Source organism: Globicephala melas, chromosome 15, assembly GCF_963455315.2.
Source record: "Globicephala melas chromosome 15, mGloMel1.2, whole genome shotgun sequence".
Classification (NCBI taxonomy): Eukaryota; Metazoa; Chordata; class Mammalia; order Artiodactyla; family Delphinidae; genus Globicephala; species Globicephala melas.
Genome location: NC_083328.1, coordinates 3,388,432 through 3,670,920, shown reverse-complemented (window position 1 = coordinate 3,670,920; position 282,489 = coordinate 3,388,432). Strand labels below are relative to the sequence as shown.

The 282,489-nt window shown below is 53.5% G+C and overlaps 5 protein-coding genes, 1 long non-coding RNA gene and 1 other non-coding gene across 42 annotated transcripts; 3 read left to right on the top strand and 4 right to left on the bottom strand.

Annotated features, from left to right (window-relative positions):
- Positions 1-4,324: 4,324 nt before the first annotated feature.
- On the bottom strand, positions 4,325-38,966 carry WIPI2 (WD repeat domain, phosphoinositide interacting 2). 2 transcript variants are annotated; one of them, XM_030846628.2, is made up of 12 exons: positions 38,709-38,966; positions 32,042-32,124; positions 19,431-19,600; positions 18,060-18,156; positions 17,570-17,667; positions 17,080-17,172; positions 13,973-14,043; positions 12,210-12,317; positions 11,223-11,387; positions 10,071-10,178; positions 9,126-9,256; positions 4,325-8,304 (listed from the first exon to the last, which is right to left on the bottom strand). In XM_030846628.2, the coding sequence occupies exons 1-12, from the start codon at positions 38,780-38,782 to the stop codon at positions 8,192-8,194; spliced, it is 1,311 nt and encodes a 436-aa protein (XP_030702488.1). In that variant the 5' UTR covers positions 38,783-38,966; the 3' UTR covers positions 4,325-8,191. The 2 variants fall into 2 exon arrangements, with proteins under 2 accessions (XP_030702488.1, XP_030702490.1); XM_030846630.3 differs by lacking the exons at positions 32,042-32,124; positions 38,709-38,966 and having other exon boundaries at positions 19,435-19,574.
- A 22,208-nt stretch (positions 38,967-61,174) lies between these two features.
- LOC132593550 (uncharacterized) lies at positions 61,175-62,246 on the bottom strand. The gene is made up of 3 exons (XR_009559198.1): positions 62,091-62,246; positions 61,477-61,577; positions 61,175-61,354 (listed from the first exon to the last, which is right to left on the bottom strand). It is a non-coding gene; the product is annotated as an uncharacterized lncRNA (long non-coding RNA).
- An 852-nt stretch (positions 62,247-63,098) lies between these two features.
- On the top strand, positions 63,099-189,196 carry LOC115847107 (monocyte to macrophage differentiation factor 2). Of its 19 annotated transcripts, none has more exons than XM_060285659.1 (17): positions 63,099-63,252; positions 95,981-96,062; positions 98,163-98,323; positions 132,247-132,845; positions 164,300-164,547; positions 165,557-166,189; positions 168,104-168,141; positions 174,366-174,526; positions 178,262-178,374; positions 178,994-179,231; positions 179,921-180,093; positions 185,007-185,157; positions 186,141-186,331; positions 186,447-186,798; positions 187,762-187,901; positions 188,251-188,390; positions 188,855-189,196. In XM_060285659.1, exons 1-17 carry the CDS (start codon positions 63,206-63,208, stop codon positions 188,958-188,960), a joined length of 3,573 nt encoding a protein of 1,190 aa, XP_060141642.1. In that variant the 5' UTR covers positions 63,099-63,205; the 3' UTR covers positions 188,961-189,196. The 19 variants fall into 19 exon arrangements, with proteins under 19 accessions (XP_060141642.1, XP_060141653.1, XP_060141646.1 ...); XM_060285663.1 differs by having other exon boundaries at positions 63,115-63,252; positions 98,192-98,323; XM_060285669.1 differs by lacking the exons at positions 95,981-96,062; positions 98,163-98,323 and adding exons at positions 107,047-107,148; positions 107,963-108,032 and having other exon boundaries at positions 63,231-63,252.
- PAPOLB (poly(A) polymerase beta) lies at positions 141,647-146,069 on the top strand. The gene is given in 2 exon segments (XM_030846614.2): positions 141,647-143,696; positions 143,698-146,069. Coding segments are annotated over 2 exon segments (1,905 nt in total). The 5' UTR covers positions 141,647-141,827; the 3' UTR covers positions 143,734-146,069.
- Positions 160,604-160,710, top strand: LOC115847121 (U6 spliceosomal RNA). The gene has a single exon (XR_004037191.1). It is a non-coding gene; the product is annotated as a U6 spliceosomal RNA (small nuclear RNA).
- On the bottom strand, positions 189,078-212,796 carry AP5Z1 (adaptor related protein complex 5 subunit zeta 1). Of its 17 annotated transcripts, XM_060285688.2 has the most exons (17): positions 211,723-212,788; positions 199,297-199,530; positions 199,024-199,210; positions 198,612-198,753; positions 198,361-198,473; positions 197,805-197,973; positions 197,357-197,497; positions 197,131-197,168; positions 196,894-197,056; positions 196,251-196,429; positions 195,335-195,477; positions 194,821-194,961; positions 194,242-194,353; positions 193,875-193,972; positions 193,330-193,453; positions 193,035-193,249; positions 190,826-192,778 (listed from the first exon to the last, which is right to left on the bottom strand). In XM_060285688.2, exons 1-17 carry the CDS (start codon positions 211,950-211,952, stop codon positions 192,508-192,510), a joined length of 2,700 nt encoding a protein of 899 aa, XP_060141671.1. In that variant the 5' UTR covers positions 211,953-212,788; the 3' UTR covers positions 190,826-192,507. The 17 variants fall into 17 exon arrangements, 13 of the variants coding, with proteins under 13 accessions (XP_060141668.1, XP_060141665.1, XP_060141660.1 ...); XM_060285685.1 differs by lacking the exon at positions 190,826-192,778 and adding an exon at positions 189,078-190,799 and having other exon boundaries at positions 197,805-198,473; positions 211,723-212,796; XM_060285686.2 differs by having other exon boundaries at positions 197,805-198,473; positions 211,723-212,793.
- A 7,490-nt stretch (positions 212,797-220,286) lies between these two features.
- Positions 220,287-281,619, bottom strand: FOXK1 (forkhead box K1). The gene is made up of 9 exons (XM_030846616.2): positions 281,099-281,619; positions 239,052-239,237; positions 228,466-228,622; positions 227,863-228,009; positions 227,134-227,327; positions 225,734-225,900; positions 225,342-225,626; positions 224,281-224,505; positions 220,287-223,587 (listed from the first exon to the last, which is right to left on the bottom strand). Exons 1-9 carry the CDS (start codon positions 281,617-281,619, stop codon positions 223,319-223,321), a joined length of 2,151 nt encoding a protein of 716 aa, XP_030702476.2. The 3' UTR covers positions 220,287-223,318.
- Positions 281,620-282,489: the final 870 nt, after the last annotated feature.

The following is a 282,489-nucleotide window of genomic DNA, read 5'->3' as shown; positions in this document are numbered from 1 at the left end:
CTTGCTGGGGTGGTCGGGGCAGTGGCTCTGCGAAGGGCAGGGCGGGTCCTGGGTCTCACAGCCGGGCTGGGCTGCAGGGGCCTCTGCGTTCAGGGTGGGGCAGCCCACACCCCCAGCCCAGGCTGTCTGGGGAGCTCCTGACGGCGGGCCTGGGGGCCCGCCCGCCTGCCAGCTGGGTTGACTCAGCTTCGAGGCGCACGCACGCGAGCCCCTGGCCCCCGGCCGGCTCTCCGCGTTCCCATCCTCTCTGTGCTCCTGGGGCAGGTGGGGCTGGTCATCAGATCAGCCCTGAAGCAGGTGGGTGGAGACGCCCACACCCAAATTCCTCCCAAGGAGGCCAAATTCTCATGGGCCTCTGGGATAGAAATGATCCAACTATCGTGTCAAAAACGGCGTCATCATCTCCCCCAGGAGCCTGGTGGCTTTTACAGATTGAGGAACATTTCCTCCACCCCCGCCAAGCCCTCCCTCTATGTGTGGGACCCCAGAACCTGGGAACTCATCCCGCCTGCTGGAGATGGGAGCGAGGGGGCTGATCGCACACTCTGATCATGGGCAAAAGGAGCAGGAACTAACCTACGCTAACCAGAACTGAGCTGTGTAAAAGAAAATGAACCAGGAGAGACTCCCCACACCCCTCGAGCAATGGGACTTGGAACAAAGCAAAGTTTCTCCCCTCAATGGGCGAGGCCCCGGCTCGCCCTGCGACAGGTCGCACCTCAAGAGCTGGCAGGATGGAATGGAGCTTCCCAGGATGCAATGGAGCTTCCCAGGATGCACCTGCTCATGGAACCCAAGATGTAAATGACCACCGAGCTGGCGAGAAGCCAGGATGCAGGGCTGGCGTCAGCCTCCGTGTGACCAAGCTGTCTCCTGGGGGCCTCTCAGCACAGGGCTGGCTGGGAGGGGGAGCCTGGACCTCGGCCACGCTGGGGCCTCACCCTGGGAGAGACCCTGGGCTGCGGGTCCCCAGGGGGTGGGTAAGCTGGGCTGGGGGCAGACGGCAGAGGCTCTGCATCCTGTAAGGGGCTCAGGGAAGCCCGAGTGGGTGGGGAGTGGGGAGGGTGCCTCAACTAAGGCTCTGGCCTCCTTCTCCAGACACCGCACCCCACTTTCCCAGGGTGCCCGGCCCCCCAGAACAGCAGCAGGGGAGCAGCAGTGATGGAGCCCCAGAGGGAGGCCCCCTGCAGGGGACACTTCACACAGCATTTCCTGGGGGGTTTGCACAGGGCAGGGGGTGTGCCGTCTGCCGCCAGTCTGAGGTCACAGCAGCCAGCTATGGTGACAATTGGAAGTGTCCTCCTTCATCTGAAGATCTGGGACCCACGCACCACGTTGCATTTTTAAGTGGCAACAGATCAGGTCCTCTCTTGGGAAGGGCACACCTCTCTTGTGAGGGCCGCCACAAGCTTCCACGTGGCCCCTGCCAGCTGCAGGGACAAGGGCGGGGGCGGGGCAACAGCCAGCGGAATGAAGTGACCCTCTCTCAGCCCCACCGGGGAGGGGAGAGCCGCCCTCAGGAGCACAGTGATGCCCAGGTGGCAAGGAGAACAAAACCGGGCACCTCCCGTGTCTCCCACTGTGAGTTCTCCCAACCAGGCACCCCGCCCAGTGCGCCACCCCAGGCAGCCCCACAGATGGGCCACCCCGTGTCCCGCAGCCTGGGGGCCGAGAGGAGGAGGAAGGTGGCGAGGTGGCCTCCCCCTGAGCGTCTCGCTTCTCGTGTTGGGATCTGCGCCGCGGAGGATGTAAGGGCACGCGGCTGGGAGACAGCATCGGGCCCAGCCTCACCGAGGGGCTGGGGGTCCACGGGGTGCCAGGGGCGGTGGCTTCTGTTGCAGCCACTGCCCAGAGGAAAAACCTTACCCTGAATTCCAAGGAAGAGCCCTTAACTGTAGCCTAACTGTGAACCAGAAGATTTTCATAGTTTCAAATATATTCACACTTTTTATTTGGAAAAGAGCACAGCGACCGCAGAACTAGGGAACTCTGCACACTGCCCTCGCAGGTGAACGGAGCGGGCCGAGGGGGGAACTGCGAGGCTGCGGGACCCCTAAACACACGGGGGCACAGCCGAGCCCCAAACACGCAGGATAAGGACACGCGTTTCTCCTCCTGTGACGCTGCCCGGGCCTGGCGGAAGGGAAGGGATGCAGAAGCAGGTTCCCTTGGAAAGCACAGGTGGCGGGGACCTGCCCACAGCAGCATCGCTCCTTTTGCTTCCCGCACTGGCTGCTTCCCCCGAGAGGTCACAGCCTCCAGATCCCCGCGCCCTCGCCGAACCCAGCTGGTGACAACGCCCACCCGTCCTCGCACCACCTCCCGGGAGGCCACGCGATGAGCGCGATGAGCGCGAATGAGGTGGGAGAAGACGGTGACCAGCATCACCCGGGGCTGCACATGGGCGGAAGCGCGGCTGTTTGAGAGCCGTCCGGTTGTTATTCCCCGTTGCCGCAGGGACAGCGGTGATGACACGGGCAGGGGACGCGCCAAGGGCTTCTGGTTTAAAACTCACTTGATTTTACTGAAGGGCTTGTTCTAGAGCTCTGTCTCTGAAAAGCTGGTTTGAACAGAGCATCCCAAGGGCACCATCTCAAAAGACAGGTGGTTGGAGTTTATAACACCCTCTGCTTAGGACGCACTTCGCCTTGTTATGCCAGGTGCTCTATTCCCTACAGGCCCAGCTCCCAGCCGTGTGCAGATGGCAGTGTGACCCCCCCCCGCAGCCCGAGCCCGCGGGGATGAGGCGCTAACTCCATCGGGGAAGGTGGACAGTGGGGGCAACGGGACCTCCCCCAGGGAGGAAAAGGGCGCCCTTCTCCCCCCACCCCCCCGTCATCCGCCTTCGCACTCATTTGAGGAAAACACCTGGCTGTTCTAAAGGAACTCGGGTGCCTCTTTGTGTTTCGCCTCTAAAAAACGTAATTTAATACAGTAGGAAGAAAATCACAAATGCTCTCACTTCGACAGGAACCAAAATCAGCACATAAGGAAATCAGGAAAGACTCACGGAGTCTCGTAAGAAGTAGAAGGCTGCCCCAGGTGTCTCCTCCAAGAGGATGGCGGCCACGAGGGGGCCGGCCTCAAAGATCTCAGGCACGGACGCAACTCCAGCAGCTACGAGCAGCTGGCCTTTCAACCTCCCCGGCTGGTGTCACTCATGCCTTATTCAGTAGCACAGACACAACACGTTTCTTGGTTTTGATATAAAAGGAATGGATTCTCCAACCCGGAGGGAGATTTGTGACACAGCAATTCCGTGACAGAAGGATCTGCTCCAGGGACTTCCCTGGTGGTCCAGTGGTCAGGACTCCGTGCTTCCACTGCCAGGGCCCGGGCTCAACCCCTGGTCGGGGAACTAAGCTCCTGCAAGCCACACAGCACGGCCACAATAAAAAAAAAAAAGAAGGATGTACTCCTAAAGGAAGCCACCAAACCAGCCCTTTTAATCAGAACAGACGTGAGCAGAGCGGGTTCACCTTGTCTCCGCCCCATCACTCACAGGCTAATGATCTCCACCAACAGTCACGCTGCCTCAGGGACACCAGGAGCACATACCTGCTTAATCCCACCATCCTGTGAGACTCGGTTTTTTTTCTCTCATCTTTCAGATAAGGCCAAGAATTCCAGTAGAAAGAAGCATATAACCTATTTCGCAAAGGACGAAAATCAATTCTGGACGCACAGCTTTGTAAGATCTCAGTTGGGCTGCAGGACTCTGCTACTTCGCTGTAATATTCTAAGTAGAGTGACAGTGCATTTAAACATGGTACAAATGAGCCGTATGGCCTGTGAGTAGGCAATGAATCGATGAAAACAAACAACACAGGTTTTTTTTTTTTTTTTTGAAAGCCAAGAATGACAGTCAAGTCATTCTTGCCTTTTTTAAAAAAAATATTTATTTATTTATTTATTTGGTCGTACCGGGTCTTAGTTGCGGCATGCGAACTCTTAGTTATGGCATGCATATGGGATCTCAAGTTTCCTGAGCAGGGATTGAACCCGGTCCCCCTGCATTGGGAGCGCGGGGTCTTAACCACTGTGCCACCAGGGGAGTCCTAGGTTTTAATTTCTTAATGCAGTTATAAAATGCTACCAGCATTAATGGGGCTTCTGGTCCAATGTGGTATGGAATGTTACCAGTAAGCACAACCACGGCTTAGACACGTACAATCACACACATACAAACACACCCCCCCCCATACATACTGGCAGTGCAGACGACAGGCTCACCGATAAGGGAAACGTAAGAAGGAATAATTCAATTACATCTCAGTAAAGAAGGAAAATACAGGGCTGAGGAATCAAAACAGTCTCTTTAAACTCGGAGCTTCAAAAAGATTTAATTCTCCCAAATTAAAGACTTTTCTGGTCAGATACCTTAGGGAAGGCTAAGGGCTAGTCACGCCTCCAAATCCAATGTTTTTTGTGCTTCACAAAATCCACAGAATAAAAAGGTACAACACGGGCCAAGGATGTTGACCTGGGTAAGAACTAAAATACACAGCAGTGAAATCTGTCTGCTTGGCTATTAGCAATCATTACATATTTTCAGTAAGAAATAAGTTACTCACGAAGAGAATCCCGTGTAAAGCGTCCCCCCAAACCAAATGCCAATGGCTGGCGTGCACTTTGTTTTCACATTTCTGACACCCACACCCGAGCCCAAGTTCTCAGCCCACCCACCTGGAGTTTAAGAATGATTAAGTACACTTGTAAAATAACGTATTTGGATTCTCAGCTGTGCTAGCTACGGTTTCACATGTACATTTAAAACCAGAGATCCCGTCATTCCCTGCATGCAAAAGAGGACCTACAGAGATTTTTTTGGGGGGTTGGGGGACAAACACCACCCCCGAGCATGGCTCACGGGCAGCCCCGCACCAGCGCATCACTGGAACTGCAGCTGCCGGCTGGCCACAGGCCGGGAAGATGACCCCATTGCTGGCCGTCCTGTGCTCCTTTGCTAAGCAGGGACCTGGGCACTTCTCGTCTCTTCAGCACGTGGTCACTGTTGGCCGTGGGGGAGACGAGATTCTCTCTCTTCTCTCCTCCCCAAACGAACCCGTGAACAGGCAGAGCTCGGTCGCCCACTCCTGGGCTGCGAGCCCTGACAGAGGGCAGGGCTGGATGCTCCAGGCGACACCAGGAAGGCAGGAGTTCATGTCCTGTCTTGGCCGGAAGGGGGTTTGTGCTGGGACGAGAGCGCAGGCCCCAGGGTCTGGTGGTGAACTGTAGCCACATGGGTGGTGCTGGCGTCCGAGACGCGGCAAGTCTCCAGACCGATGCCCATGTCCACCCACTGCTCTGGGCGTCCAGGGGATGAAAGGGAACCACACAGAACCTGGTGTGCGTAAGTGGTTTATACCGATTCCCACCGGCTTTGTGCTCAGGAACCAGAGCTGAAGGAAAACGATGCGTTCGGTTCCGTAAGACGGGTTTCTGTTTCAATGCTGGCTGGGCGCCCACTTCGAGTTACACGTCGCGAGAGCCGTGAGGCAGGGACGGCTCCCGCTGTCCAGTCCAGAGCCCGAGGCTCCAGGTGCCACCGCCAGCAGTGGTAGAATCGGGGGCTGAATTCAGTCCTTAACTCCAGGTTCAAGCTGACGCTTGGCCCCATCATTTAGAAAGTACAAAAGAGCTGGTCCCGATGCACGCCAAGTCCATCAAGTTTCCCGGCAGTGACAAGTAATCTTAAGTTTGGAAAACTATGACATAAAAAATTAACACTGGTGTGTAGTTTGGGGGTTCAGCCACCCAGGACACGTGCTCTGCTGGGTCTGGCTGAGTCCCCCCTCATCCTGGCAGAGTCCTGCTGTCGACCAGTCAGCGGCCTCTGGCCTTCCTGTCCAAGTCTCCTGCAGGGGCCTCAGGCTGGTGACGCTGGGACTCAGACCCACGTGGAGCAGAGGAAGGGATATGCTTGGGCAACGGAAAAGGCAAAGGGAAGTGCAGGGGCGCTCACCCCTCCAGAAGCTGGTCAGCAAACACCCACCCATCCTTTCAGTTCTTCTCAACCAAGAATCCTCGGACCCCCTCTCGGGGGTGCGCAGGTCACAGTGACCCGGGCGAGCAAAGAGCTCTCATGTCTGAGAAGACAGTGCCTGGGCCAGCTGGGCCCCACGGCGGGGGGAACTGACGCTGACCCCGTCTGCTGGGATGACTGACCCCAAAGAACGACGAAACCACGTGCCTTTCACAAGAGAAACCTGGCGAAGCAGATCTGATTCCCCCAATCACCCCAAGCGTGGAGTCGACCAGCAGGGCCGGGACCAGTTGACAGGGAGGCTGCTCTCTTCCTGGGCAACACAGCAGCCACGGACACCCCGACACTAAGGAGCTGGACGCCGAGCCTGCTTCAAGAGACAGAGAGGGAGGGAGCTCCAGGCACGGCCGGGTGGACGGGGCCGCCGGGCCCCTCTGTCCTCGCTCAGGGCTCAGCAGGGGCCCAGGTGCCAGACCCATCGCCGGGGCTTCCTGTTTAGTCAGGGATCCAGGACAGACGCACAGAGGCTCTGGGGAAAAGCTGACTGTGTTCCCACCTTCTCCTCTAACGTAGCACTTCACATCGCTGCCACAACGAGCGTTTCTGCAATTCTGCTGCGGTCACATGCGCCCCGGGCACCCCTGCCACCGGGCCAACCACTCGACAAGCAGCCTGACGCTCGGGGACTGACCTTGGAGCTGGGCACTGGACGGGGGCAGTCAGTTTGACAACTGCTTCCCCGTCACGAGCCACTCGACCGCCACAACCCAGGTACACACACAACCCGGAACAGACACCGCAGACCCTTCCTCTGTTCAAAGAGGGAAGGCAGACACTGTCGCTTTTCCGCTTCCAGCCTTAACCGTCACCGTCCCCAAGAAGCCAGAACCCACTTTTATGCCGCCAACTCCTCTTAAAATCCCTCAAAACTTTAACTACTACGTGTCTTGGTTTGGAATGCAGAGTTCGAGGTATTTGAGGTTGTTTAAATTCTATGAGAATGAGAAGGGAAGCCAGGCAAACACTGAGCTTGTGACCACAATCTCTCATCACTTTTGCTGATCAATTTTGAGACGAAAACAGATAGGCCCAGGTCACCCTGTAAGCAAGATGTCTCCAGCCAGCTTCCTCTCACCTCCTCCTGACACAGGTAGGAAGGACCCCCCCCAGACAATGGAGCTCGAGCTAAGAGCACAATTCAGGTGCCTATCACATTTGAATTCTGTGCTTTATGGGCAAAGAAGCAGCTACAAACGTTCCTTAAAAAAACAAACACAAAAACACACACACGGGGCTTCCCTGGTGGCGCAGTGGTTGAGAGTCCACCTGCCGATGCAGGGGACACGGGTTCGTGCCCCGGTCTGGGAGGATCGCACATGCCATGGAGCGGCTGGGCCCGTGAACCATGGCCGCTGAGGCTGCGCGTCCGGAGGCTGTGCTCCGCTACGGGAGAGGCCACAACAGTGAGAGGCCCGCGTACCGCAAAAAACAAAACAAAACAAAAAAACACACACACAGTTGTCCAACAGGAAGATCACAGCAAAGACCAGATGATTTACCTACGTGGCCTTCCCTCACTCTGTTGCTCCTTGGCGGTCTTTCAAGCTCACGTGCTATCAGAGAAAAAGGTTTTCAATGTTGGGAAGAACCTCTCTCTTCTAACACCCACGTGGAAAACAAGACCAGAAACAAAAATCCACCGCAGAAGAAACCCCAGAAAAATCCAATTTGGAAAGAATTTAATTAACAAAATAAAACGGGGAAAACGGTCCCGGAGGGGCTCTAGGGAGAGGGGACCCCCTCCAGGTCGCCACCCGGCCCCGCCTGACCCGCTCCGGTCGCTGCTGCCTTCTCGGGGCCGCTCCTCAGTCTGTACAGATTGAAAACCCAAACGCCTGCAGGTGGTTAGGAAGTGGCTCTCCCAGGCTGGATCGGCACATTAATACATGCAAAGCAAGGCGGTTTCAAGGGCTTCACCAAACAGTTAATTTTGGCAAAATGAGAAAACCAACAAAAAGCTGAAATTCATAAGCAGGATTAAAAGCCACGGAAGTGAAACCAATGTATTTCTCGACAGTATGGAGCGAGACTACAGCTACAATCTTTTTTTTCCTCTTGAAGTCTCTGCCATTCTCTCCCCCAACTCAGGTCAAAGTTCATAGCAGCATGACGCAAGTCCTCTGTCAGCGTTCTCACAGGTCACGGTCAGTCTGTCCGGAGGATCATGGGAGGCTGCTCGCTGTCGTCCTCCAGCCGCAGGGCGCGGGCCTCGTCCTCCAGGCCTGCGCCGCCCACCGCGCCCAGCTCGTCTGCGTAGGCTGCGGAGAGAGCGGGCGCTTCAGGCCGGGCCACGGGTGGGAGACCTCGAGGCCACACCCGAGGCGGGACCTGGGCCAGCGGGGAGCTCAGAGCCCACGGGGCTTGGAATTCTCGCCTCTCCCCTGACCAGCAAGCTCCCTGCAGCCTCAGGCACCTCAAGAGGAAGTCGCTGACCTTCCAAGACCCACGAAGGCCAGAAAGGGGCGGGCATGGTAACAGGGCCCTGGTGCACAGGCTGCAAACCAGCCTTGGTGAGCGGCGGGACGCTGAGGACAGCGACAGGGACACAGCCTCCCCTAACCGTAAGAGGCCTTCATCTCTAAGAGTAAAACAGTGAGCAAGGACGTCGCAGCGTGAGCAACCACAGCACCATCCGGGTGAGGTCCCGGTGGGCCTGGGGGGAGACGGCTCACAGGGCGCCCCGGTCTCCGCTGTGCGTGTCTGCCCGAGGGCCTCCCTGCTCCATCCTGCCCGCCTCCCAGCAGGGCCTGCTTGCTGAGTGATTCCGCAGCCGGGAGGGTAAAGACTGAGGGTGCAGGGCAGCTTTCCAGCTGAGGGGCGGCAAGCAGGGAACAATCCATGTGCACCCAAAACCACGAGGACTGCCGCTTCTTCAAAGATGGAGAAAACGAACTCAGCCTCGCGAGGCCTTGACAACCGCACTTTACAACAGCTGGCCTGTCTCAGCGCCCCTGCCCCCGCCCCTGCCCTGTCCCCGCGGCAAGAGGCAGGCGGGCAGCCCTGGTGAGAGCGAGAGCAGGAAGCACGAGACCCACGGGCCTGGCCTGATCTGCCTTCCAGGCCCGTCCGCAGCCCTTACCCAGTGCCGTTGGGGACGAAGGCACGTGAGGACCCTTGGCCACGGCCGTGCTGTACGTCTGCGTCACCAAGGGGCAGTCGTGGGATGTGGAGTCTAGGATCTCGTTGGTCGTCTCCATGCTGCCGTCCAACCTGGAAGGGGAGAGACAAAATGACAGCAGGGACAGTCAGGGGCACGAGGACAACACAGCCCGTGGGCCAGCTGGGATAGACCTGCAGCCACAAGGCAAAGGCCCCTCGTGGGAGGAACACGCATGCGCTCGTCACACTGCGCTGACCGTGGAGTGACCCCCGCGAGTCTGTTCACGGGCATTTCTACACGCTGAGTCTGATGAAAAAAGCTGTACCTAGGAAGGCAATCTCATCGCATTTTTAAAGACTGAACATAAACAAAATGCACTATGGAAAAAACAAAATCACCCCCACGTTCACCCTGACTGTAAGGGTATTACAGTATCACTGTTTAAGAAAAAAAGCAAAAACAGAAAATCCAACTGCACTACCTTCCAACTGACTAATATTAACTCCTTCTTTTCAAAGAGAAAAGCTGCATCTCAGTGAGCCAGCAGGCTCTCAGAGAACGTGCCCTGCGTTGTGGACGCACCCTGGGGCCATCCCTGCTGTGCGCAACGCTGAGCTGCATCCCTAGTGGATACGGTTCCAAGGAAGAGGCCCACAGGCCCCTCCACAGGGAGGACAGTGCGCACCGGCCGCTCCTGTCTCTGCCTGGCTACTGAGCCGGAAGTGGGCAGAGGCGTGGAGAGCGGGCTCCGTACCCCCGTGGAATTCCGTCTGGCAGAGTGAAGCTCCCACGCAGCACAGGCGGCTGCGCTGGGACACGTCCCTGTGCATCCCCGGCTTCTGGGGAAATGAGCAAACCCCCAACAGGCGCCCAGCAGCAGCCTGACCACTTGGAGGAGGTGTGGCCGCGGTGTAGCCAACTCACTTGTGCTGCTTCATCAAGGTGCACTCTCCCCCCTCCTGGGGGTCCAGGTTGTACATGTATAAGTACCCGTCCGAGGCTCCCACCAGCAGTCGGGGGATCTTCTGGATTCTAGCGAGAATAAAAAGCAACCGAATTCTAAGCCTGAAACTTTCACAAAGTTCTCATTAAACTAGCAGCTTTTAGCCTGGCCAGGGAAGAACCCCCCTGCCCAAAACGAGCAGATTTAGCTTCATGAACTCAACATACTGTCCACGTGTAAGAGAATAAGGACCGCTTCTGCTGTGCTACCTGAGGCCGTAACACCAAGGCCAGGGGGAACTTGGTGTGAATAAACACTGAGGCCCACAGGAGAACAGGTGGAAACAAAATCAGTTTCATGGTTTCTGCGATTACTAACGGTAGATATTTTCATAAACATTTCAGCGATGCAAAGTGGATAAAAAGGATGTAGATGAATGTTTCTGAGATCCATGGAATCGTGCAGATGTGCTCTCACTGTATTTTCAAGACAATCTTTTTTTTTTTTTTTGTGGTACGCGGGCCTCTCACTGCTGTGGTCTCTCCCGTTGCGGAGCACAGCCTCCGGACGCGCAGGCTCAGCGGCCATGGCTCACGGGCCCAGCCGCTCCGCAGTATGTGGGATCCTCCCAGACCGGAGCACGAACCCGTGTCCCCTGCATCGGCAGGCGGACTCTCAACCACTGCGCCACCAGGGAAGCCCCAGTCTTTTCTTGCGTGGCTGTACTGGGACTATCACAGTGAGGCTCAGAGAGGCCCTGTGCGGCCTGCAGCTGACTCGGCTACACGGGGGCCTTGAACCTCGTGAGGCGCTGGCGCTGGAGGACCAAGGGTTAAATACCGGCGCTCTCACGTGGTCCTGACCTAATGATGTTTTTCTAAACGTTCTCAACAAGAACAGAAAGAGGAAGATGTGAGGATCAGACACCGCAGAGACAGCACCAGGGTCCACAAACAGCACAGGCCCACCTCACGATCCCCCCCCCGCTCCTGTGACTCTTGCCTAAATCCAAGGTCTAGGTTTGCAGGTTATCCTGGCGCCACACCGCCACAGTCCCCGGTGCCCCGCGATCTGTCCCAGCTGGATGCGCGGGGGATGGGGGTGGGCCCAGAGGCGGCGCCCACTCTACTCACGTGGCCAGCGCACAGATGTTCTTGTGGCCACAGAAAGGCAGGCGGACTGTGGCAAAGGCTCTGCCCTGGTTGAACATTTCTGTCACTTGGGAGGGCAAGTAGCTGGTGGACGCCATGAGCACCTTCCCGAAGTAGCCGGTCCAGGTGGTGGGCTCCTCCTGAGGCCTGGAAGGAGGAGACGCTGTCAGGCATACAAGGCTGGGCCCTTCACTGAGAACGACCACGTCCCAGTCTCACCGAGGCAAGGATCAGCCCCCAAACTCAAGAGAAATTTCCCAGACTTCAGGGAAGAGGGGGCACAGGAAGCGATGACCTCTCGGGACCCTGGGGACATTACAGAGCGTGTCCCCCGAGGGGCCCTGAGGCCCCGCCCTAGTGGCCACCTTAGATGATGGCAAACGATTAACTGCCTGCTCTGCAGCCTATGTGAGGACACGAGGGCCAAATCCAGAATCCCCGCCCCAATCTGTCTAACGGGGAGTCTCCAAAAACCTCAGCCGCACAAACCCCAACCGCTACTTTCCCGTAGCCCACCTCTGCTGTTATCCACCTTGTATGTATGCTTGTAAGTCATCCTAAACGTTCCTTAGGGTAAGACACACTAGAAACAAACAACACTGATCCTACTGCACGGTCATCAAGTGTAAGAGAAAAGGTAAGGACCACGCCCGCTGCCGCGCACGGCCACTGCGGCAATGCGTAATTCAAACCAGCCGCTTCACAGATGGGAACGGCCTCTGTGCAGCAGGGCGCAAGCACCCCTCCCAGGGCAGCCCTCTCAGAAGGGCTGTGGGAAGAGGCGCTGAGGGGACCGCCCTCGGGGCCTCACGGGCCGCCCACCACGCACTCCATACTCCACCTGCCCCGCTGCTGAGCCGGGACGTGGCGCTGCTCAACCCGGAGCCAGCAGGAGAGCGCTCACGTGTCCACCCAGTCGGCGGACGAACCGCTCTGCGTTACCTGAACAAATGCACCTCTGAGACTCACTTTTCTTTCACAGTCTCGAGCTTGAAGATGTGCACAGTCTCCGTGTTGCTGGAGGTGGACAGGAACACGCCGTCCGTGCTGAAGGCCAGGGAGCAGATGCTCACACACCTGGGGCGAGGGAGGCCCGAGTCACACTGTTTTCTGGGCACAGAGTGCAACCAGCAGTGCCCCCGGGGACTTCACGAAAGTCACAGCGAAGGAAGGGCCCCGTGACAGGCACATGTGGGGCTACTGGTATCTTTCTTATTCCTTTCTAGTCACCCCCTCAAAACATGTGTTCAAAGAAGCAGAATGTCTGAAAGGTGACATCAAGTACGAGTAACCCTTTAATAGATCCTTATGTGGTTAACTCTTTGAGATTTCACGTACCTAAGGGAATCAGGACTTCACTAAACCATTTTTAGCTGAATGAGGCTGGCTTTATAGCACTAAGCTTAGTAAAAGAACCCAATAATTGAGATATAGCAACTCTTAACACGGAAGAGGGTAAACTGGCAATGTTGATAATGTTTAAAAGCAAACTTTCGATAAACTAAGACTCTACAGTTTACCTGTTAAAATCCCAAAGCCACCAAACAAACCTACATTTCCTCGTAACCCTAGAAATGCAAGATGTATTCAGCCCTGTCAACAGTCAAGGGGCTTTATTCAATACATATTTACGAGAGCTCACGACGCACCCGGCGTTGTGCTAAGGCTCAGGATATGATTTTTGCCTCAGTGGAGCCTGGAGGGAGGTGTGAGCAGGAACTCAATTCACCGCAAGCAGGGGACTGAGAAGTTTAGTGGAAGGTGCTACAGGAGCTCGGAGGGAAATGCTATTTCCGCGGGAGGTCGGGAAAGGCCTCCCCAGGGACACTCAACAGACCCAGAGGTTAAGGAGTCGGCAGGTCACAGCCTTGACCTCCATGGAGACGGAAGTTCCTCTCCTGAGGAGCTGGGAGCGACGGGGAAGGGAAACCAACCACAGCTGGAAAGGAAGGATGCTGGGAGGCCTTGAAATCCAAGGCCTTTTGGGGTCTGGAGCCAATCCCAGGGGCAAGAAGACGACCCTGAGAGGCTCCAAACAGCTCCCACGATACTCCCATCTTCAAAGAACGACAGGCGGGGCTCAAGTCTGAAGGATGGAGCCCAGGGACAAGAGCAGAGCCCAAGGCGAGCGCGAGGCTGGATGGTGACCCGGGTGGGGCCGCACGGGGAGAGGCCGGCCCTGCTGTGTGTGGCACTGAAGGCCAAGCATCGCCGGTGGGAGGGACCCGGAGAAGGGTGGTCCCCGGTCTGAGGAGACCGGTACTGCAGATGGGGAAGCGGACGGAGCGCCACGCGGTGACTGTGGCTTGGTGTTTCTTTAGAAAGAAGGAAACTACTATAAGGGCCAAAGCTATCTGCCGGAGTGCTGGGGAGCCGGGGGCGCTGGTTACAGGTTTCCGAGCAGAGCCTGAGGGGAGGAGAGCTGCTGACCAGGTCAGGAGCCCCCGGCTGCTCGCCCCACCCGCCTGGGCGAGCTCATCCTTCCCCAACCCCGGGCCATCCGGCCACCGCTCTGTGTTCGGGGGAATCACGGACAAACAAAACCCAGTTTGCTCTGATAAAAATGTCCCTCTAACCTCCCACAACAAGACTTCCAAACGCCACCTGACCACTCAGCTGGGCTGAAGCGGCTGGTCACTGAACTGGGACCCCAGTGTTTGAGTTTCCACGAGAGCATAAGAGTGAAATCTGAGCTGAAGCTCCAGAATCCGTTTCGGATTTATGCACTTTACCTCTTCACTCCTCTCCGGAACTCGAAGAGTTTTTGTCCTTCTGGAATGGAAAATACCCTAATCACGGTCCCCTGTGATAGGGAAAGAAGGAAAGAAAAAGGCATTTTAGCTGGGTAGCATCAGGTTTGTATTTCCTGCACACCAGACCTTAGTGGACGGAGTGATGACAGCTGCCCTGGGCCAGGGGGCCTCGGGGGCCCCTGCACCCCCTTCACACTTGACAGGCCCTCACCAGAGCACGCCCTGCTCCACTGTTCACGTGATAATATGACGTCAACCCACTTTAACTCACTACTTCTTCTAAACACTAAGGGCCTTGAAGTCAAAGCTGGAATACAATAGTTCTATTTTCCCTAAGCCATCTGAGGTTTAAACTATTAAAAATCCACCCTGGGAATTCCCTGGCAGTCCAGCAGTTAAGACTCAGAGCTTTCACTGCCGTGGACCTGAGTTCGAGCCCTGGTCAGGGAACTAAGATCCCACAAGCTGCGTGGTGTGGCCAAAAAAACCCCCCAAAAACAAAAACAAAAACACCCTTAAGCATTACTTGGAGGCCCCTCTTTTTTTTTTTTTTTTTTTTTTTGCGGTACGCGGGCCTCTCACTGTTGTGGCCTCTCCCGTTGCGGAGCACAGCCTCCGGACGCGCAGGCTCAGCGGCCATGGCTCACGGGCCCAGCCGCTCCGCGGCACATGGGGTCCTCCCGGACCGGGGCACGAACCCGTGTCCCCTGCATCGGCAGGTGGACTCTCAACCACTGCGCCACCAGGGAAGCCTGGAGGCCCCTCTTTTAAGTGGAGCCACTGATCAAGCGCTGATTAGCAACTGAATACCTGGAAATGTTACTTAATTGCCTAAAAAGGAATGAAGCCAAACTTACAAAATGGAAGACCTACACCAAGAAAAGGTCTACAACCAGGACAGAAGAAAATCTGACTAAACGGGGAGCTGCAGCACATCACATCGGGCAGGGGAATGAAATGCTGTTAACATGCAGATCTCCCCACCCCTCCCCCCAAATTCCCAGGGCTTGTGTGGATGCGGGCAGGACCTGGGCATCTGGGTGAGTTGGTGAGACAGGACAGCCAAGTACGTGAAAATGAGTGGTACTTTCAACATCTAAATATTAAAAGAAAACTACAAGCTACAGTAACAGACTAACACAGAGACAGTCTGACAGAGCAGAATGGAAACACCTTAAAACAGGCAGCATCTTGAATCTCTGGGGTAGGAGAGTTATTAGACGTTTAACCTCATACTGTACAAATTTTAGAAGGTTCGAGCTGTTAAATTTAAGAAGCACTGAGATTATCTGACATGTTTATAAACAGGAAAACAAAAACCCCAACCTATAACCAACCCAAATGTACAGCACCAGGAACTGTTCAATAAATTGTGGTAAATTCATGTAACAGGACACTACGCAGCCATTAGAAATCAAGCCGGAGATAAAATGGGTCCCTTTTGGAAAATATTAATAAAGACAATGATTCTCTGGACAGAAGGACGCCAAGTTTGTACTTTTGGTTATCCAAAAATAACCATGGCAAAGGTTTTGTCCTTTGCAGCCTAAACTTTTAGATTTAGCTATGTTCTTAACGGCATACCTACTGTGTAAGACTAATTAAGAGCTGTGGGTCACAGCCTGACTGCAGTTCCTCGAAAACAGGATTAAGCCCCACACCTCGGCGAAGCCCCGGCACCTAGTACACAGCAGTGCCGAGAAGGCCACTGGTGGTCTAAGGTCACAAACTGAAATCTGTGAAATTAAGCATTTGCTCTTTAAATCCCAGAAAAAAAATGTTCTATTTTTACTAGCCTTGAAATCCCATGAAGTGCTTTAAGGCCTCTTAATACCTAATAAAAGGTCATAAAGATTAAGACTGATTAATCAAGGGATAACAGAGTTTCGTGGCTGTCGTGATCCTCCCAGGGGAGAAGAAAAGGACAAGGTGACGCTGTGATTACCCAGCACAGTGTTCAAAACAGTCAGGCTTGGAGTCCAGTTCCTTTGTCGCTGCCCAGCTGGGTGACCCTGGACCGACGACTTAACCTCTCTGAGCCCTCAATATGAAGTAGGGAAAGGTTTACCTTACCGAGGGGGTCAATGAGGTAAATGAACATCAAGGGTCTAGTGAGTGGCCCATAAACAGTAGCATCGTTATCACAGAAAGTGGGTGTGAGGGTCCAGACCCACGCGGGAAAGGTAGAGAAGCGAGCCGACGTTTATGTACCTCATTTGGGTGGCTGGTTCCAGGGGAGAGGTGACTTAGGAGGGGGCTCCTTTAGGTTTTCAGTGAGAAAGCATCAAAGTAAACTAGGCAGTGGGCACTGAGAAGAGAGCAATGAGCCAGGAGAACGTCGAGCAGGCAGAGAAGGGAGAAGACACAGCAGCTGAGCTGGGAGAGGACAAAGGCCCACCAGGGTCACGAGGCCAAGAGAAGGGGGCAAACAGAAGGGATGCCCAAGCCATTTTGTCCTCCGTGCAGGGAGCTTAAAAAGGGCCACGTCCCCTTACCCCAAAATCCTTCTCACTGGAAACTCATGTTAATGTTTAGAGGTGACCATGAAAAGTTTATACGTAAGACTTACATACTCTATCTATGTTCAAATTACTACTATAGGGCTTCCCTGGTGGCGCAGTGGTTGAGAGTCCGCCTGCCAATGCAGGGGACGCGGGTTCGTGCCCCGGTCTGGGAAGATCCCACATGCCGCGGAGCGGCTGGGCCCGTGAGCCATGGCCGCTGGGCCTGCGCGTCCGGAGCCTGTGCTCCACAACGGGAGAGGCCACAGCAGTGAGAGGCCCGCGTACCGCAAAAAAAAAAATACTACTATAAATATATATTAATACAGCTGAAATACTGGAAACACTAAACCATCCTAGAAGGATGGCTAAGTAAATGACAGCTGAACACGTACAGCCGTGACACGTGCTCCACCGAGGCGAGTGCGGCCGTGGAGCCCTGCCTTGTCTCTCCCCGCACCTGCCCTCCGGGCCGTGGACTGTGCCTGGATGTGAGCTAGCTGGTACAAAACTGCTTTGCTGGTTAGCAAACTAACTGTGTGAACAGAGGTGACACAGTTTTCCACAGGGCTGCAGCAGCCTTACCTTCTCGGAAGCAGTGGCGAGCTTGGTTCCGCTGGCGTCGAAGGCCAGTGCGGCTAAAGGGCTGTCGTGAGCCGGGATCATGTTTGCAGCTCTCTGGAAGGAAGGGTAAAGTGACACCATGACCGCCGTGCCCTGCGCTGCCCACCGGCTGTTACTACCAGCACGGTTAACACAGACGCCAAATCCCCCTGATTAACCAGGGGTGAGGGGTCCAAGGAAATGCTGCTCAAAACCTTTTAAAAATAAGCAAAGCAACGTCTCCGTGGAGTTTTACGGTTTTCTCCACTGCTTCTAGCACTTGTGCCGCTAGGCGTGCAGCACCGCGGGGACAGGAACACGTCCGGAGGCAGGATGACTCGGACCTGCTCGGCGACGGAGAGGGTGGCAGTGGAAACGATGCCCAGGAAACGAGGAGGGCAGAGGTCCCTTGGCCCTCCTCTTAGGAAGCAGGGGTGCTGTAAAGAGCTCTCCAAGGACCAAAGACCCTCACCAGGTTGATGGTGTCGAAGACCTGCACCTCCCCGATGGTCGCGCTGCCTGGATACGCCAGGTAACAGTTGTCGTTGTTGATCGACAGCGCACACAGGCCTGCGAGCAACACACGAGGAACAAACGCGGGTCAGATCCTCCAAGTGTCACCAGAACTCGTCACTTAGCAAGAACACAGAAATCAAGGGGAGCTCTGATGCAACCTTGGTCGTCGTATCACTGGGTTTTTAGTTCCACACGCCCCAAACTGCCACCGTAGGTGACAGCAGGACTGTAAAAACAGACTAAAGCCCTTTGGGTGGAACTGGTTAGAAACCTCAAAATTGGAGGCTGACCGAACCAACAATTTATGTGGTCACAAGACCAGAGCCAGAAGGACGGTAGCTTGCTTTAAGATCAATACTTTTAAAATCTGTGGAACCTAAAGAGAAGAAAATCCCTCTCACTGACAGCTCTTAGAAAGGCAGACTGTCTGGTCCCCACGCGCTCACCTGCGGGGTTCGGGGGCGTCTCCCGGATGGTGTGCAGCACCTTCATGTCCCGGATGTTGTGTATATACAGAGACTCCTCCAGGCACACGATCAGCCTCTGGAAAAGACACAACGAAACACGGAAAACCAAACGTAAGGCAGAGCCGGTACGACGCTCGCTCCCGACCTCCAGTTAGCGGACTCCTGCACCAAGACGCCGTGTCCCTTCCGGAACCCTTGCCCTGGGTGCTCATGGCACAGTCCCCGCTCGCCCAGGGTGGCGTCTGTAACCACAACTGCTTCCGCCGGCTCTACCAGGACTTCTAACTGTACGATTTAATTCAACCTTATAGAAACTAGTCTCCAGCTAAGAAAAACATGGTTTGCTTTTGTTGCGCTCTTGGCCCTCCCCTCACGAAAACCAGGTCTAGAGCCTGGGACAGGTCTGGTGAAGGTTTCCAAAACCGATGCTGAATGAGGCACGGCAGGATGAAAGTAAAAACTAGGGCTTTTAAAAAAGTGTAAAATTCTCCACCCAGACTATTTTGCAGGTGTCGAAGTTCTCGCTCCATTTTAAGAAGATGGATGTGGAGCTGACGCACCGAGGGGATGAGTCCAACGTGTTCACTTTGTAATTTACCATTTTAACCAACCTTCTGTCAACAGACCCAGCTTCAGCCACGTCAGGGGTGTCCACTTTAGTCACGCATGGGCCACCCGAGGCCACGTAACAAGCATTCCCTGCACAGAACAACTGGTTGTTGACAGAACGTGGTGACAGCCCTTAAGGACAAGGCTGTACTTTGTAAGCCAAAGCCATGTGACCATCTCATGGAATAAACTCAAGAGCCAGCCACCAGGTCTACACTCTGGGCCAGACATTCTTGTGGGTTTTGGGAGAGACACAAAAAAGTAATAAATCCTTCATCTTAAAAGTTAAATTAACAGTTAAAGGGATCGGGAATTCCCTGGCCGTCCAGTGGTTAGGACATGGTGCTTTCAACTGCCAGGGCCCGGGTTCAGTCCCTGGTCAGGGGAACTAAGATCCTGCAAGCCATAAGAGGTGGGGAAAAAAAAAAAAAGATAAAGATGCTCACAGATTTTTTAAAAAAGTAACATTTATAAAAAGCAAAAGAAGGTTCATGTCTTGAGGGATGAGTAAAGCAAACGGCAGAGGCCAGGGAATCGTCAGGAATGGGGCTATCTGAGCAAAATTGCTGAGACGAGAAAACAGAGTTGAGTCCAGGTGGGGGGTCAGGTGAGCAGAAGCATGGCCAGAGGGACCAGAAATGCCGCCTGGGGACGGTCGGCTGTGTCCGAGGGGCGCCACTGAGAACTCGGAGACACAGGCCAGAGGCCCCGGCAGCTGAGTGGGGTGAGAGCGCGGCCCACCTGCCTGTTCAGCTTCACAGCCAGGATGGTGTTGGAGTAGCTGTAGTTGCAGATCTCGGTCCCCTTCTTAAAGTGGCAAACCTTCAGCTTCCGGGGGGCTTTGAGGCTGACGATGGCCACTAAGCTGCTTGAGAACAATCTTTCCACGATGCACACATCTTCAGTGTCAGCTGAAAGGAGGAAAAAACCCCACATCTGTGTGTATCCCTGTCAACAGGCACAACGCGCTCGTGTGCGCAAACACGTGTCTACGGGCGGGCTCCCCACTGCAAGCTCTGGGGCCAAGAGAGCGGGTCAAGCTCGCTGCTTATGAGGCCTGGACAAGCCGCCGGCAGGTCGCCCTGCACTCCGCAAGGAGGACCCACTCCTCAGAGGCCCCCCCATTCCACACGTGGCACCCTGTCACTGCCCCCCCGGGGGGTCACCCAGAACCACCTTCATCTGCTCCCTGGCTCACTGGAATGTGAGCCCCGCCCAGACGGAGGCCTCATTTTCGGGCTCACAGCTGTAACCCCGGCACTTACAACTGTACCTGACATATGACGGGCCCCCAAGCGTTCCCTGAATGACTGCGTCTCTGGAGAGCTTGCTTTCCTGCCTGTAAACGGGGCTCACGGCCACCCTGGTGTGAGGAGGGACTTACAGACTCCAGCACGCAGGCAGCCCTCGACCCCTTCGCTCCCTGCTCCCCACCCCCGCTCAGAAGACGGTGGGTAATGAGCTGTGTGCACAGCAGCCCACACAGACAAGAACAGACACGGTGGACCTGCGCGGCTCTTACTTCACCCCCATCTCCTGGGAGGCCCCCATACCCGCACTCTCTCCTTACTCTCCCCTTGGTTTCATTGGCAATTGCCTGGGGCAAGTTCAGACGGAGGGGCAAAGAGAATTCTGGAATGCAGGAAGAGCTCAGAGCCAAGAATCTAGATGACTTTCATGCGCAGCCTGTCTCGACCTGAGCTCCGGGAAGTACCGCCGAGCCGGGGTTAAGCACAGACCTGTTCACCACCCTAACAATGATCTGCGGCCACACTCTGTCTGGAGCTGAGCGGAGCACAGAGAACAGAGACACCCAGATGGATCAGAGCCCAGGGGACCTGGGAGGCCGGACTAGCCGGAGCCTCGAGAGCAGCTCCACCGTGAACAGGAACGCTCCTGTGCAAGTCCGCACACCAGACCAAGTGCATGGCTACTCGGAAGGCTTCCTTCCACTCAGCTGTCGCTGACCTTAATGGTGTAACTTAAAAACACACGTAGGTTAGTTTCAAAACCAAACTACTACAGTGAGCAAGTGAGCTCTACAGGTCCCCGTAGAAAGACACAAACTGTTCTAGGAAAGCGCGTGGTATCAGTCATCTCAATGTGGGTCTGGCAGCCCTATGTGCTCAGCACAGGGCCCAGCTACTGGGTGTCAGCCAAGAGTTATATCCAAAGTGGCGCAACTCATATTTGTGGAAAAAAATTAAGATACCGCCATTACATAGACAGAATAGGCAATGAGATCAAGTGCGTGATTCCGAGCTCCTCACAGTAATTTAATCACAGCTGCTTTCACACAAATGAGAATCACTTCTCTTGCCTGCAGCTACAAACTAACCTCCCTTCAAAAAGAACCACGCAAGCCTGAAGCTTGTCTGCCCCGCAGCATCTCAGGGGAGCTGCCAACCCCTTCCAGGATCTGACCCTGGACTGAAGGGCACAATCACGCGTGACCTCCAGCACAGGGGACGCGGCCTCGGCCTGTTTTCATCGGCTGACTCGAGGCCAGCACCTGCACAGGCAGTGTTCCAACATCAGGCCGACACGACTCGGGAGAGACCAACCGCCACCCAGAACAGCAATGATGTGCAGTAAAGATAACCTCCCTCGGGCTCCTCACCTTCTCCCGTGCAGGGCCCGTGGCAGGGAGGGGCTGGGCCCATGGCTGGGAGGGGCAGGGCCCGTGGGCTGGGAGGGGCTGGGCCCGTGGCTGGGAGGGGCTGGGCCCGTGGGCTGGGAGGGGCTGGGCCCGTGGGCAGGGAGGGGCTGGGCCCATGGCTGGGAGGGGCAGGGCCCGTGGGCTGGGAGGGGCTGGGCCCGTGGCAGGAAGGGGCTGGGTCCATGGCTGGGAAGGGCAGGGAGGGCCATCTCCACAGCCACGCTTGCTCCCACGAGGCTCAGGCCCATCCTGCCCGGCGTCTCACCCTTCAGGCTCCCACCTCCGAGTCACCTCACTCTCTCCTCAAGATCTGAAGACGGTTTGGAGGCACACGGCCCTGATGGATCGCACCCTGCACTTCTCACGCAGCGCTGTCCTGTCATCCCTGGGAACCCGGAGGCCGGCTCAGCAGGGTGACCCTCCCACCCCCGCCCAGGCCCAGTTTCCAAGGGCAGGAGTGTGTCTGCCTGGGCACACTGCCCCCTATCGGGTCTGACGCTGGCTGGCACACTGAATGTGGTAACACGGACGCCATCCGGAGACCCCGACAGATTCTGATGGGGAGGCAGAACAAAATGTGAAAGGGAGGTGAGCGGGGAAGTGGACAGAGAACTCTGGCAGCTGACAGCAGGAGCTGTGCAACGAGGCGATGCAGAGACGGGGGAGGGATGGATGGTCACGTGCGGGACACATATGGCCAAAGAAAGTGCCCGTCTTGAGATAAATGAGCAACTAGAGGCACCGATGGAGAGACAGACAATGCAGTAGAGACAGGATGACGTCTGAGAAACCGGAAGGTGTGAGACCCAGCGGGACTGGTTTCAACAGACAGGTACCCCCCTCTTCCCCATTTGAAAGGAGGGAGATGATAAGATGGCACAGATCGGGGTGAGGGGGGTGGTCCTCTGAGGGAGGAAGTACCAGGGAGTTCCACGCTGAAAGCAGCCGTTTCTCCTTGAGGCATGCGAGCAGCTATCAGCTCTGAGGGGCACAGAGGTGGGAGGTTTAATGAGGGAGGACAGCATGAACAATCACCTCCCAGGGTAAAAGCAAACAGTTATTAGAAAAAGGTCGGATCATCAGCAGGCACTGCCAGTCTCCCGCTGAGGCCGCGGTAATCAATTAAAATTCAAGCAGAGGAAAATCGTATCAATGCAAGAGATGCAGAAGCAGCACGAGAAAACTCACTGCCTGTTCACAGTAAAAACTCAGAAACCTAAGGATCAGAGGAAACTTCTTCCATCATAAAGGACTTCTGTGAAAAATGTCACAGCTAGCACCACACTTCATCGTGGACTTAATACTGAACTCTTTTCCTTTTAAGACCGTAAACAGGGCAGGGCAGCCCCCCTCCTCACTCTGGACTGGAAGCTGACAGAAGGCCACAGGCAAGAAGAAGACATCAAAGGCACAAGGACCAGAAAGGAAGACAGCAAACTACTACTCTGCAAGCTCATGGACTCTGCTAAGCACCTATTAAAAGTAATGAATGAATTTAGCAAAGTCACAGGACACAAGGTTAGAATACAAGAATCAACCATATTTTTATACACTCTTAGCCAACAACTGGGAAGGAAAACGAAGAAATTCCATTTACAACACTCTCAAAAACCAAAACGTGAGGACGAAATTTAACAAAAGATGTAAGACCTCCATACCCAAACCCACAGAGTATTGCTAAGAGAAATTAAAGAAGATCTTCATAAATGGAGAGCTATACCACGTTCACAGACTGGAGTACTCAACATTATATGTTAAGATACCAATTCTCACCCAGCTGACATCTGGGTCCAATGCAACCCCAATCACAAGCCCAGCAGACTTCTTTTGTAGCCACTGACAAGCTGATTTTAAAGTCAGAAAGGCAAAGGATCTAGAATACCCGAGGCTGTCTTGGAAAAGAACAAAGTTGAAGGGCTCACACATCATGTGACTTTAAACCTCAGTATACAAACAAAGTGACAGGAAACAAGACAGTATGTTTCCGACATAAAGGCTAATAAACAGACCAACAAAAGAGAATAAAGAGCAGGAACAGACACACACTTGTAGGACTGTTTTTAGGCACCAAAGCAATTCAGTGATGGAAGAAAAATCTTTCCGACAAATGGTGGAGCAGGAATTCCTAGGGAGAAGCTTAAGGTGACTCATAGCTCATACCACACACCAGAATTAGTCTGAGAAGGAACCACTGAGCTAAACATAAAAGCTGAAACTATAAAGCTTTCAAAGAAAACATAGGAAAAGATCTTCATGATTTGACAGTAGGCAAAGGTTTCTTGGAAAGGACAGAAAAGGCAAAAATCATAAATGAAAAAAATAAATCAGACTTCATCAAAATTCAAAATATTTGCTCAAAAGACAAGTCAAGCCACAGACTGGGAAAAAATATTTACAAAACGTATGTGACAGAGGTCTGGTATCCAGAATATCTAAAGAACTCTGACAACTTGACAATAAAAAGGCAAAACAATCAAATTTTAAAAGGGACGAAAGATCTGAACAGATATTTCACAAAAGATACACAGAGGGCCAACAAAGACATCAATGTGTCCAACATCATTAGCCATCGGGGAATTTAAACTAAAACCACAAGGAGATATTATTAGACACACATCAGAACGCCCAAGATGAAAAAGCCCGATACCGCCAAATGCTGGTGAGAATGCAGAGCCACCAGACTGTCACAAGCACTGGTGGCAGCGCACAACGGACAGCCACTAGGAGGACCTGAGAGCTTCCTGTAAAACGTAACACAGGTTCCACTCCTATTTACCTAAGACAAATGAAAACATGTGTCCACAAAAAGATTTCTACAAGAATGTTCACAGCAGCTTTATTCGTAATAAATAATAGCTAAAAACTGGAAAAAGCCCAGACTCCCCTCAATAGGAGAATGAATATACAGTCAGCAGTATATCCATATATTGGACAACGGAGATGCAACAATATGGACAAACCTCAAAAACATGCCTCTGAGCAAAAGAAACCTTACTAAGAGGGCATATGCTGCATTTATATGATGCAGAACAGGCCAAACTAACTCCTTGCCTCTTGGCAGGTGGAAGGGAGCTGCGAGCGATGGGGGAAGCGGTATGAGGGAACTTTCTGGAGTGATGGTGAACCCTGATAGTTCAGGTTACACAGACATCTGTGCATTTGTCAGAACACAGAATGTTGACTTAAGATCTGTGCATTCCACTGCATGTAAATATTACCTCAAAAGGAAAAAATGAAAACAACGCTCGTAACTAATATTCATGGTATGGTATTTCAGGGAGTGTGTACTGATGTCTGCAAGGTACTCAGAAACGCAGACACAAAAAATAGGATGGATGGATAGATGGACGGATGGACGGAGAGATGGGTAAGTATGGTAAAGTGCTGACAGCAGACTAAATGCTGGGTACATGGGTACTGGCTGTAAAATACTTTCAACTTTTCTGGGTGTTTGAAAATGTCCATTAATAAAATGGTGGAAAAAGAAAAGGGATGTATCGTTCATTTGGTTAAACCAGGTGTAGAGAAAGTAAAGAAAATGGGTTTAGGGTGTTGCCATCCAACTATAAGTTTGAAATTTCTTTTTTTAAACTTTAATGAAAACAAGCAGAAGAGACTCCTTTTAGAATTTTAACAACAGGGGAAGTGTGGTGCGGAGGCAGCAAAGCTGTTTTTAGCTGCAAACATTCATAGAAGAGAACATTATAATGAATCTCCACAGACCTGCATCACCTGGATTTCACAAATGTTATCTTTCTACCATTCAGCTTCAGCTGTCTTTTTCTTTGCTGAAGTTTCAAAGAGAGGCTCATCATCTTGACATTTCACCCCTAAATACTTCAGTAACCCCTCTAAATAGATCAAGACATAGGAAAAATGTCTTTTCCAGCTCATGAGTGAAGTGGAAAATTTCTTACATCAAAATCAATTGCAAGTAGACGAGTATTTAACGTAAAACACAAACCCAAAGAACCAGAAGATGACGTGAGAGACTATTCATGCACCCCCGGAACAGGAGGAGCCTTCCTAGTACGCAGAACCCTTACGAGCAGAGACGGATGCATCTGAATACACAGGAAGTCAAGACGTCAGAATGGCAAGGAGACCACGAGCAAGGTTAGAGAGCAAACAACCCGGAAGAAATATGAGCAACCCACAGCCACTGGCTAATGTGCTTTAAGTCTGTAAGAGACAAATAATCCAACAGAAGGGCAGGCAAAGGGGGAAAAAAGCAAATCAAGAAAAGAACCGCAAATGACTACCAGCAATTCCACTCCTACAGTATCTATCTACTCAAAGAGAAATGAAAACACACGTCCACACGATCACACAAACGTGCACAGAAGCACTATTTACGACAGCCAAAAAGGGGAAACAACCCAAGTGTCCACTGACAACACATGGAATGTCCACACCCTGTAATACCAATGAGCAACAAAAAGAAAGGAAGTGCCCATCCATGCTCCAACACGGGTGAACCCTGAGAACACTCCAGGTGAAGGAAGCCGGTCACCTGTGACTCCATTTATCTGAAACGTCCAGAGCAGCGAATGGACAGTGGGAGAAAGGAGGTTAGTGGTGGCCAAGGGCTGAGTGGGTGGGGGTGGGATGCAGTCGCCCTGCTAATGGACTGAGGGGCTCTCAAATGTTTTAAAATTAGCTTAAGGTAGGCTGCACAACTCAGTAAATATACTGGAACCCACTGAATTGTACACTTTAAACAGCTGATTTTTACGGCGTCCAAATTACATCTCAAAAAAGCTATTAAAAAAAAATAACCCACTCAGGCAGACAACTGAATAAACTTGAATTCTGGCCACTACATTGAGATCTGCTGTATGAAGGACAGGGCAGCAGGGCCCTGAAACATCAAGCTGTGCTCCTATGAGCTCGTGAGTGATAGAGGGCCCTTCACCGGGATCCCCTCCACGACCACGCGGCCCTGGACCCGGGGGCACACACAGGCTTCCAGGGTTCTCTCAAACTGCCAGAATCATACACTAAACATTGGGTTTTCTCTGGGAAATACCTGCACCTTCCATCAGATGTCCAAAGGAGGCAGGAACCAGAAAACGGCGGAGGCTGCCTGCAGAAGGCAGGTGAACTGCCGGTCACCCCGGAGTCACCGCAGTTTTGTCATTACTTAAGTAAAAAACAACCAACGGGATTCACCTCAGAGACCCTTTAAGCCCTAGGAAGCAACGTGCTTAGGTCTTTTCAGGAATACACCTTCATAAAGCAACCTACTTTGACACGTTGCCAGTGGTTCCGGTTTGTTATTCTTCTGCTGCATCGTCTCCGGCTCTTTAACGTTGTTACGTTACACCTCGCTCCCCAGAGAACTTTTACAAACAAGCACCCACAGAACCCACAGACCCAGAGCGGTCAGTTTGCACTGAACTGAGGCACGCACAGCTCAGCCCTCCCATGAAATACCAGCGCACAGCAATCAGGCTGATAACTGAGGAGCAGGGTGCCCAAATGAAAAGACGCAGGGCGGTCGGCACGCAGGGCGACCACGAAGAAAGCCTGAGCGCAAACCCCAGTGGCCTCCAGTGTCTAAGGCCTTTGCTTCCACGGCCCTTCGATGTGGCCTTGGCCACAGTTTCTGCCACACTTTCTTCCTAGAGAGTGCCTATCCAAAATTTAAGAAACTACTTCATTTAGGAAAGAATGTTGTTGGGACTTCCCTGGTGGCGCAGTGGTTAAGAATCCGCCTGCCAATGCAGGGCACACGGGTTCCAGCCCCAGTCCGGGAAGATCCCACATGCAACTAAGCCCGTGCACCACAACTATAGCCTGCGCTCTAGAGCCCACGAGCCACAACTACCGAGCCTGTGTGCCACAACTACTGAAGCCCGCACGCCTAGAGCCCGTGTTGTGCAACAAGAGAGGTCACCGCAATGAGAAGCCCATGCACCACTGCGAAGAGCAGCCCCCGCTCGCTGCAACTAGAGAAAGCCCGCACGCAGCAACGAAGACCCAACACAGCCAAAAATAAAAAAAAAAGAATGTTGTTTTGCTTCTGCTGGTGCTGTTCAGAGCCGGCGATGATAAAACTTCCCGTGGTGGGAAGAGGGGAGGGACAAAGCCATGAACTAACACAGCACACTCCGCAACCAGGCGTGTCGGTGGATGCCTGGGGCTCCGAAGAGACGCACGTGTACAGTCCACCCGATCTTTCATTACAACAGGCTCAAGAAGAGAGGCTACTGGATTTCTCCCCTGGAAGATCCTTTAGTGTAAATCTCACTGAGGTGAATGTTCCAGCCAGTGCAAGGTCTGCCGAATCAGAACCTAGTCGGCCAGCCTGCTTATGCTGAGTTTCAGAACTAATGCTTTGTGAGGTATGATTTCCTAGCTCAGAAGCATAAAATGCAAAGACGACACACGATGTAGAATCTGAAAGGCCAACTTTTCCTTCTGAACTTCTGTGATATTTTACAAGTAATAAAACTACAACCTTTATTTATATTGCCTAACAGGGTAGGATTTTGTTTCAGGGAAGAGAGACCACATATTTGCACTTTACATACCTTCAAATAAACTTAAAAGGACACACAGAGAGGGAAAGAGAATGCAGGGCACACACGGGGCGAAGCACACATGGGAGCTCCTGCTACTTCCCTTAAGTTTGAAACTATAATACAGAGAGTTGGAAAACAAAAACCTTCCAGTGCTGCTGGGCAAAGGTTTTTTGTTTAAGTAAACGAAACAGAACAAATAGCTGTCCATCTTGCTTCTCCCAAGACCAGCTCTGGCTCATTCTTTCTGTACCGGCAGCGAAGACCTGACGTTACAAGGGACAGTCAGGAGGCACGAGGGGGCGAGCCCACTGAGCCGGGCTGAGCGTGGAGGCGTTAAGTTCTACTCTGCCAGAATCTCCATGTACGAAAATACCGGAAGGTGATCTTAACTCAGCAGCTAGCCTGTTTTCTAAGAGACGTTCTTCTATCTGCTTAACGATGTTCTAGGGGCAAGAGAATTTCGCAGCTTCAGTGTCACGTGCTCACCCTGAAAGAGCTCTCTGTCCATTCCCACCTATTTTAAGGGCTGAAGCTCACTAAGAACAACAAAGAAATCTATATACCACCTCAACATGCTGGTCAGTAAACACCCACTCTTTCATGATGCTATCAAGGCATCACATTGTGTCCCATCAAAAACTTCTGAAGGGCTTCCCTGGTGGCGCAGTGGTTGAGAGTCCGCCTGCCGATGCAGGGGACACGGGTTCGTGCCCCGGTCTGGGAGGATCCCACATGCCGCGGAGCGGCTGGGCCCGTGAGCCATGGCTGCTGGGCCTGCGCGTCCGGAGCCTGTGCTCCGCAACGGGAGAGGCCACAGCAGCGAGAGGCCTGCGTACCACAAAAAAAAAAAAAAAAAAAAAAAAAAACTTCTGAAAAATGAGGCACCAAAACCCACTTGATAAACTTCAAGGAAACAAATTAGTCACTGAACTGATTCAAACTGAGAAGGTGTCAAGACAAGGTTTTGGTATTCTGATACCCCATCTAAGCACTGGGTCTCCATTCTGTGGTTGTCAAACCAGTCGACCCTAATCGCGACAGCAACAATTTAACAGCACGATTCAGGCGCTCATGGGCATGTAGATTTAATAAATGTTTCAGTCATTCATAAAAGCCCGATGGAATCCTGTTTCCAGGGATCAGGCAACCCTTTGAAGGAATTCCCTACAGGAAACAATCCTACCAGTGATCAAGAGAAGGCTGCCAATCTGGGGATTCCAGAAGCGCCTCCTGAGATAAGCGAGCACAAGCACTCCAGTTCAGAGAGACTTTATCACCCCGATCACGCCTTCCAGCTACACACTAGGAGAAAGGCTTTTTCAGAAGATTTAGTAAGCACCAGGAGGCAAGTTTGAGGACAAAAAAGGAGTAAAACCTAAGGCAGGAGCCGTGAGTTAGGGACACTTACTGTAAGAATCCTGCTTCCAGCCATCTCCCCGTAAAGGGCCCGGGTGCTGGCCTTCAGGGGCACCAACAAACAGGGGGCTTGTTGGGGAATGTCAGACACCATCTGCTGATGGAGGTGAGGGACACCAGAGGGCGGACTTGGAGAGGGGAGGCCAAGGCCTGGAGGGAGTCTGGCGAGCCTCTGAGCCCCAGTGGGCCACAAGAACTCTGCAACTGCAAGTACTGGGCACAAAGAAAGGACGTTTCTCCTGGGTCCTCACCTTATGTTAATGCAGGAAGGGTGGGGGGCGGTATTTACATGTGTGTTCGCTCCACACTGTGTCCCCAGCCTAACATCCGACACAAATGTATTTCCTTGTTCTTTGTCTGCCTCCATTGAAACATAAGTGTCATGAGAGCAGAAACTTTGTCACCATTGTGTCTCCACAGCCAGAACAGGGCTGGCACATAGCAGGTCCTCAACGAACGTTTACGGAGTGAGTGGAACCAGAAATGAATATGAGATGTCTCTTCATATCAACTCGCTGAAACTTCCCCTTCTTAAGAGATATTAACAGGCAAAGGAGAATTCCAAAATGGAACACCAAACCACAGTGAAAGCAAAGTTGATAAGAGTGGAACATTCAGGAAGGAGATGCTGGCACCATTAATAAGGAGAAAACTCAATTCCCCCAAACTGCATGCTCACGTAGATAATTAAAATGATAAATATTAAATCTCTCCTTGAATCCATAACCCAGCGTGACTAATTACAATAATACTGACCTCCTCAATCCTCCGTAACAAGAATTCTTAATTAGATCACGCCACGGGCAGGCTTCAGGGCTACCATTATGTACAGAGAAAATACTTACAAACCACGCATACGACAAAGGACTAGTATCTAGAACATATAAAGAACTTTCAAAACTCAACATTAAAAAACTCCAAGTAATCCAATTAAAAAGTGGGCCAAAACATGAACAGACATTTCACTGAAGAGAATGGCAAACAAGCACATGAAAAACTGTTCAACATCATTAGCCATTAGGGAATTACAAAGTAAAACCGCGAGCTAGCGCTGCACGCAGCCATGAGAACGGCTAAAGGAAAAAACACTGGTAACACCAAATGCTGGCAAGGATTCTGAGGAACTGGCTCACTCACACATTACTGGTGGGGATGTAAAATGGTACAGCCACCCTGTAAAACAGTTCAGCACTTAAAAAAGACAAAGACAGGGCTTCCCTGGTGGTGCAGTGGTTAAGAGTCCACCTGCCGATGCAGGGGACATGGGTTCGTGCCCCGGTCCGGGAAGATCCCACATGCCGCGGAGCGGCTGGGCCCGTAAGCCATGGCTGCTGAGCCTGCGCGTCCAGAGCCTGTGCTCCGCAACGCGAGAGGCCACAACAGTGAGAGGCCTGCGTACTGCAAAAAAAAAAAAAAAAAAAAAAAAGACGAAGACAAAACACCACACATACAACCCAGCAATCACACTTAGACATTAATCCCAGAAGTGGAAAGTTACATCCACCCAAAACCCCATACACAGCAGCTATATTTTTAACAGCCCAAATCTAGAATCAGCCCAGATGTACTTTGCCGGGTGAGGGTCAAACAGCTGGGCTGCGTCCGCACGTGGAACCAGCTTTAGCAACAGAAAAGACGGCGCTACTGACACCCGGCAACTTGGGTGAACTTCCAGGGAAAGATGCTGAGCGAAAACAGCCAATCTCAAAAGGTTACATACTTCCATTTATGTAACATTTGCGAAAAGACAATATTCTGGTACCAGAGAGCAGATCAGTGGCTGCCAGGGATTAGGGACAGTGGGGTGGCAGTGGGGGAGGGGAGGCAGGTGTGGGTACAAGGGCAACAGGAAGGACCCTGCGGTGTCAGACGGCCCAGTGTCTTCATTGTGGTGGACACAGGAAGCTAGATGGGTGTTCGGACTGTACAGAACTTCACACACACAGGCTGGACTATATCCATGTAGCCTTCCCGGCTGTGATACTGTACTGCACTTCTGCGAAACGTTACCACTGGGGGAAACTAGGAGAAGGGTGCAGGGATCTGTACTGCTTCTTACAACTACAGCAATGAAAAAAAAAGATGTATGTGCAGAGAGTCAAAGCTTTCCATCCTATTCTCACTGGGGGAGGGTCTGTACCTACTACTTACTATTTATTCAGCAAGTACTCTCTCTCTCTCTCTCTCACATACACACACACACACACACACACACACACACGAAAAACAAAGAAACTGAGGTCCATGAAGCGATCTATGTAAAGTCACACTAGGTGACTTAGCAAGGTATCGAAGCTCATGGCCCTCCTGCAACCCCACAGGTATCTGACACACAGCCACTCAAACACCATAAAATGCCAAATGGAGAAAATAAATCACTCCTAGGGGGATGTAAACTTTTCAAATTCTGGAAGCCCTCTATGACAGAAATCTAAGTGGTTTAAATGGCATTTAAAAAGGGGAGAAATTATAGAATAATGCATTTAGTATGGTATCATGTATTGGAAATGGCAACCCATAAAGTATTTCTACATGTACATTTATAAGTATGCAAATGCACAGAAAAAGATCTGGGAGGACACATAATTGTTCAGTCATAGCCATCACCTCTCAGTAACACTAAGGTGAAAGAAGATTATTGGTCAAGGGGTATTTGGATTTTAACCATAATGTGTGAATTTAAGAATGCAACCTAATTCAAGTATAACTTGTCTATTTTAAGAAGGGGGAAAAATAAAGCAAACACTTACTGCATTCATAGATCTGTTCCAGTTTATCCACAGAAGAAAGGGAGAAAAATTTATAACCGGATTTACTACCAACAGCTAGAGACCTGCAAAAAAGCCAAATTCAGAAATAAGAGCTGATACGTGTAGGCAGATAACGCACAAACTAGCTCCACGTTACCAAACAGTCACCAGCATCTACCCATAATCAGCACAAATAAGGTCATGTAGTTTGTACCAGGCGAGTGGCGGCAGAGCAGAAAAGAGAGCGGCGTGGAAGACGCCACACCTCACAGCCAGGAAAAGGGGAATGTCAGTAAAATAAAGATAGACAACGTTCTTATTGAAAATCTATAAAACTTTAAAGATAAGTTTGACATACAAATAAAAGTAATCAGCCCTAAATTAATGATCCCCTCAAAACACAGTGCGGTTTCTCAGGTGATCTGATATACATGCCTGGTGTATGGGAGAGTCCAAGTTAGGATAACATTGTAAATATTAAACAAAGATATTTACAACTTTGGTGGATGATGGTGTCTTTCTGCACTGCAGTTAAGGCCATAACAAATGCAGCTCAGTCACTTACGTTAGGCTATGGCTCTGCAGTAGGATGGAAAGAGCTAACTCAGAGCCTGGAATGGCAAGACTACGTGACACAGTTGGCCTGTGTGTAAGATTCCATATTCATCACCCAACACTGCTGCTTTTGCTAAGAGGCTTGGAGGGAACCCTGAGCTCTCCAGATCCCTAGTGCAGGAGAGCTGTGCCGCTAAATGAAGTGTTTCCTCATAGAAGATTACCACTGTCCAGAACGTAACTGACCGAGAGGGGGAGTAAAAGGACAAGCAGGGCTTTCAGAAACAGAGAGGATAGAGAACAAAGCAAGAAGTGGTGGGATGTGAAGGATCAGATCCTGGGATCATTCTGGTATTTAATGTCTGGGAGAACAAGTGGAAACAGCAGGTAAACCAGAAGCCTAGAAATAATGAAGACTGACGTCTCGTATGACGAGTGTGTGTATGCCGAGATAGAAATCAGGGCTCGTTTAACGACCATTTCACCTATCAGAAACTCGAGCTTTCCAACCTCTTTCACACTTAGGCAGAGGAAATACATTCCAAGAACAGAGCTGCTGTAAGCACCACTAAACACTGAAATTGCAACTGGTTCATCCTGAAGTATAAACAGAAATGGAACTCCTACCAGTTTATATAACTTTTCTCTACAAAAATGCTTCACTGTATTGAATTAATCACATCAATGAGGTAACTAGGCATTGTTACCTGTACATTTTTTGAAAAGCAATAAGGGGCCAACAAAAACACAAGAATATCCAAGAAAGCTAAAAATAAAACAAAATCTCAATAATTCATAACTTCTGGAAAACTGATGTTCAGGAAAATGTTTTCCAGATAACTAAGGGCTGCTATTTTAAGCACCAAAACCTTATATCCCACCATTTCTGATTTAAATAAAAGTCGTCCTCATACAGTTTTCTGTATGGGACGGCAAGTCCTCACCATTTGACTGGACTCACATCATGAAACAACTTTACTATCATGACAAAGTGACCCTCTCAGGCCCTAACAAGGAGCTGAGGGTCTTGCGTGCCTGCATCGAGCAGCAGTCTGTTGGGCTGGGTAATAAAATGCCCTCTACCTTTTGTTTCGCTGACAGTTGTCACTGCTCCCCAAGCATCCTACTAGCATTAACAGCCCCTCCCTCTTTCAAATTTGTTGACTTGGAAACCAAGTCACCAAGCTCATTAGTTTCATATATAAAATAAGCTTAGAGAGGGCTTTTTCTACAGGTAAAATTAATGAGCTTGAATTAATTAATGAGGACCTGGATTTTGATACACTCAGGATTTTGGCTGTGCTCCAAATGGGCAGAATTTGTTAAAACTGATCAAATATTAGCTCTCTGATGTTCTTCCAGATATTCAGAAACTGATTTTGGATATTAAATACCTTTGCTAGAGTTTTAATCGCATGGCTTCCTACCTGCACACCCCAGTCAGTAGGAAATGTAAGCAAAAATACACCAAGTACTTTTTGATATGTACATGTGGTACAGAGTGAGCATATACTTTATCAATAAAGGCAGACATTTTTTTTTTCTTGCGGTACGCAGGCCTCTCACTGTTGTGGCCTCTCCCATCGCGGAGCACAGGCTCCGGACGCGCAGGCTCAGCGGCCACGGCTCATGGGCCCAGCCGCTCCGCGGCATGTGGGATCTTCCCGGACCGGGGCACGAACCCGTGTCCGCTGCATCGGGCAGGCGGACTCTCAACCACTGCGCCACCAGGGAAGCCAAGGCAGACATTTTTAAAGGATGATATGAAATACAAATAGGTTTGATATTTACATCTCGAATATCAATGGTCAGGTTCACACACCCCTCTTCGGAGATTCTGCTTTTAATAACATCTCATGATTTGCCTGACCATATGATACATTAATGGGAGAAGTACAGTAACATATAAGCATGAGATTCCCCTAATAAATAATCTCACTCCCCACTAAGTGTTTACAATGGTAAGGTTTGTTTTTTTTGTTTTTTAAGGTAAGAGATCTTTTATTGACAAAGGGAAAACCCAGCAATAACAAAAAAGAGCATATATTTACTTAATCCCCCACTTCACTACCATACCCCTGCCTTCAACTGTGCGTGGTGTCAAAACCCAGAGACCCTGCTGTACCCTCTGGAGACAAGGCCCAAGTCCTTCACCAGGCAGGAACAGTGACTGCTTCTGCAACACACTCTGGGCCAGCCTTCTCGATCTTCGCCACACGCAACTCCGCTCCACTGCAGAGCTCCTGAGACCGCCCATCCTGAGCCTTTGGGGGATTCCGTGGTTTCCAGTAGGTTGGTTCTCTGCTTTCCCCACTAGCAATGGAGGATCCACTTCCCTTTACCACTTGCTGGCTTCCAAAATTTTGTTGCTAGTGTCTCCTCGTTCTATGGGTTTAAGCTTTTTAAAGTACCTTTTTGATATTTCACTGACTGTGACATTTTATTAGGGTTCTGAGAAGGAGGGCCAAAATAAATGCTTGTGTTTAACCCACCATCTTTAACTGCAAGTCTCTGTCACTGAATTTAAACTTGACTGCTCAGTATTTAAAAGACAGTGATTTCCATTAAAAAACAAAAAAAAATTTTTAAGAAAACATTTTATAAATGTTAAAAACATTTTAAAAGAAAAAAAATCATTTTCTTAATTCCCTTTTTTTTACCCACTTACGCATGATCAGCCCATTAATGTTTTCCCTTTTCATCATCTTCGTCAGAGAGCCATACTCGAGGACAGGGTGAAGTGGAAACAGTGACACCCATAAAAAGGAAGCCACCTGAACTGCTGCTGAGACCTGGCCGGCCCCGGGGCCCTACTCAGCAAGCTCGTGGCCATCCCAGACCTCCACCTGGACATCCCTAAGGCCTTTCAAACTCAGTAATATCCAAAGCGGAGTTCATTTTTCTCCCTAAACTGAATCCCCCTCTGATCTTTCTCCCATAATGTGCTGTCACTGCTCGTCTAGAATCTAGGCTGGAGACTTGGGAGTCACCTTAACTTCTCCCTTAAGTGCAGCATGCACGTCCCACGGGTCACACGAAATCCTGATGGCTCACCAGTCTCCTTTCTACTGGCCACGGCCGCTGGACAATACCCTCCCCAGTGACTGCCCTGCTTCCTCAAAACACATCCTCCACACGGCAGGCAGAACCACCTAGAACTTTAAGGTGGAAGAATCCTTACTTCCAAGTCCCTCGATTTACTGATGAGGGAAAAGGAGAGAAGTGACCTTCCAGGACAGTTGCTGTAACCTTAGAAGAAACCTGGTTCAAGAAAGCAATCAATTCAGACCAATGCCTTACTACCTCTATGCCCATAACTTTTAGACACTAACAACATCAATGCTACAAACAGAAGACTTCGGAAGTCAAGTCCCTGTCCTTATTCTATTTCTTTTAGAAATGTAGTTTCTAAATGATGTAGACGTTGCCCAATCAATGACTTCCACAAGCTGCGTGGGGTCCCCTGCAAGTACTTAGCCCCTGATATTTCCGTTGAAGAGCCAAGTGATACCCTGCACTTCTATTAGTTTCTTAACTTCGATATCAAAGCACCAAAAATTCCTCAAGATAAGCCTTCCAAAGTGTTACTTTCAGAAACCAGGATTGGAACTAACCAGCCAAGAAGAAGACGACGATGGGGACCAGCTTTTCTTGATGCCTTTTTCCCAATTCTAGTTAAACAAACAAAAACAAATGGTAAAAACAAAACAAAAAAACCCCAAATAAAACGTTCACACTTTTAGAATAAGAATCACAGAAAAAAATATTACAGTATTTGAAACCATATTACCAGGAAAAACAGAAAGGACAGATATAGTTTGTTATGAAAGGAACACTGTTGTTCAAGCATTACTGTATAACGTAGAATACATATTCTATTAAGTGAAACGGCTTCCAGGTTTCCTCACTGAATACCGTGAATGTGAATCTAATATCCTTTGCTTTGTGAAAAACTGTGTTCCTCTATCAAAGTAAATGCTGGAGATGGACAAGGGAGGGAAAGGAGTGAACTGTCAAGCCTCTCCCCAGAACTTCTGTATTTCTTTCAGGTATAGATTTAAAACAAATTAGTCACTTTCATCAATAAACTTTTAGTATAATCCTAACTTACTATTCCTTACAATTTATGCTCACACTGTATCAAGGTCTCTTTAGCAAATCAAAATTATGACACACAAATCTTGTCTTAAGGGGCTTCCCTGGTGGTGCAGTGGTTGAGAGTCCGCCTGCCGATGCAGGGGACACGGGTTCGTGCCCCGGTCCGGGAGGATCCCACATGCCGCGGAGCGGCTGGGCCCATGAGCCATGTCCACTGGGCCTGCGCGTCCGGAGCCTGTGCTCCGCAACGGGAGAGGCCACAACAGTGAGAGGCCCGCGTACCGCAAAAAAAAAATCTTGTCTTAAACTAATAACTTCAGGACTCACGGAAGAGTGCGAAAGCACGATTTCCAAGTCCAAAAAGACCTTATTTCAGGCCAGAGTGACATTCTTCTCTTATATAGGGAAAGTGGTATTTGAATGCCATTTAAAATAAGAACAAAAGAGAATGTTTTCTCATATTTGATTTCCTTTCAATATAAATGATGAGCAATGAAAAACTTAAAGAATGGTAGAAAATGTTTTGGAAATTCTCTAATTTATACAAGACATAAAAATCCATAAAGCTACCATTCTTACTGGTCTCAAAATACTAAGGCCTTAAAAACGGAATCACAGTTGGTTTGAAATGTCCTCTTCCCCACTTGGATTGGTATAACATAGTCCATCTCAGTTACAACCTCCTGCAACAGGTGGTCCAAACTGTTTTTGTTGGATTGGCTTTTGGTCATACAGAACACTAGTATTCGGCAGTTTTCACCTTTAAAGATTGCTATGGGCTGCTTTCTACATTCACTGTCCTCCAGATCCTACTCTGTAGGTAGAAACAACAGCATGGTAGATTGGAAAGGACACTGGAAGACAATTCAGGAAAGCTGCCCCCACTCCACTGTCAAATGAGGGTAAGATCCAGGCTCTGCTCTGAACCTTCCTCAACTTCGGTTTCCTCTCCCTGTAGTTGGAGGAGGTGATCTGCTCCCTTCCAAGTCCCAACAGAGGCCCACTGTGGGGCTGTCTGCGCTACTTCCCCAACTTTGGAAGGTGCTACCGAGCGCCCACTGCACGCCACTGACTTGGGGGCTTGCCGTTCTACAACTGACTTTTAGTTTTTTAAAAGATGTCATGTTCTACTTTGCTGATTCCATTCAGCCAGGAACAACTCAACCGACTACTTTGGTACGAAGCCAATGACCCACTCCTCCTCCCCTCTTACATCACTTCCTCTTACTCACTTCCCAAGATGGCTTTCCTCCCTTCCAGTCCTACAACTTATCCTTCCTTCTCCAAAAACTTCATCTAGTAACTATCCTCACACGTCACTGGAGACAGCCTCCGAAGAATCGGCTTCAAACCCATATGGGCTGGGACAAACAAGGGCTGGCATCACGGGCCTCGCTTCCCCTGTAAGGATGGCCCATGCCCCGAAGCACCAAGACCTCTGGGGGGGGGAGGGGTTCTCTGTCACATCCCCCTTGGCTCAGTTTCTCCCCAGGTCAGAGACCACGTTTACTGCTAAGTTTGTTTCTTGCTCGAGGAGGACATCAAAGTTACCTGTCAAAAAGAACAGCGAGACGGGAAGAAAAGGAAATCAAAGGGACCCTAAGATGATGAAGAGATGAGGAGAAGGGGCTGAAGAGGGGAAAAACTGGAGCAAGAGAGCTGAGGTACAAGAGGGAGGCGGGTTATAAGGGAGAAACCCACCCCCACCGCTCCAGAGGCGGCCGAGACAAGTCAGGCCACAAAGTTCTACCCCGACTTTGTGAGAAGTGAGGTCCGAAAAGACAAAGCCTTCCCGTGCTGGGTAAAATACGTCCCCTACCTCCATCGCTTTCCCGGCTCAGAGATCGCAGCTCCAGGGCAGAGCCTGGAGGGTCCCCAGAGAGGGCGCCCCTCCCTCCCAGCACGCGCCGGGCCCGCCCCGAGGATGCCTCTGCCCTCCCCGGCCCCAGGCCCCCAGGCTCCGGCCCCCGCCCCGCGGCCCCCGGCTCCGACCCCGGCCCACGCCCGTCCTTACGTGACGTCTTGGTTGAAGTTGGCGAAGAGTAGCTGGCTGGCGCCAGCCTCGCCACTCTGACTCGCCAGGTTCATGGTGGGCGCGCGGCGGGTGGGCCCGGCCCGGAGCTCGCGCGCGGAAGGGCAGGTCGGGGTGAGCTCAGGGTCGGCGCCGAGCCCCGCTCGCCGCCACTCGCCGCGCGGACATCAACAGCCGCCTCATCCCGACCCCGCTCTTGTTTATGCTCCAGAGCCGGGCCGCCAGGCGCGCCTGCGCGGCCCCGCCTCCTCGGCGCACGGCCTCCCACGGCGCAGGCGTACTGCGGAGGTCCGCCCCTTCACCTCCGGCCTGGCCCCAGGTTCCGGTCGAACACGCGCGCGCGTGGGGACGCGCGGGGGGGCGATGGGCTGGCCTTGCGGGCGGGTCACGGGCCGCGCATGCGCGTTGTAAAGAGTAGGCGTTCCGTGTCCCCCGCCCCCATCTTTTTATTAATATTAAAAGGGCCTGCCGCGTGCTAGTCATTGTGCCAGATACGTGCGTTCTTATTTGGTGCTTATAGCAATGCTTTGTAGGGAATGTTGCATTCTCATTTTATGAATTTGAGAACTGAGGCTCAGAAATATTAACTTATTTGCTAAGTGTTAGATCTGAGAATGGAACCCCCGTTGTTTCTCCAAGGCCCACGCGTTTTGGGTCCCTGGGGAGGATTCTGTTTTACACGTATTCATTCATTCAGTAATATTTAGAGAGTGCCTTCCATGTGAGCTAAACAGGCCTCCTCCTTTTCTTCAGCGAAGTTACAGTGGGAGAGGTAAACACAATTACAAAGCCGGGGTGCAATGAAAGCACGTAATGAGGTCGCTTAACCTAGACTTAAGGGACAGGGACTGTGCAGCCGGGAAGGCTTCCTGGAGGAGATGAGGCCTGACGTTTGAGTAGCAGGTAACCGACCTCAGGAATGGAAGCGTTCTGTATGGCAAAAGTCCACGGATGACAGTGTGACCTGGACAAAGAACTCTATGGTGTGTGTCTGAGCTTGGAGTGGGATGGTACACATGACACAAGATTTGGCTTGAGAAACAGGAGGTGTCCGGATTAGTCTGGGTGTTAAGGTAAGGGACTTCCCTGGTGGTCCAATGACTAAGGCTTCACCTTCCAGTGCAGGGGGTGCTGGTTCCATCCCTGGCGGGAGAGCTAAGATCCCACGTGCCTCCTGACCAAAAAACCAAAAAAAAAAAAAACAACAACAAAAAAAAAACCAAGAGAAGCAGTATTGTAACAAATTCAATAAAGACTTTAAAAATGGTCAACCCTCCCCCCCCAAAAAAATCTTAAAAAAAAAAGGTACGTTAGGGAAGAGACTGGTCTTTGTACCAAGAGCAATATGCCACCATTGAAAATACAGAATGGTGTGATCAAGTTTGTTAATTCTAGCCATGGAGTCAAGAATGCATTGAAAATCACTGAGGAAAGTAGATCAACTATACTTCAATTTAAAACAAAAAACAAAACAACAAAAAAACCTTGGACTGAAAAAGAATTTTTTTAATCCAAAAAAAAAGAAAAAAAAAAAGAAAAAATCATTGAGGAAAGAATGGTCTTTTCCATAAAATATGCAGACCCTCCTACCACATACGGTACTCAAGCATTCATTTGAGATGGATTGTAGACCTAAATGTTGAAAGGTAAAACAATAAATCTGCTAGAAGAAAGCACAGGAGAATGCCTTAATGTCTCTGGTGTAAACAAAGTCATCTAAACAGGTACTTTAAAAGTACTAATCACAGGGCTTCCCTGGTGGCACAGTGGTTAAGAATCTGCCTGCCAACGCAGGGGACACAGGTTCGAGCCCTGGTGCGGGAAGATACCACGTGCCCCGGAGCAACTACACGTGTTCACCACAACAACTGATCCTGCGTTCGAGAGCCCGCAAGCCACAATTACTGAACCCACATGCCACAACTACTGAAGCCCACATACCTAGAGTCCATGCTCCACAACAAGAGAAGCCACCGCAATGAGAAGTCCTCGCACCTCAATGAAGAGGAGCCCCCACTCACCTCAACTAGAGAAAGCCTGCACACAGCAATGAAGACCCAATGCAGCCAAAAATAAATAAAATTAAAAAAAAAATTTTAAGTACTAACCACAAAATAAAAGATTGGTCTTCATCAAAATTAAGAACATCTGCCCATCAAAAGAGACCATTAAGAGAGGTTGGAATGGGATACATATATTTGCAATACATATTTTTTGACAAAGGACTTATTTCCAGAATATTTGAAGAACTTGTACAAATCAATGAGGAAAATACTGACAACTCATTTTTTTAGTGGATAAAATACTTGAGCACAGACACTTCACAGAAGAGGATATCAAAATGGTGAATGAGCACAGGCAAAAGTGGCCATCATCAATACTCATCAAGGAAATGCAAATTAAGAGCAAACAAGATACTACCAAGCATCTGCTAAGTTGGATAAAATTAAAACGACTGACAGTACCAAGTGCAGGCAACAACGTGGAGCAACTGGAACTCTGATACACTGTGAGTAGAAGTCTAAATTGTTAAAACCACTTTGGCAAAGTGTTTGACGGTATCTACTAGTGTTAAACTAGCATGTTCCCTATGACTCAGCCATTTCACTTCTGTGTATATACTCAAAGAAATGAGTGCATATTATCCCCAAAAGACAGGTGTAAAAATATTCATAGCTGCTTTATTCATAACCCCAAACTGGAAATAACCCAAACATTCATCTACAACAGAATGAATAAGTAAATTGTGGTACATTCATATAAAAGAATACTATGCAGCAATGAAAAAGACATACACCCGTGGATAATCTCACAGATGTAATATTGAGTGAAAAAAGGTAGGCACAAAAGAATATAGACCATATGAGTCCATTTATATGAAGTCAAAACAGGCAGCATAGTGATTACTTCTGGTGGGGAATTGTTTGCGAGGGGACATGAGGGGGCTGGAGCTATTTTAGGGGTTGGCTGTATGGGCATATACGTATGTAAATGTATAAATATATGTATATGTGAATGCCTCTCAAGATATAGGCCAGGAGCAATGTCTTTAAGTGGTTCTGTATTAGTTGGCACAGTTTCCTTTGGACCATTATTATTGAACAAAGGCAATAGAGGGGTCCCCAAGTGAATCCCCTGGGCTCTGGACACAGTCCTTGACTTCATTTTGAAATGCCACCCAGTTTCCCCTTCAGTCTGTCAGAATCTATCTGTCCATTCAGGATAGTATCTCCTTCTCTCTCTACTGGTTCAGCAAGTGAAGATCCCTGAATGGCCAGGGATTTGACTGTTTCCAATTTACCAGAACCATGACTCTATTCCCTGGAGTAATAGGTGACTGGATCTCAAAATCTAGTGAACATAGGGTTGTGTGGATGGAAACAAAAATTTCTTAAGTGAATAATTAGATGTAATACGCGAGAAAACACTACCCCTTCCACTCCTGGTTTGCAGCCATGTACTGCGTATTGTAGAATGACACCCTGACCTCACAGGGTGTGGTCTCTTAGCTGGTACCACAACTGAACATTCAGTAAGCCATTCCATCGTCTACTGAGTAATAGGGCTCGTGATAAGGGTGATGAATTCCAAGGGCAAGAGCTCATTGTCAAGCTTCCTTCACCTGTATGTAAATGACTTGGTCAGAAGACATGTGGTATGGACACCTGAATATCCTTGAAAACACTAACCTCCGCCCTTCTACACATTCCTCATCTCTTTCCTTGCGTTATATTTCTGTATAGCACGTATCACATCCAATGTGTCATATAATGCCCCCTCCCAATTAGAACCTAAGCTCCATGAAGGCAGAATTTTTGTCAGTGTTGTTCACTCTGTGTTCCCAGAGAACTAAATTCTAGGCCCCCATTCCTTTTATAAAAAAATTTTTATTGGAGTGTAGTTGATTTACAATATTGTGTTAGTTTCTGCTGTGCAGCAAAGTGAATCAGTTATACATATACCCACTCTTTTTTTTTAACAATTAGGTGTTAGATTTTATTTTATTTATTTACTTTGGCTGCACTGCACGGCATGCAGGATCTTAGTTCCCCGACCGGGGATTGAACCTGTGCTCCCTCCAGTGAAAGCTCAGAGTCTTAACCACCAGACCACCAGGGAACTCCCCTATCCACTCTTCTTTGGATTCTTTTCGCATATACGTCATTACAGAGTATTGAGTAGGGTTCCCTGTGCTCTACAGTAGGTCCTTATCAGTTATCTATTTTATATATAGTAGAGTGTATACGTCAATCCCGTCTCCCAATTTATCGCTCCCCTCCCCCCACCCCAGGCCTCCATTCCTGACGACTGGGATGGGCTGGAGCTGAGGGCTGCTGCCCACTCACTCAGTTTTTGTTTCACTGCTTTATTATCTGCTTGGTATTGGGAAACACTGACAAATGTTGTTGGAGAGCAGGCTGGATTTGTGCCAGAGAGCTTGACCTGTGTGTGACTCAGTCATACACCCTCGTGTTCCAGCTCATCTTGAGACAGTATGGGCTGACACTTCTGATGGCATGTAGGGCAGGAAGGATGCTAAGGAGTTTCTATCATCACTTCAGCATTCCTCTAGGTGACTGGCCTGATGCCAATCCCAGGGAGAGGAGCTTCCCTTCCTCTTATCAACCATAGAACAGAACCGTCATCTGCAAGTGCTTAGAACATTCCTCAAGTATTCTTCTTATGTGCAACATTGAGAGATCAGCAGTCCTCCCACAAGCAAGTTCCTAAACAAACTTGTAGGATAAACACCTGGCATGGAGGAGGGAGCAAAGGGCTGGAGTGCAAGGATGGTGGAGTGCACGTTGCACGAGGTGAGGCGATGGGAGAGAGGTGAGGATGTACGGAACACTGAAATCAGGCAATGGCTCAGATTCTTACCAGGTATATGTCCTTAGGTAAGTCACCTAATCTCTCTGAGCATCAGTTTCCTCAATAATCACAAGGACTAAAATAACTCACCTCCTGAGAATGCTATGAAGAAAGATTGAATGGATGGGAGAAGCACTTCCAGAATAGTGGAGCGAGAATCTCTGAAAACGATTCCTCCATAAAAGCAAAGAGAACACTGACAAAAATTGTCAAAAATCAACTTTTTCAGAACTCTGGATATTAACTTAAGGCTTGAAACAAGCTAAGAAGCATTGATTCAAGTAACACAACTGAATGTCAGTAAAAAAGAGTAAGCTGGGACTTCCCTGGTGGTGCAGTGGTTAAGAATCCGCCTGCCAATGCAGGGGACACAGGTTCGAGCCCTTGTCTGGGAAGATCCCACATGCTGCGGAGCAACTAAGCCCGTGTGCCAAAATTACCTGAGCCTGTGCTCTAGGGTTCACATGCCACAACTACTGAGCCCGTGAGCCACAACTACTGAAGCCCACACACCCAGAGCCCATGCTCTGCAACAAGAGAAGTTACCACATTGAGAAGCCCGCGCACCACAACGAGGAGTAGCCCCCATTCTCCACAACTAGAGAAAGCCCGTGTGCAGCAACAAAGACCCAACACAGCCAAAAACAAACAAACAAAAAAAAAACACCAGTAAACTTTGTGGCATTGTGATTTAGCCTAACCTCCTCTGTCTTTCCTAGATCCACAGTAGCCTTGAAAACCATCAGCCATGCAACTATGATAGATGTGAAAACAAACATCTGCTGCTGGAGGGGGCAGGATGGGCTTGGGGCTCCCCCACATCCCCATCCCCAGAGAATGGTCACTATCTAACCTGTCTGGCAGTTTGGAAGAACTCAATTCTCAAAGCTTGTGTTTATTTCATTTGAGTAAGAGTTTACCAGTACCTGTGTGGATAGCTTGATTTGCAAGATACTTGTCTAAAACCATCAGTGGGGATTGTTTAATAATTACAACTGCCTGAGGTAGTGTTACAAACTGGGGCTAAAAAGAGACACCCCCCCCCAAAAAAAGAAAAACAACAACAACAATTTAAAGGAATAACTGGGAAATGAGATATGCATAGGAGACTTTGAAAGGCTCCTGGAATATTCCTGAGAATCTAGAGGGTTATGTGTATGTGCAGGACTGTGCACATGCCCAAGAAAGACCTGAGAAGGTCCTAGAATCTCACCTATGGCTGGTCTTGAGACCCTGCACAAGTAGGAAGTGAAGGCTAAGGCCGAATTGTAAAATGCCTGCAGGAGTGTTGAAGGCGTACCCCCAACATGCACACAGAGCCCCTTGGCAAAGGCTGGGAGACATATTGATTCAAGGCACTTAAAGAAATCTCCATTCAATTGTTATCTGACCACTAAGAGAAACGAGCAGAGACTTCACTGGTTGCACACAACAAAGAACACAGACTTTACCGAATTAGTACAGAAAAGTCACTAAACAAACAAACAAAAGCAAGAACCTGAAACCTTAGGTTGGGAAGGGGCATCTGATTTCCAGAGTTGCTGTATTATTTTAAATGTCTAATTTTCAGCAAAAAAAACTATGACACACAAATAAACAGGAAAATATGGCCCCCAAACAGGGAAAAGCAATTGCCTATGAAGGGGCCCACATGATGTGTTTAGTGGACAAGGACTTAACAGCATTTATTACAGATACATTCAAAGAACTAAAGGAGACCATACCTACAGAATTAAAGGAAGGGTATGATGACGATGCCTCACCAAAGAGAGAACCTCATTAAAGAGGCAGGAATCAAGAAAAGAGCCTAACAGAAAGCTGGAGTTGAAAATTACAAAAACCAAAAGGAAAAATTCACTAGAGGGGCTCAACAGCAGATTTGAGCTGGTAGAGAAAGAATCAGCAAACTTAATGATGATTCAACTGAGAAAAATCTAGTTTGAGGAACAGAAAGAAAAAAGATGGAAGAAAAATGAACAGATCCTCAGAGAACTGTGGGACGCTATAAAAAATACAAACTTAGGGACTCCTCTGGTAGCGCAGTGGTTGGAATCCACCTGCCAATGCAGGGGACATGGGTTCAAGCCCTGGTCTGGGAAGATCCCACATGCTGCAGAGCAACTAAGCCTGTCTGCCACAACTACTGAGCCTGTGTGCTGCAACTACTGAAGCCCATGTGCCTAGAGCCCGTGCTCCACAATGAGAGAGGCCACCGCAGTGAGAAGCTCATGCGCCACAATGAGGAGTGACCCCTGCTTGCTGCAACTAGAGAAAGCCCGTGAGCAGCAATGAGGACCTAACGCAGCCAGATAAATAAATAAATAAATATATTAAAAAGAAAAAAAACGAACTTAGAGGACTTCCCTGGTGGTCCAGTGGCTAAGGCTCTGCGCTCCCAATGCAGGGGTCTGGGTTCTATCCCTGGTTAGGGAACTAGATCCCACATGTCTCAACTAAAGATCCTGCATGCTGCAACAAAGATCCCATACATGGCAACTGAGACCCAGCACAGCCAAATAATAAATTAATTAATTAATAATAATTTTTTTAATAGAAAAATATAAAAACCTGAACTTATGCATAATGAGATTCCCAGGAGGATAAGACAGAGAAAATGGGGTGGAAAAAATAATTGAAGAAGTAAAGCATGTAAATTTCCCAAATTTGATGAGAGACATTAACCTGTACATCCAAGAAGTTCAATGACTGCCAAGTAGAATAAACTCAAAATGATCTGCAACTAAACACATCATAGTCAAACTGTTAAAAGTCAACGATAAAGAGGGAATCATGAGGGCTGCAAGAATAAAAGGGACTCATCACAAATAAGGGATTTCAATAAAATTAGCAACTGAATTCTCGTTGGAAAGATGGTCACCAGATGGCAGTGGGATGACATATTCAAAGTGCTGGGGAGGTGGGGGGAGGACTATCAAGATTTCTACATCCAGCAGAATTATTCTTCAAAAAAAGAAGGAGAGGGACTTCCCTAGTGGCCCAGTGGGTAAGACTCCATGGTCCCAATGCAGGGGGCCCAGTTTTGATCCCTGGTCGGGGAACTAGGTCCTGCATGCTTGCTGCAACTAAGAAGCCCACGTGCTGCAACTAAGACCCGGCACAGCCTAAATAAATAAACAAATAAATATTAAAAAAAAAATAAAAAGGAGAAATTAAGAATTGACAAAGATGGGCTTCCCTGGTGGCGCAGTGGTTGGGAGTCCGCCTGCCGATGCAGGGGACGCGGGTTCGTTCCCCGGCCCGGGAGGATCCCACATGCCGCAGAGCGGCTGGGCCCGTGAGCCATGGCCGCTGAGCCTGCACGTCTGGAGCCTGTGCTCCGCAACGGGAGAGGCCACAGCAGTGAGAGGCCCGTGTACCGCAAAAAAAAAAAAAAAAAGAATTGACAAAGAAACACAAACTGAGAGGATCTGTCCCTAGCAGACCTGTTCAAAAAATACTAAAGGCCATCAGGCTAAAATGAAATGACAGAAGACAGTAACTCGAATCCCTATGAAGAAATAAAGAACCCAAGAAAATCTACTGCATAGGCAAATATAAAGATAGGATAAATGTATTTTTGGTAACTCTTTTCTTCTATCTGATTTAGAAAACAATTGCATAAAAAGTAATAATAAAACTGTGTAGACAGGCTTATAATGTAAAAGATGTAATGTGTGTGACAATGATTGTGCACAGGTCTTAAATTTCTTTTGACAGTGTTTTATAGTTTTCAGTATGCAAGTCTTGCAGTTGTTTTGCTGAATTTATTACTAAGTATTTTATTCTTTTTGATGCTACTGTAAATGGAATTTTCTTAGTTTCATTTCAAATTGTTCATTGCTAGTGCAGAGAAAAACAATTGATTTTTGTGTATTGATCTTGTATTGTGCAACCTTGCTAAACTTGTGTGTTACTTCAACAGTTTTATTTTAACAGATTCCTTATACAAGAGCACATTATCTGCAAATAAAGATAGTTTTACTTCTTCCTTTCTAATCTGGGTGCCTTTTATTTATTTTTTTACTTGATCAATTGCCCTACATAAAACTTCAGTACAATGTTAAATAAAAGTGGCAAGAGCAGACATCTTTGTCTTATTCCTTATCTTAGAGGGAAAGAAAGCACTAAGCTTCTCACTGTTAAGTGTGAGGTTAGTTGTGGGTTTATTGTGGATGTCCTTTATCATGTTGATGAAGTTCCCTTCTATTCCTAGTTTGTTGAGTGTCTTATCATGAAAGGATGTTGGATTTTCTTATAAGTGTTTCTGTATCTATTGGACTATCACGTATTTTGTTCTTTGTTTTATTAACATAGTGTATTACATTGATTGATTTTCTTATGTTGCATTCCTGGGATAAATTCCGTTTGGTCATGGAATATAATTTTTTAAAATAAGCTGTCAGATTCAGTTTGCAAGTGTTTTTTGTTTTGTTTTGTTTGTTTGAGGATTTTGTATTGGTAAGAAATATTGGTCTGTAGTTTTGTTTGTTTATTTGCCTTTTGGTGTCTTTCTCTGGCTTTAGGATCAGGGTAATGCTGGCCTCATAGAATGAGTTAGAAATGTTCCCTGCCTTTCTATTTTTTGGAAGAGTTTGAGAAGAATTGGTGTTAATTCTTCTTTAAATGTTTGGTAGAATTTTTCAGGGAAGCCTGTGTGTGGGTTATGCTATCCTGTCTCTTCGCACATCTCATGAGTTCTCTGGAAAACTGGACATTTTATATAATATATTGTAGCAATTTTGGCTACTAATCCTCCCCCCACCCCCACCGCTACCCCCTGGGTCGTTGTCATTGCTGTTCGCTGGGTCGTTTGCTTATTTGTTCAGTGACTTGGCTGAACTAAGTCTGAGAAGTCACTTCCACCCCCCATCCCCCAATCCCACAGTGTGAAACCTCCGACGTCCCTGCTCAGATGTTTTCCTCTTATTTTTGTCTTTTAACCTGGCGACCTAGGGTCGCCCCTGGGTCAGCCTAAGCCACTTACAGGTCAAAGGTTGTGCGTAACCCTCTTGGCCAGTGAGATGTTTGCCCTTTACTGTTGTGTGTGCGGCGTGGAAGCTGCCACCACCGTTGGGAGAGTTTCCTTGTTTCTGCCCTACGTTCAGCCAGACAGTAGTAGCTTGGGGTTCTCGCTACGATCTCTGCCGGGAGGGCGCGGCCCTGGCACAGGATCTGTCTTCCAGGTGGCCGGGGCTGACCAGGCTGTCATGTTACAGCCTGGCTTCCAAGAACAGCCACTGAGTGGGAGTAGCTTGCGGTCCGGTGGCTGTAGGTCAGGAGCTCTGGCGAGCCCCCCGGGCCAAGGAGGCTTCCACCTGTCTGGATGGGGCTGGATGCGCGTGGGGGTTGCTTTCAAGTTGACCTCGCCTGTTGCTCTGCATGCTCCTGAGTGGGTACAGTCTTCCCGCCCCCAGGGTTGTCTATGATCCCAGGAGGGCTTTTCTTGGTTGTCTTTCCCTCTGGCTCGCTCTCTTAAACGTCGAGATGTTCTGCACATCTCCACCAAGACGTTCAAGATCTCCCTTTAGGTGGGGCATGTTCAGCTCAGGGTTCCCAGTAGAGCCAGTCCCCTCCGCCATAGCAGCCGAGCTCCTCACCCTCAAGTCTTGCCTCTTTCTCCGTGCAGATCCCCGGACCAGCCTTTCTTGGAGTGACACGCGCGTCACTCCAAGCTCTTCAAGGGAGCACAGGAGGGGGCCGGTGGCAGCCCCTGGTTTCCTCCACATGCACCTCTAGGGGTGGAGAGTGGACCGGGGTTGGGGCCGAGGGCGCCTCAGTGTTCTCAGCGATGCCATACACGCAGCTCCCACCTGGGGAGGACTGGGTGGAGAAGAGAGATGGAGTCCTCTAGGCTGGTCACATCGGCCGGGACCGGAGCTTCAGCAGCATGGGGTGATGAGGAACGCTGGCAGTCCTCCCCTCCCAGGGTGAAACCATAGCCCCAGACTGAGCTGGAAGGAGAAGGAGCCGGTTTTCTTGACGCCACCAGCCTTCGGTAGAGCCTCTGTAACGTGGTGCTGGGGGTAGGTGATAGAGGGGCTCCTGGCTCAAAAGCCACAGACGGCTGCTTTTCCATAGATTTCGTAGATTTTCTTGAAAGAATGTTGCTCTATTTGCTGCATGCCCTGAGGACCGGAAACAATGTTGCTCTATTTGCTGCATGCCCTGAGGACTGTTCCCAGAGATGCTGAATGATGGATCTGGAATATTTTCACAGTTAAATTGTTGCTTTCCTGGAGAAGGGGTCTGCTGAGTTCCCTACTCCATCACTGTGGAAATACCACCTCTACCTCTGGCTTTTCCGCTTAACCATGTACCCTGGGGACATTTCCGGGCCACTTCAGTTTGAAGGCATTCTCTTCTACAAGTTGCTCCGGATTCCACTCTACGGCTGTCCTACCACGTTTAACACAGCAATGCCGAGTTGATGGGTGTCTAGGACGTTTCCAGTTTTTCACTATTTCAGGATATGTCATCCCTTCTCTCGTACCATCCTATGTTTGACTCCCAGATTTATTCCTCCTGCCCTGACCTCTTCCCCGGGCTCTAAAATGTTGCAGCCAACTCTTCCCCTGACAGGGACTCCACATGGAACATCTCCGACTTAAAAACTCAAAGCACGTTCTGGGTTTCCCTGAAGCCATTCCTCCCCTAGGCCTTCACCACCTCAGTCAGTGGCCCCTGTCTCTCTCTCACACCTGTGGGAGTGAACAAACACCACCCAAATGAGAACAATCAGAGGCTATTTATTCTGCACTTGCTATAGCAAGAGAGTTGCCCACCATCACTTGGGTTTGGCAGAGACTCAAAGGCAGGCAGAGGCAGGGAAGCTTCATGGTAAAAAAAGAGATGGTTCCAGGTAGGTCCTGCCTGGAGACCATCACCTGGCGAGGCTGGAGATGGGCTCACTGGAAGTGGGGCATCCCACGTCACTGGTTAGGGGAGTGTATTTGGTTTTCTCTGGTTGGTCCTAAGTTGGAAGTGGGGACAAAACTGAGGGCAGTTGTCAGTGATTGATCAAGTCCCAGTGTTTGGGGCTGATGGCTGCAGGGGGGTTGTTTGGGGTCTTGGACTTACTGGTCTGGCGATTGTATGTTTGTATATCCAGTCTGCCACACCCTCAGGAAATAGGGCAGTTCCTACTTCCAAAGTACAGTTAGAAACTAACCGCTTCTCCCTGTCCACCCCTATCAATGTCCTGGGTACCATCATCTCTCACCTTGGGGTGAGAAAAGGCTTCCAACTGGTTTCCACATTTCCACCCTCACCTCATTTCAAACTATCGGAAGCATCACTCAGAGGAATCCTAAAAGGCAACGGCATCATAGACACTCTCCCCACCCTACCTCCCAAAAAAATCCAATTCCTCACCATGGTCTACAAGGGCCTGTTCTGGACAGTCTCTGCTTACCTCTTCCATCTCACCTGGGACTATTTGCCTTCTCCCACCACTCTCCAGCCCCATCATTCTTCTTCCAAACCCTTTTTTCTCCCTTTCCCACCTTGAAGACTTTCCCTTTGCCTTGAATCTGCCCCACCCCCAACTCCCATCTTTCAAGTCTTGGCTTAAATGGGACCCCTTGGGCCAAGGCCAACCAACCTCCCTGACTGTAACTGAGCAGAACCCTATGAGGACTTCCAGAACAGGTCCGGCCCCCCATCCCCCCAACCCCGTCCTCCGCCTGCCTCTTGTCTGTAGAAAAACTTTAGCTTCCTAGGCCTTCCCTGAGTTCCAAAGAATAAATCTAATCAGAGAAGTGAGAAAATGCAGAAAGAAAACTGTCACATAAGACAAAATAATATTAGTGTAGCCGTTAAACAAAGTCAAGGACCTTTCCTTCTTCCTCAAGGGCTGTAGATACTGTTCTGAGCCTCGTCCTTGGAGCTGTTTTGCAGACTGAAGCCCCCAGCAGGTGGAAGATGTGAACTGCATGCTGCCCACAAGCACGTAGACCCCAGAGCAGCTGGAACCAGAAGGTTGATGATGTTGACCTCAAATTACCTCACCACCAACCAATCGGAAGAATGTCCACGAGCTGATCACACGCCCCACAACCCATCTCCCTCAGCTGGTCTTCAAAAACGTTTCCCTGAAAGCCATTGGGGAGTTCAGGCCTTTGAGCGTTTAGCTACCTGGACTCCTTGCTTGGCACCCTGCAATAAATGCTGCACTTTCCTTCACCGTGACCGAGTGTCAATAGATGGGCTTTACTGTGTGCGCGTGAGCAGACCCAAGTTTGGTTTCGTAACATGACCCCGTCCAGCTGTCTTCTCTGTTCCCCTTTCATTTATTTATTTATTTAGGCGGCACCACACGGCTTATGGAATCTTAGTTCCCTGACCAGGGATGGAACCTGGGCCCTCGGCAGTGAAAGCATGGAGTCCTAACCACTGGACCACCAGGGAATTCCTCTGTTCCCCTTTAAGCGCTTAATTTTTTTAAAAAATTATGGATATCTTCACATACACCAGAAGCAGAGAGGAAAGCACAACTCATTTCCACACACCCGTAACCCAGCTTCGATGACGATCGACACTTCACCCCCGTTTCAACTACACTCCCTGACATCTGGTAGAAATACTTGAGAAGTAAATCCCAGGCATGATTTCATTTCACCCATAGGCGCCTCAGTATACACCTCAGAAAACCCCTTTTTTTCTTTAACATGGCCATAAAACCATTGTCTCACCTCACGAAATGAATGCTTATTCCTTAATGTCATCAAGCACGCTGTCCGGGCTCCATCTCTCCTGACTGTCTCACAAAAGCCTTTTTTACAGTGGTTTCCTTAGAACCAGGATCCAAACAACGGCTCTGCACTACATTCATGATGAGCCTGGAAGTCTCATTTTCATCAAAAGAATCTTCCCCCTCCCCGTTTTTATGCCAGGGATTTGTTGAAGAGACAGGATCACTTTTCTTGCAGGCACCCCACGTTCTGGGTTCTGTGGTTTCTTTTTTCTTCTTTTTTTTTTTTTTTGCAGTACGCAGGCCTCTCACTGTTATGGCCTCTCCCGTTGCAGAGCACAGGCTCCGGACGTGCAGGCTCAGCGGCCATGGCTCACGGGCCCAGCCGTTCCGCAGCATGGGGGATCCTCCCGGACCGGGGCATGAACCCGTGTCCCCCGCATCGGCAGGCAGACTCTCAACCACTGTGCCACCAGGGAAGCCCCCTTTTAACTTTTTACTGGGAACCAGAGGAAGTATATTTCGGCAAGAAAATATCATCGTTGATTCCCAGAGCTGGGGTCAATGGGTCGAAGAGTCTTCGCATTTCAAATTTCAAGATGTACCGCTGAGAAGGTTTTCTCAAGTTACACTCCCCCCGCACGCCCCTCACGCCCACTCTCTACCCCAGCCCCAATCAGAGTCAACTCCCAGACTGTCATACTTTTTAACGTGTGATAATTCTACTGGCCACAAGAGGGCAGCAAGGCCCAGATTTTGGACCCAAGGGACCCTCCAAGTCTGGATCCTGGGCTTTGGATCCTCTTGAGGGGCCTGGGATCAGGGATGTCCAGTGACCAGGAGGTGGGTAAGTGGGGTGGATGGGGCAGGTATGGATGAGGGGCTAAGCATGTCAGAGAGGCCTGGATGAGAGAAGGGCTGACCTGACCGTCAGGGCTAGTGGCCAGCTCCTGGGAATTTGAGCACTGAACATTTCCATGGTTAAAAATGCATGTAGGGCTTCCCTGGTGGTGCAGTGGTTGAGAGTCCGCCTGCCGATGCAGGGGACGCGGGTTCGTGCCCCGGTCCGGGAAGATCCCACATGCCGCGGAGCGGCTGGGCCCGTGAGCCATGGCCGCTGAGCCTGCGCGTCCGGAGCCTGTGCTCCGCAACGGGAGAGGCCACAGCAGTGAGAGGCCCGCGTACCGCAAAAAAACAAAACAAAACAGAACAAAAAAAAAAAACGCATGTAAGTTAAAGTTGATAACCATCAATTACAGCAGCAAATGGGTGCAAGAACACCACATATTTGCTCTCTACCTTCCACACACACACACACACACACACACACACACACACACACACAACAGGTACAAAGATGTGTCTTTTTCCCCCTGTACCATTACATGTATTTTAAGTCTTTTCAGTCTAATTACTGTATAATTTACACACAGCAAAATTCACTTGCATGAAGTGTTCAGTTCTATGAGTTTTGACAGATTTATACAGTTGTGTAACCACCCTCACAAGTGAGATATAGAACCGTTCCATTGCCCCCCAAAATTCCCTTGTGTCCCTTGGTCATCAACTTTGGCTACCCTTGCCCCCCAGCCCCTGGAAACCACTGACGCCTATGAGTTAATTTCTGTATACGATGTGAGATATGGAAGCAACACTTTTCTTTGCATATGGATGTTCTATTTTTCCCAGCGCCATTTGTTGAAGAGACTATCCTGTGTATCCATTAAATTGCCTTGACATCTTTGTTAAAAATCGAAGGGTCTGTTTTATCCCATTGATCTGTATGTTTGTTCTTTCCTTGTATTCATGTCTTTTAAAAAATATTTATTTATTTATTTTTGGCTGCGTTGGGTCTTCGTTGCTGTGTGTGGGCTTTCTCTAGTTGAGGCGAGCGGGGGCTACTCTTCATTGTGGTGTGTGCGGGCTTCTCACTGCGGTGGCTTCTCTTGTTGCGGAGCACAGGCTCTAGGCGCACGGGCTTCAGTAGTTGTGGCGCGTGGGCTTCAGTAGTTGTGGCTCGCGGGCTCTAGAGCACAGGCTCAGTAGTTGTGGCGCACAGGCTTAGTTGCTCCGCTGCCTATGGGATCTTCCCGGACCAGGGATTGAACCCGTGTCCCCTGCGTTGGCAGGTGGATTCTTAACCACTGCGCCACCAGGGAAGTCCTCTTAATGTTTTGATTACTGTAGCTTTACAGTAAATGGAAATCACATAGTATGATTACTCCAATTTTGCTCTTCTTTTGCTGTTGCTATATTTTAATTTTACAGTTTTAGAGCTGAAATACCTTCTCCCCCTCCCCCTCCTCCATCTAAGCCCCCAGGTCATTGGAGAACATAGGTCTGAATTTGGCTTCATCCTCTCAGGAGGTCTCTCCAGCCCTAGTGCCCTCTTTGAAAATGAGACCGGTTTCACTTGAATTAGTGCCCTTGTGCACTTTGCAAACTGAGATGTAACACTACCGAGTCTCTCCTCCTACAGGATTTGGGCAGTAACTCCTGGGCACAGGTACACTGTGCAGAGACAGCAGGTGTCTGGAGGACAAAGACCAGACCCATGATGGGATCCACACCCACGCACCTCCTCCTGTCCTGGTCTCTGCTGCTTGGGAAGTTTGGGGTTTGGATTCCCAGCTAAGTCAGGAGTGGAGCAGATGTGTTTGGAGGAGGTGGGAGGCTGGGAAGAGAGGCTCCAGGCTGTTGGCCCTCCGAGGTTGTCTCGCCCACCCCTGCCCCTTCCTGCAGCTGCATCCGATGACTGACGGATAGGGTGTAAAGGCCCAACTCCCTCATTCCTGGAGGGTCTCCCCAGCTCCAGAACTCGCCTGAGATCTGTGGAAGCCAGTGTCAAGAGTGCCCTGCGAGAAAGTGAGAGAGTGGCATGGACATATATACACTACCAAATGAAAAACTGATAGCTGGTGGGAAGCAGCCGCATAGCACAGGGAGATCAGCTCGGTGCTTTGTGACCACCTAGAGGGGTGGGATAGGGAGGGTGAGAGGGAGACGCAAGAGGGAGAGGATATGGGGATATATGTATACGTCTAGCTGATTCACTTTGCTATACAGCAGAAACTAACACACCATTGTAAAGCAATTATACTCCAATAAAGATGTTAAAAAAAAATAGACTGAGATGCAAAAAAAAAAAAAGAAAAAGAGTGCCCTGCAGCCCAGCCGCTCACTCCACCCCTTCCTGCCTCTTCCCCCTGCCTCTGCTGCCCACCCCAAAAATAGTCCCTTACTAAATCCCCTCAGGCTAATCTCATCTCAGAGCCTGCTTCCGGGGGACCCAACCGGGGTGGAGCTGGCTCCTGGGAGCTGCTCTTTTCCTTTCTGGGAAGATCTGAAGCTGGCTGGTGGGGGAAGGGAGTCAAGGGTGTAAAGGAGGAAGACTCCCCCCCACCCCCCCCCCCCCCCGGCCCCTGCCCCTGGCTTCCCTGGCCCAGCAGTTCCATCAGGCTCGGGGCCCTGGCACGTGGTAGCCTGAACAAGGAATGAATGGTCGGGGTCCCAGCTGTGGGCGATGACAGAGGACGGAGGAGCCTGGTTAGACTAATACTCCAGTAGTTACATACACACGTATAAAATAAAACATGGAACATGTACATGGTAAAATCTGCAATACATTATAAAATCTGAGAGATATATGTATATAGAAACCATTTTATATAGTTTCATCCATATACATACACGCGTATATATACACATACATGTATATACGCACACACACACTTATATACATATACACATACGTGTATACATACACATGTATACACACATACACACACATACATGTATACACACACACACACACACACACACACACATATATAGAGATAAGATATGCGTGGCTCAAAGGTGGCACAAAAGGAAGAAGAAGCTATTTTCCCAAAAGCTCTGGCAGAGCCCTTTGCTCTCGGTCTAAATCTAGAAAAGCAAATAGAGGCCTGCCAGGTGGAAAGGCATTCCAGGCGGGGAACAGCATCTGCATACTCACAGAGTGGGAGAAAGCACGAGTGTTTGGGGGGGTTTAGAGTCATCAACCATTATGATGGTGGGTGAGGCCCTTTCATCCTGATTCCACCCTGAGGGCAATGGGGAGAGTATCTTGATCAGGTTTGCATTTTAGAGAGACTGCTCTGGTAGGGAGGGGGTGGACGGGAGGAAGGGGTCGTGGCCTGGCAGGGACTTTGCTGGGCCCTTGAAGCCCTGGTGGGGGAGGGACAGGTCCCGGGCCCCCTGTTCTTACCCCGTCTCTGCTCCTGGGGCGCTGGGATGGGCCTGTGAATTCTGCCTCAGGAGGCTTCGGAGTCTTCCCTCCACTCTAGGGCCCGCCTGGCCCACCTGGGGGTCTATAGCAGCCCTCACCAGGCCTGGATCTCTGCAGGGCCCTGAGGAAACAAGTGGTCAGCAGTGGTGCCCTCTTGGGGTAGGACCCAGGCACACTAGGCAGCCCCACTCTCGCCTCCAGGGCGGCTGGCACAGAAGTTAAGCCCTGGACCCATCCTCCCCGGATTTGGCTCCTGATTCCAGCTCTGTTTGCTGTTTGCCTTTAGGCATGTGATTTAACCTCTTTCTGCCTCAGTTTCCCCCTTTGTAAAACGGGGGAGAAACCTACCGAGGGATGCTGGAAGGATGAAATGAGCGAATACGTGCAGAGCCCACACCTTGCAGGTAATAAATGCTCAATTCCCAGTGGCTCGAGCTGCAGTTCCCATCTTAGCCCTGAAATCAGGATGTGTCTTAACATTTGATGACCTCTTAGCGGCGGTAACAGCCCAACACTGGAAACAGCCCAGGCGTCAATCAACAGTGGAATGGCTGCACTAACCCTGGTACGCCCACACGCTGGGGAACGACTCAGTGATGAAAGGAATGAGTTACTGACCCACGAAACCACTTGGATGGATCTCAAAGACATTATGCTGAGGATCAAAGGATATCAAAAGACATCCAAGGCATTATGCTGAATACAGACTGTATGATTCCATTTATAGAAAGTTCTAGAACAGGCAAAACTAACCAGAAGAGTGGTATTCTCTGGGAGTGGGGCTGGGGGTTGACCGGCACAGGGCATGAAGGAACCTTCTGGGGTTCTACAACTTTATAGGATTTTGCTTACATATGTGTATGCATTTGTCAAATGTCAGTGAATGTGTTTCTTTTTTTTTTTTTTTTGAAGTATAGTTGATTTACAATGTTGTGTTAATTTTTGCTGTACAGCAGTGACGCAATTATACACATATATACATTCTTTTTAATATTCTTTTCCAGGGAACTTCCCTGCTGGTCACGTGGTTAAGACTCCACACTTCCACTGCATGGGGCACGGGTTTAATATCTGGTTGGGGAACTAAGATCCCGCATGCCGCGTAGCGTGGCCAAAAAAATAAGTTAAAAAAGAATTCTTTTCCCTTATGGTTTATCCCAGGATATTGAATAAGTTTCCTGTGCTATACAGTAGGGCCTTGTTGTTTATCCATTCTGTATATAAAAGCTTACATCTGCTAACCTCAGCCCCTCACGTCATCTGTCTCCCAACCCTCTCCCCCTTGGCAACCACAAGTCCGTTCTCTATGTCTGTGAGTCTGTTTCTGTTTGGTAGATAGGTTCATTTGTGTCATATTTGAGATTCCACATATGGTATTTTTCTTTCTTTTTCGAGTTACTTCACTTAGTATATCAGTGAATATTTGCTCAAGACTTGTATTTCACTCTTTGATTTCCTCCTAAAAAGAGGACCGTGATAGATAAGTATGCTAGCGTTTATTATGATGTCGCCAAGCTACTTTGAAATGCACTCAAAAAAAAAGAAGGTGGAATGATGGATGGATCAAGGCATAGATTCGTGATAGGACCAAATGTTAGCAGTAGATTCCGGGTGGTGTTTATATGCGTGTTCACCGTACAATTCTCTGAACTGCTCTGTGTGCTTGAAAAAGTTCACAATACCGTGTCGGCAGAATTAATTGCTAGCGATGTATCTTTCTGAGTGGTACACAAGAGTGCACCTTACCTGGATGCTGTCTTAGATTTGATGAAATGTGGTATTGTCATTGAGAAGCTGGGCCCCAGCTTGGAATTGGGGGGCCACTCCAATGCCTTCCTTCCCCCCATTTCCACTTGAAGACATGTAGATTCTGTCTCCCAGCATCTCTAGTCTCTGCTCCCTCAGCTCAGCTGGGTGTCTCTGCTCCTGCCCTAAATGGCAGCCCATCTTCCACGAGCATCAGAGCTTCTGTAGCATGGAGAGTGCCGCTCGCCTACCCCCTTGCTTAAAATGCTTTGCTTCTCCAATGCCTAGAGGGTAGAGTCCAGACCCCTCACTCAGGCTGCTCCGTGCCACTGAGCCTTTGCAGATGCTGTTCCCTCTGCCTGGAAGACGCTTCCTCCGCTGGCTGCCCCTCGTCCTCCTGGCTACCTTCCAGCCATCGTACAGCCTCAGCTGAGAAAGCTTCCCCAACTTCCTCCCAGCCCTGAGCCCCCAGGCAAAGTTGCTCCCCCTCCTTGGTCCCCAACCCCCCAAGACTTTGTCTGCCCCCGGGTTGTTGCTTTCACCAGGCCTGCCCCCCATTCACCTGTGTGTCCCAAGCAGGGAGGCTGGGATGCTGAAAGAGAAATTCTGGAAACAAGCAGGGGGTTTGCTGTGAGGTCAGCCTGGGTTTGAAACCCGGCTCCACCCTTCCTACCTGCCACCAGCCACCTCTTCAAGCCTTAGTCGGTCAGCGGAATGGGAATCCTTGTCTCGCTATTGAAAGGATTCATGAGGTGATGTACGTGAAAAATCAGGCAGGTGCCATTTACTCAAATTCACCGACTGAGCGAATGAACAGATGGTTTGCAATTGTGCCACGTCCCTTCTGTCACACCAGACCCCAAGCTCTAGGCGGCCAGGACTGTGGCTCCCTCTAGCTCCCACACCCTGCTAGGCGCACAGTAGGTGCCCTTTTCACACCTACTGTTGGAGATCAACGTCAGCAAGAGGGAGGAGGCTGAGGACCAGGTCGGGGCTTGCTGCGGGGCAGGGAGAGCCTGGTGAGGTGCTCAGGGCTCCAGGGAAGGGGACAGAGGCATGGGTGGTTGGGCAGCCTTTATCTCACCCACCTACTTCCCGCTCTGCACCTCCGAAGAGCCAGGAATATGGTAAGTGCATAATCAACGTCTGTTCAATAGTGCAGGGGCTTAAGGCTTAGACAGCCCCGGGTCTGATTTTCAATCTAGCCGTGTGGCTTGCTGCGTGGCTTAACCTGGCTGAGCCCGTGTCCTCACCTGTATATTAGCAATGCCAACGCCTGCCACGTAGAGTTACAGAGAGGATTAAAGGGGAAGCAAACTTTCCATAATCATGTCAGCCCCAGGCCACCTTTGCTCCTCGCCGATCTTGCAAGGTGGGTGCTGTTACCCCGATTTTACAAGTGACGGGACGGAGGCTTGAGTGCTAGCACCTCGCCTTGAGTCCCAGGGAGGCCACTTCAGAGCTTCCCAACCCCTGTCCAACTTGGCCCAGTGGGGTGATGCTGGTACCACCTCTGGGAGATAGGGGACCAGAGGAGGAACAGCAGAGAGGGAGGGGGGAATCGCGAGTGGGGTTTCGGCCAGGTGAGGTCGAGGATCTGATCTCCTCTGCCCGAGAGTTGCCACTGTGGCAGGGCCGCAGGTGGAGATGGGGCATGTCACCCAGTCCCAGGATTGGTGAAGTAAGGCTCTGGGAGCAAGGCTGGGCCGAGTCTGGGACCACAGCGCTAGTAGGAGGTGGGCTTGCACCAAAGGGAGAAGATGTTAGAACCACCTGCCATGGTGAGGTGGGTCAGCAGCGAGCAGGGCCAGACTTCCGATCGGGGGGGCGGTGGGGCAGACCTGGACCCCAGGCAGGCCCCAAGGTCAGGGGCCTCAGGCTTGTCCCCCAGTCCCTGCTGCCCCCGGAGCCCACCTGTCTTCTCCGTCACACGCAGTCCAACCCTGACTCCCGTGCAGGAGTCAGGCCCTCGGTTGCTATAACAACTGGATCCCAGCCGTAAAAATAGTAACTTGTTTTTTATTCAACTTCTATTGCTCTGGGAGGAAAAGAAAATCCATTTCTAGGCTTGTGTTTCCTTTCGGGGGTCTCCTCCGGGGCCCTGCTGAGCCCACAGCCAAGAGCTGCTTGAAGGTCGACCGCAGGTGGGGGCCGGGAGGAGGCCAGTGGACCAGGAGCTGAGGGAGGCCCAGGAGCTGGGGAGGCCCAGGAGCCGGGGAGGCCCAGGAACCCGGGGGAGGCCCAGGAGCTGGGGAGGCCCAGGAGCTGGGGAGGCCCAGGAACCCGGGGGAGGCCCAGGCCACCTCTCTGTGTGTCTCTACTCGGCCTCTGGGGAGCTGTGGTTACCGGCAGGCCCCCTGAGCCTGGCCTGGCCACCCCAGAAAGTGTGGGGCTCTCAGCTTTGAAAAGCCAGCAGGGCCCTTTTTCTGGAAGTTGGGGTTGAGGGCTTTGGAGGGGGTCTGGCTTGTGTCTGGGGACAGGTGTGTCCTGGTGCGGCTGACAGTGAGGCTGGGGGCAGAGTTTGGGGGTCAGAGCAATGGTGTTGGAGGTCAAGGTCAGGAAAGAAGCCATGATATGCAGGGCTCAGCCTTACCTGACTCAGTTTGACTTTGGGCTCCTGGAGATCTAAGAACTCATTAGAACAGGGGTTTTGTGGCGGGCAGTGAGCTCAGAGCCTGCAGAGCTGGGTTCTGGGGCAGGTCCTGCTCCTCAGGCTGTGCGACCTTGGGAGGGTGCCCTGGCCCCTCTCAGCCTCCCTTTCCCTCCTCTATATGAGGGGACAGGAGGTGCTATAGCCACCACATCTGTGAGCCTCGCCCTCCTTTTTTTTTTTTGCGGTACGCGGGCCTCTCACTGCTGTGGCCTCTCCCGTTGCGGAGCACAGGCTCCGGACGCGCAGGCTCAGCGGCCACGGATCACAGGCCCAGCCGCTCCGCGACATGTGGGATCTTCCCGGACCGGGGCATGAACCTGCGTCCCCTGCATCAGCAGGCGGACTCTCAACCACTGCGCCACCAGGGAAGCCCTCCTCGTCCTTCTTAACCATGACTCCTAGTAAGAAATAGATCTTCCATCGCAACCAGGACCCAGATGTATACAAACAGAAGTTTCTTGAACGTGACGTGTTCTCATTGCATCTTTTCTATTTCACTTTGTTTTTAAATGCTGCTCACCATGCCCTAGGTTGACTCCACGATCTTCTGGTGTCGTGCTGTCCCGTGGAACTTTCCATGATGCTGGCAATGGTCCAATAAGGTAGCCCCTTGAAATACGGCTAGTAACCAGGGCAATGAATTTTCAATTTTATTTCGATTAACTCAACGTAGACGTAAGTAGTTGCACGAGGCTGGTGGTTATTGTACTGGAAGTCACAGCGCTAGCAAGTCCAGAGAGCAATTCGAAACCCACGGCGCTAAGGGATCTGTCCAGCTTGACCCTCCCAGCCCCTCCTCACCGGCTGGGCTGGGACCCTGCCAGACCCTCTGGCCCACATGTCCATCCCTTGGCCTTCCACCCATGCCGACCTTGACCTCAAGCTCACCTGGCCAAAACCCGACTCATGATCTCCCCTACTCCTGTCACCGCCCCCCTCCCTAGGTAACACCAGTACCCACCCAGCAGGGCCAGCCAGAATTCCAGGCGTCACCCCCCACTTCTAGTCCTCCATCAACAGGGTCTGGTGGATTTTTACCTCCTAAGCATCCCTGGATCGCTTCTCTTGACCATCCCACCCTCAGCCCTGCAGTGGCCTCTGAACGCATCTACCTGCAACCCTTCTGGTCCTCACCAATTTCAGGTGTGTGTGCCCACCGTGTGCCCAGCATCTGGAGTGCAGAAATGAATTTGATGGAGTCCTTTTGTCTTTCTCCTTCATCTTGTTCTAGCTACCTTGGGGCAGAGGACGTGGGTGGGATTATTTTCTGACTGTGTAGTAGGATCTCAAATAAATCTTGTTATAAAAAGTAGCAGGGAGCTGGGGCTTGGGAAGGGAAGGGAGGAGAGGGAAGGAGGGGGAGGTGTGTGGGTGGGAAGGAGGGACCTGATCTTCTACCTGGGGACCTGTCTTTCCACATCAAAGGCCGTCCTGCCTTCCAGCAGCCCCCAGGGTGTCACCTCTTCCAGTAGGTGGTTTCACATAGCCCTTCGCCCAGGCCAAGGTCCCCTAAAGGAGAAAGCTGAATTTTGTAAAGATGAGGGGCAGGGTTTGGGGGCTGGGGTGGTGGTGGGCACATCCTGGGTACCTGGCGACCAAATGCCCATATGCGTGTGCCCCTGTCTCAGGGTCGTGAGGGTCCCCAGAGTCACAGCCTCTGGGAATTAGGGGGTTCCCCAGAGCCTGCGCCATCCTCTTGGGGCCGTCGCACCTCGCAGGGACGCAAGGCGGGGGCGGAGGGGGGAGTGTGAGCTACAGGTGCGCTCTGGGGCCGGCCACGAGAGGGGTCGCAGGGCGGGCACGCGGGCAGGGTCCGCCCCCCCTGGCGTCCCGGCCCCCGCCGCGGGGGACAGCGGGGCTCCGTCTAACAGGCAGTCTTCTCGCAGGAAAAACTACGGGACGAGGGGGCCGGGGGAGCAAGGAAGAAGGGGCTGCTTTCGGAAGCTCCCCCTAGGCCTCCACCCCTCCCCCAGGGTTCCCTTCCCGCAGCGAGGCTGGGAGGGGTCGGCCCCGCGCGGGGAGGGGGCCGGGGCTGCGGGGACTCAGGCGATTGGCCCGGAGCCCCCCCGCCCCGCCCGCCACCAGCTGCTCGGGATTTGGCGTCGGCGGCTCCGGGCTCGGCTCCAGCTCGGCTCCGCGCGCCCTCGGCCGCCCCCGCCCCGCGGCCGCCGACCTGCTGCTCCGGCGCCGCGGCCTCTTCAAGTTGCCGCGGTCGGAGCCCCGGGCTGGAGGCTGATGGAACCGCCGCGATGTTCGCTCCGCGGCTCCTGGATTTCCAGAAGACGAAGTACGCGAGGTGAGCGGGGGTGGGGAGCGCGGGCGGCGGGTCCGGCTTCCTGCGCCGCCAGCGCGCTCCCCCCGCCGCCCCGAGAATTCAGGGTGATAAATGGACCCTGTCCCCGGCCGGAAGAAACCGGACACGAGACGTCGTTGTCTTTGTGAGTCTCCGCGCGCGGCTCTGCGCCCTGGACCCGGGAGGAGCGCGGGTTCCCCGCGCCTCCGACTTAGCGTGGTGCCCTGGGGCGAGTCGCTTCACCTCTCTGAACCTCAACTTCCAGGTCTCAAAGGCGGGGATAATGAGAGTCCCCACCCCTGGGGTCCCCGCGAGGATTACGTGAGATGATCCCTTCAAAGCACTTTGCACGGGCTCAATCGCTATTCAGCGCTTTTGCTAATGATAAAAGGCGTTGGCCCGCACCGCCCCAGCGAACCCCCGACCACCCCGTCCCCCGCACCACCCCTGAGCACCCTCCTAGCAAGCAGGAGGAATGGGTAAGGAAACGGAGGCACAGGACCAGGACCTATACATCTTGGCTTTTTCATAGTGGGAAGTCTGTGGTCCCACCTGAACCTCAGTTTCTTCTTCTAAAGTGATTTCACATCGCCGAGTGGAAGCCAAGGTCTTGTCGCTTTGATTCCCAATTAAGGGGCTGGGGGGAGGGGAGGGAATATTAAGTTCCTCAAAGATTTTGGCGGGGTGGGCTTGCCTGGAAGCTGGATGAAAACCCTTTTCTAGGATTGCCCCTTCGCCCCTAGGAGTCTTGCGGGAGGACCCACTGCTCTGGGTGTGCAGCCCTAGGCGTCGGCCTCCTGCCCCGGGGAGCCCGCCTTCACCTGCTCTTACCCTCCCGCCAGGCCTCCTGCCTCCGTGGGTGGAGTGGGCAGGTGGTGAGTTGAGCTGGGTTGGCATCCTTTTTGCTGTCACACCTACACAGCTCATTGTCTCCTGGCAATTGTTGAGGGTCCCTGGTCCCATGAAGTCTCCACAAGTTGCTGTCAGATGGAGCACAGCTTGACCCCAGAGGCCGGGCTGAGCTCGGCTTCAGGGCGGGAAAGTGCGGAGGCAGGACTGGGTCCTTTCCCTCTCAGTCTCATCTCTGTTTCCTCTGGTGTGGGGGGGCGTTGTGTCTCCTTCATGAAGTTGGGGAGTCCCGCTGGAAAGGGGTTGCTGGTGGGAAGGCCCGGAGGAACTCCTGTGGTGTTTCTCTTGGCGGGAAGGTGGGAGGGGCTGGCTGCACAGATCTGCGAGGCGGTCTCGTCTGGCGTGGGAACTTGGACTTTCAGAGGATTGTTCTCGAGGGTCCTGTGTGCTGGTGTGAGATGTAAGTTGGTGGAGTGTTCACTCGAAGGGAAGGGAGAAACCCGGGGCTGGAGACTTCAGAGGCGGGGAAGGAGCTCTGTCCCACACCTGCTGTGTGACCTTGGGTAGGCGTCTCAACCTCTCTGGACCTCTACTGGTTAATCCGTTAGACAGGAGGGTTGGTCTAAATGATCTCTAGATTTTGACACTGGTGCTGCTCCCACTGTAACTGGAATAGAGCTCTCCAGCTGGGCTGAGGGCTGGACCATGAACCATTTCTTTCATGCTTGGGCTGATGACGCTTCTACAGGTGACGAGTCCAGTGAGGAAATGGAATGCATTGATTAGAACTATTTCTGTTCCCTTCTTCCTTGTGCGGCCCTTACTACCATCCAGTCCACATATTAGGTCCTTAATCAAGGCTTTGTGATTGAGTGAATTTAATAGTATGACCCAGACCTGTCCAATAGAAATAGCATACAAGCCACGGAGGTAGTTTTAAATTTTCTCATAGCCGTTCAGTTTAATGTGTGGCTAATTTCCCATCTCACTGTCATAAGAAGGCGAAAAGAAACAGGTGAAATTAATTATGAGAATATATTTTAGTTACCACTTTATATCCAAAGGATATTCAATATGTAATCAATATAAACAAATTATTCATAAGATATTTTACAGTTTATTTTCAACCACAAGTCTTTAAAATCTGGTGTGTTTTATACGCACAGCCCATCCCAGTTTGAACTAGCTATATTTCAAGTGCTCAATAAACACATGTGGTCAGTGGTTGTCATACTGAACAGGACAGGAATGTCCTCCAGGGTGAGAGATGGGTGTTGGTCTTAGTTCTTTCAGGCTGCCGGAACAAAGTACCGTAGACTGGGTGCCTTATACACAGCAGAAAAGTATTTCTCACCGTTCTAGAGGCTGGAGGTCTGAGATCAGGGTACCAGCAAGGTCGGGTTCTGGTGAGGGCCCTCTTCCAGGTTACAGACTGCCGACTTCTTGTATCCTCATAGGTCAGAAAGAGACAGCGCTAGCTCTTTGGCTTCTTCGTATAAGGGCAGTAATTCCATTCATGAGGGCTTCACCCTTATGACCTAATTATGCCCAAGGGTTCTACCTCCAAATGTCATCACACTGAGGGTTAGATTTCAACATGCGAATTTTTTTTTGGAGGGGGGACACAAACATTCCGCTCTTAACACTGCTCCTGTGTGACGTTGCAAAAGATGCTTTCCGTCTCTGAGCCTCTGTTTCTCAGTGGGTGGTTGTACCAGCTGATCTTTAAGGTTCTAATCTCGAGTCCTTGAATGGTTTATCTACATCCAGGAACATACTTATCATCAAGCTCTAGGAATTAAAGACTGTAGTGTTGGTTCAGGGCTAGGCAAACTGACCGATGGAACAGAACAGAGAGGCCAGAAACAGATTCATGTATATAAAGGCATTTGACTTTTGACAAAGGTTGCCTTGCTGATGAACCCAGTTAAGGATGGTCTATTGAATAAATGGTACTGAGACAATAATCTAGATGGAAACAACGAAACTAGAGTCCTACCTCACACCATACAGAAAAAGCATTTCTAGATGGATTAAAGATTTGCAAGTGAAATTTAAAAAAAAATTGAAAACTTTTTGAAAATTTGAAACAATATCTTTTGGCTATCATGCTAGGTAAAGATTTCTGAAGGCACAAAAAGTTCAAACCATAAAAGATTGATAAACTCAACTACATTAAAAATTATGAATTTTTATTTACCACAAAATGCCAGGAAGACAGGAGAAGACAAGCCATGAACTTGAAGGACATATTTGCATTTGCAACATATTTAACCAACAAGTAATTAATATCCAGAATCGGGAACTCCCTGGAGGTCCAGTGGTTAGGACTCAGCGCTTTCATTGCAGGGGGCACGGATTCAGTCCCTAGTTGGGGGGCTAAGATCCCAAAAACTGCACGGCACGGCCAAAAAAAAAATTAAGTAAATAATAATATCCAGAATCTATAGAGAACCACAATAAGGAAAAGACAGCCCAATAGAAAATGTAAAAAGAGAGTCATTTCAGGAAGGGAGGACACAGATGAGCCATAAGCATGTGAACAGCTGCTCGCTGGCATTGGTGATCGAGGAAATGCGAAATAAAGAGTCCATGGGACGCCATTCTTGTATTCAGTATATAAGAGGTCTGACAATACTATTATAACTACTTTGGAAAACAGAAATTACCATGTAAACTTGGACACAGCCACTCTCTTCTGGGTGTCTGTGCTAGAGAAATTCTGCACATGTATGCCGGGGGAGGTGGCCCAGGATCTTCTCAGCAGCACTGTTCAAGGTAAGCAAGAGCAGGAATCAGCCCAGAGGTCCACGTTGATGGAACCGTAGGTATCCATGCAATGGAGCAGTAATCCTGCAAGGAAAACAAGTCCAGTCCCAGGCAACGTATGGATGAATCTCACAGACGTGTTTGAACAGTAGCAAAACACGGAAGAAAGCATGACTCCAATCATGTAACACTCAAATCCCAGTAAACTGTGTCGTTTAGGAATGCAGAGAAAAGTACGTGAAAAGTGAGACGACGATGATTCCAAAATCAGGTTAGTGGCTACCTGTAAGGGAGGGAGGGAAAGATACACCGGGGGCTTGTGGGTCCTTGTAGTTCTTAACTTGAGAAGAAAAATAAACTGGGTTCCGCGTGTCCTAGAAGGCAGCGAGGTCTCACGTTTCCTGGGTGAGCCCCACGTGGCTCCACCTCCCTGCAAGGAAGCTGGGAAGTGTAGTCCACCTGTCTGTCTGTGCCCCCTGCTGCTTCCGTGTCCAGAACGGCACCTGAGCAGTTACCAATCAAAATCTGTTGCGTAATACTGGCTGTGTGACTTAGGATGAGCGAATTGACCTCCGAAGACATAGGTACCCTCTTTCGCTTAATGCAATGTGACCTTAAACGTGGGCCACTGTAAACTAACATTATGGTTATAAATGTAACACATGCTCCTTGGAGAAAAGTTTTTCAATTATGGGAAGTAGGTGTAAAGACGAAAGCAGCAGACCTTTGATCCCATGGTCTGGAGATCATCACTGTTAGATGTGTTGACTTTTCTTCCAGGCTTTTTCTGTAGGTACTCTATAGCTAGCATTGTATTCTAATTTTTGAAAGTTGACCTGCCGTAATCCCGTCTCCTTTGTCTTTCATAATTGCTTTGCAACCTCAGCCTAAGGGGGGCTTTTGCTTAATATTCCATGTCGTCATCACACCCTGCTTTATTTTATTATTTCCCACTTTTGGACACTCAGGTTGCTTTCTGGATTCCGCTTCTGTGCACACGCTGCAGGAGCATCTCTGCAGCACATACCTGATCCATTGTCAGTTCTGGGTGTTGGCCTGGTGCCGAGGCTCACCGACGGCCCAGACTATAATGACTTGGTTGGGGACCTGCCCTGCCCCCCCAGCGCAGTTCCTGCCGTGGTGTTTGGAGTTGCTCCTAAGGCCAAAGATCGGGCCCCTTGGGCTTCTCTGGTGGCGCAAGTGGTTGAGAGTCCGCCTGCCGATGCAGGGGGCGCGGGTTCGTGCCCCGGTCCGGGAGGATCCCACGTCCCGCGGAGCGGCTGGGCCCGTGAGCCATGGCCGCTGAGCCTGCGCGTCCGGAGCCCGTGTACCGCAAAAAAAAAAAAAAAAAAAGATCGGGTCCCACTCCTTCCATGGCGGGGTCCTTGGGAAACATAGAAGGAGCCAGGAGCCTGTGCTGTGATTCCACCCTCCTCTTTGTCGTCTTCTCTTGTGCAGGGGACTTTTCCCCTGAGCCTTGCTTTCCTCCTTGTAAGTGAGGTTCACAGGTGGGATGGTGGCAGTGGCCCTGGGAGGCCTTCTGTAGGTTTAGTCCCCGTCCTTCTATCTGAGGTCCCTTCACAGCCACTTAGGACCAGTCCTGCACCAGCCGGGACTCTGAAATTCTGAAGGTCACGGGCTTCGTAAACGTTTGTGCTTCTTGAGGTGATGAAGATGAGGTATGTGAAGCTTCTGGCGAGGTCCTTGGTCTACAGCCGGTGCTCCAGAGCGGTGGCTGTTTATGTCGTTGTTATTGTTATCCAGTCTGTCTCTTTCCAGAGAGGACTCGAGGCAGTTTGTAACAAGCAAGTTTCTCAACATCCACGGGGCTGTCGGAGGAACCCTTCCACCCTGGCAGGGCTTTCTCCGACGTCAGCAGGTGTCTGCCTGGCTGGAGAAGGGGCTCAGGGGTGCTTCTGCCTTGCCGGGCTGCCTGGGGCACGGTCGGCCCAGGGCTTCATGGAGGAGGGGGAGATAGATGACCCACACTTCCTGTACATCGTCTCCTCTGATCCTTGGCCGTCCTGGGAGTAGCGGCAGTTTCTAGTCCTGTTTGGTTCGCCCGAGGCCGTAGAGCAGTTGGTAGGATTCACACCTGGGTTTGTCTGGGCCCTGCTTGTCTGCATCCCCCCCCCCCCCAACACGACCCTGGGGAATAATCATCATCATCACCCGCAGCTGCAGGGCACGTGTCTCACACGCTGAGTCTCTACTCCCCACTGGACGCGGGGATTAGAATTCCGACCCCTCCCTGCTGCCTGCACCCTCGCCGGGACTGGAAGGGCTCTGAGAACACACTGTCTGTGCGCCGGCCACCTTTGTTCATTCACTGACAGCCCCGCCCCAAACGCAGTCGGGCCAGAGCAATGTCCCCGCGGAAGCCCACCTGCCGTATGTCTGGTTATTTCAAGTAAAACAACCAAGCTAACGAGCTTCTCAACAAAATGGGTTCTGTCCTCCTTCCGACAACTATACTTCTGTGGTGACAACATTGAGCCCTCTGTAAAACGGTGGCCGTCATCTGATTGAAGACTGGCTGGCATCAAAGACAATTGAGGGGGCTTCCCTGGCGGTCCAGTGGTTAAGACTCCACGCTTCTGCTGCAGGGGGCACGGGTTCGATTCCTGGTCGGGGAGCTAAGATCCCACATGCCGAGTGGCGAGGCCAAAAAAATAAATAAATAAATAGAAAGGCAGCTGAGTGTAGTTAATTTTTACACGCGTCTTTGGCATTCGTTGCTGGGCAGCCTTGCTTGGATGAGTAATAAAGACATAGTTTATTAATTATTATGTATGTCATATGATTTATTTGATTGACTTCACTGCAGCAAAATCATTATCTATAGTCAAGATTTTCACTTATATTTGGGTTCTGTTAACAGTAATCATCTAAAGGCGTTCTGTCGGGAACTGTAGCCCTTGCCACGTGTGGCTATTTAAAGTAAATCTTGGACCTTCCCTGGAGGTCCAGTGGTTAAGACTCTGTGCTCCCAATGCAGGGGGCATGGGTTTGATCCCTGGACGGGGAACTAAGGGCCCATATGCCATGCGGCCAAAAAAAAAAAAAAGTAAACCTAAATTTATTAAAATAAAATTAAAAATCTAGTTCCTCAGTCACACCAGCCACATTTCAAGTTCTCTATAGTCACATGTGGCCAGCGCTGCTGTATGGGACAACACAGACATTTAACGTTTCCATCATTGCAGAAATTTCTCTGGAAGAGCACTAGTGTAAGGGATTCAAATGAAAAATGTAATTTAAAAAACCCCACAAATGTAAATTAAAGCAAATGTCAGAAACTGAAAAAAGTTAAATGATGTTTAATTCTAAAATATTCAAAAACTTCTATTAAATTGAAAAGGCAAAATACAGATTAAGATGAATAAGTGTAACATTTTAAAGTCAAACAGTATTTAAGTAAAGCTGAAATATTTTATTTGATGTTTTTTGAAAATGTGATTGAAACCTATCATATGGAAATGAAACTGCTCACATCTGGAGTTCAGTGTCCACCTCATTGCCAACATAAAGAATAGGTAGGGAAAAAAAAAAGCATAGGTAGAGAGCAGGCTTATGACTGCCAAAGGGTTGGGGGGAGGGAGAGGGGTGGACTGAGAGTTCGGGGTTGGTAGATGCAAACTATCAACATTTAGAATGGGTGAACAGCAAGGTCCTACTGTATAGTGCAGGGAGCTATATCCCGTGTCCTGGGCTAAACCATAATGGAAAAAGATTTTGAAAAAAGAATGTCTGTATGTGTAAAACTGAGTCACTTTGCTGTACAGCAGAGACTGGCACACATTGTAAGTCAACTATACTGTACTTCAATTAAAAAGAAAAGAACAGGAGTTATGTCTAATGCAAGTTACCTCTAGTCCTGCACATATACAAGTTCAGGAGTGATATGAATTCATTAATGTTTCACATGCTTCTCAGCTGCCATGTGCCCGTACTGGGAATTCCAAGGCAATTCATGAGTGTCTTTGAAACCTGGAAATGAAACAGGAAGAGAAACGAATGGATGCTTGAGGTTACTGGGCTGTGACTCTTTCTTGGGCATCAGCCTATGGCGTTCATGCTGTCTTCAGAGTAAGGCTTTCGCGGATGAATGGCAGTCGTCCCTCCGTACCCGCGGGGGCGGGGAGCGGGGATAAGGGAGCGATTTAGTTCCAGGACTCCCGCGAATGCTGGCGTGTCCGCGGATGCTCAGATCTCTTGCGGGTGTTCCTCCGTATTCGCGGGTTCTGCATTCGTGGATTCAACCATCCACGGATTCAATCAGCCGCGGATCGCGTAGTAGTTTCCATCCCCGGCTGGTTGAATCCCTGGGATGTGTAACCCACGGACGGGGAGCGTGACTGTGGTTTGTCTTCTCTCTTACCCAAGCCTGCCTGCTGCTCACATCTTTCTGGCTGCCAATGCCAGCAGTGGCATCACCCACAAACCTTCACAGCATTTGGATGCAGTCAGTTTTTTAAAAATTATGGTAAAATATGCCCAATGTAAAATGTACTATTTTGACCAGTTTTCAGTGTACACTTCGGCGGCATTAAGTACATTCACCTTGCTGTGCAGCCGTCACCACCATCCATCTCCCAGAGTTTTTCATCTTCACAAACCGAGACTCTGTCCCCGTTAAACACTAACTCCGCCGTCCCCCTCCTCCAGCCCTTGACCCACACCCTTCTACTTTCTGTCCCTATGGATATGATTGCTCTAGGGACCTCGTGTGAGTGGAATCCTACAATACTTGTCCTTTTTACGTCTGGCTCCTTTCACTCAGCATAAGGTTCATCCATGTTGGAGCAAGTGTCAGAATTTTCTTCCTCTTTTAAAAAAAATTAATTTTATTGAAGTATTGTTGATTTACAATGTTGTGTTAATTTCTGCTGTACAGCAAAGTGATTCAGTTATACATATATATATATATACACACATTCTTTTCCGTTATAGTTTATCACAGGACATTGAATATAGTTCCATGTGCTATACAGTAGGACCTTGTCGTTTATCCATTTTATATGTAATAGTTTGCATCTGCTAATCTCAAATTCCCAAGCCATCCCTCCCCCACCCACTCTCCCCCTTGGCAACCACAAGTCTGTTCTTTATGTCTGTGAGTCTGTTTCTGTTTTGTAGATACGTTCACTTGTGTCATATTTTAGATTCCACATATGAGTGATATCATATGGTAAATGATAGGGCCTTTCTCTTTCTTTTCTGTTACTTCACTTAGTATGATAATCTGTAGGTCCCTCCGTGTTGCTGCAAATGGCATTATTTCATTCTTTTTAATGACTGAGTAATATTCCATTGTATATATATGCCACATCTTTATCCATTCATCTGTCGATGGACATTTAGGTTGTTTCCATGTCTTGGCTATTGTAAATAGTGCTGCTGTGAACATAGGGGTGCATGTATCTCTTTGAATTATAGTTTTGTCCAGATATGCCAAGGGGTGGGACTGCTGGATCATATGGTAACTGTATTTTTCCTTTTTTTGAGGAACCTCCATACTGTTTTCCATGGTGGCTGCGCCAACTTAAATTCCCACCCACAGTGTAGGAGGGTTCTCTTTTTTCCGTGTCCTCTCCAGCGTCTGTTATTTGTAGACTTTTTAATGGTGGCCGTTCTGACCGGTGTGAGGTGATACCTCATTGTAGTACCTTCCTTTTTAAGGCTGAGTGATGTTCCATTGTATAGATTTGCACCCACCTTTTGTTCCAAGGACACAGGACAGGAGATGTGAAGCAGTACTGGTCCTGCCCGTGTTATTCACAAAGTGAACGTCCAGGATGACAGCTCACACTGCCAGCGATGAGTGCTGGATCCCCCGTGACCAAGGTGCTCAAAGTCTCCCTAACAAGTTAGTCTGAGTTTGTGAGAGCAGGACCTCTAAACCCTGATCCACACATGCTCCACAGATCTATAGCATTGGCATCAGCTAGCACTTGTTAGAAATGCAGAATCTTGGGCTCCACCCCAGACCTATGGAATCAGAATATTTATTTTCATAAGATCCTTCAGTGATTCATGTGTGCGTGAAAGTTGGAGAAGTAATGGATCTAACGGCACAGGCTTAGGGACAGAGTCCCTCTTGTTTAAGGGTAGTACTGCCTGAACATTAATAGGATTATTAGGGTAGGATACATAGCACACCTACTGTCAGCCTTCCCTTGTACCCAGGGCAGACATCACTAATCGATCATGGGATTCAAAATCACTCTTCCCATTGAGCAGAGGGAGCCTCTGATGCCTCAACCCGGGACTCCTGGCCAACAGAGAAGCAAATCAAGAACACGGCCAGGTAGGTGCAATAAGAAGTGTGGATCGAGATTTGGGCGGACTAATTGTCAGTGTCTCAGACTGCTTCTCTGCCACTAATTTTTTCTTGTTAATTGCCACCACAATAATGACATACACCATTTCCTGAGCATTTTGTATGTTCCAGGCTTTGCGCTAGTTGCCGTGTGCATTGATTCTAATCCATTCTGTACCCTGCCAGATAAGTGTTATTGGCCCCATGGTACAGATGAGGCTGACAGGGAGGCTGGTCTGATGGCAGGTGAGAGGGACAGCTAGCTCTAAACTCAGATCTGTCTGACCTACAGTCTGAGTTTTTGCCGATTCCTCCCTGCAGGGAACCCAGCCCTCCCTGCAAGGATCCCCGTGCTGTCAGAGCTCCCAGGCTGAGGTCCAGACCTCTTCACACCCCTCCCTGGCAGCCCCGGGGATCCGTAGCCAGATGAGTGGAAGGGCCACTGGAGTTGACCACGGAGTGCTGGCTCAGCTCACAGAAAGTGTGAGTGTGGACAGTGCTCACCGTGACTAAGTGAAGTCGTTTCTTAAACAGCAGGGCACCTGAGCTTGTTACAGAGTTTAGTGCGTTTAGGGCTCCAAGGGAGCCGGAGCCGGAGGCCAGGTGCCCCCATAGATGCCTCAGTGACTCTCTGGGTGTTTACCCTATTCTCCGCGTTCACCGTCACCTTTCCTTTCCTCACCCTTGTCTCTGTTGGTTTCCTTTGCCTCCTAGTTTCTGCCTTCTCATAACCTCAGTTCCTTCACCTCTGTTGCTTGCTGTCTCCATCTTGCCCCACATTTGAATTGCTCCCTTGGCTGTCTCCCCACGAACCTGGGGCAGTGGAGAGAGCAGGTATGTCCTCTCCACGTTACCTGGGAGTGGATGGCACATAGTAAATACAGTAAGTCCCCTACAGAAGAATGAGTCCCGCCCCGAGAGTGTGTTTGTAAGTCCAATTTGTTCATAAGTCCAACAAAGTTAGCCTAGGTACCCAGCTAACAATCGGCTACATAGTACCGTACTGTAATAGGTTTATAATACTTTTCACACAAATAGTACATAAAAAAGAAACACAACAAATAAAGAAAACTTTTACAAATATTTATTTATTTGGTTGTGCTGGGTCTTAGTTGCAGCAGGCGGGCTCCTTAGTTGTGGCATGGAGATTCTTAGTTGCGGCATGCGTGTGGGATCTCGTTTCCTGAGCAGGGATCGAACCCAGGCCCCCTGCATTGGGAGCACGGAGTCTTATCCACGGCGCCACCAGGAAAGTCCCAAGAGAACATTTTAAATCTTACAGTACAGTACCTTGGCAAGTACAGCAGCGCAGCACAACAGCTGGCACACAGGGGCTGGCATCGAGGGAACAGGCAAGAAGAGGTACTGACTGCAGTGGGGAGAGGAGGTGGGAGATGGCAGAGCTGAAGGGTCGTCAGCAGTAGGAGACGGAGGGCGAGCTGCAATGTCACTCTCGCCTGACGTTGGTGGCACAGGTTCTGGTTCCTTGCTGGATTCAATGCTATCTACCCCCTTGAAAACACGATCCAGTGATGTCTGGATAGTAGCACATTCGCATCTTTGGAAGGCAACTTGAAGGTTCGTGTGTAGGGGACTTACGTACTTGAGAATTGGAAAGTGGAATTTCACCACAGGTGACTTCTGTTGTCGGACCGCCTGGGTCTGCCTCGGGGCCCCTCCCCCTAATGGCTGTGTGATCTCGGGCATGTTACATGGCCTCTCTGTGCCTTGGCTTCCTCTTCTGAAAGACGGGAAATAATAGTAGTACTAATCTCACAGGGTTGATTGAGTCTCTGACCTTCCGTTTCCTCATCTGTAAAACGGACAAAATAATTGACCCTCATCAGAGAGTTGGAGAACTAAATGCCGAGCATGGCAAGTGCTTGGCCCAGAGCCCAGCATGGACTGAGTGTTCTGACGGTGTACCGTTCGTCTTGGTCCCTTCACTCACCCACCGGGCACCCTTGGGCTGGTCACTTAGCTTCCCTGGGACTCAGGTCCTCCATTGCTGCAGGAGGGGTGGCCCAGGTGCATACACGTGTCAGGGTGTGGGGTGTGTCCCTCTGGCCGCAGAATGGACAGTGAATAACTCTGAGTGAAGCAGAGTCATTAGGGTTACACTAAGAGAAAGTCTCGTCTTGGGACCAGGTCCCTGCACCTTCAGTCCTGCTTTTTAGGGAAGCAGGAGCTGCCAGATGGTGAAGGTCAGACCTGCGGGGTGTGGTCTGCCCTTGAGCTCCCATCTTCCACCCGATGATGAAGTTCCCCCTCCTCCGCAAATGTCCAGCTGAAGGAGTCACCAAGGGCACAAGGGCATCTGGGCTGGGGCTGTCTGGAAGTCGCCACGACCCTGCCATGTGGGCGGATCTCACCAACCAGAAGGCGGAAGTACTGGAGGCCAAGAGGGGGCTTGAAGGGAGCAGGAGCCCTGGGGCTTGTGAGGCCCCGATTTTAATAATTACCGCTTGGGTGGAGGTCTGTAGTTGGAGGTGGGGCAGGAGAGGGAGGGGAGGGAGCTTGGGTCTGTAGTGTGGTGTTGGGCCACGGTGAGGCCAGCCAGGAGCACGTGCCCCGCCCTTGCCGTGGACACCTGGCTGCACCGCATGGAAATCTGTTTCATTTGTTCGTTGATTAAGCAATAATTGCCGCGTGCTGTGGTGCGCTGGGTGCTGTCCCCGGTGCTGGGGATACAGGGCTGACCCTGTCCTCGTGGAGCTCACATTCTGGTGTGAGAAACAGACAACAGACAGATAACCGTATGCTAGAATTCCAGGTGGTGACGCGGCCAGGAGGGGGTGTGAGGGGCAGGGTCGGGTGACACGGGGATGATGATGCTTCCCTCACAGGACAGTTTGGAGGAAATGCACGTGAACTGGCACACGGTGGGTGCCGATTACATGACAGCTTGGTGCCGCGGGACTGGGGTGCCAGCAGCTGTGCTGGGCTCCCAGGGGAGCTGTCCTTTCAGCACCAGCAGATCTCAGTTCATTGCCCTGTGCCTGGACTGCAAACCTAAGCTGACAGATGTGCAGGGAGACTTAGGAAGTGGCAATTGTCCAGAGACCCCACGCCCGCAGCAGTGCAGGCACGCACCTTCAGATTCATCCAGACACAGCGCACCCCCCCCGGGTTTGTCCTAAGTCCCCGTCTCAAGCAGGGGAGAGTCCGGCAGGCCCCGTGTCATTGATCGCCCTTCCGCAGCCAGACTGCAAGCTGCTTGGAGCAGGCGTGGGCTGGGGGCTGTTCAGACACCCTGTGTCCCCTGAGGGGCCAGCGTGGTCTGGCATGTGGTGGGCATGCCTGACTTGTCCACTGGTTGGGCACCCACAGTTGGTTAGGTGGTTCACTGATTCATTCAGAAACCTTGGTGAGGGACTTCCCTGGTGGTGCAGTGGTTAAGAATCCACCTGCAAATACAGGGGAAGCAGGTTCGAGCCCTGGTCCGGGAATATCCCACTTGCTGTGGAGCAACTAAGCCCGTGTGACACAACTACTGAGCCTGCGCTCTAGAGCCCGCGAGCCACAACTGCTGAGCCTGTGTGCCACAACTACTGAAGCCCGCGTGCCTAGAGCCCGTGCTTTGCAACAAGAGAAGCCACCGCAATGAGAAGGCTGCACACTGCAACGAAGGGTAGCCCCCGCTCACCGCAGCTAGAGAAAGCCCGCATGCGGCAATGAAGACCCAATGCAGCCAAAAATGAATAAATTAATAAATTAATAAATTAATAAACCAACAACAACCTTGTTGAGAGCCAGGGCTGGGGCACCAAAATGAGTCCTATGCAAAGCTTACCCCCTCCCCTCCAGAAGCTCATCGTTTAGGGGAGGACTCGGTCTGCTAATAATATGTGAACAAGTGCATAATTGAGATATTGATAAATATGCTGGAAATGTCAGTATGGTTTCTGCTTGAATGCCTGGGTAAGAAAGGGTTTGAGGGTGACATTGACACTTTCAGTTATAAGTAACGAAGCCTCAGTTTGAACTGGCTTAAAGCAAAGAGAGAGAAGGAGAAAGAGGAGGAAGGGGCAGTGGGGGAGTGAAAAGAAGAGAAAAAAGGTTGGTACTCAGAAGTGAAAAGCATGTGCGTTCAGGTACAGCTGGATCCAGGGTCTCAAAGACGACCAGGCTGCCTCTCTCCATCTCTGGGCTCTGTTTCCTCTGGTGGCTCCATTCTCTGGACCGCCCACAGTGCTTACAAATGGAGAGTTTCCTGCGGAATCCTTCGGAATCACCATGGCCCTGGAGTCGAGTGTTCTTGTCCTGGCTTGGATCTCATGCCCATTCTCGGACCTGCTGCTGAGGTCGGGGGAAAGGCTATGCCAGAGCTAGGTCACAGCCTCGCTTTTGGAGCTTGGAGACGAGGAGTCAGGCATGACTTGGGGTCGAGGTGGGGTGCAGCTCCACCTGAGCCTGATGGAGTGCTAGCGGGGAAGGGACGGCCCCAGACGGAAGTGGGGCCATTGACTGCATGAGGGATAGATGCTAGACAGGCAGAAGCCACCCGCACCCACCGTAGGGCAGGAGAGGCTGCAGAGAGGTTGGGGCATTTGGGTGGACCCTTCAGGATGAATAGTTCTCCAGGGAGGCAGAGGAGGTGATGGAGGGGGAGGCCATTCCTGGAAGAGGGCAGAGCATGGAGGGGAAGGTTCAGGGACACCAGGGGAGAGTTGGTGAGGCTGGCCCTCAGGCCATGGGGTGGGGAGGCTGCCAGCTCTGGTCCCCAAGACCCTGGGGTGCGCCCAGCAGCTGGCCTTTCTCCAGCGGGCTCCATGGCACCGTTGAGGCTGATTTATGCTGAGAGTGTCATGACTTGGGTTCCGGAAGGGGAAGAATTCAAGGGAGGGAGGCTACTTCAGAGACTGCTGTGGCGATGAAAGTGGGGAGCTTCCTGGGATTCCCAAGGGACTGGGCTGCCGGAGCTTACTGGGGAGGGCTGCTCATCTCATGTCCTGGCTACAGGCGGGTTGCTCGCCCATATGCCCCTTTACCCCAAAGCCTTGAGTGCCTATTTCCTCAGTCCCAGGGTACTCGCTTATGGAATGAGGTTAAAAAATGAAATCTAACCTTAAAAAGGAAGGGCATTCTTTCCTTTTAACATTTACTTATTTATTTTATTTTTGGCTGCATTGGGTCTTCGTTGCTGCGCACGGGCTTTCTCTAGTGGTGAGCGGGGGCTGCTCTTCGTTGCGGTGCGCGGGCTTCTCATTGCGGTGGCTTCTCTTGTTGCGGAGCACGGGCTCTAGGTGCACGGGCTTCAGTAGTTGTGGCACGTGGGCTCAGTAGTTGTGGCACGCCAGCTCAGTAACTGTGGCGCACGGGCTTAGTTTCTCCGCGGCATGTGGGATCTTCCCGGACCAGGGCTCGAACCTGTGTCCCCTGCATGGGCAGGCGGATTCTTAACCGCTGCGCCACCAGGGAGGTCTCGGGAAGGGCATTCTGATACAGGCTGTAACATGAATGAACCTTGAGGACGTTATGCTAGTGAGCATAACAAAGAAAATGCTATTACTGCCTTCTGCTAATAAGCTAACAAACAAAAGGACAAACCTTGTGTCATTCCATTTACATGAGGTCCCTGGAGTCAATTTCATGGAGGCGGATGGCAGGGTCTGGGGGAGGGGGCTGGGGAGTCAGAGTTTAATGGGGACAGAGCCTCAGCTGGGGGAGATGGAAAGGTTCTGGAGATGGAATGTGGTGATGTTTGCCCAGCAGCGTGAATGTGCTTAATGCCACAAAAAGACACCCTTAAAAATGGTTAAAATGGTAAATTTTATGTTATGAGTATTTTACCACAATTAGAAAATTTGTGAAAAATAAAAGCTAGTTGAAAATGGTGGGCTTGGGACTTCCCTGGTGGCTCAGTGGTTAGGAATCCGCCTGCCCATGCAGGAGACACGGGTTCGAGCCCTGGTCCAGGAAGATCCCACATGCCATGGAGCAGCTAAGCCCATGCGCCACAACTGCTGAGTCTGCGCTCTAGAGCCCACGACCCACAACTACTGAGCCCGTGCGCCTAGAGCTCGTGCTCTGCAACAAGAGAAGCCACAGCAATGAGAGGCCTGCGCACCACAATAAAGAGTAGCCCCTGCTCTCCGCAGCTAGAGAAAGCCCGCGCACAGCAACGAAGACCCAAGCAGCCAGAAATAGATAAATAAATTAATTAATTAAAAAAAAAGAAAATGGTGACATAAGCAGGTCATTTATTCAGTGTAAGAGGAAACAAAAATATAAAGGAACGTTAGCATTGATGCAGTCTTACTTAATAAGTGTCCTGCAGACTTTACCGGTTGCCGTATCACTGTTTCAGTGGCCGCTTCCCGGCAGCAGGATGACCGTCCTGTCACTGTGGTGTTTTAACCTTGACCCTTGGTTCAGTTGGTATCCACCACGTTGCTCTCTGTAAAGTTACCATTCCTTTTGGTGATGAAGAGCATTGCGGGAAGGGGAGTGTTTTGAGATCATGCAAATATTGCATTCCTCCTATTATGAAAACTTCCATTCAAAAAGTAGAGAGACTAGTATAATGTAATAACCTCATAGCCTAACAATGACTAACAATTTCTAAGTAACATTTATGACCATTTTGCCACACTTGCTTCATCTCTTTGCTTTTTCTCTGCCGACAGTTGAAGACAAATCCCAGATGATGTGTCAGTCCACGTCTCTAACTGGTGAGGATTAATTCTTCCGTAACCACCAGACCCCATCACACCTGACGACATGGGCAAAACTTCCTAGCGCTGTCGAGCGCTTGCTATGTGGCTGGCGTGGCTGAGGAACTGAATTGTGCATTTTATTTAGTTTTAGTGAGTTTCCATTGACTTAGCCGCATATGGCCGGTGACTGCCAGGGTACCCTGCACAGCTGCAGAGCCTTGTCACACTCAGGGTGACGACCTTGGCAAGAGAGGCAAGAAACTTCGCACTGCATCTCCCCAGGAGGCAGGAGACATCTGACTGTCCCATTTCTGGTGATGCTGAGGTTGATCTTGGGGCCAAGAAAGTGATGCTGGGTTCCCCGGATTTGACCACCCTGTCGCTCATCAGCCTCTCACCAGCCTTCTCCGCATCCGTTGGTTACCCTTGTCTGAATCAATGATTTCATTAGTGGTTATAGTTTTGTGATTTTCAGGAGCCGCTCTTAAGGAAAGAGATCGTCCCCCCAAGCACCTCTGCACTTGGTGGACCAAAGTGGTGGGATCTTCATTATTATCTAAGACAAAACCAGGGGGTTCATTTCTTACAAAGAAAGGCCTTGGGGGAAGGAATGGGTCAGTCCCTGTTCGTAGTGGAGGCATTCTTAGCATGTGCGGACGGTATTTCAGGGTTGTGTGCGCAATGTATGGGCGTGTGGGTGCGTGTGCGTGCACCTGCGTGCATTCTGCTCCAGAAACGTGTGCGTCTCGGGGGGAATCTGTTTCTACCTGAAGGCAGCTGCCTTGCTGCCTGCTCACGGGAGTCCGGGTCACGGGAGGTGGAGTTGGGCTGGGGCCCAGCTCTGGGGGACCCCAGGACCCGCTGCTTGGGAATTGGGCTCAAACCTGCCCTGTGATGGTACCCTGGACGCTCGGCCACGGGCAGGGCTGGGCTGTGCCAGGCTGTGTGTGGCGCTGTGTCGGCGGGGATGGGACGTTCCCAGGCCTCTTGCACGTTCCACGAGCCCTCGAGCGGCCCCTCCTTTCACGGGGAATAGTACTGGCGTGGAGAGAATGATTTCCCGTGAGAGGATCCGCCATCGCAGCGTGCCCTGTCGTGCCGGCGGGCGGAGGGAACGGCTCATCTGTTGGCGGGTGGTCGCCCTCGTCTCTGGAGTTAGAGCTGCTTTGGGCTCCGTACGGCGAGCCAAGGGCTGAAGGTCCCTTGGGAGCGGTGGGGGTGGGTAGGGGGAGGTATTTGCTGAGTTTCTTAAAGTTCCTCCTGGTGGATTCGGGTTCGGGGCGTGTCTCCTAGAAGGCGTGTGGCCCCTGTGGGATGAGGAAGGTGGTTGTAACCCCATCCTGGCCTCAGGGAGGGGAAAGCTGCAGATCCCCTAAATCCCCCTGGTTTAGGGGGTCGTGGGTGGACGGGACAGTGGCCCGTCCCTTTCAGAGGCGGTGGAAGCCGGCGGGTGTGCGTGAGCCTTGCAATCTGTGAAGTGCTGTGCAGATGAGCCTCCTGGGGTCAGCAGCGGCCTCAGCTGGGACTGGGATCGTTCAGAGGCAATATTGTTTCTTGCCCAGAGCGCTTGTGGCTGGTACCTTTGGGGTTTTACTCTTAGCTGCCGAGAATCTGCCTTCGTGTGGGTTTCCCCAGAATCAGACCCGGGGACGAGGATGCAGGGACAAGGGGTGTATCTGGGAGCTGACCCCAAGATACGGCAATAGCGGAGTGCGGAAGTGAGCACAGGGCAGGGCACGCAGCCGCTAAAGGGTTTGTAAGAAGCGGTTGCACTGTAGGCACTCGGAGCTTAGTTAGTTCTGCTTGGGAGACACGGGGGGACGTGGCTTGGAGTCGTCTCCGCTGAGGGCAGGGGAGCTTGGCATCCGTCAGCTCCCCCCGAGTCACTGGTGGAGGCTGATTTCTCGGAGCGCTAGCTCCCAGGCTCCTGCAGCTGCAGCACAGATCCCCCAGGTCAGAGCTCTCGGGCTTGGGGTCTGCACGCCGGGGAGGGGGATGGGCATTCACAGCACGGAGGCAGTGGGTCGACCACCGGGCTTGCATCAGCCCCTGGTTACAAGGACTGTGGAGATGGAGGCCCACCCCGGGCTTCTGGGTTCCCATGGCATCTCCTCATCTTGTTATCTTCTGGAAGCTTCCTGGTGAGGCAGGCAGGATGGGGTGGCCCCTGCTTCAGAGGCGTGGACCCTCATTATGCCAGAGGGGAAGAGATTCCCCAGGGAGCCCTGGGGAGGGTGCAGGGCTAGGGGTGTCTGGCCCCAGCTGTGTTGGGTCAGTACCACCAGGCACGCACCCCCAGGGGGCGCCATTCACGTGGAATGCCACGTGTTCTCTGCTCCCGACCTGCCAGAGACCCTGGCCCTTTCCCCTCCTTCCTTGGCTTCCCCTCCTGTTCCCCTCCTGTCTCCCCTCTGGGATTTTGATCTCACCACAATTCTGAGCTGGCCCCAGCCCATGGACTGTTTCTCTCCGACTCTGTTTCCCAAAGACGGAGCCAAGATGCTGTCTGCCGTCCAAGAGGAGCTGTGAATTCATGAACGGACACAAAGAAGTAGCCCGGGACCAAGCTGGAGAAAGGGAGAGGCTCAGAGGGCCCGGGGCCAGCTCTGCCCTGGGCTGCCCTTGCTTCTGTGGGACGGACAGACCCCCGCTTTGTCTCCTGGACAAATCTCTTTAGTCCTTTGTCCTGGGGCTTCAGGGCTGCCACTGCCAGGCACTGGCCCAGCCCGGAAGGGGCGGCCGCAGCGGTTTTCCTGAGCCTGGGCTCATTTGGGAGAGCGGGCCTGCTTCTCTCTGGGGGCTGTGCACCCCAGGCTGGCCCAGGCCAGAAGGGGAGGGAGAAATTGCAGAAGCTCTGAGCCTGGCCTGGCTGCTCCGGACTGCAAGCCGGGGAGCAGGACGGCAGAGGAGCATCTGGGGTGCGCTCGGCTTGGAGGGAGGCCCAGGTGGTGGGGACAGGGCAGGGGGTCAGCGAGCTTGGGCCGTGCCTGGGGCTGCCCATAGGGGCCCCGGGGGGGGGTGTCGGAAGCACACCTTTTACAGACCCCTCCCAGACCTGGCTGGTAGGGGCCTGGGGCTACTCCATCTTTTCGCCTTTTATCTAAGTGTAATTACAGGAAAGTGTGTGCCTTTCCGTTATGGCTGGGAAACCGAACACACTCCTGGCACCAGCACCCACAGCAAATCACTCAGTGTCGCAAGTTGCCAGGAACCCCGTCACGCCCCCTGGTCACTGCCTCCCCGCTTCCAAGGGTAACCACTGTCCTGGCTTTTATCCTCAAAGACTCCTGGTGCTGGTTCTTGAAGTTTATAGAAATGGAGTCAGAGAGCCTGTCCTGTTTGGCACCATGACTGCGATGCACCCTTGTCTCTGAGTGCAGGGCGTTCGCCGCTTCTCTCTGCAGTCTGGTTCCATGTGGGACCCTCCGCAGTGTGTTTGCATCCTGCCCTGGACGGGCAGTTGGGTGGTTACCGGAACTCTCTTTGGGAACAGCCTCTCCCCTCTCGCAACTCGAATGCTGTAGGTTGGGGAACGTTTGGTCTCGAATATTGATTTCAGACACAGACCTGCATATTTAAAACGTTTTGTTTTATTAGATTTTAACAAAATTATTGAAGTAGTAAATGAACATTGTAGCCAGTGAGGCAGCCCAGAAATAGAAAGAAAAGAAATAATATTTCCCCCCTTCTCCCCAGGCTCTCCAGTGGGGTTTCCATTCATACCTCCTGCTTTTCTAAAGCAGCAAACTGGCCCTGCCCCTGGAATCGTGTGACCTTGAGTGGCCAGGGTCCTGGCTGGATTAACCCATGTCTCTGGAGTCTGTCTATTCCAAAAATTCTGAAGGTTTTAAAAGACTGGAACTGTTCCCAACTTGTTACCTCGAGTCTAAACAACTTCGTAAATGCTCGGAGATGATTGATCATAAGGTTGTTTGCCGAGCGTCACCTGTTGTGTGCAGGCTCTGCCTTGGGTCCAGGAAGATGAAGCGGAATCAGGGCCAGTCCCCTGGTTTGCAGTCTCGGGGCCGAGGCAGACCCAGAGCACCCAAATATGTATAATTGTGCTACAGTAGGGGTCGCACAGGCAGCTCTGGGCGTCCAAAGGGGAGAGCCACTCTCTCTGCCTAGGAATGCTCCAGGAAGAGAAAAGAGGGAAGGAGATTCCAAACAGGCAACTTAAGCAGTGGCGTTGAGGTGAGAGAAGGCAGTTTACAACCCAGCCTGGATGGGGTGTGAAGGTAGGGATCAAGGAAGAATTTTCAGGGGAAGGGCCTTTTGACCTGGACTCTGAAGGCTGAATAGGAGTTTACCACCTGGAGAAGAGGGAAAGGGGCTTTTATGTAGAAGGAACAATATGTGGAAGGCCCAGAGGTGTGATGACTGTGGGCCACAGGGAGAGCTTTCCTGGGGTGAGGAGAAACTGAAGGGAGTGAGTCAGGGATAGGAAACAAAGGAAGCAGATCCCCCTGGAACACAGGGTCTTTTAGCCCATGCAGAAGCTGCCTGGCATTTCTGTTCTTGGCCTTGGCACAGGCGTTTATGCTCTGGGTCCGCCAGGGCTTTGCCTTGATCATTGGGATCTGGGAGTCTTGGTGTGGACTGTCCAGCATGGGAGGGATTGACAAAGCCAGGGTTCAGGGGGACTGGGGTCACGGGTAACTTGTGGCCAGGGCTGCTCTAACCACTGGCCAATGAGGTGTGGGTTTCAGGAGCTGGGAAAGGGCCCTGTCCCTTCTCTTCCTTCGCCTCCAGCTCCACAGCCATTCCTCCATCCTGGAGAGGATGGTCAGATACTTTACACTACAACGTGAAAGACTAATGGCAGAACCTTTCCTATCAGAACCATGGACAGGGCTGAAACGGGAAGTGAGTGGACGGTCTCAACAAGGAGTCAGAAGGTCTCGGTTGCCATCTTAGCTGCACCACTTCTAACTAGTGGCTTCACTTCTCCGAATCCCTGTATAAAATGACAAGCATCATCTCGGCTCTGCTCAGTTTCCAGCGTCCTTGTGAGGCTCCGAGAGGAGGAGGGAGTGAAAGCATTTGGGTAACTCTTACACCAGGGAATGGCTGCCTCTCGCCTGCCTGGTACCCGTGGCAGACATTGCTAATTCATCATCTAGATTCGTTCATGGCAGACATTGCTAATTCATCATCTAGATTCGTTCGCAGAATCCTTTTAGCACAGCACTCCAGGCAGCCTCTTATCAGTGGACCAGAATTGCCGTGTGAGTTGAAGCCCGTTTGCTGCCCCTGCTGAGCCCGGTGTTCATTTTGTGGTCCTGGGGTCCAGGAACATTCCCGTTGTGTAGCACCTGGCACCATCTGGGGGGGCCCATCATCCCCTCCCTGCTGGGCTCTTCCCCCCAGCCCACTGCTTCTCAGGCTTGCCTGTCCACTGGAATCGCGTGGGAAGTTTAAAAAATACCAATTCCTGGACACCACTCCCCACACCGTGATTCTGTTTTAATTGTCAGGGATGTGGCCTGGGCATTGGGATTTTTCAGATCTCCCCGGTGATTCTTTTTTTTTTTTAATTTTATAAATTTATTTATTTATTCATTTTTGGCTGCGTTGGGTCTTCGTTGCTGCGCACGGGTTTTCTCTAGTTGCGGCGAACGGGGGCTACTCTTTGTTGCGGTGCACGGGCTTCTCATTGCGGTGGCTTCTCTTGTTGCAGAGCACGGGCTCTAGGTGCACTGGCTTCAGTAGTTGTGGCTCGTGGGCTCTAGAGCTCAGGCTCCATAGCTGTGGCGCACGGGCTTAGTTGCTCCGCGGCATGTGAGATCTTCCCCAACCAGGGCTCGAACCCGTGTCCCCCGCATTGGCAGGCGGATTGTTAACCACTGCGCCACCAGGGAAGTCCCTCCCCGGTGATTCTGTGCAGTAACGTTTGCTCTGGCCCCTTTCTCCACCCTGCTAGGTCCTGGGCAGCGCAGGATTCTGGGGCGAGAGTAACGACGGCACAACCTGAAACTCAGCTCGTGTCACTTTTTGCTGACATGTTAACAGAGGGTCTTCGTATGCACACAGCTTTGCCTGTGGCCTGAATTTTTCTTTTTTTTTTTGTAAACTATACATAACATAAAACTTACTCTTTGAACCATTTTTAAGTGTGCAAATCAGTGGGATTAAGCACGTTCACATTGTTGTGCAACTGTCACCACTATCATCTCCAGAACTTTTTCTTTTTCCCAAACTAAAGCTCTGTCCCCATCAAACACTAACACGCCCTCCCCCTCCCCCAGCCCCTGGCAGCTGCCCTGCTACTTCCTGTCTCTATGACTCTAACTCCTCCAAGGACCTCGTACTAGTGGAATCCTACAGTGTTTGTCTTTTTGTGACTGGCTTATTTCACTCAGCATCATGTCCTCGAGGTTCGTCCATGTCATCGTATGTGTCGGAATTGCATTTCTTTTTAAGGCTGAGTCATATTCCATTGTGTGGACGAACCACATTCTGTTTATCTGCTCAGCTGTCAGCGGACACTTGGGTGACTTCCACCTTTTGGCTGCTGTGAGTAACGCTGCTCTGAAAATGGGTGTGCAAGAATCTCTTCAAATCTCTGCTTCCAGTTCTTTGTTGGGTGTAGAACCAGGCGTGGAATTGCCGGTCATTCTATGTTCAGGTTTTTGAGGAACCTCCATACTGTTTTCCACAGCAGCTGCACCGTTTTACAGTCTTATCAGCGGTGCACAGGGGTTCCCACTTCTCCACATGTGTTTTCTGTTTGTTTCTTTTAAAATAATAGCCACCCTAATGGGTGTGCAGTGATGAGGCCTGATTTTTAAAGCAAAGCTTCTTCTTTCCTTACTTAGACACGTCATAGCATCTCTTCCAGAGGTGATGGAGGAGGCAGAGAGTGATCAACATGTACAGGTGCCTACTGTGCGTGGGGCACTTGGCACATCATGTCTTCTCCTCTGCGAGGCAGGTGTTACTACCTCCCTGGAGCCCAGGTCTCAAGCTTGGACAATCCCGGGCCTAAATCCTGGCTCCATCCTTTCCTAGCTGTCATGTGTTAGGCAGGTGATTTGGTTTTTCAGGACCTCAGTTTTTTCAGCTGTCAAATGGGTTCAATAATAGGATGGAGGATTTATAGTAACAGAATCATCAATTTCGGTCATGTGTCAACACGTGCTGAGTGCTGTGCACAGATTAACCCATTCCATCCTTTTAGAATCCCCCTGGGTGGAGGCTGATAACATCCCCATTGCTCAGATAAGAAAACTGAGGCCCGAAAAGCTTGGGTAACTTGTCCCTGGACACGCGGCTGGTAAGGAGTGGAGCTGGGATTGAAGGAGTGGAGACTGGGAGGGTCTTGAAGTTCGTGCCAGAAAAAGCCGAGAAGGGACTTTTAAAGGTGATTCTGGTGTGGACTCAGCAAAAGAGGAGAGTGGTAGAGAAAGCTTTCATCTTCTTGGAGAATTCGTAACAATCGGTAACAGAATGTTAGCAGAAATATGGACCGTAAAGGCCAGTGTGGTGTGATCTCAGGTGGAAATGAGGAGCATGTTACTGGACAATGGAGAGAATATCCTTGGTATAGCGCAGCCGAGAACTTGCCCGAGTTGTGTTCATGTTCCGGGGAAGGTAAGACTTGCGCGTGGTGGGATTGGGTGATGCGTTGAGAAGGTTGCCTAAGCCCGGTATTGATGGAGTGGCTTGGTCCTCCCAGCTGCTCACAGTGAGATGCGGGAGGAGAGAAATGAATCGAAGAAGGAATTATCAAGCAAAAAGGAACCGGAATGTAAAGATTTGGAGAATTCTCAGCCTATCTATAGTGTAAAAACGAGCACGTGTTCAGAAGGGAGCATCACGGGTGTGGCCCACAGACCATTCATACAGAGATTAGTGCTGATGCGGACCGTGGGCCGAGTCAGCCTCCCTCTGAAGCCGGGACCAAAGGAATGGAGGAGGGCTGCACACATGTGCTGTTTCCCTGGAAGAGGGAAGGATGATGATGAACGCGGTTTCTAGATCTCAGGGCGGGGCTGGCTGCTTCTGGTTCAAAGGGTGGGGCCCTGCCCAGTGTCTCAGAGGTGGGGTGACCTGCCGAGCTGTGGAGGTTATGCTGTCACCCCAGGGGGCCTGGAGGGCGGGGCATCGGATCAAAGAGGACTATTCTTGAGCCTTAAGATCTCAAGGAACTTGCCTTGCTACGTTTTGGACTTCATTGGGGCCCATCACCCCTTCCGTCTTTTTGGTATATTTTCTTTTTTTTTTTTTTTGGAATGGGAATGTCTGTATGTCTGTCCTGTGCCTGTCCCACCATTGTATTTTGGAAGCACATAATTTATTTGGTTTCCCAGGCTCACAGCTGGAGAGGAATTTTGCCTCAGAATAAATTGTACCTTGAGTCTCACGCATGTCTGATTTAGATGATGTTTAGATGGGACTTGGAATTTTGGACTTTAGAGGTAATACTGGGTTGAGCTGAGACTTTTGGGCTTGCTGGGATGGAATGAATGCATTTTACATTCAAGAAGTACATAAGTTTGAGGGACCAGTGGTGGCATGCTGTGGACAGAATGTGTTTCCCTAAAATCCGTATGTTGAAGTCCCAACCCCCAATGTGGTGGTATTTGGAAGTGGGGCCTTTGGGAAGTAATTAGGGTTAGATCAGGTCATGAGGGTGGGACCCTCATGATGGGATTAGTGCCCTTACAGGAAGAGGAAGAGACATCAGAGCTATCTTTCCACTTTGTGAGGACACAGCAACAAGGCTGCTGTCTGCACCAGACACTGAATCTGCTGGCACCTTGATCTTGGACTTCTGAGCCTCCAGAACTCTTAGAAATAAATGTATCTTATTTAAGCCACCCAATCTATGGTATCTTGTTATAGCACCCCAAATGACTGACACCTGCACTCATCTCGCCAGTCTTCCATCCTCCACCCATCCTTCCATCCACCCCAACATCCCCCACCCCTGATCCATCCATCCATCCATCCTTCCTTGCTTCCTTCTATCCATCCATCCATCCATCCAGACATCTATCCAACTATCCACTTGTTTGTCTAGAAAGCTATTTGCCTGCCTTCTCTCTACTTACCTACCCCACCTACCCATCCATCTAGTGGCACCATCAGTAAATTGGAAGCATATTGGAAAGTATGGCTGTTGTCCTGCGGCCAATGGGAGAGCCGATGAAAAAGCTTAATTGATCATGAAAAGTAGAAAATAAAGTCGTATTATTTTCTGCTTTTCATGATCCATTAAGAAAGTTCAAACTGTGGGATCTGTAAAACCAAGGTACATCAATGATGTCTTCAGGGAGTTATGGGCATAAGCTTGAAGTTCCCCTGCTGCCAGAAAGCTCGACAGTCCTACTGTACTTGGGTGACGGTAGGAAGACAGCCTACCTCCAGATGTTTTCCTCCGGCGACTTCCTTTATTCTGGGCATCCGTGTGCCAAGTTAAAGGTCAGCGTTCCCAGGGAAGGAGGGGAGAATGGGTGCTGGGAGATGACTGTCCCCCTGCCCCCTCTGGAAAGCTGGAACCTTGGGATATAGGAACTGGTGTTGCTTTGTGACCCCCTGCCGCTTCCCCAGCTCCCACTCCAGCCTCGTGGGTTCCCTCCCAGCCTCGAAACATGCCTCCTCCTTCCAGCCACCAAGCTTTTCCTGATGCCCTTCTGGTTTCCAGAAGTTTCCTCTCTGGTCTTCAGTGCCTCTGACCATCATGTCTCTGGGACGCCCCGTACCCCTTCCTTCTTGCCTTTTCTGGCAACAGTCGTGTGCGATTAAATCTTTATATTGTAAAAGCATTAGCATAATGACAGGAAAAGAATTCCACCCCCAACATTTTATTTTGAAAAATTTCAAACTAACATAGAAAGGTTGCGAGAAAAGTTCAGTGAACATCTAGGTGCCAGTCATTCACTTAGTCACCAGATGTTAACATTTTGCAATGTTGGCTTTGCTGCTTTCCCTTCTTTTTGAACCTTTTGAGGATAAGTTGCAGACATCTGGACACTTCATCCTTAAACACGGCAGCGTGTATTTCCTAAAGCAAAGACGTTCTCCCGTGTAACCGCAGTATTACTTCTCCCAGAAATTCAGCCCTTGATACGGTACTGTGATCTGATAGGCAGTCCACCTTTATCTCCCGTCAACTCCCTTAAAAGAATTTTTAAAAAGAAGAAGTATGTCATCAAAAATGAATTCTACTAAAAAAAAAAAAAAAGAATCCTACTGCCTCACCACAAATCTGTATTTCATTTATGTGTGTTTTCTTCCATCCACAACATAGTTTGACCTTATTATAATCATAACGAATTACAGATTCTCTCTTTCTCGCTTCGTATTATATGGCAAACATTTCCCATGTCATTATACAGTTTTTTTCTTTTTTCTTTCAGTTTTCTTTTTTTCCCATTTTTCTTCATAATACAGTTTTAAAAACTTATTTTCAGTTATGCAAGGAAAATTTGAATATAATCTCATAAAAAGTCAAACAATACAGGTCAAATTATCTTCTACCTCATCCTGGAAATTAAAATATGAGGGAAGTCCTCTGTGACCAGCACCCCCAAATCCACCCATCTCTCCTTTATCTTTCAGGCCTCTTTTTCTGCATTTACCTCTCACCTGTTAAACATTCGGGTTAATTCCTGTTACTAGTTTCTGTCCAGGTCTGTGTAACTTTTAGTCATAGGCCAGTTTAGCATCTTGGGTTTTTAATGAACCTACCTCAGCGGTTCTCAGCCTGGGAATTTTATTTATTTTTAAATGTTTATTCATTTATTTGGCCGCTCCGGGTCTTAGTTTCGGCACACGGGATCTCTTTTGTGGCATGCGGACTCTCAGCTGCCGCATGCGGGATCTAGTTCCCTGACCAGGGATGGAACCTGCGCCCCCTGCATTGGGAGCTCGGCGCCTTAGCCACTGGACCACCAGGGAAGTCCCACCCTGGGAGCTTTAGAAATATCCCTGCCTGGGTTCCAGCCCCAGAGATTGCAGCCTCTCTGGTCTGGGGTATAGCCTGGGCATTGGCATAGTTAAAAGCTTCCCAAGTGATTCGTTTTCTTAGCTTTTAAAAGCATCGAGGTAGAATTGACACGACATACAACGAACCGTTTAAAAGTGAACAGTTCAGTGGCATGCATACATTCACAGGGCTGTACAACCAACATCTCCATCACCCCCAAAGGACCCCCTGTACCCATTAAACAGTTTCTCCCCCTGCCCCCAGCCCTTGGTAACCACTGACCTGCTGTCTGTCTCTATGGATTTGCCTGGCTGGATATTTCATATAAATGGGGCCACGCAATGTGGAACCTTCTGTGTCTGGCTTCTTCCGCTGAGCGTCGTGTGTTTGAGGTTTACCCTCATTGTAGCAGGTGTGATGGCTGAATAATATTCTGTTGTGTGGCTGGACTGCGTTTTGTTTATCCACCCATCCCTTTCCCGGATGATTCTTAACGTGTGGCCAAGACTGAGAAACGCTGGTCTGACCTCTTCTCTTCAGATTGGAATAATAGTAACTACTTTGCAAGGATGTTGTGGGCTTTAATGGGGCGCTCTTTCTGAAGTACCAGGATGGGTCCAGTAAGAAAACGGTGCCTGGGCTCCGTAGGGGAGCTCCCCAGGGAGAGGGGAAAAGAACATTTATTCTCCGAGCACCGCTGTATGTCAGACATCCCCGTATGGGCTCTTGAACCGTATCATTTCATGGTACCTGCAGGCTAGGTACTATTATCTCCTTTAACACACAAGGAAGTTGCAGCCCAGAGACGTTAAGACATTTCCCCTATGTCACACAGCAGCTAAGTGATCATACAGGGACTTTCCACCCAGCTGTGCCTGGCTCCGAAGCCCTGCCCTCTCCAGCTCAGGGTGGAAGGCAACCTTCGGTCCTTGTCTCCCTGCCAGCTCAGTTTGGGAGCCCTCCACGTGGAGTTGCCCTCCCCACCCCCATCAAATGCAGTGGCCACGTGGTTATCTAAGTGGCAAGGGTTGGCCACAGAATGGGGCTTCTGTTCTCCAGAAAGCAGGCCGAAGGCCCATTTCCCTCTTTTCGTTGAACCAGCGGCAGTTTGCTAGAAATGTCGACTCTTTGAAATTTCCCACAATCTTGAAGGCTGCCTAGCTGACTGCCAGCTCTGTTCCAGATAGTCTAAACGTTATCTCTGAATTGCAGCTGTTCAAAATGACTCCCTTGTCCCTCTGCTGGGCAACGGATAAACAAGTCATTACACATCCTTACGATGGAATAGTTCTCAACGATAAAAAGGAAGGAACCTTTGACCCAGGCAACAGCATGGATGAATCTCACCTGCCTTAAGCTGAGTGAGAAAAGCCAAACTCAAAAGGCTGTGCTGGGGCGGGGGGGTGGGGGGAAGCCTGGAAGGGTTGAGATGACAGCCAAGAATAGTAATGTTAGGCGGGTTCATCATTTTCTTCTCACAGAAAACAAGAGCTAATAACTAAGTCCCTGTTCGGCATTCAAAGCACAGTTTCTTTTCACCTAAGAATACACTTGATTTTATGCAATCAGTTCTCTTTAGACATTAAAAAAAAGGTCTGTAGAGCTTCTATATGATCCCGTTTATATGATGTTCTGGAAAGGGCAAAGCTATGGGGACAGAGAACAGAGCAGTGGTTACTGGGCTGCGGGGAGGGTTAGGGTACCAGGGGGCAGGAGGGCAAATGGGGGGGCGGTGATGGACCTTATATTTATCTTGATTATGGTGGCAATTATACAACTCTCTCCATTTGTCAAAACTCATAAAAATGTGTAGCAAAAAGGGAAATTTTACTGAATATAAATTAAAAGGAAAATTAAAAACGTAAACAGTGAATTAATTGTCCTCTTCAAACGTCTGTCTAGAGGTTTAGGAAGAAAGAAATTAGGCTACAAGGAGTGAAAGAAAAAGTTCTCCTTTCTTGAGGGCTGTGGGAACTCCGTTTCTTGGGCGTTTGCCCCTGGCCCTGGGGCCCTGGCCCCCGACCCCTGTCTCTCTCTCTCTCTCTCTCTCTCATTCAATAGCTGCAGTGCTGGGTGAGAGACAAGGAAAGTTTTGTGGAACCCAGAAATAAATAAATAACTGCCCATCCAGGTCGCCACGGCAACCATGACGTCACCCTCAGATCCGAGGGGCTGGTACCACGGGTGGCTTGTTGCTGTTTGTTAAAGGAGCAGGGGAGAGGGCAGCCCAGTAACAGGTGGAGGAGGCGTGGTTTCCCGCTGGGAAGAAAGGCATCCATTGCACCCCCTTCACGGTTGGCCTCAGACCCCCACCCCCCCAGCCCTAGTGGAGGGAGCGTAAATTAGCACCGCCTCTTTGGGGGGCTTTTGGGCAGAATCTATCAAAGCTAACACTGTGTGTACCTGTGTTAGTGTCTCCGGGGTTGTGGTAACAAACGAACACACACTTAGTGGCTTAAAATAACGGAAATCTGGTCTCTCTCCATTCTGGAGGCCGGAAGTCCGAAGTCAAGATGTCTGCAGGGTTGGTTCCTCCTGGAGACTTGAGGGAGAGTCTGCTCCAGGCCTCCCTCCCAGCTCCTGGCGGCTGCCAGCATCCGTGGCCTGAAGCTGCATCACTCCAGTCTCTGCCGTTTGTTTTCATTCTGTGTCTCTCCTCTTCTTATATTGACACCTGTCATATTGGATTAGGGGCTCAGCCCCCCGCTCCAGTATGACCTCATCTTAACTAATTACATCTGCAACGACTCTTTTCAAATAAGTCCCACATTCTCGGGTCCTCGGGGCTAGGACTTCAGCATAGGAATTTTGGGAGGACACAGTTCAACCCATAACCCTATTTTTGTTGTTATTGTATTTGCTTTATTGGCATAGATCCAGCATACAGAAGGTACTCAAGAAATGCTAAGTGGACGGCCCCTAGCACGGACACAGCATACAGTGGGCACTCCATAATTGCTCTGTGCACTGTACTGCATGGTGCCCTTTGTTCTGAACCATACACCCAGTTCTCATTTGTGTAGGTCTTTATAGTAATAATCGGGTTCCTGGGGTGTGGGGGGAAGTTTTATTTGTGTTTTAGTGGAGTTTAACCCCAGCTGGTGGTTGATTCTTGGCAAAGTCCAAGGTGAACTGTCCACTTACCTGACTCTGAGCTGGCGTGGTCCTGCCTGCCGCCCGAGAGCCAGGTGTTTGCAGATCTCATCTCCCCCACCGCCAGCCTGACCTGAAGACCCCTGCAGAGAGTTTGGTCAGCCAGGTGTGGCCATGTCCCATCCCACCTGGGTGATGTCACTTCCTAACTCTGCCCTGGAGCTTCCCCTCCATAAACCCGGCATGGTGGTGACTCTGTGGCTCCATGGTAGCCTGCAGGGACCAGGAGCTCCCGTGAGGATCAGGTGAGAGAATGGGGCGGAGGCAGTGGATGGGGCTTGGAAGATTCCAAGACACCAGGGCATCAGGAATGCTTATTGTTGGGACTTCCCTGGTAGTCCAGTGGTTAGGACTCCATGCTTCCACTGCAAGGGGCATGGGTTCGATCCCTGGTCTGGGAACAAAGTTCCCTCAGGCTGCATGGTGCAGCCAGAAAAGAAAAAAAAAGTTAAGAAAAAAAAGGAATGTTCATTGTCAAGATAGAGTCACGTGGCCGTTCCACACGTCTCCGCCCAGCGGAAATGAATGCATATGTTCACTACAGTGAACGCTCGTGGCAGAGTTACCATAACAGCTCCAGGCTGGAACGTCCGCCTCCAGGAGATGGGATAGATAACTTGTGGTTCCCTCACCGGGTGGAATACTCTACTGCAACGAAAACAGCCAATTACTGAGGCTGGCAAAAGTCATGCTGAGCCCAAGGAGCTAGACCCAGAGGGTGTGTGCTGTGTGATCCCACTGATGGGAAGTTCAAGAATAGGCAAAACTAGTCTATGGTGGCAGTGTCAGGGGGGGTGTCCTTGGCGGGCAGTACCCCTGGGAAGGGGTATAAAGGTGAAATGGAGCAGGACGCTATGGTCCTTGCCCCTCCCCCCTCAATGTCCTCCGCCTGCCTTTTGTCTGTGGAAAAAATTTAGCCAAAGAATAAGTTTAATCAGAGAAGTGAGAAAATGCAGTAACAGAGGAACACAGTCAAAGGAGACCAAATAATAATAGTTCAGTCATTAAGCAAAGTCAAGGACCTTTAGTTCCTCCTCAAGGGCTAGAGATAATATTCTGAGCCATATCCCGTGAGCTGTCTTATAGGTACTGAAACACCACCAGGTGGAAGAAGTTAACTACATGATGGCCAGGCTGTAGCCATGACATAAGCTGCCACAATTCCAAGAATTGGCCCAAAGAAATGGAAACAAACCGACCCTGGAACTGAAGATTAACTGTACCTAAAATAATCGCGATGACGCTGGTCAGACCACTGATGACCAATTTCAAGACGACTGTCGGAGCTGCCTGTGCTGTTCCTGCCTGTAGCCCCCTCCCTCTGTCTGTGAAAGCTCTTGCCCCCTGATTGTCGGCGGGGGGTGGAGTCGGCCTTCGGACAGGCGTCCGCCCTCCCCGCCGATGGCCGGCCTCCATAATAAAGCAACCTGTCCTTTCCTACCAACACTTGTCTCTCGAGAACTGGCTTTCGAGCGGCGAGCGGCCGGACCTGGGTTCGGTAACAAAGCCGCTTTCTTGGGTGTGCAAAAGAGGCTCTGGTGGTCACGTGGGCACGTGTCTACGTCGCAGTCCATCCAGCCGTACCTTGGGGAGCTATATTGTATGTCTGTTGTGCTTAAAGCAAATTAAAAGTAAGAAATGAAGAGGATGCTGCAACCCAATATTTATTTATTTATTTTGGCTGTGCCGCGCAGCTTCCCTGACCAGGGATCGAACCCAGACCACAGCAGTGAAAGCACCGAGTCTTAACCGCTGGGCCGCCAGGGAATTCCCTGCAACCCGATATTCAGCAAACACCACTTTGGGGATTAAGCACAAAATGTTGGATAGTGCAAAGAAAGTGTAGTGGAAAGAGAGAGGGAGGGAGGGAGGGAGGGGAGCGTGAGGGGGAGGGGAGAAGAGGAGGGAAAGGGGACGGCAGGGGAGGGGAGGCGGACCCTCTTCCCACCAGCAGGGGCCGAGGTCCTCAGGCCTCCTGGGAATTCTGTGACCGGGCCGCTCCCGGCTTCCCAGCCAAGCTTCCGGGAACTGTGTGTCTCCTTGCAGGTTCATGAACCACCGAGTCCCTGCCCACAGGAGGTACCAGCCCACGGAGTACGAGCATGCCGCCAACTGCGCCACCCATGCTGTGAGTCTTGGGGGGCTGAGAGCTGAAGAGGGGTCTGGGGACGCAGCCTCTTTGCCCTTGGAGAGATTGTGTTTCCGTTCCACGGCCATGTCCCGAGCGGCCTGTTCTCAAGTCTTCCATGGCCCTTGGAAGAGCGTGTGGGATCTCGGGGGAAGGTCATTTGGGGAAATTGGAGGCGTTGAGCGTGCCTCTCTTTTACCTTAAGAACCTTCAGTGGTTCCCTAGTACTTGTACAGCATCCAGGCTCGGTAGCAAGCTCCCAGATAGGTCTTAGCCTTTGTGTTATGTTGGCCCACCTTCCACTGCCACGATCTTGTCCCCAGGCTCCAGCGCTCTGAGACACCTGCTGTTTCCAAAATAGAAGGCATGACCCCGTGCCTTTGCACATGCTGTTCCCTCTGCCTGGAATACTTGCCCTCTCCCCCCACCCCAGCCTTGTGTAAGAAATCCTTCTCTGGGCAGTGGTCCTTAACCCTTTGGCTCATGGGCCCCTTTGAGGATTTAATGAAGCTCTAGACCTACGCTGTCCAGCTTGGTAGCCACTGGCCTCATACAACTGAAATGTAGCTTGTCTGAATTGACATGTGCTGTGAGTATAAAATACACACCAGCTTTTAAAGACCTAGCATGGAAAGAAAAGAATGTAAGGTATCTTCTTAATACTTTTCATATTAATTACACATTGAAATGAAATTTTGGATATATTGGACTAAGCAAAATATTAAAATTAATTTCACCTATAAGTAATTTCCTTTTCAACATGTGGTGACTACAAAATCTAAAATCACCTGCGCCACCCACGTTAGAGTTCTGCTGGCTGGGGCTGCTGGAGAATCTCTCTCCAGAAAAAGGGCTCCTAACACACGAAATTGGGCAAACCCTTGCCGGGACCCTGGACCCCCAGTGCTTCGGAGAGTTCCGAGACTTCTCAGAGGGAACGATGGATAAACCAGGATTCGAAGAGTGAGGAGTTTTCCAGGTGGACATGATAGGGAGGGATGCCTTCTTCACAGAGAACCACAGGTGCAACAGCACAGAGGCATGAAGCGGGGTGCCCTGACCGGGAGGCTGGGGTATCCGTGGACCCAGCGGGTCGGGGGCAGTGGCCAGAGATGCTTCTTGCAGAGAGGAGATCTTGGCTTCCTGTTTTACCACGATATTCTGTAGAGTTACGCTGTCCAGTAGGGTAGCCTCTGGCCTCGTGTAGCTGTTGGAATTGAAATTGAAACCAATTAAAATGAAAACGTCAAGTCCTCAGTGGTACAAGTCACATTTCAAGTGCTCAGTAGCGGCGTGTGCCTAGTGGCTCCCATACTGGACAGTGCCAATCTAGAATGTTTGCACCATCGTAGGAAGTTCTGTTGGGCAGTCCAGAGTCTAGAGGCTTCCCTCCATCATAGAATTTCTGTTGGACAGTGAAGGTCTAGAACCTTCCCACCATCGCAGGAAGTTCTGGATGGTGCAGGTCTAGAACCTTCCCTCCATCAGGTGAAGGTCTAGAACCTTCCCACCATCACAGGAAGTTCTGGATGGTGCAGGTCTAGAACCTTCCCTCCATCATGGGAAGTTCTGTTGGGCAGTCCAGAGTCTAGACGCTTCCCTCCATCATAGAATTTCTGTTGGACAGTGAAGGTCTAGAACCTTCCCACCATCACAGGAAGTTCTGGATGGTGCAGGTCTAGAACCTTCCCTCCATCATGGGAAGTTCTGTTGGACAGTGAAGGTCTAGAACCTTCCCACCATCACAGGAAGTTCTCCTGGATGGTGCAGGTTTAGAACCTTCCCTCCATCACAGGAAGTTCTGGATGGTGCAGGTCTAGAACCTTCCCTCTGTCGTGGGAAGTTCTGCTGGACAGCGCAGGTCTAGAACCTTCCCACCATCACAGGAAGTTCTGGATGGTGCAGGTCTAGAACCTTCCCTCCGTCGTGGGAAGTTCTGTTGGACAGCGCAGGTCTGGAGAAAAGGCTCGGGTTGCTCAGGGGCTCTGTATCTGCCTGGACCCCGCTCCGAAGGCTGGCCCTGCAGCACCTCCCTCCACATCTGCCTGGACCCCACCCCAAAGTCTGGCCCTGCAGCACCTCCCTCCACCCTGCTTCCAGCTCTGGATCATTCCCAGCATTCTCGGCAGCTCCAACCTCTACTTCCTGTCGGACGATGACTGGGAGACCATCTCTGCCTGGATCTACGGCCTCGGCCTCTGTGGGCTCTTCGTGGTGTCCACCGTGTTCCACACGATCTCCTGGAAGAAGAGCCACCTCAGGTGCCTGCTGCCTAGCCCATGGGAGGGGGCGAGCTCCTGGAGGGGTGACCAGGGCTGGGACCCACGGTGGGCTGAGGGGTGAGGCAGGATGCCTCGGGCCACGCTTGGCTGAGCCAGGAGGGGCCCTGGATGGAAGGCCTTGTGCCGTCTTGGCCTCGGGCCGGCGGGGTTGACTGCCACGTGGGCGGACCACCTCACCCTCATTTGCCTCGTTTGCTCACTTCTGCGAGTCCGGAAGAACAAGCCCCTCGCTCCCAGGGTCATTGTGAGGGACCCTCATCATCGTCATGATAATCGCCCCCTTCTGGGCGCCCCCTAGGTTCCAGGCATTCTGCAGATGTCCCTCTGCATCTTTCCAATAATTCTGCAATGTAGGCATTAGAATCCTGGATTTTAATTTTGATTTGTTTTGTTCTTAATTTTTTAAAAATTGTGATAAATACACAGGACATAAAATTTACCATCGTAACCATTTTAAGTGTACAGTTCGGTAGTGTTAACTGCATTCACATTGCTGTGCAGCTATCACCAGCATCATCTCCAGAACTTTTTCATCTTCCCAAATTGAAACTCTGTCGCCATTAAACACTAACTCCCCATTCCCCCTTCCCCCGCCCCTGGCACCCACCCTTCTACTTTCTGTCTCTATGAATTTGACTGCTCTGTGTACCCCATGTAAGTGGAATCGTATAATATTTATCCTTTCGTGAGCCCAGTGTCCTCAGGGTTCATCCGTGTTGTAGCAGGTGTCAGAATCGCCTTCCTTTTCAAGGCTGAATCATATGCCACTGTCTGGGTGGACCACACGTTGTTTATCGCTTCATCTGTTGATGGACCTTGAGACGCTTCTGCCTTTTGTGACTGGCTTCTTTCACTGACCGTGATGTCCTGGGCTCATCCACGTTGCAGCTTGTAGAATCCCTGTCTTGTGGCTGATGACACTGAATCTGGAATGTGACTTGCGCAAGGTCACATAGTTGTGTCCAAGCCAGTGTTGATTCTGGGTTTCCAGGGCCCCCATAAAGTGAGGGGACGCTCTGGTCCATTGTAGCAGCTGCAGTGACCACTGGTCCCCATGTCCAATGCCCCCTCTTGCCCCCAGAATCCCTGTGACTCTGCTGTATCCCAGCCCCTCCTGTCCCCATTCTTTCCTCTCTGTGGCTCCTGGTTGCTGTAATGAATTACAACACACTGGGGGGCTTGAAACAACAGGAACTTAGCCTCTCATAGTTAGGAGGCCAGAAGCCCGAGATCAGGGTATCAGGAGGGCCATGTCTCTACGAGAGGACCCTCCCCTGCCTCTTCCAGCTTCTGGTGGTTCCCATGGTTCCTTGGCTTGTGGCACCATCACTCCAATCTCTGCCTCTGTCTTCACAGGCCTTCCTCCCCGTGTGTCTCTGTGTCCAAATCTCCCTCTCCTTTTTCTTCTAAAGACAGCGGTCATTGGGTTTGGGGCCCACTTACCAGTGGTGTGACGGTGCTGCCCTTTAGTGTCCTCATCTGCGACGTGGTGGATGAAAAGTATGGTCCCTGCCTCCTAGGTGGGATTACAGAGTTAATGCCCGTAAAGAGCTTAGAACGGTGCTCTGATTATAGAATGTGCTCTGTATGTATCGGCTGTTGTTATTCCTTTTATTTCTAGGAAGACTTGCAGTTAGGCCAGCATCAGATAGAAACACGGCCAAATTGAATGAAGGCTGCAGCCACTAGATAGAATCACAGTTTGTACTAGTTATCCACTGCTGCGTAACAAATTACCCTGAATCATAGTAGAGGCTTCAACTAACAGTAAACCCTGATTCTTTCTCAAAGCTTCAGAGAGGCAGGAATTTGGGAGCTTAGATGTGTGTTTCTGGTTCAAGGTTGCTGATGTAGTCGTGATGCTGCCCGGGGCTGCCATCATCTGAAGGCTGGACCTGGGCTGGAGAAGTCACTTCCAAGGTGTCTCCCTCCCAGGCCTGACATGTCAGTGCTGGATGCTTGGGGGTGCTCAGTCCTTCCCACGTGGACCTCCCCTCGGCCACATGGCTCGTCCCCCCCCAAAGTTAGTGATTCAGGAGAACAAGGCAGAGGCTGTGATATCTTTTATGATCTAGCCTTAGAAACCACACACCATCGTTTCTGCAACCTCCTGTTGTTTCCATATGTTTGCCATATTTGTTGTGGGAGGGGCCGCACACAGGTGTGAGGACCAGAAAGTGGGGCTCCTTGGGTACCATTTTGGAGGCTGGCTACCACGCTGGTCAGAGGTATTGATGACTGTAATTTGCTCTTCAAGGGGAGGTCATAAGGGAAACAGTAACATTTATGAGCACTTCCTGTTATGCGCTGTGCTGAGTCCTGACCCTCTTCGTCCTCACAGCAACCCCGATAGGTGGCCAGTGTCCTCCCTGTTTTACAGCTGAGGGAGCTGAGACCAGGGAGGGTAAGTAACTTGCTCAAGGCCCTAGTCCCTCTGTGGTAGGGTTGGGATTCGAACCCAGGTCTTATGGCTTCAGAGCCTGGACCTGAACCAGAATGCCAGAACCCAGAGGGTCTTCAGGGGGCACCTAGGTTTGTTGGTTTTGCACTTATTTTTCTTTAATGAAAGGAGAATAGAATAGAATTAATAAACATTTAATTTTCCATACTTTCTTCTGCTTGCTAGACTTCTATTGAGCATGCTTTTTTTTTTTTTGCGGTACGCGGGCCTCTCACTGTTGTGGCCTCTCCCGTTGCGGAGCACAGGCTCCGGACGCGCAGGCTCAGCGGCCATGGCTCACGGGCCCAGCCGCTCCGCGGCATGAGGGATCCTCCCGGACCGGGGCACGAACCTGTGTCCCCCGCATCGGCAGGCGGACTCTCAACCACTGCGCCACCAGGGAAGCCCTGAGTATGCATTTTAAAGTTCATTTTTATTTTTATTTTATTTTTTTAATTGAAGTATAGTTGATTTACAATGTTGTGTTAGTTAACAGGTACACAGCAAAGTGATTCAGTTATACATACATATATATGTGTTTGTATATATATATATATTCTTTTTCAGATTCTTTTCCAATATAGGTTATTACAAAATATTGAGTATAGTCCCCTGTGCTATACAGTAGGTCCTTGAATTTCTTTCATTGTTTAATTGAAGTATGGCTGATGTACAGTATTATATAAGTTACAGGTATGTAACGTGGTGATTCACAATTTTTTTAAAGGTTATACTCCATTTATAGTTACTACAAAATACTGGCTATATTCCCTGGATTGTACAATACCTCCTTGTAGCTTATTTTATTTTATTATTTATTCATTTAGTGTTTTGGCCGTGCTGCACGGCTTGTGGAATCTTAGTTCCCCGACCAGGGATCGAACCCAGGCCACCGCAATGAAAGTGCTGAGTCCTAACCACTGGACCGCCAGGGAATCCCCCTTGTAGCCTAGTTTATGCGTAATGGTTTGTGCCTCTTCATCCCCTCCCCCATGTTGCCCCTCCCCCTTTCCCTCTCCACACTGGTAACCACTAGTTTGTCCTCTGTATCTGTGAGTCTGTGTCTCACGCTTTTTTTTTAAGCTACTGAATTCTTTATCATTTGAAATCTTTCAAAAAGCCCAGAATATAAAACAGAATGCAGACTTTCTCTGATTAAAATATGGGAGGAGGCTGTCAGGGTGAGGAGGGTCCTCGGTGGTACCCCCGAGGTGTCTCCATTCAACTCCTAGGGTGACAGGCAGCCTGGTTGGAAAACCACTGCTCTGGTCACTCACAGATGGGGACACCGAGGCCCGAGGGGTCATGGTGGACGGAGGTGCGTCAGCCCCGAGCCCAGGCTCCCCCAAAGCCCGTTGGTCCAGGGCAGGGCCCGTAACCCGCCTTCTCTGCCACAGGACGGTGGAGCATTGTCTGCACATGTCCGACCGCATGGTCATCTATTTCTTCATCGCGGCCTCCTACGCGCCCTGGTGAGTGTCTCTGCGGGTCCCTGGGAGGGCTGGCGTCCTCTCTTTCCTTTGTTTGAATTTCTTCGTGTTTGGCTGGGTGATGTGTTGGCACAAAAGCGTGTAGGTAAAAAGACACCCACCACCCATTCTCCTTCCTAGAAGCAACTACTTAGTACCAGTTTCCTGTGTATCCTTCCGGACTGCTTTTGTGTAGGAAAGAGCAAACGTGTATGTATGAGTACATGTACAGACACACATTTGCGTATATGCATATGTATATATGCAAATACACGCAGCATGCCTATATTTTATATCCTTATATTTATACTTATACTTTCCTACTTTAATACAAAAGGAAGGATACCGTACAAACTGCAGTTTGCTTTCATTCTCTTAGTCGTGGACTTGGGGACATCTTTCCGTATTAGTACCTTGAAGATTTCCCCACTCCTTTTTCTTTCTTTCTTTCTTTCTTTTTTTTTTTACAGCAGTATAATGTTCCCCGGCCACCCCTATTGATGAATATTTATGACGTAGGCACTCCCCCTTCCTTTGCTATAACAAACAGGGCTGGAGTGAAAGTCCTTGCTGTTATACCACTCAGCATAGGTGCTTGGTTCTTTTGGCTCGAATCAGGTGAAATTGTTGAGGCAAGCTTTTCTGATCTACAGAAACAGCAGGTTCATGTGGCCAAGCCTGGTCTTTGTGGGGTAAATTTGAGGACTGGACGGCTGCGGGGCAGGAGTGGGCCTTACTCATTTGGCTAACTGTTGCCAAGTCACCCTCCACAGATTGTACCAGTTTAAACTCCCCCAGCAAGGGACTTCCCTGGTGGCGCAGTGGTTAAGAATCCGCCTGCCGATGCAGGGGACAGGGGTTCCAGCCCTGGTCCGGGAAGATCCCACGTGCTGCAGAGCCACTAAGTCTGTAAGCCACAACTCCTGAGCCTGCGAGCCACAACTACTGATCCCACGTGCCACAACTACTGAAGCCCCCTCACCTAGAGCCCGTGCTCCACAACAAAGAGAAGCCACCTCAATGAGAAGCCTGTGCACTGCAACGAGGAATAGCCCCCGCTCGCTGCAACTAGAGAAAGCCCACGCACAGCAGCAAAGACCCAACGCAGCCAAAAATAATAAATAAATTAATTAATTAAAAAAGAAAAACCAAAAAATAAACTCCCCCAGCAAGTGCCTCAGGGTTTTCGAAAGTTCTGGAATAAAGAAACACTCAGGTCACACGCGAAAAGCCGGGAAGCCTGCAGAGCCCCTGTGAGGAGAGAAGGGCCGTTCCAGTCACACTTGTTGAATGTGTCTGGGTGGCTGGGTGGTGCTGGGGGTCAGGACACTAAGGTTCTGGCTGGCAGAGGGGCTCTGTGACAGGACAGTGACAACACGGTGACACGGGCCTGTGCGCATGCAGCCGTCGAGCTCAGAGGAGGCACCACCCTGCAGAGGCGGCCTCAGGAGGGCTTCCTGGAGGAGGTGTGCTGCTCTGAGAATCTGCACGTTGGCCTCTGAGGAGTGGAAGCCACAGAGGTTTGTTCCATTTTTGCCTGGGGAATTCCCATTTTTGGCTGTCGTAAACGGAGCGCTCTTTTTTATCATCTCAACTAATCGACGGGTTTTGTCGGTGCGCACAAAAACGACTGCTTTTTTTTTTTTTTTTGCGGTACGCGGGCCTCTCACTGTTGTGGCGTCTCCCGCTGCGGAGCACAGGCTCCGGACGCGCAGGCTCAGCGGCCATGGCTCACGGGCCCAGCCGCTCCACGGCATGTGGGATCTTCCCAGACCGGGGCATGAACCCGTGTGCCCTGCATCGGCAGGCGGACTCTCAACCACTGCACCACCAGGGAAGCCCGACAACTGCTTTTGAAACGTGCCTGGGGGATATGCACAGTGAGTTCCCATACGCTGCAGCCAGCACCCAGGTGGAGAAACAAAACATCTCCAGCCCCTCCCCAGTCCGCTGCCCCCAGGGGTAACCACAGTCCTGACATCTACCATCATAGGGTAGTTTTGCCTGATTTCTTACCTCATGTTAATGGGATCATCGTTCCTTCGGATCTTGCTTCTTTCGGGCAACATTATGTGGTGAGAGTCGTGGAGTCATGATTGCAGGAGTCAGCGTCCAGTCTGCTTGCTGGACAGTGCTCTGGGCGAATAAACCACAGGTCTCCACCTCCTGTGACCGGCGTTTGAGAGTGATTATTGCTCCACGGTCCTCTGGTCATTGTTGTGCGGGTGTGGTGGTGAACAGGGTACAGACGGGAGCTGCTGGTCTACACTGAGGAGTGGTTGGGGGTTTGAAACAGGATATTGATGTAGTTTTATTTTTTGGACTTAAAGGTGATGCCTTGGGAGCAGGGAGGTGTGAGGAGGCTGGTGCAAGGACCTGGGAGAGAGATTGTGATGGCTGGGGCCCTGGTAGCGGCCTTGGAGTCGAGAGGACGGATAGATGGATGGGTGGGTGGATGGATGGATGGACGGATGGATGGATGGATGGATGGAAAAGACATTTACAGGAAACTGAGTGGACTGAGTGACTGAAGGTGGGGGAGAGGGGATGTAGAGCGGCGGATGCCAGGGTTTCCGGCATCAGCTTTCCCCAGGAAATCAGCGACTCTCGGGAGTGTTAGGAAATCAGCCCTGCTGCCGTCAGCCTGGAGACATCGTCAGAGGCAGCCCCACACCCAGCTGGGCTTTGCGGGGGAGGGGACGTGCTTCTGTCCTGCCGACCAGGATGCTTCTGGTTGTCGGATGCCAGGTGGGCAGGCGTATGGAGGCTCCGAGAAGCAGTGTTGGTCCTGGGTGAGGGGCTGCTGCTGGAGTGGGTAGGTGGGAGCCACGGGAGAAGCTGAGAGCAGGAGGGAGAAGCCAGAAGCCGTGGCTGGGCACTCCGTCCACAAGGCCGCCTCCTGATGGCCCCGTGTCACCCCCAGGCACCACCTGTAGTTGTTGGGAGCCAGGTGATCTCAGGTTTCTTTTCGGATGTTGCCAATTAGAGTAAAGCTAGGTTTTTATTTTTATTTTTTTTTGCGGTATGCAGGCCTCTCACTGTTGTGGCCTCTCCCATTGTCGAGCACAGGCTCCGGACGCGCAGGCTCAGCGGCCATGGCTCACGGGCCCAGCCGCTCCGCGGCATGTGGGATCTTCCCAGACCGGGGCACGAACCTGTGTCCCCTGCATCGGCAGGCGGACTCTCAACCACTGCGCCACCAGGGAAGCCCTAAAGCTAGGTTTTGTGCTCAGCTGCCGTAACTCTCCTCGATGTAGATTTCTAGAATAGCCCTCTGACTGTCCCCCGCCTGGCTGATTCAGTGCCTGGATTTCTACTCTTTATCCCTGGCTGTGACCACTCGGGCACCGGCTCTGTGCCCATCCCGTGCTGGTGTCTGAAGATACGGCTGTGAGCAAAGACGCAGACTCTCTCTCCTTATGGGACTTACAGTCTCACGGAGGATGCAGACGTTGACTGTCCCAAGGATACTGGCACAAGGAGTGAACCACAACTGTGCCGTGAAGGAGGGGTACAGGTGCCGAGGTGGGGAGATGTGCCCTGGCTCGCGGGCTTTGTAGGAGGAAGAGTCGGCAGAACTTGGCAGTTGCTCGGATGTGGGGTTGAGAGAGAGAGAATCAGAGGACGCAGACGTCATTCACGGGATTCACGAGGCCAGCAGGACCATGTCACGAAGGATGGAAAAAACTGGCAGGATCAAGTGTGACACAGAATCTTCCTTCCCCAGTGCTTCGGAAAACAAACCCAGTAGAGTTATAAATATTGAGGGCAAAAGAAAAATCACCCTCTTCTGGAACCAGGGTCCCTCTCTGCAGGAATCTGGAGCGTTTCCGTGCAGTTTAGCTGTGCAGACGGCTGCACAGGCTGAAGACAGTCGGCGTGCTGGACAGGAATGCATGTGTGTGGGGCGGGGCACAGGCCTGCACTGTCCGGGGCCCCCGGCTGTGTGCCTAAGCCAACAGCTGGAGAAAACACACAGAGGCCAAAGGCTGGAGGAGGCTGGGACCCACAGATGCCTGGCCCTGGAGACACCACCTGTGCCAAGCAGTGGAGAGAAAAGCCCACTTTCCGGGAGCCTGGGGAGAGAGTCACAGGAATCCGGAAGGAAAGAAGGAATTCCTTCTGCAAAGTCTCTCCATCAGCCTCTACCGACAGACTTGATGCTGTGCCAGTTGCGAAGGAGGAAATTCATGAGGCCCAGCTCAGTTAATAACCCAGCCAGCAAAAAGGGTGACTGTAGAGCTGAGAGTCAGTACGTTAGTAACCAGCCTGGAGGGACACTCACCTTATATTCCTGTCCCCTTTTGGTGGCCAGTTTGAGTGGTTTTCAGGCGTTTCCTACAGGGACTGATGCTGGGATGAATGTCCTTTTCTGTGCCTCTGTGTGCTCGCAAAACAGCGTTCCTCTGGCCAGCCCCTGAACCTGGAGTGCCTGGGCCACGGGCTACGTGCCCTTCAGAGTCCGATACGTTCTCCAGACAGGCTTTACTTGTTTATATGCCCACTGGCTTGAGATGCCCTTTTCTTTCAATGCTTGGACGTTATCAGTTGTGCTAATTTTGCTCTAATAATTGCCTGTTGTTTCCGTTTCCCTTTCTGTCTGTCCACGTGTCCTCCCGTGAGAGGCCGCATCCCACACGTGGGGCCGTGGGGACAGGGGTTCTCTGGGGTCGGTGTTCCTGTGACGGGCTGGCTGTGGAGGGCTGGATCCCAGGGCCCGCCTCAGGCTGTGCCCTTGGCTCTCCCTCCCAGGCTGAACCTTCTCAGGCTGTGCCCTCGGCTCTCCCCCCCAGGCTGAACCTTCGCGAGCTGGGCCCCTGGGCCTCGCACATGCGTTGGCTGGTCTGGGTCATGGCCTCCGTGGGCACCGTCTATGTCTTCTTCTTCCACGAGCGGTAAGCCAGGGCTTGGGGGAGCGGCCTCAGGTGGGGGGCTGCCTCCGTCAGGGCCTCCTCCCTGCCCCCAGTGAGACGAGACCCCAGAGTCACCCCAGAAGCATGAGGGCTCAGCTGTGCCTGGCATCCCTGTGTTCAGGTCCATTGATGGCCACCAGGTCCACAGCCCATAGGGTCAATCTGAAGAGTTAAAAAAAAAAAAAAAGGCGTTGTAGGTTCCTAGACCCACTGAATGATGTCAGGTATTACCTGCCTTCCCGAAGCTGTGTTAGCGGATAAGGGGGAGAGGCTCTCAGGGCTGCCCACTTCCTTCCATCCTGCTGAGTGACAAGCTGGGAGGGATTAAGTGTGGGAAAGAAGCAGAGCTAGAGCTGAAGCCAAAGGGAATAACAGACTCCTGGAAACTCCAGGGACAGCAAACAGGTGTCAGCTGGTGCAGCCACTCAGATGGATGGAGAGTGGCTGCTTGGGCCTTGTGCGGAAAGGTGCGGGGATCGAATAGTAATGTCTGCCCTGGGTTGCACATGGGAAGCACCCACAGGCATGCTACACCCAGCATTTGCAATCCTCAAATGCCGTTTCATGGATGTGGAAACCAAGTCTCAGAGAGGGAAACAGACCCTCCCATGGCCACCCAACTCTGCCAGCACCTGCTGGGTGTAGCTGGATGAAGTCTGGGCCCAGGAGTGCTGGGCAGAGGGTGGAGTCTCTTTCTCTCATGCTTCTGGCCAGGGTGTCCCCTCCTAACCCGAGCGGGGAGCTATCCCTCGTGGGGAGGCTGTCCTGAGGCCAAGATGGCTTGTCTTCCTGGCAGGTACAAGCTCGTGGAGCTGCTCTGCTACGTCGTCATGGGCTTCTTCCCTGCCCTGGTCATCCTTTCCATGGTAAGTTGCCCCCACCCGGCGTGGGGCCTCCTGTCTGGCTGGCGGGGACTCACAGTGACTCTGGAGATTGTCAGGTTGAACCTTCTCCTCTGGCAGACGAGGGAACTGAGGCCCGGGGTCAGCGTGACTTGCGGGCTGAGGCAGGAGAACGTGCAGGTCACCCCAGGGCTCGGCTCCCCGGTTCTACGGCACCTCCTCTCTCTGCTTCACCTCCAATGAGTTCGTTAGTCCCTCGGGGCTCCAGTTCCCGCCTATTTAGGGCTCAAGTAAGAAAAACCCATGGACAGTGATTAGAATGGTACCTGGAGCAGAGTAAGCACCCGATCGCTAAACTAAATCTATAATAATAACATAGGTGGCCATGGAGGCAGAGCCAAGTCTCAGACTTCTGACACCCCCTCTGATGCTTCCACACCCTAAGCTGCTTCTTGACACGTGAAGGTTGACCTCCTTACTGTGCGTCCTGAGCCCTTGTGACGTGCAGGAAGCTTGCTCACAGGACCTTACTTCCCCGCCCCAGGCGTCCTTGGAGATGGATGTGACCACCTCCGTTTTATGAACAAGGATGCTCAGGTTCTGAGAGAGAAGGTGACTGGCCCAAGGACATGCAGCCCTCAAGGGGCTGAGCTGGGATGTGGCCCCGTAACCTCCAACCCCGAGTATCGGGATCTTTGGGCTGCACCACCTCGCCCTGTGAGCAGGAGAGCCTTGCAGGGAGAGGCCTCAGGGCCCCAGCCACGGAAGAGCAGCAGCTTGTGTGGCCGTGGGTGGATCCCCTTTCCTCTCTGAGCCTCAGTTGTCCCTTCTGTCAAATGGGCACGGTCAACTCAGCCTGCTGGTACCTCCCTAGGCCAGGTAACAGCTTCTTACTTTTAAATGATTATTGTTGGCAGATGTTAAAAATGTATGTAGTCGAGAAGCACTAGATTGTGAACTTTAAAAGGGTGAATTTTATGGTGCGTCAATTATAGCTAATAAAATTATTTCGAAAGAAGAAAGGACGTATGTCCTATAGATCTTGCTGGAGGAATTTGTGTTTAAATAGATATTTCTTTTTTTTCCCCCAAAATTAAAATTGACTGTTATCTGTTTGAAATGACCAATAAATAACGTATCCTATAAATTTAAATGACATTACATTATATATATTTGAGGCATTGATCTTTGTCTAAATTAATCTCTTATCTATGAGTAGTGGTTTATTTTAGAGTTGAAAATATTTTGAAGTGAAAAATTTCTGAGTGTGTTAGTATCCATACATAGCTCTTAAAGAAAATGTATGTAGTCAAATCTAGCATGTTTTTTTTTCTTTTTTTTTTTTTAATTTTATGGCTTTACCTTAAGTGTTATGGTTAGGAAGGTCTTCCCTTTCCCAAGTTTATATAAGTATTTACCTATATTTTCTCCTGTTTCCTTTTAATTTTAAACTCTGTATTCCCACCGCCGTTTCTTACGTATGTGGTGATTCCTCCCCAAACGATTAGGCAGTTATTTATCTACCATTTAAAAATGTTCCTTTTATCATATGTTAGCTTCATACACGTGTACGTGGGTCCGTTTCACAAGTTGGTCTATTCTTATACTAGTGCGAAACCATGTCACTTATTTTAGCTTTTGTTGCACCTTAATACTTGGCAGTGAAATCTCTCCCCATTAGTTTTCCTACTCAACATTTTCCCTGCGATTTGTATTTATTTTTACAGATTACCTTCCCCCCGCCAAGTTTACTTGTTTAAATGTGTACGTTTCAGTTGTATCTATTAATTATATAATATCCATCAAATTATGTATTACATAATTTAAATACATATATACATACATTGTAAGTGAATATTTAAATACATACTCACCGCAAAAAATAAGTCCTGTCTGAAAACGTATAAAAGAGCTGAAATCCCCCTCTCACCCTCTCCCCAATGTGACGCCCCAGGTGCAACCACCATTAATGGTTCGTTGTGTATCTCTTACATTTTTTTTTTTTTTCCTGCACCACTTGGCTTGCGGGATGTTCGTTCCCTGACCAGAGACTGAACCCTGGCAGGGAAAGCGCTGAGTCCTAACCACTGGACCGCCAGAGAATTCCCTCCATTTTTTATCTATAGGCAAGTCTACGTGGATATGCGGATGTATCGACTTGTTTGTTCTTCTTTTACAAAAATGGGATCACACTGTTCTACGACATGCTTTTCTCACTTGGCATGTTGTCGTGGGCGTGTGTCCGTGCCTGTCACATAGTCACCCTGCCTCGTGAGATTGCTGTGAAGATGGCATGAGTTACCTCACGTGAGGCCCCTTGCGCTGTGTACGAGGCCTGGCACACAGTAAGCACTGGGAAGTGTTACTGTAACATGTCCTTAATACTCAGGTATCACCGCTTGAGAACTGGGTGCGTGACTATACGTATGTTCAATGAAATACTACCCAGCTGTTCCAAAGACTGGCATGGACCTCCGCGTGGGGATGTAGCCTGATCTCCACAAGACTCTGTCGTGGAACGGATGTCTCAGGACGGCAGGGATGGTGTGAGCCCCCTTTTCTAAAATGATTAGTTCCTCTGCACACGTACATGTATATGAAGTGCAGACCGTAGGTATATCGTGCGTGTCTAGACAATTCTGGAAGGATACCGGCAGACACCGTTACTGGTGGTGAGCGGTGATACCTGCGGGAAGTGGGCTCAGGGAGAGGGGGCAGTGGGCTCTTCTTACTCCCCGTTCCCTCCGTCCCTCCTGTTCGTTGAGCCCCCATAACCAACAGAAACCCAGGTGTTAATGGTGCGCACCTCAGAGGGCTGGGACTGCTGCCTTTTCCTTGCTGCACTTCATTTTTCTCTACAATTTTTCGCCGTGAGTATGTATTACTTTAAAAAAGCGTGATAAAATACGCGTAGGATTTATGATTTTAACCACTTTTAAGTACAATTCAGGGGCGTGAAGTACCTTCGCCTTGTCGTGCATCCGTCACCACGATCCATCCACAGAACTTTCTCATCGTCCCAAACTGAACCTCTGTCCCCGTTCCACACTAACTCCCCTCCCCCACCCCCAGCCCCCCAGGCGCCACCCTTCTACTTCTTGACTATGATCTTGACTCCTCCGGGGACCTCACGTAAATGGAATCCTACAGTATCTGTCCTTTTGTGACTGGCTGATTGCACTTTGCATAACAACCTTGAGGTCCGTCCATGTTGTATCATGTGTCAGAGTTTCCTTCCTTTTTAAGGCTGAATAATATTCCATTGTATAAAGTAACGTGAATAACGCTTTGTTTATCCGTTCTTCTCGTGATGGACACTTGGGTTACTGCCACCTTTTGGCTACTGTGAATAATGCTGCTGTGAACTTGGATGTACAAGTACCTGTTTGAGTCTCTGCTTTCACTTCTTTGGGGATACACCCAGAGAGACTGCTTTTTAGAAAAGATAACAAAGCTAGAACATATTCTTTGAGATTTTGATAGAAATGCGTTACACTGGAGAATGAATTTGGGGAGAACTGATGACGTCACTGTGTTGAGATGCCCCGCCTGGGGCTCTGGGCTGCCTCACCGTCCACGCGTCTTCTCGCCTTGGGTGGTGGGGGAATGGCTGGGTGATTCTGGTCTTGCTGGCTGCTCGTCTGACCTGTGCTCACCCTTGTCCTTGCCGACAGCCCGACACCGAGGGCATCTGGGAGCTGGTGACCGGAGGGGTCTTCTACTGCTTGGGCACGGTGTTCTTCAAGAGTGACGGGAGGATCCCCTTTGCCCACGCCATCTGGCATCTCTTTGTGGCATTTGGTGCTGGTACCCACTACTATGCCATCTGGAGGTACCTGTATCTGCCCAGCACCCTGCAGGCCAAGGTGTCCAAATGAGGTGTCAGCCTGCACAGGACATTTAGGCTTTTGGAGCAGAGCATCACAGGGAGTGCTTCTGTGAACTTGAGCCCAGCGCCCAGCGCCCAGGCCCCCCGTCTTCCCTCCTATGGGTAGAGCTTTTTGATGGGTCCAAGGTTACTTCTGGTGACAGCCAGACCACCCCTTGGGTCCTAGGTGAGAACGAAAGCATTTAATCATTTTTACAGAGGAGAAATTAACCCTGTAATGTGTTTCTATTCTAGACAAATGTTTCCTAATACAACATCGTCAGAAAAGGGGGCAGACGTGGTCCTGGCCAATTGAGGAATGATGGGCCAATATGAGCTTCCTATAAGGTCCTGAGAAATCTATCAGGGAGTCTAGTGGGTTAGTTATACCTGGGTGGCCAGGGACTCCTTCTCTGCTACCAAAGTCCTGGCTGGGAAATTGTCCCCTGCTCAGGGAAAGTCACCCAGCTTGTAGATCAGGGCTGGTGAAGATCCACGACCGTGGCAGACATCACCAATCAACTGCAGCGTGGCGTGGTATCAGGATCCTTCCCAAGACTGCTCTGGGAAGCCACTACCAATCGACTTGGCACTCATGATGGCACCTCTTGGCCTTGCTTGCCCCGTGTGCTCTGCACTGGGGTCATGGCCAGACCAGTTCAGTGTCTCCATGTCAGAGAGCAGGCTTATCCCCTAGAGGGGCCGGTTTGGGCCCGTGGGGGGAGACCGAGTGTACCCAGAGCAGCCCCTGTCGCTCTACTGCACCGTAGCTGGTTCTCAGTGCAGAGGAATGGGTGGCTGGGGATGGGAAAGCTGTCGCTTGGCCATTTGTTCTCATGCCGAAAAGTCCAGAGAAATTATGAGAGCCATTCACTGGGGGTGGGGTGGGCATGGGGAGGGGCAGGCAGACCCCAAGAACTTGTGTACTTGCTCCCGGTTTAGGGTTTGTGGTTCAGATTCTTACCGGGTGCCCATCAGCGGCCCTTGGAGTCTCCTCCGATGAGCCCTAGAGAGAAGGCCTCGGCTAATTTGATAGGGATCTGGGCAGAGTGACTGGGTCACCCCAGCCTCTGAATCCCCCAGTCGCCCAAAGAAAAGGCTTCCAGGGGCCTATCCTCAGCCCCCTCCCAGGGCTGGGCCAGCGATCTGTACCCGGCACAGGGACGTTTACTGGGAGGGATCCAGGCCTAGATCCGGGGTCTGACCTGGAATCTCAGACTCTCTGGGTCAAGATCGGTCTCATTCTACAGGCTTCATTCTACGACTCCCAACCAGAGTCAAGTGGGCAAAGACAAGATGCCTTATGCTTAGTTCTCGTACATTCCAGGGTATTTCAGGACTCCGGCAGCTAGAATCCCACATCCAAGCCGGTATTAAATCGTCCGACACATTCCTCAGGCAGGCAGGTTCTGAGCTGGGAGATGCCTTGGGGATGTTCTGTCCTCTTGCGCGCGTGCGTGCGTGCGTGCGTGTGTGTGTGTGTGTGTGTGTGTCTGTCTACACTGACACTCCCAGACCCTGGAAGCTGCCTCTGTTCTGCACACCTGCCCTGTGGAGTCCACCAAGTACTTCTCATCATTTGGGGTCAGGGTTGGAGTTGGGGGGGGAGGGGAAGCTTTGCGGGGGAAGGGCAGGCTGGAGGGCAAGGCTTGCCCCTGGTTGGGGGCAGGGACACTGTGACCTGACCTCTGCCTGAGCCTGAGGTGGGGAGGGGTCACGTGGGTCCTGGGATGCTGTTTAGGAAAGCTCCCAAAGCGTGGCACCATGGCAAGCCGAGATGACAGTCCCGTCATCAAGGGGTTGATGGGGACCAAAGCCCTGTGACAGGGCCAATGCTGGGTGCTTGGGACACTGACCCGGGCTCTCTTTACTGGCCCCCCAACCCCCGCTGAACTCCTCTGATACCTGCGTCTCATTGTTCCTCCTCCTGGGTGTTGGGTCTTACATTTTCCCCTAGACAGCCTGCCCTGTTATCTCCCACACCTTTTGGGGTGCCGGTTCCTCTGATGGGAACTCTGTTCACCCGTCATTCACCCAACTCACTCCTACACATCCTTCAAAGCCCTACTCGGGCATCAGCACTGAAGAACTTCCGACCTTCCTCTGACTTAGGGGCTCCCTCCTCTGCTTCCCCAAAGCCCCTGGGCTCACCTGCCCACACTCGGAGCCCTGTCCTTTGTCACCCTGGTACTTGCACCTGCCACCCAACCCAGGAGCTCCTGGAGGGAGGGACTGCGTCTTGCTAGACTTGGGACCAATTGCGGCATCGCCCCCTTGCTGAGGGCTTGGGCCAGTTCCTTAACCTCTCTGGGCCTCAGTGGCCTCTGCTGTAAGATGGGTGTGATAAGGCTATACCTTGCAGGGTTGCTTGAAGATTCAGCAAGATAATGACTGTAAAACATCAGGCCTGGTGTCCTAATTAGCTCCCTTGGTTGGAAGGCAACCCCTGCTAATGATAATGAGGGGACAGAGCCTGTGCTACCCAAAGGAATGAATCACTAATGGTGGAATTTCTGACTGTGGACAGGCTGGTGAGGACACTGGAGAGTATTCTGGGTATTCTGTGCGGCCTTGACCACACTCCCCCACCCCCATTCCAATTCAGGACCTGCTTCCCATGAACTGTCTCTCTTCCCCAGCATCATTCTGAGAGTGAATTTCCCAGGATTCCATTTAATCCAAGCCTAGACCCTGGACCTCCTCCAGATATATCACGAACATTGCAGGAAAGGAAAAGACGTTCCTTAGGCCCGTCTCTTCTTAGGTAAGGCCCTGTCCCAGGAGCATTCTAGGCTGTGCCCTGGGCATGTGGAGTGGAGAGGTCACGACACTGGAAATTCAGATGCCCGCCAGCTCCCTCTTCCTTGAAGCTGTCATGTGCCAGGACGACCCAGCATGGCGGCTGTTTTGCCCCAAGGAGCCAGGGGAGCAGTTGGCAGCGGACTGGCCTGTTTGACATTCCGGGCACTTTGGCAAGTGCTCCTGAGCTGGGCACTGCCGGGGCGCAATGAGGGGTGGGAGCTGATGCGGAGGCTGGAGGTGAAGTGGGTGGGGAGAGGCTCCCATTTCAACAGCACACGTCCATGGCACCCCGTGCTGGCGGCCAGGCCTGCAGTTGACCACCTGCTTAGTTAATCCGTTGGCCATGGTCGGGACAAACCAGAGCAGGCGCGCTTGCTGGTGGAGGCCTGGTCCCCAGCCGGCAGGGTTTCCCTGAAAGGCCCAGAGCAGGACTTGCTCCGGGCTGTCCCTAGGGCCACCAGCCCCTCAGGCCAGGGAGGGATTGAAATCAATATCATAGACCAGAGCTGCCTTTCTGTCTTGATTGGAAATTGAACATATGCTGGGAACAGGGCTGAGCATCCTCCTTTCCATCAGCCTCGGGCTCAGGCTGGGAAAGAACCCTAGGAAAGCCCTGGCGGGGAGGGGGACAGAGATGGGACTTGCAGGTGGGCCTGGATCTGGAGCTCTGCGGTACCCCGCACAGTGGGGTGACTTAGGAGGTGGCAGTCCTGGGCTTCAGCTTAGCCAGCTCTTTTCCAGACCTGTCTGCCAAAGCCAGAGTGTTCTGAATGTTTTCCTGCAGCTCTGCCTGAGCGCCGGCACTGGGGCCCGGGCCTCCATGGGGAACACGCGGAGGGGCTGCTCAGGCAGCCCACAGACCCACGCTGACTTCAGGCACCACGGGTGCTCAGAGGGGCAGGTGGAGCTCAGAGGCTGGGAGATGGGTCTAGAGACCTGGTCAGAAAGGCACCTGTCAAATTTGCTGCCACGTACTGTGTAACCAGATGCTGAGATGTAGGCTCTGGGAATAGCATCGCGGGGTCTGTGGGGTCCGGAAGGTGCCCGTGGAAACCCCAGCAGCCACTTCCACATGTGCACACCTGCTCAGGTGGACTCACGGGAGGAGCAGGAAGCTGAGGGAGGCGGGGGCTTACCTGTAGGGCGCTCCTCCCGGGGGCCGGTCTCTGTGCCAGTGGCTTTAGAGATGCTCTCTCCACTGACGGACATGCACCCTCACTCCCACCCCGTGAGGCGAGGATTACTGGCTGGTCTTACAAAGCAGGAAACCAAAGCACAGGGAGGTTTGGCGACTTTCCCAAGGGCACCCAGCTTCGAACCGGCAGAGCGAAGCTTTGAAGCCAGGACTCTCTAACCCCCAACCGTCACGTCCCTTGAGCAGATCTCCTGCTTCCAAGGAAACCCACTACCCCCAAGTCTTTCCTCCAGGGAGGAAAGCCACGCTCAAAATTTTTAACAATAATTAAAAACAAACAAAAAAAACCCCACACCCTGGCCTGCAGCCAATTTCCATGGTGTAAATACCAACCCCCCTTCCCCCACAATGGCCCGTTTCACCCTACCGGAGTGACGTTCCTGAAGATGCGTACAAGCCAGGCCCAGCACACCACTACCCCCTGCTTCCCGGTGGTGTTCCTCTCGGAGGCTGGCCAGGGATGCAGCTCGGAAGGAACCTGGGGTCAGGCCTGTCACCGAGACACACAGAAGTTTTGTCTCAGGAATCTGGAGCCAGTCCAGCCCTACACTGGCCTGCGTGCAAGGCCCCCGGCCGGTCCTCATTCTCTGTGCCTCAGTTTCCTCATCTGTAAAATGGAGCTTGCGATTGGTGTATGGAACCGCCCTGTCCTGTTAACTGCGGGGCCAAGGCCACGGCTTCGCTGGAAGAAGTCAGAGCAGCTGTTCTCAGCCCTAGGGTTTGGCCAGAAAACCACCCAGGGAGATGCTGAACTGCAGAAAACCACCCAGGGAGATGCTAAACTGCAGACCCCAGATCCCCACCCACTCCCCGGAATGCTGAGCCAGCGGGTCATGGTGGAAGGGCAGTTGGAACTCTGGAGCCTGAACTTCTAGCAAACTCCCGGGTGGTTTGGACACTGGTTCCAGAAGCCCTGCTCTGGAGCTCATCTTCTCTGAGGCCCGGCCCTGCTTGTTAGTGGTGAGGTTCTCCAGGAGACAGAACTCGTGTCCAGGGGCTGGGGACCTAACCAGTGCTCTTGCTTTTCGCTGTCTCTTTTTCATGTGGTTTCACGTTAACCCTCCCAGCAGCCTGCGTTCATACACAAGGCCATTCCTTAAACTGGGCCCTGTCACTGATTTTTCCTAGCTCAGTCCCAAGTCCTGTGTGATTTCCATGGTCTTTACTGTCACTCTGAGAGGCAGGTATGAGCCCATTTTACTGATTTGGAGACTGTGGCTCAGAGAGGTTAAGTAACTTGTGAAGGGAAAGTAGAAATAAAGAATCCCGAATGGACAGAGAAATAAGAGACATCGTCAACAGCAATGCTGTCCGGGATGGTAGCTGTTAAGTGCAGGTGGCTCTTTAAGTCAATTAACTACCCGCATCATAAGTACTCAGTAGCTCCACGGGGCCAGTGGCTACCTTTTTGGACAGCCTAGCCATAGATCATTTCCATCGTGGCTGAAAGTTCTATTGGATAATGCTGGTAGATCAGTGGTTCTCAAACTGTTTGGGCTTGGAACCCCTTTGAACTCTTAAAAACCACTGAGGACACCAAAGAACTTCTGTTTATGGGCTCTATCTATGAACATTCATCATACAGGATGAGAAATTAAAATGCCTATTAATTCATAAACTCATTGCACGCTAACATAAGTAACATTTTTCTATTAAAGATAACGGTATTGTTTCCAAACACAAGAAGATTTAGGGGGAAGAGTGGCATCATTAGTGTTTTTGCAAATCTCTTGAACGTCTGGCTTAACGGAGGGCCCCCGAGTCTCCCGTCTGCTTTTGCGTTTGGCTCTGTGGCTTCTGACATCACCCATCCCGTAGCCTCTGGAGAGCTTTGCGTGAAAGCATGGGTGGGAAAGAGGCAAATAATGTCGTAGGATCGTGATGAAAACAGGTTGACTTTGGGAACCCCCTGGAAGGGTCTTGGGGGGCCCGTGGGCCCAGACTAAACGTGGTTAGGAGCCAGGGGTAAGGGCTTCCGTGGTGGCGCAGTGGTTGAGAGTCCGCCTGCCGAGGCAGGGGACGCGGGTTCGTGCCCTGGTCCGGGAATATCCCACATGCCGTGGAGCGGCTGGGCCCATGAGCCATGGCCGCTGAGCCTGCGCGTCCAGAGCCTGTGCTCCGCAATGGGAGAGGCCACAGCAGTGAGAGGTCCGCGTACCGCCAAAAAAAAAAAAAAAAAAGAAAGAACCAGGGCTGGATCCGGAGTTGTCCCCTTTGTTTTACATCTGGAGACGCTCTGTCAGCGGTCCTTATCGTAGACCAATGCTGTCTAATTTTAGCTGAACCTGGAGACGTGGGCAGGACAGAGAGGCAGGAGGGGTGTGAGCAGTGGTCTGGGGTGCCCTCTCGATGTTGAGGGCAGGCCCCGTGGCTGTCGACTGTTGGCAATGCCCAGTGCCCAGCAGAGCGCCCAGCGCTTAGTAGGTGCTCAGACACGTGCTTGGGAGGAACGGGCGACTTTGAGCTTGGTCTGGCTTGGGGCCCACCTCCTCCTCCCTGAGGCTGGGAAGGCTTGGCGCGGGAGCCTCCTGTAGTCTAGGTCCCTTTACATCTGGGGCCGGAAGAGGCAAGTTCACTACCAGGCTCCGCGGGGACACTGACCGCCCTGGCCTTTACTCTTGGTGTCTCTGCACATCGGAAGATACCTCGGAGCGCTCCCGGGAGGCTCTCGGGCTAGTTTTTCCAACTCAAGTTTGTAGCGAGCTTTGCCTCTGCCCTGAGTGGGTCTGCAGCCCCCAGGGTGAAGGAGACAGGACCCCGGTGAAACAGACAAGGTCTTCACATGTCAGGGTGGCCTCAAGGAGGGACCCTGAGACTCATTTGTGGGAGTACATATCCAAGTGACTTGGAAGGAGGTTGTCTCCTTAAAGATGTTTTCATTATAAAAATATATGCTTACTGAACTTCCCTGGTGGTGCAGTGGTTAAGAATCCGCCTGCCAGTGCAGGGGACACAGGTTTGAGCCCTGGTCCGGGAAGATCCCACATGCCGTGGAGCAGCTAAGCCCATGCGCCACAACTACTGAGCCTGCACTCTAGAGCCTGTGAACCACAACTACTGAGCCCACGCACCACAACTACTGAAGCCCATGCACCTAGAGCCCGTGCTCCGCAACAAAGAGAAGCCACTGAAATGAGAAGCCTGCGCGCTGCGGTGGAGTAGCCCCTGCTCGCCGCAACTAGAGAAAGCCCGCACGCAGCAACAAAGACCCAACGCAGCCAAAAATAAATACATTTAAAATAAAGTATCAATAAAAGCTTTGGAAAAAATATACACTTACTATAAAAATTTCAGAACGCTAGACAGGTAGAGAATAGTTGGCAGTGTCTGCCTCAGGTAACCAACCACTCACCTGTTTCTTTCTGTTCTCTCCACTCAATGTGTACTTTTAAACTTCGGTGTTTTCTTCTCTTGCTATAGACATCTTTACACCCTACCTTTTTCCTTACCTTTCTGAGTATTTTTTCTTATTATTTCAAGCCCTTTATAAACATTATTTTAAAAGTCTACATTGAGCGGGTGTACCACAATTGCTTTTCTTTTTTTTTTTTTTGCGGTACACGGACCTCTCACCGTTGTGGCCTCTCCCGCTGCGGAGCACAGGCTCCGGACGCGCAGGCTCAGCGGCCATGGCTCACGGGCCCAGCCGCTCGCAGCATGTGGGATCCTCCCGGACGGGGGCACGAACCTGTGTCCCCTGCATCGGCAGGCGGACTCTCAACCACTGCGCCACCAGGGAAGCCCACCACAATTTCTCTAATCATGCTTTTAATTCAGGTGATAAACATAGCTCTGTGATGAGGATCTTTCGACATAAAGTTTTCCCTCATATTGAGCGCGTTTTCTTTAGGCCACACGAAGACGATAGGTGAAATTTGTTTCCTGCTCTTGGGCTGCCCAGTCCTGGCCGCCACCTTCCTGCTGTCATTGGGCTGCTGATTTCCTACAGTTGGCCACTGTCCCTGTCCCCGAGGGAGTCTGGGCATCCAGGAACCTGCCTGGGTGCCGCCAGAGAGCTGGATTATCTGGGAGGTTAGGAAAAGTCAACGCTGGCGTAAGGTGTGAGCTGTGGAGGAGGGAGGGGGCGTGTGTCTGTCCTACAGGTGGTCTGGTTGGTGGCACAGGAGGGAGATGCGTGCGGGTTGTGGAGGGGGTGCTGCAGACGCCACCCTGTTTGACACTGTCAACCGCCGGTGGGAGGTGAGAAGTCACAGAGGGCACCGGTGTGCTTTACGTGCGTGTGGCGCCCTGGAGACCGAATGTTAGGTATTCAGGAACTTGGAAAGTCCTTAAACCGTGGCTCGTGTGAGACTGGTCAGGGTGGGAATATTTACACCGTGGAAATCGGCAAAGGCTGCACACCAGAGCTTAACGTTTTTGGAAGCTGGTTTACCAGGGAGCTGCAGCCTTCCCCCTATGTACACTTTTCTGTGTTCCGTCCCCTCTTCATAATTAACAGGTCAGATACACACAATCACAAACGTGCTCATTCTCATCCGTGTTCTCATATATTTCTCCCTGCAAAACCTGGCAAGATGAAATTACTGTTTGCATATTACACGGGGAGACTGAGACTGCTCAGAGAGGCTAAGTGATTTGCCCAGGGTGGTCCAGCGGGGCAGGGCCTGGGATCCAGGTCGTGGTCCTTGGGTGTTGCATCTTCCTCCTCCCATGGTGCTGGGCTGTCTTGCTCCCGAGGGCTGAGCTCTGGGGCAGCAGGTGAAGGCATCTTCTTAATGTCCTTCTGGGGCCTCGTTGCCACCAGGTTTCAAGAGGAATCTGCCTCCTTCTGTGCAGGTGTAGGTCCTGCTGCTTGTTAAGGCCTTTCTTGAGGGGGGAACAGGAGCTCTGATTGTCTTTCCTACTGACTTTTATACACCTATCGTGTCTACAGTGTTGAGATTGGCATTTGTGGCATGACTTTTAAAAACTGTCCTGCTGGTATTGGACCCTTTCTGTGGTTGTGAGATTTTGCCATTTTTGTATTAACAAGATATTTGATAAACATTTGTATTAAGAAGAATAACCCTGCTGGTGAATGTGATTGTCTCCAGTGGAGTAGAAAGAACTTAAATAAATAAAAATTCAAGATACCTCACGCTTGCCCAGTTGTCTTCTTAAAAATAACATGGGTCGAATCTTTTTATAAAAGCAGTCCACTGTTCGTTGTAGAAAACTTGGAATATTTAGAAAAGTATAAAGTAAAAACCCTGTATTAGCTGTCTATTGCTGTATAATAAATTATCCTAAAATACGGTCTTAAAACAACAAATAATCATCAATGCCTCTCATGGCTTCTGTCAGTCAGGAATTCAGAATCTGGGCTTGAGCTGGAGAGGAAACTCATCCGAAGGTGTATCCGCTCACATGGTGGTTGATGCTGGGAGCCAACTATAGCCCTCACTGGGGAGCTTGGCCAAACACCCTGCTTTAAAACGTAGATTTTATTATTATTCAGGTATAGTGAGGCCAAAAGATCAGGAGATGACTGCCACTGAAAAGACAGTTTGTTACTCACAGATTCCCAAGAGAAGGGGGCCTGTGATACCAGGCAGGGCCACACAGGGAAGCAGCAGGGTGGGTCAGGAGGCGGGGGGGGGGGGGGGGGGGGGGGGGGGGGGGGCGGCGGATGTGGGCCAGAGCCTTTATTGTGGTTTTCCTGGGAAGCAATGGGAGAGGCAGTATAAGCAGTCTTGGTATTGGCTAGTTTGAATCATTTCAGTGGGCTCTGAGGTGTAGGCGCTGTCCCTATTGGTGTGGTACTTCTACTGGGGTGACGAGGACAGGGAATACTAGCCTAGAGTATAAAAGTCCAATAGAGAAGGTGGGGAGGTGTGGTCTCCAGGTGGGTTGATTTGCATATGCAAGGTGTGCTCACAGGTGAACTGTTTACTGGCTCTAGGGATGGTTTACTATCTCCACTCTGCAAGGGGCAGTCTCCCCATGGTCCCAAAGGCCCCATATGTCAAAACATCGGAAGAAAAGACATACTTAATACACACCCACAAGCGTCTTCCTCACGTGGCCTGGGCTTCCTTACAACATTGTGGCTGGGTCCCAAGAACGAGGCAGGCAGGAGACATAATGTCTTTTATGACCTAGCTTTGGAAGTTTGCATTGTCCATGCTGCCATGTTCTGTTGTTGGACACAGCCAAAAAGATCCTGCCAAGACCGAGGGGAGGGAAGGCAGACCTCCTGCCCACCACCTGGTTCAGGAGGGTCCTGAGTAAGAAGACTGTGTGGGATGGGGTAGGTACTGCTGTGGGTGTGTTGACGTGGCTATCTTTGGAAATTGCAATCTGCCACAAGCTCCATGGCCCAGAAGTAATCACTGTGAAAACTCCCTACTCTCCTGCTTGCCCACGTTTTTGAATGTGCTATATTACAAGGGAGGAATAATCTGTTGGTAATGAAACTTTGTGATCTTGGACAAGTCCCTTAGCCTCTCCTGGCTTCTGTTCCACGTCAGTGCAGACGGTGGATTACATCAGGGGCTCTCACATTTCTTTCCTTGGGTACTAGAAAAATATGTCCAGCTGGACCAAGCTTTTTCACCCCCAATTTGAAAAATGGCCACGTGTTCTCAAGTCTCAGTTAAAAATAGAAGTTAATATGTAGTATTTTCTCCATCTTAATTATTTTGTGCAAACATACATCATAAGCCAAATGGTACCTTCTAAAAAAATGCTTCCAGGTAACAAATCAAGTAAACAATAAAAAAATTAATTTTCATGGAAATGTCAGACCCAACCAAGGGTCTGACACTTGGTTCTTCCACAGTATGTTTTCTTGAGGCCGTATTTGCCCATATTTGTGATTTTGTGTTTATCACATGGTCATGTTTTTGGCTAATGAAATTAATCCTGATACCTACATGGCTTGAAATATAAGCCATATTGAAATATATATTTCAACATACTCCCAGTCCCAAGAGCACTAGAAACTAGAACTGAAAAGTTTCCTAATCACTGGGGTAGATGATTTCTTAAATCCCACCCAGCCTAAAATTTTTAACAGTTAATTAAACGTGATTCAAAGTTCTCTACAACAGACCTGGCATTAAAAGGTAAAGTAACTTGGGGTTCCCTGGTGGCGCAGTGGTTGAGAGTCCGCCTGCCAAAGCAGGGGTCACGGGTTCGTGCCCCGGTCCGGGAGGAACCCACGTGCCGCGGAGTGGCTGGGCCCGTGAGCCATGGCTGCAGAGCCTGCGCGTCCGGAACCTGTGCTCTGCAACGGGAGAGGCCGCAACAGTGAGGGGCCCGCGTATCGCAAAAGAAAAAAAAGGTAAAGTAACTTGACATCGTGATCTATTTTAATGGGGTGGTCCTGGCACCCTATATATTACTCTGTAGCTCTGGCACCCCCTACTGAGCTAGGCTGGGACCCTCTGCTGAAGGGCTGGCACCTGGACAAAGGTCTCCTCAAGCAACAGAATATAAAGAAACTAAAAGGGACTAAAAATAACTGCAGGCATGCGCAAACGGGGCAAATTAGGAACAAGGAGATACAAAAAGGCCACAAACCAACTGCCACTTCTGAGGCGCCTGGAGCAAAGGCAGGGTATGTTCCCTGCACCACCAAGGGGGTGGGCAGCCCACCTAAGCCGCCCCTTCGGCCGCCCCTTGCCCCTCCCCCAACCGATACTTGCTTTCACTCCCTCGTGCGGCAGCCTGGCCTGAACTCCTCGTCTGGCCTCTTGTCAATTTCTGTTGCTTAAAGAGCCCAAGGACCCGGGTGGGTAACGATACAACTCTGAAGTCCTGGCGTCCCACACGTTACCAGTGCCGGGAGGTACTCACTGGCAACTGGAAGTTGTTCAGCAGAGGATGTGGGACGAAAAATAACACTTGCAGAGCGTTTGCCAGATGAGCCTACGGGGAATGACCAGGCCCGAAGCACTGGCATTCTGGGTAGTGGTGCCGACATCACTGAGCATGAAACCTGAGCGTTAAACCACTTGTTTCCAGCCCCTTCTAGGGATGCGGATGTAACAGTCTCTGAAAGAAAGGCTGGGATCTAACGTCCTCCCTGTGCCTGCTGCCTCCTTCCCTTCCTCTCTCCTGGCCTCCGAGAGCCCAGTCTCTCCGCCCCGGGACCGGCCATCCCGTGGGAACCTGCCCTTTGACCTTAACCAGATGGTTTTCCTTTGGGCTCATTCGGTTTTTTCCTAGATTGAGTCCCAGGACTCTGCCGCCCTCTGGTGGCCACAGAGGGCAGCTCAACACTCCATTTTTGTCCCATGGATTTCCAAAGATATTTAACCTCACAGTTCAAAAACTTGTTTTGCTCACATGCCAGTGGGGCAGGTGCAGGAATACGAAGATGAATAAAATTCAGTACTTGCCCTTGAGAAGCTTCCAGTTGAGGGAGGGAGTAAGAGGTTGAGATAGGTGGAAATCTATTCATTCCTTTGTTTATTCTTATAACAAATATTTATGGAGCCCCTATTTGGTGCCAAGCGTAGCAGTAGAGAGATGAGGCGCCTGCCTTTACAGAACTGAAATCCTAGTGTGTGTTAAATACACACAAATATCACACACAAAAATAGTGATAAAGGCCTGTGGATTAAACGAGACAGGTTATGAGACAGAGAATGACCACAGGGGTGGCCACCATGAGAATGGTCAGGAGATGATAGTGGAGATGGGTTTTAATGAGAGGAAAATGGCACCACGCCAACACAACGGGACAAGCATTTGGGGAAGAGGACACAGCAGGGGAAAGGTTTCAGAGGAGGGAACGAGCTTAATGTGTTCGAAAACAGAAGTTCGTCGTGCTGGGGCTCCGTGGTGGAGGGAGAGAGCAGGTGGAGTGGTCCGCAGGGGCCAGCTGGAGGAAGGGTAGCGATTAGAGGACTCCAGGCCAAGCAGGAACAACATCTGATTTGCATTTAAGGAACATGGTTTGATAAAGTGTGGACTTGGTTAATAAAAAGGTAAAAAATAAAAGTCTGTGGGAGCACAGAGGAGGGGCATGTAGCCAAGTCTGGGGGTCAGGGAGGCCTTTCTGGATAAGGGGTGTTCGTTTATCTATCGCTGCATAACAAATTGCCCCAAAACTTAGTGGTGCAAATCAGTAATAAACATTTATCATCTCACGTAGTTTCTGACGGTTGGGAATGTGGAAGCAGCTTTGCTGGGTGGTCCTGGATGCAGTCAGGATGTTGGTCAGGGTTGCAGCCCTCTGAAGGTTTTGCTGGGGCTGGGGGACCTGCATCCAGGATGGCTCACGCCAGCGGCAAGTTGGTGATATCTGTTTGCGGGAGGCGTTGGTTTTCTCACCACGTGGACTTCTCTAGGGCTGCTTGGGTGTCCTCCCAACATGGCGGCTAGCTCCCTCCAGAGGGGATGGTCCAAGAAGGGCAGAAGCCAAGTCTTTTTTAAAAAATTAATTAATTTTTATTTTTGGCTGCATTAGGTCTTCGTTGCTGCGTGCGGGCTTTCTCTAGTCACAGCGAGTGGGGGCTACTCTTTGTTGCGGTGCGCAGGCTTCTCATTGCGGTGGCTTCTCTTGTTGCGGAGCATGGGCTCTAGGTGCACGGGCTTCAGTAGTTTTGGCACGCGGGCTCAGTAGTTGTGGCTCGTGGGCTCTAGAGCGCAGGCTCAGTAGTTGTGGTGCACAGGCTTAGTGGCTCCAGGGCATGTGGGATCTTCCCGGACCACGCCTCGAACCCGTGTCCCCTGCCTTGGCAGGCGGATTCTTAACCATTGCACCATGAGGGAAGCCCAGCCAGGTCTTTTATAATGACACTGTCATTTTGGCAACGTCTTACTGTTTACACAGGTTAGCCCTGTTCAACCTGGGAGGGGACTACACCCAGGTGTGAAAACTAGAGGGTGTGAATCACTGTGGGCCACTTTGGAGGGGAGCAACTACATAAGCAACACCTAATCTGAGTCTTAAAGGATGAGTAGAAATTAGCCAGGTGATGAAGATTGGCGTTAGGGGCTGAATTGTGTTTCCTTAAAATCCGTACATTGAAACTCTAACCCCCAGCACCTCCGAATGTGACTGTATTTGGAGATGGGGCCTTCAAAGAAGTGATTAAGTTAAAATGAGGTCATTAGGGTGGGCCCTAATCCAGTCTGACTGGTGTCCTTATAAGAGGAGATTAGGACACAGACACACACATAGGAAAGGCTGTGTGAGGACGCAGGGAGAAGCTGACCGTCTACAAGCCAAGGAGAGAGGCCTCAGAAGAAATCAACCCTGCCGGCATCTTGATCTCGGACTTCTAGCCTCCAGAACCGTGAGAAAATAAATTTCCACCGTTTAAGCCCCCAGTCTGTGCTATTTTGTTATGGCAGCCTTGGAAAAGGCAGAGGGGGTGGCCTGAGCAAAGATAGAGATGTGTGAAACGGCGTAGTAATAGCAAATAGTTGGCATCATTAGATCCTGAAGAGCAGGGGCCCGTGAATTTTTCTGTAAAGGGCCAGATACTAAATATTTTAGGCTTTGGGGGCTGTAAAGTCTCTGTTGCATGAAAGCAGTTTTAGACAATACACAAAGGGGTGTGGCTGTGTTCCAATAAAACTTTATTTACAAAAACAGCAGCTCAGATTTGGCCCACAGGTGGGAGTTTGCCAACCCCTGCTGAAGAGGGTTGCTGGGAGGGGTGGGCTTTCCGACAGGATCATGGTGAGGAACGCCTTAGGAGGAAAACACAGGTTTAAACCCAGGCTCTCCTTCCAGCTCTGATGTTTGCCTCTTTGGGTTCAGAGTGGGGTAGGTTGTACATGTTTATGGGGAGTCCTGAAAGGTTTTTTTTTTTTTTTTCGGTACGCGGGGCTCTCACTGTTGTGGCCTCTCCCGCTGCGGAGCACAGGCTCCGGACGCACAGGCTCCGCGGCATGTGGGATCTTCCCGGACCGGAGCACGAACCCGTGTCCCCTGCCTCGGCAGGCGGACTCTCAACCACTGTGCCACCAGGGAAGCCCTGAAAGGATGTTTTTTAATCACACAGTCCAAGGTTCAATTCTTGGCTTTACCTCTAGCTGTTTGACCTCTCTGGGTGTAACAACGTCTGCCTCACAAGAGTTGATGGGAGCTTTAGATGAGATGACCAACGTGAAGCCCCTGGCATAGAGTCTGGCATACAGTAGGCGGTCAATAAATGTCTGTTCCCTCCTCCCCACTTTCCCCTTCGCAAATTTGGGGTCATTACCATATAACTTTATACCCCAACCACTGTCAACAAAAAGATTTACTCTCAGGGTCAGAATTCAAGAATTCATCTTTTTATCCGAGGCCACGTGAATCCCCCAGGTCTAGACCATGAGCAGACAAAGGGAGCTGTCTGTGAGAAGCCTTTCTCCAAGGCGAAACCCCAGCCCGACGACCGGTGCCAAAGTGAGCTCTAAGGACACGAACTTCTTTTAAAACAAGTTACCCGAGGAGGGCCGTTGGGCCAGAGCCCCGGAGCTGACCTGGCCCCGTTTTGCATCGTTTTAAGCAGAAGAGTGCCATGATCTGATTTGTCATTTAAGACTCTGGCTGCTGGGTGGGGGACAGATTGTAAGGGAGATGGAGCCTGCCACCCTTGTCCTCTTTCTGTGTTTTGGATGTTCATATATGTCACAGCTCTGTACCGCCCCCTTCTCATCAGCGCTTGCCTTACCCTGCTTCCTCTTTTCCTTGGCCTTGTCCGCCTAGGGACTAGAAGGTGGGGACAAAACAATTTGCCAGTCCCCGCCCCCAGCCTGAGGCTGGCACGTGGCCCCGGAGCTTAGCACTGGCCCCGCCCCTGCATAGGCCCCGCCCCTTGAGCTGAAGCTTAGGGGGTGCGCCGCACAGCCCCGCCTCTCCGCAGCCAACCCCGCCCTTCCCTGCCTTCAAGGCCACGCTCACACCCATTAATTGGGCTGCTGGTGGTGCAGGCGCTCAGCCCTACCCCTCATCAGCTCCGCCCCCTCTAGGCCCCGCCCCTCCCAAGCCTGTGTACGACCGTTGGGTGGCCGCAGGAGGAGCCAGGGCCCAGCCCTTTTCGTATCGCCCCAACCATCCCCGGAGTCTCCGCCCCCTCGAGGTCTCATCCTAGTCCATTGGGCCTGTAGCTAGTCCCTCGGAGGCCCCGCCCCTCCCCAAGGCCCCGCTCCATTTATTGGGTGGCCGCAGGAGGAGCCCGAGCTCTCCTCTTCCAGCCGCCGGCTCCGCCCAGCACGAGGCACCGCCCACATAGGTCCCGCCCCCCCGAGGGCCCGCCTGGTCTGTTGGGCTGCCGGCAGGAGGCGCCGCGCCATGCGCGGGTCCGGAGCAAGGGCTCCAGCTGACGGCGGGTGTGGGAGCCGCGCGGGAACGCGGCGGCGGCGGCGGGCTGTGTTGGAGGTGAGTGCGGGGTGCGAGAGGAGCGGAGGCGGGGGTCGCTCCGTGGCGTACGGGGCTCCGGGGCGCAGAGGCTGGCCGGGCGGGGAGGCCGCGGGCGCGCGCTGGGGCAGCTGGGCCCGCACGGGGCATTTCTCCGGCAACCCAGGCTCCGCTTGTCCGGTTGCCATGGAAACAGGCGGCTCTCCTGGTGGGGGGGACCCGGGCGCGGCCTCGGGGGGCGGGTCCCACAGGCTGGCTACATGGGCGAGGGCGGCCCAGCCTGCGGGTTCCAGGGGATCAGCTGCGGCCAGCCCCCCTGCAACCCCTGGAGCCTGGCACCTCAACGGCGGGGTCCCCCGGGCCTCAGTCTCTCTGGCCCCCTTGGAGAGAGGTCTGCAGGTGGGCACAAGGCGCCGGCGTCTGTACCTTCCCTCCAGGGTTGGGGGGACATCCCCCGGCCCACAGCCTGCCCCGGTTTTCCTGTTCACACAGCAGCGCGTTCCCCACTCGTGTGCCAGCTGAAAGCATTGTCTCCCAGCTATTTCTGTACCACTTCCAGCCGCTCGACAAGTAGTGCATCTAAGGAAACATGCAGAGCTGGGGCTCCTGGGGAACCCTTCAGAAGAAACTGGATTGTTTCCCATTAGGGAGCCAGTCGCTGGGGCTGGGGAGGGGCTGCAGACCCAGACACTCGGGCTCCCAGCACCTGGTCAAGTGTTTGATTAATCTGAATTGCTGAAAAGAATTTTGAGTCCCCGCCCACCAGTGATTACAGGTGTCTCTGGTTAGTTACAGGTGTCTCCCGTTAGCACAGGCCACCTCTCCTTCATTCCAGAGAGGAGCCAGCCATTAATCCCGCTGGCAGAAAAATTCCGCCCCCTCTCAAGGGGCTAGCATGTCAGATTTAAATCTGGTTAAATTATTTTTGTATTTAAAAGCGTTACTCTGACTTGAGTTGTCAAGATAGGATTTATGGCCGGTGGGGATAAAGCAGAGCCTGAGAAGCTACCCTCTTCCCTTCCTGCCCTGGTGGAAATTCTAATGGATCCCACATTGCAGTGTTGGAATGGCCGTGTCCCTCCACCCATTTGGTCAGCCCCACAGTGACCTCACTCGCTGCTGCGACATGGGCTTGTTTTCATCAGAAATCGGACTCTTCCTTGAGAACAAGAGAAAAACATTCTCCAGGAGAAGCAACAGCAAGCGACTTGGGCCCCTGTTTCTCCGAGTATTTGTGTGAAAGAGGAGAGAACTGAGCAGAAAAGGAAAAGGCAGGTCATGCTTCCGAAAAAACAGATCTGGTGACCCCGGGTGTGCTCGGCTCTGTAGGAAACTCCTGCACTCCTCTTGCCCTTTGCACAAACGCATCTGGCCCACTTTGACGGAGAGGCCGTGCTCTGCGTTTTGTGATTGTGGAGGAAGGGCACACATGAGCAATGGCCACACTCTGTGGTTCCTCTCTGAAGATGGCCACAGAGGGAGTGACCGTGAGGAGAAGAGAGCCTCCTGATAAAATGGATCGAGTAGATCAGGGTCTGTGTTTACTGGGACTTCTTTGGGCTTATGAAGCAGTTACTGGAAGGGAGAGAGTCACCGTCTGTCCTACATTTTCTACCCCATTTTCGTGATGCTGCTAACTTTGCCCTAGAAAAGGAGGGAGTGGGCTCTCTTCCAAGGCCCTGGGAGGGGACTTAGCAGCTGCGTATTTGTAATTTTCTATTTCTTTTTTAATTAAAGCAGAATTGTATAAGCTTCAGAACTTACAGAGCCTGTAAGGTTCACCCCTGGGTGCAAAACAGCATTTTATTTCTCCGTTGTATCTGAGGGCCTTTTGAATCCCCGTGTTTACTTTGTGACTTTTCTGGGAGTTGGGCTTCTGCTGAGACCTGGTTTTCTACTGTTTCCGCCGTTTTCCACATTGTATTTAAATTTACCCTCGGCATTACCTCCAAAGGCAGAGGTTTCGCAGCAAGACGCTGCCTGGTGGCAGGGGCTGCCCTGGGGGCCCCTGGGGGTTTGGGTCGGGACCGCTGGGGCCGTGCCTGACGTGAGCCAGGTGTCTGTGGAGGGGTCAGGTCCGCCGAGAACGTGTGGTGGCCAGAGGCACGTGCTGGGAATTTCTGAGGCGGGTTGTGTGACGTTCAGAAGGCGCCGTGGTTTGAAGCCGCTGATGTGATGTGCGAACCAAAGCCGTGTGCCTGTCACGTGAGGGCTACTGGAAACGCTTCTGCTGTAAGTTTGGCCGGGGCCTTGGATGGGGCCACGGGGGGAGCCGCAACCTGCTCTGGGCTCCGCAGCGGCTGACAGGGAGGCTGGGCACTTTCCTCGGGGGAGGGGAAGCAGCCTCGGGCTAGATACTGCTTCGTAGCTCTACTCCCCAGCCCGGAGGCCCTCGTGTGCTCCTCTGCTTGGGACACTTGGCTGTTCTCAGCAGGCTCAGGCTTCGGAAGGCTGGTCCGCAGTAAAAGGCTCTGCGTGGTACACAGAAGCGCACTGTTGGCACAGGAGGAGTGCCGCCCCCCACCCCACCATGGGGCAGACCTTCGTGTTTGGAACCCAGTCTTTGGTGCGTGAAGTCGTCAGAGCATCTTGAAGGGTGCAGGGTTCGCCGAGGATGTCAGGTGGCTGGTTCTAGAGGAACTGAAGGGCGGGTCTGCTGCTCAGCCTTCGTTCACGACAGCCCTGGTGGGAGTGATGACGTCGCAGATGTGACCGAGGCCCAGGGGCCAGCCGGGAAGAGCCCAGTTCAGTGTCAGTGTCGAGGCTGGGCCACTTGCCCTGTTGGGTCCCTCGGGGTCGGGTCGCTCCTTTTCTTTGGGGGGCTCCCTAGGCATTTTTCCTGCCCTGGGCAGTCCCCTCCCCTTCCTGAAAGCCTCTCCCAACGCCTGTGACCACGAGTGAGTCAGAGCTGAAAAGAGGACCGTAGCGGAGTTCAGTGCTGACATTCATCCACGGCAGGTGGCCCAGAGCTGCTCTCACCAGGTCCTGGGCCACTGTTTCCAGAGCCTTCTAGAAAATGGCCCTTTCTTCTTCGGTCTGTCTGCCTGGAAGTGGGGCACAGAGTCAGGAGATGGGCGGTGTTCAGCCTCCACCAACTCGTTGTGAAGCAGGACATCTTCCTTGGACTCTGCCCGCCTGCTCCCCCGGAGCTTTGGGTGTGTGTGGGGGTCTGACGAACTCTCTGTCTGGAACCCTACGCCTTTGGGGCATTAAGCACACGAGAGTCATGACTTTATGACGCACCTTGTTGCCCCAGAGCTGTTTTCTAATTTACCCGGCAAGACTGCCTCTCCGGCCTGGCCAGTGCCCGAAAGCCAGGCTGGACGCCGTGGGTGGACACATGCATTCCAGCCGTGCCTCCACTGCTTCTGGAAGGGCCCTTTTGTGTGCATTGTGGTCATGTGTCCGTTCTAGTGCGGCCGTCCCAGGGAAGTGGCTCCTCAGAGCCAGGACCAGTCATCCGGGAGCAGCATCCTGGGGGCGTGTTTTGAATGCCCGGTCGCTTACTGCCCTGCTCGTGTGGCTGCCACCTGGCCTGATTGCCTAGTTCCACTGCTGTTTGTGATGAATTTTCGGTAGCATAGGCTGTGGTGCGGGGGAGGTGGAGTTTAGGAAGACACGGCCTTGTGCGCTCAGAGTTGTTTATGACTTTGGGTGCGATGGGATAGATGGGGGCTGACTCAGATGAGGCCGGGCAACCCCGCCGGGACTCCACCCTGCGAGCACCACCCAGCCCCACCCTGGCCGGCCCTGTTTCTTGGTAGCTTGCTGTGCGGAGCGCGTGGTGCCCAGGCTTCTCGTGTCTTGGCTTTGGGTGACCTCACCGTGCTTCCCAGTAATGGCTTGCCTTGAAGGGCATTTCAGCCCCTTCCAACCTGCTTTGTCCCCTGCGGTCCCGCCGGCTTCGTCTGTATCCTCACTGTTGGACCCGGCCGAGGTGCCGTGTCCGCGGCTTCTGCTGGGGCGCCGGGCCCTAGATGGCCGGTCCAGTCTGTTGATGTTCCCCCAAGCCTCGTGGGCTCCTGTCGCTCTGCTGGTCGATGGTAACCTGCCTTTCATTTTCTCCCAGGACGCAGCCTTTTCCCTGCCGTTGGCCAGAGCCCTCAGTGCTCGTCCGTGAAGACGGGCCCACCATGTTCTATGGGACCCACTTCATCATGTCCCCACCTGCCAAGAGCAAGCTGAAGCGGCAGGGCCAGCTGCTGTCCAGCGTGCTGTCCCGGACGCTGAGCTACAAGTACCGTGACCTGGACACCACCTGCTCCAGCCTGGGCAGCAGCGACGACCCGGCCGAGCTCTCCACCCAGCTCTCGGCCCCTGGGGTCCTGAAGGTGTTCGGGGACAGCGTGTGCACGGGCACCCACTACAAGAGCGTCCTGGCCACCGGCACGTCCAGCGCCCGGGAGCTGGTGAGGGAGGCCCTGGAGCGCTACGCCCTGAGCCCCGAGCGTGCCGGCCAGTACGTGCTGTGCGACGTGGTGGGCCAGGCCGGCGACTCCGGGCGGCAGTGGCAGGCCGAGGGCTTCCGGGTGTTCGGCGACAACGAGAAGCCCCTCCTGATCCAGGAGTTATGGAAACCCCGAGAAGGCTTGTCCCGGAGGTTTGAGCTGAGAAAGAGGTCGGAGATGGAGGAGCTGGCAGCCAGGGACGTGGACACCGTGACGGCAGGTGAGGAGGGGCGCGAGGAGGCGCGGGGCGGCCGCCGCTCCGGGAAGCACCGGGCAGGCGTGTTGTTGAGGAGGCCCGTGGGCCTCTGCCGCGGTGGCGCTCAGGACGGACTCTTCTCCCTGCTCTGCGGGGCTGTCTGCAGGGCGCCTGCTGGTGGTCATTCTGCGCTCCTCACGGCGTCTTGCAGTGCCGTGGGGCGATTTCTGCTTTCGGTTGAAGATGGCCGTCCAGGGGTCTGGCATGCGTGTCATTGGCCGAAGAGAGGACCTTGTCCCGTGCAGGCGGCGCACGCGGTTCAGAAAGCCCCTCAGTGCCCGAGGCGCCGGGGCAATCTCAGGGGCAAGCGCACGCGAAGGCGGTGGAGGAAGCGGGTCTCCGGAGGTGCGGTGCGTTGGGGAGCGCGCCGGGGCAGTGGAGGTCGTGCTGGGAGCAGCACTGAGTCCCTGCCCGGGGCCGGGGCGCTCCAGGCCCTGCGGGACGCTGCTCTGCTCACTCGGCGGAAAGAAGCTCATTGTCTTAATAGGGAAGCGCCATAAAACATGGGTGTTTTTCAGACGCCCACAGACTCTTCAGCGCATCTCAGGTCACGTTTGGCTTTGGTGGCTTCACACGAGCAAGTGCACTGGTCTTACGTGTGGCTCAGAGCAGAGGGCGTTCAGTGGCCTCAGGAGACTCGTCACTCGGTTTCGTGGTGCTGCGGGGTCGAGGGGCTTGAGCTCTGACGTTTTGTGTGTGTCCCCAGGTGTCGCGAATGCTCATGTTCTCCGGTTCTCCTCTGGCGCGAAACCCACCTTGTGCCTTTAGGGTGTGAAGACGAGGGTGTGGCAGGCCTGACGGGGCCACCGCTTGGCGGTGGGCTCTCGGCGGCCCTTCTGGCCCCAGTCTCGTGATCTGGAGGATCCAGTGACCCGCGGGCCGGTGCAGTGGTGTGTGCAGAGCTCTCTGCTCGGCCGTGCGTCCTGACCGCCTCCTGCACGCGGTTTTCCTGTGCGCTCACAGGCAGGGGTGGACCAAGGGCGGATTTGGGGTCCCTCTGATGGGGGAGTGGAGTGTTTTATCACCAACGTTGTGCAGAGTTGCAGGCATGGGGGATAAGGAAAAACTGACCAATGAGTAGCTGATGTTACTGGGTTGTTTTTTGTTTGGGTTTTTTTTTAACTATTTGAAAAAAATTAACCTTATCGAAGATAGTTGATTTACAATGTTGTGTTATTGCTTTTAACTCTCCTTGGACGAGCGCCTGAATGCCCCGCCCACAGGCCCGGGGTGGCAGGGGTTTGGACTTCGTCCTGACGCCGCCTCGCTGTTCTCCGGAGGCCTGGTCCCTTCCCCTCCGCACTCTCGGAGGCCTGTGAGGGGCTGCGTCACGTGGGTGGAGAGGGCGGGTGTTCAGCTCATGGTCACTGTCCTGCCCAGTCTTTTCTCTGCTGAATGGAGAGCAAAGAGCACGTGGCCGGGCCAGCCCTGCCTGTCCTGCGGGTCGCTGTGCCTCGGTCCCGGGTGGGCCCTGGAAGGCCTGCTCTGTGTCACGTGGCTGATCGCTCTGGCCGGGGGGTGGGGGGAGCAGGGTGACCACGAGGCTAGACGCTATCTGCGGGGAGCAGGGCTTTGTTCTCCTGTTCACAGACCCCTTTTAGACCTGTTCCTTTTACGTTCGTCCAGGCAGGAGAAGGCCCACGACATATTCAACTTGGTGGTGGCTTTGCGAAACCTTTCAGAGAAAGAGTCTATTGAAGCGGGCGGGTCTCACTGACACACTTCTCTGGGCTGGAAGTGGGTTGTGTTACCTGCCTGGGGCAGGCTTCCCGGGCCCCAGGGAGTTGGCCTTCCTGGCCGGCCTCTGACTTGGGTGTGGCCTGGGTGCTCTGTGCCTCCTGGCCGTGCTGTCCCCTTCGCCAGCTACCGAGACGCAGAGCCGGCACTGGGGACCCTGCAGCCGGGCCCGCCCCCTCCAGCCCTGCTCCCCAGGTTGCTGGCAGAGCATCACCAGAGCCCGGGACCTTTGCATTAGGGTCTGTCTGAGGATCCTGATGATACAAGGATGCACACGCATGCTCTCCCACTCACGCACGTGAACACACACTCACGCTCTGCATTGTTCCCCTGTGTAAAGAATCCGATGCGGCCCCTCCCGATCTGCAGATGCCCCTCACCTCCCAGCGCACCCCCAAGGTCCCAGACTCCCTGCCTCCTCATGCCGGTGGGAACCAGAGAGACTTGAAGGAGGAGTGAAGGGTGTTGGTGTCGGGTGGGTGCCAGCCGCCTTACGTTGATGATGAGAAGGAATCTCCAGCCCCTCTGGCCGCTTCCCCCCCCCCCCGCGGCTCCCACCCACGTTCCTGACACCTGTGGTCTTGTCTCCAGGGAAGGGGGCTCCCTACCTCCTGGGCGGCCTGCCTGCGATGAGCCCCAGGTGCTGCTGGCGCCCCGAGCGGCCTGAGCGTCGCTGTGAGGTGGCATCGGCTGCGGTGAGCTCGGCGGTGTCCACGGGGTGGGGGCTTTACTGTTGAGGAAGATGGGGACCCAGCGTGGAGCAGGCTCCAGGCACCCTGATTCCCTTCTTCCTTCCCCGAGAACGGGTGACGTTGTCCCCGTTCCCCTGGCAAAGTGTGCAAAAGGAAGGGACCGCCTGTGCGGGCACGCGTGCGTGTGCGTGCACGTGAACGAATGCCGGCCGCCCCAGGCTTCAGGTTACTGAACGGTCACAGTGATCTTCATCGTTCCCGGATCGTTCCCACGGCAGAAGACCCACCCCGTGTCGGTGAGCTGGGGCTCGCTGATTTCACGTTAAAAGCCCACTGCGAGCGTCCGCTAGGCCCTCGGGGCTGGGAGCCCACCGCAGGCGCCCTTGGGTGAACTGGGATAGGCCCCAGCAGGGCAGGTGGCAGAAGCGGCTGCACCAGGCACTTCCCGAGGGCACTGAACGAAGAATCCACCCGGTTCCCCTGGACCGTTTGGACCGTGGTTTTGCGCCCGTGGTAATGCGCTCAGGCACTTTCGGCGTTTGTTTTCCATAAATATCGCCTTTCCCAGCTGCCAGCTTCTCCGTGGTCTCCAGAGGATCAGAATATCCCGAGTGAGCCCCGGGCCGGCGGCGGGCGGGGGCGGGGCTGCGGAGCCCGCCAGCGTGTTCCCAGAGGGCTGGCTTGTGGGGCCCGTGCCCCGCAGGGCGGGCTCTGGTGCCCGAGATAAAGACAGTAATCACTTCTCCCTCTGGGAGGGAGGGCGGGCCATGTGGTTTTTGTCAGCGGCTGGGGAGGGGCGAGAGGGCCGGGTTTATTTGTGTTCCCAGGATGGACAGAGCTTGTAAACTGGATTCTCAGCCTCAGTCCCGTCACACTTCGGGCCAGCAGTTCCTCGCTGTAGGGGACCGCCCTGTGCCTTGCAGGACGTTAGCCGCGTCCCAGGCCTGGCCGCCTCTGGGCCTTGCTGAGTGTCCTGGGGGCAAGCTCGCCCTCGGCTGGGAACCACCGATTTGGACCCGGTGGCCTGGACTCTTTGGAGGAACTCAGTCTGCTGGCCACGCCCTGCGCCTCCCATAGGGGCCGGTGGCCTTGTGCCCCAGGACCTGGACCGTCAGCCCAGGCTGGCTGTCATGGGGGCGCCGTCTGAGGGACTTGGGTGCCTTGAGGAGGGGAAGTGCGAGCTTCTTTCTGTGCCAGTGGACGCCTTCCTGGGTGGCCTACGCCGGCCTGCAGAGGCTGACCTTCTCCCGATGCTGGAAGGCAGGGCCTCCTTGGCTCTCGGTGCCCTCTTCCGAGGAGACAAGGTTAGAGGGTTTCTAAAAGCCACCGAGGCTTGAGGTTCTCTCTGCAGGGACATCTCTGCATCAGCACTGGGCTCGTCACAAATTGCCCTTCAATGTCTGTGTGGTCTGGCATACAGTAGGTGCTCATTAAACGCCTGTTTAAGGGTGGATGCAAATTAGAAGAGCAAGCTCCTCTGTGAGTCTCGGCTTCCGGGTGCAGCCAAGACTCCAGGGTTGGAACTGGTTTTCTTTGCGGGGGGGGGGGGGGTTGGGGGTGGGGTGGGGGGAGGGCAGGTGGGAGTGGCGTGCAGATGGCATGGCTGCCCACTAGTGCAGGTGGGGGCTTGAGTGAGGAGTGCGCTGCTCTGGCGCCGACAGTGTGACCTGCCAGCCTCCCTTCTCTTCCAAGGCCGGCTGGAGTGGTGGCAGGCGTGTCGTCTGAGTGCCTGACTTTGGGTGTGTTTGCCGTCATCCACAGACGGGCAGATGGGCCTGAGCCCCGACTAAACGGGGATGTTCAGGCGCCTCACGAAGCCTCTGCTGTCTCCATCTGCTGGTTGTGCGCCGCGGATTCTGTCCCCTTGAGTCCCCCAACCTCTCTGTGCTGTTTTCTTTGGATGTTTTTCTCCTCCCGCCTCGAATCTGATTTTTAATAACACTTATCTCAGGATGAACAAGGCGGCCTGGATTCTCTTCTCCTTTTATTGAAGAGCAGCTGCCTGTTGAGTGAGGCTTCCTCTGGGCATATTCTCAGCGATGCAGTCATTGAGGGAAATGTTTATTTTATGTAGTTTGGGGGAAACAAAACAATGCCCAACTTTTTCCATCAGTCTAAAACTAGAAAACTATTTGCACTTAAAAGACATCTTTGAGGACTTTCAATTTAAAGAGAACATAAAGTTGAACGGTTAGCTGCTAATAGCCAGTTTCATAAAAAAAAAAAATTCATAGTTTTCAGTTTCATGTAGAAGCGCGACGTCGGAAGGAGGCCTAGCAGCCCTGCCCTCCCGAGCCTGGTGTTGCCTACCTGGGGCCTGGCTGGCAGCACCCCATCCTCCCTCGGGAGACTTCTGGCCAAGGAACCTCCAGAGGCTCAGTGCTAAACACGGGAGATCAGAACTGGCGTAAAATGTTTGAAAGACACAAAACATAGTAGGAATTGGCCAAAGTATGGCCAGGGTGGACACTGCAGGGAAGGAAAAGTCAGGTTGGATCCTTATTCCAAATGCATTGAAAACCTGCAAGTCAGAGGTGAAGTTACAGCCAGAAGAAGGATTTCATAAATAAGGCTTCAGAGATGCAAAACACAGGGGAAAGGTAGATGCATTTGACTGTATCAAAGTTGAAGCTTTGTTTTTAACTAAGAACATTCTACAGCTAAGATTTAGCTCTACCCATGGTGCTGCATGTGAATCCAGCTCCTTGCTTTTTCTTGAGGCATAGTTTCCCGTCACTTGCATATATCCCATTATCCATTCTCCTAATCATGGGCTCTCAGGTTGCATCCAGCTCCTTCGTACTACAGACAATGGCATGATGACCCTCTCGAGGGCCTGTGCAGAGTTCTCTGGGGGGTCATCTCCAGGGAATGGAGTTTCTGGATTATAGATATGTCTGTTTCATTTCTTAGTAAGCACTGCGGGACGGCAGCTTCTCCAGAAAGGCTGCCACGACACTGGCGTGCTTTCTTTTGTGGCCCTTCCACATCCTTAAGCATTGGGTATGAGCCCCCAACCCTCGAAAATCTCCCCTGAGAATATGTTAAAATCAAAAGGAGCTGCAGGAGAGTGAGGTGCTGGAGTCACGCAGCCGGAGAAACTCCCTGCAGCCGACGGACGCGAGCAGCGAGAACCGAGTCGTGAAGTGATTTCCCCAGAGTCACGGTGTGTGGCTTTGAAACTGTCCCTCTGCCTAAACTAAAACTCAAGAGATGGGTCTTTTGGGTATTGATTAGCCAGTGATTTGAAGGTGAAAGAATTTTCTTCGTTGTGCTTATTCATTCATTTATTTGTCAGCAGACATTTGTTGAGTGCTGCCATGGTAGGTCCTTGACCAGGTACTGATCACGTATGTAGCAGCTGACAGAACAAATAGATCCTGTTCTCATGGCGCTCAGGGTCTACAGTGGCAAATAAAGACAAAGAAACAAGCACTCGAAAAACGGAGACTTACAAATTGTGATATGTTCTATGAAAGAAAAGTACAGGTGCTAATTTAGCAGGGAGGTTAGGGAAATTCTCTGTGAGGAGACGAAATTTAAGCCAATCTCAAAGTTGACAGAACTAAGCAGGTGAAGAGCAGTAGACAGTAAGTGGTGCAGGAAGAGCTTTCTGGGCAGAGGGAACAGCATTGTGCAAAGACCCAGAGATGAGAGAGAATGAAATAAATGCAAGGCACCGAAAGGCAATGTGGCTGGAGGGTGGGGGAGATGGTGGGAGGTGAAGCTGGAGAGATGGTCGGGGGTTGTTAGGTATTTTGGGCTTTAGACTAATGAGAGGCCACTGAAGGGGTTAAAAGACCACTGTGGCTACTGGGTAAAAAGTACTTTGAAAAGTCAGTAATAGATGAATTTATTGTAGGAGTCTAGGTGAAAATTGATGGTAGCTTGGACGAGTTATGGGGAAGCAGGTAGAGAGAAGTTGATGAATCCCAAACGTATTCTGGAGGTAGAATCATCGATATTTGTAAATGAACTAGATGTTGAAGATGAGAAAGAGTGGGGGGTGTGTCCAGAATGACTCCCAGGTTTCTGACATGAGCAGTTGGGTAGATGGAGACGCCATTTACCAAAGTGGTGACCACCGAGAGAGAAAGAAGTTATGGAGGGAAGAGTAAGAGTTCTCTTTAGACTGTTGAGTTTGAGACATCCAAACGGAGGTGGCACGTGGGATGTCAGATGATATGGATCTGGAGCTCGGAAGAGTAAACTTCCATTAAGCTGTTAATAGGTGATATTTAAGCTGTGAAAACTGATAGATGACCCGGTAGTAAATGTATATACAATGAGAAGAGTTGAGGGCTTAATATGGAAACTGGAAGAACTCCAACTGTAGAGGCAAAGTAATGGAGGAACAAATGAGACCAAGGGGAGGCCAGAGATGTACAAGACAACAAAAGAGTGTGGTGCCGTGGAGGCCAACGTGAGGCTACTGTAGGTCAAAAAGGTGCAGATCATTGGATTGAGCAACATGGAGGTCACCAAATACCTTACTGATAGCTGTGCTGCTGGAATGTTAAGCATGCAAAACTATGTTGAAATAGGTTGAGAAATTGGTACTGGCAATATGTGGGATTAATTATTCTAGAAGATCTTTCTATATAAAGTACCTGGAAGTGCTGGCTGAACTATAACAATTCTCCTTTTAGATGCACAGCTGAATATCCCCCCAAAGTAAAGTAATCTCTAAGGGTGAAAAAACAAAACAAAACAAAATGAGGACCTTGAAACATTAGAATCTTAGCTGATTATGAAGCTACCATTGCCCCACAGGCTCTTGCCAGTCTTTATAACCAAGAAATTTAAGTTTAATAGCTGTCCGAGAAAGAGACACAGAGCCTTGAGACCTCAGGAAGTAGAAAGTTGGGACTGAGACCCTCACATATATTGGGAAACTGTAAAGGTGACACACTGAATGAAAAGACAGAATAGGAAGAATCTGCTACCTGGTGAAAGGAGATGACAGAGAGTTATTATCTCTCTTGACCTGGGCTCTGGGTGGGAAAAACTACTCATTCCTAGAATTGAAAATCACCTTTCCTCTCAGGTGTTTGGGGTTCAAAATGGCACTACTTAAGTGATCTGGATAATCACTGGATAAGAAATTAAATTACTGTGTACGTTATTTGATAGTGTACAAGGACATCGGACAGAAACAAAGTAAACCCTCTTTGGAAGGACATCTACACAGGCATCCCAAGCCTGGCCAGAGACGAGCTAACAGTCCAAAATGACGAGACACTTGAAGTGATGCTTCCTGAAAAGAGTCAGTAGAAAACAAACTGTAGAATCAGGTTCTCAAGAACTTAGGAATTGGAACCATTAGATATAAAAGATTGAGTAAGTATTTTAAAAATGTTTAATGAAATAAAAGGTAGAAAGAAAACAGGAAAGAACAGAATGTCATCCCAAAAGGCAAGGAAGATTTGGAAAAGAACAAGATAATGCTTTTAGTAATAAAAATGCAAGTTTGTAAATGGTTACTTCAACGATGGCTTAAACAGCAGACTAAATATAACTGAAGAGAATTAGAGGACAAGGTAGACCTGGCATCACGCAGACAGAAACGTGGGTTGAGAGACACGGGGAACGGGATGAGAAGGTCTGTCACATGTCCACGTGAAGAGGATCAAGAGAATGGGGTGAGGACATGCTCCACGGACATACCTGAGAGTCATCCGGGAGCATGGGATGAAAAGCAGCAGTCTTCCGATTCAGGAATCACAGTGCTTCCTCTGTAAGATAAACGAAAAGTTTACCCCTTGCTGCCTAGTGGTGATACTGCAGGACACTTCAGAGATTTTTACAGTCGCCGAGAAGAAAAGACAGGCGAGCAGCAGGCTCCCCACCCGGAACCGCAGAAACCAGAGGTCAGCCGATGGGGCCTTCAAAGCTGGAGAGAACAGGACTGAGAACCCAGAGTTGCGGTCCTGGCTGCCCCACCACCCAGGCGCCGGGCCACGGAGGATGCCACGGAGCTGCTTCCCACCAACGGACCCTGCCATAGAGGGATTCCAAAGGATGGGCCAGAGGGCAAAGGCCACCTGAAGATGCCACTGGAGAGGAAGGAGACCCGGGGTGTAGGGAATGGCGAGCAAGGAGTTGGACGGTAGGTCTGAGCAAACGTCTAAAACAGTTATAATAGGGCCGAACCCCGGGGCGCAGCCGTGCCGGCCCCCACCGGCCAGAAGCCGCGGCGGAGACCTGGAAACTACAGCCCCCGTGAGGCTCTGCGCGCGCGCATGCGCCGTGGCACGCGTGGCACGCGTGGCGCGCGGTGTGCGTGGCGCGCGGCGTGGCGTGCGTGGGCGTTCTAGAACGCAGCAGCTAGGGCCCCGGCGCCATGTTGGGGCCGAGGGGACGGCGGAGAGGCGCTTGAAGCGGCGGGAGCGGAGCGGGAGCGGGTCGGACCTGGGCTGGTAGGAGCCCCGCCCCTCCCGCCTCAGCGGATCATGACTCGGGCGGCCGCGGAGGTCGCGGTGGCGGGGGACGCGGCGTGGCGGGGCCAGCGCTAGAGATGATGCCGTTTCCGGTGACCACCCCGGGATCACAACAGACCCCGCCGCCGCCCAAGCACTATGGCGTCTCCTCCCCCATCAGTTTAGCACCCCCCAGGGAGACTGACTGCATACTTACCCAGAAATTAATTGAAACCCTGAAGCCCTTTGGGGTTTTTGAAGAGGAAGAGGAACTACAGCGCAGGATTTTAATTTTGGAGAAATTAAATAACCTGGTAAAGGAATGGATACGAGAAATCAGTGAAAGCAAGAGTCTTCCACAAGCTGTAATAGAAAACGTTGGAGGGAAAATCTTTACATTCGGTTCTTATAGATTAGGGGTGCATACGAAAGGTGCCGATATCGACGCGTTGTGCGTGGCACCAAGACATGTTGATCGAAGCGACTTTTTCACCTCCTTCTATGGTAAATTGAAACTACATGAAGAAGTAAAGGATTTAAGGGCTGTTGAAGAGGCATTTGTACCAGTTATCAAACTGTGTTTTGATGGGATAGAGATTGATATTTTGTTTGCAAGATTAGCACTGCAGACTATTCCGGAAGATTTGGACCTAAGAGATGACAGTCTGCTTAAAAACTTAGATATTAGGTGCATAAGAAGTCTTAATGGTTGCCGGGTAACTGATGAGATTTTACATCTGGTACCAAACATTGACAACTTCAGATTAACTCTGAGAGCCATCAAGTTGTGGGCCAAATGCCACAATATCTATTCCAATATATTAGGTTTCCTAGGAGGTGTTTCCTGGGCGATGCTAGTAGCAAGAACTTGCCAGCTTTATCCAAATGCGATAGCATCAACTCTTGTACGTAAATTTTTCTTGGTGTTTTCTGAATGGGAATGGCCAAATCCAGTGCTACTGAAAGAGCCTGAAGAACGGAATCTTAATTTGCCTGTCTGGGACCCAAGAGTAAATCCCAGCGATAGGTACCATCTCATGCCTATAATTACACCAGCGTACCCACAGCAGAACTCCACGTACAACGTGTCTGTTTCAACAAGGATGGTCATGATTGAGGAGTTTAAGCAAGGGCTTGCTATTACACATGAGATTTTGCTGAGTAAGGCAGAGTGGTCCAAACTTTTTGAAGCTCCCAGCTTCTTTCAAAAGTACAAGCATTATATTGTACTTCTAGCAAGTGCGCCAACAGAAAAACAACATCTAGAATGGGTGGGCTTGGTGGAATCAAAAATCCGAATCCTGGTTGGAAGCTTGGAGAAGAATGAATTTATTACACTGGCACATGTGAATCCTCAGTCGTTTCCAGCACCCAAGGAAAATCCTGACAGGGAAGAATTTCGTACAATGTGGGTGATTGGGTTAGTGTTAAAAAAGCCAGAAAACTCTGACATTCTCAGTATTGATCTCACCTATGATATCCAGTCTTTCACAGATACAGTTTATAGGCAAGCGATAAATAGTAAGATGTTTGAGATGGATATGAAAATTGCTGCAATGCATTTGAGAAGAAAGGAACTTCATCAACTACTACCTGGTCACGTGCTTCAGAAAAAGAAAACACACTCGATGGAAGGTGTCAGATGGACAGCTTTGGATGACGGCAGCCTCGACTTGTCTGTAGACAGTGAAGACAGCACGTCTGTGTCTTCACTTCCTGGCTCTGTGAAGACTGGCCCAGTGACTGGCAGCGCTCAGGGCAGAAGCATTCCTGCCCCGGCTGTGATGGCAGCATCTGTGACCAGCGTACAGGTGCCTGAAGTTTCCTTACAACAAGCAAATCCCAGCGACAGCCCGGGGGGCGCGGCCAGCGGAAGCGCCCCTCAGACTGCCCCACAGCCAACTATTTCTCCACCGCCGAAGCCCATGGTCACCAGAGTCGTTTCCTCAACACCTCTGGTCAGCCATCCACCCAGGCCTTCAGGGAGCGCAGCAGCAAGCATAGCTAACCCTATCATAGGAGTCTAGAGGACACTGTCACGTCACAAAGAAGAAAGGACCAAGGAAACCAAAACAGAAGAGGAACGGTCTCATAAAGAGACAGGTGCAACTCGATTGGAAACTGTTCAGACAGCAGCTTCTCTGCTGGCCTCATGGGGAACATCCAGTGCAGACCTTCTCAGTATCCCTGCTCTCCCTGCAAATCTTATTCCTATTATCAAGAATTCAGTAAAACAGATTGAACTGAGAAGAACGATCTCAAGGGTCTGTAAGCAGCGTCTGCCAACTCAGCCTGCTGTCTTCAAATACTAAAGGAGGAGGACGAAGGGCACCAAACTAGACATGGTTCAGAATAGCTTTGTTAGGCTTATTTGATGACTTCCTTTATTGGGCTTATCTTAATCAGAAGTCCAGGTTAGTATGTGAAGCCAGAAGTACTGTTAATTAACGTGTCAGATTATTTGTGTGTCAGCCACAGTTAAACGCTAACTATTTCGAAGGACTCCTGCCCTTAAAGAGGAAAAAGAGAGAAAAAAACCCTCCAGCTATGTTTGTACCCATGACTGACATTGGGACTGGATTGATGTTGGATGCATTGTTGGGGAAAGTTTGCAGTACAAACTAGTATCAGAATTCCATGCTGGGGATGCACTTTATATTTTTATTAGACAGTAGAACAATTTTTAGATTTTTCAGCTTGATGAATTTCAGATTTTTCCTGAATGATGTTCTTCATTATTAATCCTCAGATTGGTTCCCATTGTGCAGTGGTGTACTGTACTTCAGAAAAAGCATAAAGTACATCTAGCTCTGTCCCTGTGAGAGCTGTAACCCTTTAAAATGAAATGTCAACTCTTAGGGTATATATTTGGCATTGAAACAGTAATTAGTAAGTGTTTGGTTTTGATGGGACGGGATCAAGAAATGATTGGTTTTATCTGAAGAACTGTTTCAGAGTGCATACAGTCAGCCGTCAAACAGCAGATACTGTCCTGAGCTAACAGAGCTCCATATTCTCTTGTCCTTAATCATTTGCCCTAAAAGAAAAAGAGCTTTTTGTGTCCCCTGCCCCCACCGCCTTCTCTTTGCTTGTGTGCACAAGGTATGCTTGTATATCGTTTCACAGAAAACTCAGTATGCTAGTATTTTCTTAACCATGATGTGAAACCAACAGTCCTGTGGCCACATGGCTAATATTTTAGTAAAGCTTTACTGAAAGTAATTCCCGTGAAGCATGTTATCCATCTTGGATGGTCATTTGGTCTCCACATAAGAGAAGATTTGTATACTCCACAGAATCCCTGCTTATAGTAAAGTTAATTTCTAATTTAAACGTGTAAGCAAAAAAGCATTTTCTCCAGAATTTTAAACCAATTTTTATTTGTAAATGACTTCCTAAAATTCATCAGTAAAACTTACATGTAGAAACATCAGAAATTTCTAGCAAGCACTTGACATCTAGTCAGCTTTCTACTCTTTTGTTTTATCCTGCAAAAGATTTGAAATAATAACCTTTCTTTAAAAAAAAACAAAAAAGACAGCTCATAATTAGCAGCAGAACATTCATGTTTCTCAACAGTTGTAGGTGAATGAAAACAGTCTTTCTTAATCTGGACACAGCAAACCTAACAGGTTTTCCAAATAGCCTGATGCTGATTCTTCCTGTCCCCCAACAGTGTTCCTTTCTACCACGTGTGCGTTTTTCATGTTCAACTGCAGCTTCTTAACCCCTTTCCCTATCCTTTTAAATAATTTCCCCCAAAGTTGGAATATAGTCATTTCTGTTGTGGGCTGTGCAGTAATTGAGACTTTCTGTTCACCATGACTTTCTGACGCCTAATACACAGTGTTCCCACTACCTGTGCAGTCCCCTTCCACCACAATAAAATCAGGTGAAGTGTGTACAGTACCTGTGTGTTTGGAATAGCTATTGTGTCCTTGAAATTGCCACGCACAGGTTTAGTCTTGTCATTTTGTTCACACATTGGCGAAAAATTAGTTTATTAAATGTTTCGTGTAACTGTACTTGTTTTACCAAGCTGGGAAGTTGGAGCTTTTTAATTCTAGTTTTCGTTACCTGAATATCAGACTATTTTTTTCATATGGTGTGCATAGTATCTCATGACTGGAGTTTGCTTCGTTTTATAGTATCTGTACTCCTTGTATTTTTCAAGCACTATTTTGAAAACAGATGATGTATTTCTCCATTAAAAAACACAATAAAAGTAAGCAAGAAAGAAGCGAGCAGAGGGGTTTAAATCTGATGATAACAGTTCAGATGTTCATACTGTTGTTCTGGTGGGTAAAGTCACCGATGAACGTTTCGACTTACTTGAAGTCTAGAATTCATGTTATAATAGGGAAAAAACATGAAAAGGTTAAAACTTCGTATCACTAGTGGTACAAAAAAAATGGAGTTAAAAAATCTTAATCCAAAAGAAGGCAGGAAAGAGGTGGGGGCGGGGAGGTGGGAAGCATAGAGAAAATGGTGTAGAAAGAAAATACAATCTAAGGTGGTGGAAATGAAACGAAATATATCTGTCACTATATACATAATAAATGGACTAAGCTTCCTGAGTAAAATTTGGAGATTGTCAAGAGTCCATGGAAAAACTAAGCCCAGCTGTATGCTCTTTATTTATGAGAGACACACCCAAAACGTAAGACATAAAGAATGGAAAAAAGGCCAATGGAAAGCTGTTACAGTAACAATGTTATCCAAACATTTCAAAGGAAAAATAATTACTAGGGACAAAAGGGACCACTGAATTAATGAGAGAAGAAATAGTGCAGCAGGAAAGGGGACCAATTTAATTTTTTTTGCACCTAGTAAAATAACCTCAACATAAAGCAAAGCTTAACCGAAATTGCCAAAAGTGTCATTGTCACAGAAGATTTTTAAACGACTCTTTTCATTAATTGATACTAAGCAGACGACAAGTAGAAGGGAAACAGTTTTGTACACAACAACAGTGCTTGGCAGACTTTTCCTGTAAAGGGCCAGATAGGAAATATTTTCAGCTTTGTGAGGCTATACAAACTCTGCCTTTGTAGAGTGAAAGCAGCCCTGGACAATATGTGAACAGATGGCCAGGGCTGGATTTGTCACCCATTCCCCCCCGCTGGCATTTGTCATCCCTGATCTATTGGGCATTTGTTATAGAAACTTGCACTCAACAATTAGAAAATGCATGTTATTCTCAAGCACTTGGACATGTAAAAAAAAAATAATAATAACCTCATGCTAGATCCAGAAAGTAAGACTCAACATAGTTCAAGTTATCTGATTCATAGAACGTGTACTCTGACTGCAGAACAGTAAGTTAGGAACAATGACACACAGCGTAGAGAAGAATTTCCTAAAGAAGACACAAGAAAGCTCACACCGTGGAGACTGATGAACAGAATCTCTTAATCGTATTGAGTAATGAACAGTGAAAACTGAAAAACAGGCTGTAAGCCGGGAGATTTCATAATACGTAAAACAAATGATTACTATCCAGGCCATATTAAGGATGAAGAAAAAAGTCTATTTGAAAAGATGAAACAGCCCAATAAACTGGCAAAAGAGATGCGTAGGTATTTCACAGAAGAGGAACTAAGAATGGACAATAAACATGGAAAGGTGCTCGATCTTGTTAGTGAGGAAAATAGGATTTAAGACCACAGAGCTATTTTTCTTTTACAAAAATGAAGCCTAACAATATTCAGGTTTGGCGAGGAGGCGGGGGGAGTACTCGCTGTCTGGTCCCTTCAGGAGAAGGTGGCTGTTGTCTAGTGTGGCCAATGTGCCCACACCCTGTGCTCCATTCCTTCTGCCCTGGGGGCTCCACTCCCACACTGTGGGGCACTGGTGGGTTTAACCTTACCAGTCTCTTTATCCCTTGAGGTGGCCAGAGTTTGTGGGCCACCGCCGTGTCCAGAACCCTACACACCCTCTGGTTTACCTCCAGCGTGCCATGGGGATGTCATCGTTTCCCTCACATGCCATGGTACCAGAAAAGTCAGGAAGCACTTTCCTAGAAAGACCGTCCCACGGGTCACCAGGAGACGAGTAGGGGAGTGTTGCGGCAGCATTTTGTAATAGCCTGAAGCTCGAGATGACCCACATACCCCTGAACGGGGAGTGGAGAGAGTGTATTCATGCAGCAGACAGCGTAAAGCTGTGAGATTAAATGGACCAAAGCTTCATGCATCGAGGTAGGGTGTCTCATAGTGTTGAGGGGAGAGAGACAGTCACAGAAAAACACACAGTGTGGCACAATCTACGTAAGGTTTACAGAAAAGCAAAATAGGGCAGTATAATTTAGGGTGACAAAAATGTGACGTATAACTATAAAGGAAAAACGGGGAATGTGAAATAAAATTCAGAATAGCAAGGGCGAGAGGTGGGGAGAAGCAGGGGAGGTGCAGCTGCAAGAAAGCAAACTGGAAATGTTCTACTTTTTGCAGGTTGGGTGGTGGAGGAAATGGTGTTCATTTTATTATTAGTCTCAGTTGTAAATGCTTTCGTGTGTGTGTGTGTGTGTGTGAAGTATTTTGTAATCAAGAAACCAACATCAAAGTGATATGTTAAAGACCTCTTTATGGGTTAGGAATTGCATTTGGCCAGATAACAATTACTGAACTCCATACAGGGTGCTTTTCTCTCACATTACAGAGGGAGTAAGTTCAGGGCTGATGGGGGAGCTTTCCTGGTCCCCAGGGACCCAGGCTTCTGCACTTTCAGCCCCACCATTGTAGTCCATGCCTTCCATCCTCAAGGTCACCTCAAGGTGCAGGATGGTGGCGGGACCGCTGCCATCATAGCCATCATATCTTCATTTAAGGCAGGAAGAAAGAAGGAAGGGGGCAAGGCCAAAGGTGTCCCTGCAGACTGTGTCCTCCTCCTATGGAGCTTTCCTGGAAGTCCCTAGAAGATGACATTGCCTCGTCTTTCACTGACTGGAACTTAGTCACAAGGCCCTGCCTACCTGTGAGGGAGACCGGAAGTTGTAGTTTGTATCAGCTGGTTACACGACCACCGTTCCCCACCATTATGCGATGGGAGAAGGAGAGGATGGGTGTTGGAAGGCAGTGGTAGAGCGAATTACACAGAACTCACACGTTTGCACATTCAAATGCTCCCAAATAAGTCAGGATCAAAAAAGACACTTTAATGTGAATTAGAACTGAACAGTAATGAAAATGCAACTTGTGGGATGCAGCCAATGTGGTATTTAGAAGGGGAGGGTTATGGCTTTAAATGCTTACCCTAGAAAAGAGTAAAGGCTGGCAGTTGATGAGCTGTGTGCCTACAGAACTCGGTTAAAAAGGATATACATTCAGTGAGAGAAGAAAGGAAATAATACAGAGCAGAAAATAAAGACAAAATAAACGTGCAGTGCAGAGGATCAACAAAGTGAAGAGTAGGTTCTTTGAAAAGACTAATAAAATAGTCAAAACCGGGAAGATTGTCGAGGAAGACTAAAGATGGTACACAAGCGATCTTAGGAATTTAAAAGGGGATATAGCTACAAATACGGTAGGTTTTTTTTTTTTCAGTTTCATTTAAAGGATCTTATAGATAGCTTTATGGCAGTAAATTTGAAAACTTGGACGAAATGGACAATCTCGTAGAAAAAGGTAACCTACCCAAACTCACTGAAGGATAGAAAACCTGAATGGATTTATAACCTTGAAAAGAAATGGCATGAGTAGTTTGAAAATGTCCCCACCAAAACCAAAGTAAATTCACAAAAACAAAACCTAGAAGGTTGTACAGGCCAATTCTTACTGATATTCAGTGACAAGATTATTCCAATATTTTACATCAGACTATTCCAGAAAACAGAAAAAGAAGAAACATTTTTTTACAACAAATCTCACCTTCATATCAAAACCAGAGAAAGGGAACATGATAAAGAAAAGTTATGAGCCAAATTCACTTATGAATATTGATTTTGAAAACTAAAACCAAACCAGAAATGTATATGAAAACCATCATGACCAAGTTTGATGAATCTCTGGAATGCCGAGATGATTTACATGTGAGATGTCGGCTGGCACGTTAATGCTGGTTGTTGGCAGGAGGCCTCAGCTCTCCATAGGGCTGACTGAATGTCCTCACAGCATGGCGGCTGACTTAACCCCAGCACGTGATCTGAGAGAGCCAGGCACAAGCCGCAGTGTCTTACATGACGTGACCATGGAAGTCACACTGCCACTTCCACCATGTCTTTGTGATTAAACGGGCCCTATTCACGGTGGCAGGAGACTACAAAAGGGCTCGAAAAGCAGGAGGTCACTAGGGGCCATCTTGGAGACTGACTTGCTCATTGATCAACAGGAAAAATGGGTCCATTTTAATATATTGCAATGGAATACCATACAGCACTGAAAACGAATGAGCTGGAGATACACATAGCAAGTGGGTGTGTTCATATTGTATGATACCATTTCATCAGTTTTTTAAAAAATGGCAAATTAAATATATTTTTCAGAGATACTTACTATGTATGTATATAATATCTTGGCCATACTTAATACATGGAAAAAAATATATAAATCTGCACATGGGAGTTATGACCCCAAATCGGCGTAGCTGTTATTTCTGGATAGGAGAGAGAAGGCTCAGCCATATCTAGAATGTTCTTTATTTCTTCAGGCTGCAGCGGGTGCATTATTTTGTTCTTCATACCCTTCTGGATGCCTGAAATGTTTCCTGCTTACACAGAAGGGTGAATAGGAGAAAAGAGAGGAAGCCTGTGTGTAGACAACTTTCCCACAAAGTTTGGCTGACAAGGCAGAATTCAGTTCTTTGGGGCTGTGGGACCGAAATCTCCATGTTTTGTTTCCTTTCTTTTTCTTGCGAGCTGTGGACCAGAGCCCACTCTCAGCTCCTTTTCCTGTAGCCCCTCCCATCGGAGCAGGGGGAGCCCCTTGTTCAGACCCTTTTCTTCTGTGACCAGCTGGAGAACACTCTCTGCTTTGAAGTCACTCACATGATTAGGTTGGGCCCACTGGGTACTCTCTGTATCTTAAGATCAACTGCTCAGTTACCTTAATTATACCGGCAGAATCTCTCTTGCCCATGTACTTAATCATGGGAGTAACCGTAGGGGCAGAGATCATGGGGTCACCTTTAATTCTGCTCCCACCGTGACCTTCCATAGTTTTTCTGTGCTCAGATGCTCCTGTACAGATCTGTGTAAACATGTACACATGCAAACTTTTAGTCAGTTTTTTTTAAATTATTTTTTTTAAAATTTCATTTTATCTTTGGCTGTGTTGGGTCTTCGTTGCTGCGCGCGGGCTTTCTCTAGTTGCGGTGAGCGGGGGCTACTCTTTGTTGTGGTGCACATGCTTCTCATTGCGGTGGCTTCTCTTGCTGTGGAGCACGGGCTCTAGGCGCGGGGGCTTCAGTAGTTGTGGTGTATGGGCTCAGTAGTTGCAGTGGGGAGGCTCTGGAGCGCAGGCTCAGTAGTTGTGGCCCACGGGCTTAGTTGCCTCGTGACATGTGGGATCTTCCCGGACCAGGGATCGAACCCGCGTCCCCTGCATCGGCAGGCGGATTCTTAACCACAGCGTGACCAGGGAAGTCCCAGTTATTATTATTTTAAAGTGGGATCACATACTTAGTTTTCTGTATCTTTTCTTAACAAACTCCTTTTGAAAGTCTCCGCACATCATCTGTTATCATTCTGATTCATTCATTCTAGGGCTTATGGAATATTCCATGGTGTGGTCAGAGCACTGTGTATATTTGGGGGTCATTAAGAACAATTTTGCAATACATATTCCTGTATATACCGTATTTCACCACATAAAAGATGTTATTGATTGTAAGATCACCATACCTACTTACCACTACCATAAAAAATCGTACAAGTTAAACGAGGACACAATGTCTTACTATTATTACTTGGGGTTCCTAGTTTTGTGCTTACCTAAAGAGCCCTAATAAACCTGAAGATTTATTTAAACACGGACTTTAATCTGTAGTGGTTCTGTGCACACGCACACACAAAAAGATAAATAGGAGTGAAATAAATTCAAAGCCTTCTTTTCGACTCGAGCTGTCACTGTGCACATCTCCACACGGTGCCCTTCTTTGCGCCCTCAAGAATATTGCTGATGCCGCATTTCTTGAAAGTGCTCCACTGTTATCCCTGGGATTTTCTCTCAAGCTGTTGGCCCCAAATTCTGCAAGTTGGCACATGACAACCAGAGCTCATTCATTCTTCAAATGGCCCTTAAAGGGCTGAAATATTGAAGAATCTCGCCCCCCAGGAACAATAGCCAAGTTCTCACATGACAGCTGCTGCCTGGGACACTCCACAAGAACGCAGGATGCGTTCAGAGATGTTCAAGTGTGTCTAGGAGTTGATGAAATACATACCGTAAGCGCGTGCATTCATTCATTCATTCGTTTAGGAGGTTGAAAAGTATGTACGCTTAAAAACTTACTTTCACCAGTTATATATACGTGCACAGTTACAAGCGATACTTTCTCATTGCTGATTAGAAATAACAAAACAAAGAAAAAATGCGGACGCAGCAGGTCCCTGCACTAGCCTTCCCTCTTCCCAATTTGCCCTGCCCAGAGGGAGCCAGTTTCAGTTGTGAACTGTTCCTTATTTGGCATTTAATTCCACAGCTTAAAGTAACACATTTATCCCACTACTGCTTTGTTTTTACATTTTGAGCCTGATCTAGTGACTCCTTCCATGAAGATGAGAATTCAGCTCTGTTCACCATCCCTCTTTGAAAACATCAGCTTCCCTTGCCCTGTCCTCTCAGGACAGTTGTAAATTTGTTTAGATCAGTAATCAGTGTTTACATTTTTAGGACCAGAGACAGCTTTTTACAGCTGAGGCCTGGTGTACACAAAGATTACCTTTCCTTCTAGTCCAGCTTCCAGTCTCTTTGGAATTAATTATTGGTATTATTTGCCCTTTTTCTTGGTACTTTTCACGAATTCAGCATTCCTCCATCCTCTGCCAGTATCTCTTTTCAAGATGCTCAGGTGTGTGGCTGGTTTTATCCAGTTTGGGCGCCTTCCGCCTGCTCAGGTCAGGCTGGTTGCTCTCGAGCCCGCTCTCAGCCGTCCTCACCCTGGTGTCTCTGCAGAGGAGACCCCCGTCTCTGCTCCCTTTCCCCTGGTTCTCGCTTTACACCTGGTTTACGTGGACCAGCTCCTCCCGTGGCCTCCTGGGAAAGTGTCCATGAGAGGTGAAGTTGCTTGAAAAACCTTTGCTCCACCTTAATGCTGGATTAATAGCTTAGCTGGGCGTAGAGCTTTAGATGAAAATACTTTTCTCTCCTAGAATTTTGGAGGCCTCAGTCCATTCCTTTCAGCTCCCAGTGCCTCCAGGAGAGGCTGGGGCGTGTTGGGACTCTCACTCCTTTGGACTTAATCTCTCTCTCCTCCCTCTGGAGACGCGGGTAATTTCTTCACGCTGCCTCATTCTGCAGACTTACAGTGTGTGTTCGGTTGGGGTGTGTTTGCACCCTTTCTGCTAGACTTTTGTTTTTTTGTGTAAAAAGTGATGGTTGTGTCTGTTACCGTATTTGTTTATAACGACCATATTCTCTTAACGTATTAAGGTTATTAAAATTTGCTGTTTGCGTATTTTGACCCCTTATGCGTTTTTAAATTTTTGGCCGTGTTTGGTCTTTGTTGCAGCGCGCGGGGCTTCTCATTGCGGTTTGGCTTCTCGTTGCGGAGCGTGGGCTCTAGGCACGCAGGCTTCAGTAGTTGTGGCATGCGGGCTCAGTAGTTGTGGCGCGCGGGCTTAGTTGCTCTGCGGCATGTGGGATCTTCCCGGACCAGGGCTCGAACCTATGTCTCCTGCATTGGCAGGCGGATTCTTAACCACTGTGCCACCAGGGAAGTCCCCCCTTATGCGTTTTTAACCTCTACTGTGTGTCAGACTTATAAGCTAAAAACGCATGTTCTTCAGTTCTGAAAAATCACATCCCTCCTTGGATCGTTCCTTCTGGTTCGTCTGTTATCCAGGTTCTGCGTCTCCTGGACTGACGTGTTTTCCGGGTCTTTTCTCTCCTAGTTTCTCTTGTCTTCTTGCCCAATTTTCAAAGCGGTTTCCATGGCTGTCTCTTCCAGCCTGCACGAGCGTAGGGATTTCGCTGCAGGGCAGTGGGGCGTCGGGCATCCTCGGGATGCAGCCTCCTGGGCAGGGAGGCTCCTCACTCTGGGCGAGAGACAGGGGGTGCTGACCTTCGCGACAAAGCTGGTCCTCCAGGTGGACCCGGGAAGGGGCGTCGGCGGCCCCTCCCGTGTGGGTCTGTGAGCAGGGGCGCCGGGTGGGCTGGTGTCGCTCGGTTTACCAGGATCCTCTCCCAGGGAGGGCTCGAGGCTTCTCTGGGGAGTCACACAGGGCCTTTGGTTTCAGCTAAAGAAAGTTCCTGCTTCTGCCACACTGCTCTCTCGTTGGCATGGTTCTGGAAGGCTCTGTTTCCATCTGTGACTGGCTAACAAATGGTCTGAGCGTTTGATCTCCTCAGTTACCCATTATCTTAATTAGCTTATTAGTTCCTTCTAGAGACGGCTGCTCTTCCCTGATTAGGGCCCTAATTGGCAGGAGAAGGTCCAAGTTTTACCACGGAAATAATGCTCCTCGGTACTTGAAAATGTGACTTCCCCCCACTTAAGAAAATAAGACATATTCATTATTGAAAATTTGGAAAATAAGGGTAAGTATTAGGTAGAGAGTAAAAATCACCTGTAAAGTCACCGCCTAGAGAGAATTGCTTTCAACATTTTGGTGCCTTTCATTCTTTTCTTACTGTTGCATTACTTTTCTTACATAATTTAAATCAACCTATGTACATAGTTTTATATATATATATATATATTTTTTTTTTTTTTTTTGGGGGGGGGTACGTGGGCCTCTCACCGCTGTGGCCTCTCCCGTTGCGGAGCACAGGCTCCGGATGCGCAGGCTCAGCGGCCATGGCTTACGGGCCCAGCCGCTCCGCGGCATGTGGGATCTTCCCGGACCGGGGCACGAACCCGCGTCCCCTGCATCGGCAGGTGGACTCTCAACCACTGTGCCACCAGAGAAGCCCCCCGCTGGCTGTTTTTAAATTGGGGTGGCCCAATGCCAGTTCACATTCCCATGGGCAGTTTCTGACTGTGCCGTCTCTCCTTACCCTCGCCGTCGTGTGATTCCATCACCAAAGAATCTTTGCTGATTTGAAGGGAGAGTGTACCTCATTATTTAGCTTGCGTTTCCTTTAGTATTTGTGAGGTGGAGCAGATTTTGGAATGTTCACGAACATCTGTTTGTCATCTGTACCTGCTTCTTATTGCTTTCCTAATCTTTATTTTGAAATACTTCGGGCACACAAGAAATAGATACAGCGTAGTGTAATGAACTGTTTGCGCACCCGTGACCCAGCTTAAGAAATAAGATGTCACGGGCGGAGTACGGAGGGTGCGGAGGGGACGCGGTCCCCTTGGAGGTGTTCGTGGCTCTCTTCCAGGCCCATGGAGAGGAGGCTTGGGAAGCCTAGGACATCTGCATTTTGCCCGGGACTTGAACCCCTGGGCCACTGGCGGGAAGGCGGACCTCGGGCAGCTCCGTGGGTGGCGGACAAGGATTTGTGCTGGGGGGACAGGGCCGGGTGGAAATGGAGCTGCAGAGCTGGCAGCGGGCAGCGGCCACTCGGGGCGCCTCCTCCCGGCAGCATCCAACTTTCAGAGCGGCTGCTGTAGGCAGTGTCCTTATTGCTGGTCGGAACTCAGGGGCCACAACAGCCTGTGGCCACTTCCAGGCGGCAGAGCCCTCGGCGGGATGGGCAGGGGGCTCCGGTCCCCACCCGGCGTGTCCTCAGGGCGCCCTCCCCCTGGACAGGTGTGGCGGCGGGTCGTGAGGCTGTGGACGGGTATGTAACTGTAGAAGGGACCGTGTGCAGGAAAGGGCAGAAGACCCACCTGCTTGGGTCGGCAGGTCATTACCAAGCAAGCCGCCGACCAGAGCCTCGCTGTCCCCGCGGGGTCACCCTGAGCTCCACCCTCTCCCTCCCCCTCCCCCTCGGAAGGAGCCACCATCCTGACTTCGTAATGACTGTTTTCTCAGTTTCCTGTTAGTGTTATCACCTGTGCATTTTTGCCTACGAGTTTCCCTTTGCCTGTTTTGAGTTATGTGGGTGGATTTACGTCTCCTTCGTGTCGTGCTCGTGGGGCTCCCGCCCGTGCTGCTTGGAGCCGTGTCCTGCCACGTGGGTGCAGTGATGCTGAGCAGCTCTGCAAATGGGTCTGGGAATCGTGCAGCTCAGAGCACCCTGGTCCCTAAGCGTACAGGTCCCTCGGGGGTGCACACCTGTAGGGACGTTGCTGGACACTGAGGGTGCATATTTCTACTTTACCTGATGGGGTCAAAGGGCTTCCTACTTCGCCATTCCGCTGCAAGCGTCAAGTGCCTGGTCTGCTCTGTTGCATTTTCTATTGCTTCGTCTTTTTCTTAATGATTTGTGGGCATTCTTTATTCTAGATTCTAGTCTTTTTTAGAAATATATTTTTAAAAATATTTATTTATTTAGGCTGTGCCGGTCTTAGTTGCGGCATTCGGGCTTCTTAGTCGCGGCATTCGGACTTCTTAGTTGCGGCATGCAAACTCTTAGTTGCGGCACGCATGCGGTGTGTGGGATCTTGTTCCCCTACCAGGGATTGAACCTGGGCCCCTTGCATTGGGAGCGAGGAGTCTTACCCACTGGACCACCAGGGAAGTCCCTAGATTCTAGTCTTTTATCAGTAATACGTGTTATAATGATAATGATTTCCTCCCAGTCTGTGAGTTGATTTTCTAAACTCTACTTATCGTGTCTTTTGATGAATAAAATTGTTCATATAGTTGACGTTGTTGATTCTCTTCTTTATGGTCAATGCTTTTGATTCTGTTTTGGTTTTGTCTCGTATAAGGGATCCGTCCCTGCCTCTGAGGCTGTAGAGATAGTCCCTGCGTTCTCTTATGAAAGCTTGATAGTTTTGCCTTTCACATTAGGGTCTTTAAAGCCTGACTTTTTTTTTTTTTTTTTTTTTTGCGGTACACGGGCCTCTCACTGCTGTGGCCTCTCCCATTGCGGAGCACAGGCTCCGGACGCGCAGGCTCAGCGGCCATGGCTCACGGGCCCAGCCGCTCCGCGGCATGTGGGATCCTCCCGGACCAGGGCACGAACCCGTGTCCCCTGCATTGGCAGGCGGACTCTCAGCCACTGCGCCACCAGGGAAGCCCTATGGGCTGATTTTTAAAATGGAAATAAAATTCACATAAAATTAACAATTTTAAAGTGTATAATCCAGTAGCATTTAGTACCTGGCCATGTCATGTTGGTCTTTTATTGTATCAATACAGTATATTACAGTGATTGACTGTTGACTGTTAGATCACTCTTGCATTCCTGGGATAAATCCCACTTGAACATGGTTTGCTACTATCTTGGAGACTTTTACATCTCTATACATAAGGGATATTGGTCAGTAGTTCTCTTGTGATGTCTCTCTTCTTTCTTTTATTGGACTTCATGAGACTGCCAATTGGTTTCTTCAGTCAGTTCTGAAAAATGCTCTCGTATTTTCTTTTCAGATATTGCCTTTGCCCTCTTTCCTCCCAGAGCCGTCTTTTTTTTTTTTCCTGGCCGTGCTGCATGGCTTGTGGGATCTTAAGTCCCCAACCAGGGCTTGAACCCGGGCCCTCAGCAGTAAAAGCCCTGAGTCCTGACCACTGGCCTGCCAGGGAGTCCCCCAGAGCTGTCTTTCAACGTGTGTGAGGCCTCTCGCTCTCTCTTCCCTGTCTCCTAATGTCTTTCGTGTCTCCTTTGTTCTTCCTTTTTTGGTCACTTTATACCACATCCTAGACATTTTAGACTTGCCTTTTAGTTCACTGATTCTCTTTTCCGTTGTGTCTGATATGCTGCATACTTTCTGTTACTGTATTGTTTCGTTTCTAGAAGTTCTAATTGGTTATTTTTCAAAGCTGATGTTATTGTTTACGATTTCCTGTTCTCTACATATATTTCAAGGCATGTTTTATCTCTTTAAACATGCTTTATCTCTTTAAACATGTTTATCTCTTTAAACATGTTTTATCTCTTTAAACTGCATGATCTTATAATTTGTGTACGGTAATCTTAACATCTGACGTCCTCTTCTTTAAAAGGAAAATTTTCATTGAAAAATAGCGTACAGACAGAAGCGTGCCCACATTGTGAGGGTACAGCTCAACGAGTTTTCAGAAGACGAGTGCACCTGTGTGGCAAGAACTAGAACATTATCAGGACACCTGCAGCCTCCCTCACACCCCCTTCTGGTCCTTGGCCATTGAGCCAACCTCTCTGACTTCTAAAACCATAGTCCAGTTTTGGCTCTAAGTAAATTTCCTATAAATGGAATCGTATTATGGGTACCTTTTTGTGTCTGGCTTTTTGTTTTTTGGGTTTTTTTTGGCTTATTCTTGCTTTTAGAAGAGTCCATGCGTTACTATTGCTGTGCAGGATTCCGTTATGTGAATGGGCCACAGTTGATCTGGTCATCCTGTTGTTGGTAGACACGTGGTGTTTCCAGTTTGGGCCCATTAGGAGTGATGCCACTGTGGCCGTGTTCCTGTGCACGTCCCGTGGTCCCACGTGTGTTCCTATCGTGTGTACACTGAGGAGTGGACTTGACGGTTCAGTGGTAGGAGACACCAGCACACGGTGCCTTCCAGGCTGCTCGCGCCCGTTGACACCCCCCTCCCCCAGCAGTGTGCAAGGGCTCTAACCGTCCCACTTCCTCTCTCACACTCGGCCTGTCCGTCTTTTTCTCTTAAGCGTCCTTGACTTCCGTCAGTGGTGCTTTGTAGTTTTCAGTGACACGGTCTTGCACATCTTTTGGAAGATTTATTCCTTAGTTTCATGTTTCTTGACATTATTATAAATGGTATCTTTCTTTTTAAACATACCCTTTTCTCTTTGTTTCTAGTATTTTAAAATAGTATTGAATTTGCATACTCACCATATCTAGTCCCCTTGCTAAACTCATTTGTTAATTCTAATAATTTGTCCGTAGATTCTTTTGCATTTTCTGTATACACAATCACATCGTCTTGAAAATCATCATAAATTTCTTTCTTTCTTTTCAATCCTACCTTTCCATTCGTTTTTCTTACCTTATTGTACTGGCTGGGACCTCCAGGACCTCCAGTACGCTGTTGACCAGAAGTGGTCAGCAGGCATCCGTGTTGTGTCCCTAACTGGGGAGGGCGGGTACGATATACATTTTGTTTTAGAATTTTATTTGCCAATGGTAGGATCGATCCTGAAAAGCTAGGTAACGTATTCCCATGTCACTGCAGTCCCTTTGAAGGGTTTATTGTGAGAATGCAATGGAATTGAATGCAAAACACTCAGAATAAAGCTGGCCAAGTAGCAGATAGATGCTGCGTCCCCAAATGGTCCTTAGGTAGTTTGTCGTCGTTGTTGTACATTTCAAATGCAAAAAACTTCAAATTAACGTCAAGGATTGCTTGATTAACTTAGGGCTGCGTTCTGCATCTTTTGCTAACCCAGAAAAGGGCATTCTAGTTTAAAAGGCCTTGTTTAAGGCAGGTCTGACCTCCGAGTTTTGCAGTGGCTACTGCAGAGTTTGTGTCAGCAGCGCCTCTCCAGCTGTTATTAGGGATCACCGAAATAGTCTCAATTCCCCCAATTTCGGCAAAATTCCCGAATGCAGGAACATTTGCCTCATCCGTCCCCAATGAAAAACCACATCCCTGAGTTCTCCTGCAGCCCTGGTAGTGGCTGTGAGCAACAGGGACGTCTCCGAGTTGGAGACACTGTTTCAAACCCTCCGATCCTGGGAGAGAAGAGCAAACAGGGCCCGGGGGTAAAACCTACAGCTTGAATGTATTGTCCTGAACTTACTGACGTTCAGGAAGAGAGCTGTGTTGTTCTTTCCAGTGCTGTGCTGGAGCCCATGACGGGAGCTCTGATGACAGCTGCCAGCTGCTTTCAGAATTAATGTCCAACCCCCCCACCCCCGGTATCCAGGGTCCTTTCCTCTCTCCCCACAGAGGGGATGCCGGCACCGACACGTAAAACACCGTGTGGCCTGGGGTGTCATCCCTCCACCTCTTCCCCCCTGCCCGACGGCTGCCTGGCCCAGGAGCGTCTGATGGAGGGGATGAGGGACCGCAGATCCCTGCCCTGCAGAGTCAGCCGCTCGCAGCCTTGATTCCGGTGGCGGGAGCTGGAGCAGCTGCCGGGAGAGGGAAGCTCCGAGCTCCTTTCTTTAACCGCGTGCGTTGTGCAGGCCGCCGCCGTCGTCTGTGTCACGGTTACACCTCCTGCAGGTTAGGGCCCCTTCCCCAGTTCCCGTGGGAGAGACGCACAGTCCAGGAGCGGGCAGGATCGGCCCTGAACATCCAAGCCAGGGCCTGTGGCCTAACTGTGAGCCTGTTCAGGGGCAGCAAGGTTGTTTCAGAGTCTCTCCTGGCTGTGTCATCTGCCTAAGACGTGGCAAGGTGGTCATTGTGCTTCTGGGTCTGGGGCCCAGTGTTGGGCGGTAAGGTGGTCCCATGTGTGTCCTGGGTGCGGGGGACACAGAGGCCTCTCCAGGTTCTGGTTACCCAGACCCCTCCTTTTATTCCTCTGCTGGGTGTGTTTCTGCCTGTTCACCAGGGAACAGATACAGGCCCAGCCCTGAGATGTGGCGGGTTCAGGCCCAGACCACTGCAGTGAAGGCGGCACGTCGGTAAGGAGAGTCACAGGAACTTTTTGGCTTCCCAGTGCCTAGAAAAGTGATGTTTACGCTCTCCTGAGGTCTGTTAAGGGTGCGGTAGCATTATGTCTAGAAAAACAACGTACAAACCTTACTTTTAAAATACTTTGTTACTGTGCTCGCCTCAGCAGCACATATACTAGAATTGGAACGACACAGAGAAGATTAGCGTGGCCCCTGCGCAAGGATGACACGCAAATTCGTGAAGCGTTCCATATTTTTCCAATAAAGACGTTTAAAAAATAAATAAATAAAAAAATAAAATACTTTATTACTAAAACAATGTCAAAACAATTACAAGAGTAACATCAAAGATCATTGATCACAGATCACCATAACAAATATAATATTAACGACAAAGTCTGAAATACTGCGAGAATTACCACAGTGTGGCGCAGAGACACAAAGTGAGCAAACGCTGTTGGAAGAAATGTGCCAGTAGACTTGCTCAGCCGGGGTTGCCGCAGACCCTCAGTTTGTAGCCCACCGTGTCCGTGAAGCGCGGTAAGACGAGGTGTGCCTTATATGAGAGGGAAGAGCAGAGCCTCATATCTGCCACCTTCCTGGGAACTGACAAACGTTTTAATCTAGAGAAAAGAGTTAGAAATCCAAAACGCAAATGAAAACGGTAGGTGCTCGAGTATGTCTTCCGAGCACTCCATGGGTGTCCCTTTCTCCCCCGTGGGCTTTCTGTAGACAGGGACTGGGGGAGGGGAGTGCCCTGGCAGCGGTTCCTATCCTAGCTGAGTTCCAGAACCTTCTGGGGAGCTTTTACAAGAATGCAGATTCCTGGGTGTCCCTCAGACCTGCAGGACCAGATAAACCTCTGACCTCGCTAACTCGGTCACCCCTAGCGTAGCGAGAAATGTCCAGGGCTGGGCCGTCCAGCCCAGCTCACGGGGAGGCGTGATCCAGAAATGGAGCGCGTCTTCTTCACCCAGTGGCAAGGTTGGGCGTTTTCCTGTAAGATGAGTGACTTGGCATGTGAGATCACCGCCGTACAAGGCCTGGCCGCTCTCGTCACGTTATCCCGCCAGCGCCGCTCCCCTGTGGGCCAGGGCTTCTCCATGGTGTGTCTGTTGCCGAATCCCCATCACGGTGGCGGTGGAGGGGCCACGGGGACGACCTTGCTCGGGACGCGGGCTCCACCGTGACGCCCCAGATCCAGTGCGCAGAGCCTGGACCACGAGGCTGCGGGTCTGCCTGGACCAGGCTGAGAACCCCAGGCCGCGCCCCGCAGGCCGCTGGCCTGTGGGTGAGGCTGCCCACACGTCCCTCCTGTCGCCGCCCAGCCTCCATCCCAGGCTTAGGGAGGAGGTTCTGCTCTGAGCCGGGCAGACACGCCCTGGGTTTGCCCGTCGTTGGGATGTGTGGATTGTGGTGGCGAAGCTGAAGTGGGATCAGACGTGGCGCGGCACCCTCATCGGCACCCGAAGCCACGACCCTCCTCAGGACGCCTGGCCGAACGGTCGGTCTCCAGCGTCCTCATCGGGCGCCCCCGCCGCCAGGCCCCCAGCCCACCTCGGGGCAGCCGCAGAGTCCTACACACGTGCGAGGACCTCAGAGTGTTTATGATTTTTACTTTACACCTGAGTACTTGCCTTCCAGAGTTGACATAAACATTTTTAATCACATTTATTTAGAGTTTTAAAAAATGAAACGAGTAAAACATCACACAGAGTTATCCATAAAGTATGTCCTATCACGTGCAGTATGTGATGTCACACGTGTTCTAGCAGCTCCAATACGTTATGAAATGTACCTCCCCAGGCTCAGACCCCCACCTGTCAGGCGGCCATTTCTTGAACTTACCGTGTGCCTCTTCTATCTGTTTTTGAAAACAGCTTTACGTGCACATATACGCACACCATGAGCAGCATGCCGCGGGGTTTCGCGTGCTCTTTTCAGCATGTAAACAGAGGTCCCACACCCTACCCATTGCTCCCCATCTGCCTTTCCACCCGCCACTGGGTACAGGCTGGGCCCAGCTTTCCCTGCAGCATCTCTGCCCTGTGCGAGGATAGTCCCCGTGGAGGGTTGCGTGGGGTTCAGGGGCCTTCCTTGCTCAGGTGTCCACACGTGTGAGGGTCCTCGTGGCTGTGCTGCCCGCAGGGTGTGCACGGATCTGTCGGCTGGACCTTGTGGGTTGCTCTACACGTTGGCCGTGCTGGCGTTGGCGGCCCAGCGGCCCCAGCTTTGAGCTGCCGCTACCTCCCTCCCGACAGCCCTGGCCCTTCAACCCTGAGGGCCCATGGATGAGCCCTGGACGCTGTTCCAAACTCCCCAGGCGGCCCTGAGCGCGGGCGGGGTGAGAGCCCCTGCTTTAGCCTGGGAGGGGGTCAGCTGCGAGGGGACGCGGGACCCCAGCTGGAGGAGGGGTGTTCAGTCGGCCGAGAGTGTGCGCCCACGCCCGTCTGCTGCAGTCCCAGGGACGCTGGCCCTGGTCGCTCGGGCCTCGTCCAGGGCCTCTGCGGGCCCCCAGGAATCGAAGAGGAAAGGGTGACCTTATGGGCTCTGCTGCTGCCCGGGAGCCCCAGCACTTGTGCAAGGTGGTTTTGAGGTGCATCCTCTCCTGCAGCCCCGTCCTAGGGGGAGGAAAAGCCTGGGCTAGAGCGTCCTTTTGGACTGGTTTTTAAATGTCTTCTTCCAGGCAGGGCCCCCGCTTGTGCCGTGATGCCCCAGCCGTGAGAGCAGGGGGTGGGACTGGTGAGGCTGGGGGCTGCCTCCCCGCCTGCCCCCACCTCTGTTCCTCCATCCCTGCCTCCTGCCCTCGGCCTCCTCCTTCCCCTGACCCGCCCCTCTTCCCCCCACCCCTCCCCCCGCCCGCTGCCCTGCCTGACGGTCGCTGGCCCGGCTCTGCAGCAGGCGGGGAGCAGCGGGCGCCCGGCAAACGGCTCGCACTGCGGCTGAGCGGCCTCCCTCCTGCAGCCCCGGCTCTCTGTGGGCTGCCGGGGACCGGGCCCCCTTCTCCTTCTGGAAGGCAGGTCGGTGTTCCCGGGCGCCCTCGGCCCCCGCTTGCCCACCTCACTTGCCCTGGCTTTGTCTGGAACGGTTATAGGAAGGGATGCTGCAGACAGAGGCTGTGTGGAGGGCCCTCGGCAGGGGGCTCAGAGAGGAAGGCCTGGGTCAGCCGGGGAAGGCGACGGTGACAGGAGACTGGCCCTCGAGTTCCATGTGGCTTCTCAGCTTTCACGCGACATTAGTTTAAAAGAGCGCTTCCTACGTGTAGAAGGGTAAGGCTTTTGTGGGGTGTGCACGGGTGTGCGCGTGTGCATGCGTGTGCCTGGCCGTGTTGGAGGTGCCCCGGGACGGAGCAGCCGTGTTCTGGATGGAGACCAGCCGGCCCTGTGGGCTGGAGTGACGTGGCGAGTTGACTGCTTCCTCCTTGTAAACGGGGGGGGGGGGGGGATGATGAACAGTCGTCACCTAATCAGCTCACGCACGCACACACGGGCTGCCAGGACGGGACAGGGGATGGGCAGGTTTTGGGGTCGGCGTGGTACCCACGAAGCCCCCAGCACGCTGACTCTGCGGGGGTCGAGGCTGTGGTGGGCTTGGCATCCCGCGGGGAGGCCGTGGTGCTGGCTGGTCTCGGGGCTGGGATGCGCCACGGGCTCCTGTGGGGCGTCTGGGGCCTCGGACGGCCGGGCTGCCTGGCTCTCGGGGCGAGCCCCGGAGGAGCCACGGCCTTCCGAGGATGCGGTCTGTGGGCAGAGTCCCGCGGCCGCCTGCAGGCCTGCTTGACGGAGCCGCGACCCGTGTTAGGAGCGGCCTCGAGCCATCTGTTCACCCCGCGCTGCTTCTGCCGCAGGGATAAACGCCCAGGCCCGGAGACTGCAGCGGAGCCGCGCCAAGGGAACCACAGCCCCGGCCGCGGGGGGCACCTGGAGCCCCCCTCCACCCCGCCTGCGCCGCACGGTCAGCGAGACCAGCCTGGGCTCGGCCATTGCCCCGCCGTCCACTGCCCGGGGCCCCGAGGAGCCCGGCCAGGACGCCATGCGCTGCTCCCTCTACGAGTCGCCCCACCTGCTGCTCCTGCAGGGCTACAGCCAGCAGCACGTGAGCGCCCCTCTCCTGGGCCCGAGGCGGTGGGAGGGGCGGCGGCGAGCAGGGCGTGGGAGGCTCTCGGCTTGGCGCCCCCGCCCCTCTGCTCCTTACTGACCACGTCAGCGGGGGGCTCGGGGGCCGGAGAAATGGGCCGGGGGGGGGGAGCACCCCATTGGGTCCGCCCTAGACGCTGGAGGAGGGTGGCGGCTTCCCCGTCCTCTGCTTCCAGAACATTCTTTCGTCCAGGCTGCAGTGGGCGGCAGCAGGGCCTTGGGAGGGGGTCCCCCCAGCTCCTCACTCACTGATCCCAGCGTGGGTCTTACCTGGTACTGGGCCCCCTTCCTGCCCGGCCTGGCGGGCCCCTGGGGAATGGCCCCCGTGGGCTGGGGCGCAGGCCTCCCGCGGCCTCGAGCGTGTGCGGGGCGGCTTCCCCTGAGGAGTCCCGCAGGCCCCCGCCCCGCGCCCGCATTTCATACCACTTTTGTCGGAGGCCTCTTGGCCTGAAGGGGCTCGCCCTTGGCGACCCCGCCGACCCTGCCCGTGCTGCCGCCCCGGGGAGGTCTGCTGTTCCTCCCGGCCTCTCGCTCACCTGCGTGTCCCCCGCTCCCTTTCCTGCTCCACCTTCCCCGCACGCTGTGTGACCTTGTCAGGGCTCTGCAGCTCAGGTCCTGGGAGGCATCTTCCCTCCCGGAGCCGGCGCACAAAGGAGGGGCGCCTCCCCAGCTTGTCACCTGGCGGAGCGGGCGGGCCTGGCGTGTCTGTAGACCAGTGTCCACGTTCAGGTCTGCCCTTGGCTGGCCTCTCACGTCTCGAAGCTGGGGCCTCCCCCCCACCGCACCCCGGGCATCTGGTGTACCACCGAGGCTGCTCTGGGAGATGGGGTGGGCGCCCAGTGTGGGCAGGCAGCGGGGCAGGAAGGGCTCCGGGGGGTGGGAGGGGTGCTGCCCAGGGCGGCTTAGGTACCAGGGGTGGAACTGCCCGAGTGGCGTCCTGCCCCTGAGGTCTGGTGTCTGCGTTTCAGGACAGCCTGGTCTACGTGCTCAACCGGGAGCGGCACACGGTGGGCCAGAGGACCCCCTCCAGCAAGCCCAGCATCAGCCTCTCGGCCCCCGACATCCTGCCCCTGCACTGCACCATCCGCAGGCGCCGGCCGTTGGGCCGAGCTCAGGCGGGGGCACAGCTGGTCCTGGAGCCCATCCCCGGGGCGTCCGTCTCGGTCAACTTCTCGGAGGTGGGGGGCCGCGCCGTGGCGCTGCGCCACGGGGACCTGCTCTCCCTGGGCCTGTACTACCTGCTGCTGCTGAAGGACCCAGCGCAGGCCCAGCCCCTGCCCGCCCAGGCCCTGGCCCGCCTCCGGGCCGTGCCGGAGAGCTGTAGGATGTGCGGCGCCCCGCTCCGGGCCCGGGGCGCCTCGGTCTCCGCGAGGCCCGGACCCCCCCGGGCGCGGCCGCTGCACCTGGAGTTCGAGCCCGACATGGAGGACGCGCTGCTGCAGCGGATCATGACGCTGGTCGAGCCGGGCGGCAACGACCACAAGCTGACCCCCGCCTTCCTCCTCTGCCTCTGCATTCAGCACTCGGCCACCCGCCTCGAGCCGGGCTCCTTCGGGCAGCTCCTGCTCAAGATGGCCAAGATGATCCGAGAGACGGTCTGGGTCAGTGGCGGGGCGGGGGGCGGTTCGCTGCCGGCGGCCTCGGCCGGGAGAGGAGCGGGTGGGAGCCGCGGCCGCCTGGGTGGAGGGCGCGAGCTCCCCCTTGACCGAGACCAGCCCTCGTCGCTGTCGGGCGAGCAGGATAGGCAGGGCCGCCGGGGGAGCTGGGGTAGCCGCCGAGGGTTCGGCTTCGTGAGCTCCGGTCCTGTGTCCCTCCTCACGGCCCAGCCCTGCCGGCGCCCAGGCGGCCTGGGAGCCCCGCGCTTTCTGCCGGGAGCAGGTCGAGCCCCTGCCGACACCCCACTGCAGAGCCCTTGTCGGGTAGGGGGGAGGGGGGGCACAGGACCGGTCGATGCTGTCCATTGAAACTTCAGCCAGGATGGTCTCTGGACCGCGGCACCACGCACGTCCAGGTAGAATTCCTTGCTGGGGGGCTGACCCCTGCACCGCAGGCCTCCCCCCTCCCCCCCGCGGCTGGCAGCACCCCTCCCCTCCCCCCTCACGGAAGCGGCTTCAGGCACTGCCAGACGTCCCCTGGGACCAGAGCACCCGGCGGGCATCTCCTGCCCCTCCAGGGGCTGGACTCCCTGGGGAGCCAAAGGATGGCTGGTAGTTACACGCAGTCCTTCAGAGAGACCCCCTTAGTCTCAGCTGTGCTCACCCTGAGGCAGACGTGGGAAAAGGAAACCAGGTGGCCGTGTAGACACTGGATAGATTCCTCAGATTAAAATCTGCATTTAAAACGTTTGAAACTTTTTAAAAGCAAAAGCCATGCTGGCCTGCCACATCCAAAGGTTTGTGCAAGCGATCTGTGCCTCGTGCGTATCTGAGCCGCATCCCCCAGAGTCCCGAGTGGCATTTGGTGTGTGTGGTCGCTTCCCCTCTGTGCATCTGAAGTCCGTGCAGAGTGTGGACCGAGTGGCCTGACGCTTAGAAGCTCTGAATTTCACACGAATCACCGTCCTTTTCCGAGTCTGCTCTGTGCCAGACACTTACTAGTAATCAGATGCTGTTGGACTTAATTCCCACAACCACCCTGACGGCGTAGGTGCGGTGTCCCACGTCACAGCTGAGAACGCCGGGGCAGAGGAGGGTGCCGGTGACTCTGGGCAGAGAACTGGATGCCCCCGAGCCCGAGCGTCGTCCCTGGCTCCCCCGCCATGCACATGGGATCAGCCCTGCGAACCCCCTCCCCTGCCCCCGTGCAGGCTTGGAAACAGGCTCGTGGAGGTGGGACCCCCTCACCCCCGGGCCCGGGTGTCCCCCGTACGGCTTCCCCTCTGGGGTGAGAAGTCTGTCTAGAGCCTTGAGCTTCATTTGTCTGTTTCTTGGGCATCGGCAGCCTCCTCTGCGTCCCCCTGTGCTCACGTGTCTCGTCAACTCAGGCCGATGTGAGCCTCTAAGAGAACGTGTGAGGAAGTCGCGGTTAGGACCACGCTAAGCCGGATAACGGCACTAAAGCAAGAATGAGTTCTTGATTAAAGGGGACAGAAAATGTTGGCTAGACCTGAGTCCCTATGGGGACGTTTAAACATACTTGTGTGTACTCAGGCCCACGTGCACCTGCTCCGCGTTACTGGGGCTGACTTTTAAAAGTGCATCTGTGAAGCTTGACCGTAAGAGTGTTGCTAGAACATTCGTTCTGACATTTGTCATACGTTTGACCCATCTTTACTGCTCCCTAAGTGGCCGGCTGTTACGTAAGAGAGATGGCTGTGAAACGGTGCCCTTGTAGGAATCGCGTGGTTCGTACGCAGTAACGGGATGCCAGGAGGTCAGACCAAATGGAAAACAGTCTTCCCAGTGTAGCTTGGAGCGATGCCCGGAGCAGTGATGCCGTGTTTCATGTAGATGGGAGCCTGTGTCAGTGGTGTCCTGCTTGTCTCATCTTTGCTTTTTTTCCCTTTATAATTGTAGGAGAAAACCAAAGAACTCGCCGAGAAGCAGGCACACCTGTAAGTACGGCCCCGTCTTCGTACCCGCCCAGCAGGCCACTGGTTCCCCAGGAGCCAAGTCCCAGCAGCCCTCACCCTGCAACCTCTGGGGTCAGCTCTGTGTCTTTCTGTCTCAGGGTGGCCGTTTCCATGTCTTGTGGTCACCACCCTGGGCAGCTCTGTGTCGGGGAGGTCTCTCCAGAGCATCTGTGAGACGAGTGGGCACGACCCTCCGGGAAGCCTTCTCCTCGCCCTCCCGTAATTGCTGTGTTAATGCGAACCTGCTGCTTTGGGGAAGTGGACGCCTCCCAGTGTAGAGGTGGGGCAGGGGGTCTCCGCTGTCCAACGTCGGTTTTCATAGAAAGTACGGGTTCTACTTTTACGCACCGCTGGGGGGACTTGAGGAAACCATTTGGCATTAACGGTAAAGACGTGCGTATCCTGGGACCCCCCCCCCCGCCTGCCCTTGAGCGGACACCACCGAGAACCGCCTTCGCAGAAGGTGGCGGCGGCACCTGTGTTTGTGCTGCGGACCCTTAGCCACGGTGAAGGCTTGAAGGCCACAGCTGTCTGTCCCCTTGAAGGAACACGCACATGTGGTGACAGCCCGAGCAGAGGTTGCCTGTGGTCGCTGCCCGTCGTGGACGAAGGGCTCGCGGGGCCTTAAGTCATGCTGCGGTCCACGGGGTTTGCCTCATTTCTGTTCATGTGAGGATGACACGTGAAGAAGATACTCCGTTTATAAAGCACATGGTTGCTGTCCGTGCTTGTGGGGTACCGTCCGCCCGTGGTCCTGTAAGCCAGCGGTCCCCAATCTTTTTGGCACCAGGGACTGGTTTCGTGGCAGACAGTTTCTCCAGGGACGGGGCGGGGAGTGGGAGATGGTTCAGGTGGTGATGAGAGCGACGGGGAGCGGCAGATGAAGCTTCGCTCACTCGCCCGCTGCTCACCTCCTGCTGTGCGGCCCGGGGCTGCGGGGGGGACTGGGGACCTCTGCTGCAAGGGAGTCGGGAAGAAGCATCATTATCCCCTCCTTCTGAAGCCGGGAACTAGAGGCTCAGAGACGGGAAGCCGGGGTCTGAGCAGCGAAGCTCCCGCCGGGCTGAGTGGAGCAGAATCCCTGTCGCTCACGAATGTGCTCTGTTGGCTGCCGCCCTGCTCGAGGGTAGTGGGTAGCGGGGTGCTGTTACAGGCCAGGCCCCGGGCGGGGGGCCCCACGGAAGACAGCCTACAGCTGGCCCGGCATGGAGAGACCAGCTGAGGCCCAGGCAGCTCGGAGAAGCCCTGCATCCTTCAGGTTCCGAACGGGAGGGGAAGTCCACGAGGGAGCCAGCCTCACCCCGTGACAGGTGTGGCGGCCTCACCCGCGGCTCGGTCCGGTCCCCAGGGTGAGGCGGGCCTGGAGGGAGGAGTCCTCAGGAGAACCCTGCCCTCGCCTTCCAGCGCATCCTCCCACTGGTGCCTGTCTGCTGGGGCCTTGGCCCTTAGACAAGAGGAAACAGCCCCTCCTTCAGCAGCTCCTTGTGTCATTAGGGCCTAAAAACAGCCCTGGCTCCATCCCAGCGAATGCTTTTTTTAAAAAAATTATGAATCACTTTCAAAATACAGGAGAGTACAGAGCGTATCAGTTACCCCGAACCCACACCTGAATTTCACATGATTCACGTTTTGCCCCATTAGCTTCAGGTCTTTCTTGTGTGCTGCTTTTAAAATTGTAAGTGGCCGTTGACTCTTCCTGAATGCTTTTTCCGCGTCTGTGATCGTCACACATTTTCCCCTTGAATCTGAGTGTGGGTCCTACATCAGGAGGTTTTCTGAACCGTGATTGGATTCCCGGGATCGAACCTCTCATAACTATTGATTTTGTCATCAGCAAGGCGAGATGCGGTTTGTTGATACTTCAGGATTTTCCCATCTGAATTCATAAGTAGAATTGGCCTGTGAATTCATTTATTGTTTTGTATTGTCCTTGTCTGATTTTAATGGCAAGGTTCTCAGAAATGAATTGGGCAGCCTTCTCTGCTTTCAGTTCTCTGAGTCGATTTGTCGGAGGGTGAGGACTCTGGGCCGCGGAGGTTTCCTGGAAGCGGCCCAGAAAAGCGTCTGGGCGGCGCCTGTGTTTGCTGATTCCATTTCTTTAATGCTTATGGTTTGTTATAGTTTTCTGTTTCTTCTTGTGTTGATTTTGGTAAGTTTTGCTTTCCTAGGAAATTATCTATTGCCTGTGTTTTCAAAGTTATTGGAATAAAATGGTTCATTATATTCTTGTAGGACTTCTTTCATCTCTAATATATTTGTAGTGATATCGCCTTATTTAATTCCTGTTGTGTTCCTATTTTTTCTCTCCCCACCCCCTTTGATATATCTTCCCAGGCATTTGTCTGTTATCATCTGTTTAAAAGAACCAGTTTTGTTGTTTCTGTTTACCTTTTCTTTGATTTCTATTCCATTTACCTCTTTATTATTTCCTTATCCTTGCATAATTTCTGTTTTAATTTCTTCTTTGACTCATGAATTGTTTAGAAAGTTTTTTGAAATTTTTTCATTTTTATATTTACTAACAAAAATGTTTTAAATTTTATTTTCAGTAATCAATAATATATTATTAATACTAATTAATATAGAAGAGCAATAATTTCTCTTGTACAGGTGTCCCAGATGATCTTTATTTTTATTTTAAAAAATGTTTTGGCCGCATCATGCGTCATGAGGGATCAGTTCCCCGACCAGGGATCGAATCCGCGCCCCCTGCCGTGGAAGCGCAGTCTTAACCGCTGGACCACCAGGGAAGTCCCCCAGATGATTTCTTTTTAAATTTATATTTCTTTCTAAATTTATATTGAGATTTGATTTGGTTTATTTTTATTTATTTTACTGTGGTGAGAACATTTAACATGAAAGCTATGCTCTTAAACTTTTAAGTGTGCAGTACAGTATTGTTAACTGTAGGTGCACTGTTGTACAGCAGGTCTCTAGAACTCGCTCATCCTGCGTAATTGAGACTTCATGCTCATTGATGAGCAGTTTCTCTTGTCTGCCCTCCTGCCCCCACCCCTGGTAACCGCCCCTCTGCTCGCTGATTCTGTGAGTTTGACTGTTTTGGGTCCCTCATGTAAGTGGAGTCACACAGTACGTGTCCTTCTGTGATTGGCTTATTTCACTGAGCATCATGTCTTCAGGGTTCATCCGTGTTGTTGCATATTGCAGGATTTCCTTCTTTATTTTTTATTTTTTTTTGCGGTACGCGGGCCTCTCTCTGTTGTGGCCTCTCCCATTGCGGAGCACAGGCTCCGGACGCGCAGGCTCAGCGGCCACGGCTCACGGGCCCAGCCGCTCCGTGGCGTGTGGGATCCTCCCGGACCGGGGCACGAACCCGTGTGCCCTGCATCGGCAGGCGGACTGTCAACCACTGCGCCACCAGGGAAGCCCTCCTTCTTTATTTAATGGATAATGTTCCATTGTGTTATAAACCAGATTTTCTTTATTCATTCATTCGTCAGTAGACCTTGCGTTTGATTCCACGTCTCGGATATTATGAGTAGTGCTGCAGTGAACACCAGGGTGCTAATATTTCTTGGAGATCCTGATTTCAATTCTTTTGGATAAACACCAAGAAGTGGAATTGCTGGATCATAAGGTAGTTCTACTTACAGCTTTTTGAGGAACCTCCATACTGTTTTACACAGTGGCTGCACCAGTTTGCATTCCTGCCAGCAGTGCACAAGGGTTCTGATTTTTCCACATCGTCACCAATACTTGTTGACTCTGGTCTTTTTTATGAAACCATGACAGGCATGGGGTGGCAGCTGCTTGAGTTTTGACTTGCATTTCCCTGATGATTATGTATGTTGAGAACCTTTTCATGCTCCTCTGGCTGGCTGTCTACTTTGGAGACATATCTAGTCAAGTCTTCAGTGCATTTTTAATAGGGTTATTAGTGGTTTGTTTTGTTTTGTTTTGTTTTGTTTTTGCTTTTGAGTTGTAGGAATTCCTTACGTGTATTGGGAAATTCACCCCTTATCTGATATGTGGTTTGCAAATGTTTTCTCCCATTCCGTGGGTTGCCTTCTTATTCCGTTAATGGTTTCCTTTGCTGCACAGAAGCCTTTTCATTTGACGTAACGCCGCTTGTCTATTTGTGTTTTTATTGCCTGCGCCTTTGGTGTCATGTCCCTGAAATCGTCGTGCCTACTTGGTGCTTGCCCGGACGGGTGGGCCAGGCCGCTGCGCCTTGTTTGTGCCCCACGGTACGGCAGGGCTGGCCGGTGGCGCGTCCTCAGCGCTGACCTCGCTGGGACCCGACACCAAAGCTCTACTTGGCAGTAGCTGGTGGACTGTTTCTCCGTGCAGGCCTGCCTGTCTGTCCCGTTGAGTTCTGGGCGGAATGGAGAAGGGCAATAAATGTTGAAAACAAAATGGAGCTAGGCTCTGACGAGCAGATTCATCCTTTTTTGACGACATAAAGCTCTTCGTGCATGCACGTGTGTGTGTAATTCAACCAGCGAGGAGAACGGACGAGAGGAGCAAGATAAGCAGTGGAAACAAGGCGACGCGCCTGAAGCCTGTCCCTCCCCAGGAGCAGGACAGAGGGGGGTCATGCTGTCTGTGGACAAAAGTGAAGTTACGTCAGAGAGAGCAGCAAAGTGCAGGCACAAGGAGAACGTGGGGAAGGGAGCCCGAGGCCCGTGGGGCGCGGAGGAGGCCGAGGCTGCAGCCCGCCCGACACTTCCGCACCAACCCTGCCGCTGACATGGCCCCTCGGTTTTTCCCGTGGGCCTGATCGCCAGGACCCCCGGCACGACGGTCACTGCAACAGCCGGAGTCCCTGAGCTGCTCCGGGCGCCGGCAAGCCCTCCAGGCAGGATGAAGAGCCTAGGGACAGTGCCGTCCTCGCACGATGCCCGCAGACGCCCGCCTTGCCCCCCGGAATCCGCCAGTAAGAGGCACAGCCCAGCGTCACCCCCAGACCCAGTTACCTCTGGGTGGTTTGATTTGCTTGTCAATGGATCTCTGCTCACCTGTCAGAGCACCTGGCAGGTGTGGTCAGGGACCCTCCGGTGTGAGGATGCTCTCAGAATGCACGGCCCACCGACGGGCTTGCTGCCGGGATGAGGAACCGTGCGGGCGAGACACCGACTGGCATTTAGAGGGAGGAATCGCCCGGAGCTCTGCTCGCCGCACCCGCCCCACGGCCTCCCCAGGAGGCTGGTGAGGACAGCGTGGTGCTTCTGTCACATTGCAGGCGACTCGGACACCAGGTCCTGCATGCTGGTGGCTGGGGCCCGGGAGACGCGGGAGGAGGGGCTTGAGATGGGCGGAGCTGACCTCGCAGGCTCCCATCGAGGGAGGCAGGCGGCCCCCCACGTGCCCAGTGTTCCCTGGAAAGGGAGTGCCACGGGCCCTCTACCCCAGACGGCCGTCCCCCAGGGTGGGATGGGGTTGGAGGGCCGGGAAGGACCTAGCTCTGTGCCGCCGCCTGGGAGCCCCTCCCGCCCCTCTTCTCTGCCCGCCGCCCGGCCCCAGACACGGCCAGGCAGCCCCCGTGAGTGGGGTCGTTTGTGGGTTTCCTAACGGTATCTCTTGAGTTTTCCGGTAGCGCCCGCGATCCCTGCCTCCTGGCGCTGCCTTAGCCGTCGTCTTCCGCCCCCTGCCGGGACGCGGCGGCACTTAGCCGCCCTATTCCGCCCCCTGCCGCCCCCTGCCGGGACGCGGCGGCACTTAGCCGCGCTCTTCCGCCTCCTGCCGGGACGCGGCGGCACTTAGCCGCGCTCTTCCGCCTCCTGCCGGGACGCGGCGGCACTTAGCCGCGCTCTTCCGCCTCCTGCCGGGACGCGGCGGCACTTAGCTGCGCTTGTCTGATCACCGCCCCAAGAGATGCGCCTCTGCTTGCTTCCTCTGTTAGTTACGTTCCTCACTTAAGACACCTGCCCTCGTCTCTCTTGCTCTCGAGTACAAAGGGCAATTCCTGTTGCTCGTCCGAACGGTCACAGCTGCTCTGTTCTCTGATTCTCAAAGAGAAGATGTGAAAAGAAGCCGTTTACCAGAGTCCTTTTCCAGCGTGGCCTCGGGCGGTCCTTCCTGTGAGGGTTTGTAGGCGATGTGCCTCACACAGGTTATGGATCTGAATCCAGTTCCCGGCCTGACGCTGGCAGGCTGACAGATCGCGGTGGGTGTTTTGAGCGTCCGCCGTTCTCACGCACAGAGAGCGGCGGGTTCGGCGTGACTCTTGGTCTCTGTCTTGGCAGCCAGGAGCCCCTCTCCACGGCCAGCTTCACCATGGCGGGCCTGGTTCCGGACCTGCAGCACATCCTCTTCTGGATGTCCAACTCGGTTGAGCTTCTGTACTTTATCCAGCAGAAGTGCCCACTCTACATGCAGAGCCTGGAGGAGGACCTGGATGTCACAGGTATGGCCGCGCTGCTGCTCCCAGGTGGTGAGCAGGGGAGAGGTGGCCCCCAGAGCAGAGACGGGTGTGTGTCGGGGGCGTCCCCAAAGAGTGAGGTGACCTGCCGGTCGGGCTATAACCCGGTGCCTCTCGTCTGTGACGCGTCGGCGTTCTCTGTCCCCGTCATTTCACGCAGCCCCACTGGGGGAGGCCCGGGAGACACAGGTCACTCACTGCATTCTGTCAGCCCTTGGCCGCCAGCCCCTCCAGAACGCACCGCAGTCTCAGAAAGGAGGCGCGTTGCTCGTGAGAGTTACGAGACTGTGCGACACGTGTTGACTTCAGAGACTAAAACGTAGGAAAACGTGCCTCCTAGAGCTGATGCAACGCAGTGTAAAGCGCTGAAAACGCTCAGTGAGAGAGTGACTCTGACTGGGGCGGTCTAGGAGGGCTTCGTGGAGAAGGTGGTATTCGGCCAGGCCCTGAGGGGGTGTGAGATGTCAGCTGGCATGTGTCTGATGGGGCCGCAGCGCGTCCTGGCACTGAGCCGGGACGGAGCAGCGGGGCTGCATGCAGCAAGACCGGGTGTGGCAGCCGGGGACCAGGGGCTTGGTTTCGTCCCGTGCGGCCTCGCTCTGCCCCGCGAGGACAGAGCCGGGGGCCTGCCTGCCTCGGGGAGCGGTGGGGAGGCCGCTCAGCAGGACGGGCGCGGCCGTGTCTCCCGGGACACAGGCTCACAGTCGGCCTGAGGCCCTGGCCCCTGCTGGTTCCCCTGATGCCGACCGGCTAGGTTCCTAGGGGAGGGGCTCGTGGCGGCCTCCGGCGAGGGGGCTGGTCTGCCCAGGGGCGGGCTGTCCCACTCTGCGCTCAGTTGGCCACCGGCTTCGGAGACGGGATGGCGGGGCCGAGGCCCTGGGGCGTCCCGGCCAGGCCCGGGGAGACGGGGTCCGCCTACCTTCCTCTCGTCAGTTGTGGTTTCTGAGTCTTTTCTCCCCCCGACTTCCCAGGGAAGGGGCAGTGGGGACTGTCTTGGGCTCCCAGGGCCTCCGTGGATATGTGGCAGAAGCAGTGTCTCCTCCGTGCCCCAGTGGTCGGTCATTCGTTGCAGGCCCGCTGGCCTGTCGCTCCCTCCCTTGTCCCCCTTGGGCGGACATTGTGAACACCATCCAGTAGACCCCCAGGATGGGGCAGCTGCTGTCTGTCCACCGGGCCTGGGTTGGACACAGACTGTCACCCACCTTTGCCCCGCACGTGACGCGAGGACCACACCTCCCGAGTCTCCGTCGCCCGCGCGCCTCGCTCTGCGCAGCGGCCCAGGCCCACCCCGTGCCTGGTGCTGCCGGAATCCAGCGCCTGCAGAGGCTTCCTGTCACCTCTCTCCCCAGACCCTGCTGAGCTCCTTTGGGGGGGTGGCCTCCAGCCCCCCAGGACTGAGGCCGCAGCGCTCAGCGGGCTCTGAGTGGAGGGGACTGTTGTGCACGTGGCGTCGGCCGGTGAGCACCCGGCCTCTGGCTGGTCCTTCCGTGCGGAAGCCAGGAGGCCGGCACACGTCGGGAGACGGCACCCCGTCACCCCGACTTCGGGCACAGTGCTCACAGGCGAGTCCCGCCGGTGCCCCTCCTTGTCTGGACATATTTCAGACGCTGTGTTGAGAGGCTGCAGGCCTGGGGTTAGCGTATCCTTCACAGGGACCCTGGGTCAGGCTGATTTTCATGAAAAGAGCTGCTGGGGGGCTCTGCTGTTAGGAAGATATTCTTGGTCCAAGGCCCAGATGTCGTGTAGCCCAGTTGACGTTGGGAGAGTGAGCACGTGGACGGCTGGGGTCCCACCTCTGCCCGCCCCGGGGACCACAAGGGCTGGGGAAGCCACAGCAGGACCTGAGCGTCCCGGAAACAACGTCCGGGGCGGTGCAGGCTCCGGAGAACTCAGAGGAAAAAACCGTCAACCAGGGGGCGAAGGGAAGGTCAGAGTTGGCGTGTTTGGCCTCCTGACCTTCAGCAGGAAATATCTGTGGGAAGAATTCTAAAAACAGAGATGTGTCATGTCCTGAAAACTGGAAAAAGAGCTTTTTCTTCCCCAAACAACCTTTTCTGTCTGAAGCTCTTATCCAGGAAGCCCGTTCACAGGGGAAGATAAAAGATTAGCCCATCAGGGGGGACGTTTATTTAATTCATTTAAAGTTCTCCTGTAAGGCTTTGAGGCTCTGCCTCAGCGCCTGCGGACTGTGGGGTCCCAGGGGGCAGTCCTCAGCCCCGGGGCCTCGGGAGGGAGGGGGGACGAGGCCCGGGTCCTCTGACAGGCGCGTGCGGGCGTCAGCTGAGTCGGAAACCCCAGCAGAGCCCGCGCCGCGGCTAGGAGGGTTTCAGGGTGTTTCTGCGGCGTCTGCTGGGAGCCGCCCGGGGTTGTGCTCTGTGGACCCCCAGCCTCCTCCCTCTGTCCGTTCTCTCCTCCCTCTCTCCAGAGCCCCCGGGCCCACGTGAGGGACGTAGGTCTCCTTCTCAGACAAGCTGGTGCCGTCAGAGCCTGCGGCCCCTGCAGTCACCCGATTGGCTTCTCCCCCAAAGCCCAGGGGGGCTGCAGGGAGCAGCCAGACCCTGCTGGGCTCCGGGAAGGGCCCTGGGGAGGCCCCGCAGGCCTCCGGCTTCCTGGTCGGGAGGGTTCTGGGGTGTGAGCCCTGGAGGCTCAGGGAGCCCCGAGCCCTCGATGGGCCATGCTGGCGTCTGCAGGGCGCGTCTCTGACGGACGCGCACACCGTTTCCGTTGGCCCAGTAGCCGGGCGGCCCCGTCCCTGTGCTCCTGGGAGGCCCAGCTTAGCACTCAGGGCGATTCCCGGCCTCCCTCCCTCCCTGAAAGAAGGTTCCCAGACGTGGGGCCCCCTCTGTGCATTAAGCAAGAGGCCGCACGGGACGGGCAGCGCAGGAAAGCCTTGCCGCCGGCCTTCCGTCCTCGTCAGGAGAAGCGAGGGGCCGAGCGAGCGGAGGACGGAGGCGGGCATCCCGTCCGGTCCCTCCCCAAGTGCCACTGGGGCCGCTGGCACCAGGCACCTCATGCCTCCCGACTTCGGGAAGGCCCCTCGGGATGGCCCCTCCCTGTTGGGCCCCTGGTCTTGGGGACCCCGTGGCCAGCCTGGCCTCTTGGCCGTACAGGAGCCCCACCCGGGGGAGGGAGTCAGCTGGCGTCGCTCACACCCCCCAGTCCCAGCCGCAGCTGCAGCCCCCTGGCCGCTGCCCAGCCTGGGAGGCCCGTCCCCCGAGGTGCTGAGCGCCCAGGGTTTCCGCTCTGTGCCTGAGACACGGCAGTGTCTTCCCTGGGGGGCGCTAGTGGGGGAGAACGGGGCACGAGGGCCATCTGGGCTTCTCGGGAAAGTGTCGTGTCGGCCTCCTTAGGACCTCTGGCCAGGTGTCCTTCGACCTGTCTCCCGAGTGAGGAGTGACCTGCGGGCCAGGATCTGCCAGCGCTGGGCACTTGGTCCCGACCCGTATCCGGAAGCTGCTAGCGTGCGAGCATCTGCTGCGCTTGGTATCGAGTTGGTGCCCGTGGGCTTGGAAGCTCGGGGCCTGGGGTCCTGGCCACCTCAGCCGGGTCCCGGGGGCCCCGTGGCTTTGGTTTGTCACGTTTTCCAAACCCAAGAGGAGGTGCTGGGCGGAGCCCTCAGGAGGCGTCGGGTGGGGGTTTGAACTCGCGGCAGTTCCAGAAGGTTCGTGCCCGAGTCCCCCCTCCCCTGCCCTGCAGTGACAGCGCCACGTTCCCCCGCAGGCTCGAAGGAGTCCCTGTTCTCCTGCACGCTCACGGCCAGTGAGGAGGCCATGGCCGTGCTGGAGGAGGTCATCCTGTACGCCTTCCAGCAGTGCGTGTACTACGTCTCCAAGGTACGGCCTCTGCGTGCGCGTTCTCCCGGGGGACCTGGGTGCCGGCCTGGCCGCCTCTGCCCGCCCGGACCCCGGCCTCGGGCCCTGGCCCCCTCACCTGCTGTTGCTCTCGTCGAGCGAGTCCTCTGCCCCAGGCGGGGCCAGCGAGCGAGAGAGACGAGGCCGGCTGCTCTGGGGAGGCGGCTCGGACGGCGGGACAGCCGTGTGGTGGTTCCGGCTGCCGTGGCCCTGGCTCCCCTGCCCGCGCCGTCCCTAACGCTGGTGGGGGCAGCCGTGCAGCGATGTCGCGGGACTCAGAGCCGAGCGGGGGACCCTGGGGCTCTGCCGCCCCCACTCCGTCCAGTAAAACCCTTCTGATAAAATAAGAAGAGGGCGAAGCCCCCTGCCCTCAGGGTCCTCTGGGTGCCGTCCGGCCCCTTTGCCGGAGCCCCTGCAGCCCGTGTCATCTGTGCCTTCGCTGGGAGCTTTACCGACCCCCCTCCCCGCCGCGGCTCCTGCTGGCTGAGCCCGGCGCTCACACGTGGGTCGCTGACACACGTGGTCTGGCCGAGGCGTGAGCGGGATGGGTCGGGCCCGGGGCCCCTGCCCACAGCAGCCGGTGTTTTCCTCTCGCCCCCAGTCCCTGTACGTGTGCCTCCCGGCCCTGCTGGAGTGCCCCCCCTTCCAGCTGGAGTGCCGCGAGAGCTGGTGCTCGGCCCCTCAGCTGCCCGAGGAGCTGCACCGCGTCGTGTCCATCTACCAGGCCACCCTGGACCTCCTGCGGCCGCTGCAGGTGCACCCCGAGATCGCCGCCCAGGTGCTGGCCTACCTCTTCTTCTTCTCCGGCACGCTGCTCTTCAACCAGCTCCTGGACAAGGGTGAGGGTCCGGGGCGGACAGCCCGCAGGGCCACTGAGCGTGTCCTTCCGGAGACCAGCGGGCTGAGCTGTCCCGCTCCATGGGGTCTGGGCGGGTGCCGCGGGGGGAGGACGTGCTGCAGAGCCTGTCCCCGTGGGAGCGGGAGCCGCCCGTCCGTGTCTGCACAGGGCCCCGCCGGCCTTTCCTGGTTTATTTTATCCCTGCGTGGCCTGGGGCCCCTGTGAGCGAGGAGGCAGCAGGCTCAGGGAAGTGACGTGGCCTTTGACCCTGCCTCACTGCCACCCAGATCTCCTCCATCGCCCTGCCCAGCGCTCAGGGCCGAGGCAGTGCTGGGGTGCGGGGCAGGGAGAGTGGGGCCAGCCCACAGCACGTGCGAAGCCTGGACCACGGCCCTCTGCACTTGGGGTCGCGTGGCTGTCACTGCCCCTCCCTGCCCTGCCACCTTCACCTCCCACCTCCATACCCACCCACCCATGCCCAGAGAGGGGTCTGGAAGCAGGTAGTTGTCTTAGAAACTGACGTAAGGTCTTCCGACTGTCCAGAGGCCTGGTGGGGGGGGGGGGGCGCGGGAGGAGGACAGGACTAGGGCCCAGCCGGGCCTGGCTCCCTCGGGGTGGGGGGTGGCGGGCAGCATGCCTGCCCTGCGAGGGCTGCCCGGCATCACCCTCGTTCCCTCCCTCCGTTCCCAGGGCCCTCTCTGAGTTGCTTCCACTGGCCCAGAGGCGTCCAGGCCTGTGCCCGCCTGCAGCAGCTCCTGGAGTGGACACGGAATGCCGGCTTTGGCGAGGCTGGAGAGCGCTTCTTCCGGAAGCTTTCCTGCACACTCAGCCTGCTGGCCACGCCCAGTGCCCAGCTCGTGCAGGTGGGAGGGGTATGGAGGGTGGGGGCAGCGGGCGCAGCGAGGATGGGGCGGCACCCTGCACGGTCGCCAGCTTGCAGACCAGGAGGGGCTCAGTGGGCTTGCAGTGGCTTAGTCCACAGCTGTTCCCACCTGCAGGCGGGATAACGGCCCCAGGATGTCTGTGTCTAGTCTCTGACCTGCAGCTGTGGCCACAGGGGGCCCTGCTGATGTGGGGAGGTCACCCTGGGGCACCTGGTGGCCCTGTCTAAGCACACGAGTCCTTAAAACTGGGAAAATATTTGCAAACGATGAGACCAACAAGGGCTTAACTTCCAAAATCTACAAACAACTCATACAGCTCGATATCAAAAAACAACACAATAAAAAAATGGGCAAAAACCTAAACAGACATTTCTCCAAAGAAGATATACAGATGACCAAAAGGCACATGAAAAGACGCTCAGCATTGCTGGTTATCAGAGAAATGCAAGTTGAAACTACAGTGAGGTATCACCTCACACCGGTTGGAATGGCCATCATTCAAAAGCCTACAAATAACAAATGCTGGAGAGGGCGTGGACAGAAGGGAGCCTCTTGCACTGTTGGTGGGGATGTAAACTGTGCAGCCACTATGGAGAACGGTATGGAGGTTCCTCCAAAAACTAAAGATAGAGCTACCATATGACCCAGCAATCCCACTCCTGGGCACATATCCAGAGAAAACTCTAATTCGAAAAGACATGTGCACCGCAGTGTTCATAGCAGCACTATTTTCAATAGCCAAGACACGGAAGCCACCTAAATGTCCATCAACAGACAACTGGCTTAAGGAGATGCGGTACACGTATGCGATGGAGTACTACTCAGCCATATAAAAGAATGAAATAATGCCATTTGCAGCAACATGGATGGACCTAGAGATTGTCATACTAAGCGAAGTCAGTCAGAAGGAGAAGGAGAAAGACAAATACCATATGATATGACTTCTGTGTGAAATCTAAAAATATGATACAAATGAATTTATTTACAGAACAGAAACAGACTCACAGGCATAGAAAACAAACTTATGGTTACCAGAGGGGAAAGCGGGCGGGGGGAGAGATAAATTAGGAATTTGGGATTAACAGATACAAACTACTATACCTAAAACAGGTAAACAGCAAGGTTCTACTGCACAGCACAGGGAACTATACTCAATATCCCGTGATAAACCATAATGGAAAGGAATCCGAAGCAGGATCGTATATATATATAATCACTTTGCCGTAGACCAGTAACTAACAGAACGTTGCAAATCAACTATACTTGAACAAAAGAAGAAAGAGGGAAGCAGAAGAGTGGGTCAGAGAGACAGGAAAGGGCTGGCTCTGAAGGTGGAGGACGGGGCCACGGGGCAAGGGTACAGCAGCCTCCAGGAGCTGGGAATGGCCCTCGGCTGGAGGCCAGCACAGGAACGGGACCTCAGTCCTACAACCACAGGCAAACGGATCCTGCCCTGGAGCCGCCAGAAGGAGCACAGCCCTGCAACTCCTGATTCTAACCTGTGCGACCTGTGCTGGACGTCCGACCCCCAGAACTGTAAGACTGCGCTCACGGTGATCTCACTGCCACCTTCATGGTCATTTGTTAGAATAGCAGCAGGAAACAGACACCAGCTCACCTGCCTCCCTCACCTGCTGTGCGACATGGTCGTCACAGGTAATCAGCGAGACCAAGCTACCCAGGCCCTTTCCTGCCGGGCAGTGACATGGAACCCACCCGGGGGATGGCCAGCGTGTTTGCAGGGCGGCCCCATGGACTCCGCTTCCCACGCCCTGGGGAGCTGCTCCGTGTTTGAACCGCGTAGGGGACCGGCTGCCCCGTCCACCCCCGTGAAGTCCCAGCTGACGTGAGCGCAGCCAGGAAGCCCCACATGGCAGTGACGGCGTCCACAGCCACGGCCACCACGGGCAGCCGCGAGCCACTGTGTGGAGCTCAGACTTGGGCAGAGCATCCGCCTGCAGAGGGGAAGACGAGATGGGGTCCCCCCTGGGGCGCTGCTGTGCACACTGCTCTTGCCCTGGGCCTGGCACACAGGCGTGTGCCCTGGCGAAGTTACCACAGGGGTCCGCGACCCCCAGGCCACGGACCAGTACCAGTCCGTGGCCTGATAGGAACCGGGCCGCCCAGCAGGAGGTGAGCGGTGGGTGAGCGGGTGAAGCTCCAGCTGTATGTACAGCCGCTCCCCATGGCTCGCGTCACCGCCTGAGCTCCGCCTCCTGTCGGACCAGCGGCGGCGTCAGGTTCTCACAGGAGCGCGACCCCTACTGTGAACCGCATGTGCGAGGGATCTAGGTGGCACGCTCCTTCCGAGAATCTAATGCCTGGTGATCCCAGGTGGTGACGCTGGCGCTGGGGAGGGGCCGCAAGTGCAGATCCTTAGCACAGAGGTTTGACTGTCCAGAGAGCATAATAAGTCAGTTACTTGCAGACTCATATCAAAACCCTGTCAGTGAGCGGCAAGTGACAATTAGCTCAGGGCTCCCACTGAGTCTGCATTGTGGTGAATTGTATAATTATTTCATGACACATTACAGTGTAATAATAATAGAAATAAAGTGCACAATAGATGTAATGCGCTTGAATCATCCCCACACCATCCCCCACTGGCGCCCAGTCCGTGGAAAAATTGTCTTCCACGAAACCGGTCCCTGGTGCCAAACGCATTGGGGCCCGCTGAGTTACCAAGCTGGGTGCTTCAGGTTTGCGTGGTTTTCTGTGGTTTCTGTGGTGTTTGTACTTCAGTACAAAATGCACGGCAAGGAAGGAGCAGCGGTGCACTAGCTGCTCAGCTGCGCCTCTCCCTGCACAGCTGGGAGCTGCCCGCTCCGTCCTCTGGCAGAAGACTGGGGTCTATTTCTAGAGCATTTAAGACCGAGGGTCTCCAGGTTGGGACACGGGATCTCACCCTGAAGGAGGGAGCACCCCGGTGGCAGAGCCCCCATTGCTGGAGCCCCGCACTCTCGACCACCAGGCCCGGGCCTGCGCCCTCCAAGCAGGGCGCGGCCAACTTGGCAGGGCTGGCGGTCAGCGACAGCCCAGGGCAGGACGGAGGATGCTGACACTGGGCCTCCACAGCCAACCAGCCAGGAGAGGGAGAGAGAGGCAGGGAGTGAGGCAAAGAGGCCTCAGGCCATAGTTTGCCACCCTCAAAACGGACTGTTCAGGGAGGAGAAACTTACTTAAAAACCATTTGTAGGGCTTCCCTGGTGGCGCAGCGGTTGAGAGTCCGCCTGCCGATGCAGGGGACGCGCGTTCATGCCCTGGTCCGGGAAGATCCCACATGCCGCGGAGCAGCTGGGCCCGTGAGCCATGGCCGCTGAGCCTGCGCGTCCGGAGCCTGTGAGGAGAGGCCCGCGTACAGAGGAAAAAAAAAAAAAAAAAAAAAAACATTTGTATCGTCTTAAAGATAAGGGAAGATACAGTAACCATTACATAACAGGATGCTATAAATAAGAGAACAAAAAGAATTCTTGGAAGTTACAACTACGACAGCAGAGATGCAGAGTTCAGTAGCAGAGCTGGAAGATAAAGTCCGGGAGATCGCCCGGAAGCAGAGCCAGCAAGGTGGAAGAGGCGCTCGCACCTGCTGGGGGACGGCTCAGCGCCGTCGGGGCGCCCGCCGACGCCAGCCTCGGAGAAGCACAGGCGTGGCGAAGCGTGGCTTCTAGGACGAAAGTCAAAACCACCTCCGGGCAGACGAGGCCGTCCTGTGCTGTCATGTGTTTGGGGTGGAGGTGTCAGGAAGAGGCCGCTCTCCCCGCTTCCCCACGTAGCTTAGGATGTTGTCTGTCCCTTCAGTGTCGATACTCGACAACCACCGCCCAGGCCTCTTGATGTGGGCAGTAAAATCAAACGTGGGCGAAACAGAGAAGAAGGAAGAAAGAAGGAAATTAAGGGACCGGTCAAGTGAGGCCCCGCATCCAAGCAGCGTGAGGCCAGAGACGGCAGGGCCGACAGGGAGTGAAGACAAACCGACAGTTGCCCAGCCCGCTCGACCCGAGTGTCCGGACTGCAGGTGCAGCCGGTGGGTGAAAAGCACAGTGGCTGAAACAGACCTGCACCAAGACGCGCTCACAGGCTTGCAGAGACGCCGCTGAGCTTCCAGAGAAGAAGGAGAGCAGCTCGGGTCTGGAGGTCAGCGGTCAGGATGGTTTCCGACTTCTCAGGAGCGAATGCAGGAGCTGCCTCCCATATTCCCTCCGAGGCCAGCTCGAGCCTGGAGTCCTGATGCCTGATGGCGGGGACAGTGGCCTGAGGACGCTCTCCCACGCCAGGCCCCCAGCGTCCCCCTAGCACAGGCCTCCCTGGGAAGCTCCTCGAGAGCAGAAGGACGGGGTTCCAGGAAGCAAGACGGACGGAGACGGTAACTCAGCGACCTGCCGTTTGTCTTCTGCCAGGGCGCCTTCCCTGCCCCCGGCTGCCCCCGCAGTCTCGTGCGGCACCTAATGCTACCGTCGTGCCTTCGTGCAGGTCTTTGACCTGCTTGACTCCCTTCACACGGTACGAGGCGGGGGTCCTATTTCACGGCCCCCTAACCTCCCAGTGGTCTCGCCCCGTTTCTTAGCCCCCCGAGGTGGTGTGACAGGGCTTGTTCGGTGGGCAGGGCACTCGGCGCGGTGCCTGCTGGCCTCTCCGGGGAACGCCCCCCCCCCCCCCCGCCACCTGACCCGGCTCTCGCCCTGGACGCCCACAGGCATGGGGTGAGCTGCCCTCTGCACCGGCCTTGACCTCGGCCTCGCTGACCTCGCTGTCCCGCACGGACGCCCCAGGGCGGAGCGGGTGCTGGCGCAGGGAGCCCTGGGCCCTGCCGCCGGAGCTCCCAGAAGGCAGGCCCTCCCTGGGGGGCGGGCTGGGTCCCCGGCCTTTGACCAGGAGCTCCTTCTCGTCAGCAGATGAGCTGGGCGAACCTGCGGGCCGCGTTCCCTGCCCTGAGCCCCGCGCAGCTGCACCGCCTGCTGACCCAGTACCAGCTGGCCTCGGCCATGGGCCCCATGAGCGCCTGGGAGCCAGGTGCCCAGGACAGCCCCGCAGCCTTCAAGTCAGGTGAGGCCTCTCCTCCGGCTGGAGCTCAGAACTCGGGTGTGGCCCGGGGGCTCCTTGACCCCCAGGTCCCTGGGTCCCCAGGTGGGGGGACAGGGCAGGACACCCGAGGAGGAAGACGGCCCAGGGCGGAGGCTCGCCTTTGCCCCCAGGCTCTCGGCTCAGATCAGAGGTCCCCGCTGCCCCTCATGGGGCCTCGCTGGGTGCACGGCCACCAGGAGGAGAGCAGGGTCTCCACACCAGCTGCCACGGCACAACCTGTCGGGAAACGGTGTCGAGCCATCTTGCCCTGGGTGTATTACGTGTGGAGACAGACGTACATACGTGTGTGTGTATTTTTATGAGTTTTGTATCTCCTCATTAGCAGTATGTACACTATAACACAAGCAAAAACGGAAAGTAAAGGACGGGGGAAGACCCAGATAGAAGTAGGGCTTCCGACACCTGGTCACCTGGGGCTTGGGCCCTGGGCGCCGTCCCCCGCCCCGTTTACTGGTTCACGTCCAAGGCCTTCCGCGGAGGGAGGGAGGGGGCTCTGTGCTGGGCACCGGGAGCAAGGCAGGGGCTGCCGTCTTCCCTCCGTCTGGAAGGCGCGTGTGTCCTCGTGCGGAGGCCAGCACTTAGGCAGGCTGTGCTCAGCCCCGTGACACGTGCGCGGTGCAGGCGGCGTGGCCGCGGGGGCCCGGCAGGAGCAGGTGGTGGCCTGGGGTGCTGGTGTCTGGGCCGGGTGAGCTGGGCTCCAGGCTGGGGTGTGCGGTGGGCCCGGGGGAGCCAGGGGCCGCAGGCAGGGGTCGTGGCGTGGGGCCCAAGTGCCGAATGGTGGCGCCGGGGCTTCATCCTGGGTGCTCGCTGGGACTCAGGAGGCGTGAGAGCGCCGTATGGGCTTGCGCGGCCCCTCCCGTGTCCCCGGGGTCCCATGGCGTCAGGCGGGGGTGGCCGGGCAGCTGCCTCCTGGCCGGGGGGTCACGCCGCCCTCGCCCCTGCAGAGGACATCCTGGAGTCCTATGAAAACCCCCCACCCATCGTTTTGCCGAGCGAGGGCTTCCAGGTGGATCTGGAGGCCGACTGCCTGGACGACAGCCTCCACCAGCACCTCCTCTACATCCGCCACTTCCTGTGGAGCCTGCGGAGCAAGCCCAGCCCCGGCGGCAGGCCCGCGCGGCCAGAGTGTCTCCAGGTACCGGGGTGGACGCAGGAGCGGGGGGCTCCCGAGGCCGCGGAGGCTTGGGGGGCCCCTCTGTCCTCCCAGCACATCGGGCTTCCTGGTGCTGAGTTCTTTCCCCCTCCCCCAGGGCCCGCAACACACCAGCCCCGAGGGCCACCCTGAGGACCAGAGCCGCCCCCTGGCTTCCAGGGACCCTGGCAGGGGAGCCCGTGAGGCCGGCTTGGAGCGCACGCCTCCTTCCGCGGGGGACCCCCAGGCACAGGGCCCTCTGGGAAGGCCGCCAGGCCGCGTGAGCCGTGGGGGGGCCCAGGCCGGGGACCCACACGGGGACCCCTCGTGCCTGCTCACGCCTCCCGGCACCCCACTCAGCCTGGAACCCGCTGTCCCCGACTGGCCGGAAGCCAGCAGTGCCTGTGGGGAAGTGCTTCTGGAAGGGAGGAGGAACGGGCCGAGCGGCCCGGGGTGCGCAGCCCCACAAGGTGAGCCCCGAGCCAGGCCCGCACCCCAGTCCTGGCCCTGCTGGCTCCTGGGCAACTGCCTTGGGGTCCTTCCCCTGCGGGGCCCTGGTGTCGCGTCTGGCCCGGGCTGTCAGAACGCCTGTTGCCCTGGACACAGGACAGGCTCCTGGGGCAGCTGGGGAGGGCACCGCGTGGCTCAGGCCCGGGCAGCTGGGGACTCGGGGAGTCACTCTGCCCGGGGGAGAGGAAGGATGGCCCCATGACGTGTGTTGAGCCCCAGAGCCGATGCGAGGCCATCGGGATTGGTGGGGGGGCGGGGCGGGGGAGCTGGAGCCCTGGGCGTGTGGACACTGGGCTGGCCGGGCTGGAGGGCAACGAAGGGCAAGCATCCCCCAGCCCCGCCCGGCCCCTGGTGAGTCCTCAGTGCTCGCGCCAAGCTTAGAGGGTGCCCTGAGGGCAGGGGTCACTGGAACCGAGCTGGGCCTGAGGCAGGACACCTCTCAGCGACCTGGGCGGTGCCCCGGCAGGGCTCCACAACTGACCTCGTGGGGAGAGAGAGGGCGCAGGACCCTCAGCGTGGGGAGCAGCAAGGCCCAGCTGAAAAGAGCCCCAGCTCCGGAGGGACAGACGTGGGGTCACCGCTGAGAAGTGCGGTGGGAGAGGGCAGGGGAGGGAAAGCAGAGCCCCCTTCTCAACCTTCCGGAAGCACCCGGCCTCTGAGAGGGGCCGGTGTCCCGGGGCAGCACAGGGTGGCCTGACCCCCGTCACCCTGATGGTGGTCCAGGTCTGGCTTTTCCCTTCTGGCCAGACGGGCATCTTTCTGGACCTCTGTGAGCACGTGTCTCTTTGGAGTAGCTAAGCCAGGATGTCCCTGGGTCCGGACTCCTGGGCAGGCGCAGGACCCCGGGGCAGAGTCTGGACAGAGGACTGAGCCGCCGGCCCCTGACCTTACCTAACCTCGCTGCATTTTTCTCGCCCGCCCAGGAGACTGTGCGGCCCCGGCAGCCGAGCCCCCTCCAGCCCCCTCCAGCCACAGCTCCAGCACGGACGACTTCTGCTACATGTTCGTGGTGGAGCTAGACCGAGGCCCCTCCGGGCTGGGCATGGGCCTGGTCGACGGGATGGTGAGTGAGCTGCCCCACCACTTCCTGCAGGCCCCCAGGCTCCTCTTCTTTCCCAGAGACGGGCCCACAGCTGGGGTGGTCACAGGCAGGCGGTGGGCAGAGGCCCATGGCCCTGGGGACCAGGGGCTGGTGGGGGCGTCTCAGCAGCTGCTTCCGCCGCCTGCACCCTCAGGCCTCATGGCGTCTGTCCTGGGCCTGCGGGGACTCTGATGGTGTCCAGCGCTGTCCTTGAAGACACACTGATGACCATACAGGGAGCCCCACCGGGGGAGGGGCGGAGGTGGCCCTGCCTGGAGACCCCTGTGTGCGAGGGGCCCACGGAGCTCTGAGGCTTCCGCTTCTCCCCCAGCACACACCCCTGGGCGCCCCAGGGCTCTACATCCAGACCCTGCTCCCGGGCAGCCCCGCAGCGTCCGACGGGCGGCTGTCGCTGGGAGACCGCATCCTGGAGGTGAACGGCAGCAGCCTGGTGGGCGTCAGCTACCTGAGGTACCGCGCCTCGCCCCCCCCCCAGCCTGTGGGAGGCCACGCCCACCTGAGGTACCGCGCCTCGCCCCGCCCCCCGCCTGTGGGAGGCCACGCCCACCCTTGGGACGTCGGAGCTGAGTAAATGGAGGCACAGCCGTCGGCCCGGCTCCCAAGGGCCACCCCCCGCCCTTCCCCCGCACTGGCCCTCCGATGACACACCGGTCCCCGCAGGGGCTCAGGCACCTTGGGGTGGGGCGGGCTCTGGACCAGGCCGCGAGAGCGCAGGCTCCGTGATCCCGATGCTCTGTCACAGCACGGGGGGCTCAGGGTTGCTGACTGTAACTGTCCACTTGGGGTGACAGCTGGGGGGTGGGGGGGGGTGGGTCGCCCCCCAGCGCCTCCAGGAGGCTCTGCCCGCCGGACCGGCACTGAGTCCTCACCCGGAGGGCTCTTCTACACCGTCCCCACCCCTTCTCTGCTTTCAGAGCCGTGGATCTGATCCGACACGGGGGAAAGAAGGTGCGGTTTCTGGTTGCCAAGTCAGACGTGGAAACGGCCAAGAAGATCCGCTTCCGCACGCCCCCTCCCTAGGCGCCGTGCAGGGGCGGCCCGAGCACCTACGCCTGCGGCTCCCAGGTTACGGCCCCTTCTGCCAGGCTGTTCGGTGTGGCTGCGTCACCCACAGGACGCTAGCCGCAGTCCCTAGTGTACATTTTGTTTTATTGATATGACACATAACACTAAGTTGTGATGCTTGTCACAGAGCCTTCGTGTTTGAAGATTTGAGTGTTAAAGTATAGATTCAATAAACTATCTTTCGTATTGTAGAGGGTGGCGGGGCGTGGAGTCTGGGTGGGCACCGTGCTGGCCCCCTAGAAGGGTTGCTGGAGGTGGGGCGGTGCCCTCCGAGGAACTGCTCCCTCCCTGCCAGCGCGGGAGAGACCCCGGGGAGACACAGGGCTCGCTGGGGTGCCGGGATGGCTCTAACTGCTCCTCGCCTGCCCTCCACCCTGCCCGCAAACAAGGAGCAGCGGGGGAGATGCAGACAGCCTGCCGAGGGAAAGGGCCAGAGCCGCCCCCATCAGAGGGGGCTGCACCCTCGGTGATTCCACACTCAGCACGGTCCCAAAGAAGGGGTCTGGAACCCCCTAGAAGGTTATAAAGTGAGAGTCTTGACCCACTGTGGGTATCCAGGCTTCCCCCCTCAGACTCACACCCCTCCTGATGTCCTCTCTGGTCGCTAAAGCCATGACTGGGCCCTAATACCAGGCTGGCCGGTCCCAGGCTCTCAGTCTGCGGCCCGGCTGGTGTCCACCTGGTGGCCGTTGCTTCACCCTGGTGGGGGGGCCCGCCTCCTGCACCGGCCGCTGACCACGTGCAGGGCCGTGTTGGTGTCACAGTGGCAGCGGGCGCGGGCACCTCCCGGCTGGGTGTCTTCGGCAGGTTCGGCAGCGTGCGCCTCCCTGGGCTCTGGGCTGGGGTCCTCCTCTTCGACAGGAACAGAGACTCTGGGGACGAGAGGGTCCCGGCCAGGCAGCTGCAGACACACCCCTTACGTGGAAAGGGGTCTCGTGGAGGGACCAGCGGCCGGAAGGTGTGTCCCAGGCACTGGGCCTCGGGCAGCTGTGGGCGCAGAAGAGAGTGCAGGTGGGGGCCCGGGCCTGCGGGTGCTCAGTACCAGGTGTCCGGATTCCACCTGACCTGAAGCAGTTCCCAAAACGGTGGATGAAATGTACTTTAAAAAGTCAGTTAAAATGGGCAATTGAACCCCCCAAAATTCTGAAAGCCCTAAACGGAAACAAGGGCACAAGTTCAGGGAGGCTGGCGGCTGACCCAAGGCCTGCTGAGCACCGCCCCACCCCGCCCCCCCTGTGGAGCTGCATGGGGTAGGGGGGGAACCCCTTGCATACTGCAGAGTTCGGGCAGGGAAGGGCTGGGGCCCCTGGGAGGGCTGGGGCCCCAGGGGAGGGGGAAGACCTCCGAGCTGCGCTTCTCGCTGGCAGGGAGCGGGTGCTGAGAGCCCTCGGATCCCTCTGCAGGGAAGGACACACTTCATTCCCGGGATGTTCTTTGAGGTCAGCACTGTGATTATCCCCATTTGCAGACGAGGAAAGTGGAGCACGATGGGACTGTCATTTTCTACATCAGTGGGCCAGCGCTGTAAGTGCTGTGAGGACAACCCGACAGAACCCGACCTCTGGAAGCAGCCACCCTGGTCCGCCCTCGGCGCGGCTGCAGTGGGCGCCCGGCCCAGGTGAGTGCGCCCTGCTCGCGCGCCATCCTCCGGGCCGCAGCCCAGCCCGTGTCCTCACGGCCTCCGAGGCCCCCGGCGGCTCTGCCGCTGCGGCTGACACGCCTGGGACAGCCCAGCCCCGCCGGATTTGCACTCGCGTCGTTGGACTGGACTCCCAGCCACCACAGAAGTCTACCCTGCAAAGACAATGGTAAGGGAACGTTTCTAGAGCGGCCTTGGCTCCGTGTGAAGCAGGGAAAAAAGTCCCCTCAAAATCCGTATTCTGAAACTGGTTCGTAGGCACGTTTGAGACCCAAACTTGCAACATCTGAACGAACGACGTGAAAAAACTGAAAGCCGAGCATTAATTGGCATCTTGGCAAACTGAAAAAAAGCATTTTCTCTAGGTGTCACATCCTCAACCCTGGCCTCCCTGGACCCAAGTCCGGAGGGCCAGGCAGGGCCGGGTGGGCCGGGCCGGGCAGCCCGGGCGGGCAAAGGGTGTCGCCGGGGCTCGCAGGTCTGGGTTGGCCCCATCCTGGGAGGGTCAGGCGTCCTTTGGCGCGCCCCGCACCAGTGCCCCACGGCTCTGCTCCGCGCACCACCTGTTGCTTCTCGGAAAGCATCCTGGGGCCGGGACGCCAGCCAGAGGCGTCCGCCCCTGCGGCACCCGCCCGGCCCCCATCATCAGCTTCCTCGGCGGCGGATGTTTCTTAGGGCGTCTGCGGGGGGCAAAACCGGCCGGGGGCGGAGGCAGGAGCTGGCCGGAGCCTGGGGGCGTGGCCAGGAGCGTGGCCGGAGTTGGGGCGTGGCGGAGCCCGCGAGGGGCAGGGCCGGAGCCTGGGGGCGTGGCCAGGAGTAGGCCTGGATGTTGGGCGCGGCGGAGCGGGTGGGCTGGGACTTTCGAAGCAGCAGCACCACCTGGTGGCCGAGCCCCGCCAGGCGCCCGGGAAGCTGGGGCGCAGCCTTGGGGTTTGTTTGGTTTACAAGCGGGCCGGGGCCTGACTTGAACGGAACAGTGGTAGAAAGCGCTCGAGAGGAGGGGGTGTCTCCCCCACTTGGTGTAAGAGCAAAGCGCACCCGGACTTGCTCCCAGTAAGGCTTCTGGCGGCAGGTATGGTGGTCACTGGGAACACTTTGCTGGGTGCCCTGCCCTTCCCCCTGCTCGTAGGAGGCTGCAGGTCTGCAGAGGTGACAGCACCTCCAGCCCACCCAGCAGGAGCCCCAGAGCCCCAGCCTTACCGTCTTCAACTTAGGAGCAGGAGAAGGTCTAAAAAAATGTCACTGACCAAACCCATTTCCCCAGTGGCAGCTGCCGCCTCGGGGAGGTCGACACTGCTTCCTTTCTGACTGACCGCATGTGTGTGTTTGTTAGTGATCTGTGGTTTCTGTACCATGTGGGACATGGGCTGAATGGGGCTCGGCCCTGACACATGGGGATTAGGTGAGAAGGCAGAGCACCAGGTGAAGGCCCCTCCCAGCCCCACGGCCAGCTCTCCCCGCCCAGCAGCACTGCGTCCCCTGGACTCGGCAGCAGCTACGTGGCTGCCCGTGGGGCTCCCTGCTTCCTGGGTGGAGGAAAAAAGGACAGACCCCGTCTTGTTCACGCAGCCATTTTGTAAAGATTTATTTTCGCCGTATCATCTCTTCTTGCCCCCAAACAAACAAGGACCGGCAGGACACAGACCAGGCAGCTTCCACCCAGCCCCAAGAGGAGCTAAAGCCGAGAATCAGTGCTGTGTCACTACACAGCTCAGTGTGGCCACGGGAGAAGGGGGTTAAGAGAAAAGACAGACACACAGAGGCCAAAGGCTGAGACTGTGACAGCCTCCCTGACCGCTGAAGCCATGGCCGGTAATACCAGGCTCTCAACCTGCAGCCCTGCCTGGCATCCACCTGGTCCCTTCACCCCGGCAGGAGGCCTGCCTCCCTCTCCACCAGCCGGCTGACCGTACGCAGGACCAGGGGCAGGGCCGTGTTGGTGTCACGGTGATAGCGGGGCTCGGACACCTCCACACTGGGCGTGAACACAAACTGGGCCACACTGGGCATCTTCAGCAGGTTCAGCAGCTCGGTGGCCCGCGTGTGGATGGCTCCCACGCCCTCCTCACCGGGCGTGGAGCCCGTGGCTGGGCTCTGGGCCAAGGTCCTCATCTTTGACAGGAGCAGGGAGACCCTGGGGACGAGGGAGTCCCAGCCCATCAGCTGCAGGTGCACCCCTCACGCGGGCAGGGGTGTCGTGGAGGGACCAGCTGCCAGGAGCACCCAGCTAGCGTGGTCTTGGCTGGGAGAGATGAGGCGGCAGTGCTGACACAGCCCACGCCACCTGCGTCCAACCAGAAGGGCTTTGGGGGACAGGACAACCTCCAACGCCGTTCCCTTTCCCAACGGGGAAGCCTGTAGCTTTCCCTCCGCCCACCGGGAACTGGTACCTGGGAATCAGGTCTTGGCTCCGAGAGGCCAGCTTGGTCAGTGTGGTCATGAGCACAGTGATGACCTGCGGAGGACACTTGGGGAGGGTGGTGGAGGGCCGCGACTGGGTGACCTCAAAGAGCAGGGCCTCCAGGGCTTCGAAGAAGTTGTTGATCTGCTCCACGGTGCAGCGCCGGTCCCAGGACACCGACAGGTACTCGCCGATGGCCCACACCTGGGTGGGGGACAGCACTTCAGCCCTGTGACAGGCCCGCACGTCACATGCAGGCTGGGGCGGGGCAGCGGCTGCCTCACCACGGATGTGAGCACGTGCCCGCCGCTGCGGGGGCCGCCCACGAACTCCAGCAGCTCCTTCGCCTGCTCGACCACCAGTGGAGGATGCAGCTTGCACAGGGCCGGGAACTGGGAGCTCAGCACCCTGCACGAGAGGACCCGTGGGCTGTGCTTGCCCCACACAGACCCCAGCCCCGCGGCCCGTCCCGAGGAGAGCTGGGCGGTGGCGGGAAGCCCCCGAGCACCAGGTGGAGGTAAAGGTAGTCCCGGCCCCGCCAGGAACCTCTTGCCCCACCAGGGAAGAGGCTGGGCTGGAGCGGGGATGAGCCCGCATAAACTGGGCCTTCAGCAAGGGGGACACACGTTCTGGAAGGCTCCGTGGAAGAGGGGCTTGGGTGGGCAGGGAAGGGTGCGTACAGTGGCCGAGAAAGTGCCGAGGCTGGGCTGGGGTTGGTGGCAGCTGGGGAACCGCTGCCGTGAGGGGCAGAGCACGCGGGGTCAGTGAACCCGTCCAGGGCTGGGCCATGGAGCCGCAGGAGGGGCGAAGCCCGCCAGGAGGGACCCACCTGTGCACACCGGCTTCGTACCCTGGGACCTGGTAAAGCGAGTCGCTTCGTTCCAGGAGCAGCAGTGCCAGCTGGCTGGCCAGGGCCCCGTCAGCAAACTGGGGGGGAGAGAGAGAGAGAGAGAGAGAGAGAGACTGTGTCCCACCCCCAGGGAACACCTCTGCTCCGGACCTGGCTGGCTGCTGCCCTGGGGGCTTCTCTCGGCCCCAGTTCTGGGAGGGACAGGAGCCAGGCTGGGGCTGGTGTGAGCTGCCCTGTCTGCTGTGATGGACTGGCCCCTTGGCCACTGAGGAAGCTGGGGCCCTGTGGGTCCTAGCTCCAGCAGGCCCTCTGCTGCAGGGACAGAGGCCCCAGGAAGCGGGCTCACCTGTGTCACCGCCGAGAAGAACGCCCGGAGCAGGGTGGGCACGGCCTCAGCGCACTGGACCACCCGGGCGCAGCCGGCCAGGGGCTGCAGCAGCCGGTAGAGCGGCGTCAACCTGGGGACACGTGGCCCAGCCCTGAGCACACGCCTGTTCCCTGTCCGCCTGGGGACCCGGCTCTGGGAGCGCCTGCTCTGCCCTCATCAGAGGCCACCCTGCGCATCTCCTAAAGCACGGCCTGCTCCCTCTGTGGCCGCCCTGCTCCCGTGGCACACGGGAGGGCTGGAATGCGGCTGGGGGCAGGAGGCCGTGGTCCAGTCCTGGCCCGCCACCCCTAGGCTGTGCTAAGCCTCCCTTTCCCCACCCGTGGCAAGGAGTGAGCACAGTGCCTACCCCACAGGGCGACAAGGACGGGATCAGGAAACTGAACGAGCAGACCACAAGCCAGGTGCCCAGGAAGCGCTTGGCCACGTGGCCGGCGCCTGTTGGGTGGGGGGTCACCAGAGCTGTCTCTCCAGGTCAGAAGGCACCAGGGAGCTCTCGTGTCCCACGTGGGGCCTGGGACGCCCGGCAGCGAGCCCTACCTCTCCACGGTCCCGCTGGCGTGGGCACGCAGCAGGTGCTGGAAAAGACCCTGGACCTGCGAGTCCCGGAGGGCCTCCAGGCAGCCGGGGGCCCTGATGGAGACATCCCAGGGCGGCCTCTCAGATGCAGCCTGCAGCGACCTGCGAGCAGAGAGACTCCTGAGGCCGGGCTCGCATGTGGGCTCTGGCCCAGGCCAGAAGAAGCTGGACTCGGCCCCTGCCCTCGTGGTACCCACTGGCCAGGGAGAGACTAGAGTGGACGTCACCGTAACATCACTGTGCCCTGACCCAGCCAGGAGCTGCAGGATGACCCAAAAAGGCCTGGGGGCCGGGCCCCTGGGAGGCTGCGTGGCTGAGTGAAAGACAGGCTGGGCTCCGGGGCTGCCGTCAGGGCGGCGAAGAGGTGCAGAGACACTCTGCGTGGGAGACAGCAGGAGCGGCCGGGGGCAAGGAGGGACAGGGACAGGGCAGACACGGTCAGAACAGTGAGCAGCGGGGCCGGGCAGGGGCTCACCTGAGCTGCAGGTCCAAGGCTGCGGTCAGACAGGGCAGGTCCAGCAGCAGGTGGAGCATCTCCACGGCCGTCCCTGCGTCAACCAGCGATGGGAGCAGCGCCACGAAGTCAGAGGTGAGGGGCGGGCTGTTCCAGGCCAGGAACTGTGGGGACAAGCAGCGCAGCTCTAGTGGGAGCCCGGAGGGCATGGCCAGCCCTGCCACCTCCTGTTTCACTGTGGCCCAGGAGTTGGAAAATACGCCCTTCAACTTTCTTCCCCCTCATTCTTTTTGCTTCTGCACTCACTTTTGTACCAACCATCTAAATCACTTTCCATTTATCATCGTTTATTTTCCTGATGAAAGAACTCAGTCTCTGATTTTGGAAAGGCCACGCAGTGACACGCCAATCACAAAAGACACATCAGGACTTCCCTGGTGGCGCAGTGGTTGAGAATCCACCTGCCAGTGCAGGGGACACGGGTTCAAGCCCTGGTCTGGGAAGATGCCACATGCCGCAGAGGACCTAAGTCCGTGTGCCACAACTACTGAGCCTACACGCCTAGAGCTGTGCTCCACAATGAGACACCACCACAATGAGAAGCTCGTGCACCGCAACAAAGAATAGCCCCTGCTCGCCACAACCAGAGAAAGCCTGCGCGCAGCAACGAAGACCCAATGCAGCCAAATACAGAAAAAAAACCCCAAAAAAACCCATCGAAGACAAAGATGCCAAACAGCTGAACACACCCGGCAACGCTCCCCAGTGAAGAGATGCTAACCTGCACCAACTCTGCGAGCCCAGCCACCAAGCCAGGCCCGACCTCGCCTTCCTGAGGGCACGGGCGCCCCCAGCCCATGCCAGGACACTGCCCCAGGGGCCCTGCACACCCCAGGCCCCCAAGCCCCTGCTCTGGTTCATGGATGACCAAGCATGCCTTGAAGAGGTTGGGGAAGCTTGTCCTGAGAATGCCAAGGTTTCTGCCGAACAGAGGCAGGCTGTCCCTGCAGAACTGGACGAACTCGAAGGCCAGCATCGGACTGTGGAAGTGTTCAGCGGGGATCCTGGTGAAGAGGTGCTGGTAGACGGCTTCCGCATCCACTGCGGCGGCCTCCCCTGAAAGGCAGTGGGCTCCGTCAGGGCAGAAGGCCTCGGGTGCTGCCGGGGGCCCCCCGAACCTCGGGCCAAGCCTCCAGGGCCACACGTGTCTGCGGGACACCAAAGGCAGACACGTCCGCCCTTCGCAAGCACGGGAAGAGCCAGCTGAGCCGGATCCGGGTCTTCCCAGGTGTCTCTGGCCACAGACCCACCCTCTGGTTACGCTACGGGGATCGTTCCTTGGAAGGGGCTGGTTTCACGGCACCTTCCAGGAAACTCTCGTGGCAAAGAGAGTTCAAGATCGACACAGACTTGGTAACGTTTTAACTTGCTACTTAAATCCATCTAAAAGTTCCCACCGTCGAAGTGCTAAGGGCTCATCAGATCAGTGCTGCTCTACAGACGAAGGAAGGGGGCAGCGTGCAGGGGAAAGCCGCCCTCCCCGCGAGCGGGTCTGCTCCCACGGGAGGGCGGAGGCTCACCATGGTGCAGGAAGAACTGGGCGACGGGCAGCAGCGCCCGCACCCAGGCTGGGTCCCCGCGCAGGCGCGTGTGCAGGGGCTTCAGGCAGGAGAGGGTGCGGTACAGGAAGGAGGGGTCCTGCTGGCAGAGCACGTCCAGCACCAGCACAGCCTCCACCAGACACTGCGGGGACCCGAGGAGGCCGCTCAGACAGAGCTGGGAGGGAGCGCCCGCCCGCCCGCCCGCCGGGCACTCACTGCTTTCTGCAGGTCTGAGTCTGCCTTCTTCAGGGCTCCTGGGGGAGGGAAGAAAGCCACCTGGTCTCTGTGTCCCCATCAGAACAGCCGAACAAGAAGGTGCCCCGTGTTCTGGAAGCTGGAGGAGAGGCCGGGGAGCCCACAGCTGGGAGCGACCGCAGCGCAGACGCGAGGTGGGGATCGAGCGCCACGGGCCGCGGACAGGAAGGGTGGCCCCGGGACTCACGCCGGTTACTCTGCTCCAGCAGGCGCTGGCAGTACTCGAAGGCCTTCTCCCGCAGCCATTGCTGGGGCGGCAGCAGGTGTCCGGCGGTGGAGGCGGCCGAGAGCACGGACAGGGTGGAGCCTTCCAGCTCCGACTTGTCGTCTGGGAGAGAGAACGAGGGCTCAGGACAGAGAAGGACTCCGCAGGGTGCGAGGAGGGCTGCCGTCGCCGCCTGCCAAGGCCTGCGCCCTGTCCCGCCTGCTGCCACCCCAACGGGACGCGGTGGTGTAGATGAGCCCAGACCGTCTATAACTGCTAGTGGGCTCGCAGAGGAGGAAGAGTTTGGAGAAGCTGTTGCAACAGTCCTGTCGACATCTGGCTTCTCAGCACGTCTGGGAAAGGCCTGCTGGAGACCACAGGGCTCAGCCAATGTCGCCCAGGGGCCCAGCACGTCCTGCCTGCGTCCTACCTGCGTCCGGGGCGCTGGAGCCCCCAGGGCCGCTGTCCAGCAGCCAGGCCCGCAGCATGGAGAAGGCCTGCACGTTCAGCCACTGGTCCTCCGTGAAGCGCTGGCCCGTGGACAGCACCGTGAAGAAGTCCGTGGCCACTGCCCCGTCCACCTCGGTGACAGGGCCCAGCTGCAGGAGGCAAGGAAGGTCAGCCGGCGCTGCAGGGCCCGGGAAGGGCCAAGAACAGGCGGCATGGGGCGCGAGCCACCGCCCTGGCCGTCCACGCTCCTCCGGGACCACGGGCACCCCGCCCCCACCCAGGGTGCGTGAGCGCAGGCACTTGAGCTGAAAACGCAGCCCTCGGTCAAATACGGTCCCTGCCCGCGTGTTCCGGGCCTCAACCCACAGAGCGCGCCACAGGCTCGGGGGCTGTGACCCAAGGCACCCCCGCATGCCCGAGTGGAGCGAGGAGAGTGCGCTCGTTCTGGAACCAGGAAGGAGGAGCGGGTGGCGGCCTGCAGGCCAGGCCGGCTGAGGCAGCCTGGGGACACGGAGCTCCGAGTGCCCCAGCCTCACCTGCCGGGCTCTAGGCGTGGAGAAGAAGCCCCCGGAGGAGTGGGCGACCGCCTGCTGGACGCTGGCGTAGCGGAGCCAGTCCCCCAGCCGCTTGCTGAGCGCCCTGGTCTGCTCTGTGCAGGGCGGGGGTGACACCGCAGGAACCGAGTTAAGTCCCGCAGGCTCGCGCTGCCTGGGCTGCCGCAGGTCTTCCTAGGAACCAGCAGCAGCCCTGGCGGCCCCTCGCCCCCAGTGGCGGGATGTGTGCAGACCTTCACGGAGGGCGTCCGGGGCCAGGCTGGTGACCTTGGACACGATAGGGAGGAGGTGCCTCAGGCTGGGCCCCTCGGGCTGGCGGCTCTCCAGGACCTTGAGGACGCGCTGGGCCAAGCTCCTGACCTGCTGTTGGTCACCCTGCAAACCCCACAGCAGAACGTGTTCCTGCGCGTCACGAATGCCACCTGGTTCGGGCGTCCGGAACGTCACGAGGGCAGCCCCGGCCCTGCAGCCTGAATCAGCCTCACAGCCCTGGCTCATCCCCCCACCCGGAATGGGGGCGGAGCGGGGAGGGCTGCTGGGTGACAAGGGCCCAGCCGAGCCTGCCCGCCCCACGGGGAGCACGCGGCCTGCTGGTTCATCGAGGCCCCAGGGCCACCAAGGGCAGGGTGGCGGCAGTCACGTTACCTGGGCCAAGAGCACAGAGGCCACGAGGCCCAGCTGCCGCGTATTCTGGATGTGGTCGCAGGAGAGGCTCAGGCTGTCGCAGGGCGACATCTCTCTCAGGACAGCGGCGCAGAGCAGCTGGAGCTGCTCGGGGCAGGTAGGCGAGCAGAGGGTGGTCTGCAGCAGTGCCAGGCAAGGCCTCTCCAGCCTGGGGGGAGGGGGCGTGTCACCCCCCCGGGGCCGGGCCAGGCAGCGCCCCCCACCCCGCGATGCCCCAGGGACGCGTGCGCTCACCTCCTGTTGTATTTCGTGGCCGAGACGATGAGGAAGAGCCTCCGCAGGGCGTCCGGGGCGTCGGGACCCCAGTCCTCCTCTCGCAGTAGCGCACAGACCCGGGCACAGAGCCTCCCCAGCTCCTCGTCCCGGAGCTCCCTAAACAAAGACGACGGCGTCGGCAACCCGGCGACGAGGGACCTGGAAACGACGCCCTGAGCTGTGACAGGACGGCTCTCGGGCTGGGGACCGGCCCTGCTGAGCAGAGAACAAGCCAGGTGTCGTGGAGGAAGGTGGTTCCAGCACCACCGGGCCTCTTGTGACGAACCCGCTGACTGGGTACCCGGCCTGGGTCCTTGCTCCCCCCACCAGGCGGGGGACCCTCACTCCAGAAGTTACTACGGCAAACCACGCATTCGGGTTGTTATTCCAGGACCAGAAGCACAAACCGATTGGTTTACGAGTCAAAAGTAAGGGGGGTTTAGTCTGAAGCCAGTTGCTTTTCAAAAGATTCCTTCAGTGAGCCTTTAACTTCTGGGAACAAGAATTAAATGAAAGGTCAAATGTTATGACACATTACTCTAATACTTAATTGAAAAATCTATCTATTGAGCACTTGTAACAGGTAAGATGCTGAAGCAAGCCTCAAAACGAAGCCTGGTTCTAGGCTTACTCCAGCCCCAGAGGCAAGAAAAAGCAACGTGGCCCCAAGCCACCGCGCTGGGAGCTGCTGGGGGGCTCTTGGCAGGGCCCTTACACAGCTGGGCCCCCGCCGCGGGTCCCCGAAGACTACCAAGTCCACTCTGCTCGAGCTCGGGGTCTGCGATTCTGACCTGAGAGAGACGGCGCATCCCCAGGCTGTGGGGCTGAGGAGAATGTCCGAGCACCCCGTGGGCTGGGGGTCCCGGGCGGCGGCTTGGGTTTCCCGTTCTCACCTGAAGGCTGGCAGACAAATCCCAATGGCTTCCCCACCACGCCTCGCCTCCCACCCCCGTTTCCATTTTTTCACTTAATCTGGCCAGAGTGGGATTCAGCCACCTACAAACACAAGCAAAGGCGCGTGTGGACGAGGAGGGAGGAGACTGAGTTGAGAGGCCGGGTCCAGGTCTGCTGCTCGCCGCGGCGACGGCCGAGGGAGAAGCTGCCACGCGTCCCGCAGTCAGTCATAACTGAGGCTCCTTCCCAGAACGGTGGTGCCCCTCGCCCGTACCCCAGATTAGTCCCTTCCAATGTATTCTCCAAGTCACCGGATTCTTTCTAAAAGGCAGTCTGCCTACACCGGTCAGTAGCTCTCCACTGCTTTCAGACCCAACCCCCAGGTGCTAGCGCAGCTCACAAGGCCGGCTCCTCCTGTTTCTCCTGCTTCCGCCCCTGGCACGGACCCTCTGCCTGAAACGCTCCCGACTGCTTCCCTCGCTGGCTGACGCACTCTGAGCTTCTGTTTAGTTGTCTTGTCCTTCAGGAAACCTCCCCTGGCCTTGCTGCTCCCCCCCACCCCAACCCAAGTCCCACTCTCTTCACTTGTTCTGCAGTTCACAAGTCATGCTTCTGATAACTTTCCCCAGCCTTGCTTTCCATCTCTGAAAAATACAGAGAGAAACTAAAATTTACTCCGAATCCTAACTCCCAAACTTTAGTAATCTCTTTTAAAGTCCCACCAAGAATCACCGGCTTAATTAAAGAAAAATAGTGAAAACTAGTAAGACTCAACTGATAGTTATTAACTTTCCTCAAATCCCAACAGAGAGGAATTCCCACCCACCCAAGACAGAAAGACGGAGAAATAGGAATTAAATAGTGAGGGCTGTTCCTTCTGCCTTTCAGTCTATACATTTCTGACCTTGAACAGAAGATGAGCTGGATGTTCTGAGTGGGTCTCAGTTCTTACTCGTCCCCTGGCAAGACCTCTAGGCTAATAAGCATGTCGCATGCTGAGTGAGATGCTAGCACTTAAAGATAATCTGTTTTCAGGGAGAGGAGAGCAAGGTGGCAGAGTAGGACACAGAGCTCACGTCCCACCACGAACACATAAAAAATACATCCACGCTGAAGGCAAACTGGAGACTGGCAGAGACTCCTGTGCAACCAAGGCTGTGAGAAAGATGCGAACGGACTCGGGAAGGAAGGGAAGAAAAGCGATCACATCGGGGCTCGTGCCCCTGGGAGGGGACACAGAGGAGGAGGGGGACGGCATGGGCTTGGAGCTCCTCCTTGGGGAGTGAGTGGTTCAGACCACATATTGGGGCACCCCAGCCTTGAGGATCCACACCGAGAGAATGAGTCACCATGGCTGGCTTGAAAACCAGTGGGACTAACGGCAGGGCTGTAAGAAGCCTAGACTCCACTCGTGAGGCGTGGGCGCCGGCTTGCTTACTCCTGGAATAAGGCGGAGGAAGCAGATGAAGCCTGCCCGGGGCTCTGGGGGCTTGCCCGGGGTCGCCCCAGCCCCGCCCCCGCCCCCCGCCCGAGCTGAGCACCTGCTCCGGCCCCTCTTGCTCCAGCACTGCTTCCCCTTTGGGGGCAAAGATGCCGCTGCTGGGAGCAGGGGGAGCGCACACTTGGAACAGAACCAGCTTGGACCCGACCCTCAGGACAGCTGCTCCAGCAAACTGGGACCCGCCCTGACAGGGCAGTCAAGGCCACTGAACAGACAAGAAGCTCCAGCTCACACCTGGCTCTGGCTCCAGCCCCTTTACATCTCCAGCCACACCCCCTACCAAGGCGACAGCTGCCAGCACAGCCTGGGGGAAGACATGACTCTTGCCCACTTCAGCTCCAGCTCTCCCAGCAAAGTCAACGGGCACATGCAGACCGTACAGGGACGCTCCCACACGGGGACATGCCTTAAAGACTGGGATAGGTAACTGCTTCACCTAATTTCACAGAGACAGAAAAAGCCAAGCAAAATGAGAAGACAGGGGAATTTGTTTCAAATGAAAGAACAAGAAAAAAAAAATGAAAACAAAAACAACCAATGGAACAGAGGTAAATAATTTACCAGATAAAGAGTTGAAAGCATTAGTAATAAGAACGCTACTTGAACTAGGAAAAAGAACAGATAAACATGGGACATTCCTGGTGGCCCAGTGGTTAAGAATCCGCCTGCCAGTGCAGGGGACACAGGTTCGAGCCCTGGTCCAAAACAGAGCAACTAAGCCCGTTCACCACAACTACTAAGCCTGCACTCTAGAGCCTGCGTGCCACAGCTACTGAAGCCCACGCGCCTGGAGCCCATGCTGCACAACAAGAGAAGCCGCCGCAAAGAGAAGCCTGTGCACTGCAACGAAGAGTAGCTCCCCTCGCTGCAACTAGAATGCCTGCGCACAGCAACGAAGACCCAATGCAGCCAAAAATAAAGAACTAAATAAAAGGATCCACCTGCCAATGCAGGGAACACGGGTTCGAGCCCTGGTCCAGGAATATTCCACATGCCACAGAGCAACTAAGCCCATGCGCCACAACTACTGAGCCTGCGTTCTAGAGCCCGAGCCACAACTACTGAGCCCACGTGCCACAACTACTGAGCCCGCGTGCCACAACCACTGAAGCCCGCATGCCTAGAGCCGGTGCTCCGCAACAAGAGAAGCCACCGCAATGAGAAGCCCGCGCACCACAATGAACAGTAGACCCCGCTCGCCGCGGGGAAAAAGAGAAAGCCCGCGTGCAGCAACAAAGAGCCAACACAGTCAAAAATAAATAAATAAAAAATTAATAAATTAAAAAAAAAGAAAAACACATTAAAAAAAATGAGGACAGTTTAAGACATCTCTGGAACGTTGTTAAATGTACTAACATTCACATATAAGGGTCCCAGCAGGAGAAGAAGAGAGTCAAAAATGTATTTGATGAAATTATGACTGAAAACTTCCTGTGCCTAAAGAAGGAAACAGATATCCAGGTACAGGAAGCAAAGAGAGCCCCAAACAAGATGAACCCAAAGAGACCCACACCAAGACATACCATAATTAAAAGATGGCAAAAGTTAAAAAGAGAATTCTAAAGGCAGCAAGAGAAAAACAATCACATACAAGGGAACCCCCATAAGGCTATCCGTGGATTTTTCTGCAAAAACTTTTCAGACGAGAAACAAGTGTCATAAGATATATTTAAAGTGCTGAAAGGAAAAACCTACAATCTAGGATACTCTACCCAGCAATGTTATCATTCAGAATTAAAGGAGAGATAAAGAACTTCTCAGACAAGCAAAAACTAAAAGAGTTCATCAATACTACACTGACCCTAAGAGTTAAAGGATCTCCTCTATGTGGAAAAGGCTAGAACAAGAATTTACAGAAAAGGAAAAAGTCCCACCAGTAAAAGCAAATATATAGTAAAGGCTGTGGGTCAACTAATTAGATAAGCTAGTACAAAGTTCACCATATATGAACCCCATGGTAACCACAAATCAAAATTGATATCATGAAAATGACTATACTACCCAAAGCAATCTACAGGTTCAACGCAATCCCTATCAAGTCACCAATGGGATTTTTCACAGAACTAGAACAAGAAATTTTACAATTTGTATGGAAACACAAAAGACCCCAAATAGCCAAAGCAATCTTAAGAAAAGTAGAGCTGGAGGAATCAGACTCGCTGACTTCAGACTATACTACAAAGCTACAGTAATCAAGGCAGTATGGTACTGGCACAAAAACAAAAATACAGATCAGTGGAACAGGATAGAAAGCCCAGAGATAAACCCACGCACATATGGTCACCTTATCTTTGACAAGGGAGGCAAGAATATACAATGGAGAAAAGACAGCCTCTTCAATACGTGGTGCTGGGAAAACTGGACAGCTATATGTAAAAGAATGAAATTAGAACACTCCCTAACACCATACACAAAAATAAACTCAAAATGGATTAAAGACCTAAATGTAAGGCCAGACACTATAAAACTCTCAGAGGAAAACATAGGCAGAACACCCTATGACATAAATCACAGCAAGATCCTTTTGACCCATCTCCTAGAGAAATGGAAATAAAAACAAAAATAAACAAATGGGACCTAATGAAACTTAAAAGCTTTTGCACAGCAAAGGCAACCATAAACAAAACAAAAAGACAACCCTCAGAATGGGAGAAAATATTTGCAAATGAAGGACAAAGGATTAATCTCCAAAATATACAAGCAGCTCATGCAGCTCAATATAAAAAAAACAAACAACCCAATCCAAAAATGGGCAGAAGACCTAAATAGACATTTTTCCAAAGAAGACATACAGATGGCCAACAAAGACATAAAAGGATGCTCAACATCACTAATCATTAGAGAAATGCAAATCAAAACCAGAATGAGGTATCGCCTCACACTGGTCAGAATGGCCATGATCAAAAATCTAGAAACAACAAATGCTGGAGAGGGTGTGGAGAAAAGGGAACCCTCCTGCATTGTTGGTGGGAATGTAAATTGATACAGACACTATGGAGAACAGTATGGAGATTCCTTAAATAAACTAAATCAGGGCTTCCCTGGTGGCGCAGTGGTTGAGAGTCCGCCTGCTGATGCAGGGGACATGGGTTCGTGCCCCGGTCCGGGAAGATCCCACATGCCGCGGAGCAGCTAGGCCCATGAGCCATGGCCACTGAGTCTGTGCGTCTGGAGCCTGTGATCTGCAACGGGAGAGGCCACAACAGTGAGAGGCCAGTGTATTGCAAAAAAAAACAACAACAAAAAAAACCCAAAACTAAATCAGAACTACCACATGACCCAGCAATCCCACTACTGGGCATATGCCCTGAGAAAACCATAATTCAAAAGGAGTCATGTACCACAATGTTCACTGCAGCACTATTTACAATAGCCAGGACATGGAAGCAACCTAGGTGTCCATCGACAGATGAGTGGATAAAGAAGATGTGGCACATATATACAATGGAATATTACTCAGCCACAAAAAGAAATGAAATTGAGTTATCTGTAGTGAGGTGGATGGACCTAGAGTCTGTCATACACAGAGAAGTCAGTCAGAAAGAGAAAAACAAATACTGTATGCTAACGCATATATATGGAAACTAAAAAAGCGGTACTGATGAACCTAGTGGCAGGGCAGGAATAAAAACACAGATGTAGGGAATGGACTTGATGACATGGTGGGGAAGGGGAAGCTGGGATGAAGTGAGTAACATTGACATATATACACAACCAAATGTAAAATGAATGGCTAGTGGGAAGCTGCTGAATAGAACAGGGAGATCAACTCGATGCTTTGTGACCACCTAGAGGGGTAGGATAGGGAGGGTGGGAGGGAGGCTCAAGAGGGAAGGGATATGGGGATATATGTATACACATGGCTGATTCACTTTGTTGTACACAGACACAACACTGAAGCAATTATACTCCAATAAACGTGAAAAAAACAAAACAAAAAACAAAAAAACTCTCAAGGTAAGAAAGACAAAGAAGAACGGAGAAGAACTATAAAAAACGACTAGAAAACAAGCAACAACATGGCAATAAGTACATACCCATCAATAGTAACCTTAAATATCAATGGACTAAACACTCCAATCAAAAGACATAAGGTGACTGACTGGATAATGAAACAAGACCTATCTAAATGCTGCTTGAAAGAGACTCACTTCAGAACTAAAGACACACACAGACTGAAAGCAAGGGGATGGAAAAAGACATTTCATGTAAATAGAAACAACAAAGCTGGGGCAGCAGTACTCATATTAGACAAAGTAGACTTTAAAACAAAGTCTGTAACAAAACCCAAAGAAGGGGATTATGTAATGATAAAGATAGTAGGGGACTTTAACACCCCACTTACATCAATGGACAGATCACCCAGACATACAGTCAGTAAGGAAACAGTAGTCTTAAATGACACATTAGACCAGTTGGACTTAATTCAACTGGGCATCAATATCTACAGGACATTTCATCCAAAAACAGCAGAATACACATTCTTTTTAAGTGCACATGGAATGTTCTCCAGGGTAGATTACATGCTAGACCACAAAACAAGTCTCAACAAATTTAAGAGGATAGAAATTATATCCAGCATTTTTCCTGACCACAACCGTATAAAACGAGAAGTCAATTACAGGAAGAAAAATGGGGTAAACACTAACATGTAGACACTCAACAACATGGTACTAAAAAACCAATGGGTACATAAAAGAAATCAAAAAGGAAATAAAAAATACCTCAAGACAAATGAAAATAAAAACACATTCCCAAATCTATGGGATGCAGCAAAAGAAATTCTAAGAGGGAAGTTTATAGCAATACAGGCGTACCTCAAGAAACAAGAAAAATCTCAAACATCCTAACTACCTACCATCTAAAGGAATTAGAAAAAGAAGAAACAAAGCCCAAAGTCAGCAGAAGGAAGGAAATAATAAAGATCAGAGAAGAAACAAAATACAGATCAAAAAAAAAAAAAACAAAAAACCCAATAAAAAAGACCAATAAAACCAAGAGCTGTTTTTTTTGTTTTTTTTTTTTGGCAGTATGCGGGCCTCTCACTGTTGTGGCCTCTCCCGTTGCGGAGCACAGGCTCTGGACGCGCAGGCTCAGCGGCCATGGCTCACAGGTCCAGCCACTCCGCGGCATGTGGGATCTTCCCGGACCGGGGCACGAACCCGTGTCCCCTGCATCGGCAAGCAGACTCTCAACCACTGCGCCATCAGGGAAGCCCTAAGAGCTGTTTTTTAAAAATATAAAATTGGTAAGCCTTTAGTCAGGCTGATCAATTAAAAAAAAAAGAGAGGATCCAAATAAAATAAGAAAGAGGAGAAATGAAAAATGATATCGCAGAGATACAAACAACCATAAGAAAATACTACCAACAGTTATATGCCAACGAATTTGACAATCCAGAAGAAACTGCTACATTTCTAGAAACATACAAGTCCAAGACTGAATCAAGAAGAAATAGACAATCTGAACAGACCTATCACTAGTAGTGAAATTGAATTAGTAATTTAAAAAACTCCCTGGGCTTCCCTGGTGGCGCAGTGGTTAAGAATCCGCCTGCCAATGCAGGGGACATGGGTTCAAGCCCTGGTCCAGGAAGATACCACATGCCGCAGAGCAACTAAGCCTGTGTGCCACAACTGCTGAGCCTGCACTCTGGAGCCTGAGAGCCACAACTACTGAAGCCCGCGTGCCTAGAGCCTGTGCTCTGCAGCAAGAGAAGCCACCACAATGAGAAGCCCACACACCACAACGAAGAGTAGCCCCTGCTCACCGCAGCTAGAAAGAGCCCGTGCACAGCAATGAAGACCCAACTCAACTACAAATAAAGAGAATAAATAAATTTATTAAAAAAACCCCAAAAAACAAAACTCCCAGTGAACAAAAGTCCAGGACCGGACAGCTTCATGAGGGAATTCTGCCAGACATATAAAGAAGAGATAATACCCATCCTTCTCAAACTGTTCCAAATAACTGAAGGGGATGGAACACTCCCAAATTCATTCTATGAGGCCACAATTACCTTGATACCAAAACAAGACAAAGACACTACAAAAAAAGAAAATTACAGGCCAATATATTTGATGAATATAGACGCAAAAATTCTCAACAGAACATTAGCAAACCAAATTCAACAATAAAAAAAGATCCTAGGGAATTCCCCGGATGTCCAGTGGTTAGCACTCTGCACTTTCACTGCTGAGGGCGAAGGCTCAATCCCTGGTCAGGGAACTAAGATCCTGCAAGCTGTTCAGCACAGCCACAACAACAAAAAAATCATACACCACGATCAAGTGGGATTTATTCCAGGGTCACAAGCATGGTTCAATATCTGCGAATCAATCAGTGTAATACACCACACTAACAAAAGAAAGGATAAAATTCACATGATCATCTCAATATATGCAGAAAAAGCATTTGACAAAGTTCAACACCCATTCATGATAAAAACTCTCATCAAACATCTCTCAGAGGGAACATCTCTCAGAGGGACCATCTCTCAACATAATAAAGGCCATTTATGACAAACCCACAGCTAACATCATATTCAACAGTGAAAAGCTAAAAGCTTTTCCTCTAATATCAGGAACAAGACAAGGATGCTCACTCTCATCACGTCTATTTAACACACTATTGGAAGTCCTAGCCACAGCAATCAGACTAGAAAAATAAATAAAAGGCATAAAACTTGGAAGGGAAGTAAAATTGTCACTATTTGCAGATGACATAATACCATATATAGAAAAGCCTAAATTTTCCACCAGAAAACTATTAGAATAAATAAAGTCAGTAAAGTTGCAGGATACAAGATTAATATTCAGGGCTTCCCTGGTGGCACAGTGGTTGAGAGTCTGCCTGCCAATGCAGGGGACACGGGTTCGAGCCCTGGTCTGGGAAGATCCCACGTGCCACGGAGCAACTGGGCCCGTGAGCCACAAATACTGAGCTCTGTGCGTCTGGAGCCTGTGCTCCGCAGCAAGAGAGGCCGCGACAGTGAGAGGCCCGCGCACCGCGATGAAGAGTGGCCCCCGCTTGCCACAACTAGAGAAAGCCCTCGCACAGAAACGAAGACCCAACACAGCCAAAAATAAATAAACGAATAAATAAATTAAAAAAAAGATTAATATTCAGAAACCTGTTGTTTTTCTATACGTTAGTAAAGAACTATTAGAAAGAAAAAGCAAGAAAACAATCCTGTTAAAATCATGTGAAAAAGAATAAAATACCTAGGAATAAACTTAACGAAAGAGGTGAAAGACCTATACTCTGAAAGCTGTAAAACACTGACAGAGGAAACTGAAGATACTACAAAGAAAGGGAAAGATATCCTATGTCCATGAATTGGAAGAATTAATATTGTTAAAATGTCCACACTACCCAAAGCAACCTACAGATTTAATGCAACCCCTATCAAAACACCCACGACATTTTTCACAGAACTAGAACAAATAATACTAAAATTTATATGGAACTACAAAAGACCATGAATAGCCAAAGCAATCTTGAGAAAAAAGGACAAAGCTGGAGAGAGGTATCATGCTCCCTGATTTCAGACTATACTCTACTACAAAACTACAGTAATCAAAACAGTATGGTACTGGCACAAAAACACACACATAGATCAATGGGACAGAAAAAAGAGGGCCCAGAAATAAACCCACACACTTACAGTCAATTAATCTACGACAAAGGAGGCAAGAATATACACACACACACACAAACAATGAGGAAAAGACAGTCTCTTCAATGAGTGGTGCTGGTAAAACTGGACAGCTACATGTAAAAGAAAGAAATTGGAACATACTCTAACATCATATACAAAAGTAAACTCAAAATGGATTAAAGACTTAGATGTAAGATCGGAAACCATAAAACTCCTAGAAGAAAACACAGGCAGAACACTCTTTGACATAAATCATGGCAATATTTTTTTTGGATCTATCTCCTAAGGCAAAGGAAGCAAAAGCAAATATAAACAAACAGGACCTAATTAAACTTAAAAGCTTTTGCACAGCAAAGGAACCCTACCGAATGGGAGAAAATTTTTTCAAGTGATATGACTGATAAGGGATTAATATCCAAAATATATAAACAGCTCATACAACTCAATACAGATAAAAACTCAATTAAAAAATGGGCATAAGACGTGAATAGACATTTTTCCAGAGAAGACACACAGATGGCCAATAGGCACATTAAGAGATGCTCAACACAGCTAACTGTCAGAGAAATACAAATCAAAACCACAATGAGATAACACCTCACACCTGTCAGAATGGCCATCATCAAAAAGGCCACAATAACAAATGTTGGTGAGAATGTGGAGAAAAGACAACCCTAGTTCACTGTTGGTGTGAATGTAAATTGGTGCAGTTGCTATGGAAAACTGTGGAAGTTCCTCAAAAAACTAAAAACTGAACTACCTACCATCCAGCAACTCCATTCCTGGGTATATATCCTAAGAAAACAAAAACACTAATTTGAAAAGGTACATACACCCCAATGTTCACAGCATTATTTACAACAGCCAAGATATGGAAGCAACCTAAGTGTCCATCAACAGATGAATGGATAAAGAAGATGTGATTATATATAGATATATATACACAATGAAATATTACTCAGCCATAAAAAAGTGAAATTCTACCATTTGCAACAGCATGGATAAACCTGGATGATATTATGCATAGTGAGATGAGTCAGACAGTGAAAGACAAATACTGTATGTTATCATTTACAATGCAGAATCTAAAAAATGCAACTAATGAATACAACGAAACAGACTTATAGAGCACATACTAGTGGTTATCAGTGGAGAGTGGGAATTGGGGAGGGGCAAGATAGGTGTAGGGGGTTAAAAGGTACAAACTATGTATTAAACAAGCTATAGATATATTGTATAGCACAGGAAATATAGCCAATATTTTAGAATAATTTTAAATAGAGTATAATCTATAAAAATATTGAATCACTATGTTGTACACCTGAAACTAATATTGTAAATCAACTATACTTCAATTTTTGAAAAAAGATATCTATTTTTCTTTAATACAGCTCTCCTAAATTCAAGTGAACTTGAATTGGAATACTGGAACTTGAATATTGGAATATCTGTCCAGGATTGAAAGAAATACAGACTTTTTTGGACTTGGTGGGGAGATGGTGCTACAAATCCTCAAAACACTTGCTTAACACACTTTTAGGGGTTATTCTGACCATATCAAACGTCTACCCTGTTTACAGCCTTTTGAAACTAATATGCATTCAAGATCTTGCTTCCCTAAGATCAGAGGCGCCTCAACCAGCCTAATCCTTCCCAGCAACTGGTCCAGCTCCGAATCCAGTGTTGTTTTTTTTTTTTAAACCATGGTTCTGGCCGCATTTTCTTCTCTTAAAGTAGCAACAAGTCATGGGGTTTTAGTCCGAGCTTACATCTGCTTTCTCCCATGAGTGGCTAGTTGGTGAGGAAGGGGCTACCGACTTAGTGAGAGTCCAGAGCCAGCTCGGGGTCCTAAGACGCTGGGTAATTTCTCAATACATTCAATGCATCCACAAGAGCGCGGATCTTTCTATATAGCAAAATCCTCCATGGCTCCCCAAAGCCCTCGCAAGGTATCGAACTCATGGGCTTTGCACAGGGCTCGCCATGGCTCAATCCAGCAGGCTCTCCAGCGTCTTGACCCTGAAGCTTTCTTGACCCTGAAGCAACTGACAGCTCTGGACCCCACTTCCTGCCAGACGTGGGGGTCCGCAGCCGACAAGCCTTTGGCCAATCCATCAGCGGGGACCCACCCCACTTCATTTCCACTCATCCTTCAGAGCGCTCTCAGGAGCCACCTCCTCCGGGGACCAGCTCGACCCTCCCCGGACCTCCTCACGCCGTGCCTGGCCCGCGTGGCCTCCCCGACCTGAGTCTCTAAAGTAGGTTCAAAGGGGGCTCTTTCGAGTCGCCGCGCGCAGGCCCGGCTCTGAGACCCACCACCAAGTGCCCGAAGGGAAAAGCTCGGACGCACCTGGCCTGGCGGAGCAGACTCTCCGCCCCCGTCGTGAACATCCTCCTCCTGCTGCTGCTGCTGCTGCTGCCGCTGCCGCTGCCGCTGCTGCTGCTGCCGCCGCCGCCGCTGCCGCCGCCGCCGCCGCCCGGAGAGGAGCCCTGGCGCTCCGCACGCTGGCGACTCCGGGAGAAAAGCCCGCAGCAACGCCGGCTTCCGGGTCGCGTCCCGTGCAGCGTCCCGTGGTGCATCACGTGAGCAGGGGCGCACAGGCCGTCGACCAATGGGCTTTGACGGAGCGTCTCAGCCGGGGGCGGGGCCGTCAGCGCGAGGGCTGCCGGTCGGGGCTGGGTTTGGGTCGCGTTCCGGCACTTTGGACCGCGGGATTCCGGGACCTCCAGACCCCGGAACCTCCGCACCCCGGAACCATGGCACCCGGCACCCCGGTGCAGCTCCGGGCGCTGGGTGCCCGGGAGCTGTTAGGAGCGGCCTGTCACCGCTGGGCCTCAGCTCATCGCCCCAGTTCTAGGTTCTGTTCCAGGAACACAGTCCGCTCCGCCGCCTGCAGGTCCCGTGTTCAGTGCGGCCTGAATATACTACACAGACTGCGGTCGTGGGCTGGGTCCGTGTCCTGCAGTTTGCAAGGAACAGCTGCAGCTGTCAGAAGTTCTTTTTTAAAGCTCTCATTTCATTTTGCACCCAACGTAGGCAGTACCTGCTGCTTTAAAAAATCTTATTCAATCCCCACCATAATCACAGACTATCAGTATCTCGTTTTACAGATAAGGCAACATGCTCAGAGAGGGAAGGTCAATTTCTAGTAATTCTGAGAGGTGTGTTGGCCACAGTATTTCCACCCTGCAGACTGCGCGGGGACACAGGGTGGTCCTCTGGGCAGTGACAATCCAGCGTGGTAAATGCTGTTACAGCCTAAAACAGGAGGAATACTTCGGGAAGGACAGGTGCCTAAGATGAGCCCAGAGGGTGTCAGACCAAGGGGTGGGAGGGGATGGCCTAGGCGGAGCTCCTGAAGGGAGCACGAAGGCCTGCTTCCTGTGGCTTACATGCACCTCAGGGGAAACCTGCTGCTGGGCAGCAGAGTAGAGAATGGACTGGGGGGCCGTGGGGTGGGTGGGTGGAGAGAAGGGGCTGGTCCCGGAGAGGGAGGGAGGCTCCCTGAGCTAGGTAAGGGCCACGTGAATGGAGATGTAGGCTGATTCAGTAACCATTCAGGGGGAATTTGTAGCACCTGGTAACATGGACTTGGGTGAGAGGAAGAACGGAAAAACCAAGGGTAATAGCAGGTTTCTGCTTACGGGGTGGCGCCATTCACTCGACCTCGGGGCAGGAGGATGAGGAGGTTTGTGGAGTCATTCATTCAAGGAACACGCAACGACTGAGTCCCTGTGCTGTGCTCGTAGTGTTTTAGGTTCTGGGGAATGGGGACCGCGAGAGGCCAAGTCCCTGCCCTCATGGAATTTACAGCCAACAAAAACGACCATTATCAAATATACAATCACTCACGTGAGCCTAGGGGTGAAATGCTCTGAAGGGGCCATAAAGCCGAGTAAGAGAAGAGGGTTGAGGGAAAGTTGGATGTTCTTGGGATAGGGAGGGTCAGGGAGGCCTTGGAGGGGTGAGCAGTGGGGAAGACCCAGAATGGAGGGGAGGGGCGGGGGCGGGGTGGTGAGATGCTCTTACAGCGCCCAAGTGGAGATGTTGCGGGTGACTGGAGCTGAGGGTGAAGAGCCGGGAGCCAGTGGCGGCGGGTGAGGCGGTGAGAACGCATCTGCCCCGAGAGCGCATGGAGCGAGGCGGGCGCCCCCCCCCCCCCCCCGAGAGCCCCAAAGAGCCCCAGAGTGAAGAGGAAGGGAACTGGCGAAGGAAGCCTGGTTACAGGCCGTGTTTCTGGGAAGCCTGCTGAGCACCGCACCTTGGCCGTCTCACCTAACATGGCCGTCTCGCCCTGAGGACAGCGTAATTGTTATCATTTTGAAGGATGAGCTGGCTGAAGCTAAAAGACTGGCTAAGGGCCCTCATACGTGTAGGCGGAGGAGGGACCGGAACCAGCACCCGGACTCCAGGTCAACGCCTGTAGCCGCTCTGCCCGCTGCCTGCTGAGTAGTGGCCAGCGAAGCGGGAGTCCCAGGTGCTGCAGGGAGGCCTGAGCGAGGTCAGCACGGACTCCGTGCACCTGGCGTCTGTCGGAGGCCCGTCTGGGGATGCAAAGCAGGTATTTCATTAGAAGATTCAATATAAATAATTGCATGGGCTTCCCTGGTGGCGCAGTGGTTGAGAGTCCGCCTGCCGATGCAGGGGACACGGGTTCGTGACCCGGTCCGGGAAGATCCCACATGCCGCGGAGCGGGTGGGCCCGTGAGCCATGGTCGCTGGGCCTGCACGTCCGGAGCCTGTGCTCCACAACGGGAGAGGCCACAACAGTGAGAGGCCCGCGTACCGCAAAAAAGAAAAAAAAAAAAATTGCAACCAGGTGTGGAAGAACAGAAGGGGCACAGGGAGCAGCAGCTGCTCCTAATGCTGGGGGAACAAGGGGGAAGAGGGTGGAATGGTGAAAGCCTAGGGCTGGGCCGAGGGGTCCCGCAGAGCTGAAACTGACCTGGGAGGAGGCCCCCATGGGCTGGGACAACCCACTGCTGTCAGCTGCTGTTGGCTGGACGTTTCCTGGAGGTGAAGAAAGCCGCGGAGAACAGGAAGCAGCCTCCGGCCTTCCAGGCCCCGCCAACGTCCCGCGTCAGGACGCCCGCCAGGGAGGAGCCGGCACAGCAGAGGCGGGCTTGCAGAGGCCCCGCCCTGGAATCGTGGAACAGCACAGAAAGCTGGGTGTGAAGCTACCAGACAGTCGCTTCGTGACGACACGTGGTTTTGGTGGGAATTTGCTGGTTTACTTGAGCCGCGGCCTACAAAGCAAACGCAAACGTAACTGCCTTTGGACCTACGAAGTGTGAGACCTGGAAAGGAGCTCGAATGCCGCTCCACAGCCACACACACACGCGCACACGCACACGCGTGCGCACACACACGCACACACACACACACACAGTTTATTAAAGTAAAACATCTGTAAGGCACACACATCTGAAATGAGCTCAGTGATGTCTCACTTCTGTGACTCCGTGGTCTGCTGGTAAACCGCTAACTGGCTCTGCGGTGCGTGTGGGGAGGCCCATCTGCAGTGTTCGATAATTTCCGTGGTGTGAACACTCCCACAGTGGCGGATTTCAAGCTGCCGGCGTGCTGTCGCTGGACAGCTGGGAGCAGATACACAGTATGCAGCACCCCAGTGGACAGTCTGTCCACCCCGCGGGCCCAATCCACACGAACAACCTCGAGAGCAGCAGTAATAGTAAAATAATAGGGAGCTGTGAATTGAGTATTTATTACCTTGGGTCTTAACGTAATTTTTTTACATTATTAAGTTTATGTAAGTAAAATTTTAATAATGGCTTTGGTGAACAGTTAGCTCTCAAAATTCCTGAAAACCGAACACGCAGCTCTCACAAGCTGGCACCAGCACTCGCTGCTGTGAACCTGAGTGGCCACGGCCAGGACTCAGGATTCGGGACGCCTCCCCCTCCCCGCTGGCTCCCCTCCCCAGAGGCAGCCGCTAGCCTCGCTCTCATCACCAGAGATCACGTTTGCCTCTTTTTACACTTCATACAAATGGAACCCACAGTACTGCATTTTACCTTCACGGTGATGCCGTGAGGCTCATCTGTTGTAGGATGACAGCAGCTCTTACTGCCGTGTACTTATCAGTGTGTGACTGTATGAGTTTACCACAACTTCTCCATTCTACTCTTGACGAATATTTGGTTTGTTTCCAAATTTCGGCAATAATTACAGCTGCGATGCACAGCCTGGCTTTTGGTGGGGATACGCACTCACTTGTCTTTGGTACTCACCCAGGTTCATAGGGTAGCTTAACTTTTATTGAGAACTATGTGCTCTCACACACTCACACACACACCCCAAGTCATATTACCAAGGGTAATATTTGACTATTTCTTACAAAATGTACATTTGTGTAAAAATGCTATTTTAAGGTCTTACTAGTGAGAAATGATTGTCTTAATCAAAAACAAAACTCAAAAAACGTAAACAGTTTTAAAAATGCGAATTAAGGACGTCCCTGGTGGCGGAGTGGTTAAGAATCCGCCTGCCAATGCAGGGGACACGGGTTCGAGCCCTGGTCCGGGAAGATCCCACGTACCACGGAGCAACTAAGCCCGCGAGCCACGACTACTGAGCCTGCGCTCTAGAGCCCGCGAACCACAACTACTGAGCCCACGAGCCACAACTACTGAAGCCCAGGCGCCTAGAGCCCGTGCTCCACAAGAGAAGGTGCCGCAGCGAGAAGCCCGCACACCGCAATGACAAGTAGCCCCCACTCACCGCAACTGGAGAAAGCCCGCGCGCAGCAACGAAGACCCAACGCAGCCATAAATAAATAAATAAAAGAGGAAATTGTTAAAAAAGATGCCAATTAGCCAATATAACTCCTAAAACTCATTATTCTCACTCTTGCTTGCTCTCTAGCTAAAATCCTAACCTGTGATTAATCTGACACTGTTGTATGAAGGCTTCAGCTGGAGCGGTGATGGAGCACAGGAGGGAGGAAGAGAAGTGCTCAAACCTTAGCACCGTGGACCACTGTGAAATCTGAGAAAGGCACGTTATCAGCTGAACGAGGGGATGAGTCCCACGCACAAACATGAGGGAACCTTGAGGGTCATGGATTTGTGACAAACCCCAGGTCGGAGCCAGTCTGCGGCACCAACGCCCAAGCGCCCCCTTCTGGTGACTGTCAATCCAGCAGCACCCCGAAAAGAGCAGGCGGCGATTTCCCCGCAGCTGAGGGGGCGGAGCTGCCGCTCCCAAGACCACACAGAGCCCGGTGTCGTTTCTTTAATATATAATTTTATTTCTGGTTATAGAAACAAATGCTAAGAGGAGAAACAAAACTTCCCCATCCACATACAACGATTTAATAGATAAAAGAACAGTTAAAATAAATGAGAAACAAAAAGTAGAAATTTTAAACTTTGTTATAGCTTTAAAACATTAACGTCTGGTACAATTAGAAATCACATTCAGATCTCAAACTTTAAAAAAAAAAATACTGTATCCCATTTGAAATGAAAACGCAGGCCGGCCCAGCTGCGGTGGGCCCCACCCCGTCCGCTCGTCCCCGTGCCGGGGTTTGTGCCGACCCTCCTGGGTGTCCCACAGGCCCGATCACACTCTACCATCCAACGCTCTGGGACCTAATTCACTGTACAGGATACCACCACTTTTTAAAGCACTGATGATTAAACATATCGTGAAAAACACTCTAGACAGACACCATTAAAAAAAAAAAAAACAACCACTCGCACAGACACGCCCCTGACAACACCCGCCCCCCCCAAATGATCTTTACAGGAGAACTCTCAGTCAGAGAAGAAGGAACAATCCGTGCTGGGTTTAACCCTCCCCCACGTGCACCAAGCTGCCCAAGGTCAGGGCCCGAGTGTAAGCCACGAGCAGGGACACACTTTCTTCTTTCCTCCCGGATCCCCGTCCTGAGCTGGAAATCGAGCCAGTTCTGGGCTACTAGGTATTCAGAAAGCCCTTCCTGAAAGGAAGCTGGGAAGGGAGGAGGTAAGGGCCAAGCTTAAAGTGTTGGGAGTTTTAAACCCTATTTTTACTTATTAAAAAATTCTTTTTGGCCCAGTTAACCCAGAAATTCAGAGGCGAAGCTCTTAAGAGGCCACAGGTGTAGCTCGATCCCCGTTAGGCCAGTTCACTTCATGCACAAAAATTCCATTTCAGAGGCACAGGCCTCATCCCAGCTCAGCCAGTACGTTCAGGATCTGGGGACAGGTCACAGCACTCCTCGTGGCTCTGGGCAACAGCTCAGAGGAGCAAGTCCTATTACTGCAGGTAAGAAAACCTTTACACAGGAAGCACAGAATCTTTTTAAAGTGTCAGGCCACTGGAACGTTAACCGCGGGGGCGGGGTCGCAGGTCTGAACAGCCCTGTCCCTCTAGGGTCTGGCCTCCCCTGCACTTTTTACTGTTTCTGACACAGAGTAAACCACCAATAAGTATTTGGACGAATCAAACGAGGCAACGATTCCGGAAAAGATTCTCAAATAAAGAAAAATGAACTAGAATTCTTCCAATTCTATCTTGACTCTTAAAATAACCGGGTTGGGGCAAAAAGGCGAGAGTAGTTTGGAGACCTCTCACGTCTCCCTTGGACGCGAAAGGGAGGCTAAAACCCAGAGCCATAAACTGAAGACACCCTGTCTCATCCGGCCGGGGGTGCGGGCCCCATGCAGCCAGTTTTGAGCACGTCAGCCCAGGCGGAGAAGCATGTCCGCTTCGTCTTCTCTCGACCTCTTCCCAATCGCTACCAGCATGGTAAGCAGGTACAAGGAATGAACGAAATCCTCTGAGTGGGGCTCCTCCCTGGAGAGAAAGAAAGAAGCCTAGAAACGAAGCGACTGCTGCCTTCACTCTCTTCTAAAACACTGAGCAGCGAAAACCGTTAGGAAAAGGAAAAGACACTGAGGGTCCTGAGGCTCCCTCGCTCGAGGAGGTCTTCATTCCGGCCCCGCTGAGAACACAGCACCAGCGCCCTGCTCCTGGCCAGCGGCCAGTCCGCAGGAGGCCTCCCGTCAGCAGGCGGCAGGGGCACCGTGCTGCTCGGGGCAGGAACAGGGACAGTTTTCCCGACAGATCGGACCTCCCACATCGGCTGCTCAGACATCCACTCGGATGTGCTGGGGACACGGGGGTCTCGTCACACCCAGAGGCACGAATCCTTCCAACCTCTCTCTTCTGCTGAGTCTCCCTGTGCCCCCGGGGCAGGCGCGGGGTGGGGGTGGCGGGGGATGGTGGTGGCGCAGCAGGACGCGGTCTGATGGCAGGAGGGGACCGTCCCCGCGGAGGCAGGACTGAGCTGCGGCCTGAGCCTGGCTGGGAGGCCTTCCGCAGAGACGCCCCCGACAGCCCAGCAGTGCTGGGGGCACGACAACTCGGCAAGTGACCGTCCTTTCTTTGCAGCATATGAGCAAAAACTACCTTCCCTAAACACACTCGGCAGACGGCCCATTTTCTATTCCCGTTCGGAGGAAAGGCTGGTGGTGTGTCACACACCCCGCGCTGCAGAGCGGCTGTGACTCCGGGGCTGGACAGAGCGGGTGGCCGCTCTCCGCAGAGACCCTCACAGTCGGACAAGGTCACCCGAGGGGCCGCGCAGTTACCGATGGCCGAGGACACCTGCAGGCGTTGGGCCCAGACCCGCCGCCCTTGGACCCAGAGGGAGCAGCTTCTGGTGGTAAAAGAAAACCCAAGCAGCGGGGCCCCGGCAGGAAGGGCGGGCACACACGCAATGGCGGAGCTGTGTCCTGAGCACTTTGAACCCTAACGTGGGAAACAAGACCTCGAGAAAGGAACCTGGGAGATGAGAGTAGTTTCTAAAACATGGGGCAGCAACCTGAGGACACGGACAGAAACCACCGCTGTGCCCACCGCACCCCAGCCCCGGGCCGCCCTCCCTCCCTCTCGGGCCCTCCCGCCTTTACAGCAGCACGTGTGAATGGTTTAAATGATGCTCTCATTAAACACCATGGTCTCTTGGCGGAGGTATCACGAGGGCGGCTTCGAGCAGCCGTGGAGAAGCCACTTTCACTGTCAGCCACGCGGGGACGGGGCCTCGGTTTAGCGACTCTGGCCGTTTCTACTTGCAGAGCCTCGTGATCATCTTGGGTAACTTATTCTAGAACAAGCAGCGCACTGTTTACTCGGCACTGAAGCAAGGGGCGGCCGCCATGGTCTGTGGTGCCCGAAGCCCGTTCCCGGGGGCACGACGGTCCCTCATCCCAGATGACGCCATCCCAGGGCAGAGCAGAACTTGAGGCATTTGGAGAAAAACAGCTCATTCCCCTGCATCAACTGGAAGTCTAAAGCCTAAAAGCCCCGCGAACAAACCTCTCTTCTCTAACACGCTCTCACGTTTGGTCTGTTCTTTGTCTGCATAAAGGAAGAAACTGACCAAAGTAAAAAGCCAAAAAAAAAGTCTTTCTCCTCCTTCTGAACTCCAAGCGGCCAAAGAAAGGGGTTTCTGTCCAAGAGATCTCACAACACGCCCCAGGAGATGCACATCTCACTCGGAATGGTCCACGCAGAGCTACCTTTAGAGGAAGTAAGAGCATTAGCGGAACGATGTCTGCGACCTTGAACTAGTCTTTCGCCAGGACCAGTGAGGTCCAGAGAAGGGGCCAGGCAGCCCGGGGGCCCCCCACAAACCCATTCCCTTCCAGCTTGAGAATCACCGATGCACGTTTAGCAACTCAGAAATCCACTCTCACCAAACTCCCACAAACAGCAAACCCCCAACATGAACCAGCCAGGCCCTGGGAGGGAGACCGGAGGCCCCCCTGCAGCGAGCGAGTCAGAGACGACGGTGCCCGGCCTAGGGACCCGCCCCCCAGCACGACGCTGATCTCATGGGGAATGCAGGCAGAGACGACGGTGCCCGGCCTAGGGACCCGCCCCCCCCCCCCCCCCCGCCCCCCAGCACGACTCTCATCTCATGGGGAATGCAGGCTGTGTACCCTTTACGGACCTAAGAAGAAGTGAAGCGGGATAGACTGTCTGAGCACTGATCACAGGTTCTGCCCTCGACGGCGCTGTGTGACTGGGAGCTTCACGTGGAGAGAGAGCTGCAGGTGGCGGACGAGGGACACTCGGTGTTCACTCCGGCGCAGCTGATGAGCTCCTAGGTGCAGCCCTTCCCACTTCCGACGCTGGACCCAACTGTCTTGGGGGAGACGCTCAGCTGTTTAACAGCAGTGATTTCGTGACTTCCTTCCTGTGCAGAGCATGTTTCCCTGTATCTGGCACTGGTAAAGGTGCTGACTTGTCAAGCACAGCCAGACAGGTGGACCCAGGTACCCGGATAAAGAGGGAGCCGCCGTGACAAGAGGGGCCCAAGTGCCCCGCCCCGAGCTGCACCCGCCTGGCTGATCCTCTGCGCAGACCCCAGCCCCTGGGTGCCCTGAGGCTGCAGTGACACGACCATCAGGCCAGGTCGACTTGCTCGCGCTTCCTGTCCCAGTCTCAGCTGGCTCAGCCCACGCACCGCAGCGCATGCTTGTGGCGGGCCACGGCGCCGGGCCCTGAGGGCGGCAGCTCCGCTGTCGCTCTGGCCTGCTGCCCTTGCTCCCCTGGACGGGTCTGGCGGGGGGAGGGGGTGTGGAACCATCTGAGGACATCGGCGACCCTTCCGGCCGTGACATGCGTCTTCCCTGGGGAGCTGGCCACTCCTGGGCCCCCTGGCTACCAGCCCCAGGACAAGTGCTGGCAGGAGCCACGCATGCCATCTGGTCAGGTGACCAAAGGCCCATCCGGAAGCATACCGTGAGCCTGGAGTGGTAGGTCCCCCGAGGCCAGGCTCCACAGGGTCCCTTCTTCTCCTTCCCAGAAGGAGCAAAAAAGGAACAAGCTCTCCACGTGGCAGAATGTCACCGAAGGATACCCTGTCCTGTCTCCCTTCCGGTTCCGGTCACCCCCCTCCACTCCCTTCTCCCTGAACCACGGCCAGAATAAACAGTGGGATCGCCGCTGATAACAGACAGAAACCAAAGCAGCTCAGACGTCAGGAAAGCACAGGGTCAGGGCCAGACTGGCCAGACCAAGCAGCGAGGCCCGGGGCTGAGGGCGTCCAGTGGCCTCAGCTGTCCTGGGCGTCTGTCCTCCGTGGGGGGCGCCAGCTCTCCCGAGGAGGGCAGCTCGCGAGCAAAAGGCCCCTGCGGGAGGCCTGCGCGGCCCCGGGACCGAGCAGCAACGAAGGGGAAGGAAGCGATGGCCGCCCCGGAGCCCTGGCCGAGGACCCACGGGGGCCAGGCCCCCGGCGTCGGGGCGCCCGCCTTGGCCTCACTCGCTCTCACACTCGCCCACACACACCAGGCGCGGCCAAAGACACAGTCCACGCGACACAACACAGAACGTCAGCGGGTCGTGAGCGCCTCTCACCACCGGGCGGGAACGGGGCCGAGGCACCACCCCTCCCCGTCTTGGCCACGTCACAGGAGAGCTGCTTCCCACGTGGGGTTCAGCGCCGCGGACGCCGGACCAGGCGTTTCCCGGGCCAGGCATGCGGGGACAACCGCGACAGCTAGAGCACCTGGCCACACCTGGCCCTGCGGTGGCGCTGCCGTCGGGGCCCTGATGCGGACGGCGCTCCGTGAGGGAGGAACTGTTTCCACCGGGGCCCCTGGAGCTCGTGCGGAAGGTCCGACGCGGGGCGCCAGGCCAAGTTGAAAGCCACTTTTCAGAGACGTGCGTAACATTTCCTGAGAACGTGCTCCCAGCGAAGCTGAAGGCCTGCAGGCTCCCCCTGGTCTGCTCACGTCTCCGGGGGGCGCAGGGGGTCCCAATGAGCCGGCGCGAGCTGCGGGCCGAGCCCAAGGCCTCCGGCGCCGCGGGCAGCAGACACGGTTCCGATGGGAAACGCCAGGCAGGCTGTCGGGCAGTGAAGACACTGGAACCTGGGGATAAAGCCTGGTGAGCGGCCGCGTGGCAGCCGGCCATCAGAGTCACTGGGAAACGGGGGCCACTCGACGTGACAGTCCTGTCGAGCGGCCACCTCCTTCCCCCAAGGACCAGTGGCCGCATGTCCCCCGTGTGGCCGGGACGCAGGTCAGACGCTGCAGCCGCCGGCTCAGGTGGACCTTCGTGTGAACAACTTTCTGCCTTGAACACCAGTCCGGGAGGCCGTCAGTCTTTCTTGAAGTTAACAGACAGAGCGGCAGGTTTACTCTCCGTGGGATTAATGCCAGTAAGAAGTCCAGACCTACGGCCGCTAAACCATCTACAGATGAAAACCGCAAAAACAGATGATCCCTTCTGTGTCTGTCTCAGGTTGACGACGAAGCCTGAATTCCGTGTTTCAACAAAACCAGAAACATTTGGGGCCCAAAGCCAGACCAAGCCCCTCCCCTCCGTCCCATTAATGCCAATACTTTCTACGTCACTTTTAGGAGAAGAAACCATAGGACAGTCTGCAATCGGGCGGCGCTGCCTTTCTCTCGCCTCTTTCCAATCTCTTGCAAACAGGGCTGGATCCCCAGGCCTGTGCTCTCTTTTGGAGGCCCGTCTGCACCAGGCTGCATCTCTGTCCCGTCCTCGGGGCGACGGCTGCTCTGGGAGCCTGGCTCCTGTGCGGGGTCGGGGCCGCCTGGACGTGGTCCCGGAGACGCTGAGCTACCACCTTCTCCCCACGCCCTTGACGAAAGGCATGGGGAGAAAAGGTGCTGCTGGGGGGAGAAAGAAACGAAAACAAAGAATTCCCAGAACCGTACAATCAGCTGTCTGAACGTTTTTATGGGTTTTTGTTTTAAACCAGAGCAGGGGCAGGAGATAAGACGCCGGGAGGATGAGTGTGTCCGGGTGCACGTGGACGGTGGTGTCCTGCCCGTTTGGCACCGAGCTCGGTCCGCGTGGAGCCCTCTCATCTCGGTCCCGAGCGGCGGTGGTGTCGGCCGCCTTGGCCCAGCTCCGGAACTCCTTTTGGCGTGTGTCCCACTCCACCTCCACGCTGGCGACGTCACTCCCCGGTCCCGGGGCCCTGTGGGCCGGCGGCCGCAATCGCCCCGGCCTGCGTGGTCACAGTCCCCATGGGCTCCTCCACTCGGGACCTCTTGAGCTCGGGCTCCCCGGGGGGAGAAGCGGAGGCGCCGGTGGCGGCGGTGCTGGTGGCCGCCGCTGCTGCCGCTGCTGCCGGCTCCTCAGGCCCCACCTCGCGCACACGCGTGACCACCACCGGGGTGGATGAACTAGCCTGAGCCGCGAGGAGCTGCAGGGGGCTGGCGAGGGCTAGGGCGGAGGAGAAAGAGTCACGTTGGGAGGCCGGCTGGGAGCAGTGCCCGTCCGTCCTGAACACAGGCCAGCGTGGCCACACGAGGGCCGAGGGACGCAGGGGCCCAGCTCCCCGGCACGCTGGGCGCCTCTGGGCAAAGCCGGCAGCAGCGCTTGGCTGCCAGCCCCTCCCGGACCCCGGCCCACCCCCCGCCCCGGGGCCTCCGTCCCTGCCTCCTCCTTGCTGCTGCCTGTGTGCGGATCCCTCTAGAACCCCGCTGGCTCCGCCTCCCCCCGGCAGGGCCTGCCTGCACCAGGAGCTCCCCCCAGCCCTCCCCACACGCTCCTGCGTGGCGCTCAGGGTGCCAGTGCCTTGTCACTCCCCTCTCTGACCTCTGCCCCCCGCAGGGCCTGCCTGCACCAGGAGCTCCCCCCAGCCCTCCCCACACGCTCCTGCGTGGCGCTCAGGGTGCCAGTGCCTTGTCACTCCCCTCTCTGACCTCTGCCCCCGCAGGGCATGCGCCCCGTGAGCTGGGGGTTTTGCCCGTTCCCTCGGGGCCGCCCTGGCATCGCGCCCAGGGCCCGGCACACAGCAGGTGCTCGACAAACTGAACGGATGACCGCCTTAACTGGGAAAACGTTCTTGCTGCACTGGCCCTGGTCAAACCACACAGCCTAAGGCCAGGAAGTGGACGCCCGCCAGGGCCTCACCGTAAGCGCTGCCGGCTAGACTACTCGTGGGGACGGTGTGCTTGCCGTTCTGAGTGACGGCCCGGACCGGAAGGTGGTGCTGCCCGATGGTCACTGGTGTGGCCGGCTGCAGGATGGTGACCGTGTGTCCGGGGACCCCTGGGGCCATCTGGCTGGCCACCGTCTGGATCACTCGGCTGGCGGCAGGGATGGTGGCAAACGCGATGGTGGGCTTCTCTTCCAAGCCTGCGGGGGACAGCGTGCGTCAGAGCCACATTCATGGCACCCGCGGTGGCGCTCACAGGCGTCTCAGCCTGAGCCTGTCCACGTGGGGAAGGGGGCCCTGAAGCAGGGACACTGGGAAAAGACCCTGGTTCTCAACAGAAGACTTCCAGTGATGGAATGTTATGAAACAAGAGAAAAACAAGTAATAGGGCTTTAGGAAAAAATTTAAATACCTTGCGCTTTAACCAAAGCAAGTTTAATCTAAGAAAAAAAGCGTATCGTTTGGAATGAAAGGATTTGCACTTGGAGCCATAACTTAGTTTTCTTTCCCCAAAACGCATGTGTTGTTAGGACGGTCTTACAGAAGATGCAGCCGCTGAGCTCAGCCATCAGGGGCCAGTAGTGCCGCCTGATTCAAAAGCGCTCCCTCGAGGGTCTCTGACAGCACTGGTTGCATTTTCAACATTTACCTCATTAATTCCCTGGGATCCAGATTTCTAACTCAGGACTTTGTTTTTGACTTTGAACGCCTCCTAAGGACCCCTGCTGGGGGTTCTACAGGACTCTTCCTCCGATCCCAAGCTGAGGCCCCGTACCTAGTTCAGGGGCACCTGGGGGCGCTGGGCATCTGAGGTGCTGCGCACAGGGAGCAGCGTTTCAGAGGACAATCAGTGCTGCTTCATGGGACGCGCTTCCCGAAAAACAGGAGTGGGGCGGAGAGGCCGCAGCCCGGGAGCCACTGTCCCCCAGAGACAGCCTGGGCCCCACGCCTGGGCTCTGCAGCCCCCCGGCCCAAGCTGACGGCTCCACCTTCTGGAGACCCACGTCCCCGCCAAGGGACTGCGTGGCGGCGTTACCTCTAGCCTCGCTGCCCAGGTCCAGCACGGCCGTGCCCGCCGCTTCGTGGGCCGCCCCCGCCGAGGCCTGGCTGGTGAGGATGTAGCCGTTGGCAGAGCTGGCGGAGCTGGTGACCACCCTGAGCATGGTGACAGGGGGCGCCTGCTGCACCACGTGGATGGCGTGGCCCGAGGGCTGCTGGGCCGTCACTAGGGAAGCCGGCATGTAGGCGACGGGCTTGGCCACCAGATTGGGCGGTCGGGGCGGCACGGCCATGATCACCGGCTGGGCGCTGACAGGAGAGCCTGCGGAGGAGGATGCGGGTCAGCGGAGACCCCCGCGTGCCCCCTTCCTGCGTGGGGCGCGGCGCCGAGTTCCGCCACATCAGACCAGAGGGCAAGACCCTTCTTACCAGGTGCGCTTTGGGAATACCGATACTCGGGAACAGAAGCTAACTTTGCCCCAAAGTCAGGGTCATGCGGAATGGGTGAGCCCTCCCGGGACAGGCACTCTGGAGTCTGCAGGCCACTGGAACGTGGGGACATGAGCCCGGGGTGGGTGGGTGAAGCTGGGGCGCTCCTAGGAGTGGGGAGACAGGACCACAGCAGTGAGTACATACGACAAGAAACGAAGACGGCACTTATCAAAACAGGAGACGTCTCAACGCCCGTGCCCTACGTGCTGCCTTTGCCCAACTTTTCCTGATGCTCCTGTGTCCTCGCGAGGGGCTTCCGACCCTGGCACTCCGCCCGGTACACGTAACATCACCCAGCGTTCGAAGGCCCAGCGGAGGCCACGATCCAGAGCGTCTACCTCCTGAAGGCCCGGGCCGGCCTCCCAGGAAAGCGGCTCGGGCTTCCGGGTGAAAAACAGCAGCTTTGCTGGGATGGGCACCAACCTCCCCCGGGACAAATCGACACCCGGAGAGCAAAGCACACGCTGGGAGCCCAGCCGTTCTGTCTCGCACAGATAGCAATCCACAGAGCACTTGGCCTGGGTCTGAAATCGAGCATCTTGCCCGGCTCCTGCCCAGAGCACTGCCGGGATGGGCTGGACAGCAAGACTGTCCCCGATGCAGGCCTAGCGGCCTCACCTGACTGCTCTGACGCTCAACCTGGCGGCCACCGGGTCACTCTCCGGCCCTCACGTCTGTGGCGGCCCCGACCCCCCATCGGGGCCCGTCTAATCCGGCTTTGCTCCTCCACCCGCAGCACAGGCACCCCTGCCTTCTCTCCCTGAGACGTGGCGTGTGCCAAGCTCCGGCTGAGCTCTCCTCCTGGCCTGGGGCTCCCTTCCCGAGCCCCACCGCCCCAGTGCAAGTTCCACCAGCACAAGAGCAGGTTCCCAGCGGCCAGTGTGACCTTGAGGACGGCCCCCTTACAGACACTCTTTACGCGGGGTTCCCTGGGTAGCGCTGGGCACGCAGCGCAGGCCCCGTCACTATTGCCAGCTGGCCGGCGGGCTTGTCTACACGTGACAAGCAGTGTTGGTCACGGGGTTGAACTGTGTCCCCCAAAGACATGCCGGGGTCCTACCCTCCAGGGCCTCAGAAGGGGGCCTTACTTGGGGACAGGGCCTGTAAGAGGTGGTCGAGTCAGGTGAGCGGGAGGGGGCCCTCGTCCGCCTCCGTTCCTCCGTTTCCCCCCATTCCCACCGTGCATCATGCCAGCGTCCGAGAGCCAACGTGGATGGCCAGCTGCCGCGCCTGCTCACGCCCTGTCACAGGACTGGCCGGGTCGGAGCCGGTCTCCCCAAAATCCAGTGAAGAGCTTTGAGTGGCCACGGCCCCGGGGTGGAGGGGCGGGGACTTACCTGGATGACAGCGGCCCGAAGGGGGTGCGGAAGCAGGAGACGCCCCGCTGCCTCCGCTTCCGGAACGCCTGCTCCACGAGCTTGGCCTCGGAGGCGGGGTCTATCCGCCAAAAGGACCCCTTCCCGGGCTCCTCCTGGGAGCGAGGGACCTTAATGAAGTAGCGGTTCAGAGAGAGGTTGTGGCGGATGGAATTCTGTGGGCAAAGCAGAGGGAGTCACTGGTCACGGCGGGTCAGACCCGAGCACAGCAGCCGGGAGAGCACGGCCCCAGGTCCGGCCGGAGAGGCCTCCTCGGGGGCGGGGGCAGCTCACTGGGGAAGGACAGGGGTTTCACAGTGGTTTTTCTTGTGAAAATTCAGCACAGGCTCACGACCACCCCTGACACAGGAAGCGAAACGTAAGGACAAACGCTGGCCTGGGAGACGCCCAGCTCAGAGCTCGTGCTGAATCAACCAGCCAACGGGACAGAGTGGCCACGGAGGAGGCCTGAGCGGCTGTGACACGCTGGCTGTGGCCAAGGCCGGCGACGGTCTTGTGAACCCACACAAGAAACCGTCTGGAAAGAGCGGGGACAGCGTGTTTCCAAGTTAGCTCAGGAGAAGCTGGTGCACCCAGCGTGGGAACGTTTCCGGACCCAAGAGGGTGCTCACTCTGGACACGACACGGCCGTCCGGGGAACGAGCCCCCAGCCCCCGGGGGTCGTGGAGTCGGGGCCCGGGCACACCGCACCTGCCAGCCCTTGTCGGCCGTCCGGTAGTAGGGGTAATGCTTGGTGATGTGTGCATAGATGCCGCTCAGCGTCAGCTGCCGGTCCTGTGCCGAGGAGATGGCCTGCACGATCAGCTGTGCGTAGGAGTACGGCGGCTTCGACTCGTCCTGAGGACACAGCCAGCGTGCGGTTAGCCCGGAGAGACGTTTCTGGTCCGACCTCCCCCGCCCCAGGCCACCTGCTCACAGAGAAAACCCTCCAGTGAGTGCGCAGATCTGCAGGGTATCCGCTAAAACCAGTCCCCACGACCTCCTCTGGTTTAATCCATGCGGTTTAAGCTAGGAAGAGCTGTGTCTCCCTCATGGGGGTAAAAGTTAGGCTTATTCATAGTTTAATTCTGAAATTTCTCACCTCCTCTGCAAACTGATTTAAAAACAGTTGTCAGATGGGAACGAACTAAGACAAGGCTGTAAGGCGAGAGCCTGACATTCTTCTCAGAGACTGTAATTACGCTCGGAGCCATCCCGTCCCCGTGGACGGGACGAGGGGAGGACGAGGGAGGGAGGGGCAGGGACGCCAGCACCCCACGCCCGGTCACTGGCCAACGCGCCGAGGGCTGAGACCTTGGGGCTGTCCCCTCCGGACGCGTCGGCCTGCTGCTCCGAGGCGGCCTTCGCGGCAAACTCTGCCGCCAGCTGCAGGTCCGAGGTCACGTTCTGGACGAAGCGGTAGCTGGAGGACCCGGCCCCTCGGGGGCTGGCCGGGCAGGAGTTGGGGACGCTGCGGAGAGAAAGGACACATCCTGAGCTCTGACCCTGAGCCGAGGAGGTGGGCCCGGTGCTACAGGACGCCCGGACCCCCGGACGGCACGGGTGGCCGGAGCTCATGGCACTGCCCCATCCCCACTGTCCTGACACCGCACCGAGGGCGGCCAGGGGACTTGGGCAGGTGGCGGCCACACGATGGCGCCCGAGGAGAGGCCAGGACGCGGGGAAGCACAGTGCCCGCCTCCCCGACCGGTTCCCAGGCCCGCGGCGCCCACCCTCACGGTCGCCGCCTCAACCCACGGGTCCCGGGGTGGGGGGAGGGGAGCTCCTCTCCGGTTGGAAGCTGCAGACCAATCGGTGGGCGGGAAACATCGGGGCTCCCACTCCCAGTCTCAGCCCGCACGGCCTGACCCGTCTGTGGTCTGTGCCCGCTGCCCTGCAGCTGGCACAGCGGGGCCCGCCAGCCACGCGCATGGCCCAGTTCCTGCTAACAAGGTGGACCGCGGCCTTCAAGCCACGTCGGAATTCTGATTCTGTAAGTTACAAGTATTCACAAGCTCTGAAAGTGGGTCCCAAACCCAGGTAAAAAGTGTCCCTGCTGAGAGCTGACAGACAACGCGGGGTTGCCCCCCTCCTTCTGCCCATCCCCGCCTGCCCGCATCCACCAGCACCCCCGGAAGTCACCTTCCATGCTCCCAACGTGCCCAGGCATTCCCGCCATTGTCCGAATGACAAGACGCCCCCCAAATCCCCACAAGTCAAGCTCATGTGAAAGCTCTTTGTGCCACTTTCCCGGACACACACGCAGAGCCTCGTCTCCGGCTGGGCTGCCGTCACTGGCTTCCCTGCCCAGCTCCTCAGAGGGGGGAGCCGTCTGTGGCTTTGAAGGAGGGGCTCAGGAGATGGTTAGTAAACACGGGAAGGGAAGAACGAAAAAATAAAACACTGGCAGCTCATATGAATGGTGAATTCCACTACAGTCAGTAATTACCCCTTTTTGGTCAGGAATCTGCAACCTATGTAGAAATTTTAAGGAACCTTTTTTTTTTTTTTGAGAATTCTTGTTCTCCTCTCCCCTAGACTCCCCAAACATGGAGACAGTAAGTCCTGTGAGTATAGAAATTTTAACCAACGACCGACCGTAAGGTAGGATGCAGTATAAACGCAGCTCTTTCTGAACTTCATTTTGAACGAAACATACAAAACCCCAGCTTATAAAGTAAGGTAGGACGGGAGAGGAAGCATCTTACTAGTAACACGCTCACACACTCAGCATCAGGTCTTCCAAATGCATCCACCTGGGGACCAAATGCCATGGCACACGGTGGTTCAATGAAGGTGCAACCCTGATGGGGGCTGGGGGGAGGAGGTCCCTGAAGACTCTCTGCCCTGCTTCCTCCAACGACGTGGTGCTGCAGGACGTGCCAGCACAGAAGCGCCGGTTCGCCAGCTCCAGTCCCAGACACGTTCAGCGCCCCTTCTGGACTTGCACACAAGTGAACCGAAACACCACGCCTGGCCCATGCTCTGACCACAGGGGGCGAGAACCGTCCCCCGAAAACACACTGGCCTCAGGACAGATCAGGAAACGTCCAGGTTGGTGGAAACAGACAGTGCAGGGCTTATCTGGGAAAACCTCGCTGACATCTGACCTGTGTGACCCACGGGGCACCCTGACCAGTGCAGACGACAGACAGCGACTTCTGGGCTTGGGCACCGGGGAGCCATGGCCTGTCCCAAGTCCATATTTTGGAAAAGATCATAGAACATTTATATCTAACTCTCAGAAAGCAAAGCCCAGAGAGAAGTCTGTCGTTCCCACAGAATGATTTCTAGTGGAAATAATGAACAGCGGGCTCGCAAACGGGAGGAGAGGCCGGGCAGCTCCACGCCACTTTCTACGACGTGCGCCAGCTTGTGCTGACAAACCCTTCCTGGGGAAGCGTCCGCGGGGACAGGGCACCGCTGATGCCCAGAGGGCCCAGCAGGCCCAGCCTGGAGAACGTGCGTTCGCGCACACCACCGCACAGACCTCAATAAACCCCATTCAGCCGTCACTGCAGGCTGGCCTCGGCCCAGAGGGCTGTGCCTGGTACCCAGCCACCCTGGCGTCACATGCCCGGAGGGAAGGAGCAGAGGTGGAAGGAGGTGAGCAGGACGCCTCTGGGCTGAGAACACGCGAGTCAAAGGCGGGCCTCGTGGGTGTGTGTGTGTGTGGGGGGGGGGGTGTCTGGGCGTCTGGGGGGCGTGTCCCACCCTGGGAAACCGACCAAGACACTGAGTGTCCCCCGAGGGAGTTTCCTAGTCCTCTGCAAAGTCCCTGACAATCAGCAAAATAGGAAAGATTCCTACAGCATAAACACACACGTTGCCTCTAGACGGGTGGGGGAGAGGAAATGCCGGGCCCCCTGGGACGCCAGGCTTCAGCGAAGAGCTGCCCGCTGCAGGGGCCCCCCAAGTGCCCGGGGTGGGGAAGCCTGATCTGTGGACGGGGTAAAGCAGCAGGGGCCAAGCAGCCTGGAACTACCCGACGTCACATGATAAACACCGTTCTTCCCACCTTGAGGTTGAAAGTGGTAACGACGTGGGAGACGCACTTTAGGACGTCAGTCACTGACCCCCCCCAACCCCCCTTTTACGGAAAAACAATTCCTAAGTCACATTTCCGTTCAGGCAAGAAGGGCTTCGGGTCAGGAGTGGAGATGGCTCATGGCTGGCCTGTCCTGCCAGTGGCTGCCCTGCATCTGGGCCACTGTCTCACCAGGACAAACATGCCGGGCCCTGGGACAGTCCAGGCCCAGAACATGACTCCTGTGACCGCCCAAGACATACCTGGAACCACTCTGCACCCTGTATTCACAGCAGCCTGACGGAGAGAGAGCGCCCAGGCCCACTGCGAGGGTGAGAGCCTGAGCTGAGAAAAGCAGATCTGACCAGAGGCCACTGTCCCCAGAGACGCGCTGAGCCTCGTCCGGGCTCCTGCCGTGCCCACGGCGTGGCCCTTGCTGCCCCGCTCAGACGCCTGGTGGTCCGGCTCCGGCTGGGCCTCAGCAAAGCGCGCAGGCGGGAGGCTCTGGGTCCTGCCCCTCCCGAGCCAGCCTCCCGGGACGGAAGTCCTGCTGGTCCCGCACCAGAAACATTTTCTTTCGTTGTTACTTGTTTATAAAGCGCTTCAGCCACTTAAAGAAAATCTGCTCATGGCACAATTTGCCTCAAATCGATTCCAAGTTGTAGAAGGGTTTTTCAACAGAAAAAAATTATAATTGAAAAAAACAAGGAAGTGGGAATGGATCTGAAATGGAGGTGGGAACGTGGGCCGCCCAGGCGTGGGGGCAGCGCGGCCCCTCCACCCTGGCCCTGTGCCTCGTTTGCCTGGATGGAGGGCAGCTGGGCCAGACAGGACACGGGGAACACACAGGGGAGGGGCTCGCGGAGGACGCCAGACGGCGGGGAGGGGGTTGCCGGGGAGAAGGCGAAACAAAGCGGCAGGATCACAGATCACAGCCCCGAAGAGGTGAAGGGGCTGCACTCGCAACAGCAGGACACGATTAGAACATCTGGAGGACGAGGAAATGCTCGTATGAGTTTTAAAAAGAGGAGAAATAAAAGTTCAATAAAGGGTGGAAGGAGAAACTTGAGAAAAGCAGAAAAGAGAAAGGGACGGACAGAGGAAGAACAAGGTGGGAAAAGAAGACGAGTACGCAGCGGGAGGGAACGCCACAGAAGAAGATAACTTCCTAGAAATGCAGTAAGTGAGTCTTCAGATCCGAAGGGTCCCATTAAACGTCCAGCCCCCTCCTAGGCACCCCGCTGAGACGGGGCCAGTGCTGCGGATGCCGGAGACCCAAGCCCCCCCCTCCACCGCTCCCAGGGGGACACACCATGTACAAAAGGGCCAGGATCACAGGAGCATCAGACTTCTTAACAGACACGCTCCAAGCTAGAAAGCGACATCAGTTCTGAGCAAAAACGTTTCCAACCTAGAACTCTCTACTCAAGATAAACATCTACCTAGTGTGAATGGAGAATAATGATAATTTTCAGATGTGGAAGTTTTTTTGTTTGTTTGTTTGTTTTCTTGTGGTAGGTGGGCCTCTCACTGTTGTAGCCTCTCCCGTTGCGGAGCACAGGCTCCGGACGCGCAGGCTCAGCGGCCATGGCTCACGGGCCCAGCCGCTCCGCGGCATGTGGGATCTTCCCGGACCGGGGCACGAACCCGTGTCCCCTGCCTCGGCAGGCGGGCTCTCAACCACTGTGCCACCAGGGAAGCCCAGATGTGGAAGTTTTTATTAAAAAATTTGCCTCTCCTGTCCCCTTCCTCAGGACTAGAAGATGTTGTCCAATAAAAGGAAGGAGCAGATCAAGAAAGGGAAGACTGGGGAGCTGGGAGAGAGGGGATGCCCAGGATGGTGTGGAAGATGATCCCAGGGTCAGAGGCGCCCCCCGCACCTCGGGGCCAGGTGGGAGGAGGCCTGGGTCCCAGGTGACGATGTAAATGGGAAGGATGTGCCAGTCGCCCAGGTACCAGGAGACCAAACAGAGAAGGGGCCACTGTAACTCCCGGGAGCGCAGGCCGGGGAGAGGCTGAGCAGTGTAGCCGTCACACAGCCGCACTGAGGCCATCAACCAACACTTCTGATGTGGCCTCGCTGGGCTGATGGGGTGGGAGGAAAAGCCAAGTCCTCCATCCCACAGGAAGTCAGTGTATGATGACCTGAAACTGAGACACCAGAAGGTGAGTAGGTGCCGAGGGGCGTGCGGACAGGCTGGGCGTGGCCAGGGGCTGTTCTGTCCTCACCAGCCCTGCAGAATCTTCCGCTTTCTTAGATCACGTGCACATATTACTTTGATATGAATAAACCTTTAAAAAACACGAATGAAATCAGTACCACCTCTCTCCCTGTGGGCACCTGCTGAACGCGCAGCCCAGCCGTTCTACCCGCTCTGCTGGAGAAGAACCTCCGTCTCCCATCTGCAAAGTGGGGATGGCAAGGCTGTGACACCACACAGCAACACAACACCGCACAGGACCACTGTGGAGGTGAACGGATGTACTGAGCTCCCAGCCCACCGCACAGGTCCGGCGTGTATGTCAGAAACAGCTCTATTTTTTTTTTTTTTTTCCGGTACGCGGGCCTCTCACTGTTGTGGCCTCTCCCGCCGCGGAACACAGGCTCCGGACACGCAGGCTCAGCGGCCATGGCTCATGGGCCCAGCCGCTCCGCGGCATGTGGGATCTTCCCGGACCGGGGCACGAACCCGTGTCCGCTGCATCGGCAGGCGGACTCTCAACCACTGCGCCACCAGGGAAGCCCACAGCTCTATTTTTATCACTGTTCTTAAAATCTTGTGGCTCACGACCCTAACAAGTGTATTTTAACCAAAATAATCAAACCTGAGGGTTTCACGGCCTCAGCACGGACCGTTTAGACACTTCAGAGAGGCGATTTCAGACCCAGGAGACTAAGAAACTGGAAACAGCTGCCTAGCCCTTGGTGGGGAACTGGTCAATCAAATACAGGACACGTCAAACAGTCCACTGTGCAGCCACGAGCGATGCAGTGACACAGAAAGGAGCCCGAGACACAGAGGGACAGGAGAAAAAGCAAGCTGCAGGACATTCTGAGCTCCAAGGGACCTTTCTGGGGAGGGGCCACAAGTACTCACACCCGTCAGACAAGCTCTCGGGCATGTTCAGAGAAGATGCACCTGCAAACGTGGACATCTCTCCAAGAATGTCACTGCACGATTTTTATTTTCTGAAACATTTCAATTTTGTAGAGTGCACGTATATTGTAATATTTCTGTAATCCGGGGGAAAATAAAGGGAAAGAGAGGCCAGTCTCTTAAGAACACCTGTGCTCACTAAGAGACACTCAGTGCTGTGAAATCCCGGGACACTATTTTAAAAGGTTAACTCATTTATGAAACACACCTTGTCCCAGTGAGAACAATAAGCGAACAGGCCTGAGCCCAGAAGTACCAGGTGCATCTCCCTCTGAGGAGAGGGCAGATCCGGGCGGGGGGCCCATGCCTCCCTCAGGTCTTCCTCCAGGCTCTGCCTGCTTCCGGAAACCCAGAGGAGCAATCTGGAAAGGAAGGGCTCTCGGGGGCAGGGCACCCGGCCGGGCCTCGCCCAGAAGGCACACCCCGGAACACATTACACGGCGCCCATCCCCCGAAGACGTGCCCGAGAGCAGGGAAACAGTTGCCCCAATGCACACGAGACTGAAGCACAAGCCCAGTCAGCCTCCCCTCAACAATTTAAAGCCCAAAAACACCCGGGCACGGATGCAGGCAGAAGGAGACTATAAAGGACACGGAGGGCCGCACCCTTCTGTGTAGATGAACCAATTTTTATTTCTCCCAAGTTTTCAGATGGGGAAAGGGACCAGGTGGGTGTGAGTGGGGCTGGGGGGGTGCGAGGGCCACGGGTGCAGATACAGGTGCGGGACCCACTGACGGCGGGTCTCCCAGACCAGCCAGGCAGGGCTCCCCACTGTGCAGGCACCTTCCTCTCTGGGTCACTCGGGGGAACTGAGGCAACGCTGCAGCTGGAAACTTCGCAACAGAATAAATCACTCTCAAGGAAGGATCCAAAGTTTGCCAGAAACACAAAGACCTTCCAACAGCCAACTCGACAACCTCCCAACTCAAGGCACTTAACACTGCAAAGTGAGTTAGGGCTGAATCTCGCGCAGCAGTGAAGCAGGACTGGGCTGGAAGGTCATGGTTAAAAGTGGTTTAGGTTCTGAGGTTGGTTGCTTAATTTTTATTTCCTACAGGGTTCCGCTAACCTTGGCCAAATTCCACAAAACAAATTACTTTTGGTTTTGATCTCTATATTACAAAAATTAAGAAACGCCTTCCTCAAGAAATAGCTTCTAAAAACTTAGTATAAATCAGCTGCTCTCTTTCTGTGCTGCTCCCTTTCTCTGGTTGAATTTCAGCATTTTTCTTAACAAGAGAGTTCATTCATTTTCTGGGTGGAGGACTTCAGGGCAGGGAAAAAACCCCGCAGAACCCGCCCCCGCCCCCGCCCGGCCACCTGGGGAAGGAGGGCGGGGGCGAGTCAGCAGGGAGGGCGGGGCCGCTCCTACAGGTGCAGCCGCTCCCCACACCTCGAGAGGACGGGCGCAGAGCCGGAGGAGGCCGACCCGGGCCGAGGCCTGCGAGCCTCTGCAGCTGAGCCGCCGGGAGAGCGGGCCAACCGGGCAGCGGGCTCAGACGCTCCAAATGGGGACCGCGGCGGGGCGGGGATTGCGTAGGGGGCCACGGGGAGGGGGCGGGCGTAGGGACGGGGACCCGGCCGGGGACCGGGGCGCGGGCCGCTGCCGGCCGGGGTCTCCCAGCCCGCCCTCTTCCCCAGGGACCTGCTATGGGCGACGGGCGCAGGGAGGGTGCCCGGGCGGGGTTGGGGGAGGCAGCTGTTTGTAAACACGCCGGCCCCGCGCCTGCGCCGGGCGCGCAGGAAAAGGATCTGGGCAGCGAAACCTCAAGGGCCTCTGAGGTTTCCAGCGGGCAATCGGATTCCGCGGCGCCAAGATAAACGGATGTAAACAGAAATCCTTTTCTGTGACACTTAAAGGCCCAAGAGTGAAAGAGCCAGTCTCAAAGTTACTACCTTCCCCGCGAAGCTGTTCTACCGGACGAACACCAGAGGCGAGTGCCCCGGCGCCCCAGCGCCCCAACCCCACTCGGGCCCGGGGTCTCCACAGTCACATGGCCGCGACTTCCCAGAACTGCGCAGGGACACCCGCCTCACTCTGCTCAGTGACACCATCTACGCCCCTTTAGAACCGCCGGCGCCTCCTAACACACAGGCGGCCGCAGCACGTGGAGCTGCTGCACTAGCTCAGCCTGCTGGCCACTGTTTTTATTCAAAATGTTACTGGGAATTATATCTATTTTATGAAGACCTCCAGGTACAAACCAAAACATTTTTCTTTCTTAAAAAGCGTCGCCAAAAAAAAAAAAAAGCGTCGATGTGGCTGGATTACGAACTGATTATTCGCAGCCCCAGGCCACGCTAAGGCTGACCTCGGGCTCTGGTTTCACCAGGCGTGTAAGGGCTCCGAGGCCCACCCGGAGGCCCACACGCCTGTCTGGCTCCCTATGGCACGTAAAACACACTTGGCCACTGCTCCTGCAGCCGCTCCGAGGTGCTACTGGATAAAGGTGTCAGCGCATACAAGTTTTATCAGCTTCACTGAGCTAGAATTCACACACTACACAATTCACCCGTTCCGAGTGTACAATTCAGTGGTTTTTAGTGCATCCAGCCTTGTGTGACCATCACCTCATTCCACCACCAGAAAGAAACTCCGTGACAGTGGGCAGCCCACTCCCTTGAACCCCCAGCCCCTGGCAGCCTATCTTCTTTCCCGAAGGATTTGCCCGTTCTGGACATTTCATATCAACAGAATCACACCATGTGTGGTCTCTGGGGACTGGGTGCTTTCACTCTGCATCATGTTTTCGAGGGTCATCCACGTTGTACCGGGTGTCGGCACTTCATCCCTTTTTATGCCGGGATCAGCCTCCACCCTGTGGCTGTAACACATTTTCTCTCCACTCAGCAGCTGATGGACACGTGAGCTGTTTCCACTTTGGGGGCTGCTATGAATAACACTGCCATGAACCCTTGTGGATGAGTTTCCACGGAGACCTCACGACCCAGGGAGCTGCTGGGCGGTTAAGGTAACCCTTTAGCATGTTGAGGACCTGCCAGACTGTATTCCAAAGTGGCTGCTTCATTTTACTACACAAATTTTTTTATCTACACATAAATTATACACATGTAAGTGCGAGAGCATCTTCATAGCACAACTTCATCGTTAACTCCAGTGGGACTCTCATGTTTTAGATTATTTTCAAGGTAGATGTCTGCAAGAACAGTGAGATGGCATGCTAAATTTCGGGTTTGAGAACAGAGCTATTGCTGGAAACCTGAAAAGAACTAAAGAAAAAAAATCTATCTCGTAAATCCCTAAGGACTAAATAAAATAACACACGTCCAGCGGCTGAGCGCAGGGCCTGGCATACAGCGGGTCTCCGTCACTCACTGCTCCTCTTTGGCGTCCCAGACATCTGCGATGTTGGAGGGATTCACTGAGGGAGAAGACGAAGCCCGAGGAGGCTGCAGGGACCTGCCCCCAGTTCTCCCACCAACTGGAGATGCGGCCAGAACCAGAACTCAGGTCCGTGACATTTCAAAGCCGTCCCTGAACCTTCTCTCCGTGAGAGAAACGCGCCCACCCGCTCACTGGCTCGCGAGGAAACTGACTCCGAGCAACTCAGTGCAAATGACTCCACACATCACGGTAGGAAAACAACAGGCAAAAGGGAAACCAATGGTGATGCCATGATTAACCCATCTGTGCTTCTAAGTGTAACCCTTAAAGGTGCAAAACCAGGGACCACGAGCCTGGCTGGTCAGCCAGAGGAGAGACCTGGTAAGACTCAGGGACGCAAAGCTCGAGCTCTGCTGAGAAGTGCTTCTCGGAGTGTGGTTCCCAGAGGCACCCCGGGGCCCCGAGACCATTTCAGGGGGCGTGTGAGGCCGAAACCGGCTTCATGGCGACACCGAGACACGCTCTGCCTCCTCCACGGGCTGACGTTTGACGAAGCCCTGTCCGCGGTGGCGAGCGCAGTGCGTGGCAGGAACCGAGGCCCCAGCACCAAATGCACTGGTGCTCATGGCATCGCCAAGGCCGCACACACCAATAAGGCAAAGGCCAGCTTTGTTTTAAAATGTCCTCAATGAAGCGGTAAACTATTTAGAGTTTATTAAATCTCGATCCTCAAGTCCATGTCGTTCAACATGTTTTACGACAGAAGGGGAAGAAGGCATAGGACCCCTGTTGTCGCAAAAGTACTCGTGCCCCTCAGAGGGGACAGCTCACCAGTCCCCTCCCCAGTCTCTGGCTACACACTTCACCCTCAGACCTGCCCCCAGGGACCCTCTCTGTATAACACGCCAAGGATGAGAAAGTTCGAGGACTTCCCTTTCTTCAAAATCTAGATTAACTTCTAAAACTTTGCAAAGGATTGCTACCAATAAAGTTTAGAAAAACCTAGTCCACCAAATCCTGGTATACAAACACTCCTTTTAAATAGTTTCACTGTCTTTAAAAACTGATACCTAAGCTCGTTTTAAAAGACCCTCGTATATAAAATTTCAAACCGGAAAAGTGACTAATTAAGTAGTGATTCTTCACTTTATAAAAGAATTCTCCAGAGAGTTTATTTAAGTCCTCAGGTCCCTTGATGCACTTAAAATAGTTTCAAAATTTCCATCCATGGGCAATTTTCCAGAAACATACTTGATATCGTATGAAACACAGAACACCCATATCACTTTCCTCTTTCTCGGCCGCGTTCTAAAGCACAGGGCCGTGGCTTCTGCAGAGGCAACCGCAGGAGGGGGCCGGGCCACTCACCTGATGGTGCCAGTCGGGGAGGGGACGGGGCTGACCAGGCTCCGGAGGTCCGGCTCCGGGATGTGGATCTTCAGCGGGGAGATCTGCGGGTAGAGCGGCCGGAGCGGAGACGCCGGGGCCTCCTCCTGATGGTACAGCGACGTGAACTGGATCTTTATCGCCGTGCTGGGGAAGCGGAAGGTGCACCTGCAACGGGAGGGGAGCGGGACGTTAGGTCCAGCAGGGGAGAGGTGTCCCGGCGCGTCTACGCCGCCCGCCGTCACCAGCCAGTGTGCTCTCCGACTACGCCGCGCACATACACGTACCCAAACCTGCGCCCAAACCACACCACCTCCGCTTCCCTCGGGACAGGCCGGCGAGGGCACCGGGCTCCCTCCACCATGCGTGCGACAGCAAGACCTCCAGCCCGGACAGGTCCCCTGGTGTCCCCTCCCACACGGGCTCCAGATGGCCAGCCGGCTTCCTGTCCGCCACACTCGCCTCGTGGATCCAGCACCTCGCAGAGAACGCTCCTTGGGAAACCGAAACGCCACGGTCACCTCCAGGGCAGCTTTTTAATGACAGATGCCCGTCACCCAGAAGATGGAAAGCGAGCGCTGCCTGCAGAGGCGCCAGCGGGGGTCTCGGAGGAAGCGCCTGGAACCCGAGGGTACTGGCTGCCTTCACCGTCCGTTCTGGCCTCACGAGCCCCGAGCCTCGTCTCCTCTACTGGCAAGGGACCGCCCGCCCCAGGCCACTGCAAACCCCAGTCCGTCCCTGTGTGCGCACTGGAACCCAGGGCTCATCTCCCTCCCACAAACTCTGACCTGTAAAGCAGGGCATTACTCGTCAAGCACATCTTCTAAACTGACCAGTTATCCACAAGTTTTAGGCTAACTGTGGCTAGCAGACACAGGGTGCACACCGAAAAGTCCCTGATATTTGGTCCAGTCAGTTCTATTCAATTCAATTCAATTCACTGTCTAAGTAGCCAATTACCTCCCACCTCCCACCCACACAGCAAGCACTGCTTCAATCCAATTCCCTTTTGTCTTATTAAAACAACTTTGGGGCTTCCCTGGTGGCGCAGTCGTTGAGAGTCCGCCTGTCGATGCAGGGGACGCGGGTTCGTGCCCCGGTCCGGAAGGATCCCACATGCCGCGGAGCGGCTGCGCCCGTGAGCCATGGCCGCTGAGCCTGCGCGTCCGGAGCCTGTGCTCCACAACGGGAGAGGCCACAACAGTGAGAGGCCCGCGTACCGCAAAAACAAAAACAAAACAAAACAAACAAAAAAAACTTTGAAGAAACAAGACTGAAGAACAGGCTCTGGGACATGGCAGGTGGTGACCTGGCAGCCCAGCTCCCAGCGGGGGTGCTCGCGAGCCTTCCGCCGGGGAGACCCACCTCTCAGGAAATGACTCAGCAGCACAAGCGTCTACTCTGAGAGCCCCTGCCTGCATCTCACAGGGAAAATCAGGAACTCCAGCTGGCCTCACTGGCCAGTACAGATTCTTCCAGAGACCCAAGCAGAGAGCGGCTGCATGTGGCTGTCCAGGTGGAGCCCTGCAGCAGGCAGTGAGACACCAAGACACCGGGAGCCCCGGCTACCCGGTTTGTATTTCCAAATCCAAAAGCAGAACAGAGGGATCTTCATACTGTGCAACAGAAGCTGTTTTCCTGTTGATGCTGTTTTGCTTCTGGGAAATTCCGCCTAAACACCAAAATGTCAGGGATGCGGGTGGGGAGGTCTGGAATGGCGACATCTTCCCTCCGGTTCTGCTTACAGGGCCGCCCCAGGCTATTTAAAAATCGCCCGCCATCTCCTTCTTGTAAGCCAGTTCAAGAAACGTTTGCTGTCCTTTCCACTTTCTTTAGGTTCCCCACCACCCAATGGAAATCTCCTCCATCAGTCTTTTGGCTAGAAAGTGACGTCACACACATGCCTAAGATGCTTTCTGAGGCCGAGGGTCTCTCCAGACCCAGACGCTGGTCAGCTTTTGTAAGTCAGAGTCAACGTGCATCCCCACCAGGTCCGAGATGGGCCCAGTGTCCCCGAGCCTGGGAACTGGCTGAGGGCTCCACACAGGTGAGCAGAGCGTGGCTGAGGGGAGCTCCACCTGTGAAGGACAGGACTGGCTGAACAGCAGGGGGGTCTGCGCGCACACACACATGCGCGCACACACACACGCACGCACACACACACGCACACACACCTGTTCCACCAGTGCTAGGTAGGAAGGCAGTAGTGCTGACAAACAGTTAAAAAAGAGTTTCTACGTCCCTTTACCATTTGTCTCTTCCTTCAACTGCTGCAAATTAACAAAACAAGCTACGCGTTACTCTCTGCCAGAGGCGCGTGGAGTTCTGACTTCCTGCATGGCACAAGTCCCTGTGTTAACATGAGATCGGACTACAACCTCAAGATCATGTTACAACTACAACTGTCAATACCAGCTAGAAAGAGGTTGTGGCTTCTGGCCTCTGACAGAGGTCACAAGACAGGCAGGGAATCTCAGAAAATGGGGTTTAGGGTGAAGACGAGAAAAGGCACGAGATCCGGAGAGAAGAGCTCTGGGCGGGGGTCAGTGCCTGCCTGGCCCTGGGCTGAGGGGGCAGATGCCGGGGAGAATCGTCAGGCCCCCTTCCCTCTGCTTCCCAGCCTGACTTCTGCTGTGGGACCACCTGCTGTAACCCCTCTGCAGCCCTGGATGCTCTGGGCAGGAGAGATCACCTCCAAGACGCTTTCCGGTTCAAATCCAAGACGCTAGACAGACAGCACATGCACACAGACTGGGGTTTCAGTGAAACAAAGCACAGCGTTTTATAGGTCAGGGATTTGGGCATGTCATCAGTGGCAAAGTCTACTGCCATCCATAACTGATAGCAGCAGGACAGTTTCCTACTGGAACGGTGATTTTCCAACTAAGGTTTAACCATGAACATTTTCACATTAGTTACAGCAACAGCTATTTCAAAAGCATCTCCTGACTCACTCTTCCAAAAATTATCCTGAGGCAGCTGATCTACCCAGGAGGAGGAGAAAATACCAGGAAGCTGCTTAATTTTAAACAGATGCCTCCCCAGGGTGCCCACCGAGTTTGCCAACTGTTACTTCTCTCCCTGGAACATTTTCGTTCTGGTTTAGGGCCCTGGCTGGAGCTTTAATGAGCGTGTTCTGCAATTAGAGCTACTCTCCTGAAGGCACTCCACATTCAGGCTGGACCCAAGCGCACTCTGCCCGTGTGTCGGGGTTCCTGCCGGAGGTGGGGATGCGCGCTGGAAACCACCGCCCACCAGCCCAAGGGAGGCTCCGTGCAAGCGCCCGAGCTCTGCACAGAATTCTCGCCCTGCTTTGCAGAGGCGACAGTAGTCTGGTGGCTGCCCGGCGGGGGTGGGGGTCCTGCAGACGGGCGCGGGGCTTCCTTCCTTCGGAGGCGATGCGAACGCCCAACCACCGGCTGGCAGCAGCTGCACGATTCCCCGGGTCTCCTGAAAACCACTGGCCTGGACGATCCGAGTGGGTTCTGCGTGCAGTGTGTGAGCTGCACCCAATCGAGCTGTTTTTATTTTTTCATATACATTTATTTATTTAGTTTTGGCTGCGCTGGGTCTTCGCTGCAGCGCGCGGGCTTCTCACTGCGGTGGAATCAAGCTGTTTTTTCAAACGCTCTTGCCCTGAAGCTCCTACGCCCAGGCCCGCTCTAGTCTGGGAGCGTGCAGAAGCCTGCGCTCCTGGAAACTGGGCCAAACTGGTATTGCCTCGGTTTCCTGTGAAGCTGCCCTGTTGAGCGTCAGCTCAGAGATCCCTGCATGAAGGCTGGTCTGGCCCCGCTCGGCCACTCATGAGCCTCAGGGACTCGGGCTGTCACCCACCTTCACTCCCATCTCGTCCTTAGGGAGGAAGCCCCCCACCGGCCTCACCAACAGGAAGTTGTCAGAAAAGAAACATAATTTCCCTGTCGTCATTCAGTCCTCACAGAGAGGACATGGACCACCTGTGTCCCCGGGACGGGAGGGGGCGCCACCGTGGCCACCCACGGGCTGCAGCCCCAAAAGGCACCTCCAGGGAAAAACAAGGACCCTGGACAAGTAAATGTGACACAAAAGAAAACTTCACAAGGAAGGCTGGGTGACAGGCTTGAAAACACCTCCCGGAAAAGACCAAGAAAATACAAGAAAACTTTGGAGGCTCAGTCCAGGAGGGAGAATCACTCTGCAAAGGACGCCCTTCCTCAGGCAGCGATGGGGAGGGCGGCCCGGGACCCTGCTTCGTGGCCGGCACAGAACTGCCGCTGGCCAGGAGTCGCCAGGCGGTCACACAGTTTGAAGTACAGGGTGCTGCCTCGTCAGAGGGCAAGGATGGGAGTGCTGCAGGCTAGAAATCTAGTCACCTTCCCTGTGCCGGGTCCAGCGGTCCCCCGAGATACCCAAGAGCGAAGCCTGTGTGCCCAGGATGCCACAAGCTTCAGGGGGACCATGGGGACCGGCGCCCGGGGCAGGAAACGATGCCACCGAGCCTGCAGCCTCAGTGGCCTCAAAGGAGCCACGACTCGGGTGAGACAGGCAGAGAGGCCCCAGCCCAACGGCAGAAAAGACCAGAGCAGGGTTTTCAAGAGTGAAACCCGCCCCCAGAGACCCTTGCTGTGCATCTGACCTGCGGATGTGACAGAGACAACATGCTCGGAGACTCCGGAGGGGGAGCAGCCCCAACCTGGCCTGCGAGGAGGCGTGACCGTCCCTCCCCCACCTGCCCGGCCTGGGGCACCGCCAGGAAGCACAGCAGCGTCGTCTCCGGAGCACCTCGGAGGAGGCCGGCGGACACAGAACCCTCCACGTGCAGACACAGGGCCGCCGGGCGGGCCCCCCGGAACCTGCCCCTTTGGGGAGTGCCTCTGAGAGCAGGGCGGCTGTGACCAGTGAGTGTGCGTCCCACTCCTCCCTTTTCCAGACAGGAGCTGGGACCGCCTTCCTCTGCTTCTCCTCGGCACAGCGCTTCACAGATCCACCACTCGGGGCACCCTGATGCGGGGACGCACACGTAACAGAGACCCTGGACCTCCGCGATGCGGTCACCAGGTGGGACTTGGGCCGCCTCCCTTGACAACGGGGATGAGTGGTTTTTATGTCAGAATAAGGGTCACAACCACGTGGGGGGCTGAAAGGGCAGACTACGATAGAGATGGCTAGTCCCCTGGACGTGCACCCTCTTCTGCTTCGACACTGAACTCGTTTCAGCTGGACACACGGCTGCCCGACTAAGGACGACGCTTCTCTGCCTCTTGTGAAACCACGAGACTGTGCTGGTTCGCGGGATGCGAGGGTTCGTGCCCTTAAGAGGAAGAGAGTGTCTTCCTCACTTCTTCCCTTCCTATGGCCAGAATGTGGGTGCGATGGCAGGAGCTGGAGCAGCCGTGGTGGGCCGTAAAATGGACACTGGGTAACAGAGCAACAGGACAGAAGAGCCTGGAGCTGCCATGTCAGATTACACTGGGACTGTTATACGCAAAAGAAATCCACCTCCCTTGCTATCCTGACCTTCGTTACAAAAACCAAACCTCTGTTCTAATTCTAAACAGCTAAAGAGCTCCCCTGTGAGGAACAGCTGAATTCCACAGTGCACATTCATGGAGGAGTATCATGCAGCCATTTGAAAAGGATGCCTTACAGGACTGTTTGTCTCTGGGCAAATCTCTTAATGCATCTGATCTGTTCTCATCAGGAAAATTGGGGTATTTATGGTGTGTACTGTGTAGGGTACCCTACTGTGTAGGATACACACACAAGGCGTGTGAGTATCAAATGAAATAAGCAAAGTAGTTAGAAGCTCACACAGTACCTAACAGGCAATAAGCACTCACGGAAACGGGCCCACGGAGGAACATTAAAAATGCTGATGACACAATGACAAGTGAAAACGGCAGAGACTAAACGGTCCAGCATTGCGGCTAAAGGCCTGGGATTTGAAATCAGACAGGCCTGGTTTGAGAATGGGCCGCTGGGACACCGCTGGGACGCTGTGGGGGAACTGGGGCGAGTGGCTGAATGTAAGGCCCCTCCCTGGTAAACCAGAGACAGACAGGCAGGCCTGGGGCAGCAGGAGCCCTGGGGCAGGCGAGGCGGGCACAGCAAGCGGCGATGACACCGGCTTCAGTCATTCTTGCAAACATCCCCGGGGTAAGAGTGGTATTGCCGGAGACCTAGAGTCTTTCAAAATGTTTTTTAAATGTTGTAACCGTGTCCTTTAAGAAGTGAAAGACTCAAGAATAGGGGGAAAAAGCTGTTACACATTTGATGACCAGTATGTTCAAATTTTGAAAATAACCACAACCTAGTAGTGGAAAAATGGTCAGGCTCGGGGGCCAGCTGACAGCCAGCGGCCCCGCCCTCCCCCGCAGGCGTGTTCTAGGCCGGCAGGCGGCTTTTCCGGGTGGGCCCCCCCGACAACAAGCAACCCGCATTTACAGAAGGTCTGCAACTGGCACACCAGAGGCTCCGAGTTTTGTAAGAACTCCAAAGAACAATAAGACAGTTCAGGAAATGGTTTTGAAAAACCTTTTACACACACAGTCCCCAAATCCAAGGATTCTGATCATCTTAAGTGTTTTTAACCTAAAATATCTCTTTCTATTAAAAACGTAATACATTTTGCTAGAACGTCTTTAAAAAACAAAACCCAAAAGCAGAACCGAGCAGAGGAGGCTGGAGGCTGCAGAGGCCATAGTTCACTGCTGTGCTGGGAAGCCGTGCAGACCGGCGAGGGGTGAGCACGTGATCCAAACACAAGCTCCAGCCAGGAAGAGGGAACGAAGCCAGGAGCCCAGGCCCCGGGAAGGCGGGGCGATGACCGTCCTGACCAGGCAGCAGCTCTGCAGGGTCCCAGACACAACAGCAAAACCTCAAGTCATCCTACTCCAAAAAAAACTGACGTGTGCTGGTGTGAGAGGCCCTCGTCCCCCCTCCTCGAACCAAGGCTACCCTCAGCCTGGACCTCAGACACAGAGGGTCCCAGCAGAGCCACACAGGGTCAGGCACCCTGGGGAGGAACCCAAGCCATCTGCCCAGGGACACTCTTATCCCTCAGGGGGGAAGCATCAGGTTTAAGACAAGCAAACAAAAAATGACTGTGGAAGTCGAGCTCCCAAGCTTTACAGTTTGGAAACTCAAATGGGGCAGAAAGTCCAATATATCTGAAAAAGCAAATACCTTCCAGATTTGCCTGAAAAACATCAAAGGTTATCCAGTTGGGTGAATGGAGGAACTACAAAGCTCAGAATTCCACTTCAAATGTTCTGGCTTCCTAAGGTTCACTGCCAAATGAACGGGCACTGCAGAGGGACATCCCGCACTGGGTGGCTCAAGTGTGGACCACAAGGCCGGGCTCTCCAGGGATGGAGCTTCAGACACAGCACCGCCGCTGGGATGGACACGGCGACAGCAGAGCTCGCGGGCGACGGGCTGCCACCAAGCATAGCGCCTGGCCTCGTACCAGCAGACCCACATTCTTCAAGATTCTGTCCCCAAAGGCCACCCCCTGTACGGAGCCCACCTCAAGGGCCCCTGCTTATCCCTGCCGGGCTTCCCAGACCACGGGCTCCCAGAGGGAAGTGTCACCTCTGCCGCTGCCTGTCCCCTCCATGCTGCACACACACACTCTGGTGCACACGGCCAGGAGCTCACCACGCTCCCTGTCTCTGTGTAACTTAGTCTATCGGGAGGTAAAGGCGGGTGTGAGGCAGGAGAGCGATTCCTTCCACATGGGTGAGGCACCCCCAGAGGGTGTCGGCTGAAACCCAGCGGCCAGACCACAGGGAAACAATCAGACTTTTCTGACCCTGGGTTAACCTTGCAAGGACATCGACAACATGCCTTCTCTGTGTTTAGCAGAATCACTCAGCCAGAGAATCAGAGGACAGCTGGCATCCCTGCATCTCACACAGAGGGCGGGGGCCACTGACTTCTCCGCTCAAATCCACGTCCACAGTTTTTAACGGAGAGAGACTCGTGTTAAAATGGGAGCGTCTGCTGGCAGCCCGACCACCACCTGCGAGCTGCAGACACTCCGCGTGCAGAGCCCAGCCGGCCACCAGGTCAAGTGCCACTGAAGATGGGTGGGGCGGGTACTACAGTGGTCTGTGCAGTGATGAACACTGGCCCATTCCGACACTAACCTGATCTGAAGTCAGATGCCAAGATTATCTCCATATTACACATAGCTTCTCCCTCCCGAGGAAGGGGTGTCTAGGCACGAACATGAAGACCCAGGAAAGAGCCAGGTGTGACGCAACAAAGACTAGCATGAAATAAGTAATAACCGCATTTACACTTAAACATTCCACCCAGAGAGCAGCAGTAACGTGCTGACCTCAGGTCGGGGACCGCCCCCTCCTGTGAGAGGATGCGGATGTGGCATTAGGAACCTCAGACTGGTCGGGGCTGTCAGCCGCTGCCGGGGCGTTAACACGTCCAGTTACCCAATCTGCAAAACTGAGTCTATTGCCTAAACGTTAATCAACGTGAAATTCAATAATATAACATAATGCAACACAATGTAATGACAATAATAATTAAAAAGCACTGGCTATTACATGTGCCGGGAAGCCATGCACTGAGCAGGTTAAGTATATCGACTAACCAGAATATTCCATTTCTCTGGACACTCGAGATATATTTAAATACGTGTATTTTAAGGACATTATGGTAAGGGCACCGCGCTAACACAGCGCCTATAAATTTGAGGGGCAGAAAGAAAAGGCTCCAGGACAGGGCGGCTGTTGCACTGGGGAGGGGGGGGAGAAACAAGAAGACAGCAGAAATCTGCTCTGCACGTTTATTTTCTGGGTCCTGGCAAGGCCCGAGTTCAATTCTGTTAAACTCGGCCAAGGAAACGCTTCAGAAGCTGAAGGCAGAGCCCAGGAGGCCCTGCCAGAAAGGCGTGGCCACCGCCCACCGCGGGGGGGGGGGGGGGCGGGGGCGGGCGCGCTGCCAGAAAGGCGTGGCCACCACCGCTGCCAACGCCTACCGCGAGGGGGGGCGGGGGGGAGCGCGTCCTTCCTGAGTGCACCGCTCCAGGCAAACCCACGAGCCTCCTACCCAGGCATTACCGCCCAAACCAAGACCTTCCTTTCGATACCAGCCTCGGACATACAGCAAAGCTCGAGACGGGACCCCAAACACAAACCTCAGCTCCGCCTCCAAAGAGAGCAAACAGCCTTTGCTGTTAAGGAAAAAGAAGGGAACAAAGTTCCATTTGTCGGAACACAACAGGAACCGTGTGTGCAGCCCGGCTCGGCCCCCCTTCCTAATTTGGGAAATCCGACAGGCACCCTCGGAAACCAGACGGAGCGGCCCTGCACAGAGGCTGGGGAGAGCGGGCGGCTCCCCTGCCCCCCACCCCGAACACCGCACGAGGCGTCCAGCCCACTTCCCTGAAGAACCGAAACCGTGAAAGCTGTGGAAGCGCCCGGGGAGGTATCGCAGTCGACAGAAGTGGAGAAAACCTTGCCTCCTGCCGAGGCCGAGGCCGAGTGGGATGGAAGCCCACCGCCCTCGCCCTCGTTCCCAGGGCAGCCCTGCTGATGTCAACACACAGCTCCCCTCTGTCCTCCCCAACGGGGCGGGGGTCCAAGGGCCTCCCTGCCGGGGAGCTGGGGGTGTTTCCCCAGGGCAGCTCCCACACCCAAAGGAACCCGGGCTTCACGGGGGGAGCCGATCACGGGGCCGCCAGGGGAAGGCTGGTGAGCGGAGTTCCGCCAGGCAAGTTTCCATAACTTCCTTGTAAATCAGGTCTTTGAGGGAGGCCCGTGAAAACCTCCTGTGCTGTAATGAGCGAACTCCAGGCCGTCAGTCAGCTCCCCACACGACACTGAGTCTGCCCACGGCCAGCACCGTGGCCCTGCTCTCAGCACAGTCACCACTGGGGGCTCCAGACGTCCTCTGGCCGAGATTTCAGGGGAAACCTACTCACAGAGCACTCCCTTCAGTAAGGAAGTACCGCCAACGAACGTCAGAGGCTACAGTGAGAACCCGGGCACCGCTTCCCAGGGTTTCTAGAACCACACACCTTGGATAGTCCCTGCAGCAGGGACACTGGGAAGGACAGAGGACACAGACCGCAGCCCACCTCGTGGGGCTTGTCTTCGGGCAGCAACGGAGGCGACATCAAATGTTCACTCGGACACCCCCCCCCCGGACACGACCAAGCCCCAGGCCCAGGGCCTAACCCAGGTCACCTCTCCCACGAGGTCCCTGTCAGCCAGGATGGGGGCGCAGGCGGCAGAGCGGCCACAGCACTCACAGCTAAGCTCAGTTCCCCTGGGGAGGGTCCGCGCAGGTCCCAGCTCCCGCAGGAGAAAGGGCTGCGTTGCTGTTTAAGAAGTCTAATTCTGAAATGAAAACTGAACGGACGGCTCTCATCGTCCTCCTTATTTTTCAGTTGTTCCCCGGTTTTCCTGTCCTCCTTCAACGGAAATCTAGGGGAGCATCCAGTCCATCTCTTCCGCAAAGTCCAAGGTGAGCTGCGGTACTCACACCTTTTCAAGTCAATTACTTTCATGACGTTGAACGTGGGTCACTACTAAAGGGAGAAGAAACAGACCACGCAACACAGAGGCCTGATTCCAGGTGTGCCGTGGACGCAGCAGCGAGGAGGAGAGCCATCCTTCAAGGACTCCGCGGTCGTCTACTGATGGGAAGCAGGTTTTTTTCTTTTTTCTAAGGGCCAACTCAGGGAAGATTTAAATATTCAGAGGCTTTTTTACAATTAAAAATTAAAATAATATTAAATTCCGTGCAGAAACCCATACGTTCACCAGATGCTGGGCTGGAGCACACGAGCCCACCTGTGGGTCAGGAACTCTTATCACTCAACTTTTCTGCCTGCATCGCCCATCAGGACAATGTCTTGGCATCACCACCTAATTACGCACACTTGCTTACTTCTTTATGAACTATATTCGTGATGCCGTCTGCTAATATACACTTGATGAAACATGACACATACACTTTAAAAGGAGAAGATTAACAATAACCGAATGGAAGTTCTGACGTTACCTCCTGCACCCCGTGGACTCTGCTCCCGGGTGACAGGTCAGCCTCAAGGGCTTTCTGCCACTTCCCACCTCTCCCGCCACCAGGCCAGCAGGACATACTGGGCGAAACCCCACAACAAACCGGGTCCTTGCTCAGCTTAGAAACAGCCCACAGCTCTTGGGAGACAATGCAGACTTCGGGCCCCGCCAGCCTCTCCGATGCCACCCTGCTCCCTCCCATGCCCCCTCACCAGGCCTCCTGGCACTAGCGGCCTTGCTCAGAGAGGTCGCCTCCGACCTCGACGCACAGCAGGCCTCCGTCCTCCCTCGGGGCACTCAGGCAGCTCCCTCCCAGGACAGGGCCTAGGCCTCCTGCTGGCTGTCATATGCCAGGAGAGGCGAGACGGAGAGACAGGAAAACTGCCTCTGAGCTACCAGCTGCAGAGACTCGCAGGTCAGGGGCTGGCATCAATCTCACTCTCAAAGTTTAAGAAAATTCTTTATGTGATTTGTTTATTGATTTATTGATTTATGGCTGCGTTGGGTCTGCGTTGCTGCACGTGGGCTTTCTCTAGTTACAGCGAGCGGGGTCTGCTCTTTGTTGCGGTGCGCGGGCTTCTTGTTGCGGTGGCTTCTCTTGTTGCGGAGCACGGGCTCTAGGCGCGTGGGCTTCAGTAGTTGTGGCACGGGGGCTAGGAGTTGTGGCACACGGGCTCAGGTGCTCTGCAGCATGTGGGATCTTCCCAGCCACCGTCTCACCAAGGCTGCTGGAGGGGGTTACACCCTCGTCAGAGGCCATGAAGCCGCAAGGGCCTCCCGGGAAATTCTGGTGGGATTTTCCATCCACTTCAACAGCACACACAATGCAAGGCCTCCACAGAGCTGAGGAACCCGTGTTAATCTGGGGCGGCTTCATAATAAAGCACAGCTAGATTTCGACAGAGACCTACTTCAAGGCAGCAATAACAGCACCCGGAGTTTCACAGCAGAAAGCTGTTAATTAAATGGACAACTCTGAAAGCAACAATGATGACAACAGAATAAAAAGTAAGTCTCAGATATGCAACACCTCTATGGAGAAAAATTATAAAACTTAATTAAAGGACAAAAAAAGACCTACCTGAATGGGAAGACAGGTCACACAGCTTGTAACAGTTTACAGCAGGTTTGTCTAATCCTGTTGGCGGGGAGGAAGGGCGCTGAAATGGGTGGCAGGATGAGGTGGTACCACGGCGAGTGAGGCGGCTGATTCACGAGGTCTGGCTCAGCCACCAAGCCGCGGTGGAGACCAGCCCCCGCCAACCGCACCATCCCCCCGGAGGGCGGGGACACAGTATGTCCCCACCCAGGACAGGAGGCTCACACCGCCCCACTGAGGACCAGAGAACACATGCCGTCCACGCCAAGGACAGGGGACACAGGCTGTGCCCACTGAGGGGCTAGGACACATGTCATTCTCAATGAGGACTCGGGGACACACAGGCCAGTGCAGAGAGCCAGCAGCAAGGGTGGGAGCAACACGGGTGCACCTGCGCTCGCCCTCAGCATCAGCGGTAGCCACATGGAAATAATAGGGGGTGTCCCCCCTTCTCCCAGAGCCATGTCAGAGGAGTGCTAGTAAAATACTGGATTTAAATAAGATCCAAAGTCTTCAAAGATTATACCCCAAATGTGCAGATTTCAATTACGAGGAAAATCTCAAACAAAATGAGAAAAGGCGTCAACAGACACCAACACAGGGTGACCCTGGTGTCAGAATTATCTTTCCAGGACTTTAGAGCAGCCATTATAAAAACTCCAATGAGCAATTATAAGAAATAGAAAATCTCAGTAAAGAGAAGATATAAGGAGGAACCAAAGGGAATTTTAGAACTAAAATAAAATATAATAACTGAAACAAATATTCAGTGACTAGGCTCAAACAGAATGAAAAGAACAGAGAAAGTAATCAGTGAACTCAAAGCTAGAACAATAAAAATTACCCAACCTGAACCACAAAGAGAAAAGAGACTGAAATAAATGACTGGAGTCTCAGGGGCCCACGGGACTACAACAAAAGGTCTAACCTTCATGTTATCCAAGTCGCAGAAGGAGAACAGAAACTGGGTGGGGTAAAAAAAATAGCTGAAAATTCCCCAAATTTGGGAATAAAGTAAACTTACAGATTGAAGAAGATGACTGAACCCCAAACAGGATAAACTCAAAGAAATCCACACCAACCTTCTGAAAACTGAAGACAAAGAAAATGTCTTAAAAGCAGCCAGAGAGAAATGATATATTATCTATGGGAGGAAAACAATTCAAAATTCAAAAAAAAAAAAAAAAAAGGCACCTAGGGCTTGATGAAGGCATGACACCAAAAGCATGATCTATAAAAGAAGAAAAAAAAAATCAAACTGGATTTTGTCAACACTAAAAACTCTTGCTGTACAAACAGCCCATCAGAGGAGGACGACAAGCTTCCAGCTGAGAGAAGGAATGTCAAACCATACATCGCACAAAGGACCATCCAGAACGTGTAAAGAACTCTCAAAACCCAACAGTAAAAAACAAACAATTCAGTTAGAAAGTGGACAAAAGGTACGAAGGGACACTTCACTGCAGAGGACACCCAGGTGGCAAATAAGCACACGGACAGACGTGCACAGCACCACCAGCCAATCGGGAAGTGCAGAGTGATGGCGACGCACCTAGAAGAGTAGCTAAGATAGAAAGCAGCCACACCACCAGGTGCCGGCGAGAAGCCGGGTCTCCCCTGCCCTGGGGCTGGGCATGGAAAACGGCACAGCCCCCGTGGGAGATGAGTTAGCAGCTAAACATACCCTGATGATGCAACTGATCAACTGCACTCCTGGGCATTTATCCCAGAGAAAGGAAGATTACGTCTACTCTAAACCTGCCCGTGATGTTCAAAGCAGCTCTATCTGTAGGAACCAAACACTTTGCTGAGCCACTGTGTCCCTCAGGAAACACAGGTGGAACCCACACAGTGGGATACTGATTACTCAGCAATAAAAAGGAACGAACTACTGCCCCACACAGCCTGGATGGAAGGCATGATGCCGAGCCTGGAAAAGCCAAACTCCCATTTATGTCGCATCTCAAAATGACAAAGTCACAGAGACAGAGAACAGATTCGTGGCTGCCAGGGGTTTCGGGGCGGGGGGCGGTTAGGTGTGACAAGCGCAGGGGAGAACTGGGTGGTGGGGTGAGAGCCATGTGTCTTGGAGGAGGTGGTGATCACACAGATCTACATGTGTGGTAACATGACAAAGAAGGACACACACCTCGTGCCAACGTCAGTTTCCTGGCTTTGATACCTTCCTACAGTCATGTAAGCTGTAACTAGTAGGGGGAAGCGGGTGAGGTATACAGGGGACCTCTGGGAACGTGCTTAGAACTTCCTGTGAACCTATCAAAGTAACAAGTGCACCTGTGGAGCTGGAGCCCATTGTGGAAAGCCATGTAACGACGGGGTCTCACATGGGCAGCAACCCACACTCCACCCTGGACTATAACACGTGCGGAGGGCATTCGCTCCCCTTTATGTCAAAACTGAGTTATCATGTAGAAGGAATAAAAAACCTTACAGCTGGTTCACTCACATACAACAGTGTCTGCAGACGCTCGTGAAGAGAAGGTGAAGGTAAAGATGCTGAATAATGCACCGCGTTTGCGACAGAAGAAACAAAACAACACCTGACGCGAAGCACACTATCAACTCGGGGGCTGCGGTCTTCACCTCCTGTAGGAATTTTAACCATTCTACAAGGGAACGTGGACCAACATCCTATAACTACAAATGCACTGACGTAATAACGCTTCAGAATCAACAGTACTTAGCCATGTGGCTCAAGCACTTGCTTTTATAGATGAGGAACTGCATGCCAGGGGAGAGGAAGGGGCCGCCCAGGCCCAGCTGGCAGCAGGGGTCAGGGGTGGGCACAGGGCCTCGCCTCTGGGCCAGGGTGCCTGGTCACAGCACGCGGGTCCCATGCGCTGCAAACCTCCCCTCTGGCTGTAGAGGGGCTTCACTAAGAAAATCAGACGTAAACCGATTATGGGCTTTAACTCTTACTCAAAAAAAAAAAAAAAAAGAAAAATCAAGCAATCAGCTTCAAATGATACATAAAATTAAACCCCGTAGGTGTCCTTCCTCCTCAACTCTGTCAGCCAGCTCCCGCACACGGGCTGCGGAAGGCACACACACGCCTGATGGGAGCCTGTGGCTCCAGGACGAGGAGGGACAGCCGGCCTGCCCTCGGGGCGCCCCGTCCAAGGTCGCGGCGGGCTCCCTTCCTCTCCCTCCCCCCGGGAACTGGACAGACTGGGCTGTGCGTTCTGACCGAGCACATGCCCAGTACTGCCCAGCCCACCGGGATGTGGGAAGCCTGCTAGCACACGGACCACGGCGGCCCAGGAGCTCTGCAGAGACACGCTATCCTGCGGCCCTCATTCCTGGCCCCTTAATTACAGCTTCCAGGCGGCGGGGTCTAGGTTGGAGTCTGGCAATCCCGCCCTGGACCAGCCGCTGGAGGCACTGCCTTCGCTCATCTTGTCTTCCCTACATTTCTCGTCTTCCAGGAACTGGCTGTGGATGTGGGCGCTCTTGCTGGTGGAATCTGTGAGCCGCCCCAGGCTCCCAACTTGGTAACATGCCCTGCTCAGCCAGTTGGCAAGACCTGGATTCCCATCGGTCAGTTACAGCGAGAAACAAAGAACCGGCAGTTTCCTGTTTCACAACACCGGGGTATTTCACATCATCCCGTTCATTCATTCTGAACTTGGCTCTGCTCAAGTCAAAAGCTGATAAACAGACGACTTCTCGTAGGTCAGGCTTCGTAGCCTGTGCCCCTGGCCGGAGGAGGCCCGCGTCCCGGCCAGTGCGCAGGCAGAGCGGGGCCGGCAGGGCACACAGACGTCCCCGGAGCCGGGCCCGTGGCACACGTGGGCCTGACACTAATGGCTTCGCCCTGAGACACACTTTGCCAGCAGACGGAAGCTGTTAGTCGTGATCCCTCCTTGAGATCAAACACCCAGACACAGCACAATCCCAGCTAAGCTCCCTCTGAGGATTTTCCGCCAGGAGACTCAGCTGAGCAGAGAAGCTCCCCTCCCTGCCCGGGGGAAGGCTGATTACCGCCGCGTGCCGCGCTTCTGACTGCGTTCTGCTTCCCCGTGCGCTCGCTTCCACCTGCACTTCCGCATACGCTTCCCCGGGCACTTCCGCACGCGCGCCGCCGCGTGCGCTTCCCGTGCACTTCCGCGCGCGCCCCCGCGGCACACAGACTGCCCGCAGGCCAGGTGAGAACACACGCTCCCCGCGGCTGTGTCCGGGGAAACGGAGCCCCTCCCGGGTGAGACACCTGGGCAGGTCTGTGGGACGGAGGCTGCGGTGACCGCACACCTGCAGCTCTGAGCTGCGGCCGTGAATCACCTCCTCAAAAAGTACTTACATCAGAACTTAAGATGTGCCTTAGAGACGAGACAAAACAAACAGCACCCCGACTTTTATTAGAACGTGAGAAGAGCAAGAGGGTAGAGGATACCATTAATCTGCAGAGACGACTCCCCACCGCCCCCCGTCCCGTCCCTGTGATGAGGTCCGGGAGTCACTCAAAAGCATCCTCTCAGCGACGCTTGAGACCTCAGAGGACAGGGCTCCCAGCACGCTTCTGTTTAGGAAGCCGACCTCTCGTGGGCTTTCCTAGGATGAGCAGCTGCGTGGGCTGCGCGTCTCCTGATTCTTCTCCCGCCTCGGCTTTTCCAGGGGTCCTGACCCCGGGCCAGCTCAAGGGCCCGCACTCAACAGTGCTGAACTAATTATATAAAACATTTCCCACTATTTAAAGTTTACACAGTTAAAGGTTATGAACAGTTATGAACTTTCTCTGTTGACTATTTAAAAATGTAAGCGATTATCAAATAAATTGGGTAGGAAAAGAATTTTTTAATAAGCTTTTGTTTTTAAATTTATTTTTGGCTGTGTTGGGTCTTCGTTGCTGCGCGCGGGCTTCCTCTCGTTGCGGCGAGCGGGGGCTACTCTTCATTGCGGTGCACGTGTTTCTCACTGCGGTGGCTTCCCTTGTTGCAGAGCATGGGCTCTAGGCGCGTGGGCTTCAGCAGCTGTGGCTCACCAGCTCTAGAGCGCAGGCTCAGTAGTTGTGGCACGTGGGATTCAGTAGTTGTGCCTCTCAGGCTCTAGAGCGCTGGCTCAGTAGTTCTGGCTCACGGGCTCTAGAGCGCAGGCTCAGTAGTGGTGGCGCACGGGCTTAGTTGCTCCGCGGCATGTGGGATCTTCCCGGACCAGGGATCGAATCCATGTCCCCTGCATCGGCAGGCGGATTCTTAACCACTGCACCACCAGGGAAGCCCCCCAAATTTTTGTTTTAAGTCACAAATTTACTTGGATAAATTACCTGGGCATCTGATTATGAATCTGGATGTGAAGTTTATCAGCCAAAGGGGGCCAGGGAGTTGGCCTGCCCCTCAGAAGTACTGACCATTGTCTGTTTTTTTACCATAATTTTAAAATGAAATTTTGTTTGTAGTTCTGCAGAAGTCACAGAGCTGTGAGCACAATTTAAAGATAAATAAATAAATGTCATCTCTTGTCAACTGAAAATAAGAGAGAGAAATGATGCACACCCCCGCCCCCATCCTCAGCAGCCCTGCTCTGCGTCGATACATCTCCCCCTGAATGTTTGAACAGTGTTTAATCATAAATGGATGTGGACGCACGCAGAAGCATAAACAGAGCTAAGCGTCTGTCACCCGCCCAGGAGAGGAGCAGGTTAGCGAGGTGAGAGGGCAGAAAACCCCAGCTGCACAGTGAGAAGCCAGGGAGCAGGCAGGTTTAAATCCAAGGCAGACAACAGGACCATTTCCAAGATTACAAGAATAAATCCAGAATCCACAGAGTGGCAGTCTGATTGTCAACTATCAGTATTCCTTCCCAAGGACGTATGAAAGGCAGAACAGATGGGTTTCACTGTGTCTTAGAAATGCTTACCCCTCGATGGTAAATGATCAGACTGACCTTAAGCTGTCCCGTCTGCCGTGGGCGATGCTGCTCTGTACACACAGGGCGAGTGGTGCTGGGAAGCCCTAGCGAAGGCCAGCGCCACTCTCCAGAGGGTGGCTCAGTCCTCAGCCTGTATTATTCAAAACCAGCGCGATCAAAACGACACACAAAGCAGACACTACTCACAGCACCCCACACGTTTCTGTCTAAAGTAACCGTCACTTGGAACTTCCCCGGTGGCGCAGTGGTTAAGAATCCGCCTGCCAACGCAGGGGACACGGGTTCGATCCCCGGTCCGGGAAGATGCTACATGCCACGGAGCAACTAAGCCCGTGCGCCACAACTACTGAGCCTGCGCTCTAGAGCCCGCAAGCCACAACTGCTGAAGCCCGCGTGCCTAGAGCCCGTGCTCCACAACAAGAGAAGCCACCGCAACGAGAAGCCTGCGCACCGCAACAAAGAGTAGCCCCCGCTCGCCGCAACTAGAGAAAGCCCAAGCGCAGCAACAAAGATCCAACGCAGCCAAAAAGAAATAAATAAACAAATAAATAAAGTGACCACACTTATGGGCAGGCACCAAACGCTGGAGTGACCCGAGTGGGCGCCGCAGCCCGCAGGACCACGCGTGACGCAACACGCCGGCGCGGACCTCGTCCCCACTCTCCTGGCCTGTCTCACGCGTGAGGGCAAGTAACAAATAAGCACAAACAATCTACCTCAAATATCTAAGAACCACGTGCCTGGCTTCGGCCTCACTGGGAAAGAATTCCAGAGCCCCCCCCCCCATTGCCACTGTCCCGCCTCTGTGCACCAGCCCTCTGGCTCTAGTCCCACCCACCTTGACCTCCCTCCAAAAGCACATCTTGATTCCCTGTCACCTGGGTCCCTGCCCCACGCACACCCCGAGTCCACCTTAACCAAAACCAGCTCATTGAGGCCCAGCTCGCGTCTCCAGCCCTGAGCCCTGAGGCCTGGCCCCTGCTCCCTGGGGCCCCAGCAGTCCTGTCTGCACATCTGAAGGTTTGCTCGCTGGGGATCCAGAGCTGTGTGGCCTCGGGAAGGTCCTTCCTCTCTCTAAACCAGGCCCGTCCTCTGTCAAGCGCGGGGACACACACCACACCTACCTCGTGGGGCCACGGCGATAACCGTGAGACAGCGCGTGTGACGCGCGCAGGGCACGAGCCAAGGGCCAGGAAACACACGCAGTTACCGTCGCCCTCATGGCTCTCCTACAGGTTTGGTGTTCAGGTCTTTCCTCACAACGCGCCCACCTCACCACGCTCCCATCTGCAGGCTGGTGCTGACGTGGGTTCCGCTCCCGAAACACGGGCTAATCGCGTCGCTTGCTTACTACGACGCCTCCAGGGGTCCCCCACTGGCCTTGGGATGGAGCATACGTTTCCACCCTCCCGCTTGCCAAGCTGTCTGAGGCCCACGGGGGGCACCCCCGCCCGGCAACATCCACAGCACCCCCCTCGCCACAGTGACCACGAGCTGCTCGGGGCACAGAGCTAAACATTTCTCAGCAGCCCGCGTGGCTCTGTGCCTCCCTGACGCTCGTTCTCACCAAGGAAATGTCAGCGGGGGATACGAACCACCTCTGGGCCGAGGCTCGAGGCAGGCAGTGTGCCCGCTCCTGTTCCGGCCCCGTGGGAAGGCGCCCTCCTCCCTGTACCACCTGCAAGGGGCTGGCGACTTACTTCCTCCGTGCTCGAGCCGCTGGTACATTTGTTACGACACCCTCGCCTCCCTGACTGATACATCACAATACAGACCACAAGCAGCCTTCACCCCTGCTTCACCAGAGCTGCCCCATGCAGAGGGGTGGGAACTCACTGCCCTCGCGTTTCTGGTGGTACCTGCAGGACATATGCCAGCACAATGATTCTTACACTGAACTAGAATAAACTGTCTTAGGCATAACATCCCAAAGAAACAGGCTGTTTTAGCAGAAAAAGCCATGGTGACTAAGGGTCAGGAGATGTGGGGTCCAGTCCCAGCTTTGCCACCTGTAACCGACTCATGGGTCAGGGTCCTGGTGCCTCTGCTCTGTGTTCTCCAGGGCCCTTCTGAGCTCCGAAACTCCCTGAGGTCCAGGAATCGCGACCTGCTCTCCATACACCCCAAGGGCGAGGGCAGTGGCCAACCAGCACCCGTCGGTCACATCCACTGAGGCACACACACACCCACCACCGAGGAGGAACGACACAGAACAGGAGAAGTGAGACCAGGACAGCGATAAGTAACTCCAGTGACAGATGGAAGACAACGAAGGGGGAGAAACTTGAGACGCGTAACTCCACGTGGGGGAGAGAAGAGGCTCTGAGTTCAGTTTCTATTAAAAGCAGCCTCGGCCGCGCAGACAGATCAGGCCCCTCTCGCCGCAGAGCAGCCAGCCTGGCCCCCGCGTGCTGCCCCCCTCCATGGTCAGGACCAGACAGCCTGCGGTGCCAGAAACCAGGGCCACGGCGATGTTTTCATTACGAGCATGAGACGGTCGTCGACACAGATTCCCAGCACTCCGCCCCTAATCCAAATGCCGATTAAAACCCGGATGGACGCACTGTCCCTGAAGCCAACATGTGGGTCCTGGAAGGAAACTTCCTTTAAACAGAACCTTCACTGAGGCGGCCGTGATCTCAGAGGGAAGCCGGCATCTGCACGGCTCTGCAGACAGGACACCATGGCTAAGAGGTACAGGTCACTCCTCCAAAGTCACCAAGTCACCCAGAGAGCAAAGGGCAGCTCCTGTGCAAGCTCTGACCTCCTAACTCCTCAGAGGATGAAACAAAGAAACTGGATTTTGTGAAACAAAGTTGACAATAAAACCATAAAAAACTCCTGCTGAATCAACCTACCCCCACGAAATTTATTTTAAAAAGTCATTTCTGTGCTGCCACTGGGCTTCAGAGCAGCTCTGACCGGAGCACGGGCCCGCGCCCCTGCTGTCCCCTGTCCCCACCCACGGGCAAGGGGCTGTCATCGCACTGAGGAATCTCACTGCTCAAGCGCTCGCGCCAACGGCCTAACGGGTAACTTGAACTCTATGGTGGCAAAATTAACCAAAGTTCAATTCTGAAACTTTGCCCTCTCATGCCTCGCAGGCCACAGGTGCTGTCACAAAAGCAAGAAGTATTCCAGGTGGGGAGGACGCGGGTGAGGCCTGCCCGGTGGCCGGGTCCCCAGGCCCGGGCAGGGCCGTCTGGTCCACCGGGCGTCTGCTCAGCCTTTCACTCACCAACGCAGGTACCGAGCGCTTGTTGACAAGCAAGTGCTGGCCCCGCACGGGCCCCGAGAATGAAAATGATGGACTCTCCGAGGAGATGGGGCCTGTGACCTGGGCAAGGAGGCCCGTGACACAGCAGCAAGGTGGTGGACGCTGCGCAAGAGAATAAAGAGGACGACGGGCCCAGCAAAGGGCCCCCTGAGCCGGCAACCCCCTGCGGGGCGGAGGCGGAGGGCGGCTGGCTTCGGGGCTGCACGGGGGCCCGACGGCGCAGACGAGGCTCCAGGTGACACCCAGCGCTCACCCGGAGTCCACATGTCACCAGCCAGGAGCAGCGCTTCGCTGCCACCCTCACCACCCCCCAAACTCCCCAAGAGGGGGGAAGCCAGGGGCCGGGGGCCACCCCCAGCAGCCAGGGCTTCACCAAGTATCCGGGAGAAAATTCCTTCCCAGATCACACGCAAGTTGAAGTTTACATCATTTGGAGCAGACGTCCGTGTTTTCGTCACACCAATTTGCTACACTTCCGTTACCTCGGCTGTCGTTCTGTCACACGGTATTCCACCCTAAACCAAGAAAATAACTTTCCATCATTTAAGGTCAAGCTAGACTTTAACCCCTTCAACCTTTTCCAAGGGAGTGGTGTTTCTCTGCGACCCTCTCCGACTGACCGCAGGCCACTGATAAAACAGAAGCTGGGTCAGAGAGTCGGGAAGCTAGCCCAGGTTTCCTCAGGGAGACGGGGTCCTCTCCGGTAACCAGCAGCGGGGCTTGTTTAGAGACGCCCGGCTTTGTCCTGGAGGAAGCGCACAACAAAGCCCAGCGAGCAGCTATCAGCACAGGCAGAACGTGAAAAGGCTTGTATCTGGCTCAGGCCCTCCCCAGAGCACATTCCTAACGTCCCGGGGGGGCTGGGAGAAAAGGCCGCCACATCTCCCAGCCAATCCCCAGCATCCGTCCAAGTGGTGGGGCCTGGCTCTCCCTCCACCCAACTCAGAACTGGCAGGAGACCTGGAAACGGTGCTGATGGACGATATGCTTCCACACGCGTGGAGCAGAAGACGGGGGAGGCGGAGGGACCCCCCCCCCCGCAGCAAACAGCTGGCCCTCCGTGGTGGCTCTTAAAACCACTGGCTCGCTGCCGCAGATCCCCACCACTGCACGTATTTTAGCGCCGTGGAGAAGAAACGATCTATTTGGGGAAAGTGGGTCATAAAACAGATTAATAACACTGAATAACTGTGCAGGGAGAAGCCTGGTTCCAGCAGCGTGGGGATAAACCAAACTGGTTTAATTGTTATGTAAACTGCAGCCTCAAACTCATCAATTTATCCCTGACGGCCTATTCGTCAGAATGGTTTTCTCTGATATAAAAACTGAGCCAGACACTTTTCAGGGCTACACACCCACCCTCGCGACACAGCCAGCCTCCGGCCTGGATCTCCTTAGTGTCTGAGCAGCACCCGCCTCCACAGGGCCAGGGCACTGGATGGAAAACCCGGCACACAGCCTTCTCTCCCCGAGGCTGCAGGCTGACGCTCCGCCCAGTATCACCGCCCTGCGATTTGCTCGGGACGAAGGCAGGAAACCCTTAGGTTTTAATTTTCATTTTTACAAAGAAAATGCAATGGAGTTCAGTTAAGGTATAAACCAGCTAAGTTATACCTTATAACAAGTAACGAGCTCTTGTGTGACTTGTTCAGTTCCAACAAAATTCTTTGTAGACCCTGCAAAGAGTGTTCAGAACAGTGGGACGTCTCTGTGGGCCCCTCGAGAAGGAGCCACCTATGGAAGGAGAGGATGTATGGGGTGTGGTACCCAGGCAGGCGAAGGAAGGACCAACCCTGACCTCGGGGTCCAACAGGACTCAAGGGCACTTACAGCAAAGGAAATAATCCCTCACGCTTCCACACATGCCACCCCGTGATAAGTCCCTAACAAGATGCATCTTTTATCTTTTATCTTCCACATTTCTCCACGCAGGATCCTAACCTACTCAGCCACACAGACATTAACATTAAAAAGCTGCTTTAAAGCCCCTGGCTGATCGAATTCCGATCCCCCAGCAGCAGTGATTGCAAATATGCAGTTTCAGCAAAGTGACTGCTCTGGTTCTTTAAAAGGAAACAGGCACGAGGAAAACACGCTGAATGCCATAGCGGGCACCTCGGTGAGCAGCAGCTGTACACGGCTTTTCTCCTTCCCACATTTCTGAATTTTCCAAATTTTCTGTCAGCGTGTATGTGACACCAAAAAGTTTGAAAAAATAAAGGTGGCATAGATGTGTAACATCAAAGCTACAGTGCACTCTTTTTTTTTTTTTTTTTTGCTTTCTTTTAAATACTGGATCCTCCGGAAAGAACACTGAACAATTTTGACTTTTAAGAAAATTAGAGAATGCAGGCTGATAAAGTACTCTCCAAAAAGCTTGAGAATTCAAGACTTTGAACTTGGTGTTAACTACCATGTTAGTAATATGGAATCCTCTGGAAAAAAGTCATTGTGGATAGAAGAGTTCTCCAAAGAGACCCTCATCTGCTCCTTTAAAAAGTTACTGACTTTGGGGCTTCCCTGGTGGCGCAGTGGTTGAAAGTCCGCCTGCCGATGCAGGGGACACGGGTTCGTGCCCCAGTCCGGGAAGATCCCACATGCCGCGGAGCGGCTGGGCCCGTGAGCCATGGCCGCTGAGCCTGCGCGTCCGGAGCCTGTGCTCCGCAACGGGAGAGGCCACAGCAGTGAGAGGCCCGCGTACCGCAAAAAAAAAAAAAAAGTCAAACTTCCTTGGCTGCTTAAACGACAGTGAACAAATTGAAATTACAACTCTGAAAATTATAAAAGGTGAAGTCTGAAAAGATGAAGAGTACAAGGAGTTAAACAAAGAAACTGGCAGAACTGCTCAGGAAAGGGAAACACGACCACAGGCATCGACTCCGCAAATGTCAGGATTATGGTTCAATCCCTTACAGGCTACAGGTGTATCAGAAGAAACTTGAAGAATTAAGTATCCCCAAATACGGGCTGAACGTCTCATCGGGGTCCCCTACTTGCAGATGATAAACAATGAGCGATGCTGGAGCAGAGAGCACGGGAGACGCCAGCCGGGGACGGGGACGGGGACGGTGGCGGGGCAGGGCACTCCCTGGGCAGCCAGCGTCTGGGTGGGCGGCCTGTCTGACAAGGACTATTCCAAGGGTGGTTCCCGAGTCCTGAGACCCTCCCCACCCACTGCCCCTCTGTGTGAGCTGACGGGAGGGCCACGTGTTCAGCGGGGAAAAGGCCCAGATAAACCCTTAGGAACCGCAGCAGAAACAGTTCCACACACGCCCTCGCCCTCAGGGCCTTCTAGATGAATGGGGCAGGAAGTGGGGAGGGGAGGACACACAAATACATCATATAGGAAATAAACGATTATAAACTACAGGAACACGTGGGGAAACACAGAGTGCAGACAGTGAGTGCCCCAACCCAGCCCCGAGGCAGTGACACTGGGTGACCCCACGGAAGAAGGTGGACGTGCTCCAGGCGGGGCATGGCAGGGAAGGCACTGGGCGCTGGGGCCCAGCAGGGATGGCTGTGTGAGAAACACTTAAGTTAAAGGCTGTACCCACCTGGACCGACGGCAGCGTGAAAGCGAAGGGCAAACAGGGACACGAGAGGGGTCAGGCCCACAGAGGGCGGGTGCCAGGGGCTGGGGGAGCGGGCTGGGGCGTTGGCGGTCAGAGGGGACCGAGGTGCAGTTTGGGGAGATGAGAAATTCTGCAGATGGATGGTGGCGACGGCTGCACGACAGTGTGAACGCACTGGACGCCCCCGAACTTACGCTTAGTAACAGTGACGATGGTCAATTTGATGCCACGCAATTAGAAGGGTGGCTGAGGCTCTGGGGTAGCTGACGTGGGAGACGAGCGGCCCGGGGTGTCCTGGCCCGGGGTGGCAGGGACACGGGAGAGGTGGGGGCCTCACGGAGTCTCAGGGGCAGGCAGAGCTCGGGACGCCCGCTGAGGAGAAGGAGGCCCAGAGGAGACCGGGGACTGCGCTGCCCCGACGCGCCCTCCCCACCCGGGGCCCGGCTGACCACCTCTCACTGCATCACCGAGAGCCCTCCTTGCGGGCCTCGGTGTCACAGCACGTGCTCTTCCCGCTGCGTGCGGCCGCCAGCGACACCACTGCAAATCTCACGGGCATTTAAGAAACAAACGAAAACAATGTGCTTTAGAAAAATGACATGCGCCGCGCGGATCCAAGCTCATAGATCAAAATGCCATCAGGGGAAGTCTTACAAGTTAGCACAACATATGTGCTAAAACAGGAGGGAGACGCTGTTCTGCCTTGCGGTCCGTCCTCACGGCCCTACCCGCCCACCCCAGGACGCCACACCAGGCCAGGGGCTCCTGGGACCCAGTGTGACAGCGGGCTGGAGAGAGACGCCATCTCGGGGCCCGGGAAGAAGCGCCCCTGCGGGTGGACGCGGCCGGCCCTGTGCCTGTCCCTCGTAGACGGTGACCGGGGCCGAGGACAGACCCTGGCACATAGAAGGCGCTCGGCAGCTAGAGACAAATCCTCCGGGTTTCACTGGGAAGCGGCGGGCAAAGCCCAGGTCTCCATGGGGCTGGGGAGTCGGCGAGGAGCTGGCCAGGGTGGGACGGGCCCCCCCGTGCTGCCGGGGCTGCGGCTGGGCCACGGTGCACACGCGCGCCTCCCACGAGAGGCCCGGAAGCCGCGCACCTCACAGCCTGGCACGTAGAAGGAAGGGCGCCTAGAACCCGGGTGAGGGACGACCAAAGGCTCCAGCCATTGCCCCAGCCTTTTCGCTGACATCTGGACAAGCCCACTGTGGGCTGGATCTCAGCCCGCGGGGCTCAGAAACAAAGAGAACGTTTACTCACAATCCTGTGAGCGAGATGCTTTCAGCGCTGCTGCCGTCAAAAAGGCTCCAAGGGCAGGACCTGAAGCCGCACTGTCTTGAGTACTTCCCTCCCAGGTTGTTTTATTAAGTGAGTAGTAGCCGATTTTCCAAATATTCAGATAGCTACTCTCAAAACAAACAAAAAACCACACAACTTCTCTACGATGTCTGGCTTTCTGTATCAGCGACTAGCAGGGTTTTCAGCCTCTGTAACCTTTATCTTACGTGGCTCTCACAAACTCCCTTCTGCAAGTGGAATCACGGGTCAGGTAGTTTCCCCCGTTATCATGGACTGTTCTACAGGCGCTGCATCGCGAAAGATGAGCTGGAAACACGTCCAGATCCTGGAGGGACTTCCCGCAGAGCAGGTACCCCTCTGAACATCATGGAGCCCCAGTCCCCGGGCCGGGGCTTCCCCCAAATCATGTGGTTTATTACTGATGCTTTTAGTCTTACCACACAGAATAAAACAACCCTTCCTAACAATGTTCTGGCGCTCAGATGAATAAAATCCACCCGTCTCCTGGGTTCCAGACATTGTGTGTACACTTCCTTGCCACCCCACGACAAGGTCAGGCGACACGGGACGAACCTGTGTAGGCTGAGGACCTGAGCTGGAGGCCGCCGGCCGCCCCTGGGGGCTCCGGGGGCCATCCTCCCTCACCCTCCCCCACCCTCAGAGGCAGCCCGTCACCCAGCCCGTGGGCCACGTCCCCAACGGCCTTCAGGGTTATGAGCCTTTGCCACGGCCGCAGCCAGCACCCCGGTCCTCATGCCTGAGCGTGGCCCCCACGGTCCGTCCCACTGGGTGGCCCTGGCGGTGCCCACATCACTTCTCTCCTCTGAACCTGCAGGGGGGCCCCGAGGCTGTCCGCTCCATCTCTGGCTTCCCCATCAGAGCACCCCACCCTGGCCCCCGAGCCTCTGCCCTGACTCTTCCCCGTCACCAGCTCGTAACTCAGACCTCAGTTAAGATGTCGCTTCCCAGGAAGGCCTGCCACCCACCGTCTCCCCCGCCTCCTGCGGGGCCTTCCTCACTGTGCCCGCATCCCCTGAAGTCTCACCGTCACTCGCTCTCCGTGGTCACAATGTCGCTCTCCTGCTTCCCGGGAGCGGGGAGGCAGTGTGTCCTGCTCGCCCTGCACACCTATCCCCCGCAGCGCCTTACACACAGGAGCGCTCCCGAGGAAAGGAAACCAGAGACCTCAGGAACCTAAAGGCCGCTGGGGTGTGGGCAGGGGTTCCGTCCAGGTCCAGCATGGAGACGCGCAGGGGCCCCTAGATCTAGCCGGGAGCTCAGGGGAGGAGGCTGCAGGTGAGCCCGGGGCCCCCGGGATGGGACAGGAGCCGGAGCCAACGGGTCGAAGGGCGGGCAGGGATGCTCCGTCTGAGGTCCGGGAGTACGCAGGTGCACGGGGGCTGAGAGGCTAGAGCGATGAGAACAGGGGAAGGAATGCCGGGAAGGAGGCCACAGGGCCGGGAAGGGCTGTGGTCAGATGGTGGGGCTGCGAAGACACAGTCAGTTATGTGTCTGACAGTCTCACCCACGAAGCAGTCTTTCTACAGCCGTGGAAAACACACACAGTATAACGAAGCAGACTGTATGACACGACTTGTGTAAATCACCGCCCCCCCCGCCACACACACAACTAAACGAACCATCACTCGCAGATGTCTCTGGGTGTGGAAGGTACGAGAAAGGCCTAGCATCAAACTCCTACGGGTCTCGGGAACTCAGAGGACCCCAATGTCAACCGTAACATGTCGTTTTTCTTATTTAAAAAAAATATGACAGGACGTGAACAAGGACACGTTACATGATCCTCTACGCTTTTCTGTATTTTCAATGCCCTGCAGTGCACATGAGTTGTTTCATCAGTTCCGGGCATCCATCTCCAAGTCACAGCTTCTCCTTTGCCAGATGCCCTGCATCCCAGCTGGTGGGGGACAAACACTGCGGGCACGAACAGCGACTCCGAGGCTGGCCTGAGATCAAGGCCCGGCCCTGCCTGTCTCTCAGTGTCCTGCCCGAGTGTGAGCCGGTCCCCGCACCCCGCAGAGGTCACTCAAGCCGACTGCAGGTAAAATCCCCTGTGCTCTGAGATCCCATCCTCCGTCCCGACAAGCAGCTCAGAGAAGCACAAGAACACACACCCTCCTCATTCACTCTGATCGTACAACCTTAGCGGCCGGGAGGCATCGTGGGGGAGCCGAGCCCGTCCCACAGCCCATGCACAAAGGCCGCCCTCTGCGGAGCCCCACTAGCGACTGGCGCCTTGGTGAGAGAGCACAGGGCCGGTCCGCCCCAGCACGACCAGCTTGAGGCACGGCAACGGCTTCCCCAGCAACAGGCCGGATCTCACTGTTGACGCCAGACGGCTCAGCAAGCAAACACAGTCCCTCTCCTACTTGGTCACAGGGACAGCAGGGACGATGACAAGGACGGGGGCTTGCGCCGGGTGTATCTAGCGCCAGGCACTGCGGCGAGGGCTGTGAACACACTGCTTCCAGTTCTCAGGACCCAGGGAGTGGGCAGCGTGCCCATCTTACAGATGCGGAAACGGGAGCTTGAGTTAGGTCACCTGTTCAAGGGCGCCCAGCTGGGAGGTATGCCGGCCAGGTCTTTGAAAAGCTAAGCTGCTATATAACCTTCAGCCACTTTCTGTGGCCGGCTCAGTTTTGCATTCAGACCTCTGCTGTTTGTGTATTAATTTTGCCAAGAATTTATGAACTGGCAAACACACTGGTAGGTACCGGGTTTACAGTAACGAACCAGAAGCGCAGCCCTGCTCCCCTGACACTCAGACTGTGCCGAATGAGGATTAACTACAAACCCGCCAGTAACAACAACGAGACGGTGCCACCCTGGGGTGCTGGGGGGCGCTGCCCGTGGGACCTCACTCAGAGAAGCGTCGGGAAGGCTGCCTTGAGAAAGTGGATTTCAAGGTCCTACTGTACAGCACAGGGCACTGTATTTGGTATCTTGTAATAACCTATAATGGGAAAGAATCTGAAGAAGAATATATATGTATATACACACACGTGTGTATATGTATGTATGTGTGTGTGTGTGTGTACATACACATATATATATATATAAAGCTGAATCACTTTGCTGTACACCTGAAACTAACAGAACATTGTAAATCAACTATATTTCAATTAAAAAAAAAACCTAATGAAATCTGGGGAAAAGAAGAAAGTGGATCTCAGCAGCAAAGCTGCATTTGCTCTGAACCAGCTTGTAAGCTCTCAGGCCAGAAATGAGAAAGGAGCCCATCGTCATGGTATTTATTTAGCAACACCTGGAGGCTATAGGCAACTGAACAAGACAACAAAAGCCAATGAGATAGGAAATAGTGGGAGAAAGAGACAAAAATAATCACTATGTGCAGATGAAGATCATGACCTAGAAAACACATCTGAAAAGCGAATTTAAAAACCGTTACTAGAAACGGTAACTGTGGCTGTATACGAAATTAACATCTTATTCCAGTACCGCAAAAATTACTTATTAATTACAAGGAGAAAAACAGTTAACTGTTTGGTGGAGTAGCCTGACAACACCTAAACCAAGGGACCACATGACCCCATCGAGAAGGCCCCATGTGCCTGGGTGACACCCCCCAAAAGGACACACGACCCCCTCCTAGCATTTCAGCCAAAGAAGCTTCACCAGAACCTGACCAGGATGCTGTCAAATTAGACAAACCTAAGTTGAAAGACATCCGATAAGATAACTCCTGTGGACACGAGCGGGGCTGAGGGGATGGGCACCTGAGCGCAGCCTCCAGCCTGGATCCGGCCTGGACGGCGCAGGAAACCACGAAGGAGGCCGCCAGACAACTGGCAGAAGTGGCATCTGGGCTGAGGATGTGATAAAGCGTCACAGTTACTGTGACGTTTCCTGAACTCACTGCCAGGACAGCGGCTATGGAAGCATCCTTGTTCTGAGGAAATACATACTGTAGTACGAAGGCAAAAGAGGCCCCTCCTTCCTACCCGTGAGCACTGACCCTTTAGAAAATAACGAGGGAAAAAAGATCCAGCATGTTAACCATCCCCTAAAGAAATATATAAAATGTCCAGGCTTCAGCGTAACAAGAAACATGGGGGCTCTGTGTAAAGGGAACCAGGCACACAAAGGTGCTGGCTGTGACGCTGGTGGCCGTGTACGGTGAACAGCATGCTATGCAAGCCGCCTTAGGCTCTTGTGCCCTGTGGTAGCCGGTCAATGAGCGGGTGCGGCCGTGTACCGAGAAGACTTGACCAACGGGAGCCTGCGGGGTTTGGCTACAACGGAGCGGCTCCAGTCTCCTCGGGGCCAGCCCAAGCCCATCACACGCCCCCGCACAACCTCCCGGCAGGCCTGGTGTGGACACCACTGCCGCCAGAGGCTGAGCTAACCAGGGGGTGGGGACGAGGGGACATGACACCGGACAGTGCCGGCCTGGTTCCCGGCATCAGCACCACTGATCAGAAACCCCTATTCTGTACTTTCCATGAGCAAGCTGTTGGAATGGACCCTTCCAGCTGCCTGCAGGCCACACAAGGTCAGGTACCTGGGTAAACACTCAGCCGACGCTTAGTGCCTCCCAAGGGCCAGGTGTGTGCTGGCCCTGCGGACGCAGTGCCAATCTCACGGAACCTCCAGCTCCCCGAGCAGGACAGACACGGACCAGCGCTCTCACGGTACGGCAGCTGACCCCGGGAAGCCCCGAGGGCTTGACGCGCGGGCCCCACGCGGGCACACGGGGCAGCACCACCCAGTCCGAGCAGGCGTCCACGTGGACACGCGACAGGCACACGTCCGCCTGCGAAGGAATTAAAAGTCTGCAAGGACAGAAACGTAAGCACTAGCGTTGAGGAGTTGGACTCGCAGGGGATCCATCCGTAACCAACACGTACCGTAAACCCAGGGCTATGAAGGGCCAGGGAGAGGGTTTTTTTTAATTTCCCTCAAAGCTGCAAATCTGTCTCCATCTTTACCTGCCATTCACAGGGCTCGTGTCTAAGACCCTCTCACTTTCTTCCTCTAGCGTCAAGAACAAGGGCAACAAAGGGAAAAACGGAACCGTCCATCCGGACTGGGTGCAGACAGGGAAGGGGACCCCTCTGCGGAAGGGCTGCCTGCCCCGCACACAACCTGACCCCACGGCCTGGACCAGGCCTTCCCATCCCTGCACCTGGAAGCGCAGGGCGGAAAGCAAGACTTGTGCCTCGGAGGCGAGCGGGTAAACTGAGGCAGCAGCCACACCCCTGGGCCTGGGCACCCATGGACCTACCACGTCCCCAAGAGCACCCGGAGGCCACGGCACATGCAGGCAGTTTAACTTAAATTAACTGAAAAATGAAATAAAAATTAAAATTCAGGGACTTCCCAGGTGGTCCAGTGGTTAAGACTCGGCGCTTCCACTGTCGGGGGCACAGGTTTGATCCCTGGTCGGGGAACTAAGATCCCATACGCCGCGCGATGCAGCCAAAAAAAAAAAAATTAAAAAAAATTAAAATTCAGTTCTTTGGTCACATTCGCCACATTTCAAGTGTCAACAGCCACGCAGGACCCGGGCTGCCCTGCTGGCCGCTTCTATCATTGCAGGCCGTTCCAGACTCCAGGAGATCCCTGCCCGGCCAACCAAGGGTGGGCAGGCCTGGAAAACCTGCTCACGTCGCAACGCCAGAGAAAAACAGAATTGCTGAGAAAGTTGAACAATCAGTCGAGTCACGCTGCAGGCCAGGGGCTAACGGCAGCAAGCGCTCCTGGCCAACATGGAGTCAGTCAACGAGCTGGGCACTCCGAAGGGAGCTCCTGGTCAACATGGAGTCAGTCAACGAGCCGGGCACTCCGAAGGGAGCTCCTGGTCAACATGGAATCAACAAAGAGCTGGGCACTCCGAAGGGAAGGTGCTTTCCTCCCGCTGCGATGAGCCACTGTTCCCTGCGTCGGGACGTAACTGCCAAGCAGACCAGATATTTACATCCCCACGGGTGGAGGTGGAGGAGAGCACGAACTTCTGCTGTGCGATCTTCCTTTTCATGTCGCCCCGACGGCTCCAGCCTGTCTGCTCTGTCATCTGCTTTGTCATTAGTATCATCGGATTTCATTCTAACATCCTTTCAAAATCAGCTCCAAAAAGTTACTAAATTTACAAATTATTTTTCACTGAGGAAGGTTCCAGCCAAGACTTCCTGGTAACATGAAGAAGGCTCCTTAATTTCCTCAGTAAACTGTATCCAAACCACACTCGGGAGGGAGGATTTCTGGGCAGGCTTTCTACAGACAACAGCCTGGCCCCGGGAACGTGCGTTCATCTGCGGGGACTCATGCCCAGCTCCCGAGGCTGGTCTCCCTGCAGCTCACTCCGAAACCCAGCGTTGCGGGTTCCCCAGCAAAGGTACACCCGCCACATCAGGTCAGCACCACCCACCTTACATGACGATTGGCACAAAATCCCAACTGAAAGATATACAATCACTTTTTGAATCCTATAGCTGCTCCCCAACCAAACGCAATCTGTGAAACAGAGCAACGCAAGTGGGGGGCGGCAAGGGAGGCATCCCAGCACATTTGACGTTACAACCGTCCTCCTGGAAAACAACAAGCCCCGCTGGTTTTCATGATTCAAGTCACAAAAGGCAAAGCTTTTTCAGCATAGACAAAAAACGTGTTTTATCCTGTGTGTGATGCTGAGTTACTGGGAGGAAGGAAGAAAGAGAGAGAAAAAGACCGGATTGGGAAGGGGTAGAATGAGGTTTACCTTTATCAAAAGGGGGCCGAGTTTTTCACAAGTGTGCTCAGAAAGGTTACACAAAAAACCCCAAAAAAGGAATAATGTCCATAAAAGCCCGTTTTGTCACTGACATCCCTTGAGGGCTGAGTCACTCCATGTCCACCCGCTTCACTCTGCTGTTTCCTGGTGGGTCCACACCCACGGCTGAAGGGAAAAAGCAGGGGTGTCATCCAGGAACCCCAGAGCACCCTGCTTGGCTGTGGGAAAATAACAGAAATAACTGACAAGCTGGATAGTTCCACCTGAAATAAGACTTGATTGTAGATACAAAAAATACTAAATTTAAGCCAAATTATGCCACCAGATGCTAATAAAGTTCAATGACAAAGTTATGACTTCTTTATTTCTACAAAATGTACTGTCACTCAACTTTTAAAGCAAATTTAAAAAGCAAATTACATCAAAAAGCCTGATCCTTTCATAGATTTCTATTTTCAAAACCATGAGTTGTGGGACTTCCCTGGTGGCGCAGTGGTTAAGAATCCGCCTGCCAGTGCAGGGGACACAGGTTCGAGCCCTGTCGAGCCCTGGGAAGATCCCACATGCCGCGGAGCAGCTAATCCCAGGTGCCAAAACTACTGAGCCTGTGCTCTAGAGCCTGCGAGCCACAACTACTGAAGCCCGCGCGCCTAGAGCCCGTGCTCCGCAACGAGAAGCCACTGCAATAAGAAGCCCGCGCACCACAACAAAGAGTAGCCCCCGCTCGCCGCAACTAGAGAAAGCCTGCGCACAGCAACGAAGACCCAACACAGCCAAAAATAAACAAATAAATAAATACATTTAAAAAAAATGAGTTGTTGGGTTCAAAGGGATCAATTTAACTACCAATCGAAGATAAAACATTTGTGTGGTAAGATACATGGACATTAGATCTACATAATTCAATCAGTATTTTTCTCCATGACCAATGCAAGAGGTTACAAATTCACACATGGGTAAAAGATTTATTCAAAATGCAAGAGAAAGCAACGGATTTCACGGAGTTTCACCAAAACTCCACTGATGAGGTTTCAGATTCCATCCTGCAATTAACGTTTAAGAAACTACTACTGTCCAGTTCCAGAGAGGCATCGAAGAGCATCCACAATTTCCTGAAAGGCTACTACCACACTCCTCCCTTTCCCAGCTACATAGTTCTGTAAGGCTGGATTTTCTTCATATACTTCACTGAAACAATGTATCACAACAGACTAAGAGCAGAGGCAGCTATAAAATTCAGCTGTCTTCTATCAAGGCAGACATGAAAGACATACCAAAAAATGAATACCCCTACCCTAACTTCTTTTGTTTGAAATACAAAATAGACTGAGCTATTTTTTCATAAAAACTTATTTTTGAAATAGGCTTATTATTGCTATTTTTGAATAGATTAATATATAGAGTTTAATTTCTCAGTTCTAATTTCGAATGTGGTAAGTGTAACAGACAAATCCCACATAAACAAAAGCTCTCTGGGTTCCCCAGTAATGTGTGAGGGCCCCAAACCCTGAGAGTTGATGGACTAAGTAGAGGTACGGGATGCCCAGAGGCACCTTTGCCCAAAGGCAGCCGCATACCTTGAAACGCAGGTGGCAGGTGAAGGGAAGGCCTGCAGAAGCGCTGGGACCTCTGCTAAGGGATGAACGCCAGCAGCCGTGGGCAGCAGGGTGGTCAGAGCTCAGCTCTACACACACACATCAGGGGAAACGAATGGTTAAACACGTCACGGATGACCAAGGGCAAAAGTTCCTTCTTAACCAAGTCACGGACAAACTGTCCAGACTGAAAATCGTTCTCAGGAGAGAGAAGCCACCTTTCGCAAGCAGCTCAGGATTTAGCGCCGGAACCGTCAGGTCTAAGGGAGGCAAGCCCCGCGCTGGCTCACCCCCATCGCACCCAGGGAAAGAAAGCCTGTGATGTCCACCTCAGGGGTGCGGCCACAGCCCGTCACCACCAAACCAGCCTGGACGCCTAGAGCGCAGCCGCTCTGCAGAGCCCTGGACAACACCCAGCATGCCTCCCTGGCTTCCCTTTACACGGTCATGAAACACGTGCACACAGGCAGATTACATTTTTCTTTCTTTTTAGATCAACTGGCAACATCTTACCAGAAAACTAGAAACTCGTGAAAAGCGACAGAAGCAATGAAAATTAACTACAAAATCTCCTAACAAGTCACAATGCAAGGGCCTATTTTCCAGGAAATCAAAGTAAAAGCAAGTTATAAAATCCTCTCATTTTAATATGAAATCCTTTAAATATTCGTTAATTATGGAAACGAGGCATCACTGTAATTCCAGTTGTCATTAATTTAGCAAGCTTATCTCCTGACATTCACAAGATGCAAAAACAGCAAACAGTAAATTACCGTATCTCCAAATCAAATGCTTTCATTTCAGCACATAATTTTAAACATAGCTGTGTCTTTTTCCAAAGTACTATGAACACCCTTAAAACTCTACTCAAGGGCTTCCCTGGTGGCGCAGTGGTTGAGAGTCCGCCTGCCGATGCAGGGGACATGGGTTCATGCCCCGGTCCGGGAAGATCCCATGTGCCGCGGAGCGGCTGGGCCCGTGAGCCATGGCCGCTGAGCCTGCACGTCCAGAGCCTCTCCTGCGTACCGCAAAAAACAAAACAAAACAAAAAAAACTCTACTCAATACCCTTTTAGCACCTACCAATTCCATTCCTTCATCGATGACAAAGGCTTTAATAAGTTTATTATAAACTCAACACATACTACACGATAAATACCATCCTTCTCATAGACCGATTTTTTAAATACTATAGAAACTTTCTTATATGGGTGATAAGCCCAAAAAACTCAGTGTGAACTCAACACTAGAACATAGATTTAATGTACTAGCTCCCAATTTGCTACACTCCTATAAACCTTTTTTTTTAATTAAAAAAATTTTTTTTTACTTTTTAATAGACCTTTATTGGAGTATAATTGCTTCACAATACTGTGTTAGTTTCTGTTGTGCAGCAAAGTGAATCAGCCATATGCACACACATGGCCCCAGATCCCCTCCCTCTGGAGCCTCCCTCCCACTCTCCCTATCCCACCCCTCTAGGTCATCGCAAAGCCCCGAGCTGATCTCCCCGTGCTATGCTGCTGCTTCCCACCAGCCAACTATTTTACATTCAGTAGTGTATATATGTCCATGCTACTCTCACTTCACCCCAGCTTCACCCTCCCACCCAGTGTCCTCACGTCTGTTCTCTATATCGACCTCTTTATTCCTGCCCTGCAACTAGGTTCATCAGTACCATTTTTTTTTTTTAGATTCCATATATATGTGTTAGCATACGGTATTTGTTTTTCTCTTTCTGACTTACTTCACCCTGTATGACAGACTCTAGGTCCATCCACCTCACTACAAATAACTCAGTTTCATTTCTTTTTATGGCTGAGTAATATTCCATTGTATATATGTGCCACATCTTCTTTACCCATTCATCTGTCAATGGACACTTAGGTTGCTTCCATGTCCTGGCTGTTTGTTGTAAATAGAGCTGCAATGAACACTGTGGTACATGACTTTTTTTTTTTTTCGGTACACGGGCCTCTCACTGTTGTGGCCTCTCCCGTTGCGGAGCACAGCCTCAGCGGCCATGGCTCACGGGCCCAGCCGCTCCGTGGCATGTGGGATCTTCCCGGACCGGGGCACGAACCCGTGTCCCTGCATCGGCAGGCGGACTCTCAGCCGCCGCGCCACCAGGGAAGCCCCCCATGACTCTTTTTGAGTTATGGTTTTCTCAGGGTATATGCCCAGTAGTGGGATTGCTGGTCCTATGGTAGTTCTATTTTTAATTTTTTTAAGGAACCTCCATACTGCTCTCCATAGTGGATTTATCAATTTACATTCCCACCAACAGTGCAGGAGGGTTCCCTTTTCACCACACCCTTTCCAGCATTTATTGTTTGTAGATTTTTTGATAATGACCATTCTGACATCGTGAGGTGATATACCTCACTGTAGTTTTGACTTGCATTTCTCTAATAATTAGTGATGTTGAGCACCTTTCCATGTGCCTCCTGGCCATCTGTATGTCTTCCTTGGTGAAATATAAACCTTTTTAAAGAAAGTCTTTAACAAGACACAGTCTAACTTTGAACAAATACATGTGACACACAGTAACCGCCAACTAGCAAGGAAAGCATTAGACAGCTTTTACTTAGAGAAAATGCCGCATTTCGTGTTTTGACCACACCATCCAGACGCGGCCTAAGTCGAAAGCTCCGTTCCCGCCACGGCACGTCCCCGCACCCCTGACCCCCCAGCTTCATTCCGCGTGGTTATCATCCCTCCAGCTTCCAGACGCACTGTCTCTTCTACCCCGTCGCTAGATCAGAACGTTCTTCCATCAGAAGGTCTTTCAGCTGAATCTCTTCCTCGCCAGACCCCGGGCCACCCTCCCGCAGGTCCTGCCGGGTCAGGCCTGAATGACCGGCTGGCTCCGTGGCCCTCCCAGCTCCGAGCAGGCCCACACATGCCACTGCCCCCTGGTCACCGCTCTCCTCTCCACGTGGACACACAGCTGGCGCGATCTCAGTCTCTACATCTTCAGCCGCTGGCAACAGACTGATCTGATGCCCTCTCTTGCCCCGAGCGCACCCCCAGCTCAGCACACAGATACCAACCACCCAGGAAGAAGGCTTCGGGTCACGGAAGGACCCCGTGGCGCCCAGCAGACTGGGGAGGCACAGTGAGGAGGGTGGGGGAGAAAAGGAACACTGCTGCTGTTTCTGGGACGCTGGGCCCTGAGGCATTCGGCAGACACCTGCTGTCTTCACTAAGTCTGGGGCATTTTCCAGTTAATTTCAATATAATCTCAATCTGAGAACTACTGTAAGATGGTTAGTAACAAATTCGATATTCTTCACATGACCAGTTGGAACAGCAATGAGAAACTATGTCCTGTATGTTTTCATAAGGCCTAAACAATTATTTATGTAGTAAAATGCCTTGGGGGTTACTGTTAATTACTTTTATTAACAGTGCGCATGTGGAGGCCGTGATCCGTAACACCTGCCGTTCAAAACATGCCTTTCAGAGGGCAGAATGCGTCAGCACGCTGAGGTACATGTGCCGGCAGCCAAAATGAGTGACAAGAGTGCAGGTGGGGGCTTCCCTGGTGGCGCAGTGGTTGAGAGTCTGCCTGCCGATGCAGGGGACGTGGGTTCGTGCCCCGGTCCGGGAAGATCCCACAGGCCGCGGAGCGGCTGGGCCCGTGAGCCATGGCCGCCTGTGCTCCGCAACGGGAGAGGCCACAACAGTGAGAGGCCCTCGTACCGCAAAAAAAAAAAAAAAAAAAAAAAAGACCGTGGGAGGAGCTTCCCTGGTGGCGCAGTGGTTGAGAGTCTGCCTGCTAATGCAGGGGACACGGGTTCGAGCCCTGGTCTGGAAGGATCCCACATGCCATGGAACAACTAGGCCCGTGAGCCACAACTACTGAGCCTGCGCGTCTGCAGCCTGTGCTCTGCAACGAGAGGCCGCGACAGTGAGAGGCCCGCGCATCGCAATGAAGAGTGGCCCCTGCTTGCCACAACTAGAGAAAGCCCTTGCACAGAAACGAAGACCCAACACAGCAAAAATAAGTAAATTAATTAATAAACTCCTACCCCCAACATCTTCTAAAAAAAAAAAAAAGTCCTGGTGTAGGTAATGGCCAAAAGAATTCAGAACACGGCAAATTAAAAAAAAAGAAATAAAAAAAAGAGACCGTGGGAAAGTGTACGGGACAAATGACCCTGTTTCTTCATTGAGAAAAGAAAAAAAAAAGAGTGAGATGAAGCCTATAGCTTGAGAGAGATGTGAGAGATATGCCAACCAATCAGTGTCTGGACCTGATTTGGTTCCTGATTAAACAAACACACTGCAAGAAAAGAAAAAAACAAATTCGTGCGATGGTAAGGGAAATCCACATTCATTGGAAGTTTGATGATAGTAAGAAATTGTTATCAATTTTCTAGGTGTGATAAGGACATTGTGGTTAGGTTTTAAAAAGGGAATCTTTACCTTTTACTGAAATATTTACAGATGGAGTGATAGGACATTTGTGATTTTCTTCCAAATACCTGGGGGTCGGGGGTGGGGGGGGGACGAAGATGAAACAAGCTTGGCCACAACATGGTAGCTGTAGAGGCTGGGTGATGGGCACGTGGAACTCACTCCTCTGTTTCTATGCTTGAAACTTTCTGTAATAATTAGTGTTGAAAAGAAAAAAAAGAGCCATGCTCGTCCCAGAAAATTTGGGACACAAAGAAAAGTAAAAAGAAGAAAAGAATCACATACATCTTACCACTCACAGAAACCACCACAAACAGAAGTCTAGTTTTTACTGTAATTATTCATGTAGTCCATGCTCATTTTATAACAGTATCAGGAAAGAAGGTTGGAAGAAAGAAAGGAAGAGCAAGTACAAGGCTGTGCATGGGTCTTTTTCCTGTAGTTCACAGATTACATCTAATTCAAACTCCAAATCTGCTGGTATCAAGACCTACGGTCACACACACGAACCATGTCCACCCGCAGACCCAGGAAGGCCTGCTGACCACCCACCTCGGAAACCCACTAAGTTGGTGACACTGCTTCTCCTCCAGGGAAACTGCATATTCACTCATGGATTTTTCATTCAACAAACGTTAACTCCTCTGTGCGCACCTACTGCCAGCCAGCTCCTGTGCTGTGTCTCCACTTAAAGATAAAAAGTGCCCAGCCCAGCCCTGGGGAACGAGGGCCGGAGAATCGCACAGCAGGGGCTACACCAGGACCTGCTGCACCTCCCTCTGCCTGTACCCACAGTCATGGATCAAGGTCAGCTCTAAGTTGTGTCATGTGGAATTTTCTCCCTACCAGTAATTTCAAAATTATTTCATTTTAGTTTTGGAAAAACTTACTTGTAGTCACAAGTGTGGGTGGACTCTGGGGCTCCTCTCCACCTCGTGCTTCCCTGAGTCCGGGGTGGAAAGGGAGGGGCGGCCTGGGGAGCCATGCCCTGGGGGCGCTGGAGGGGGGCTGCGGCCTCACAGGGCAGGAAAGGGTGAAACGCTACAACACAAGGAAGAGCTCCAAGTCTCAGGCAGCTGTAGCCACAAAATGCACATGACAAAATTCCAACACGGATAAGAACTCTGAATTTATGGTGGAGAAACTCACAACTTCGAAGACTCATGGCAAAACTGCACCAACGCCTGAGAGGAAACAGACAATAACTGCTACCGTTCTTTGAAAGTCAGCACTGAATTTCCCATTTCGAGGTGACAAGAACGTACAGGTCCAACTTCCTTCCTCTGAATTCATTAGCATTTCTTGATTACTCTCCACGTGGTGGGCCAAAGCACCCTGATCTAATTCTAAAAAGCAGCTTCCAACAGCCTGTCCTACAGATGCTACCACCTACAGGTTTAGTTTTCTCAAATAAAAAGAACATAAACCTGCTCGGACTGCTAACATGTTTGTCCACGGGCTTTGACGGTTTCAGAAGCAAACGGACACCCACGTGGTCTTTCTCCGCCAGCATGTTTCTCCTGTTCCCGTAAATTCTCCAGCACCGCCTGCGCCGCTGTTGCTGAGAGCACCACTGAACTTGAACGCAGCCAGCCGCGCACCGTGGGCAAAGCCCCAGCCAGAGGGCAGGGGACATCTGGGCTGCTGGCTACACGGGCTAGGAAGGCAGCATGAACACCAACCACGTTTCATAAACAAGGGACTCGGTACTCGCACGTGATCTGAGGACTCCTCGGGCTGAAATGTCCTACCCTTGAGTTAGAGAAAAGACTAGTGCATTCGAGACTCGGTAAGCTGGGGCCTCTTCGGGGCTGCACCCTCTCAACAGCGAGGCAGGGAACTGTGAAAACAAGGTTGCTGGACGGCTGCCCTTACAGAACCTGAATTATAAAAAGAGGCCTGAGCAGAACGGGCCTCTGAGAGCCACCAGGCAGGGCGGGGAAGGGCAGGGAGGGAAAGGCGCTGTTTACCTGTCACTTTCTCACCGTGAGGGACTGGACCCAGAATGCATTTAAGGGCCCAGAAATGGAGAGAGTGTGTAGGTCACAGAAAAGGCAGAACAGAGTAACAGCAACCATGGGATAAAACAACTCTGTCATTCACCAAGTCCTGATTTTACAGAAACACACACACACCTTTCACATTTGGAAAACGAAGTCTGTATACGCCCCCCGCCCACTCACGCCCCGAACACCAGTGAGTCATCGTTGATGTTGAAATGTATTCAGTACAATACTTACAACCAAACGTGCCAATACCCTCGAAAGGGGAGATGGTTACAGAAACAGGCAATCACCCCGGCAAAAACTCTCTGGACCCAGGGTGCTTATAAAAGCGAGAGTAATTAGTCAGAGACAACTCTGGAACCCAAGCACGCTGAAGAAATATAAACACTGCTGAGGAGTTAGAAGCAACTACTACACAGAAAAAGAAAGTGCCTAAGGACCGCATGAGTAACCAAACAGGCTTTCTCCTGATCAAAAGATCTCCGGAAAGCAAGATCTCCTGGGGCAGAGCAGCTGCCCCGGGAACCGGAAGAGCCCGGGAACGCGAGGATGTCGCTAAAGCACCGTGGGGCATCCGCGGCCTGTCCCCAAGCGCGCCGGGTCCCCCTCTCCTTGCCCTGCCTCCCCGCCCGGCCTCTTCCCCTCCTGCCCAGGAACCCCAACTGTGCGGCGACCCCAGCCCTGCGTCCTCAGGTCCACTGAGGAGAGGGCACTTCCTGTCCCGACCCCAGCCCACTCTCCGGCCGTCCCCTCCCGGCCCAAGTTCACAGCTGGCCCCTATGGCCGGGGGCTCGGGCCTTCCGGGGGCACTGCCGCTGCCCCCAGGGACCCCGCACCTCCCGGAGCGACACCGCCTGACGCCAACCCTTCTCCTCGGGAGTGCGTTTGGCGCCGACCCGGGTCCAAACAGGGTGGCGAGGAGAGGGCGACCCTGGTGTCCAGCTTGGGGAGGGGCAAGGGCGACCCTCCGGGCCCGGTCCTCGGGGCTCCCGGGGCCGTCCCCGGGGGTCGGGTTGATCTCGGGCCCAGGCCCGGCGGGGGGCGGGGCGGGGGTGACCCGGGGCCCGGGCCGGGCGGGGGCCGCGGCACTCACTGTTTGGGCAGCTGCAGGGCGGGCGCGCCGCGACGCTGGAAGGCCCCGTCCACGAAGACGCCGTTCTTGCCGAGGCACCGCAGGTAGAAGTGCGGCTCCTGGAAGCTGAGCTGCAGGTGGCGTCGCGAGATGAAGCTGGACAGGCCCATGCTCAGGTCCACCGAGCCCTGCGACGAGTTGCGACCGATGGTGACGCTGGGCTGCCGCATGAGAAACTCGAACTCGCGGCCCTCCAGGCGCGCCAGCGCGGGCCCGGGGCTCCGGCGCACCGAGGCGGCCGCCGCGGCCACCAGGGCCTCGCCCGCCGCGCCCCCCGCGCCCCCGGCGATCGAGCCCGGCGGCGGCGGGGGCGGGGGCGGGGGCTGGGCGGGCGGCGGCGGAGACGGCGCGGCGGGCCCGGGCGCGGGGGCGGCGGCGGCGGGGAAGGCGGCGGCGGCGGCGGCGCAAAGCACGGGGCTGCAGGGTGCCGAGCGCAGCGCCAGCAGGGCGCGGGCCCCGCTGTCCTCGCCGACTTCGGCCATGTTCGCACAGCTCCAAGCGGCCTCCGGCGGCGGCGCGGCGCAGGGGGCGGGGCTCCGCGGGGCGCGGCGGGCGCGGGATCCCGGTCCGGATCGCGGCGGAGCGGAGCCTGCGGGCCGCGCTCCCCGCCCGCCGGTGCTCGCGGGGGCGCGCGGGGCGGGGTGGGGGACAGTGTCCGCGCCCGGCCAGCCTCGCCGGTCCCCGGGTAGCGCCTCGCCCACCGCCCCCGGCCATGGGCTGTCCCTTCCTCCGTCCTGGGACTGGGGTGGGGAACCCCCGAAAAAGTCTCCCTGGAAAGTTTTGATCCTGGGTCACTCACTGGAGAAGGGACAACTGACGTCAGCAGTCTCCGGGGCCCTAGTGGCTCCATCCGCCAACCCTAAAGTGCGATACTTAGGCACCTAGTTTAAGGGGTTTCGAGCTGTAACTGAAGTTTGCCTAAAGATGCTTGCGATCCCTGATGCCCTGTGTTCCTTTTTGGAGTCATACATTCACTCAACAAGTATCTAGACAAGTATCCTGGGACCCATACTAGGGCCCGGTGCAGTCGCCTCCGGCCCTTTACACCTCTCACAGTCTCATGGGGAAAGGCAGACGCCTGCAGAGGAGTCTTCTGTGAAAACGCAGAATTGGCCACCTTAGGCATCCTTCAGATCCCGCAATGCTTCATGCATTCCTAATTCAGCCAGGGCCCCCTACAAAAAGGTGGCAGTGTCTGCACACTGCCATCATTTAATAATTATTGAGCGGGAGAAAACAGACCCTCCCTGGTAGAGCTTACGGTGTACTGGGAGATGCGGACAGGAATCAAGTAACATTCTTATAAATACATACAAAATTACGGCTGTCTCAAGTCCCGTGAGGCATTGTTG

Excerpts from the sequence above, each read along its gene's own strand:
- AP5Z1 (XM_060285677.1), bottom strand. The coding sequence starts at position 211,952 with ATGCACCACGGGACGCTGCACGGGACGCGACCCGGAAGCCGGCGTTGC. Across the intron at positions 198,474-198,611 it reads CCCGGACGCCCTCCGTGAAG|AGCAGACCAGGGCGCTCAGC; the intron begins GTCTGCACACAT and ends CGCCCTGCACAG. Across the intron at positions 194,354-194,820 it reads GCCAGCGGGACCGTGGAGAG|GTTGACGCCGCTCTACCGGC; the intron begins GTAGGGCTCGCT and ends ACGTGTCCCCAG.
- FOXK1 (XM_030846616.2), bottom strand. The coding sequence starts at position 281,619 with ATGGCCGAAGTCGGCGAGGACAGCGGGGCCCGCGCCCTGCTGGCGCTG. Across the intron at positions 239,238-281,098 it reads GCCCTGCAGCTGCCCAAACA|GTGCACCTTCCGCTTCCCCA; the intron begins GTGAGTGCCGCG and ends CTCCCGTTGCAG. Across the intron at positions 225,627-225,733 it reads GTATTCCCAAAGCGCACCTG|GCTCTCCTGTCAGCGCCCAG; the intron begins GTAAGAAGGGTC and ends CCTCCTCCGCAG.
- WIPI2 (XM_030846628.2), bottom strand. The coding sequence starts at position 38,782 with ATGAACCTGGCGAGTCAGAGTGGCGAGGCTGGCGCCAGCCAGCTACTC. Across the intron at positions 19,601-32,041 it reads GGAACAGATCTATGAATGCA|CTGACACTGAAGATGTGTGC; the intron begins GTAAGTGTTTGC and ends TCCTCCTTTCAG. Across the intron at positions 11,388-12,209 it reads CTCGAGACTGTGAAAGAAAA|GCCTCAGGAGGAGCCCACCA; the intron begins GTGAGTCTCAGA and ends TCCTCCTTCCAG.
- LOC115847107 (XM_060285659.1), top strand. The coding sequence starts at position 63,206 with ATGTTCGCTCCGCGGCTCCTGGATTTCCAGAAGACGAAGTACGCGAG. Across the intron at positions 168,142-174,365 it reads GCCGAGAAGCAGGCACACCT|CCAGGAGCCCCTCTCCACGG; the intron begins GTAAGTACGGCC and ends CTGTCTTGGCAG. Across the intron at positions 188,391-188,854 it reads GTGGGCGTCAGCTACCTGAG|AGCCGTGGATCTGATCCGAC; the intron begins GTACCGCGCCTC and ends CTCTGCTTTCAG.